The 247470-nt window shown below is 50.2% G+C and overlaps 2 protein-coding genes across 4 annotated transcripts in view; one reads left to right on the top strand and one right to left on the bottom strand.

Moving 5' to 3' along the window:
- Positions 1-25994, top strand: part of SEPTIN10 (septin 10) — a 45068-nt gene extending 19074 nt beyond the window's left edge. For 2 of the 3 annotated variants that reach the window (XM_065929218.1, XM_065929219.1), the window contains exons 3-11: positions 842-959; positions 1372-1567; positions 3453-3639; positions 6757-6918; positions 8354-8450; positions 9549-9717; positions 16079-16211; positions 22997-23184; positions 25033-25994. In XM_065929218.1, the coding sequence (XP_065785290.1) occupies positions 842-959; positions 1372-1567; positions 3453-3639; positions 6757-6918; positions 8354-8450; positions 9549-9717; positions 16079-16211; positions 22997-23184; positions 25033-25048 (1266 nt within the window). In that variant the 3' untranslated portion in view covers positions 25049-25994. Of the gene's footprint in view, positions 1-306; positions 403-841; positions 960-1371; positions 1568-3452; positions 3640-6756; positions 6919-8353; positions 8451-9548; positions 9718-16078; positions 16212-22996; positions 23185-25032 lie in introns of those variants that run through there. The other variant, XM_065929220.1, reaches the window with a different exon arrangement.
- A 16326-nt stretch (positions 25995-42320) lies between these two features.
- Positions 42321-197909, bottom strand: SH3RF3 (SH3 domain containing ring finger 3). The gene is made up of 10 exons (XM_065927319.1): positions 197382-197909; positions 122742-122996; positions 110839-110934; positions 99455-99808; positions 93796-93869; positions 80244-80414; positions 78477-78730; positions 69580-69890; positions 51346-51674; positions 42321-43603 (listed from the first exon to the last, which is right to left on the bottom strand). Exons 1-10 carry the CDS (start codon positions 197901-197903, stop codon positions 43435-43437), a joined length of 2535 nt encoding a protein of 844 aa, XP_065783391.1. The 5' UTR covers positions 197904-197909; the 3' UTR covers positions 42321-43434.
- Positions 197910-247470: the final 49561 nt, after the last annotated feature.

Below are 247470 nucleotides of genomic sequence, written 5' to 3'. Positions count from 1 at the left end.
TGTGATCCTTACTCCTAAAATGAGGTCCATGTAGGTTTTCATGTGTTTACTGAGTCCCTTAACTTATAGACTTAAAGTCTAAGCTCCCAGGCTGGCCATTCCAGTTCCCATTTCCCTGTTCATGTGTAGGTCAGCACTCAGCCAAAGACTTGAGGAGTGTGTGTGCCGACTGTGGACTCCCTCCTTTCTGGAATTTTCCCTTTCAGCTGACCTGCCTGCCCTTGTCTCCACTGGCTTTTGAACCCAGTAAGACTAGTTCCCTCCTGAGCTCTGTCTGCTTGTACAGCAGTGGCTGGGTCTGCCTTCAGGGGAGAAGCTACAAGGTGTGTCCCTCACTCCACAGTCTCTCTGCCTTTGGTTGCAGTGACTTGAGGGAGCTGACTGTAACTTACCAGCAAGGAGGTGAGTGTGACATAAGTTACTCTGCCACGACTGTGAGCTGGAACTCCATCTGTAACTTTGTGCTGTACCTCTCTCACTTGACATTGTAATGTGACAATTTATATCTAAAATTCATCTGAAACATCTTTCATGACTTTTACATACCACATTCCATTTTGTGAATGATTATGCCATAGTTTGAGTATTTTCCTGTGTGGGGAAATCAAATATTTTAATGTTACAAATGGTGTCAGGCCGTCATCATAGGAAGATAATAAGAAATACGTTTTGAGGGTCTGGACACAGGTTTCTCACAAACCAGTTGTACCCTGGGGGAGGTATAATGATTGAAAAAGTCTTTAGTTTTTTTAATAAATTATGTCTGTGCTTTCCAATGTGCCTATATTCTGTCTCAGTAAAACTTTAAAAAACTGTTGCCATGGTTTTCGTTTTCTTGCAGCAAAAAGAAGGTCCTCGCTCTTTAACCATGTCTGGCCATGTTGGTTTTGAGAGTCTGCCTGATCAGCTGGTCAACAGGTCGATCCAGCAAGGCTTCTGCTTTAACATTCTCTGTGTGGGTGAGTGCCCAGCCTGTCCAGACTTTTCATCCTGCTCCTGTTTTCACCTCCTTCTTGGGATGGGCAGTATGGTGCCCATCTGAGCAACCTGAGAGCATGAGTATAGATTTTTTTCAGTTATTTAAATTCTATCAGTTTTTTCTTAGCCGTGCTGCTTTAAGCTTTCTCTTTGTTCTTTAAACATTTCAGTGCCTTCTTCAGAGTTCTGAGTAACTCAGCATACAGGACTCATTTTTATGCTCAGCTTAGAATGAACCACCTTAGCATGTACTTCTTTCAGGGACAATCCAGCCCTTGCAATATTTGAAATATTTGGGATTCATGAAACCAAATCACTGTAAGAGTTTACTGTTCTGTTTTTCATCCATCTTGTGCACCTGTGAATATGAATATGTACCTGCATTTCTTTCAGGGGAGACTGGAATTGGAAAATCAACGCTGATTGACACATTGTTTAATACTAATTTTGAAGACCATGAATCCTCACATTTTTACCCACATGTTAGACTTAAAGCACAGACATATGAACTCCAGGAAAGTAACGTTCGATTGAAACTAACCATTGTGAATACAGTGGGATTTGGTGACCAAATAAACAAAGAAGAGAGGTACGTGCTTTCCTCTAGTAATAAAACAGGTTTTTTCTTATTACAGGATATCTGCCTTCTTGGCCTGTGTGCTGATTTGATTTTAATCTGTAGAAACCCATGCCTTTCTTCCCAGACTTAAATTCTTTAAATAATAAAGCAATATTTTGTTTTTGTTGAGAAATTGACATTTTTCTGTCCAGTTGTCTATTTTCTTTAGAGTAATTTGAATCACATTTTTAAAGTGTGCATGATAGCAAAAATAGTTTTAATTTTTTCCTGATATGACAGTTTGGTGTATATTAAGTGATTTTTACTAATTTTCAGGCAAGACTTGTTTTGTTGAGAAAAAAAAAAACAGGCATACATGGCAAATACATAATCACCAAATCAATGGTACATGAATTTTTTTGTGAAGTTCTAACTAAATTAGCCAGATAAAGCATTGCAGGAAAGGTGTGATGATTCAGTTTTAATTTATATTTTGTATTAGGTTACTATTTTTTATCATTATTTCTCCTATGGTATTACAAAGATGATTTTGGCTTAAATATGAAAATTAAGCCATAAAAGGAGGAAACAGACTGGGGCAATGACCGTTCTTTTTCCTTTTTGAAATTCATATATTTTCATTATTTTAGAGGTAGTTTTCTAGGTCCTAAAAGTTTGCTTTAGAGGGAAAATATGTTATAAAACTGACTCGCATTATGTTTTAACCTGTTCAGCACATTTGTGTGTTCTGCTATAGATTTCAAGAAACAATTTTTGTGGGCTTTCTGGAAGAAGTAGATTAGTGGAGGAGGCAAAGGCCCATGACACATGGCTTTTTTTTAGTTTTCTATATAGGAATTATGTAAAGCTTTACTTAAATTTATCCTTAGATATTTGGTATTTTTGATGATCCCATAAATGATATCTTTTACAAATATTTCATTTTCCATTTAATGTGTGGAAATATAATTGACCTTGTACACAGAAACTTCTGTGTATTCTCTGGTTAATTCTAGTTAATGCATCTCTAATAAATTTGTTTAGGTTTTCTATGTATGCAATAGTATAGTCTGCAAATAATGGCATTTGTTCTTCCTTTCTAATTTGTTTATAAATAAGTTTTATTGATGTGTAAAATTTACATACAATAAATAAGATGCATTGGTTTAAGTGTACAACTTAATTTTGACAAATGTGTAGTTTTCTATCTACCACCAAGATGGTTATAGGAAATGTCTGTAGTTTTGGGTCCTCTCTCACATGCCCACAGGTCAGTTCTTCCCAGAGGGTGAGGGGCTGCTCTGCAGCCCCAGGGCAGTGCTTTCTCTTGGGGTCAGGCGTTTGAGGCAGGAGGATGGATCTAGGCAAGGACTAAGCCTGTCGGCTTCCTCTACTGGTAAATAAATGAGAATGGAGCTGTGCCTGAGTCACCAGTTAGGATGCTTCCATGTGGGTATGCCCTTTCCTTACCACGTTCATGCTTCCATGCCACACAAACTTAATTTCAGAACAAGATGTCATGGAGTTTGACCTAAATAACTTTTAGGTTGCTGATACTTGTGTAGAGTAATATGCCATGTCCAGCATGGTTGCAGTTAGATGCCTATCCTCCTTCAGCAGCCTGGCAGGTTTGGGGAGCCATGCCAGAGGGCTCCAGGTGTGAATGAGTGTGAGAGGCACATTCAGGGTCATTTCTGTAAGATCATTTAAAGCACAGGTCGTTCTGATAGTTTCAAAGTACTGCCTCTGTACCTGCACATTTGCACATTTGTTTTATTACTGAAGTTATCTATTTAGCATAGAAGTCAACTGTTTGTTCACTAGTGAAAAAACAAATTTCAAACTTTAAATTTATGCAAATACTTTATCAAGATACTATGAATATATTGTATTAAATATTTAAATATTTTTTCAGCTACCAACCAATAGTTGACTACATAGATGCTCAGTTTGAAGCTTACCTCCAAGAAGAGCTGAAGATCAAGCGCTCTCTCTTTAATTACCATGACTCCCGCGTCCACGTGTGCCTCTACTTCATCTCCCCGACAGGCCACTCCCTGAAGACACTGGATCTCTTGACCATGAAGAGCCTGGACAGCAAGGTGGGTCTGGAGAACCACCAATGGTTGCGTTTCAGGATTTAGAGTGAACTATTAAATATATAAATATATTTATGATATGTACATACGTCATAACTGTCTCATTCTGTGTCTTTTTAAAACATTTAACAAGTTTAAATTTTAGGATATTTTCCAGAGAAATTCAGTTTGGAAGATGAGATACAAAGAAAAAGTGTTAGCATAAAATTTCAGTCCTTTTTTAGTGATTAAATTGCATGTCAGAATATATGTATTCATTTTCATTTAACTATAGAATTTATTTGACACTAATTTTACTTTATGACACTATTAAATGATAAGAAGCTCACTGATGAAGATTAAGATCTAAAGTCTCATACAGTAAATTAATTTTAATTTGAACTGTATCCAGAAAACCTATTTTTAATTTCTGAGCCAATGAGCTATATATAAATTCAGGGAGCTGTAAGTAGTAGTATCCAGAAATTAACTCACTTCAGGTTTTTTTGTTTAAAGGATAAAGACTACACTCTCACACTAAAAAGGTCTCCAAGGTTCCCCTGTGACCTGGCTGAGCAGCCTGTGAGCTGGCACTGGGAGAGCATGGGGTCTACCAGGGCTGCCTTCTGTACAGGAGTCAGTGTGGGAGGCAGGCGGCGGGCATCTCGGTGCAGAGACTAGCACTGTGGTCCCCTGGCTGAGACAAACCTGGAGGAGCTTGGGTGAGAGTCTGTTCACCTGATGGGATATTGTAACCATTCAGCCAGTCATCTTCACAATTGAGTCTGACATGTAGAAATCCACCCTTACTAAAGGGACATGAACACGGGAGTGGGCAACTTCATCTCAGGCAGACAGAGCTCCAGGCTGAGGTCTGTGTGGAGTTGTGGGGGTGCTTTCAGGGCTGCTCTGCTACTTGATCGCCCCGTGTTCTTGGCAAGCTTCCACCACTCTGAGCTTCAGTTTCTTCACTTTTAAAATCAAAACTAGGAGAGCATCTACTTCTGAAAGAGGTGTGAGGGTGATTAAATCCATAGTGCATCTTGTTCTTAAAAGATGACTCCACTGCTCTACACGGGGAATTACCTGTGCAGGTGGTGATATGTCCCCATCCGCGGGGACATCTGCTTTCAGCCTGTGTTGTGTCCTTCAGCCCACTGATGGTGATGAGCTTGGCTGGAAATGTGATGTGCTCCATACCTGCATTTACTCACAGTGGGCCCTCACATGCTCTCCCACCTCCAGGGACACTGGGCCGGCCCTCGTGGCTCTTAGAATCCCAGGCGGCACCTCAGCAACAAGCACTGGGCGACTCTGAGGATCAAGGGTTGTTCCTACAGGATCTGAGTGTACACAGCGCAGCAGGTGCGGGGGGAAGAGGAAGGGAGGGAAAAGGGAGAGAGCGATCAGCCTCTATCAGGGTCTGAGGGCAGGGCATCTTGGGCCTCTCCAGTTCCTTCTTTGTGGGTGACTTTAATGCACCTCCGTGGGACCTGGGGCCTGAAGGGAGAGGTGGGTCACCTAGACTTTCTGAAAGGAGTCCTCCAGGAGGGTGGCCTGTTCCTTACCTGATAGCAGCCAGTAGCTGTGTCCTCAGGTGCTGGCTGTTTATTCTAATGGATAGAAACAGATGCCTCAGCAGTCAAATGTCAGTCAGGTTTTCACACTACAGTGAGAAAGCTTAATGTCAGCTACATACACTGGGGTGCTTCTGCTACTGGAATCAATTAGAAGTATAACTTGGCACAGTTTACTGAATATCTAAGTATATATGATACTGAAATCAAGAACTTGGCATCAAATTTTTATATACTTTGACTAACTTATCTTGAAAGGTGTTTACCCAAAACTGCTGGAAAGTTTATTTCATGGTTAGTTGGAAAAATCTTTATCCCATTTGGAACATATTTAAGACTAATAAATCCAAATGTACACACAGTAAATCACTGTGAAGCTGGAGAAGACAAAGAGGTTCAAGAATAGAAAAAGAATTATTTTAGTTTTCATTTCCACTCTGAAAATTATACTGACAGTTCACTCTTTTGACACATAGCCTGAAGTTTTTCACTAAAAACAAGCTAATAAATAATAAAAAACATACAAACCCTTTAATCTGTGGTGATATCACTCCTTTGTGGATACATTAATCTTACAGAACTGGGACTTACCTGGTGGTCCAGTGGCTAAGACTGTGCTCCCAATGCAGGGGGCCCAGGTTCAATTCCTGGTCAGGGAACTAGATCCTGCATGCCACAATGAAGACTGAAGATCCCACATGCCACAACTCGGACCCGGCACAGCCAAATAAATAAATACAAATAAATAAGTATTTTTTAAAAATCTCACAGAACTAGCCTTGCAGGTTAGTCTTCATGTCCCCACATCTCTTCCACTCTGGCCAGTGACAGGACTTTTAAACAATGCTGAAAAACTAATTCCTTTGAGTTGTGAATGTTTTTAGTTGGTATCCATAAAATTTCCCTCTGTCGACCTATGGGTAAGATTCTGATAGTGGGGTCAGATCAGATGCATTCACTGGGAAAAGGGGCTTCCTTCAGTGAGAGGCAGAGGAGGCCTGTGGCCTGACCCATAGGTCTGCTGAAATCAGTCACCAGATTACTTAGTGCTGAGATTTTTAACAGATAAAAATTCTTAATGAATTATGCAGGTGATTTCAGCTCATATCTTACATTCTACTTATTTTGTGTATGATGGAATTGTAAGAGACAGAGGGGAAAATGTGAGATTTCTGAACCTGACTTCAGTTGAAAGATGAACTTTGTAAGAGCTCTGCTTCTGAAAAGCAGTTATTGCCAGCCCAGCATTTGCAGGAATGGCTGTGTAGAGCTGTCTGTAAGAATGAAGCAGTGATTTCTACATCAGGAGCCTTCAAGCTTTTCCCTTGAAGGGCCAGGCCTACTTCTGCTGTTACAGAATGAAAGTGATCACAGGAAATACATGATGTATAATGAGTGGACTTGGCCGTGTTCCAGGAACTCTTTACCTATGTAAACAGGCAATGAGTGGACCATAGTTTGCCTATCCTAAGGAAATCTGTCAGAGTGGTTTTGAATTCAGAAACTTTGTTATTAAAAAATAAATCCTCGATCATGAGATTTTGTTTTCCTTTATTCTTAATAGGTGAACATTATACCAGTGATTGCCAAAGCAGATGCAATTTCTAAAACTGAATTACAGAAGTTTAAGATCAAGCTCATGAGTGAACTGGTCAGCAATGGTGTCCAGATATACCATTTCCCAACAGATGATGAAACTATTGCTAAGATCAATGCTTCAATGAATGTAAGCTCTTAACTGAATCATTCTGTTTTATATACAAAAAAAGTAACATTGCTACTACTTTTGTGAGCACTTTTCTTCCCTCCCTACTTTCACCTAAATGAAGTGATACATTTGTGAGAATGGAATTCTCCTTCTGTGGGACCATTTTTTATTTCCTTAGTAAGAGTCCTTTCTGTCCTGTCTTTAAGGACAGAAGATGGCACAGCCTCCCTCCTGAGAGACTTTACAGGGAGCTTTCTAATCTAGTATTTAAGCTCCTCCTTTACAGTATCACAAGTACATGTGAAATACTCACATAACTTTTGTGTTTTAATATAGAATATATTTAGTATATATTTTAATTATACATAACAGTATGATTAAAGATGACTAAGTCCTCTGTGTTACTTCAGGCTACCAAATTTCTTAAATACTTGGTTGGATTTTGATGGATCAAAGGTTTTAGAGTTCTTGTGGAACTTCCTAACCTCACTGAGACTGTTAACTTACCTATAAAATGGGGCTCCCCATTTTCCTGAGACTGTTAACTTACCTATAAAACAGGGCTCACTGTTGTGAGGAGGCAGCTTTGTTCACTGCTTGGCAGTGACATTCAGTACCTGCTCATTCCATTTCTCCTCTTTTCCTTTTCTGATTTTTTCACACTTTGTCCATATTAAGATACTTAAACTAAATATATAAAAAGCTGACTTACGTAAAGGAAGTGATATTAAACCCTGTGTGTTAAACTCTTTATATCTGATTTTGTGTGTGTGTGCCCACCTGGAATAAGTTTTCAGAGGGTAACAATTAAGAGACTACACACTGTCAATCATTAAATATTAAACATATACTGTTTACATTAGATTTTTCCATAAATTAATTCTCAGTGTCCGACAGGACAATCTCCTCACTGCCATTAAATCCAGCCACTGTGTCTTTTTTCACAGTCGTCTTCTTGTTTTGCTATTTCTTCCTATTCTGCTTGCTCTGTCTCCAGCTTGGTTGTGTCTTCCTGTCACAGAGATCTCTCACTCCTTTGAATTTCTGTAACATTTGTAGTTAACATAGTTTGGGACTTAAATACTACTTGATATTGGTGTTATATATGTAGGTATACCCTAAATATAGTTATATACCATATATGGTGTGTATGTGATTTCTTCAACATTGTCTTTTATATCCAAGACCATGAGGTAAATGATACCTGTGCTAGAATTCTTTTTTTTTGTATCCTTATAGCAAAGTTGGAATGCATGTGGGGCATTCTCAGTAACTATTTTTCTCTGTAGGGCCTGAGGATGACCGTAGAACAGCTGGCATGTATTAACAGGGCAGGTTTTAAAAGCTAAGGCACAGCAGACCATTTGACTTTAACACACTTGTCATTTAGTAAATGTCCTTTTCTCTGTTGTCATTGGTATGAGATGTGATTGATATGCTGGCTCCTTTCCAGGGACACCTGCCATTTGCTGTGGTGGGAAGTATGGATGAAGTGAAAGTTGGAAATAAGATGGTCAAAGCTCGCCAGTATCCCTGGGGCGTCGTACAAGGTAAAGGAGATCTACGAGGACATGTGTGCTTGCCTGACAGTCTAAAAGCTGCATTTAGTGCATCCTCTGAGGCAATGGTTATTTTGGGATCTGACTAGCTGTCAGAAGGGCTGACGTTTTAGCCATGTCTGCAAAGCCAAATAGAGCCTCGCCACTTCCTGCGTTAGACCAGTTAGTTACCTGTCAAGGTATGCTAAGACACTCAGAAGGTGGGAACCAGCAGTTGAGTACTTTGAACAGAATTTGAGTGTAAATAGTATTGTTTAAACATAGTACAAAAATTAATTACTAGATAATTCTGGAACACAATAAACTTCCTTATAAATTTATATATTTTTACTTATCACAGTATTGCCAACTATTTCCCAGTCAGCCAAATGAAGATTTTTAGCATGTATCTAACATTACAATGAGTATGAAATTAACTATCTGGTTCATTCACTCATGGTACTAACTAATGGGGAACAGATTACCCCTGCTAATACTGGTTTCTCAGTGCTGTTTTTTTTTAATTGACAGATGTTTTATTTAGTGGGAAATATTGACAAAACTTAACATTTTTAATGTTTAGAAAATATAAAGGTAATTGTATTTACAACTATTGGTCACAATTAGGTACCTGACTCAGGACCACAAATGTGGCATCATGTTGGACAAGGATTTGATAATCACAGCAGGCACAGATGGTGTTGTTGAGTGTGCAGAATTTACCACCTTGAAGTTTTAGTGAAAAAATGTTACATACTCTTCTCAAGTGGTATGTGAAATGTCCTGAGGATGGTTTATAAACTGGTAACAAAATATTAGTGAGATTAGTGGAGCATATCGTACCAGATAGAATATATTTCTTTCCTGTTTCCCTCGGCTACCAAATTTAAGCCGGTACTCTGGTCTGTTAATGAATACTACCTGTAATTTGGTGTGTGTGATACAAGAAGTGCTTCCTTGGCTAGTTGGGTGAAACAACCATAGCTCTTAGATTGATCATTTCGCTGTTGCTTATTTCAAATATGTTTTCATTTACTCATCCATTCAACAAATACCAATTGTGTGTCAGGATTGAAAGTCGCTCTTGGTATTTTCTATTTCTCTGGCTAGTGGAGAATGAAAACCACTGCGACTTTGTCAAGCTCCGGGAGATGCTCATTTGTACAAACATGGAGGATCTTCGAGACCAGACCCACACAAGGCACTATGAGCTGTACCGGCGCCACAAGCTGGAAGAGATGGGCTTCATGGACGTGGGCCCAGAGAACCAGCCACTCAGGTGAGCAGCCAGCCACGGGAGGAGGGGGTGGTGGGGAGGATGGTACCTCTTTATCTGTCCAGGATGACGGGAGAATCTCCCACACTGTGAAAGACCACTTGATGATGATTTATTATCACGCTTTCTATGATGCTTGAATTACTGGAAGGCTTCTTGCTCTTGGAGGTCTCCAAGTCCTCATCCGACTCAGGGAGTTAAGTAGAAGGAAGAACACAGGGTAGAATCTCAGTATTTCAGTACCTGCTGAAGTGAGTAACCAAAGGAAAAAGCTCTCATTATTTGATTTTAATTTTGTATTTATATGAAAAAAATGAAAATATATTATTATTTAAAAATGTGGAATATGAATCATTAAATAAACTATGAAGCTGTTGTCTTTCATCCTGATGGAAGTTCTGGAATAACTAAATGTAGGAAAATTTCTTATAAAGGAAGCATGAACATTTTTGTGGGGAGTCAGAGGTTAGACTAAAGATATTACCATAAGTTACAGGAACTGTAACTGGCTCAATGGTTAGAGCATGAAGTGTTGTTGGAACTTCCTTTGTTATTTTATATGCTGCTACACTCCTGAGGTCTTTTTTTTAAAATTAAATTATGCAAACGTGCTAAATCAGGTTTATTTTTATGTCACATTCCTGAACAATTCTGCTCAGGACCAGCACTGTTTTAAATCTGCTATGGGACCAAGAGTTCCTTGGCATCTCATTACTGACTTTGCAGCCCCTCCCTGGTGTCCTGTCTGCACCAGAGCAAACACCATGGGAGGGGGGAGCCCTGGAGCCAGCTGCCACTGCACGTGACCTTCGGGAAGGTTTAATATCAGGTGAGGCTAAACTTTTCCATTCTACAGATTAATGAGTGTTTTAGCTCTGGCAGCATAATAAACTCCTCACCGATTTTGGGTGTGCTATAACAGACTGGTTCTAGTAAAGTGATTTTCTCTGCTGAAGAGAAATTGTCCAGCACTGGCATCCCTATTGTTTCCCAGAGGAGGCTTCATTTCTCATTCTTCCAAGTCTGAGGTTATACAGGGGTCTCCATGTGCATGAAGGAGAAGAGGGATAGATCAGTCATCAGTCACCTGTGGGTGATGTAGAAATGCAGGCTCGGAATTTCTGGGTATGGAGCCTAAGAATCACATTTAAGTTAAAATCCCCATCCAGTCCAGGTATGTCCTGCTGGTCAGTGGGTAGATGTGCACCATGGGATAGAGGGCCCTCTACCATTGGGTAGAGGGCCCCAGGGTGGGGCGGGAGGAGGACGCTCCTGCCCTGTTATAATGAGTAGAAGCTGGGCATGAGGAGACCCAGGCGGGAGGCTGCTATGGGCATCCAGGCACAAACACAGGGGCTTGGTAGTGGTGCGGGGAGTGGGGTGGTCAGATGCGTATTTACCCCTTCCAGTGGAACTGGAAGGTGAAGTTAACAGGACTCAGGAAGGGAGAGGTGGGCTGTGTTGAGGGGGACCAGGTTGTGCTGTGGCTGTACAGCAGTGTGATATAGTCCAGTCTCTTCCTTTGCCATTCTCAGAAGAGCAGGCCATGTCAGTCACGAGTACGGTGCTGGCCAGGGCTTGCAGGTTCAAAGGGAGAAAACCAGCAGTTTCATTGTGCTGCTGGAGTGGAAGAACGAACAGACCATTTCCAGTATTTCTTCCAGGAAAGTGGGATGTCTAATGGGCCCAACTTAGGACGCATGCGCATGTCTTGGCAGGGTGGGTGTGAGCCTGACTGGCTGTCCCACCAAGATGCCTTCTGTGGGGAGAAGTAGAATAGCAATATGACAGGAGACAGGTGGTGGGCAGGAAAGGTGAACAGCCGTTCTTTTAGTATTTCTTCAGTTTGGGGAGCATCTGTCCACTGGACAGGTAGAGAACAGGAAAGGAGGCTCTTTAGTGGATAGCAGGTGAGAGGGCAAGAGCAGTGGCTGCAGGCTGCTAGAAGAGGATGGATGGCAGAAGCAGGAAGGATAAAGACTCCACTCAGAGGAGGGGGGGCCTGCCTGCTGCCCAGGAGCCGGTGGGCCTCTACCCTGCCCTGGCCTGCAGTCCTGATAAGACGAGATTCCCTGGGCCAGGCACGCACAGTCTCTCTCCTCTTCATGCTTTCTCATTTGTGGATACACTGTTTGATAAAACTTCTGTCATTCTTTCTAGTCTGAGGTCTTAGGGAGGTTTCAGGAGTGTGGTTTCAAGAACTTCTATTCCATCTTTTGGGGAATCTTCCCATTTACTTGGTGTGTGTGCAATAGCAGTCACTATAATTTGGTTGGCATGTAAAATCTGTCCCTCGATACTGTATCAACTAGAAAAATGAGCTGTCTGGATGACCTCTTCTCTTTACGGCCCAGCTTCCTCCCTGAAGTATCTTCATTTCCTTTCACTGACTGGTTGTGTGGAGTTGTGATTCATGTCTCAGTCTACCCACGCCAATCTCGTGTTTGTCATGAGGTTCGGGTAATGGCATTGTGTGTACCCTTGAGGTCTTAATTAACTGACCTTTAATTATTTAAACTACATGAAACATGCTTTTATAAACCTCAAATCCCTAAGCTACTTTAGATGAACATAACAGTCTTGTTGATCATCATTGCTCTAGAGTTTGGAAGGTCGATTTGTGTGGTATTTTAGAGTTCCTTAAGTGTCTGGCAAAATTTTTGTGTCATATGCTTTGTTTCTTTGGAACTGTCAATAAGTAGTTCCCTTTCTGCGTTTGGCCTGCAGCAGAAGTGGGGGCACTCAGCAGTCCTGGGAGAGCTGGACCCTGAGCTCGTGGATGAGGTCCCAAGAGAGGGATGCAGTGGTTTTCCTGACAGATGCAAGCACCTAGGATGCTTTTTCTTCTTTGGTTTTCAGCTTTGCCTTAAATCGGTAATGTCTGCAACTAGCATATATGCCACATTCAATACAGCAGCAAGAGGGCGATTTTTCATTCTCCAATCCATGGCAGTCAACAGTGGTTGCATAAGTTTCACAACACTAATTGTATAAACCATCCTTGCAGATCCTCTCAGGGTTTCGTTACCACCTTTTGAAAGACAGTGTGGTTCTTTCCTTGCAGTTGGCTCTGTAAGCTTCCATGTCACGGTGGGCACGTGTGACAGATGGAGAGCACACCAGAGCAGTGCTTCCCTTTACCTTCTGCCGAGGCATCATTTTAGGCAGGATTTATCAGGGCTAAGAATGTGGGCTTTGGAGCAAGTCTGACCGGGTTCCAGCTCCAGCTCTGTCCTTGCTAACTCTGTCCCTCTGGGCAGATGACCTTACTCTGAGCATCAGCACACTAACCCTGACAGTGTTGGTGCTTGTTCTTCAAGGTGCACAGGGATTAGTGAGAGTCCAGACCAGTCCCTGCCAGCAGCAGCTATTCTCTAAGTGTCTGGTCTTTTCTCTTTGTCAGGTGGCTTGACTTTCTTCGTGAACAATTCAAGGGCTTGTGTAAATAAATTTCTGAGAACCTTTTAAAAGTTAGATTTGACATGATTTAGGTACATTATTTAAATCAAGTTATGTCTTTAAAAGCTATCAGTCCAGTGTAGGACCACTGAAATGTGAGTGAAGGTGGCATGACTGATTTAGAGGTTTCTTTAAAATAAGACCAAAACAAACACAGAAAAAAACAAACAAAAAACCTTGTAAGAAATAGGATGCCTCCTTGAGACCAGAGGCATTAATGTGGTCATCTAGAATACTGTGTATATTTATAAACTTTGCTCCTAAAGACAATGTATAGGATTGTTCCTCCTTGGAACACATGCTGTTAAGTACCACACACTCATGCTCAGCTGTAAGAGCTAATATGTAACATTTCTTACTCTGATTTTCCTTCAGTTCAGTTCAGTTGCTCAGTCATGTCCAATTCTTTGTGACCCCATGGACTGCAACACACCAGACTTCCCTGTCCATCACCAGCTCCCAGACCTTGCTCAAACTCATGTCCATTGACTCAGTGATACCGTCCAACCATCTTATCCTCTATAGTCCCCTTCTCCTCCTGCCTTCAGTCTTTCTCAGCATCAGGGTCTTTTCCAGTGAGTCAGTTCTTCTCATCAGGTGGCCAAAGTATTGGAGTTTCAGCTTCAGCATCAGTCCTTCCAGTGAATATTCAGGACTGATTTCCTTTAGGATGGACTGGTTGGATCTCCTTGCAGTCCAAGGGACTCTCAAAAGTCTTCTCCAACACCACAGTTCAAAAGCATCCATTCTTCGGTGCTCAGCTTTCTTTATGATCCAATTCTCACATCCATACATGACTACTAGAAAAATCATAGCTTTGAGTAGACAGACCTTTGTTGGCGAAGTAATGTCTCTGCTTTTTAATATGCTCTCTATGTTAGTCATAGCTTTTCTTCCAAGGAGCAAGTGTCTTTTAATTTAATGGCTGCAGTCACCATCTGCAGTGGTTTTGGAGCCCCCCAAAATAAATTTCTGTTTCCATTGTTTCCCCATCTGTTTGTCATGAAGTGATGGGACTGTATGCCATGATCTTAGTTTTCTGAATGTTGAGTTTTAAGCCAACTTTTTCACTCTCCTCTTTCATGTTCATCAAGAGGCTCTTTAGTTCTTCACTTTCTGCCATAAGGGTGGTGTCATCTGCATATCTGAGGTTATTGATATTTCTCTCGGATTGTGCTTCCATTCCAGCTTGTGTTTCATCTAGCCTGGCATTTTGCATGATGTACTCTGCAAATAAGTTAAATAAGCAGGGTGACAATACAGCCTTGACATATTCCTTTCCCAATCTGGAAACAGTCCATTGTTCCATGTCCAATTCTAACTGTTGCTTCTTGACCTGCATACAGATTTCTCAGGAGGCAGATAAGGTGGTCTGGTAGTCCCATTTCTTGAAGAATTTTCCACAGTGTGTTGTGATCCACATGGTTAAAGCCTTCAGCATAATCAGTAAAGAAGAAGTATGTTTTCCTGGAACTCTCTTGGTTTTTTGATGATCCAACCGATGTTGGCAATTTGGTCTCTGGTTTCTCTGACTTTTCTAAATCCAGCTTGAACATCTGGAAGTTCACAGTTCACGTACTGTTGAAGCCTGCCGTGGAGAATTTAGAGGATTACTTTGCTAGCGTGTGAGATGAGTGCAATTGTACAGTAGTTTGAACAGTCTTTGGCTTTGCCTTTCTTTGGGATTGGAATGAAAACTGACCAATTTTCTTTAAATGTTTACAGTTTTATCCATAAAAGATTTATTTCTCTGGTTAAACAAGATTAGTAAAATTCCTAAATTTTATCACATTTTAAATCTATTTAGCTATAAAGTATTTTCATAAGCAGTAGAAATTTCTAAATCATGATATACCTGGAAAGCCAATTTATTGTATTCCCTGTTAAATGCTGGGATGTCCTCCATCACAGTGAGCTGTGATGGAAGGGCTCAGCGCTTCTGCATGTGAGGAGGTCTGTGGTTCCTCTGAAATTCCACAGGTAAAAGAGGCGCTTGTCATGGAGTTCCAGGAAGTCCCTGCTCTGTGGGCTACACTGGCCCTACTTCCCTGTAGCCTCTGTCATTAGATGAATGTTTATGAAGAAACTGCAGTGTCAGAGAGCTCTGCTGGACAGCTGGATTACAAAGATGCTGAGCTGGTGGAAGAGAGATGCAGTTGGGTGGGAATGCCCAGGAAGAGGTATAACAAAGAACCATGGAAGTGCGTGGAGGGAACAGGGGATTCCACTGGGAAGACTAGAGGCAGATTCCTGGAGGTATAGGACTTGTGGGGGCAAAGTGAGGGCAGGGCAGCAGGCAGTGGCTGGAGCAAGAGATGTGTGCCTGAAACCTGAGGAGGAGAGGTCTGTTTACAGGATTCTATAGTTTCTAAGGTGCTCTCGTTTTGGAGATAATATAACTAATGCAGAAGGAAAAGATAAAAGAGATCTCTGTTTTTGGTGGAAAAATCTGAGGAGTAGCAGGAAGAACAAAAATCAAAGAGAGATGAACTCAAATCCTAGAGCTCAATTAGATTATTGCAACAGTGAAGGCAGAAAAGCTCAAAGATCAAGTTGGGCTGAACAATGTGTCTGTAGAAATCAAAGCAAGCCTGGACTGAGATGATGTTGGGGTCCCAGGCTGAACTCCCAGACCCTGGTGATCAGACATGGTAACGAATAGAGGGGGAGTCCAGAGAGTGGATGAAGGAACCCATGTGGGGTGAATCGAGCACTTCTGGGAGTGCTGGCACAGCAGGGACCCACAGACAGACCCGTGCTCCTTGACGGAGGTGGGCTCTCCCTGCCCGCGGCTCCCTGGAGGCACACACGCTGTGACAGTCATGAGGCCTAACCTGGAAGTTTGAATGTCTGCAGGTTTCTATGTCATCTTGTTAACATGAGAGTAACACAAATAACTTTTCAGTCTTCAGGAGACCTACGAAGCCAAGAGACACGAGTTCTATGGTGAGCGCCAGAGGAAGGAAGAAGAGATGAAGCAGCTATTTGTGCAGCGTGTGAAGGAGAAAGAAGCCATCCTGAAAGAAGCTGAGAGAGAGGCAAGTGTGCTGTTTGCTGTGATTTCTGTTTATCTGGGGTGTCCTATTAACCTGAGGATTTCTCTCAAGAATTAAAAGGTGGTTTTGAAGATGAGCTGTTCTTTAAGAGTAGCTCTTCTAACACATAGTCTTTGGATGCAGAATTTTACCAAAAAAAACAAAACAAAATCACAGGCTGAAAACAAAAAAATTTGCCTTTGTGAACAAAGTGTCTTTGATTAGAAGTGGTTTATTGAGGGCTGGTAGAGGACTACATTACCAAGAAGGGTTTCAACTATCTTAACTAGGAGGTAGAGATGCTTTAGCTAAGGTTTGATAAGCCCTTTTGAGTTTCAAGAGTCACTCAGACTGTTGTTTGCTGGAAGTGGGTGGCTCAGAGCTGTTGAGTGTGAAGTCAGGCTTCCTGGGGGAAGTGGGTGGTCCAGGTGGCCTTTGGGAGGCTTTGGCACAGAATTATCTGCAATAAATTTTATTTGGTTCTCTTTAGTTGTGTTTGCTTGTGGTTCTTCAAGGATAAATTTTACTTTTACTTGAGTTAAGCTGTCTTCTGGAGACTTAACTGTGATGGCTGCATCTAAGTAAATGGATTTTAAGTTAAGGTGGGGATCAAAAAAGAAGAGCCGCAAAAAAGAATTTCTGAGAGAAGACAGAAATGTTAATACAAATGAACTTGCTAATATGAGAGTCCCTGTAGACTTATTTGTTGTTATTGTTCAGTCACTCAGTCATGTCCAACTCTTTGAGACCCCATGGACTACAGCACACCAGGCTTCCCTGTCATTCACCATCTTCCAGAGCTTGCACAAACTCCTCTTCATTGAGTCAGTGACACCATCCAACCATCTCATACTCTGTCGTCCCCTTCTCCTCCTGCCTTCAATCTTTCCCAGCATCAGGGTCTTTTCCAGTGAGTCAAACTCTTTGCATCAGGTGGCCAAAGTATTGGAGCTTCAGCATCAGTCCTTCCAATGAATATTCGGGATAGATTTCCTTTAGTATTGACTGGTTTGATCTCTGTGCAGTTCAAGGGGCTCTCAAGAGTCTTCTCCAACACCGTGGTTCAAAAGCATCAATCCTTTGGCCCTCAGCCTTCTTTATGGTCCAACTCTCATATCCATCCATGACTACTGGAAAAACCATAGCTTTGACTAGACGGACCTTTGTCAGCAAAGTAACGTCTCTGCTTTTAAATATGCTGTCTAGGTTGGTCATAGCTTTTCTTCCAAGGAACAAGCGCCTTTTAATTTCATGGCTGCAGTCATCATCTGCAATGATTTTGGAGCCAAAGAAAATGAGGTCTGTCACTGTTCCATTGTTTCCCCATCTATTTGCCATGAAGTGGTGGGACTATATGCCATGGTCTTAGTTTTCTGAAGTTTTAAGAAAACTTAAAAAAGTTTTAAGCCAACTTTTTCACTCTCCTCTTTCATCAAGAGGCTCTTTAGTTCTTCTTCACTTTCTGCTGTAAGGGTGGTGTCATCTGCATATCTGAGGTTATTGATATTTCTTCCAGAAATCTTGATTCCAGCTTAGCTTCATCCAGCCCAGCATTTTACATGATGTACTCTGCACAGAAGTTAAATAAGCAGGGTGACAATATACAGCCTTGATGTATTCCTTCCCCAATCTGAAACCAGTCTGTTGTTCCATGTCCTGTTCTAACTGTTGCTTCTTGACCTGCATACAGGTTTCTCAGGAGGCAGGTCAGGTGGTCTGGTATTCTCATCTCTTTAAGAATTTTCTAGTTTGTTGTGATTCACACAGTCAAAGGCTTTAGTGTAGTCAATGAAGCAGAAGTAGATGTTTTTCTGAAATTCTCTTAACTTTTTCTATAATCCACCAGATGTTGGCCTTTTCTAAATCCAGCTTGAACATCTGAAAGTTCAAGGTTCACATACTGTTGAAACCTGACTTGGAAAATTTTGAGCATTACCTTTGCTAGTGTGTGAGATGAGTGCAATTGTGCGGTAGTTTGAACATTCTTTGGCATTGCTTTTCTTTGGGATTGGAATGAAAACTGACCTTTTCCAGTCCTGTGGTCACTGCTGAGTTTTCCAAATTTGCTGACATACTGAATGAAGCACTTTAACAGTCTTATCTTTTAGGATTTGAAATAGCTCAACTGGAATTCCATCACCTCCACTAGCTTTGTTTGTAGTGATGCTTTCTAAGGCCCACTTGACTGCACATTCCAGGATGTCTGGCTCCAGGCAAGTGATCACACCATCCATCGTGGTTATCGGGGTCATTAACATCTTTTTTGTATAGTTCTTCTGTGTATTCTTGCCACCTCTTCTTAGTATCTTCTACTTTTATGAGGTTCATACCGTTTCTGTCCTTTATTGAGCTCATCTTTGCATGAAATGTTCCCTTGGTATCTCTAATTTTCTTGAAAAGATCTCTAGTTTTTCCCATTCTATCGTTTTCTTCTGTTTCTTTGCACTGTTCACTTAGGAAGGCTTTCTTATCTCTCCTTGCTATTCTTTGGAACTCTGTATTTAGATGGGCAAAACGATTGTCTAAGGAGGTCTTACAAATAGCTGAGAAAAGAAGAAAAGCAAAAGGCAAAGGAGAAAAGGAAAGATATACCCATCTGAATGCAGAGTTATTTGTAATCAAATTATCCATGAGAACATGCATGTATGCTAAGTCGTTTCAGTCATGTCCAACTCTTTGTGACTCCATGGACTATTGCCTGCCAGGCTCCTCTGTCCATGGGATTCTCCAGTCAGTACTGGAGTCGGTTGCCATGCCCTTCTCCGGGGGATCTTCCCAACCATCTCTTGCCTTTCCTGCACTGGCAGGCAGGTTCTTTATCGTTAATGCCACCTCAGAAGCTTAATTTAACTACAAAAACCTGTTATTTAAAATACTCTGATAGTACTTGCTGTTTAAATAAACCCAATAGTAAGTGGTTTTGTAAAATTAATAATGTACAAATATATCTTGTCTATAATTTGAATTTTGATCTTTATTTTCAAAAAGTTCAGACAATGGGAAAATGAAAGTACAGGGTACCCATGTCCATCCCCACACCTAGATTCAGAATGGACATATCACCATCTTTAGGGTATATGTTTTCCTGGCCACCTGAAGGCTGGTGTAAACATCAAGGGCACTTCATGCATTCCTGAAGCTCAGGTGCCTTCTCCTCCATAATTGTGGTACCAGTATTACACCTAAGAACAGTAATAGCAATGCCACAATCTAACCTGATCATCAGTTCATAATCAAATTTCTCCAGTCATCCCAAGATTATCTTTTATTATTCCTTTCTATTTGGTGATTTTTTGTTTTTGAACCAGAATTCAATCTTAGGTCTAAAACTACATTTAGCTGTTCTGTTTTGTGTCGTCTCTTATTCAAGAACAGTCCCTAGCTTGAAGTTATTTTGAAATACAAACATTGAGGAAGACTGTGATAAGCAGGAAACTGTGCTGGTTTTTCTTCTGATTAGCATATACTTCTCTTGTAAGAGTTTCTCTCTCATACATCATGGTTCTCAGTTTCTCTAGTGAGAAGATGTAGAAGTGGTTTACAGTTGAATTTTAATTTTTAAAACCCCCCATAAGAATATTTGGGCTTCCCTGGTGGCTTAGATGGTAAAGAATCTGCCTACAATACAGGAGACTAATCCCTGGGTTGGGAAGATCCCCTGGAGGAGGGCACGGCAACCCACTCCAGTATTCTTACCTGGAGAATCCCCATGAACAGAGGAGCCTGGCGGTCTACAGTCCACAGATTGCAAAGAATTGAACATAACTTAGCAACTAACCACACACGTCTTATTTCTTAATTGTTCACTTAATATTTATGCCTTTCCTATTTCCACAAGTACTGTAGATACTTTGAAGTAAACAAGTACAACTGCACTAAAACCCAGACCTGGAGAGTCCAGAGTGAGTATATGCAGTACATATACTAGGTGTGACTGAGCCATGGTCCTGGGTGCTTCTCAGAGACACTTCTGGGAACCCAGCAAAGTACAGAACTCAGGTCAAAGACATTGGCTAGTTTGACAAGAAAGGAATGTTGTTTCTGGTATTCACTTTTAAAAATAGATACTTTAAAAAGGGTCACTGCACAGCAGAATGTATGATGTCCTCAGAGGCTCCTTTATACAAGAGACAGCAGTGTACCATGTGGCCACAGACCTTTCAGAACATCAGTGAGTAGTTTCAACAGCACAGAAAGTCTCCTGCTTTTAACTTTTCAAGTATTTGAAAATGTGTCTGAATTAAAGGCCTTGTAGTGAAAAGTGGAGCCACAAGTGAGTGCTTCATGTATGTGGAATAGACCGTCGCTGCCCAAAGTTGTGAACTTCATGTAATGTAAATAATAGTCGGATTCCGCCTACCCCCTTTTCTAAGCCATTTTTGTCTTTACAGTTTTCCTGGAATTTCTAGTCAGCCTCATGAATGATATGTGAAGTACTCTACAACTTTCCAGAATATTTAAGGATATAAAGTATGCACCCTCCGTTTAAGGAATCAGAGATTGGATTCTATTCAACATAATGTATAATAAACCTGTCCTGTAGTCTCCCTTTCCAAGCCTTACCCTCTCTTCTGCTCTTCTTCCCAATTCATGGGGGTGCACGCATGCTCAGAGAGCTGCCATTCTCTTTATATGCATACCACCAACTCTTTATAACTTTTAAAATTAATTTATTTTAATTGAAGGATAATATTTTACAATATTGTGGTGGTTTTTGCCATACACTGACATGAATCAGCCATGGGTGCACATGTGTTCCCCCATCCTGAACCCCCCTCCTTCCCCACCCTATCCCTCTGGGTTGTCCCAGAGCACCAGCTTTGAATGCCCTGCTTCATGCACTGAATTTGCACTGGTCATCTATTTTACATGTTTCAATGCTATTCTCTCAAATCATCCCACCCTTGCCTTCTCCCACATAGTCCAAAAGTCTGTTCTTTACATCTTTGTCTTTTTTGCTGCCTTGCATATAGGATTGTCATTACCATCTTTCTAAATGCCATATATGCTAATATACAGTATCTGTGTTTCTCTTTCTAACTCACTTCACTCTGTATAATAGGCTCCAGTTTCATCCACCTCATTAGAACTGACTCAGTGCATTCTTTTTTATAGCTGAGTAATATTACATTGTGTATATGTACCACAACTTCCTTATCCATTCATCTGCCAGTGGACACCTAGGTTGCTTCCATGTCCTAGCTATATATATATAAAGGCACATGCAAATGCTAAGGTGCTGATCTCTCTGGAAGTGACAGTCTCAGGAATACAAGAGTCTTTGGGCCTCACCTCATCTGTTCAACACTATTCCGTCTCCGTCTAAAATCTTCTGTGAGGTTTGCTGGCTCAGTAGACAGCTGCTCTGTATCCAGAACATCAAATTTTATTAGGAAGCAGCGTAGCTCTCTGCTGTCTCTGCCCTCAGCCTCTAGTTTTTAGCAAAGTATTTCCTCAGTGATCATATGCCATCTTTTCTATAAACCAAGTCCTACTTTTTGTGTACACATTAGGTTGCTGCCCAGAGCTGAAAATATGAATTGAAAGTTAAACCAGACCCAGGAATCCCCCCCCAAGAGGGTGACTTTTCGATGCAGATTCTAGATGCTGTGCTTGTATTCTTGGCGCATGGCTGATTCATAAGGAATCTGCAAAAGTCCCTAGATTTTTTTTTTTTTCAGATAAACAACAATTAAACCAGGGAAATCTGAAATCTCTAAACTTTGGCAAAACTCATTTTAATGACTGCATCGAGTGTATTTAGCATAAATGAATTTTAAAGTGTTATTTCTCTTAGAGACAAAGGTTTTTTCCCCCAACTATGGTGTAGATCCTACTACGGTGAAGGCTGCTGCAAAGTCCCTTCAGTCGTGTCCAACTCTGTGCGACCCCATAGACAGCAGCCCACCAGGCTCCCCCGTCCCTGGGATTCTCCAGACAAGAATGCTGGAGTGGGTTGCCATTTCCTTCTCCAATGCATGAAAGTGAAAAATGAAAGTGAAGTCGCTCAGTCGTGTCAGACTCTTAGCGACCCCATGGACTTCAGCCTACCAGGCTCCTCCGTCCATGGGATTTTCCAGGCAAGAGTACTGGAGTGGGGTGCCATTGCCTTCTCCGATGGTGAGGGCAGCTAACCCTTAAACCACTGGGGAGTGAGCTGCGTAAGCCCACTTATAGGTGGGTGTTTTCACTTACTAAGTCCACAAGACTGTGCCATCCACACTCAGCTGAATCACAGATATGAAGCTGACTGTGACACACATCTTCAATGGTGTTTGATTTAGTTCAGATTTCAAGAAGGTGAATGACTGTGGGAAAACACATCAGATTTTTAAGGTTCTTGATTTAAACTGACACTGCTTTCCACACAGGTTCACCAGTGTAACCAACAGCTATTTCATTAGTACGTGGTAAATTTATTTGGAAAAGATGGACTTTTCCTATTTTTGATAATTTGATTCTATAATTTATGTCCCTCACTTTTATTAAGAACAGTTTTAGAAACTTTATTTGAAGAGGCTTTTTGGTGAAAATGTGTAGAGCAACTAAAGAGAAACTCTTAAGAAGAGGTCAGATGTTTAAAAAACTGAGGTTTGTTTGTGAGGCTGTTTTTGTTTTGCTCATGTGTTTTTGCATGCGAGCTCATTTCAGTTAATGTTAAAGCAGTTCCACATGTGAACACATGCCTGGTTGCTGTGCAGGCAGCCTGAGCAGGGCTGCAGCACCAAGAGGCACAGGTGTGTGCTGCCACACAGCATCCCCAGCAGGAATCTCACTTCACTTCACAGCTCCAGGCCAAGTTTGAGCACCTTAAAAGAGTCCACCAAGAGGAGAAGCTGAGGCTGGAAGAGAAGAGAAGACTTCTGGAAGAAGAAATCATCGCTTTCTCCAAGAAGAAAGCTACCTCCGAGATATACCAGAACCAGACCTTTATGACCCCAGGCAGCAACCTGAGGAAGGACAAGGACCGCAAGAAGTAAGCCCTTCCCTTGGTCTGACCCCTCCAGCCTCAGTGCCCCCTCTTCACGGCTCTTTGCCCTGTCTCCTTATTCCCCTCTGTCTCTTGCACTGAAACAAAAGCTCCTTGAGAGCAGAGCCCTGGTCCCTCCCAGTGTGCAGATTTCCCAGCAGCTAGAAGGGTACCTGCCACGTGTCTAGTGCTCTGTGCATGTCTGAGTGAGTGAATGCATGAATGTGTGAGTGAACACAACACAAATTTGCCACAAACGTGGGAGGGTCTGTGACCTGAGGGCACTGTCCACTCCAGGACATGTCTAGTAACTGCTGACCTCTTGTCAGTTCTGTTGACTTTCATGCCTGACAAAAGGTATATACTTTGCTGGGGAAATTAGAGACATAATACTTGATAAAAAATTAATTCTTAGGTTTACTTCTTTTAAACAAATTCCGCTAATGATTTTGTGAGAATTTTTATTTTAATAAGGGAACCAGGCTATCGATTGGAACTCCTGTGCTTTGATGTCAGAGCTTGTGAAACGATTGGTGGACGTAAAGATGCAGAGGAAGGTAGAGAGGGACCCCGTGCGCCAGGGCGGCCTTGATAACAGGTGGAGGATGGCGCCAAGGCTTGTAGGTCTGGGGTATGTGTTAAAATCAGTGTAACCAAAGTCTTAGAAAATAAGGTGGTTTTCCCTCCTTTGTATTTTTTTACTGTATTTCTCCCCCTTGAATGTCCTCACTTCGCCTGTTTGCACACTCTGCTGAGCATCCAGCCCGCCTTGTGGCAGCTCAGATTCTCCTGGGCCTCACAAGGCAGTCCTGAGGTTTCTTTTATCACCACATTGTATTTCAAACCAGTATTGTCAGAATACTTTATAAGTCACCTTCAAAAAGTTAGGAAAACATAACACTGCCCATGATAGCTTTCCATTTTTGAACTATGGAGAGTTAAATTCACAGGGTTTGGAGTGGATTTAATTGGCCTGTGGACGTTATGGTTTGTGGGAAGAAGGAATTCTCATGTATAATCTTTTAATATAAGCTCTTCCAGGGAGTGGATCTCTTTTGTTGGCTGACGTATCCACCCTCAGTTCCTAGAACAGTGCCGGATACCAAAAAGGCATGCAGTTATTGGTGGAAAAAATGAATACCCTGAATTTCAAAACATAAACCACCCCATTATCTGTGGGGGACTGGTTCCACGAAGACACCAAAATCCACTGCTGCTCAAGTCCCTCATATCAAATGCACAGTTTTTGCACAGAACCTATGCACACTCTCCTGTACATGTTAAATCATCTCCAGGTTTTTTCTAATACCTAATACAATGTGAACAGAATATAAGTGCTAGGCAGATACTTGCCAGCAAGTAGCACCTTCAGGTTTGGTTTTTTGGAACCTTCTGGAATTTTTTTCCCAAATACTTTTGATCCTCAGTCAGCTGAATCCTCAGATGTGGAACCCTCAGATCCAGAGGGCCAACTGTTTACATATAATTTATGACTTCTTTTCAGTGTGTCTTGAATTATAAAGCTAAGGGGCCTTTCACCTTCTCATCATCTCGACTTAGTCCAGTTTTACTAGACTTGGACTCCCCCACTTCATTCCATACTTGAAAAACCTTTACAGTCACCTTGTGAAAATAAGGTATGGGCTGCTGTTCGCAAAATCAGGGCCAAGCCCATAGTTTAAGAGCTCAGAAAAATTTACCCTCAAGAAATGTTAGTTTGTTTTTTCTAGATTTAGCTAGATATCCTATCATATACTAGATGTGTATCTGTAAAAACTTTGTAAAAGAAGTGATTTTTATTTCCTATATGGTTTTTCTATTGTACCAAACAAAAGGTTTTTTTTCTCTTTCCAGCTCCAATTTTATGTAAAACAAAGGTTCCAGATCACAGAAGGTCATCACAAGCAAAAGCTATTAAAATGTTAGAAGTATGCTTTGATTTTCTTGCTGTTTTTATTTGATGTATTACTTATGCTGTATTACTTATTCTTTATCTGGCAAATGGCCACAGTTACTGCCATTTATGGGAAAATACTTTTAAGTATGAGGTCAATATATAAGCCAGACTTGATGGTATTATTCACTGTTAGTAGTTTAAGATAAGTTTGTGATGAATTAATTTCCCCTGCTGCCCACTACCTGTCACTATACTGTGACAAGAGTGTCTGTTGGTGGCTTTGAAAATACAGGACTCATATATGTTAGGCTCTGATTGCATATATATTCCAAGATGAATCTTTTGTGTACATACCAAAGGTATGTAAAGGTAAATTTGGGGGAATATATTTTAAAATGTATTATGTACCTGAAACTCCAGCAGCTCAAAACTTTTAAAGTTTTGATACAATTATCTAGTTGGAAACATGATCCTAAGCTTTTGTATCAGATTACATAATAGGTGCTTCAGCATTGTGGTCCATGTGTTGTTGTGATATGTTTAACAGCAGAAACACTCAGGTAAATAAGCCCTTTTCTAGTGATAAGTAACTTTAGAACTGGGTGTCCTCACACTGTGTGCATTAGTCTGTATTACATAATTGTTTAAAACTGTCTTCCAGGGTAAATAAAGTTAAATCATCTTACTAAAAATATTTCTTAAGAAAATAGCTATGAACATCTGAATATTAAAGATAAAAATTTGGGTAATTCATATTGTAAAGGATATTTGAATTCAGTGCCTTAGCATTTGCAGAACAATTTAATGGTTTCTAACTTCTTCTTAACATTCATTAAGTTTTCACTTTTTGTACCTGAATATTCTAAATGAAACTGATATTTACTCTTGACAAATAAAATGTATCTACATATTTACTAAACTGTGTTTAAATCACTTTAACTTTTCTTTTTGCAAATTGACCTTAAACACTTTATCAGAACTAGTTAATTATATGTTTGAGTTATTTTAAAACAGAGGTGGATGATCAGTACTTCTCAGACAACAGAAAGTTTTACACGGCACATGTCAGATTCTGAGCAGTGTATTTTTCACGAATTTCTGTTAAGTCGCAAAAGAAACCTTTCATTTTGTAGCACAGTTTATCCGGACCAACACTTTAAATTCCATTTTTTTAATTTAAAGTTCACAAATGTCTCTTAGCCCTTTAGAACTTTAGTAACATAAGTTATAAGTATCACAGAAAAAGCTCTGCACTTTCTTCTCAGGATCAGTAATGCCCAGCCTCTGGAAGGTGGGAGCAGGAGAGCCGGTGAGTCCCCGCAGGCAGGTAACCTGGCCTCCCGAGCCCGGCCAGTGCTGCAGCGCTGAGCCTTAGCCCAGGAGCGACGCGGCAAGCTCAGTGACCTGACGCGAGTGGTGGTTGTTCGTAGCCTATTATATCAAACTGTGTATAAACAGCTATCCTGAACCTTAATAAAGTTACTTTTAAGTGCCAGAGTGGTTGTTGGCATGTTACAAAAAGTTATTCAAGTTCCTAGATGAAAAGATCATGGAAACCTACCTCAGACCCTGAGCTGAACAGAAGGGCTGGCGCCTTGTGCTGCTGGTGACTCTGCTGTGAAGGAGGCTCACCACATGTGCACGGCCACAGTGCGAGTCCTGTATTTGCTTCATCTATCTGTGACTCCCTGTAAGATTCTACTTTAGAAAAGTTGCGTGGCAAAGAAAAAATATTGTTTAAACAACTACAGTACAGGCAGACCTCAGAGACAGTGCAGGCTCAGATTCAGACCACCCATCCAATATAGTGAGTATTGAAATAAAGTAAGTCACATGAACTGTTTTGGAGTGCATACAAAAGTTATGTTTACACTGTGCAGTATTCTTGTGAAGTGTGCAATAGCTTATATCTAAGAAAACCAATATACATACCTTAGTTAATACTCAGTTGCTAAAAAATGCTAACCATCCCGAGCCCTCAGCAAGTTGTGGTAGTAACATTAAGATCTCTGATCACAGATCACCATAACAAATATAATAATGAAGAAGTTTGAAACACTGTGAGAATTACCAAAATGTGACAGAGACACAAAGTGAGCAAATGCTGTGGGAAAATGGCACCGACACACCTGCTTGATGAAGGGCTGCCACATGCCTTCAGTGTGTAAAGAACACACACCTGCACAACACACTGAGGTCTGCATGGATGAAGCTCAGCTTCTCACAAAGCGTATTAGTTCTCCAAGGTTATAGAGTGAGGTATTATCCACTGATGCTTGAAGCAATAAATTTCCGGGAATAAAATAAAGCTAGACCTGTTTTATTATTTTTTTTTTATAAAGCATTTGAAACATAATTGTCTTTGACTGCCAACCACTAACCTTCTGACCGAGAACTGAATTTTTAAGTTCTTTCACACAGATTCTGATTCCAGGTTCCAAGCATCACATGGAAGATTATTATCCCCATCTGGAAGATGAACTGTTTTAAGTCCTGTTTTCCTATTTGGCCAGGAAATGGGGGCACAAACTGATGAGGCCCCTGTGGAGCAGCCTCTCGAAGAAAGGCTCCTACCCAGGGAGCACAGGAAAGCACCGAGGTGACTGGCCTTGAAGGACTGAAGCAGCTTCAGACGTAGGAGGGGAAGAAGGTGACCTGGGTACAGGGAAGCCTGGGCACCCAGGGAAGCAGCTCAGTGTGAACAGAGGATCAGGGAAACATGGGGGGCAGGATGTGAGTGAGGGTGGGGGTTTAGAAGGAGGCAGGGAACAGATAAGGAGTTCATAAACCTAACCCGTTGAGCAGGAGGAGTCTCGGAGAGGTCTGACTCACGCAGTCAGACACTCATCCAGAGTAGAGGGAAAGGTGTGCTAAGGGATGAGCCAGGCCATGGGCAGGGAAACTCTGAAGCCCAGGCCAGTAGTTCCTATACCACAGCGTGCACAGGAGCATAACCTCAGTGTTTAAATAACACTGAGGCACAAAGGAATATATAGTTAAAAAAAAAAGTGGCATGGATCAACCTAAATGAATAATGGCTGTGTAAAACCCTGAAAATGTCCTCTGGAGCTAGAAATACAGAGGGAACTAAAGTTCAAGACTTCAGTGGCATGCCAGTTGGCAGTGGGATGAATGGAGTAGGAGGGCCCTGTGTTAACTGGGAGCAGGTAGAGATCCCCGTGCACTGTAACTGACATGCAGGAAGAGCACGTAAGTGTGGGGACGATGTGCCTTTCCAGCCAGCAAAAGGAAAACTAAACTGATAAATGATAACCCAGAAGGAAACAAGGAAATAAAACATATGACAGTCAAAAAGCATTTAGTAAAATATTAGATTTAGGCCCAAACCAGTAATCACAATTTTTTTTAGGCAAAAGTTTTTTAAAATCAGCTATGTCACTTTACAAAAAAGGATTAAAGCTTTCTGTCCTGATAGGTAAAGGTACATCATGTGCATTCAACCAAAAGCAGCTGTGCGGTGCTGTGCTGCTCTTAATCACTCAGTTGTGTCTGACTCTCTGCAACCCCATGGACTGTAGCCCGCTGGGCTCCTCTGGCCATGGGGATCCTCCAGGCAAGAATACTAGAGTGGGTTGCCAGGCCTTCCTCGCTGTTCAGCTACATTGTCTATAGAAGGCATCACTTCTATAGGATGAAGACAGCCTTGCTGGGGGGCAGCGTGGCCTCAGGGGCAGGAAGAAACCAACAGTTGGTGTAGACGCCACAGGTCTGCAGTGTGTGGGGGTGATGTGGCTACAGAAGTCTAAAACTCATGCAACTAAACACCTTAACAATCTTAACAATGAAGCCTGAATAAAACATTCTGAGAAAGGACAAAATAATCTAATCTCATATACGAGCAAAGATGCAAAAATCCTAAACAGGTTACTAAGAACTAAATCCAGAAATATGTATTTAAAAAGACAGTTCCTCATATCCAGGAATGCAGTGATGTTTTAACAGTAGGAAATTAACCAGTGTAACTCAGCATGAACGTTAAAAATCATATGGTCATCCCTGTAGAATCAGAAAATATTAATAAAATGTAGCATCTTCAATATTTTTTAAAAAGATAAAAGATTCTTAGAAGACTGAATAGAAGGAAACTTCCTCAATTTGATAAAGGGTGCCCACAAACAGCAACCCAGAGCAGGCATCACACGTTTAAGGCTAGAGGCAAGGAAGAGTGGCAAGACTCTCCCTTCTGTTAGACATGTCACTGAAGCCAGCAGTCACCTCTGGAGGCAAAAAATTAAGATGATCTCAGTTCTCACAGGTGACATGGCTGTGTCTGCAGCGAGTCCACCTGAAGCAGTGGTCGGGGCACTGAGTCCACAGGGTCGTGGGCACAGACGCCCACCTGATGACAATGGGGCTGGCCACTGGGCAGGCTCGGTGCCTGACACTCTGTTCTCACGAAGCAGAGAATCACAGCTCTTGAAGCTGTGTCCTCAGCTCTGTCCCGCCTACTCTGTATGGCCTTGACAACTGCCCTTCATTAACTGGCTTGTGCTCAGGTTCTGCTGCCCCCAGGCCTGTCCAACTGTGGTTCGAAGTCAAGGTCCTCCACAAGGCCAACCTGCTCTCTGGTGCCTGTACGTGGCCTGTGCCTCTGTGAGGGAGTCCCAAGGAGTCTTTGCTTCAATTCCTGCCTCTGCGGAAACTGTCACTTGTGTGGGCAGAGTCACCACAGGCCAGGATCATCCACCACAGAGCCACGTGGTCCCAGACCTTCAGTTCTCCTGCCCAGGCTCCCAGGGAAGAGCTGACCAAACAAGTAAACCACCCCAGGGCACCGCCCACTGCACAGCCCCTCACAGCTTACCACAGCTGCTCCTTCTGGGGGCCTCCCACTCACAGTAGCTCTCAAGACTCTTGGGCTCCTCTCTGAACTTTGGGAAGCAGGCAGGCTCTGCTGCTGCCCCACCAGACGGATCAGCAAAGAGGGTGAAGTGAAGTTCAAGGAAGAGAGACCTGTGCTCATGGAGGTAGAACAGGAGTCAGAGTCTGGTCTGACCTGTCTCCTCCTGTGATGGTGGCCATGCCAGGCAAAGGAAACCTGGCACTTCTGAGTCTTTCCAAGAGAACAGTGAAGCTTTCTCTCCACAATACTTGTCTCTGAACGTCTTATGCATCAACACAGGCTACTCCAGAGAAAGAACGTCTCCAGGAAGCAGTGAGCTGAGGGTCACGTTCCTGGGCATCAGAAAATAGCTTATCAAGTCCCCCATGTCAGAGAACAGGAGCAGAAGGCAGGTAGCCTCTGAATCAAAGCCAGGGCCTGCCTCAGATTCCGTTTTTACTCCCCTTTCCCTATTTTGCTGCAGAATTGTTGACTACAGTGTTTAAGGTGTTACCCCACACGGGAAAATACTAGCTTTAAAAAGAGATGCTTGCAAAGAAGAAATACAGGTGGCTAATAAACACATGAAAAGATGCTCAGCATCACTCATTATTTCAGAAATGCAAATCAAAACTACCATGAGGTATCATCTCATGCTGGTCAGAATGGCCACCATCAAAAAGTCTATAAACAGTAAATGTGGGAGAGGGTGTGGAGAAAAGGGAACCTTCTTACACTGTTGGTGAGAATGCAAATTGGTACAGTCACTAAGGATAACAGTGTGGAGATTCCTTAAAAAACTGGAAGTGGAACTGCCATATGAGCCAGCAATCCCACTGCTGGGCATACCCATCAAGGAAACCAGAATTGAAAGAGACACATGTACCCCAATGTTCACTGCAGCACTATTTACAACACCTAGGACATGAAAACAACTTAGACATCCATCGGCAGACAAATGGATAATATTACTCAGTTATAAAAAAAGAATGCATTTGAGTCAGTTCTAATGAGGTGGATGAAACTGAAGCCTATTACACACAGCAAAAGTAAGTCAGAAATTGAAACATTAATACAATATATTAATGCATATATATGGAATTTAGAAAGATGGTAATGACGACCCTATATGCAAGGCAGCAAAACAGACACAGATGTAAAGAACAGACTTTTAGGCTATGTCAGAGAAGGCAAGGGTGGGATTTGAGAGAATGTCACTGAAACATGTATATTACTGTATGTAAAATAGGTGACCAGTGCAAGTTCAATGCATGAAGCAGGGCACCCAAAGCTGGTGCTCTGGGACAACCCAGAGGGATGGAATGGGACGGGAAGGAAGGCAGGAGGGCGTTCAGGATGCGGGGGACACATGTGCACCCATGGCTGATTCATGTCAATGTATGGCAAAACCCACCACAATATTGTAAAATAATTAGCCTCCAATTAAAATAAATTAACTAATTTTAAAAAAAGACGAAGAAGGAAACATCTTTGACACTCCAAGGAGTCTGAATGGTGGTGTTACCGAGTTCACGCTCATCCTGCTCTCAATACAACGGGTCAATAAATCAAGAGACGAGATGGTGGGACAAGGAGTCGTGACTTCATCCGGAAAGCGAGTACACTGAGAAGATGGTAGGCTTGTGCCCCAAAGAACCATCTTGGCTGAGTTAGAATGCAGGCCCCTTTTATACTAAAGGGGAGGGAGTAAAGTCAGACACTTCCGGATTCCCATTAGCCTCCAGAAGGGACATGTGAATTTCATCCTCCTACACTAACTCACGGGTAGGCCTAGTCAAGAGGGTTCCTGGAAGGTATTTTAGCTTACTGCTCATTACCTGGGTTCCCAGAGATGGGCCATTATGTAGAATTTAGGCTTATAGTAAACATCCCTTTAGTGACTAACATAGAATACAAGTTAATTCTATTAAGAGGTTTTTCCCTATTATTAGAGAAACTAGGTTAAGAATAAACAAAGATCTCATCAAGAACAATGCCAACCAACAGACAATACCTTTTCAAGTGCTAAATAAAAAAAGAGCCTAGAATTCTATGCCAGTAAAAATACCTTTCAAAAATATAGGCAAAAGAAAAACATTAAGACAAGCAACAGCTGAAAAATTTCACTGCTGACACACCTGGATGACATGAAATGTTAAAGGGGGTGATTCAGGCAGAGGGAAAATGACACCTAAAGGAAATTAAAATTTACACAAAGGAACTGGAAATGGTAAATATGTAACTTAAAATCTTTTTTTCTAGTTTAAAAAGTGCTTTGATATCATACTACTATGTATAAAATAGATAACCAACAAGGACCTACCACAATGCACAAGGAACTATACTCAATATTTTGTAACATAAAGAAAAAGAATCTGAAAAAAAAGATTAATTTTATCTCTGAATCACTTTGCTGTACACCTAAAATACACACAATACTGTAAACCAACTATATACTTCCATATAAAAATCTTTTAAACTGCTTTAAGATAATCAATTGTTTAAAGTAAAATCAAAACAGACTATGGGCTTTTGTAACACACACAAAAGAAAAACATATGAAAACAGCAGCCCGGAGACTGAGGGCAGATTGACGTATTTGAATAATAAAAATGCTCACAAAACAAGTGAAGAGGCATAATGTGTATCTTTAACACCAGAATGACTTAATTATCAATGATAACTAAATATATATATTGTAAATCCAAAGCAATCACAAAATTTTAAAACAGAGGTATGCTTGGAGTCAAAAAGGAAGTAAAATTCCTTTTTATTTTAGGAAAACAGAAAAATAACAAATCCAAAGGAGTCAGGAAGAGAGGGAGAAAAAAGAAATAACTGATGAAAAACAATAGCAAGATTGTAGATTTAAATCCAATTACATCGCTGTGACCAGTCAGAACACTCCAATGCTAACAGGCAGAGACTGTCAGGTTGGATTTTAGAAGATACTGTTACACACTGTCTACTAAAACACTACTTTAAATATGAAGACAGAGTAAAAGGATGGAAAAATATATCTCCTGAAAACATGAATGAGACAAAAACTAAAATGGCAGCATAACCAAAGGGGTTAGTCGCTCAGTCGTGTCCAGCTCTTTGTAACCCCCTGACTGTAGCTCACCAGGCTCCTCTGTCCATGGAATTCTCCAGGCAAGGATACTGCTGTAGGTTACCATTTCCTCCTTCAGGGATCTTCCCATCCCAGAGATAGAACCCAGGTCTCCTGCATTGCAGGCTGATTCATTATCCTCTGAGCCACCAGGAAGGAGCATAACCAAGACAAAGTCAATTCAGAACAAGGAACTGTATACGGATAAAGGGGTCATTTCTGAATGATAATGGGGCCGATTTGCCAGGAGAATCTATCAACCATGTGTGTTTGCACCTAACAACTAAGTAAAATACCTGATGAAAAAACTGATAAAACTTAAGAGAGATCTGCAGATACCATAGACGTTAAAAGAATAAACCCACCACTGTGACTGGAAACACCAAGGTTCTCTCAGTAATTGATACAACAAAAATCTATAAAGCTAAGAAGATTTAAATAACACTGTCAATCAGTTTGATCTAACGGACATTTAGAGGTCACTCCAACCCCCAGGAGAGGACACACATTTCTCTTCAAGGGCACACAGCACATTTACACAGAACATTTTTTACCATAAGATCAGCTTCAATGAATAAACATAAGAGGGCTGAAATTGTGTAAAGTATGTTCTCTGAACACAGTGGAATTAAATTAGCTATCAGTAATGGAAAGAATACCTGGGAAAATACTAAATATTCAGAAATTAAATAATACACTTCAAAAAAATGTACAGCTCAAAAAGAGGCAAATTTACAAAATATTTTTAACTTAATAAACACAAAACACACACAAGAAAACTGTGCAATGCAGCTGCAGCAATGTGACTGTGTTTGATGCAGGGTCTGTAAAGAGGTTAGTCAGTCAGTCACTGAGTTGTGTCCAACTCTCTGCAACTCCATGGACTGAAGCACACCAGGCTTCCCTGTCCATCACCAACTACTGGAGCACTCATGTCCATTGAGTCAGTGATGCCATTCAACCATCTCATCCTCTGTCATCCCCTTCTCCTCTTGCCTTTAATCTTTCCCAGCATCAGGGTCTTTATCAATGAGTCAGTTCTTTGCACCAGGTGGCCAAAGTACTGGAGTTTCAGCTTCAGCCATTAGTCCTTCCAATGAATACTCACGACTGATTTCCTTGAGGATTGACTGGTTTGATCTCCTTGCAGTCCAAGGGATTCTCAAGAGTCTTCTCCAACACCACAGTTCAAAAGCATCAGTTCTTCAGTACTCAGCTTTCTTTATGGTCCAACTCTCACATCCATACATGATTACTGGAGAAACTATAGCTTTGATGAGATGGACCTTTGTAGGTAGTATCTCTATAAAGAGGTAAATGAGGTCATATGGGTAGGCTCTAATCCAACAGGACTGGTGTCCTCCCAAGAAGAGATCGAGACATAGGCACCGTGAGGGAGCCACTCGAGGACACAAGGAGGGGATAGTGGTCTACACAACCAAGGAGAGAGGCCTCAGGAGGAACCAGCCCTGCTGTGACATCTTGATATCAGACCTTCAGCCTCCAGAGTTGCAGGAAATTAAACTTCTGGTGTTTAGGCCCCATCTGTGGTCCTCTGTGATGGCAGCCCTCACTCACTAAAAGGTCCCTTCTCCCAAGTATCATTCTGTGTTGCCCGTGTTCCAATGTCCTGTGTTTTGTCTGGTTTTCTAGCTATGTCAGGTGGCAGGGTAAATCCAATTCTGTTTTTCCATTATGTCCATAAGCAAAAGTCAGAACTGACTTTTGGTCACTCAGAAACATCTGCTCCATCTATGATCCATTCATAGAACATCAGATCAGAAAGCAATCAGGTGAAGACTGGTGTCCTCCCAAAAATAAGTCCACAGATTTAAGAGGAAAATGTTGACTACTATAATAAGAGCCTTCCTGTGACAATGGCTTAAATAGACAGTGTTTCCTTCTCTCTCCCATGGGCAGGTTGTCCACCGAGGCTTTGACTGGTCAGAGCCCCCTCCTCCTCCTCCATCCTGTAGAGTTTGCTCCTGTCTTTGTGGCCAGAGATGGAAGTCAACACATCCACACCCCCGCTCTCAGAAAGATGGGAAGAAGGAGGGTATCCCCACTAAGGGTCAGACCTGGCTGCAGTGCAGACTGGAAAATGCATTTAGGGGCCATCCTGCTCTCAGAGGAGGAAGGTAAAGCCAGTGTCTATCAGGTGAGGCTTCTCTATCAAGAGATCGAGGAGAAGAAGCCTTCTCACTGAGACACAGGAGTGAATTAACTTCCACAGAACCTGGTTTTCCTGCAGATCACGGCAGCTGTAGCTGGGCTTCCCTTTTAGCTCAGCTGGCGAAGAATCCGCCCGTAATGCGGGAGACCTGGGATTGATCTCTGGATTGGGAAGATCCCCTGGAGAAGGGAAAGGCTATCCACTCCAGTATTCTGGCCTAGAGAATTCCATGGACTGCATAGTCCATGGAGTCACAGAATTGGACACAACTGAACAACTTTCACTTTCACGGCAGCTGTGTGGCTTAGGAGGCAGAAGTCCCAAGGCCATGAGGTGGCCATCTTGGGACATCCCATGACAATGGTCCTTAGACTGAATAAAAGGAGAAATGAGCAGATCGAAGACACTGGGCCCAAAACCAAATGTTGAGGCATTCTGGGAGCATAGCCTCAGCTGAGTATGATGGACAGGACTGAGTGTGGTCACTGAAGGGTTTGACCAAGCTTTGTGATTTCAATTCTGGATATATTTCTGGGTCTAAACATTCTGACAAGACCCTCAAGGAATTTATTAGAATAGCAGGACCCACCATCGATGGCTTGTTAGCTGTTACAGAAATAAAGTATAGAAGCTCCTGTTTGGGAGACACACAGAGGGCAGTGGATTGTGGGGGCCTCCACTACTGTTTCAAGAAAAGTCCTGATTTCATCTGGTTTGTATGCTAGGTTTCCAGATACGATTTCATTTGAACAGAGAGTTCTGGGGATTTGAGGATATAAAGTTTAAAACAATTTTTACAATTTTACTTGGCTGATGCAACCTGACCTTTTCTATTAATAAACAAGTAATTCCAAAACCTGGAAATCACCTGGTCTGAAATTGAGGGAAGCCTGCCTGCCTTTCCAGTCCTGCCTAGCCAACCTGGGATCCTCTCCAACTCCCGATTCCTGAAGGCAGCTGTGTGACCACTAACCCTTCCCCAGGTCCCACAGCTGCACCTGCCTTCAGCTAGACTTTCCAGGGTGGGGGAGCCCTTTCCCTAAACTCACCTTGGCAGTTTTGGATTTACTTATGTCATATCCTCCTTATGGAGAGAACCCAGTCATGCTGGTTGGTGAAACACAATAAACCGCACGTTTCTGGAAATACGGTTCTACAATTACTTGAATTGTGCATGAATCTCTTTCCTTGAGGAATGCGTATCGGTGATTCTGCCGTCTTGTTATATCTACCTGTGTGGCCAAGCTTTGAGCAATTGATAGATGTGGTATTCAATGCCTTGACACCTTCCTCTGAATTATAGAATACTCAACTGGGCAGAGCCCTGTGGTATGCCACTAGAGACCTCCCTGCAGATTGACAGTGATTTGACTGGGCCCCACAGAAGATTGTAAAGCATTTGATTAAAATTGTAGGTTCTGGACTTCTCTGGGGGTGCTCAGTGGTAAAGAATCCGACTGCCAATGAAGGAGATGCGGGCTCCATCCCTGCTCCGTGAAGATCCCACAAGCCAAGAACAACCAAGCCCGTGCGCACAACTACTGAGCCCACAAGCGGCAACTACTGAGGCCCGCGTGCGCAGAGCCCACGCTCAGGAACAAGAGAAGCCACCACACGGCAACTAGAGAGCAGCCAGTCCCCGCTCCTGGCGACTAGAAAAAAATCCATGCAAGCAACGAAGAACTATCACAACCAAAAATAAATAAATTACTTAAGAAATAAATAAAGAGTAGGTCCTTTGATGAGTTCGCTGAAAAAAACATAAATCTGCGATGTGGCAGGCGAGCAGCTGCGAGGTCATTCCCAGTATGATTTACGTTTATTAGGGCTCTGACGCATATTTAAGATGCATATTAAAGGGCTGAGTTCAGAGGGACGTATTGGACGTGCCACGGTGTGGGCAACTTGGTGGTGTTGCAGGGCCTGCCCCCTCTTCCCGTGATCAGCCAGCGTTCAGGCCACAGAGCGGCCCTACGACGCCCAGAGAGCCGCCGCCAAACACGATCCAGCCCGGAGGGTTGAAGGCCTCAGCGTCTGAAACCAGCGTCAGGACTGCGTCTGCGGCCGTACACAGAGCGCACCCACACCCAGGCCCGGCCCGCAGCGGGGCCCAGCTCTGCTGTCCAGGGTCCACACGCCCCGCCGGGAGAGGAGAAGGTCGGGCCGGGTTGGGTAGACGTGTGAAGGAGCTGTGTGTGGGGGGAGGTGTGGCGGTGGGGCCAGGGGCAGCCTGAGGCGCAGGTTCCCCCTCACTCCTCCAGGGCCTGCCCCGCCCCGCCCCGCCCCCTCCCCCTCTCCCCTCTTCGCCTGTTCAGAAGCTGCCTCCCGAGCCGCGCCTCAGCCCGGGCGTCTCCGCCGGGTGAGCGCAAACTCTGAGGATCCCTCTCAGTAGCCCCGAGAGGAAGCAGCGGCTCAGCTTCTGACTTTCATTCAAAACGGGTCATTGGACTTTTACACTGAAAATTAAGTTCTGAAAAAGCCGGTTACTTACGTGGTTACAGAAAACAGCACTGAGGGACCTCCAGACACAGCCCTCCCACCGCCCGGTTGCGCTCCCCGCGTCCTTAACTTTCTCGTGTGAAACACGACACGAACGAAGCACACCCGTGTGCCCGTCACCGTCACACACACACACTCACTCCCCACGCCTCCCCTTTCTTAAAAGAACGCGCGCTGTCCACTCCTCATCTGCCTGTTCAACCAGCTAACAGGAGCCGCTGCAAACTCTTACCTTCCGGGTCTGCACAGCGGCCCGAGCCTCGAACGCGAAACCCGTGCGTGAGCCCGAGCGCTAACGTGCCTGCGTCGGTCCCGTGCGTGAACGTACCATCGACGTGTGTCCGAGCGTCGACGTGCCGTGCGGGGGGCCCCGTGCGTGGGTCTCGTGCGTGAACGTACTGTGGACGGGTGGACGTGTGTCCAGTGCTCCTGGGACACGGGTGCGCCGAGTCCCCTTCTTGGGCCACACCTGCGTCCCTGCGACCAAGCAGCGTCCGCCTGCGATCCTCGTATCGCGTGGACCCCGTTTTTCTGATTCCGAGGGCGGCTGCCCGTCTTCTCTTAAACGGGCCGTTGTGTCTCTTTTTGGGAACAGGCAGGGCGAGAGCTGCTTAGTTTTCTTATTTAGAGAAAAGGGCAGTTAGGTGCCAAAAAGCCGAGGGCCTGAGAGGCCTCTGGCACGGGGGACAGGCATTCTGTGAACTACAGAGTGCAGGGCTGTCTCCTAGCTGGGTTGCGGCTTCACCCAGGGCGTGGGGTCCCTGGGAAGGAACCTCGCCCCCACCCCCAGGTTGAGCCCCGGGCGAGCCCCAGGGCAGGAGGCAGAGCCCGCCGTTCCGCCCCACTCTCCCCGCCTCCGTCCCCACTCGTCGCCTTCCTAGGGATCTGCGCTCTTTCCTTGATCCGTGTTCAGTCCCCACCACTGCCGGGTACGGCCCCCTCCTCGAGGGCCTGGCGTCCAGCCCAGTCCCAGCTGAACCGCCCCCTTGGTGGTCCCTCCGCGGCGCGGCCCCCCGGTGCTTACCTGCTTGGGGGCCTCCCGGTTACCTGGAGCCTCTTCCTCCGCAGTTCCCTTTGCTCTTACCGGGACCCTTACGGACACTTCCTGATAGGAGACTCCTCTCCTTTTGCCCGACTGGCCCTCCTCCCGTCCCTGTTCAAACAGGCCCACTCCAGCGCTCCTGAAACTGAAGCCGAGGCCTGGCAGGTTCCCCGGGTCACTCAGGACCCGACCGGGGCCAGAAGAGGCCGTGGCTTGTCCGGCTTCAGAACCAGTCATGGGCACCGAGTCCTTCCCACGCAGCGCCTCTCCAGTCTCCCTGAAGTCCTGGCAAGGACCCTGTGATGACTCTGGGCCCACTAGGTGGCCAAGAGTGGCTCCCAACTCCTGTCGGCTGGCTAGCAACCTCAGCCCCTCTCTGTCATTTGTAACCTGAGAGGGATTGGGATACTGGGGGCCGTGCCTCTCCATCCACAATACGCTTGACTCACAGCCCCTCGCTGCTGCCCTCCCAGTTCCCCTCCTGCTTTAGGGGGGGACGGTCCCTTCTCCTGTTTCACCCAGGGGTTGGGGTCCCTGGGAAGGAACCTTGTCCCCACCCCCAGGTTGAGCCCCAGAAAAGCACCGGGGCAGGAGGCAGAGCCCATTACCTCTGCATTTTCTTTCTGCTTTCCTTTTCTCCTGTGACCTCTGTCCTTCCCCACAGGGGTGAAACCAGCCAAAGGGAAACCCACCAGGACTTGGATGTGGCTCTTGGAGGGGGCGGGGGGGGGGAGTTGGTCAGTGGTCGATGTGTTCCCCCCTGCCTTCAGGACCCCACTAGGTGGCCTGCAGATCCCGAAGGCATTGCCTGCCCTTCGCCCTTATGCCCAACACACTCTTTCCATGGAGGTCCCGGCTGATCGCCCAGCCTTGGGAGTTGGTCCACTGAGCCATGAGATCTGGGCACTTCATTTAACTTCTGATCTCTATTGCCCTTTCTTTGGGATTGGAATGAAAACTGACCTTTTCCAGTCCTGTGGCCACTGCTGAGTTTTCCAAATTTGCTGGTATGTTCAGTGTAGCACTTTAACAGCATCATCTTTTAGGATTTGAAATAACTGGAATTTCATTACCTCCACTAGCTTTGTTTGTAGTGATGCTTTCTAAGGCCCACTTGACTTCACATTCCAGGATGTCTGGCTCTAGGTGAGTGATCACACCATCATGGGTCATGAAGATCTTGTTTATATAGTTCTGTGTATTCTTACCACCTCTTCTTAATATCTTCTGCTTCTGTTATGTCCATACCATTTCTGTCCTTTATTGAGTCCGGCTTTGCATGAAATGTTCCCTTGGTATCTCTAGTTTTCTTGAAGAGATCTCTAGTCTTTCCCATTCTATTGTTTTCGTCTATTTCTTTGCATTGATCACTGAGGAAGGCTTTCTTATCTCTCCTTGCTATTCTTTGGAACTCTGCATTCAGATGGGTATATCTTTCCTTTTCTCCTTTGCCTTTAGCTTCTCTTCTTTTCTCAGCTATTTGTAAGTCCTCCTCAGACAACCATTTTGCCTTTTTGCATTTCTTTTCTTGGGGATGGTCTTGACTACTGCCTCCTGTACAATGTCATAAGCCAGGCTTCAACAGTACAGGAACCGTGAACTTACAGGTATTCAAGCTGGATTTAGAAAAGGCAGAGGAACTAGAGATCAAATTGCCAACATCCGCTGGATCATCAACAAAGCAAGAGAGTTCCAGAAAAACATATTTCTGCTTTATTGACTATGCCAAAGCCTTTGACTGTGTAGATCACAATGAACTGTGGAAAATTCTAAAAGAGATGGGAATACCAGACCACCTTACCTGCCTCCTGAGAAACCTGTATGCAGGTCAAGAAGCAACAGTTAGAATTGGACATGAAACAACAAACTGGTTCCAAATTGGGAAAGGAATACATCAAGGCTGTATGTTGTCACTCTGCTTATTTAACTTATATGCAGAGTACATCATTCAAAATGTGGGGCTGGATGAAGCACAAACTGGAATCAAGATTGCCAGGAGAATATCAATAATCTCAGGTATGCAGATAATACCACCTTTATGACAGAAAGTAAAGAGCCTCTTGATGAAAGTGAAAGAGGAGAGTGAAAAAGTTTGCTTAAAACTCAACATTCAGAAAACTAAGGTCATGGCCTCTGGTTCCATCACTTCATGGCAAATAGACAGGGAAACAATGACAGACTTTATTTTGGGGTGCTCCAAAGTCACTGCAGATGGTGACTGCAGCCATGAAAATAAAAGACGCTTGCTCCTTGAAAGAAAATCTATGACCAACCAAGACAGCATATTAAAAAGCAGAGACATTACTTTGTCAACAAAGGTCCATCTAGTCAAAGCTATGGTTTTTCCAGTAGTCATGTATGGATGTGAGAGCTGGTCTATAAAGAAAGCTAAGGGCCGAAGGATTGATACTTTTTTGAACTATGGTGTTGGAGCAGACTCTTGAGAGTCTCTTGGACTGCAAGGAGATCAAACCAGTCAATCCTCAGGCAAATCAGTCCTGAATATTCATTGGAAGGACTGATGCTGAAGCTAAAACTCCAATACTTTGGCCACCTTATGGGAAGAACTGACACATTGGAAAAGACCCCGATGCTGGGAAAGATTGAAGGCAGGAGAAGTGGACGACAGAGGATGAGATGGTTGGATGGCATCACCAACTTGATGGACATGAATTTGAGCAAGCTCCAGGAGCTGGTGAAGGACAGGGAAGTCTGGTGTGCTGCAGTCCATGGGGTTGCAAAGAGTTGGACACAACTGAGCGACTGAACTGAACTGAACTCCATTGCCCATCTGGCCAAGTGTCTTTGGTCTGGTTTCCTGGAGAGGTGAGTGGAGGCTTCATCATGGCAGTGCAGCCCTCCCCTCCCCTCCCCATCCCCAAGTTCACTCCATTCCTATAGAAAAGAGAAATAGCTCCTGGGGCTAAGCTCCCCTCCAGCTCCAGTGATGTGAAAGTCAGAGGTTCTGGGCAGTAGTCTAGGCTAGGAGAGCAGCTCCTGGGTCACGGGCAGCCCTCCACCTGCTACTGGTGACAAGCCCCCTTTTGGAAATCGGCAGCTTCCTGACACCCCTCCTGCTGGTGGGTGTCAGGCACCCCACACCTGGTATTCCAGGACAGATCTCCTTAGCTCAGACTCCTGAGGCAGGGCTGTGAGTGTGCTCATCTGAAGGCCGATTCCAGGCGCCCCTAGCCCACAGGACATGCATGACTCCTGGCATGAAGGCTTCCTGCAAGCAAGGGAGGAGCGTCACCTATAGAAAGCCATTCTGCCCTTCCAAGCAGGCAAGACCCTGCAGGGCGCCGAGAGATGCCACGCCCACCCAGGCTCAGTTCTGCTGGCCCAGCAGTGGACTCCTCCCTGTGCCGGGTGTGGCTGTCTGGTGCCCCCATCCCCTCAGCGCCCTACCACCCTACCACACAGACCCCAGGTTCCCCACTCCGAGGCTCTTGGTGGTGGCAGGGCTGTGCGCCCACAGGAAGTGGAGGGGATATGGGGGTCTTCTGCAAGCTTAGCTCCCACCCGGCCCGGCCCCACCTGACTGCTCCCCCATCCAGAAACGAGACTTCTCCACGTTCAGTTTTATTTAAAGACTCGGAATCACAGGCATCGTGGTTTGTCATCAGTTCGTTCCTCCAAAATCACACACATCTGTGTCTAACAGAAACAACGGGTGCGTGTGTGTGACTGTGCAAAGTGCCAAGCATTTCCCAGCCAAAGCCCGCATTCACCGCATGGCTGCCACCCCTGACTCTGCTTCTGTGGCCCCCAGGTGGCCCTGGTTAGCCCTGTGTCTCTGGTCTCAAGACCAAGGTCTGCACTGAGAACAGAGTGGTTATCTATGGAAAGGAAATTTGGTGAAACCTCCACAGGGTGGCAAATCTGAACTGTGGTGACCAGCACACCTTTCGACAGTGGAAGCCTTAGGTGTGGTCTCCTTTCTACAGTCACAGGAGGGCCTCTCGGCCTGGGGTCCCCCCTCCTGTTCCTTCACTGCCGGCCCTGTCAGAACATCTCCAGACGCGGCAAGGGCCACTGGGAGGGCTAAAGAGACGGGCTTTTCCAAACTCCCGTCAACGCCAAGGCCCCTCTAGCCCTAGGAGGACCGAGGCTGTGAACATCAGGCTCCCCAGGCTCACAAGTTGCCTGCAGAAGTTCTGCCCATTTGCTGTCTCCCCAGAGATCTTTTCAACCAAGTCCTGACTAGTTTTACAAAAAGGCAGCACCAGATGTATGAAAAATAGGCAGTGTACGACCTGTTAGAGATTTATAAAGTCTAACAGCTTTGTAGTAAAAAGGTGTAAGAAAGAAGCACGAGAGCAGGACAGTGGTAGCAGGCGAGAAGCACTGTGTACACCTCGCCCGCGGGAGCCGAGCGCTGCCTCAGGGACCTGGCCGATAATGACCTGGGCCAGGGCACCATGCTAAGGGGCCCGGTGGTGGTGCCTGAGGTATCGATGGGGTGAGGAGCAGTCCAGACCCAAGGAAGCCCGGAGCCGCCTTGAGAACGCCCTCCAAATGCGCTGGGCCCGTGCTCCCTGTCAGCCCCATGAGTAGAGGGCAAGAAGGGTCCTGGGAGCAAACCACCCCACAGTGCGTGGGTCCTGCTGCCTGCCTGGAAGAACTGGGGCCTCTGGCAGCTGCTCCCCTAGGGTCCCTGCACCTCCGTCCCTGGGGGGCAGGCACGGCCTCAGAAGCTCTCCACGAAGCTGCCGGGGAAGAGGCCAGTGCGGCCGTTCCTCTGCAGGGTCCCCTTGTACCAGCCGTCCTCACGCTTCTTGTGCACGAAGACCACGTCCCCCTCCTTCAGTTCGATCTCTGCCTCGCTCTGGGGAGGGTATGAGACCACCACGCGGTACCTGGGGAAACAGACACCGGGGTGAGTGAGCAGCCCACTATCTCCAGTGTTCCAGGGCCTCCCGCCCCTGTTTTTGGACCAACGTGCCATAAAATCCACCTGGGTCTCCGCTGTGGGAGCCTCTGCCTGCTGAGTGCCTGGGCTCTGATCAGGAACAGACACACAGGCCTCAGCAGGTGGCCCCCCTCCCCCCCGAGGGCTCCCCAGATCTGAGACAGCTGTGCCTGGCCAAGGGCACAGGGTGGGTCTGCACTCCACACCTGCCCGGAAAGCCTCAAGGAGGCAGCTCTGAGGACCAGCCTTCTAAAGCACCCCTAGGATGAGGGCAGATGGCTGTGACCTGGCCTCCCTGCCATCCAGCCCAGCAGAGTTGCTGGTCGCACCCCTCCAGCTGGGGGTCACACAGGCATCCCACTGGTGTCCCACTGGCCCCATGCCGACTGCCCTTCTGGGGGTGATGACTGGGCAGGGGGCTGAGGGCTCTCTGCATATCCCACTCTGGGTGATCTGGTGGCCATCAGAGCACCTGTTCTCACTGGCTGCAAACTGCAGACACCACAGGTTGGGCATGGGGGGTCAGCGAAGTCTCCCTGATGGACCTGCCAAGCCCTGGGCCTCACCATGCTCCTCATCTCTCCCCACCCCACCTCCACCCCCAGCCCACCATCCATACCACCCTCCTGGGCTGGAACCAGACGAGAAGCACACTGGGAAGAGGACCTGTGCTTCCATCTGTCCCCACTCCCTCCAGACCTACCTCAGCCCCAGGGTTCCACCTCCCAGCTCAGCTCCACCCACTGGTCTGGCCCACAGGTGACCCGGACAGGGACCTCCTGCTCCTGGGCTCAGTCTGGCCCACACCCCTTCTGTGAGCAGCGGCAGAGAAGGAGTGGCCAAGGCTGGGCTGGGGAGAGCCATTCTCAGCCAGGCCACCCTCTGTTCTCCCAGCCCCACAAGTCCCACAAATCCCCAGGTGTCCTCCCTGGGCCAGAGGTGCAGATTGTGACACCCCTTCTCTCCAGTCACCCCCTGCTTTTGGAGCTCTGGGCCCTCCCTTCCCTCTCTCTCAGGAGGGCTGCCCACCCCCTCCTCCCTGCCTGGCTGGGAAAGGGAAGAGATTCCTGACCGTGCCCTGGGCGCTGCCTCCCCATCAGCCACAGCCACACCAAGGGCCCCTGAAGGAGTCTGGCAGCTGGGGGTCCCCAGGGTCCTCAAGGGGTTTTGTCCACAGAGCCTCTGACCTGGTATTATTTCCTGGACCTGGAGGAATCAGGATGTAATAAAGCAAGAGGTCCCAGGTCAGCTCTTCTAGAAGTGAGGCTCACAGACTGGGCACCCTGGGCCCACTGGATGAGATTTTGGGGGGAGTGGACCAGAGAACTAGGTTCCTCAGAATCTGCCCGCAGATGTCTAAGGACCAGGGTGCTGAATGAAAACATTAAGGCCGACTTCATCCTCCTTCAACCAGCTGCACACAGCCTGGGGGCCAGCCTGTCTGGTTGGAGTTGGTGTGGGGCTTGGGGAAGATGCTCAGGCAGAGAAAACCCAGGTCCCAGCCGGCTCCAGGTGGTGGAAGCAGGGGCAGAGAGAAAGGGGGTCTCTGGGCTGGCTGGGCTGGTGAGCAGGCCCTGGTGCTGAGAGAGCAGGCCGGCCCAGCTCCCCAGGTGCCTGCAGTGTGCAAGCTGGGGCCAGTTTCCACCTTGGTCCCTTTCAGGGTGACGAAGGGGTGACAGCTCCTCCCAACCTGGCATATCTGCGAGCAGCTGCCTGCCGGCCACTCCCTGGAGGAGGACGGGCGGCTGCTGGGACACAGCAGTGTGAGGTCAGCCGACACCATGCAGATGGCGTCTCCCACACCTAGCACCCAGGCTGCATGACCACCAGGACCGGCACCTCCCCCGTGGCTTCCAGCCACCATGGGCTTCTCCTCTGCAGACACCTGCCACTCCCTTCCAACCCCCCAAGGAAAGAACACAGTGAGATCATTTCTCACAAGTTTTAGCTTTTGCCTCAACTGCCAGATGTGAAACAAGCAACTTTAAAAATGTAATTAAAAATTAATTTAGGCTTTTGCTCCCTCCCTCTCTCTCCCACACGATGGGGCGATCTTTTCGCGTCTTTTGGACGTGCCTTCATGCCTCAAAGATGGATTTTCCTGCTATTTAAATAAATAGAGCTGTAACACTGAGCTGTAACACTGATTTACTTAAGAGCTATAACACGGCCTGTCCTCCGAGAGCTGTGACCCGCCAAGGGGCTTTAATGTCCGTCACTCCACAAATTTTTGTTGTGACGAGACAAAGAACTGAGGAGCATACACTCGCGTGACATCTATGGTGCCGTGACTGGGATAAAACCTGGCTGAAACAACCTCCTCGCGGAAGAGGCCAAGCGCAGCAGGAGCCTAACTCAGCAAAGCTCCTGCGGTAGAAGAGGAACGTGAAGAAAACCCAGCGCAGGGGAAGGCCCGTCGTGCTGGAAATCGGGGCAGCGAAAACCGAACTCAGCAGAAAGCCCACGCAGCTCAGCCTCAGATTCCAACAGACCTCCGGTTAGGATGGGAAATAACCAGTCCACTTCCCGGCAGATGCCCTTGAGATGCATCCTTGATAACTAGATGACCCTGAACATACTAGGGTCTTAAAGGAAGCCCGGAGAAAACTTGGACCACTGGACAAAACCCCGAGAGGGATTGTCAGAAGATCCTCTGATCAATCCTGAAGAAATCTGGTACACTGACGGAAGCAGGTTTGTCTTGAATGGAAAAAGAAGAGCCGGATATGCAGTAGTCTCCAATTTTGAGATCATAGAGGCTAAGCCTCTGCCGCCAGGTCAAGCTATGACATGCAGCGCCAGTTCAACAAAGGTAAAACTACAGCCAACCATAGAAAACATCAGTCACCCTTAGATGGACACCACTATAAGGACTCTGAGGCCTGAGACTAGCAAGAGGGGGAGGCCCAATGCCCCTCGCCATCCCAGTTCAGCAGGAAGTAGCCAGAGAGACCTCGATGCCCCTATTCCCAAAGAATTGGGCCTTCCATCTCTTGAGGGGGGAATGTTAGGTAGTTAGAATAGGGAAAAAGAGTCCAAAATGGCGGTGGCTAAAAGACCTGGAAGGGAAAGCCCGTGAAAATAGAACAAAGGAAGGTCTGAGGACCGGTGAGAACCTCAGGTAAAACAAACAATGCTCCTGCCTAAGCCCAATTTACATAAGACAGGCCCAGGGACAGAAAAACATATAAAAAGAGGAGCCAAAGCCCTCTTCTCCCCTTTTGCTCCCTCCCTCTCCCCCGCGTGATGGGGCGATCTTCTCTTCGAGTCTTTGGATCGACGTGCCCTCACGCCTCAAAGATGGATTTTCCTGCTATTATCTAAATAAATAGAGCTGTAACACTGAAAAAAAAAATTAATTTAGTGCTTCTGAGCAATCCCGTGATTTAAAGAGTCTGGATGGATGATGTGGACCAACTGTCTATGAGATGAGCATTCGGGATTCCATCCTGATCCTTCCAAGATGCTGAAGTGCAGATCTGAAGGGCCAAGAGAACGGACAGGGCAGCAGCTCACAGCACAGTCCTGGTGTCGTGCATCAGACACACACAGCAAGTCTGCAGACTGGGCTCAGGAACCACTTGACTGCTGCAGGCGCTATTGCCTGGCATGTGGGGTCGGGGGCATCCTCTGTGTCACATGAGGGGCCCTGGTGAGGACGAGGGGTCCCAGGTAGGGACTGTGGTCATCACAGCAGTGTCCTACCAGACCTTGGAAATGGTAAAAATACATGCTGGACACCACACTTGAAGGTCTACATGGGCCTAGAGTCCCTGCGGCATCTGACAGATTCCCACAGACAGCACATAACAATGTACACATCTGGCAGTTCTGAAAGCCTGACGTTCATCACAACCTCACAGGGACACAGTTGAGGGTCTCGGGGAGACTGTGTCCCCTCCCCTTTTCCTGCCCCTAGAAGCTCCCAGCATTCCCGAGGAGCATTCCTGTTCTTCCTCTGACTCAAAGCCAGCACGGCAAGCTGAGCTCCTTGTCTGCCTGCGAGGACTCCTTTGTCACACGGGCCACCTGGGCCTGGATGACCTCTCCACTTTAGGGTCAGCTACTTGGTCTATCTTCCATCCTATCCTTGGTGTGGGGATTAGGGCAGAGATGTCTTTGGGAGCCATTATTCCACCTATCATGACCCACAAGAGATCAAGGCAAGAAACTTGTAAATCCCAACAGAACTTGACAGCTGACAGGCCAGTGGGAGGTGAGGACATACCATCTATGCGTGTGAACATGAAGGACTGTCAATCAAAGGGGGGAGACCACCACCTCCACATGATCTCACTCACTGTCATGTACGTGATGTCACACGACACTGTCACAATACGTCATCTTTTGTGTTGTTATGGTTGTCCTTGCCCTTGGTGTTCACTGGGAGGAGAAGAGGGCAACAGAGGATGACATCACTGACTCAATGGACATGAGTTTGAGCGAACACTGGAGGCAGAGAAGGACAGAGGAGCCTGGTGTGCTGCAGTCCATGGGGTTGCAAAGAGTCGGACATGACTTAGGAACTGAACACCAAATTTGTTCGCCTTTTCCTGGGTACTGATTCAGCTGCTTTGCAAATATAATAACCCCCAGGCACCGTCATCCTCATCTTGTGTGTGGGAACTGGGACTCAAACAGCAAAGGCACTCATTTGGGTGACATGGCTGTTAGGCGGCGGACGGTGGTGCATAGGAGGAGGACGGGGAGGGAGTACAGGCCGGAGCTCAGCCGACCCCAGCAGGACAGGCGGACAAGAGCTTTCCTGATCCCCAAGCAATGTCCAGAAATGCAACTCCCTGTGCACCGCCCAGAGGCTGGGGTGCTGCAGACCACCCAAGGCAGGTTCCCGCAAGGGCAGTACCCTGGCTCCCAAGGCCTCCTCCTGAGAGCCTGGCCAGCCTGGGTGTGCTCCCCATGGTTCCCCCACACACACCTGGGCAGTCTCCCTCAACAGCACCCTCAACCTAAAGGTCCTTCCTCTGACATCACCGTCAGGGAGAAATGGCTTGCACGCAGGCAGCACCAGACAGGCCAGCGGCAGCGCCCCTCATCCACACTTTGGGAGTGTGGCCTGAGGCCAGGTGAGCTGCCCCGGCCTGAAGGTGACATTGCTGTCATCACGTCCTTGGCTCCAGCCTGTTTGGGCCAGGACATGGCATCCTGAGGGCTGCGCAGGGCTGCACAGGGTGAGGGCCACGCTGGGCAGTGCTGGTCACTAACGAGCTGTGCAGGGTGCTGGGCAGGAGGGCATCCGGGGCCCCAGGGATGACACCCAGATTAGCTGGGACTGTCAGCGAATGGGAGGAAGTCCCTGAATTTTCTAGTTACTCAGAGACTCCCAAGATTTTTTACAGCAGGGTCTTTTAAGCCCTGCATGGAGTCTGGAGGTTGAGAGAACTGAGAAGAAAAGAACTCGGAGACGTGAGGGCAGCTTCAGCACCTGCAGGGCCTGTCACCCTGACTGGAGATGCTCCAGGAGCCCAGCTGTGGGCCTTGGAGAAGGGCCAAACCCCTGCAGAGATCACAGGCAGCTGGGCTGGTCTCGTGTAAGAAGGAAGGCTCTGATGTGGGAGAGCGGCCCCAAGGTGAAGGGAAGTGGAGGAAGAAAGGCAGGTGTGTAGTGTGTGAGGTTGAGTGTGGCATGTATGTGTGTGTGGTGTCTGTATTGTCTGGTGTACATGGTGTGTGTGTGGTGTCTGTATTGTGTCTGGTGTACAGGAGGTGTGTGTACGGTGTCTGTATTGTGTCTGGTGTACATGGTGTGTGTGTGTGTGTGTGGTGTCTGTATTGTGTCTGATTATACATGGAGAAGGAAATGGCAACCCACTCCAGTGTTCTTGCCTGGAGAATCCCAGGAACGGGGTCACACAGCGTCGGACACGACTGAAGTGACTTAGAAGCAGCAGCAGCATGGTATACATGGTGTGTGTGCGGTGTCTGTATTGTGTCTGGTGTATATGTGTGTCTGATGTACATGGTGTGTGTGCGGTGTCTGTATTGTGTCTGATGTACATGGTGTGTGTACGGTATCTATATTGTGTCTAGTGTACATGGTGTATGTGTGGTGTCTGTATTGTGTCTAGTGTACATGGTATGTATGCGGTGTCTATACTGTGTATGGTGTACATGGTGTGTGTGGTGTCTGTATAGTGTCTGGTGTACCTGGTGTGTGCAGTGTCTGTATCGTGTCTGGTGTAGGTGATGTGTGTGTGCGGTGTCTGTATCGTGTCTGATGTACATGGTGTGCCTGGTGTACATGGTGTGTGCAGTGTCTGTATTGTGTCTGGTGTACATGTGTGTCTGGTGTACATGGTGTGTGCAGTGTCTGTATCGTGTCTGGTGTACATGCTGTGTGTGTGGTGTCTATATCGTGTCCGGTGTACACGCTGTGTGTGTGATGTCTGTCTTGTGTCTGATATACATGTGTGTCTGGTGTACATGGTGTGTGTGGTGTCTGTATCGTGTCTGGTGTACATGGTGTGTGCAGTGTCTGTATCGTGTCTGGTGTACATGCTGTGTGTGTGGTGTCTATATCGTGTCCGGTGTACACGCTGTGTGTGTGATGTCTGTCTTGTGTCTGATATACATGTGTGTCTGGTGTACATGGTGTGTGTGGTGTCTGTATCGTGTCTGGTGTACATGCTGTGTGTGTGGTGTCTGTCTTGTGTCTGGTGTACATGTGTGTCTGATGTACATGGTGTGTGTGCGGTGTCTGTATTGTGTCTGGTGTACATGTGTGTCTGGTGTACATGGTGTGTGCAGTGTCTGTATAGTGTCTGGTGTACATGGTGTGTGTGTGGTGTCTGTATCATGTCTGGTGTACATGATGTGTGTGGTGTCTGTCGTGTCTGATATACATGTGTGTCTGGTGTACATGCTGTGTGTGTGGTGTCTGTATTGTGTCTGGTGTACATGTGTGTCTGGTGTACATGCTGTGTGTGTGGTGTCTGTATTGTGTCTGGTGTACATGGTGTCTATGGCGTACATGGTGTGTGAGGTGTGTCTCAGGTCACACGGAAGAGCTGGCATTGGTCAGTGTGGCTGAGTGGGGGAAGGATTCTGACAGATACCGGGACTATGTTCTCAGGAGACGCCCCTCCTTTTACCAGCTCTCGGAGGAGGAGGCACTCAGAAAGGAAAATACTTCCTCCCTGCAGGCCCCCGGCCTGTCTGAAGCTCTCTAAGGACCGATGACTCAAATGGGCCTGCTCACACAAGAGGACGCTGACCTCTGGCCCTTCCACCTGATGCCTTGGAGAACTCAGTTCCCTGATCCAGAAACTCTGGGCTGAACTCTATGAAATCGCTGGCTTTGGTGAAAAACAGATAAATACTGGCCATGTCATATAGTTTAACCCTGAGCCAATCTGGGGTAAGGGGGCCGGGCTTCCAGAAGAGTTGCCTGGGGTGGGATCACTCCAGGTTCCAGTGGGGCTAGGGGTGCAGCTCATCTCTTTGGACTCTGAACACCTCAGTTCTACCAGATTTTCCTTGTAAATCCGAACTCGGGTCGCAGATGGACTCAGAATGTGAGACCTGCTCCTGTTTTATCTGAGTCTCTGGGACAGTGAGGAACACCAGGCAGGTTCACTCCCCAAGAATCCCATCGTCCCTTTCCCCAAAGTGGCTCCAGGCCTCAGAGACCACCGCACCCAGACCCGAAAGCACACAGCTCACCCCCGTTACCTCTCTCTGGGAAGTGGCTTGGGCTCAGGGCGGACAGCAATTGTGGAGAACGCGGCCGGCTGGGTCGGTGACGGGAAGCTCAGATCCAAGGAGCCTGCCTTCCTGTGCAGTGGCTCCATCCCCAAGGCGCCCTGCATCTCGCCTTCGATGGGACAGGACCCAGCCCTGCCGTGGATGGACAGCAAGGACACTTCGGGCCCCACCGCGCCCTGGAGCGAGGCGTCCACTGCCTGGGGGTCATGGGTGGGAGAGGTGGATGGCGGGGAGCGCGACTTCCTCCTGGTGGATGCACCGGCCAGCAGCTTCAGCAGCCCACTCTTCCTGTCTTTCTAGAGACACACAAAATGAAGTTGGGTGAGTGCTTCCAGTGAGGAGTGTGGCCCTGTCAGGAGACTCTGGTCCTGGTCAAGTAAAGCTGCCTAGAGGAGGACAGCGAAGATGGAAAGCTTTCCCATCTCGCTTCCTTCCTTTCCTGAGATGTGGAAGACACGCCAGCACAGGCCTAGACCTGGAGGTGCCAACCCGACAACCCCCTCCTCAGGAACCCCCTCCAGACTCCCGCTCTCAGGAACCCTGATCGCAGGACCCCCATCTCAGGACCACACCCCAGCCTGGAAACATCACCAGCTGAGGGCAACATGGGTCTCCTGCAGCGGGAGGGGGTGGTTATTCCACATTAGTACTGAGTATCCCACACACCTTCAGCTGGAGGCCCTGACAGCACTGTTTGTGGTTTTATGATACGGGGAGCCGAGTTCCATGTGTGTCACGTATGTGTGTGCATGTATGAGTGAGGGTGTGTGGAGGAGGAAGATGTGTACACACACAGGTGCTTCTATGGCAATGTGCTGGCCTTGGTGTCCAGAGTTTGGCAGCTATCCTGGAACTGACTGTTCTGACATGAGATGAGGACTAGCTAGCTGGCAGGGGGTGTGGTGTGAAACAGGTGGCACTCTGAGTCTGACACGGAGCCCCGGGTCAGTGATGGCCACCACAGCGTCTGATTGGGTCATGGGGCTAGCTGGACCCCACAGTGGCCTGATGGGGACTCCTTTTTCCACCCCAGCTGTTGGGGAGTCATTGGTGCTGAAATCACCATAAAGCGCACTTAGCAGGGATGTGTGCCTCAAGCTAAGTCAATAACACTTTAGTATGAAGAAATCTGAAGTTTTTCTCTACTCCCAGCACTGGTACTGATGGAAAGGATTGGAGCTGATGTCCTGAATGCACACCACGGCTGGCATGGGCAAGCCCCAGCCTGGAGGGGAGCAGGCATGGGGGCAACGTGGCACAGGGCAGCCTTGATTAGCATCCACCAAGAGATGACAATGTGGGACACATTCAGGAGAGCTTTGGTCAGCTAGCCACCAGGGGGCGCCATGCAGCTGGCTTGGAGGCGTTGCTACCCTCCAGATAGCCACCAAGCAGAGGAAGGGACTCCCTGGATGACAGCCTCCTAATGTGAGACCAGCAGGGGGATGGCACTGGCTCAGGTGCACAGAGTGTCCTTGGCACTCACTTGGGGGCTCTGGAAAGGGAGCCAGGCTGGCAACAGACCCCCAAACACTGCGGGGTCTCTGGTAAAAACCCACTGGCTATCAAGTGGTCAGTGGGATCTGGAGATGAAAACTCTAAAAGTAATCTAACAGTGTATGTGTGTGCCTGTGTGAATGTGCGAGCCTCTGCGTGAATGTCTGTGCCTATGTGTAAATGTATGTGCTTATGTGTGACTGTACCAGTATGTGTATGTATGTATGTGCGCATGTGTGCATGTACCTGTACATTTGCATGTGCACATGGGTATGCATGTGTATGTGTGCACATGTGTATGCATGTGTGTCTGTGTGTATGTGTGTGCAAGCACACACAGGTGAATAAAATTAAGATCCACGTGATGGGTCCCCAAGCCTGCCAGTGGCCCGTGGTGCCATCCACAACAGAGGGAGGGGCATCACTGGCTCAGCCTGCACCCCATGGGACTGAGGGCTGAATGCCCTTTCTGCTGCTCTGCTGGGCCAGCCAGGCTCTCAGAGCACAGGGACTGAATTCTGGACAAACCCTGATGGGGCCGCTGGACCATGTGGGCACCAGGGTAGGGACAGGGGCTCCAGGCATGAGCTGTGTCGTTGGTGGCATCATAGCCAGAGAGTCCTGCTGGGTGAGTTAGCCAGGACATGCATGCCCAGTGGAGAGGGGCCTGCATGAGACCTGGCAGCGACCAGGGGGAGGGGCTCTCGATCCCTGGTGAGGTCTGACTGTGCCCATTGCTAGGTCTCACCCAGCTCAGAGCTCTGGCTGCTGCTCCATATAAAATCAAGGCAAAGGATACACAGTTAGGACAGGCCCAGGGCAAGTGGGCAAGGCCCCTTGGAAGTTTCTTGGCAAAGCCACAGCCTGCCCAGGAGAGCAAGTCGCCAGGCCTATCAGCAGGGCTGCCAGCCCTGTGTCGGGCTCCCACCACCTACACCTGCCAACTGGGTGGCAAGGGCCACCGTAGGAGTAGGGGCTCAGCAGGCAAGGCAGCTGTGCCAGGCACAGCAGGCAAAGAAACAGGCAGAGCCAGGCTGTCAAGGTCCACACCTGGGTCAGCACAGCAGAAGAGCCCAGGGGGACATTAGAAAGACACACACGTATGCACTCACACTCACACGCACACACACAACCTGAGATAAAGTCATAGCCTACTAGCAAAGAATCACCTCAAAGCCAGTATTATAAAAGAGATATACATTCATTATAGGAGAACTGTAAAACATCTTAAAAATAATAAAATGTTAGCTTCTGTCCCTAGAGGGTTTGTTCCTTAGAACGTTAATGCAAAAACTTGGCCAAAGGAAAAAGAAATTTAAAGCTTAAATGAAGAACTGCTGCCAATTAAAAGTCAATTAAAATTATGGAAAATTATCTCTGAAATTAAAGGAAGTCAAAGAGAACGGAATTTGATTTATAAAATGTGACATTAATTTTTTTAGGGAGTCAGTTCATTTAATTAAATGAAGTAAACCTGAGTGCCACGTCTTCACCATTGGTTCCTCATTAATCCACAGGGTTAGATGGCCCCACTTCTCTCACACAGATTTACCCTTTGTCCTCGCTTCTGCTCACAGGACATTTAAAGCTGCTGGTGGGCATACACTGGATGCTGGGCAGGTGTGGTGGGCGGCACTGACATGGACATGGTTTGGTCTGCAAGGCTCAGCCCCAACCCCCTAGGAAAACCTCAACCTGCAGGACCAAATGCACTTGTGGGTAGGGCAGGCTCTTCCCACCACCTCTGAGCACAGGGCACAGACAGAGCCACACATGTGCATTCTGCCAGGTGCACAAAAGGATGCTTCCACAAGCTGAGACAGGAGTCCAGGGTCACGGGTCAAGGGTCATGGGCCATGTTCCGATTGAGTCCGCACTCAGTGACCTGGGGGCATTGCTGCCATCGGGGAAGCACAGATCTAGTCCCCCAGATGGCTGATGTTGGCTCAGGAGAGCAGGTGCAGGAGGGGATTGGCGGTAGTTCATTTTATTACACATTTTGGTATTTTCTGACTTATTATGTAAAATGTTGTTTCTTCTTGAGAGGAAACATAATGAAGACAAAACTTGTAAAAGTTGCTCTGCACGCAGGGTACTAGACATGATGTACCGGAGAGAACTTCTGCTGTTGTTCTGCTGATGGGAAGGGAGGTAGTTTTGGAGGAGTGGGGTTGGGGTGACCTGCCCGCGAGAGCTGCCTGGGGACCAGATGAAATAAGACAAGTCAGACATTTGCCTGCTGTCCCCGGCACCCTCTCATCACCATGGTTACCAGAGCTGGCTGGAGACTTCTTTCTGAGGCCACCAGTCCACCCAGTGACACATGGGTGTCCCTCCCTTCCATGGCTGCATCTCACTGTCTGGGCATGGAAGTGCCATGCTCAGCCAGAGGAACAGTGCCAAGACCTTGTCTCTTCTATGACATCAGTCCTCACGGGATGCGAGTGTGACGCTGTGCTTCCCACAGGCTGCGGTGACATGTGTGGCGGAGGGGGCCCCTTCCCTGTGCTGAGCTTCAGGGGCTGTGAGCAGAACCAGAACAGGAAGGAGAAGGCCTGAATGTCTTTCCCCAACAGGAGTGTCACCTGCTGGGCCGTGAAGGGCCTCACGGCTCTGAACAGAGGTGCTTCCTGTGTTCTGTGAAGCCCCTGGACTTGCCAGGCCAGGTGCAGGTAGCTTCTCAAAGCAGGTCATGCCCTTCACTAGGGATAAGAGGCTATGGTTTAATTCAGCTGAGAAACGACGAGGTGAAGGGTGGTGGCTGTGAAGCTCTGACCGGCTGCCCCACAGCCTAAGAGGCGAGACTCCCCGGTTGACAGCGCAGGACTGCTCGGGTGTCAGGCTCCCGGCATCTGCCCATCCCTCCCCTCCAGCAGCCTGAGGCAGACGCTGGCAATGGCCTTCTGCACCCAGGGCTACTCTTGTATCCCAATCGCCCCCACCCTTGGTTCTGCAACTCAGGGGCTTACATGACCAGCTTGGAGCAGCTCTGGGAAGCTGGGGGCTGATGACTCCATTGCATGGGTCTCCCCAGGGGATGAGGAGATGGAGACAGAGTGACCCAGAAGCCCTTAGAGAGCCATGGAGAGGGACTCAGGGAGGGGTGCTGCCCTCCCTGGTGCCGAAACGGACCAGTTGGGTGGGCCCTGGGAAGGTAACAGGGTTCTTCAGTCACGAGTGAGAGCAGGGCCTCATGGGTCAGAACCGAGGTACTTCCTGGGCTCTGGGAAGTCCTGAAATATCCAGACTGGGTCCCCACTCCGAATGGCCCCGCACTCACTACCCCAAGGAGCGGCTGGGAGTCCGGCACCCATGGGTCGACTAGTACATATTCTAAGCAGCCAAGCTCCCCGGACCTGTGTCTCTGAACACCTGCAGGCTCTGAAAACTGCCATCCTGCCAGCCTCACTTTATTTATCCCAAGTGGGAGCCACACCCCAAATCCAGAGTGATGAGTCCAAACAGAGGCAAGGAAGGTTCCTCTAGAAACCCAGGGGAGCCCTACAAAGGACTGCATCTCCCACATCTTTGTGAACTGACCTGAGCAAGGGGGCTGCCTCGGGGGGTGTGGATGCAGTGCCCCCAGGAGAAGGGCGGCTGCGCTGGTGGGACTGGGCTGTACAAACAGGGGTTAGGAGTGAGGGGACTGCATGTGCTGCCCCAAGTCCCATCTCTCTGGCATGTGAAGTAAAAGTGAAAGTCGTTCAGTCATGTTCGACTCTTTGGGACCTCATGGACTATATACAGTCTGTGGAATTCTCCAGGCCAGAATACTGCAAGTGGGTAGCTGTTTCCTTCCCCAGGGGATCTTCCCAACCCAGGACTCGAACTCAGATCTCCTACATTGCAGGCAGATTCTTTACCATCTGAGCTACCAGGGAAGCCCTTTTATGATTTTATATATATATATATATATATATATATATAATAGAGAAGGAAATGGCAACCCACTCCAGTATTCTTGCCTGGAGAATCCCAGGCTCAGAGGAGCCTGGTGGGCTACCACCTGTGGGGTTGCACAGAGTCAGACACAATTGACGCGACTTAGCAGCAGCAGCAGCATGTATATAAAATACCATAATCTGTTTATGATTCTTTTTAAGAATCAAAAGACTCAGAAGGAGCCTCCACTGACGCCGAGAAGCAGGTGGGTAGAGGGCAGCTCCCAGAAGGGGCTTCCCTGGGCGATGGCAGTGAGACCAGGTGTGCATACAGGGCAGAGCCTGTGGTCTGTCTAAGACGTCTCTCTGTGTCCAGGGTCCCTGCCTGGCCCAGCATTCAGCAAGCACCCGCTTTCCCATCTCCATGTGAAACTCTTTCCTCTTCTATGAGTCCCAGCCCCACCCCCTTCACCACCACCAGCATCCTTCTGTGTCCTGAGCAGAGATGGTGTTCAAGGTGAGGCCTCCCCCATCCTGGTGATTCACTTTTCCTGGGTCTCTCCCATGTGCACGTGTTATTAAACTTCGATATCCTCCTATTGATACACCTCATTTAGTTCTTAAGTCTGCCAGAAGGACCCAGAAGGGGAGAGAAACGTCTTCCCCCAACAGGAGACACCCCAGGAGAGAGCGGTCGGGGGGTGAGACGGCAGGCGAGCCCCAGTGGGAGGTGGGATCCCAAGGCCTCCCAGACAGAGTGGCTCCCTCAGGTTCTCTCTGGGCAGCGGGGCTGTTGGGGAGGGAGTGATTGGCTGAGCTGGGCATGCACATCCCTCTTCTCTCCCTGGGAGCGCAGTCCCTCTATCCCTTCCCTGCAGCCCTACTCACAGCCCATCCTATCCCCAAACCTCTCCTCTCTGGGCCTTGGTGAGCATTCCTTTCTGGGAGAGCTTGTTTCTCTCTCTTCCGCTCCGCCCACTTGCATGTCTTCAGCCTCTGCATGTTATTTTTTACCCCCTCCCCCACATGGACCACCAGTTGAATTTGTGCTGTAACCCAGCCCCACGGGCAGAGATGCCTGCACCGGGGAAGTTCCCACAGGAGCCCAGCTCTGGAGCGGGGCCAGACCAGACCTCTGGGCGGTACCCTTGTCCCCAGGCAAGAAGTCACTGGGCAGAATGCAGTGAGATGAGGGAGGGTTAAAACGCTGAGCTTTCACTGCATCACAGCTTTCCCTGGACTCAGCGTTCTGACCTGCTCCTTTCTCTCCTCACCCTGATGCAGGAAGGCCTGTTAACTCGGCAGAATTTATAGTTCAACACTAATGTCTTTAAGATTGCTTCTGAGGAGGTCAGGCCAGAGGGCAGATAGCAGAGGCGTGAAGCCAGAACAGCCCTCTGGCTCTAGGTTGTGTCTGGGCCGCTCTCGGCTTCCTCCACCAGGACAACCTTGCCTTGAATGTACGTTTCCAACGGGCCTCTGCTTGTTTTCTGTAGAACAAGTGTGGGGCCACCACAAAGTATTAGATTAAATCAAATAACATTCAGATGAAATCTCTGTAAAACCTGGTATCATCCAGAAAGGGTTCTGGAATAGAACAAGGAAGATCAAACACATCCTTATCTACTCAGGTGTGCTAAGTGCAGGTATTTCTGGAAAATTTTTTAAACAAAACAGATGGGTAGAAACTACCTCATCCAACCAGAAAAACGGCGGCAGGACGGTCACCACAGGGGAGGGGCTGTCCACACGGGAGGGGCTCTGCCAGCGGGATGCAGGATCTCAGAGGCTCAGGTAGGGATCTAAGCTGTTATTTCCACTAGCACTGACAACCAGCCCTGCCAGCTCTCAGGGACACTGGAGTTGTCTTCCTGGACTCATGTCCTTCTTAGCACAGCTGTTTCCAGGCAACGTCGGGTGACACCACCTGGGTACCAGCTCAGAGTGGCCAGCCTCAGCCCTGCAAATCACAGGCCCTGGCCTGGCTGCTCCTCCCTGAGAAGGGCCTGGCTGGGCTCTTCTGCTCCTAAACTCTAAAGAGCTGCCACCATGTGCACAGGCCTGCTTGTCATCATCACATTAGAGTGATTAGAAAAGGACAGAAATTTGGAAGAACTCGGGGTATCAGGACCCCAGTGAACTCAGGTCACCAGGGGCCCCTGGTGGCTCCTCTCTGAGCTGCTGATCTAACAGGGAAGAAGCGGCCGCCTCGCAGACGGAGGGAGGGCCGCAGAGTCCACCTCGCGAGCAGTCCTGACTCGAGGGTGTGGGAAAGGCTTAACTAGAGCTGCTCACGCCAAAGGGCAGGGGAGGGCTGCCTATGGGTTGTGGGTGAGTTTATCTTCCACGACTTGACTCCTAGGGTCGTTTCTACTGGGGGTGCCGAAAGTGGAGGGAGGCCCTGGACCCTCTCCCAGCGTGTGCCCTGGAGCAGGAACTCAGGCCAGCACAGAGTAGGGCCACAAGGCCCACATCTCTCCCTGGGATGGACCTTGTTCTCCAGTCTCGCCTCAGCAGCAGTCTTTTCTTGCCATCGGCACAGAGGAGCGAGGTGCCAGTGTCCTTCACAAACTGTGAGTGTCTCTCTGGCTGGAAGGCAGGCTTCTCTGCACAGGAGGCTGGGGAGCTGCCTGCAGCTCCCCTGTGTGTGCCCCTGCTGCTCCTCGATGGGCCCTGCCTCCGGGTTCCAGGGCGCCCTACGGAGCATCTGCTTATTCAGCTCTGGGCCGGGGCACAAGCCAGGGCTCGCCACCGAGTAAGCTTCCACAAAGATTCTGCTGTCAGTGGGTCAAAGAGCACACAGGTGGCTGAGGGCAGCCCAGGTGTGCAGTGAAGATAAGGGTGAGTTCTGGAAAGCAAGGATTGATGAGGTGCTGCCAGGATTTCTGGTCACGGGGGAACCCGTCTCTGGGGAGAGGGTCCTGTAGGGGTGTGAGTGCATGAGGCACATCACCGAGGGTTCCTGGTCCTGCAGACGCCCTGTCAGACTCCTCCGCTGATGAGCAGGGAAGCTCACTTTCGTTCTGTGATGAGGTCCCTGGACCCTCTGGTGGGGGTGCCGTCAGCCTGCCGAGACGGGTCCTTCCACCCCAGGGGGGCCCTGCTCCACTGACCAGAAGCAGTTCTGGGCTTGCCCGGGCCAGGACAGGCTGGTGTGACAACCACCAACAGATGCGGTGTCACCCAGTCTGTGTCCTTCTCCCGCCCTGGCTCTAATGACGCTCTGTTGCAGTGTGGGCAGGCACCTCCCTTTACTGCGCTGCTGTCCACGGTGCCATGCACCAGACACGCCTGTCCCCCCCATAGCCGCCTGACCTCTGTGCGGTGTCACACTCGGAATCGTCACAAAGGAAGCTGCTCTGCACACTCATTCTGGAGTCCATGGGGCAGGAGTTTCCCTCTCTCCAAGAAAGACCTCCAGGAGTGACTGCCTGGGTTTGTGTCTCAAGGAACCGCTGGGCTCTCTTCCAGAGTGTGTGTACCATCTTCTACTAATATTCCCACCAGCAGCGACCGGAAGCTCTCTGCTCAGCCTAACCCTTTAAACACGTAGCTTTGCCTCCCTCCTACATGGAATATGGGGCACCCCCCCACCCCCCAAAACACACACACGCAGTAAGGAATAGTTCAATTCAGTTCAGTCGCTCAGTCGTATCCGACTCCCTGTGACCCCATGAACTGCAGCACACCAGGCCTCCCTGTCCATCACCAACTCCTGGAGTTTACCCAAACTCATGTCCACTGAGTCGGTGATGCCATCTAACCATCTCATCCTGGAAGGCTGAGATGGCCTTCTCCTCTTGCCTTTAATCTTTCCCAATATCAGGGTCTTATCAAAAGAGCTGACAGCTCTTTGCATCAGGTGGTCAAAATATTGGAGTTTCAGCTTCAGCATCAGTCCTTCCAATGAACACCCAGGACTGATCTCCTTTAGGATAGACTGGTTGGATCTCCTTGCAGTCCAAGCGACTCTCAAGAGTCTTCTCCAACACCACAGTTCAAAAGCATCAATTCTTCGGCATTCAGCTTTCTTTATTGTCCAACTCTCACGTCCACACATGACTACTGGAAAAACCATAGCCTGGACTAGACGGACCTTTGTTGACAAAGTAATGTCCCTACTTTTTAATATGCTGTCTAGGTTGGTCATAACTTTCCTTCCAAGGAGTAAGCATCTTTTATTTTCATGGTTGCAATCACCACCTGCAGTGATTTTGGAGCCCCCCCAAAATAAAGTCAGCCACTGTTTCCACTGTTTCCCCATCTATTTGCCATGAAGTGATGGGACCAGATGCCATGATCTTTGTTTTCTGAATGTTGAGCTTTAAGCCAACTTTTTCACTCTCCTCTTTCACTTTCTTTAGTTCTTCTTCACTTTCTGCCATATAAGGGTGGTGTCATCTGCATATCTGAGGTTGTTGATATTTCTCCCACAATCCTGATTCCAGCTTGTGCTTCATCCAGCCCAGTGTTTCTCATGATGTACTCTGCATATAAGTTAAATAAGCAGGGTGACAGTATACAGCCTTGATGTACTCCTTTTCCTATTTGGAACCAGTCTGTTGTTTCAAGTAAAGTTCTAACTGTTGCTTCCTGACCTGCATACAGGTTTCTCAAGAGGCAGGTCAGGTGGTCTGGTATTCCCATCTCATTAAGAATTTTCCACAGTTTATTGTGATCCACACGGTCAAAGTCTTTGGCATAGTCAATAAAGCAGAAATAGATGTTTTTCTGGAACTCTCTTGCTTTTTCGATGATCCAGCGAATGTTGGCAATTTGATCTCTGGTTCCTCTACCTTTTCTAAAACCAGCTTGACCATCTGGAAGTTCACAGTTCATGTACTGTTGAAGCCTGGTTTGGAGAATTTTGAGCATTATTTTACTAGCGTGTGAGATGAGTGCAATTGTGCAGTAGTTTGAGCATTCTTTGCCATTGCCTTTCTTAGGGATTGGAATGAAAACTGACCTTTTCCAGTCCTCTGGCCACTGCTGAATTTTCCAAATTTGCTGGCATATTGAGTGTAGCACTTTCACAGCATCATCTTTTAGGATTTGAAATAGCTCAATTGGAATTCCATCACCTCCACTAACTTTGTTCTTAGTGATACCTCGTAAGGGCCACTTGACTTCACATTCCAGGATGTCTAGCTCTAGGTAAGTGATCACACCATTGTGAGTATCTGGGTTGTGAAGATCTTCTTTGTATCATTCTTCTGTGTATTCTTACCAACTCTTAACATCTTCTGCTTCTGTTACATCCATACCATTTCTGTCCTTTATTGATTCCATCTTTGCATGGAATGTTCCCTTGGTATCTCTAATTTTCTTGAAGGAATAAGGTTTCCACATAAAAACAGGCACAGGTCTTGTAGACTAGCCCTAGCCTCATTTTCTACACAAGTGGCTTTCTCATGTCACGTGACAGCCTTCTCTGAGTAGGCAGAAAACACAGACATAACTCGTGTCCCTTGTGTATGCTCCTAGAATGACCTCAGCGAGGAGGGTCTCATGACCCGTCCTTTGCCACCAGTCAGCTCTCTCCCCCGCCAGTCCTATCAAAGTGACCATAGTGGCAGGGACAGAGGTGATGTGTGGGCTCAACATCAAGGGTGTCCTCCCACCAGAGCCTCCTGGCTGCGGCCACTGCCGACTGCCCAGTCGGTCAGAGACCAGCACTGAGCCCCCAACACGCCCTGCCCTCTGGGTGGTCAGCGCCCCGTGGCAGCAGGCTGATCACACGGGACTACTTCCACCGCAGATGGGGTAGCTTTAAGTTCCCACTGAAATAGTCACTTATTCTGGACTCACGGCTTCTTCCCCACATGCAATGCTTCTGCCAGAAGAACTCCTGTCTGTGGACTCAGGGAATACCTCACCCAGCGTCACGATACTTTACATAGCAATGCTTCTGAAAAAACCAAGCGTGACAATGGGCCCCTGCTCATGGAATTCACTGGTCTCACCCTGCCCCTCACTGCCCACAAGTAGGCAGCCTGATAGAGTGGTGCAGTGACCTCTTGAAGATCCAGTGGGTCTGGATCCAGGAGACCCCTTGGGGCATCTGTGTCACCATGCCCTGTGCTCAGGGTCGATGGGAAATGACAACAGCCCACCCAGGCAGGACAGCTAAAGGACTAGACCCTTCAGCATGGAGCCCTGAGTCCCCAGGTCAGAACCACAGCAGCCGAGCTGCTCGCTGGAGGCAAAGGGGCAACAGAGCGGGTGGTAGGAGAGGCAGTTACAGACACGAGGGCTGTGGTTGGCACAGAGATTTCCTTGTTCTGTTAGGAATACAGCCATATGTGTACCTATAAAATACCTTTGTTTCATCACGATCCCATTCCTCATCACAGAACATCAGCAGTGCTGACTTTATTCCTCGGGCTTGGTGCGCTCACATCATGGAAGACTCGGCATCCCCCCGTGGGGTCAGCTCGTCCCAGTGGCTCACAGCATAGCGATCTCACATCAGCAGAAGCAAGCCCCTCGCTGTCTTTTACTCAGAGTTGAGGCTGGGTCAGAGTTGGGCTCAGGGCCCAGCTAACAGGGTGTACTGTGATGGGTGCTTTGTGTGGCAGCTTGGCCAGGCTGTGGGGCCAGTGGTCAGCCCCTCATCTGGATGCTGTGGGGAAGGTGTGTCCAGATGTGGTCAACTCCACAAGCAGAGGCTTCAGGAAAGCAGGCTCCCTGCAGCATGGGCCTTGATGGCCGGGTGGCCAGTGCCAGCGGTCAAGTGCCTAGGGAACAAGCAAGGTTTCCTGGGAAAGACTGTCTGCCTCCAGATAGCACCTTGATCCCGAACCTCTCTCAGCCTGTCAGTGCCAAGGTCTTTGGCTTCCAGCCTCCGTGATCATCACATGACCCAGGCCCTCAGACGAGCATTAACCCAGGCACTCAGGTGCATAAATGCACCTCTCTCTATTCGCTCTGCTTCTCTGTGGAACTCTGATTGAACAAACCAATAACGAAGGCTTTTGTAGTCAGCAGAAGACATCATTCCCATCTTTGTTCAGTCGCTCAGTTGCGTCTGACTCTTTGTGACCCCATGGACTGCAGCACGCCAGGCTTTCTTCACCATCTTCTGGAGCTTGCTCAAACTCATGTCCATTGAGTCAGTGATGCTATCCAACTATCTCATTCTCTGTTGCCTCCTTCTCCTCCTGGCTTCTATCTTTCCCAGCATCAGGGTCTTTTCCAATTAGTCGGCTCTTCGCATCATGTGGCCAAATTATTGAAGCTTCAGCTTCAGCATCAGCTTTTCCAGTGAACATTCAGGGTTGATTTCCTTTAGGATTGACTGGTTTAATCTCCTTGCTGTCCAAGGGACTCTCAAGAGTCTTCTCCAGCACCACAGTTCGAAAACATCAATTCTTTGGTGCTCAGCCTTCTTTCTTTATGGTCCAACTCTCACCTCCATACATGACCATTGGAAAAACCATAGCTTTGACTAGACAGACTTTTGTCAGCAAATAAATGTCTCCGCTTTTTAATACACTGTCTAGGTTTGTCATAAGTTTTCTTCCAAGGAGCAAGCATCTTTTAATTTCATGGCTGCAGTCACTGTCCACAGTGATTCTGGAGCCCAAGAAAGTAGTCTGTCACTGTTTCTATTTTTTCCCTATTTGCCATGAAGTGATGGGACTGGATGGCATGATCTTAGTTTTCTGAATGTTGAGTTTTAAGCCAGCTTTTTCACTTTTTCCCATCTTAGCATTAAACAGAAATCTCCAGGACTTGTCTAAGGTGATAAAAAGCAAAGACATCAGAAGACAGTGGATGTAGCCAGAAATGCAGCCACTACTACTAGTCTTATAAAGATACCATGAAGTGATAACATTTTCTTTAAGTTGACCCATCAGTTCTACTTGAGATATGGTTGGAAAGAGAGTGAATCCTCTAAGAAGATGAATGTGCTTCATTCCCATGCCACAGGCGAACATGTCTTGTAATTTATTAAGATGTGGCCTGGAAGGAAATACGGCGCTCATAACAGTCAGGCCTGCCCCCAGAGTGACCTCACCCTGGAGGCAAGCGTGGGTCTGCAGCTCCTGTCCTGTCCCAAGGCGGGGATGCCGCCCCTGCCTTCACACAGCCGCCCGCACGATGGTGTGTGTGACAAGATGGGAGGGCACTGCGGTTCCTGAGGCCTGGCCTCCTGTGGCCACTACCTCTGGTTTACGGGCTGTGCCCAAGGTTTTCTCTTGAACTGATCCCATCAGCTGAGATTCCCTGGGCATGAAGGACTAGAAAAAAGTCTCCCATGTCTGATGAGGACACGGTGGTCTCAGAAGACAGCGCTAGTGGTGGAATTCTGTACCAGATAATTCCAGCTGAGGTTGGATCACCTGGGCCCATGGCCCACGGCCACTTGGATGCACTTGGACGTCCACCTTTCGTACCATCAGCCAGCTCTCCTGGCTGCTCTGGGTGTTCAGGTGTCAAATCTCCCCCATCCTGATTAGTTACAGTAACATTTGCCCTCCTGGGAGAGTTACAGAATGGCTATTACAGGTGAGTCACAAGTTCTTTTCCATTTATAGAGCTTATTGCTACTTTAAAAATGAATTTGGGGGACCTCTCTTGTGGTCCAGTGGTTGAGAATCTGCCTGCCAATGCAAGGGACACAGGTTCGATCCCTGGTCTGGGAGGATCCCACATGCCCTGGGGCAATTAAGCCCATTTGCCACAACTACTAAAGCCTGAACACAGAAGCCCGTGCTCTGCAATAAGAAAAGTCACCGCAATGAGAAGCCTGAGCACCAAAATGAAGAGTAGCCCCCACTCACTGCAACTAGAGAAAGCCTGTAGCAACAAAGGCCCAGCACAGCCAAAAAAAAAAAAAACTTCAACACTTTAAAAAAATGAATTTTGGTTTAATGTTTTGCAGCAAAAACCCAACTTCTGACTGGAATAGTTTTCTTGGGTGCCATCTATCCTTCAGACTAAATGTCAGGTGTGAAACTAAGACCCTAAAAACCCCTTTACACCTGTGTTTCTTGGTGGACACAGGAAATGGAGCATCCATTACGGAGATGAACAAATACTGTTTCACAAAAAGAATGCCAACTGGCCCAGGCTCATTTCAAATAGGCAATGTCTCTTGATTTGGCAACATTAAGTGTCCTTTTTCTGAAACTGTAAAACCAAATCCCCTTTTAATCTTTCCTCAGGAGCCTCAGGAATAGAAGCTGTGCATCTATATCTAACCCGCAATTCTTACGGGATCTGGCCTTCAGTGAACTGTCAGATACCTAATAATGGTTCCTAATACTTTTGTCCAAATACCTATGCTAAGCATGTATGTAAGGAGATCAAGCCAGTCATCTAAAGGAAATCAACTTTGAATATTCGTTGGAAGGACCGATGCTGAAGCTGAAGCTCCAGTACTTAGGCTACCTGATGTGAAGAGTCAACTCACTGGAAAAGACCCTGATGCTGGGAAAGATTGAAGGTAGGAGAAGGGGACAACAGAGGACGAGATGGTTGGACGGCATCACTGGCTCAATGGACACAAATCTGAGCAAACTCTGGGAGATAGTGAAGGACAGGCAGGCCTGGGGTGCTGCAGTCCATGGGGTCACAGAAAGCCAGATATGACTGAGTGATGGGATAACAAAGCATGAATGAGCACTTCCTCCTTCCAAACCCCATGGTGGTGTACTTGATCACTCAGTTGTGTTCAACTCTTTGAGACCTTATGGACAGTAGTCTGCCAGGCTCCTCTGTCCATGGAGATTCTCTAGGCAAGAATACTAGAGTAGGTTGTTGTGCCCACCTCCCGGGGATCTTCCCAACCCAGGGATCAAACTCAGGTCTCCTGCTTTGCAGGTGGATTCTTTACCATCTAAGCCACCAGGGAAGCCCAAGAATACTGGAGTGGGTAGCCTATCCCTTCTCCAGTGGATCTTCCCAACCCAGGAATCGAACCAGGGTCTCCAGCATTGCAGGCAGATTATTTACCAGCTGAGCTACCAGGGAAGCCCTCCTCTCATAATATATACACATAATTTTAATCTGGGGCTGTGGTTAATAAAGGACAGTTCACCTGCAAACTCATCACCACGAAGTCCCTGCAATAAGCAGGCTCACCTGCTCTGCCCTGGCCATTGGTCCAAACCCACCCCCAAAACCTTAGCTACGGAGGCCACACCTTCTGCATGGGTTTGGTCAAGTGGTTCACTCTCATGGGACCCCTTCTGGTTGCACTCGAGTCATGCACAACCAGAAGGCAGATGCCTCAGGCTCACAGTCCCCTCTTCTGGGCCGACCTCAGGGCCTCCTGCCAGCAGTTACCTTGGATTTCTTGCCCCCCAAGTCCTGCCTGAGCCAAAAACATCAGCAGTCACGGTCTCATGGGGAGGGAAAGTTATCACAAGTCGTGCACTGGGGCCAGACAGCCTGGAGACCAGAGTCCTCAGCCTGGCTCCACAGCCAGTGCTCCGTGATCCCAGGCAAGTGCCTCAGCATCGCTGAGCTTAGGAGGATCATCAAGAATGAACAGTTTATGTGAAGATCTTTAGAGGTTCTTTCTAGTTCCCATACTCTATTACTCTGTGAAAAGGAAATACCAGGGGAAATATCAAGGAAATACCCCTCATCGACCAGACGAAAGTTAACTTTCTTCCGGCTCATAAAGTAAAGAATTTCCCATAAGTCATGCAATTGGAACTTTACCGGCAGTTTTTCCAACTCTTGTCAGTCAACAAACATCACCAGATGCCTGCTATGCATGTGGTACCTCCAGGGTCAGTCAGGGCTCTGAGGTTCCTGAAGTAAGTTTTAAATTAGGACTTAGCACAAAATAGCAACCGACTCCCACATATGCTGACCCTCCTGCATGCTGGGCCTGCCGACCTGCTGCGTGTCCTGTTCCATCTACACATACGTTGGTCCAAATCCACTAAGCTGGTCTTGTGACTCCTGAGGGTCGTTTCAAACATGGGTCACAAGAAGGACCCTCAGCATGCTGGGGCCACGGAGAGAGCTGGCCAGAGCCGGGCTCCAGCAGGCAGTAAGCCTCGGAGTGGACGCAGGGGAGGGAGGTTCGTAAGCATCCCTGGTCAGGCCTGACCCCCATCGTCCTCCCACGTGGGGCTTCCTGGCGGCTCTTGGGCTGCCCACCACTGGCTACCTCCTTTGGCCTTTGCTCAGTTGAAGCTGCCAGGAGCCCTCCCCTTACCGACAGGTGCTCTACTCCCCATTCTCACCACCCTCTAGGGTCCAGGCAGATGGCCTCACCATCTGGATTGGGTGCTGTCCCCAAAGGACCAGACAGGATGCTGTCTACTTGAGGGGCATGCTCCAATCAAAGCTGGTTTCATACCGAAAGGTCTGAAAACATCCAGAGGGACCTCCCTGGTGGTCCAGCAAATAAGACTCCACACTCCCAATGCAGGGGGCCCGGGATCCATCCGTGGTCAGGGAACTAGATCCCATATGCCACAGGGGAGAGCGAAGATCCCGAGTGCTGCAACTAAGACCCCTCACAGCCATAAATATGTGAATGAAGTGAAAGTCAAAGTCGCTTGGTCGTGTCTGACTCTTTACAACCCCGTGGACTATATAGTCCATGGAATTCTCCATGCCAGAATACTGGAGTGGGTAGCCTTTCCCTTCTCCAGGGGATTTTCCCAACCCAGGGATTGAACCCAGGTCTCCCATATTGCAGGTGGATTCTTTACCAGCTGAGCCACAAGGAAAGCTCCTAAAGTGAAAGCTCGTTCAGTTGTGTCCCACTCTTTGTGACCCCATGGACTGTAGCCTGCCAGGCTCCTCTGTCCATGGAATTCTCTAGGCTAGAATACTGGAGTGGGTAGCCGTTCCCTTCTCCAGGGGATCTTTCCAACCCAGGGATTGAACTCAGGTCTCCCGCATTGCAGGAGGATTCTTTACCATCTGAGCCACAAGGGCAGCGCAATTATGTGAATAAATATTTTTTAAAAGCGTGCACCAGAGAGAGAGGGAAAACACCCCAGGTTGTAGCAAAGCCAAGAGCATAAGAAGAAGCCACCTGGACAGCGAGGCCAATAATGGGAGGGACCCCTGCTGGGGATCGGGCCCGCCGTCCAGCACAGCCTGGGCAGCGCATGGCCTGACCACTGGACATGTCTCACTGGCTCTGAAAGACCAAAAGTGAAGAAAGGTAAAACGGCTCATCAACAATTTCTTAATACAGATCCCATGTTGAAATGACAACATTTTTGGATATTGGGTCTAGTAGATTACACCATTAAAATGAATTTCACTTTTTATCTTACTTTTAACTTTCCATAATGTGGCTACAGGAAGACTGCAAATTACACATGTGGTCTGAATTGCGGTTCCATCTGCGGCACTGACATAGAAATCTGGACTCCCGTCTTGGCTCAGCCCACCGCTAGCTGATGGTGACTGAGGCCAGCTCCCCAGATTCAGTTTCTTCCCGAAATAAGCCCACTTCCCTCACTGCTGGGGAAGAGCTGAGAGCCAGCCACAACTACGAGGAGGCAGGCGCCCTCCCCTGGCCTCTGCCCTGAGACCCAGAGGGCCCTGTGACCCCCTTGTGTGTGCTGCCTGTGGACAGAGCACCAAGAGGAGGACGACACTGCTCACATGTGTGTGAGGAGGTCTGTGGATGTGTTATTAGACATCCTGACACCTGGCAGGCAGTAAGTGTCTAATCCCAGCAAACCAAGCAGTTCACCACGACTTTCCCGCAGAAGGAACTGAAGCATCTTGAGGAGGGGGTGCTTTTTTCTGATGTGCATGAGCACACTGGGCTTGGATCACCCTCCCCAAATGGCATCTGATGCCAAAGAAGTAGGACCACCCACTAGGCACTTACCTTCTCATTTTTCCTATCGTCTGGTCTGCCTCCCCCGCTGGTGGGGCTGGATGCGGTCAGGCCCCCGGCGGTGCCCCCTCCAGCCTCCCCATTGAGGTTGGCGGCGCTGACGTTGGGAGGGGTGACGGCTGAGGCTGCCGAGGCGAGTGGGATGGCCGGTCGGGGGCACTGCGTCACTGGCTGGGGGCTGTGCTGAGGGGACCCCAAGGCGGGGGGCCTGAGGCCGGTGGGCAGGCGAGACGGGGAGTTCTGAGAGCGCAGGGGCGACACCGTAGCGGTCGGCCGGCCCTGGATCTGGGCCGGGTGGGCAGCTGGGAGAGAGGGGTAGAGAGGGCGGGGGAAGGTCAGTCTGCAGCCCGCAATCCTGGGGCTGTGGCCTTGCCCTCCCGCCCACACCTCTGCCGATGCCCTCACCTTGGCCCTTCCCAGGTTCCTACAGTCTGAACTGCAGTTGTCTGCCAGTGATGAACCAATACACTCCGGTTTTACAAACATCCTGTTCAACCCTTCTAGACCTGAAGCCCCTAGTGAAATGAAATGTTTCCTGCTTTACGCTCTACCAGTAAACAAGCCTTTTCCAAATGCACATTTCTGAGCCCAGGTGAAACAAAGCCAGCTATCTGGAAGCCATCAGCTGCTTCCTCTCCGGTAAGCGCTGAGGAGCTGGGGGATGTGAGAGGCGGCCATACCATTACATTCGCCTTCTTTGACGGTGAACAAGGAATTAGTCTGTGAACAATAAAGAAAGCAGGACTGGCCCCAGATAGCTATATGCATATGAAAGAAATGATTTCAGCAAGCCCTGACGCTTGCATCTTCCCACACATGGAAGATCACTAAATCTTTTCATGTGAGAGATATAGTTTTCTCTTAATTAACAGTAATCTTTTAATATTTAGATTACCTACTTCTCCCTGCAAACTTGTATGTAGCCTGGCTCCTCCCCCACCTCCTCAAAGCACTCTGGGTCACCTGAGATGCTGTCTCCTGGGCTCGAGCCCTAACATTCCTACTGAATAAAATCTAACTCTCAGCTTTTAGGTTGTGTGTATTTTTTTTAGTGGACACTGTGGAGAAGCCCGAAAGAAGCGTGGGGAGTCCCTGGGTTACCAGGCACCACTGAACGTGAGGGGATCTCTGGACAGTGTGGCTGGGCGGTCTCCACCTGGAACTGGAAGTTACGGCCCAGCCCCTGGCTCCCAAGCCCAGTGGTCGAGTTGGCCAAGCACCAGCCACGATCACCGACGAAGGCTCACCGTCCACCTCCCTATCCCAGCGTAAGCTCTGCGTGGTGGGACCTTCATGTTTCATTCAATAACATGTTCCAAACAGCTGGAATGGTGCCTGGCACATAATAAGCGCTGAATAAAATTGTTTCAGAATATTTGTGTCCGAGAAAAGAGAACTCAGCTAAAACACCTGTACTGATTTCACAGAACTAAACCACTGGAGAAGAAAAGAACACTTCCCAAGAGAGGTGGGGCTCACTCCACAGCTAGTATGAGGGTTAAAGTCCATGGGCCCTCAGTCGCCCGGCTGGCAGGACCCAAATGTGCGCCTGCTACCGGCTAAGCCTGCTGGTCTGCGACACCCGAGTAGACGTGGGCTGCTGTGGACATGCCATTGCTCTCAGTCTGCCCCCCACTTCTCTAACCTGTCATCTCAGTAACTCTGGGCCCCTGAATCCTGCCAGCTCTCACAGGTCCACTCCGCCTCCCAGGACTGGGTTCAGTGGGCGCTTTAGAGAAACCAAGTGAGTGAAAAATGATCTGCTTATTGTCACCTCTGTCCTTCCCTCACTCTCAGGCCATCATGTCCTGTTGCATGGAGGAGCAGATGCTGGAAAGTCCACAACTCAGGGCCATCTCTGTCTGGACAGAACTCCTTAGGGTCCAGGGCCCGGGGCATGCACTCAAGTTTCTCCTGTCTGCAACTCTGCCCCGTCCTGTAGCTAATCCCGCCCTCAGGCCAGAGCTAGACTCACCTCCAAGTCCAGGTGGGGCTCCATTCCCTCCCCTACTCCAGGAGGGGTCTCAGTACAGAGCACACCCAAGGGCTCAATACTGACCACCCCTAGGAGGGGGTTCAGTATTGACCACCCCCAGCAAGGGGTTCAGTACTGACCACCCTCGGCATGGCCTCCGCCCTTAGATGTCCTCAAGGGTCCACCTGTCAGTCTTCTGCAGGAGGTGAGAGTCAGCTAACACCATCAGCTTCATCCCAGAGCCCAGGAGGCCAGCACATCAACTCTCTTGTGTCCCATTTGTTTACATCCAATAAACCATCCTCTCTGTGTCCAGAACAAGGGGCAGGAGTCCCACATGATTCACTCTTCCAGGAGTCTCAACTCACTTCCATACCAGAAACATGCCTTCTCACCCCATTCTTTCATCAAGTTATCTGGACAAGAGCAACTGTGACTCCCATCTCATCAAATTAATGGACACTTTTATGTTTTCAGGAAAAGTACTATTGAAAAAGTACTCAGTCATTTGTCTTCACACCAATACCACACTGATGACTGTGGCTTTATCAGTCCAGTTCAGTTCAGTTGCTCAGTCGTGTCCGACTCTTTGCGACCCCATGGGTCGCTGGGGTCGACCCAGCGCTGCTGGGTCGTGCTGAGTGTGCTGCAGCACACCAGGCCTCCTTGTCCATCACTAACTCCTGGAGCTTACTCAAACTCATGTCCATTGAGTCAGTGATGCCATCCAACCATCTCATTCTCTGTCATCTGCTTCTCCTCCTGCCGTCAATCTTTCCCAGCATCAGGGTCTTTTCCCATGAGTCGGCTCTTCACATCAAGTAGCCAAAGCATTGGCGTTTCAGCTTCAGCATCAGTCCTTCCAATGAACACCCAGGACTGATCTCCTTTAGGATGGACTGGTTGGATCTCCTTGCAGTCCAAGGGACTCTCAAGAGTCTTCTCCAACACCACAGTTCAAAAGCATCAATTCTTCTGCACTCAGCTTTCTTTCTAGTCCAACTCTCACATCCATACAGGACTACTGGAAAAACCATAGCTTTGAATAGATGGACCTTTGTTGGCAAAGTAATGTCTCTACTTTTTAATATGCTGTCTATGTTGGTCATAGCTTTTCTTCCAAGGAGCAAGCATCTTTTAATTTCAGGGCTGCACTCACCATCTTCAGTGATTTTGGAGCCCCCCAAAATAAAGTCTGTCACTCTTTCCATTGTTCTCCCATCTATTTGCCATGAAGTGATGGGACCAGATGCCATGATGTTTTCTGAATGTTGAGTTTTAAGTCAACTTCTTCACTCTCTTCTTTCACTTTCATCAAGAGGCTCTTTAGTTATCCTTTGTTTTCTGCCATAATGGTGGTATCATCTGCATATCGGAGGTTATTGATATTTCTCCTGGCAATCTTGATTCCAGCTTATGCTTCATCCAGTCCAGCATTTCTCATGATGTACTCTGCATATAAGTTAAACAAGCAGGGTGACAATATACAGCTTTGATGTACTCCTTTTTCTATTTGGAACCAGTCTGTTGTTCCATGTCCAGTTCTAACTTGCTTCTTGACCTGCATACAGATTTCTCAGGAGGCAGGTCAGGTGGTCTGGTATTCCCATCTCTTGAAGAATTTTCCACAGTTTGTTGTGATCCACATAGTCAAAGGCTTTGGTATAGTCAATAAAGCAGAAATATATGTTTTTCTGGAACTCTTTTGCTTTTTTGATTATCCAACAGAGTTGGCAATTTGATCTCTTGTTCCTCTGGCTTTTCTAAATCCAGCTTGAACATCTGGAAGTTCATAGTTTATGTACTGTTGAAGCCTGGCGTAGAGAAATGCGGCTTTACAATGTGTCTTAAAATCAGTGTTAGCTTTTAACTTTGTTTTTCTTTTCCAGGTTTTTTTGACCAAGGTCCTCTGCATGCCTATATGAATCTGGGTAGCAGACTGCCAGGTTCTACCAAAAAATTGGGTTAGATCTTGATTGGCACTTCACTGACTCTATAGGTCAGTTTTTGGAGAATAAACACCTTAACAACATCAAGTTTTCTTACTCCTAAATAAAGTATATCTCTGTAAATGTTTAAGACTTCCTTAATTTCTTTCTTTAATTTGCAATATTTCAGAGTGTTCAAGTCTTACTTGCCTTTTATCAGATTTAATCCTAAGTAATTTATGTTTTTAATGCTATCAAAATTGGTATCATTTTTTAAATGCCAATTTCCAAAAATCATTCCTGGTATAGAGAAACAAAATTGGCTTTTGTATGTTGACCTTGTATTCTGTAACCTTTGTGCCTGTTTCCACCTAGTACGATTTTCCTTCTTTCTAGAGACGACTGTTTGACATTTTTCATGGTGTGTGATGACATCTTTTTAACCTCACTGTGTCTGAATAATTCTTTATTTTGCTTTCATTTATGAGAGACATTTGTTGGGTGTAGAATCCTAGCTTGACAGATGCATTTCTTTCGGGACTTGTTAAGTTTTCCACTGTCTTCTCACTTGTAGTGTTCCTGACAAGAAATCTACTGTCACCCTTATTTTTTTCCTATGCTATGTATCTTTTCTTTTGTGCTACTTTCAAGGTTGTCTTCATCACAGATTTTGAACAATTTGATCATAATTTACTTTGTTGTAGTTTTCTTCATGTTCCTTGTGCTTGGGAGTCACTGATCCATCAGTTTACAGGTTTTTTTTTTTTTTTAATCAAATTTAGAACAGTTTTGGTCATTATTTATTCAACTAATTTTTCTGTCCCACCCTCGTCTCCTTTACTCTGGGGACTCCAGTTAAAAATATATTTGGCCACTTGAAGTTGTTCTACTGCTCACTGATGCTCTGTTCATTTTAAAAAATTCTCTTCTATCTCTTTGTTTCACAGTTTCTATGGCTAGATCTTCAAGTTCACTACTATTTTCTAAGCAATGTCTAATCTGCCATTAATGCCATCCAGCAGGTGATCTCACACTGTGTAGTTATTTTTAGAAGCTTGATTTCAGTCTTTAAAATATCTTCCATGTTTCTACTTACCTTTCTGAGCATATGAAATGCAACTATAACATCTTTTTTAGCATCTTTGTTCTGGGTCAGCTTTGATGACTGGTGGGTTGATCTCATCTCTGTGGGGCATGTTTTCCTGCTCTTCTGCATGCCTGGTGCTTCATTATTGCCATCAGACACAGGTGGGCGAGATGCGGCTGCCCCAGCCGGGTGAGCTCCTCTGCACGGTGGCTGGTGTCCTGGGAGCCGGTTGGTGGGAACAGGCACTTCCCAGCAGAGTCCTTGTGCTCTTGGCCCACGGGGTCCCTCGCATGCCTGCCCATCGGTTCTCAGTGTCCTGAGCCAGGGACATTGCACCCTCTGGGGCTCAGTCATCCAGACCCTCAGCTCCGTACCCCAACCCAGAGAGCCTTCTGGACTGGCCCTCGTGCTCTCCCTGTGCGGACACCTGGCCTTCTCTCCAGGAGGTGAGCTGGGACCTTCCTCTGTGTTCTCATCTCTCATGGATCACCATCCGTCTTCTAGTGTCTCACAACCACTGTTTTATACATTCCTTGTTTTTTTCAGTTGTTTCTGGTGGGAGGGTAAATCCTGACCTAATTGCTTTATCTTGGCCATAAGCAGAAATCTAGCTTTATCCTTTACATATAAAAATCTGGTTATATCTATTATTTTAAATCCTCTCAGGAGCCCTGCTCCTAAGATAAAAACTGAGGTTCCTTGACCCAGTGGAAGAGAAACAGCCTGATCTGCTCCCCTCAGCTTTGTCACAGGGCTCACAGCCGCCAACACGCCTGCCCTCTGGGGCTCAGAGCCTCTCTCGTGTCCCTCGTGCTCCACCACTGCACGCTCTGCTCTGAGCTTTAGACCTAAGGTCCACCTTGCCTCTGCAAAGAAACTGTCACCAACACCCTGCTCCTCCTTCCCACCTCTGTCTCAGTCACATTAAAACAGAATCACTCCAAGCACAAACCGTGGTCTTACTCATCTCCATGCCTTTGCGGCTGGAATTCCCCATTTGTTTGGTCCATCCAGGTACTTTCTGTCTGTCCTTTAGGAACCAAGGCAGCATCACATTCTCCTGGAGATGGTCCACAGGCCCCTCAACAGTCGCCCCCTCCTTCCTCCTTGGTCTGAGGGAGGTACCCCTCCTGCTCCCTATAGCCTCATACCCCCCAGGCCTCCACCCAGTGCTTTTCAAATTCCACTGTAACCTGGGTCTCCTTGTCCTCCTCTCTAAGGGGTTGGATAAAAATGGGTCCAGACCCCAGCAGAGCCCTCGTGCACCCAGCTCTCTCCCAGTGCATTTTGCTGATAAATGAATGGCTATGTGGAGCCCTTGTCCTCTGGGCACCATGGCCAAGGCAACCAGGCCTTTGTCCAACTACCTGACTGTGGTTTGGTCTGAGGACACTAACAAGGATCTCCCAGGTGCCTGAGCTGGGGTTTGCTGAGATGGGGCAGTGACTGCAGTAAGCGATCCTCTGCCTGTGCACACTGTCAGCACTGTGTTCTTGCTCTCCAGACACAGAAGGAAGTGGAAAATGCTGTGGGGACTCCAGACATCTAATTACTGCTATGATGGGGGCACCCTGTATCCTGGCTGCAGCACATGAGTTGGGGACGAGCCCTGGGCTGGAACGCACCAGGCATGCCATTAAACCATCCTATGCCTCACTCTCCCACACGTGAATTAAACAGATGGAAGAGCATGCCTGTTACCCATGCAGGTTACCATGGTGACTGAGGACAGAGAGAGTGTTGTTTTGCTCTGGCTGGCCAATTTCTTTGATTCTGCTGTTATTCCATTCCATAAATGAGATGAGCAGGTCATATTCCTCTTTGAACTGGTGGGTTCCTTACGTGGCAGGGTGTGGACAGGCCCTTGTAGGGGACTTGGTGCAGAGCTGGGTGGCTGGGATGGATGTACACTCCATGAGAGGCAGGCCTGGCCATGGCTCTCAGCATCATGGAGCACAGAGCAGGCTGGGGAATGGATGTGGGGGTCACAAGCAGGAGGACCTGCTTGGGAGCTCCAGACCCAGGAGACCAGCACCTCACCTCAGCGCACATCTCCCCAGCCATGGAGCAGCGGGCGGGCACTCCCTGGACATGCTATCTCTAGACCTCAGGGGCTGCATCCACAGCTGGAGGCTACAATGAGCACCATCAGCTGCCCTGAGCCACAGCTGGCTGGAAGGTAATGGCTGGGCCGAGAGGTCAGCCACAGGTGATATCACTGTAGATTCTCCTAGGGCAGAGACAACTAGCTCTTCTCCAGGGCCCTACTGGCCAGGTGAAAAACAGACCTTACTTTTCACTAATTTAAGGGAAAAAAAAACACATATGAAGGACTCTTGTTTTCAGTTGCTAAGTCGTGTCTGACTCTTCGTGACCCCATGGACTGCAGGACACCAGGATTCCCTGTCCTTCATCATCTCCCGCATTTACAAAGTGAGTCTTAGCAAACCTACACCAAGGCAGGGCCAAGCCCACCCACGAGGCTTCCTTGGTACAGAGCCCACTGTGGCTGAATAAGACCACCCAGCAAGAGGCTGGACACCAGGGTGGGACTGCTGTCGGGGACTTTCCTGGTGGCTCAGTGGATAAGAATCCACCTTCCAATGCAGGGGACACAGGCTTGATTTCTGCTCCAGGAAGATTCTAAATGTAACTAAGCCCGTGTACCACAACTATTGAGCCTGTGCTCTAGAGCCCGTGAGCTGCAACTACTGAGCTTATGTGCCACAACTACTGAAGCTTTGGCACTCTAGAGCCCGTGCTCCACAACAAGAGAAGCCATCACAATGAGAAGCCCAAGCACCACAATAAAGAATAGCCTGCACTCACTGCAACTAGAGAAAGCCTGTGCACAGTAATGAACACCCAGCACAGTCAAAAATAAAATAAATAAATTGTTGTTGTTTAGTTGCTAAGTCGTGTACGACTCTTTTGCAACCCCATGGACTATAGCCTGCCAGGCTCCTCTGTCCGTGGGATTTCCCAGGCAAGAGTACTGGAGTAGGTTGCCACTTCCTTCTCCAGGGAGTCTTCCTGACTGAGGGAATAAACCCGCTCTCGTGCACTGGCAGGTGGATTCTTTACCATTGAGCCACCAGGGAAGCCCAAAATAAAATAAATAAATCATTTGGAAAAAGAAAGAGATTATTTTTGAGAATGGGGTCAGAATGGAAAGGAATTCTGAATCATTTAAATGAAACTCAGAGGCACATCCTCCTGTCCTGGGTCCCTTTCACTGCACAGTGACAACATTACTGGCTTATGTGTTGGAAAGTTACTGGCCTGGCTCCCAGGAGGACCATGTGAGTAAAGCTTAGCAGTTCTTCTTAGCTCACTGCCAAGCTTCCAAGCAAGATGCGTTTACCCTGTTCACACCTTCAGGAACCTCCCCACACTTCCTCGTCTCATGCTACACAGGGAGCCACGTAGACTATCCTGACTTCTGGTCAGTCTTCTACTGATGAAGCTGCAGGAGAAGCAATGGCCATCACTCCTCAGCCTCAAAGCATCTCAGGAAGCACCTCTGTGGACTGGTCTCATTACCAGCACTGTCAGCCTCATCAGCAGACCCCTTTGGCGAGTGGCATGTAGATGCAGGTGACCCATGGTGGCTCACAGGGCCACCCAGAGGTGACAAGGTAACCTCACTGGTCCAGCCAGTCCTCTTGCTGCATGAAGTGTATAAACACCTGTGAATTTTCTAATCCATTCCAGCCGTAGGACAGGCTACGAAGATATGTCAACATGTTCCCCAGGACTAGCATAAATTCATGATTACAGGGCACCCCTCCATGGATCGCTCAAGACCTGAGTCAAAGGATGCTCATAACTCGTGTCCCTGAGATCACCTTCCTCAAATTTTCCAGCAGAGTGAGGTCCCCATGAGGCTGCTACATACCAGGGGGGCCGGCGCTCCGGGCCTGGCTGGCCGCTGGCTGGACTGTGTGCCGCAGACAGCTGCCCAGTGGGGGAGAGGCGGCCTGGTGCTGGACCGGGACCTGGGCTGTGGTAAGGGGAAGGGCTGGCCTCAGGGCCGTGGCCGGGCTGCTCAGACTCCCACCGCCTGGGTGCATGGTTGTGGCCATCCCTTTGGCCAGGGGAGACCCTCCGACTGCATTATTCCGGGGTGGCCCAGCCCCTCCTACAGGAATCCTGAGGAAATGAACAGAATGAAGTCAGGGGAGGGCACAGATATACCCACACCACACAGACTGATGAAGAGCCACTCAACCCCTTGGCTCCGGAGCTGGAGGCCACACCATCCAGGACAAGCCCTACAGCAGCACCAGGATGACCTGGGCAGGTGGTGTCTAGAGGCCCGGCTGGACAGCAGAGCCCCTGACAACCACACGTTCTTTCCACGTGCATATGTGACAACCAGTGAAAGAGCCATAGGAAACAGGGAAGTGATGCTAATCAGATATTTTGTTCCAGAGTCACTGCCTTGATTTAGTCTAACAAACAGCTGTGTGTCCCCAAACAGAGGCAGAAGGAATGGGCTTGGCACATCTGGCAGGCAGCAGAAGGCAGGGGCCTGGCTCTTTCTGGATGAAGGACTCCTGGGAGTCCAGGAAAGGGTGCAGACAAGCCTCGTGTTTGCGGTTTTATCCCAGACTTTCCAGAGAAAGTGATGTGGAGAGTCTAGGACACACCGTGGAGCACAGGCTCACACGGAGACTCTGAGACAGGCCCCGGCGGCTCCTCCCCTGCACGGGCCAACCTGAACCATGCACCAGCACCAGGCGTGTGGGGCTGGGGTGGGGAGCTCCTGGGATCCATTGTCAGGATCACACGCCTTCCATTTGTCCAAGAGCCGGGAAAACTCCCCATCTGTCTCCTCTGGATCTCAGGCGTGAGGCTCGGGGAGCCACCCATGGTGGGGGCAGGCAGAGCCTCTGCCAGGACCAGATGGGCAGCTGTGGGGAGAAGGGCCTCCCTTCAGGGCCACAGGACCATGGGGCTCACAAGGTGGGCCTTTTCAGGAGGGCCTGGGGGATGTGGCTCCCGGGCCTGCTGCCGTGAAGGTACAAGTCAGGCCGCATCAGTGCAGGTCTGGGTGTTTACTTTGCCTGGAGTCTTATTGCCAAGAGCGCAGAAGCTGGTGGGGTGGGGAGAACAGGGGGTGGGGTGGGGGGAGTCTGTAGCAGCTCTCTGCAGGTCCTGGGCTGTGAACACAGGGCTGAGGCGTCCCGGGCTCCCCGGAGTGAGGCCAACCCTAAACCAAACCTTCAGGGGATGCCCCTCTATCTGGAAACATCTGACAACCCTGGGTCACCTCCAGCTAACTGTTAAACTTGCTTTTGCCAATTTATAAAAATAATATAACAGTAAATTCGTAAAACACAGGAAATTACAAGGAGAGAAAAAAGTTAATTACTCATAATGTTCCACTCAGTAATAATAGTTAACTTTTGGGAACATGGAATCTTTCCTTCACGTGTGTGAATGGCACATGCTTTTTGCACACACACCCACTGTCCTCATACGTGTGCACACGTACAGGCATGCACCTGTGCCCCGTGACACGCCCCTGTGTGGTGCTCCAGATCCTCCCGGCCACCTTCTCCCCAGGGCCACGGGCAGCGGGCAGTAGGAAGGCAGGTGAGGCACAGTCCCTGGTCTCCACTCAGCTACGGCCACAGGAGGCGGGCAGTGAGGGCCTCACCTGGAGACGGGTGTCACATAGTTGCCCGGGAACACGCCCGAGAGTCCAGTGCGCAGGGCTGTGCCCTTGAACCAGCCGTCCCGACACTTCTCCAGGACACGGTATGTGTCACCCTTGCGCAGCTCCAGCTCGTCACTCTTCTGGGGCTTGTAGGCGTAGAGCGCCAGGTACCTGTGGGCAAGAGGTGGGTGGTGAGCGGTGCCATGGACAGAAGGGCGCCCTTGCACACTTGGCGGGCAGCCAGGGACCAGGAGGAGCCCCCGGGGAAAGACCCCTGGAGCTACAAGCTCCACACCCTTCACCAACCAGCAGGCTGAACTCAGAGAAGCCCTGCCAGGACTAGATGGGGGGCCAACTGTTTGGGCCCATTTTGTCCTCTTTTCTCTGGTTAATACCTGATGCTCTGGGCAAGAGAAGGCTTTAGGGAAAACGGGTGAACTACGCAGCCTTGGATGGGTTTCCTCATTTAGTCCCACCTGCCCACTCACCCATCCATGCAAACTGGAGGAGATTCGGAGGCCCTTTTAAAGAAAAACCAGCCCAATTAGGGACTCCTTAGATAGGTGACTAACTGAAATTCTACTTTTAAGATCAGTGACTAACTGAAATTCTACTTTCAAGATTTTTTAACATCTTGGTGGTGTGAGCCCTAGCCGGGGGCTTAGACACTGTGCTCCTCATTTGCCAGGACTCTTTGAAATGTCCTGAGCCCCTGGCGCCACCCTCAGAACCTCTGATAAGTGCTTTGCTACTTTGGGGGTTTGTGGAAGGGGTGGTTTGACCTAACAGAGAGAATGTTTTCAGGCAAATACCTGCTTGCAAGATCTGGGAAGGAAAAGTGGTGGGAGCTTCACTTCAACAAAGAAACGAGATGCATTAAAACAATTTTTTTTGGCTATAACCATGTGGCATGTAGGACCGTAGTTCCCTGACTAAGGATCGAACATGTGCTCCCTGTAATGGCAGCATGGAGTCTTAACCGCTGGACCGACAAGGAAGTCCCAAGATGCATTTCTAAGAAGCATCATCTCCTGGGCCTCCTTTTAGGATGGGCCTGGTGGGCACACTGCCCCTGCTGGGCCACAGGAGCCTCCTTCTTTGTCCCCTAGCCACCCTCCCAGCCTCTGGGACTAGGTGACTTCAGGGGCTACCTGCACTGTCCACCTGCCCCGTGGAGCATGAAGCTGTGGACAGAGGGCCATCCGAGGGAGAAGTGTTGTCCCTGCTGGAGAGAGAAGGACCTCGGGCAGTGAGCGAGAGGCTCAGAGGTTCCAGTAGCCAGGGCAGACCTCCCCCCAACATGGCATAGTCCCCCCTCACACCCGGCAAGCCTCCCCCACACCCAGCACAGTGCCCACTGGCACCTACTTCCACAGTGGCATCAACCTAGATTCTAAAAATAAGACATGTGTTAGCAACTGCAGCAAAGACCTGACGAGCTGTGTGTATGTGTGTGTGTGTCTGTCTGTCTGTGATCCAGGGAGGGGCCTTCAGATGACAGAGTGATCTCTGGGGATGAGCTGATGATCCTACTCAAAATTCTGGAATCCCCAAGTCATTCAGGGAACAAGGTTTGTTTTCACCTCTCAGGATCTTCCCATCACAGTGAGAAAGAGTTATTTTCAGACTGTGGGCCTTAAGGCAGCCTGATTAAGCCTTTACATCGAAACAGTCTTCTTTCAAAATCCCACTTGTACTTTAGAGAAACACACCGTGGTTCCTAATGAGGTAATAAAGGCAGAAAACGGGCAACAGAAGTGAACTTGGCTGAAACCACCACCCAACTCCCCAAACTTGGAGCAACTACTGGCCTCACTGGGGGCCCCATTGGGTGGGGGCACCTCCCCCCCCGACTCTCGCCTCTGGGACCACAGGCTCTGCTGAGCTGAGTCGTGAGGGAGTCTGCAGGCAGCTCTGTATTTATCCTGTGTCCTGCCTCCTCTAGAGTCATGGCAGTAGGAGGTGACGTTTCCCTCCGGTTTCAGCTGTTCATTCATTTATTAGATGCCCAGTGATCCTGGCACCCTCAGGTGCTAACCATGCAGGGAGACAGGCTTGCTTCCAAGGACCTCTTCACCCCAAGGGACGGGGCACCCTCCTCCATCATCAGTCAGAACTCTGTTTAGGAGGCACTGCCGTCACCTGTGGGACAGCGTGCAGAGCCCACCCTCCTCGGGTGTCTGGAGTCCAGGCAGGGTGGGAAGCTGGAGTCTGTTATGGTCTCGCTGGAGCCCCACATGAGCTCTGAGGCTGGGCTACTTACTCATTTCACAGCTGAACAAACTGAGGTTCAAAAAGACAGTGTCTCTGTTTATGCAGCGAGTTGGAGGCAAGCAGTTGTTCTTGGCCCCAGGGCCTGGTAGGCCCCATGGGAAGCTGGGGTGAGGCCCGGAGCAGGGGGCCCTGAGGCCCACTATCTTCATCTTTATTGTGAATTCATTCTCCAAGGAGCAATCTGTTCTCTGGTCTTAACAGTTCAAGTTCAGTCTTTCCGTGTGCACTGCTGGGGGGTGGAGTGTAAACCAATCTGACTTCATCTGGCACACCCCAGCCTCCCAACCTGTTCCCTTCGATGCCACAGGGGAAGCTAGATTGCCTTGCCAACATTTTCCCTACACGTGGGGTTGCTTGTCTGCCTGTGGCTCGTGCACACACCTGGGATGTTCTGGAGGGGCCGGCGGCTCCCAGCCTGATGTCTGCAGCTCTGTGGTCTCTGCAGTGCACTGGTCACTCAGTCCCGGTCCAAGTGTGGCCATAGGGAAGGGTGCATCATCTGCACCCCTTCTGTCCCCACCCCCTTGGCCGTGCCCGCCAGCCTGGAGGGTGCCCTCAGCTGGACCTTGGAGCTGCAGGCCGATGCCCACAGAGCCCAGGGCCAGGAGAACCAGGTAGCGAGTGCAGGATTCCCAGTACTCCACCTGCCTCTCCCTTCCGCCTCTTGTCCACTCCTCCTCCGCTCCCTCTCTACTCCTTCCAAAGGACTTCAGCTCTGCACATGCCTCCATAGAGGACACAGCTCCGGCTGCTCCAGAACTGTCTTGGAATTCGTTTGTCTCGGTGGATTCACTCACAAGGCTGGTACTTGGATCAGGCAAGAGTGGGAGGTCTGGTTCACAACGCTCTCTCCATGGCTGGGTGGCCGGCAGAGGGCTCTCCTCCCCATTGGAAGAGGTGTCCCCTCCTCCAGGCTGATGCAGCCCCGGGGGAGTGAGTCTGGGGGCACGTCGGCCCCTTCCCTGGCACCCTCGGCTGGACAGCATGCAGTCTGGACATGCGGCAGCTGTGGCCGCCCAGCCTCTACTTGCAGCTGTGTTCCCATAAGCAGCCTGCTGGGAACAGCCGCCACTCACCGCATAACTGCTCTTCTCTATGGAAGATCTTCACTTGCTGCTAATTGTCTATAGACTCTAATCAAGCAGTGATTAAAGAATTTTAGCGCCTTCATTAACTTCACACCCTTCTGCCTCCATATGACAGCTTGCTCATTTCTTCTGAAATAAGTGAGATTCTCTCCCATCCTCCTGCAAAGAGCCTGCTCCTGCTCCTCTAGGTGCCAGTGCCGCATGGACTCAGGCCAGCAAAACATGTGCCTGCTTGCTGACCTTTGATCAACAGGATCAGCTAAGGAAAGGGTTCCAGATAGCAGCACAGGACACTCCTGAACTTGTCTTTTCCCAGGAACACAGCAAACCCACAGCCACATTAAGGGACCACCTCTTCAGAGAGAGACCTGAACCCTGGATGGTCAGAGCCTCCACCACTAAGGGCAGGAGGACAACAGAGAGCACAGGAGACAGAGAGATGGACTCGCCAGGAAACCCCTCGCCAGCCACCACGGGGACCACAAGGGGACCCAACCCCTTAATCCTGCTCAGGAGAGACCAGTCCCCCAAATACCTGGCTTTGAAAACCAACAGAAAATACCAGGAAAACTACAGAAGCACCTGGAATGGAAAAATGTGCTCTCGATGGGCCTGTATGCAGACTCATTCAACCCAGAAACCAGTGTAAAAATACCAGACTGAATAGTGCACAGGCCACTGAATAATGTGGCAGCATCTGCCAGGGGTCAGGAACCTGGGGACTCCTGGGGACTGACTCACTAGCTGGAGCCATTTCAGAAATTGCAGGCTACCTTGCTTATGCCACCCAGTGGGTACAATTTTGGAATGTTCCATCTAACTTGTCATATCTTTTTGCCTTTTCATACTGGCAAAAATATCAATAACCTCAGATATGCAGATGACACCACCCTTATGGCAGGAAGCAAGTCTCTTGAAGGTGAAAGAGGAGAGTGGAAAAAGCTGGCTTAAAATTCAACATTCAAAAAAAAGAAAAAAAACTCAACATTCAAAAAACAAAGATCATGGCATCCAGTCCTATTACTTCATGGCAAATAGATGGGGAAACAATAGAAACAGTGACAGACTTTATTTTCTTGGGCTCCAGAATCACTGTGGATGGTGACTTCAGCCATGAAATTAAAAGATGCTTACTTCTTGGAAGAAAAGCTATGACAAACCTAGACAGTGTATTAAAAAGCAGAGATATTACTTTGCCAACAAAGGTCCGTCTAGTTAAAGCTATGGTTTTTCTAGTAGTCATGTATGGATGTGAAAGTTGGACTATAGAGAAAGCTGGATGCTGAAGAATTGATGCTTTTGAAATTTGGTGTTGGAGAAGACTCGAGAGTCTTGGACTGTGAGACTTGAATCTCCTTGGACTGCAAGGAGATCAAACCAATCAATCCTAAAGGAAATCAACCCTGAATATTCATTGGAAGGACTGATGCTGAAGCTGAAGCTCCAATACTTTGACTACCTGATGCAAAGGGTTGACTCATTAGAAAAGACCCTGATGCTGGGAAGGATTGAAGGCAGGAGGAGAAAGGGATGACAGAGGATGAGATGGTTGGATAGAACCACCGATTCAATGGACATGAGTTTGAGCAAACTCTGGGAGACAGTGAAGGACAGGGAAGCGTGGTGTGCTGCAGTCCTTTAGGTCAAGAAGAGCTGGATGCAACTGAGTGACTGAACACCAAAACCTAACCTGTCAGCACCAGTGGGTGTGCTCTGATGAAGCCCACCCACCCCTGCACCTAGGTGAGGTCTCACCCTGACTGAGTGGGAACTCTGCCCACCACTGTCCAGAGCTGCTATGGCTGGGTCCACACACCAGCGTGCCTAAGCAGTAACTACAGCCCCCCACAACAGGGGGGGGGGGGACACACTGCCCACAGAGGGGACCCTCGAGTGCCTGCCTCTGGGCCCCACAGGAGTCTCCTAAACAAGGCCACTCCTTCAAGACATGGAGACACAGCTGATTTACTAATACACAAACACAAACACAGAGAATCAGGCAAAATAAGGAGACAGATGTGTATGTTGCAACTGAAAGAAAAGATAAAGCCTCAGAGAAAGAACTAAACAAAATAGAGATAAGCAATCTACCCATTAAAGAGTTAACAGTAATGGTCATAAGGATGCTCACACCAAACCCAGAAGAATGGACCTAGTGGACCTAATGGACACACACAGAACAGTCCATCTAAAAGCATCAGGATGCATATTCTTCTCAAGCATACACAGAAGGTTCTCCAGGATAAATCACATCAGTTTACAAACAGTCCTCCATGAATTTACAAAGATGGAAATCATATCGAGCATCTTCTTGACCACAATTGTGGGAAACCAGAAATCGATCAAAAGAAAAATTGGAGAAAACAAAACAAAAAAAACATCAAATTTAAAGAACATGAATGGGCCACTGAAAAAAAATAACAAAGAAGAAATTTTTAAAATACCTAGAAACAAATGAAAATGGAACCACAATGATCCAAAATCTATGGATCACTTCAAAAGCAGTTCTAAGAGGGAAGTTTATAGTGATATGAGCCTACTTCAGGAAATGAAAAAACTCAAATAATCGAACCTTACACCTAAACAGAAATGATCAACAGAAAACAACAGAAATGATCAGTGAAATTAAGAGTTGGTTCTTTGAAAAGATAAATTCTCCAACTTCTAGTTAGGGTTATCAAGAAAAAAAAAGAACTGGTCCAAACAATAAAATCAGAAAGGAAAAAATAAATTATAACTGACATCACAGAAATATAAAGGATCATAAGACACTAATGAGAACAATCATATGCCAACAACCTGGAAGAAATGAAAAGATTTCTAGAAACATATAATCTTCCAAGACGGAACCATGAAGAAAGAGAAAATCTGAACTGACTGATTACAAGTTAGCAGACTAAGTTTGTGATCAAAATTCTCCCAAGAAAAAAAATCTCAAAGAAATAATCTTAGTTTCACTGATCACTTCTGTTGTTTTCTTAGTCTCTATTTCATTTATTTCTGCTCTGATATTTATTATTTCCTTCCTTCTATTAACATTGGGTTTTGTTTTTCCTTCTTTTTTCTAGTTCCTTTAGGTGTAAGATTCGATTATTTCTTTGAGATTTTTCGTGTTTCCTGAGGTAGGGCTTCACTGATAAATTCCACAAAATATTCAAAGATTTAATAACAAATTGCAGGTTGTTTGTGACCAACATAGGTGCAAAGATCTTTAAAAATGTTAGCAAAGCAAATTCAAAAATATACTAAAAGGTTCATATGTTGTGACCAAATGGACTTATTCCAGGGATGCAAGAATGGCTTAACATCTGCAAATCAGTGTGATTGATACTTCACATTAACAAACTGAGGAATAAAAACCATATGATCATCTCAGTAAATACTGGAAAAAATGTGTGACAAAACTCAATATCTACTTATGATAAAAACTCTTAAGAAAGTGGATACTGAACAAACATATCTCAACATAATAAGAGCTATATATAATAAGCCCACAGCTAACATCAAGAGAACACACTGGTCATAGCAAACACCCTCTTCCAATAACACAAGAGACGACTCTACACACGGACATCACCACGTGGTCAATACCACAATCAGGCTGATTATATTCTTTAGGGCTGAAGATGGAGAAACTCTATGCAGTCAGCAAAAACAAGACCTGGAGTTGGCTCAGATTATTAGTTCCTTACTGCAAAAGTCAGGCTTAAATTGAAGAAAGTAGGGAAAACTACTAGGCCATTCAGGTATGACCTAAAATCAAATCCCTCATGATGACACAGTGCGGGTGACAAACAGATTCAAGGGATTAGATCTGGTAGACAGTGTGCCTGAAGAACTATGGATGGAGGTTCATGTTTGTCCTGTACAATAACATTGTACATAACAGGAGGCAGTGATCAAAACCATCCCAAAGAAAAAGAAATGCAAGAAGGCCAAGTGATCATCTACAGAGGCTTTACAAATAGCTGAGGAAAGAAGAAACATAAAAGGCAAAGGATAAAGGGAAATATATACCCGACTGATATCTAATAGACAGAGTGCCTGAAGAACTATGGATGGAGGTTCGTGACATTGTACAGGAGACAAGACCATCCCCAAGAAAAAGAAATGAAAAAAAGCAAAATGGCTGTCTGAGGAGGCCTTACAAACAGCTGTGAAAAGAAAGGAAGCCAAAAGCAAAGGAGAAAAGGATAGATATATCCATTTGAATGCAGAGTTCCAAAGAATAGCAAGGAGAGATAAGAAAGCCTTCCTCAGTGATCAGTGCAAAGAAATAGAGGGAAACAATAGAATGGGAAAGACCACAGATCTCTTCAAGAAAATTAGAGATACCGAGGGAACATTTCATGCAAAGATGGGCCCAATGAAGGACAGAAATGGTATGGACCTAACAGAAGCAGAAGTTATTAAGAAGTGGTGGCAAGAATACACAGAAGAACTGTACAAAGAAGATCTTCACGACCCAAATAATCACGATGGTGTGATCACTCACCTAGAGCCAGACATCCTGGAATGTGAAGTCAAGTGGGTCTTAGGAAGCATCACTATGAACAAAGCTAGTGGAGGTGATGGAATTCCAGTTGAGCTATTTCAAATCCTAAAAGATGATGCTGTGAAAGTGTTGCACTCAATATGCCAGCAAATTTGGAAAACTCAGCACTGGCCAGAGGACTGGAAAAGATCAGTTTTCATTCCAATCCCTAAGAAAGGCAATGGCAAAGAATGCTCAAACTACTGCACAACTGCATTCATCTCACATGCTAATAAAATAATGCTCAAAATTCTCCAAGCCAGGCTTCAACAGTACATGAACTGTGAACCTCCAGATGTTCAAGCTGGATTTAGAAAAGGCAGAGGAACCAGAGATCAAATTGCCAACATTCGCTGGATCATCGAAAAAGCAAGAGAGTTCCAGAAAAACATCTATTTCTGCTTTATTGACTATGCCAAAGCCTTTGACTGTGTGGATCACAATAAACTGTGGAAAATTCTTAAAGAGATGGGAATACCAGACCACCTGACCTGCCTCTTGAGACACCTGTATGCAGGTCAGGAAGCAACAGTTAGAGCTGGACATGGAACAACAGACTGGTTCCAAATAGGAAAAGGAGTATATCAAGGCTGTATATTGTCCCTGTGTTTATTTGACTTATATGCAGAGTACATCATGAGAAACCCTGGACTGGATGAAGCACAAGCTAGAATCAAGATGGCTGGGAGAAATATCAATAACCTCAGATATGCAAATGACACTACCATTATGGCAGAAAGTGAAGAAGAACTAAAGAAAGTGAAAGAGGAGAGTGAAAAAGTTGGCTTAAAGCTCAACATTCAGAAAACAAAGATCATGGCATCTGATCCCATCACTTCATGGCAAATAGATGGGAAAACAGTTGAAACAGTGGCAGACTTTATTTTGGGAGGCTCCAAAATCACTGCAGAGGGTGACTGCAGCCTTGAAATAAAAGGACATTTACTCCTTGGAAGAAAAGTTATGACCAACCTAGACAGTGTATTAAAAAGCAGAGATATTACTTTGCCAACAAAGGTCCATCTAGTCAAAGCTATGGTTTTTCTAGCAGTCATGTATGGATGTGAGAGTTAGACTATAAAGAAAGCTGAGTGCTGAAGAATTGATGCTTTTGAACTGTGGTGTTGGAGAAGACTCTTGAGAGTCCCTTGGACTGCAAGGAGATCCAACCAGTCCATCCTAAAGGAGATCAGTCCTGAATATTCATTGGAAGGACTGATGCTGAAGCTGAAACTCCAATACTGTGGCCACCTGATGTGAAGAATTGACTCATTAGAAAACACTTTGATGCTGGGAAAGATTGAAGGCGAGAGAACAAGGGGATGACAGAGGATGAGATGGTTGGATGGCATCACCGACTCAATGGACATGAGTTTGAGTAAACTCCAGGAGTTGGTGATGGACAGGGAGGCCTGGGGTGCTGCAGTCCATGGGGTCGCAACAAGTTGGACACAACTGAGCGACTGAACTGACTGACTGACTGACCCGACTGAATGCAGAATTCCAGAGAATAGCATAGAGAGATAAGAAAGTCTTCTTAAATGAACAGTGCAAAGAAATAGAAGAAAAACAATCAAAGGGGAAAGATTATAGAGATCTCTTCAAGAAAACTGGAAGTATAAAGGGAACATTTCATGCAAGGATGGGCACAACAAAGGACAGAAATGGTATGGACCTAACGGAAGCAGAAGAGATTAAAAAGAGGTGGCAAGAATATACAGAAGAACTATACAAAAAAGATCTTAACGACCCAGATAACCATGTTGGTGTGGTCACTCACTTAAAGCCAGACATCCTGGAGTGTTAAGTCAAGTGGGCCTTAGAAAGCATTACTACAAACAAAGCTAGTGGAGGTGTTGGAATTTCAGCTGAGCTATTTCAAATCCTAAAAGATGATGCTGTCAAAGTGCTGCATTCAATATATCAGCAAATTTGGAAAACTCAGCAGTAGCCACAGGACTGGAAAAGGTAAGTTTTCATTCCAATCCCAAAGGGCAATGCCAAAGAATGATCAAGCTACTGTACAAGTGTGCTCATTTCACATGCTAGTAAGTTTATGCTCAAAATCCTTCAAGTTAGGCATTAGCAGTATGTGAACCAAGAACTTCCTGATGTACAAACTGATTTTAGAAAAGGCAGGGGGACCAGAGATCATATCGCCAACATTCCTTGGATCATAGAGAAAGCAAGGGAATTCCAGAAAAACATCTGCTTCATTGACTGTACTAAAGCCTTTGACTGTGTGGATCACAACAAACTGAATAATTCTTCAAGACATGGGAATACCAGACCACCTGACCTGCCTCCTGAGAAATCTGTATGCAGGTCAAGAAGCAACAGTCAGGACTGGACATGGAACAACAGACTGGTTCCAAATTGGGAAAGGAGTATGCCAAAGCTGTATATTGTCACCCTGCTTATTTAACTTATATGAGGACTACATCATGTGAAATGCAGGGCTGGATGAAGCACAAGCTGGAATCAAGACTGCCAGGAGAAATATCAACCACCTCAGACACGCAGATGATATCACTCTAAAGGCAGAAAGCAAAGAGGAACTAAAGAGCCTCTTGATGAAAGTGAAAAAGCTGACTTAAAACTCAACATTCAAAAAATCTAAGATCATGGCATGTGGTCCCATCATTTCATGGCAAATAGAAGGGGAAAAGTGGAAACAGTGACAGATTTTCTTTTCTTGGGCTCCAAAATCACTGCAGATGGTGACTGTAGCCATGAAACTAAAAGATACTTGCTTCTTGGAAGGAAAGTTATGACAAACCTAGACAGCATATTAAAAAGCAGAGACATCACTTTGCTGACAAAGGTCCATATAGTCAAAGCATAGTCACATACAGATGTGAGAGTTGGACCACAAAAAGGGTTATCGCCGAAGAATTGATGCTTTCAAATGATTGTACTGGAGAAGACTCTTGACAGTCCCTTGAACTGCAAGGAAATCAAACTAGTCAATTCTAAAGGAAATCAACCCTGTATATTCATTGGAAGGACCAATGCTGAGGCTCCAATATTTTGGCCACCTGATGAGAAGAGTCGACTCAACAGAAAAGATCCTGATGCTGGGAAAGACTGAAGGCAAAAGGAGAAGAGGACAGCAGAGGATGAGATGGTTAGATACCACCACCAATTCAAAGGACATGAGTTTAAGCAAACTTCAGGAGATAGTGTAGGACAGGGGAGCCTGGTGTGTGGCAGTCCATGGGGTTGCAAAGTCAGAAATGACTTAGCGACTGAAAAACACCAAAAACAAGACATAATACTCAACAGTGAGAAGCTAAACGCATTTCCTCTAAGATCAGGAACAACACAAGGATGCCCACTCTTGCCACTTTTTTTCAACATAATACTGGAAGTCTTCATCATAGCAATCAGACAAGAAAAAGAAAGAGAAATCCATTCGGGAAAAAGAAGAAGTAAAACTGTCACTGTTTGCAGATGACATGATACTATACACAGAAAATCCAGAAGATGCCACAAAAAAACTATAAGGAATCTTCAATGAATTTAATAAAGTTGCAGCATATGATATTAATATATAGAAATCTAGCAACAAACTATCCAAAAGAAAAATAAAGAATACACTCCCATTCATAACTGCATCAAAAAGAATAAAATATCTAGGAATAAATTTAACCAAGGAGGTGAAAACAATGAAACTATAAGACATTGATCAAAGAAACTGAAGACACAATAAATGGAAAGATATTTTGCGCTCAAGGATTAGAACAGTAAATATTGTTAAAATGTTCATACCACCCAGGACAGTCTATAGGTTCAAAGCAATCCCTATGAAAATTTCAATGGCATTTTTCATAGAACTAAAACAAATAATTCTAAAATTTGTATGAAATCACAAAAGACATCAAAGATCCAAAGAAACCCTGAGAAAAGAAGAAAGCTGTATTTCAAAAGATAGAGCTACAGAATATACACATTAACGTGCAGTAGTCAGTTAAACTTGCGCTGGCCACCATCCAGGTGATGACCACCATGACCAGCAGACACATTCCTGCCAAAATGCTCATTATCCTTTGAAAGATGGATCGGACTCCCTTCTGTCAGCTAAACGAAGATCTCCACCCAAACAGCCATGCTCAGGGGTGAGGCAGAGGGAGTGGGCAGGGGGCTGGGGACCACACTGACCCCTCAAGCCCCAGGGCACGGGGGAGTCTGGGGGAGAAATAAGTCCCTACACACTCTGCCCCAAACTTAAGCTCCCTGTGATACAGAGGGTCCTTAGGTGGCTGAGGCCTCCAGAATGTTCTGATGGCTCTCTGGGGTGATACTCCGGGAACTGGTAACCTTCTGGGTTCCGAGGCAGAGCCGCCTCCTTGGGTGGCTGACTGGGGCACGAGAGCAGGGGGTGGGCTGCCACCAGGACCCTCAGCGTCCAGCAGGGGAAGACTGGCTGTCTCTGAACCGGGAACAGCTCCTGAGAGCCTACATGCCAGGCACCTTGTTGGGGATGCCAAGATGAAAGCCCTGGGCTTGTCCTTGAAGAGCTCTTCTGTCCCGCCTCGCACTCAGGAAGCAACAGGAGCCCCACTGTCTCCCACAGAACAGGCTGCTTCTTCAGAAAAGGGTCTAGCACCCAGTTTTCAAGAGTGAGACGACTGCCCGGACTGCCCTGGTGCCCCGTCCCCAGGTTGAAACAGAGACTTGGTTGGAAGGGAGCGCCTCCTGTCCAATGTTGTCCTGAACTTCTTCCTGAAGACTCTAGACAGCACCTACTAACCTGCGTCCCCTCAGGAAGCTGTGCAAAAGGGGCGGGTCCCCAAGCCCTCGGCTGGGTGGGTTGTGGCAAGAACCCAGTTCCCACAGAGCGAGCAGGTAAAGGAGGCTTTCAGGGATTCCCATCTGCCACCAGAAGAGGGCGCAAGTTGGGACTGGACTCTGCAGAGAAGCCGATTCTGCAGAGCGGAGGGAGGCAGGGAATCCTACCTAAGACAGGCAGGCTGCACTGTGAAAGCCTCACGTGCTCGAGACCCTCAGTGTTCCGCAGCGACACAGGCTGACACTCTGGCCATTCTGGACCCTGGGAACTTTCCACCCTGCCACATTGTTTGCCAGATTCACATTCTCCACCTTAAATGTTTGTTCAAGAAGCTGAACAGCAGTTACTTGACAGCAGCCGGCAAGGTGCTCTTCAGAATGCTCTTGAACGGTGATGTTAAATGGCACATCTTTTAGAAGCTGTCATTTAACAAGAGCAGATTCTCCTAACAGACAGACATTTCACTTCCCAGCAGCGTTCATCTGGCTCGATTTGGTGATGACGAGCAGCTCCTTTTGGGGAGTGGGACGGCCGGAGGCTGCGTCTGGGCCATTAGTGGCACCTGCTTCTCCAGTCATCCTCTGCCCCACGGGGCCCACATCTACCTCCTCAGGGGCCTCTGGGGCCCTTTCCTGAGTGATCAGTGGGTGTCATCAAATGTCTGGACCGCCTTCCTGCTCTCACCGAATATTGGAGAAGCACAGACGCTGATGAACCTGCTAATCTGCTCTACAGGTTGCGCCATCAGCAGTCCTGAGAGCTCAGAACCAAGTGGGTGACAACTAGAAAACCCCACACGGACACGCTAGTAGGGTGGGGGTAGGTACTGAAAGCTGGGGCCCCAACACATAAGTGGCAGCTCACACATTGAGAGGCAGCTGGACTCTGGGAGCAATGCTCTGCTGTTCAGTCGCTGGGGTGGATCCGGCCGAGGAGTCCTGGAAACAGACAAGAGGACACAGTGAGCGGACTGCAGACTCCCAGGGGAGCCTGGCAGCCAGTGAACCCTGTCCCTCCCACAGAAGCTCAGGAAACCGCGCCTGCCCACGTCTGGTTGGACAGCGGATGCAGCATTCAACGTGCAAGGAGATGGGGGGTGGGGGAGTGGGCTGCCTTTATTTTCAGGACTTGAATTAGTTTACTCCTGTGTTTGTCCAAGAAAAGCCAGACAAAACTTTTCATGCTTCAAGATGTAAGCTTATTTAAAACCACATCCCTGAGCACTAAGGAAAACCAGTCCTTCCACAGCGAACACAGCGGCTAGAGCGGACAGGATGTGAAACACGGCATCTCGCCTGACCAGGCGCGCAAAGCCTCAAGGGTCCACTCTGCAAGATGACGGAGGGACAGCTCCTCGCAGGTGATTCCTGCTGAGTGCCTGGCACACGGTGAGCTGCTGAGGGGCTGGCTGAGGCAAAAAGAGCCAGTCCACCCGGTTTGCTACAGTGGCTCCAGGAAACTCAACAGGGGAGGACCCTGGGGGTCAGTTTTCTTGCTTCTTGCTGACTCTGACCCTCTGGACTCCTCTCAGAAGGACCCTGCAGTTACAATGGCCCAGAGGGTCCAGGACTATCTCCTAGCTCCATTTCCTGGTCTCCTGCCAAGGAAGGCAACACTCACAGGTTCTGGGGATCAGGAGTGGACATATTTGGGGCCATCATTCCCCCTCTACCAACAGGAAAAGTGGATTCAGGCGAGGAATGGTGTGCAAGACAAAGAGCATTGAGTCTCCGTCCTTAGTGACTCGCAGAACAGAGATGCTGAGTGAAGGGAGTGGGGAGTATGAGACCCGAGGGAGGTCACAGACTGGGCGCTGGACACAGTGAGTCTGATGTGCTTGGATCCTGAGGATGACGCAGTGGGAAGCCAACCAGGGGCTGGGGAGTGGGGGCACAGCCTGGACATGTGCATTCAGGATCAGCACAGGGTCCCTGAGCCCTGAGCTCTTAGCCTGCAAACCTAGGTGCATTGCACCCTCGGGCCCTGACTTCTGCCCCGACCACAGCTCAGCGACAGGGATGGGGTGCACCCCACTCAGAATAGCTGTGCACCAGACAAGACTGTGAAGCCTGGTCCCCAAGAATCAAGTAGTGAAGACAGGGCCTGGAGGGATGAGGAAATGGCCATCGAGGGGTCTCACCTTCCAGGTGAGTTGGAATATTAGACACAGTAATTCACAGTTGCGAGCAAGGAAATGCTGGCTTCATTCTTTCTGCAGCCACTGGAGGTCAGAGGTGAAGATTCAGCCTCAAGAAAGGGCGGAGGAAGGACAGAGGCTGACCCAAGACTCTGTCTGCTGACCAGCATGCCCCACACAACAGGGAGAAGGACCTGCACAGGTGGGTGTGGACAACTGCATGGAGCACATCAAACAGGACTGGGTGAGGGAGCTGGACACCCAGGTTTAGCTTGTTTCTATAAAAGGAAGTGTGCTTCCATTGGGAAAATTACATACAGATGATAAAGCTGGTACTTACAGAGTTGGGATTTGAGTTAATTTTTAAAAACTTATTCAGGTTTTCCATCATTTTACTGTCAACAGTGAGTGGTTCCAATACATTTTCAAAGTGAGATACACAGAATGACAGTTCAATTATCTGAGGTCTGTCTCAAGATCAAGCTTTGGTTGATGTGACCGCATGTTTCCTGGATTCCATACATGTCACCTTAGTGGGGGGCCAGGAGGGGCCAAGAGAGGACTGTGGGGTGACCCTTCAGATCAGCCACTCTGTTGACCAAATCCAGTCACTGTGGCCACAGTGCTGTTGGAGGGCCTCAGCTGGGTGGCAGGACCCACAAGGTGACTGGCTTGGATGGAGCTAGACTCACAACCCAGCTCTTATCAGAGGGCTCCTGTGCAAATAAAGCCTCCTGAAACAGTTACCAGCCAACAGACACCACATATGAAACCCCATGACCTGGTGTGGCTGCTGAATCCTGCTGTGCCTGGAGGTAGCCTTCCCCGGTGTCTTTCTGCACCTCACTGCTCTCCAGCCACGCCGGCCATGATTCACCCGGAGGAGACAAGCTCATGAGGCTGCCTCCACCTCTCGGCCAGAGGAGGGATAGGGTGGCGTGGCTGAGCTCTGAGCCGCAGAGCTGAACCTACCGACCTGGCCCGTCACTCTGGATGACAGATGCTGGGGGCAGGAGGACAGGGCGCGCACCCAGCATTGGGGCCACGAGGATGTCCTACAGGAGCCACAGGGGAGCACTGCCGGCCCTCCCTGGACACCTGGCCCTCAGCTGAGATCTGACATGACAGAGGCCACAAAGCAAATAAGTGGGATTTCAGGGCAGACCCTCCATTAGAGCAGGGATGCAGGCATGAGAAGCCACACCTGTGATAACCCCTTTTCCCAAGGTCAAGGTCGAGATGAAGAACATCTAAGACCAAGCCCACTGAGCCGGGGCTCCGATAGTTGCCTGCAGCGTGGAGCCCAGGTGAAGGCCCCTTTGACATCGTACCCAGTGGTGGGAGCCCCGCTGGGACTTCCTGGTGGGGCAGGATCCCACCCATCCCCCTCCGAGGTCTGTCTTCACCTCTGTTCCTGCGGGGAGAGGGTGGAGGGCTATCCCCCGCTGGCAGCCGAGGACACAGGCCCAGCGAAGGAGGACGTGGCCGCAGACATGGGGGCCCCTCCAGAAGCCTGGCAGGCAGGCCTCTGCTAACCCCAGGCGAGACAAGGCATCGGGATCAAGGGCTCGGAAGCACCAGGCATCCCATGTGGCTCCAAGTCATGGCAGCCCACCCTGGAGGACGGCGCCTACCAGAGGCGCAGAAAGTCTGTTTGAGGTCGTTCAGTGCAGCCCCATGCCCTCCGCTGTGACCTCGTCGAACAGGCTTCCCGCAGGGTCTGGGGCCTGTCTTCTGGCTGAGGGCTGGAGGCTGATTCCGCTTTGATTTTTAATGACTTACTTTTAAATGACTCTGGGCCTGAAGGAATTAGCGAGTGCTTGGTAGGGGTGAGGGAACTGGGCAGGGATGAAGGAAGAAAGGAGAAGGCTCCAGCGCTTTCAGATAAAAATGATTGGGAACGCAGCCCTGGGACAGGCTCTTCCTGCCTCCTGGTGACGGCTCGCCCCTCCCCCCGTCCCGCCCCGGCCCCGCCCTCCCTCCGTCCCGGCCCCGCCCTCCCTCCGTCCCGGCCCCTCCTTCCCGGCCCCGCCCTGTGCCTGCCTGATCCATCACGGGAAGGTTTCCGCTGAGATGAAGCGGCATCTATTCAGTAGACTCGCGCGCTGGGACTCAGCCCCGGAGGCTAGCACAACCCGACCAGAGGAGCCGCCAGCAGGGTGGGGGCGGCCGACCCCAGTGACCCATCTAGCCTCGTTCAGAAGTGGCCCACAGAGCATTTGACTGGAGTCTATGACGAGTCCCAGAAGACGTGATTCTAAACCGTCAGGTTGTTACCAGACGCTGGAGGCCGCACCGTGTCCTTTCCCCGGGGCCCCTGAGCAGTAGCCAGGAACCAGGCCTTTAATTTTCCACTGGGATTAATAAAAGGGAAAACGGTCTGTGGGTTGGTGGACTGCACCCCTGCTAAAAGGGGCTCTAAGTCACTTTCCTGACGCAGACCAAGACCCTAAGAAGAAACATCTCACTTTCATTTTAGTATGTGTCCAAATAACACTGTCATCACCATGAGGAGCTGCGAAATGGGCAAGTTCACTCATCACTTGCTACCACCCTGGAACGCAGGGTGTAAAAGATTCTCAGGAACATGCTTCCCAAATAAAACTTCAGAATAAAACATTTACAGCCAAACTCTTTGCTTAGTTCCAAGAAGAACAGCCAACAGCCTGCAGGGCCAGGGTGACCGGAGGCAGGGTCTGGGTGGTGAGCCTGGCCTGGCAGAGCCTGGCCCGGGCTGGCCAAGCTCGCACCAGCAGCTAGAGGTCAGAGGCCGAGGATCTGAAGGAAACGGTCTGTCCTGGGAGAAGGAGCCATCGCACTGTGCCAACAGAACATCCACAGTTCTCTCCATCAGCCCCGGGAAAGTTGGCTGGCCACGCAAGACAGAGGCCGATGGGAAGCCAAGCTCACCTCAAGTGGCTCCACTCACACCTGAAGGGGCCCTGACAGGTCCACAGACTCAACGCAGCCCTGAGCCTCTGGCTCCAGGTCCGCTCGGGTCCATAGACCCACCCGAGGTCACATCTGGTCGCTTCCGCCCCCGCCTTGATCAACAAGATTCTCCTGGCTCCCAGGGTGGAGGGAAGCTGCAATAGAGACCATGAGGTCGCAGGCTCCAAAAGGCCAAAAAGCTGCCCGACCCGCTTGAGTGCCATCTGGGATGAGAGGACACACCTCCAGCCCCTGCCTTCATCCCGCTGGGCCACAGCCAGGCCAAGAGCTGGACAGGCCTCCCCGGGTCACTCTGAAGGGGAGGGGCCCCTAAAGTGGGGAGCTTGGGGACCATTCAGTCCGGGACTGAAAATCACAAAGTGCTAATGAGCTGGGATGAGGGAGGTGGTTATAGGACTACTTCTGACCTGTCAGGGGCGTCATAAGGTTTGACTTTGAGTCAACGGGTCTTTTTCCACAAGAAGCGTCCATCACCCATGACCACCGCCCACGAGCACCACCACATTGGCACCTGCCATTCACAGCCCTGTGAGTGAGTGTGCAGTCGTGTCCAACTCTTTGTGGCCAATGGACTGTAACCCACCAGGCTTCCCTGCCCATGGGATCTCCCAGGCAAGCATGCTGGAGTGGGTTGCCATTTCCTTCTCCAAAGGATCTTCTGACCCAGGGATGGAACCCCTGCCTCCCGTGTCTCCTGCATTGGCAGGTGATTCTTCACTGCTGAGCCACCAGGGAAGCCCTGCAGCCCTGCCAGCCTGCCCTTAACTCACAACGCTCACACCCCTTCCTCCTCCCAACAGCTGAGTGACAAGGGTCCAGAGATGGGCGCAGCTACTTCCTTTGACCTCTCACCCCTCTTGACGGCCCCACTGAGGGCCCGAGCCTGGTCACAATGTTTCCTTCCAGTGTAACTGTAGGAACATGGGTCCCAGGACCCGGTCATCTCTGCTGCTGACCCCAGCACCTCGTCTCTTGATGGACTGGCCTTTCATGCAGCAAGCAGAACCAGTCAGGCTCTGCTAGTTGGCTGCGAGCAAAGCAAATTCCCTTGACTTCCCTGGTAGATGGAGCTGGTGCCTCGTCCCACACAGACAGGTTCCACAGACACGTGTCACAGGGAGCACATTGGCCAGGCTCACGAGATGCTCAAGACACAGGAGCGCTAATCCAGGCTTTCTCCTGTGTCAGAGGGCTCCGGGGGCTGGGATCGCACCTTCAGAGGCTGTCTCGGGCCCCTGAGAAGCCCCTCATGTCCACCAGGGCTGTGTAAGTGCTGTGGTTGAGACGGAGACTCACCTCCACCAGGGCTTGGGGGCCCTGAGGCTGGGACCCCAAAAGGCACAGGTGCCTGGCCTTTTCATGCCTGCTCAGGGACTGGGGGAGGGAAGTGAGTGGCGCTGAGGAGGACCACCAGGTCACGTGAGGTGGCATTACCTGGGCAGGAGCACTGCGGGACAGGTTCGTCAGGTCCCCGATCCTGGCCGCGGCCCGGGGGTCGCTGGAGCTGATGAGCACAGGGGCGCTGATCTCCATGGAGCGCCTGTGGCCACTGGCCTGGGTGGACTTGTGCGTCACGCTGAGCGCCGTGAAAGAGTGCCGCTTCTTGGCATTCTTCTTGCTGTCCACACGCCGCTGGAAGGCGCTGACCGCTCCCGTGCTGCCAGAAGTGGGACCCGGGGCCACGCTGGCCACTGCGCCAGCGTCAGAGGGTAGGGAGGCAAGGCAGCTGGATGCTGAGGCCAGGCCCATCTTGTCCATCTCCATCAGCTGCTTGGCGGCATCATTGAGCTAAGGAGACAGGAAGGGGAGGGTCAGTGAGCAGCAGCTGCACCCCACGTCCAGCCTTCTGCTCACGCCTTAAAGCTGCCAGTGTGTTTGAGGTGCTAGAACCTTCCAACAGCACGTCCAGTAGGAACAATGTTGAGGATACACAGTAAAGGCCGGGGTAGCATCTGGGCACTTGATTGAAAAGCTTTTCAGGGTTCTGCTCCCTTTGCCCCACTGTGGCTGAACTGTGCTGCCTGGGAAACACCCAGAGGGTGGGGGGAGTGCCCCCACGTGCTCCCCACCTTGTGGGCCAGCAGGACGCACCACCCCCGTCCACCCCCCACCCCCCACACGCGGCCTCAGGCTGCAACAGAGCCCTGTCCCCGCAGTCCGGGGAGGGGGGCAGAACAAAGGCCCACCACTGGAACAGGACATGCCTGTACCAGGTGGGGGGCAGGGCCCAAGGGGAGTACAAGCAGAGACCAGGCCGTGAACTCAGGGCCGCAGTGGGGCACCATACCAGGGGCCGGTGCGGAGAAGGGTTGCAAGCCTTTGCTGCTGGATTTGCGCAGCGAAGGGAAGGGATGGTGCGTCCACAGGTCAAGCTGATAGATTGCAGGTGTTGGAGTCCAATCGCTGTGGATGGCTCAGGCACAGGGCTGTCTGCATTTCCACTGCAAACACCCATCCTTCACGGGGTGGGGGGTGGGGTTGTACAATTCACTCCAGGCCCCAAAACCTGGGATCTAAATCCAGGATCATTTCCTCTGAAATGCTGCCTTCACTGAGGCTCAGCTGTTTTGCTCTATTTTAAGGTTTTACTCATTTGCTCCCCCTATAGTGCTGAGTCCCCTCTCCCTTCTTTGGGGGCCCTCTGACCCTGGAGGCCGGCCTCCTGTACCCCCTGTTCTGCACCCAACTGCGGGGCCACCCAAAGAGCAGAAGCAGGAAGCATGGGCACCAGAACCTGGTCTAAACTACCGGCCCTGTGCCTCCACGTGACAGGTTTCTGTTCGGAAATAACGGCACCAACGCTGCCACTGGGCTCAACTCCCCCTTGGCCCCAGAGCAGCAGCCCTGGAGCCCCTCACTCAGTCCCAGGGACCCAATGGAGTCAGTGACAGAAACCACAGTTTCAGGACCAGGAAATCCAGGGAAGGACAAGGCAGTTTGTGTGCACACCCAGAGTACATGCGCACACAGCAGGACCTGGCACCCCCTGGCCCCACGGTCATGCCCGCCACTCCACCACACGATCAGCAGCCCACCACATGTCTGCCCTGAGCTGACATGGAGAGCTGGGCTTCAGGGTGGCCTGAGTGCCTCCACGGGTGCTTAAAGGATGAGCCAATGTCCAATGAAGAAGACGGTCTCCGCAGGGAGACAAACCACAGAGAGAGTGACAAACGCTGCTTCCTGGTGGTGAAGCCTCTGCATTTCCTCCCACTCCTGCTGCGGGCAAGGGAACCCCAGAAGAGCACCCTCCAGATGCAGGAAAATGGTTTGGCCTCATCCTGTTCACTGAGTTTTTGTTGTGTGACAATGGCAGAGGGGTCTGGCCTGTGCAGCGGATAGAGGAAGGCCATGTGGTGGGGGCGGGGGCGGGGGTGCAGTGAGGAGGGGGTGAGGCCTGCAGATCCCTCGGACCTGTGGGCTGCAGAGAGGAGCCTGGATTTATTCTGAGAGTACCGCCCCCTCCCATTCCCGCCCCACCCCTGTCAGGGCCATAGGCGGGAGTGAGGCCCGAGTCACCTTTGTAGAGATGGTCCAGTCCGTGTGTGACAATGGACCATGGGGAGGTGACAGCGGGCAGAGGGTCGGCTGGGAGATGGTGACAGATGGCAGGGCTGCTCTGGGAGGGCTGACACCCAGCACAGCTGAAAACTTTTCCTCTGAAAGTTCCTCTTTACATTCGCTTTATGCTATCAACTCCAGGTAAAAGCAAAGTTAGAAATGAATGACATGGTTGGGCATAGGAATCAGTGGACAGAGGGACAAGGGATGTTCCTGGAGCAGGGAGGGGGTCTGGAGTCACCTACTTCTGATGTGTGGAACAAACTCTGGAGTCCTGAGAGTGAGCAGGCCAGCCTCCCATGGCCCTGCCCTCTCCCCACGCCTCCCCACTGGGCCTGCTGGGTCACCCTGACCCCAGTCTCTCAGCCACAGGCACTGGGGGCTGGCCCCTCACCCTTGCTCCTGCCCCCAAGGTGGCTTCTCTGCAGGTCCCTCTGAGCAGGAGAGTTACAGCTCCTCCCCTACCTTCCTCCCACTTCCAGCTCCATGTCCTCCATGAAGGACACACTGCCTCTAGACTTCACCTTCTCTCCATCTGTGTCTCTTCCCACGAGAACCTGGGTTTCAAGATGACTCTTCCAGGGCCTAGCACATAGCAGTCGCTCAATAAATGAGAGGCAGCTCGGATGGCCATGTGCTGAAAACTGCTCTATCGGTCCAGGGCTCAGACGTGCCAGCAGACTCAGAGGCATGGAGTCCTCAACAGCTTCACACTCAGCTCCTAACTGCTCTCACTTTGAGGCTTTGGAATAAACAAAAGCCACAGAGGAGAGTTCTGAGCCTCTCTGAGTGGGTGCAGCCTAAATTAGCTGTGTTTTCTCTCTGCAGTAATTGATGGAGTTGCAGCGGTTGCAGACAGTGGACCGAGCACATGCATGGGTCAGGTCACCAGGGACACACGGCCTCTCTTCCACACAGAAATGCTGCCAAAGGGAGCAGGAGGAACATGACGACGGGAGGGGTTTCTCCAAGTGGCCCAGAGGGTTAGTCTCAGAAGTAATTCCTGGTCAAGTCTTAGAATGAATGTGGAGGCAGCAGAAACTGCAGGGCCATCTCCCCACAAACGCTCTCAGCTCTGGAGGCAAGAAGCCCAGGGGCCCGTGACCCTTTCCAGCTGCACAGTCAGCCAAGTCATTCCTTCTGCGCTGAACACAGCCTGAACCTCAGCCAAGCCCTGCTCTGTTGTCACCTTGTAAACACCTAGAGTCAAATCTCTCCAGGCCAAGTCTGCTTTCACCCTCACCAAGGAGGCTCACCCAAGGGGCAGGTGACCCCATATCCACAGCCAAGGTCCACACTTGGGGCCACGTGGAATCTGCAAAAGAGCCTTTTCCCCAACTTATTTCTCAGATACGGGTCCACCCAGACCCACTGTCAGGCTTGGGGCTGACTGAGCCTGGGGTTTCTGGGCGTCTTTGATGCTCACTGAAGTTTCTGAGTCACTGACTGGACGGGATGAGTCAGAGTGGGAGGAGGGAAGTCGAGCAAAGGCACCTGTTGAAACCACAGCCGAGGGGAGGGCAGGTGGGAGGGTGTCCAGGGCAGCCTGAAGGAGGGGGTTGCTGAGGAGCCTGTGTCCCTGAGCAGAATACAGAAGAGTAGATAGCAGCTGAGGACACAGATTCTGAGCCAGGCATCCAGTCGGGGGAGCTCAGCTGGCTGAAAAGTGGTCATATCCTCACGTGCCTGGTTTGTAGGGTCACTGCTGCACACACAGGGGACACGCGATGGGAAGGGAGGAAAGCCACTGGCACCTGAGCAGAAACGGTCAACGCAGCACAGCCAGCGGCTGTCCCCACGGCTGTCCCCATGCTAGGTGGGCTTAGGCCCCAGGAGAGACGTGGGCCCCACTGGCAGCCAGGCCAGGCTCCTCCCTGTATTTCAGCCCCAGGTTGTCACACTGTCATCCCGCTGGTCTATGGAAGATGGACGTTCACTCAAGGTAGTGCCTCTGCTTTCTTCTGGGCCCTCCTGCAGCTGGATGGCTCCAGGAAGGCTGGCGGCTCAAGGTCCAGAGGGACTGGTCTCACGGGACTTGCTAGGTCCCTGTGTGCTAATAATAAGCAGGCATGCTAAAAGGGTCCCAGCTAAGACCTTGGTGATGGCTGGTAGCTTAGTCCTTATATAATAGTTTGACTTCCATGAAACACTGGCCCACAACCCAGAACACTACACAAATGAACTAACTGCCTACTGTGTGCTGAATACTACGCCCGGATGAGAAGGGAAAGGAACTGTCATTGGTCTGGCCTCAAACTGGCTACCTATGCAGAGACAGGATGACAGGGAACCCGAGTCATTACCTGTTTACATGTTATCTTGTGTGCATCATATTGTAAGATTTAACTTCACAAACAGTTTAAAAAATGCTACAGGGGAGAGCGGTCAGGGAGAGCTGGTAGCTATGTACCTACCAGCCTCTGTGGAGGACACAGGGCCACATCCCATTGCCCGGATTGTGCCTTGGGGTGCAGACCCGAGGGTCAGTGAAGTCCTCCTCTCTCTGGTGGAGCTCCATCGGCTCCACCCCCCTCGCTCCCTCACCCAGCCTGCCCTGTGGTGACTGGGCGTCACCTGTAAGGGAAGCACATTAGGTCTTCATGAAGGCACAGTCTGAACGGGGACACAGAAATGCGGGCAGAACTCATGTCCAGGTCCAGAGGGGGAATCCCTGCCCCCAGTTGCCCACTGATGGCATACATCATGATGCTCATGAGAAATGGGTCATGAAGAAGAAAACAGAAAAACAAAACGGAGCTTCAAGCACCATCACGTCTCCCCAGTGTTCTATGGCAGGGACCCCTGAGCAGCTCCTCTCGTTTCTTCCTTGGGACTTTGTCTGGTCACCTCTGGTGTGGCAGAATCAGGGTGTCGTGAGAGTTAGGAGCTGGGTGAGGAAGCAGGGGTTACGCTGACTTGGGAGACACGGAGGAGCCCCAGCCCGCCCCACCCCACAGCGCACCTGGAGCGCTGGTCACAGGACAGTGTTTGGACATGGTTGTAACCTGTCTCCATGGGGAACAATGACCCCCAGAGACTTGCACCTGGTCCTCACTTCTCGGATGGAAGCTGTTTACTCTAGGCCCTGAGCTGAGGGTCCTCAGCATGGGAGAGCCACAGCTGGCCCACAGACTTCCTGTTCTGTCGAAAATACCTCTCGGATCCTAATTTTATCATCCTTGTTTGTCCCCAATCGCAATTATATCAATTATTGCAATATAATTGACATACGACATTGTGTTAAAGCATACAACATAATGGTTTGTCACCCTTATTTCAAAATTCTACACCACCACAGGTTAACAAGAAGGAGCAACAAGGACCATATTTACCCTCTTATCTGAAATGCTCAACACAGATTAAAGAAACACGGCTTTCAGACATGGAACGCCGGACAGTTCAGGAGTGAAGAACCTCATAAACCACAGGACATGCAGTAGAAAACACAGCTTCAGAAGGTGTCTAATCAGCCCCACACTGAGGCGCCCTAGTTCTGCCTAACAAGCTATGAGCAAGGCACAAAAAAGCATCACACAGCCTCTCCGTGCAGAGCTCAGTACATCCCAGGACAGGGCCTGCAAATACTGGTAGGCATGCAAGAACACCCCACATCCGAAAAGCCAAATTCACAACACCGCATCCCCTCAGAGGTGCTAGGCAGGCAAAGTGGCAGGGAATGCAGCCCGTAAACTAACTGGGTCAGTATTCACAGGGCAAGAGGTCATCAGTGGACCTAGAACCAGAACCAGCCAGAACCCAGAGTCGGTGGGGAAGCACCAGGGGACACACCGACCACACTTCCCACGTCTGAGCAGCAAGGCCAGTGTGCGCATCAGGAGACACCCCCAGGACTCGAGGAAGACACCGTCCATCTTCTAAAGACCAGTCCCCTGGATGCCCAGCCCACCCGTCCGTGCCACAGAGGCCCTGCCCATTGGTCTGTCCATCTGTTGGGCACATGCTTCCCATGTGCTACCCCACGGAGGCCGCTTCCTGCCTCCTTCCACACAGGTGGGGCCTCAAGTCCCAGAGTCAAGCAAAACCCTCTGTAGGAAAGAATGGGGCAGGGGGGTGGTTGTAACAAGATGCCGCAGGGAGGTTCTGGGGCCAGTTCCACCCACCCACCTGCTGGCCACGAGGGAAGCCATGGGACGGGACAGTCTCAGGAATAGCTGCCGCCACGTGAACCCACCTCAAGCTTCACAGTCAATTGTCCAGATGTGGCTGCAAGTTGCTGGTTTTGAACTGATACCATTCATCAGGCCACTAGCCTGGGGGCCTGGGGGCTGCGTGGCTGCCCCACAAGGGTCCCATCCCAGTGACTCTCTTTGGAGAACCCACCTGGCTGCAGACCTGCCCTGACCTCTAACAGCTTGACAGCCACACAGCAATCCCCGTGTCGGCACCAGGGCCACTTCCTAGAAGCTGGCAGTGCTGGTCGTTGGTAGTAGGAAAGAAAGTATTTAGAAGAGGCCCTTTATCCAAGGGAGCCCCTCTGCTCAGAGCCGCTGCCCTGACTCCCTGGGTGGCTGAGAGAGTGGGAACGCCCGGCCAGGTCCCTCAGCTACTGTGAGGGCCTCCCACCCCTTCCAGAGGCCTTGTCCCCCAGACACGCCGCTCACAGGTGCCAGCAGCCACTAACCATTGCCTCTGGGTGGTGCTGACCACCTACATGGGGCTGTGCCTGGTACTTCCTTGGGTCCTCCTGGTGCCCTCTGGACATGGCACCGTCCACACTGGCAGAGGGAGAAACTGGGTACCAACGCATCACACAGCTGGGTGAAGCCCAGGTAGCCTACGGGTCCAGAATCAGACCAGGAGAACAGCCTTCCAGTACCCCCCCACATCCCCCAGTGGGAGCAAGAAGTCAGAACTGATCCCCACCTCCCTACTCCCCAATGGGAGCAGAAAGTCAGAAACCCCCACCCCAACCCCCCAATGAGAGCAGGAAGTCAGAACCCCACCTCTCAGTGCCATGCATCCCCAACATGCAGGGTTTCTTTTCCAGGAGCTGTGTCCCCGCCCCCCACCAGGGACACCCCAGCAGGTTTATACACCTGGATTCCAAGTACACCTAGGGTCTGTGGAGGCACTGAGGCCTGGAAGGGGCTCGGGGCTCCTGTGTCCTTCTGCTTCTCCCGAGCCTGGGCGTGGACCTTCCACTAGAAGCCAAGGACCCTCCCCAGCCTTCTCCCTGGAAACACTCTGCCTGCCCCGGGGCCTGAGACAAAGGTGAAGAAACAGCCAACAGTTACTGGGTCAGCAAACCCCATGTGACCGGGGCAGCCTGCACCTTTGAAACAGAACAGACAGCTTCAATGCTGTTTGTCTCCAGGGATGTTGGCAGCTCTGATACCACAGTTGGAGATGGACGCTCAGAATAACATTCTCTCTTCATAAGGCAAAGTGACAAGGAGACGATAGTACTCCAGGAACAAGAAAAGCCAAGTTCAACACTGCAATTAGCAGAGGCTCAGACAACTTCCACAGCAATCATCGCGCTGAAGACCAAGCCTCTCACACAGGAAGCAGTTGCCATTAGCAACCATACCATTTTGGGCATTACATCTATTTGGCTAAATCAAGACTTTCAGTTTTTGCCTCCATCTTCTCCCGGATCTGTAAATAGCACCACATCAGCCTCAGGGATCAGCCGAGGCCTGCAGCACCATCAGCAGACAGAGGCTTGGATCTGGTCCCAAGGTCAGAACTCTCTGGACGCCCCATGCCCAGGATGAGGCTGCCCCCACTTTCTGGGGCTCACCCCACCTCTTCATCCTCCCCACCTCCTCATCCAGGATACAGGCATCTGCAGGTACCCCAGGGCTGTGGGAGATCAGGGCGGATCCTGATCCCAGCATGTGGGGCGGCAGAAGGGGGAGCAGGAGCCAGAGGACAGGCCCACCAGATGTGCACAAAGCTCCAGGTTTAGGACACAGGTTCTCAACAGACACCACTACGGACGCGTCCATCCAGCTGCGTGGATGGATGGATGCGGGCGGCTTTGATGGATATGGAGGGTCAGTGGGAGGGAGACAGGATTCCTGCAGCACCACTCTGGACACCCCCACCTCCACCCTTCAGCCCCTCACGCCTGCGTGGAGCCTCTCACACCCACGTGCAACCCTGGGCTGCAGCCTGAAGCCCACAGCCCTCTCCTCTGGGCCATGTCCTCTCCTCCTTGAAAGCCACCCTCACCCTGTGGCTGTGGCGTCTGCAGCCGCACACCTGTCCTCTGGCACGTCCACCGCTGCTCGGCTGACCAGGAGCCTGCCTAGCCTCCACGTCTTCCCTCGGTTCCCTGCCCCTTACAGGTCTCAACACCTCAGGTGAAGTCCCCAGATCACGTCCTGCTGCGTCCTGAACACTCTTTCTTGACAAACAACCTTCTGCGGAGAGGCTGAGACGAGGACAGCTGGGCACAGACCTTCATCGCCCCATCCTCATCTCTTGTTCCTTCCGAGACCCTCCTCTCCAGCCACCTCCTCCGTGAGGGCAGTCAGGTTGGCCCCTCTACCCCCGGGGTGTGGGTGACCCTGTCTGTGATAGAGCTCCTGCTGCAACCGCAGGTGGGGCTGACTTCCACCCCATCTGTGGGGATGGCGAGCTCCATCCAGTCCTCGGTGCCCTGGGGACTGACAGGCCTCCCACCTCGGCCTGGTCCACCAGAGCGGCCCTACTGTGTTCTGGCCTAAGACTCCGGGGTCACCCCTAGGCTCCTCGCCCCTCTTCAGAGTCTCCTACTCCCTGCTCACCTCTGCTTCCAGACTTCTCCCCCTCCACAGAGTGGTCTCCCTGGGATCAGCTCCTCTCATTACAGGGCAGGGGTCCCCAGCGAAGCTCCCAAGAAGTGCTGGCTCTCTAGGCAGAGGCACGGCCACCTTGTCCCTCCAGGTGTGGATTCCAGTGACTGCCCACAAGGACATGTGGAGCCAAGTCAGTTGGCCTCCAGGGAGGGGCTCAGAGCACAAAACAAGGAAACATGTGGCTCCAGGTTGGGCGACATGATAGGCTCCTAGGAATGTCCCCATGACTCTCTGAGTGGTCCCTCAAGGGTCTGCCTGGGAAGAGGCTCCACTGACCAGAGACATCGGGAGGGAGGGTCTGACTCTGCACATCTGGACGGCACTGTGTGGTTTCTGGGTCAGAAGCAGTAGGATAGAGACCACCCCAGGCACTGGAGCAAATGCACAGGTGAGGACAGGGGTCCATTCAGGAGCCAGAGGGCAGAGTGTGTGCCCGTGAGTGCCTCTCACGAGGTACCAGAGAAGAGCGTGTATGTGCGTGTGGCCTTACTGCTGGGGAGGGTCTCAGAATTTCCTGGGAAGCTGATCTAGAGCAAGTATGAGAACTGCAGGGAGCAGGACATTTAGGAAATGGGAGCAAAGGGCCAGAGATGCGGCTGGAAGAGCAGAGGACGCCATGGTGCAGAGAGCCTGGGCTGCCCGCCCCAGAGAGCAGCCTCCATCCTGCAAGGCCTGGAGCCCACTGGCCCACAGGGCTCAACAAAGGCAAAACTGGCCACATCCCGGGAATTGTGTGCAGGGCACCCTGAATCGGGGACTGTGGGCTCTGAGTAGGGGCGCTGGGAGCTGAGTCGAGAGACGTCCACCTGCAATCCCCTCCAGCTCTGGGCCTCTGTCGGCTCATCGGTCACATGGGGGCAGGGGGTGGAGTCCTGGTGTTCATGCTTGGGATGTGTGAGAGGCAGGACGAGGACTCCTCAGAAGGGTCCAGGGTGCAGGCACTGTGAGCACTGGCTGAAACGATTTCCAAGGATGACTCGGGGGTACACAGGTACAGCGTGGGGTCAGGCTGGGGACGCACACATGGACATGCGTGACAAACAGCAGACACACACACAGCCCACGGCAACCAGGACTTGAAAGGTCAAAGGTTGTGGATACTCCCCACTTGGCCACTGCCCGTGACACATTCACTGGATACCTACGGCACATCAGCCATCAGCCCCAGAGAAGACGCAGGAAGCCCCAAGTGTGCTCCACTCCAGGAACCGGCCACTCACCAGCTGCCCCAAACCCAGAGTCCGGGAGCCTCAACATCTGTTGTTGGCAGAGTCAGGGGCGGGGTGTAGGGGTGTAGGGGGGCAGGTGCCTCTGGGGGAAACCCAGAGAGTCTCGGAGAAAGAAACAGGGCTCAGGCTCAGTTGTAAAGAGAAGTCCTCTGGGGAGCCCTGCCTCCTGCCGCATGGTGAGACGAGGGAGTGACCCACAGGTCAACCCCACCTGAATTCAGAAGACTGTGGGGCAGCCTCCTTCTCTTCAGAAGAGGGGCTTCAAGGCCAGGGCCCCAGGGTCTGGTGAAGCAAACCACAAAGGGCAAGAGAAGGGTTGGGAGTCTGGCCTCACCTTCACCTGCAGGGGCGGGGCTGGGGCGTGGTCTCACCTCCACCTGCAGGGGCGGGGCTGGGGCATGGCCTCACCTCCACCTGCAGGGGGTGGGGCTGGGGCATGGCCTCACCTCCACCTGCAGGGGCGGGGCTGGGGCGTGGTCTCACCTCCACCTGCAGGGGGCGGGGCTGGGGCATGGCCTCACCTCCACCTGCAGGGGCGGGGCTGGGGCGTGGTCTCACCTCCACCTGCAGGGGACGGGGCTGGGGCGTGGCCTCACCTCCACCTGCAGGGGGCGGGACTGGGGCACTGTCTCACCTCCAGGTACATCGGGGGGTGGGGCGGTGGGGGGGGTCTCACCTCCACCTGCAGGGGGCGGGGCTGGGGCACTGTCTCACTTCCAGGTACAGCAGCGGGACGGGCTGGGGCAGGACCTCACCTCCAGGTACATCAGGGGGGCGGGGCCGGGGCATGGCCTCACCTCCACCTGCAGGGGGCGGGGCTGGGGCGTGGCCTCACCTCCACCTGGAGGGGGCGGGGCTGGGGCGGGGCCTCACCTCCACCTGCAGGGGGCGGGGTTGGGGCAGGACCTCACCTCCACCTGCAGGGGGCGGGGATGGGGCGTGGCCTCACCTCCACCTGCAGGGGGCGGGGCCGGGGCACTGCCTCACCTCCAGGTACATCGGGGGGGCGGGGCCGGGGCATGGCCTCACCTCCACCTGCAGGGGGCGGGGCTGGGGCGGGGCCTCACCTCCACCTGCAGGGGGCGGGGTTGGGGCAGGACCTCACCTCCACCTGCAGGGGGCGGGGATGGGGCGTGGCCTCACCTCCACCTGCAGGGGGCGGGGCCGGGGCACTGCCTCACCTCCAGGTACATCGGGGGGGCGGGGCGGTGGGGGGTCTCACCTCCACGTATAGCAGTGGGAATATCCCAATCTTGTCTCTCAGCTTGCCCTCTGCCCAGTTGTCATCCACTCTTCTGATTACGGTCAAGACTTCATCCTGGAAGTGGCCCACGGAGACAAGCCCAGGGACATGCACGAAAACAGACACAGAAACAGAACCAAGAGATCAGTCTGTGTCACTGATGCTGAGGAAAGACTCTAAGTGATGACTCGTTATGAGATCTGACATGAAAACCGTTTATCCCCACATCGTCACCCGCGATCGCTTCTCCTCTCTGGTATTGATTTTAGAGGCCAAGACACTCCGATGGAAGTGTATGGCAATTACAATCTAGTGAGCACTTTAAAATTCATGTTCCTAGTAATTACTAATGGATAAGATTGTTTTCAATAAATATAAATTCAACTAATCCTTTCTGTGTTTCTACCTCCATCAAAGCACAAAATATGACCCAATCTAATTCATTTACTTAGAGTCGTGGAAGTCTGAACAAGCCTGTTAAATTCGTCATGCCAGACGGTATCAAGGATAGAGGCAGAAGGCGGAGAGAGGCAGAGACAGGAGGGTCGTGAAGCAGGGAGACAGGTGGCCAGAGAGGGTGGCCCCACCTAATGCCCACACAGGTGCCGAGGCTGATAGGACAGTCGATGAGGGTGGCAGACGATGGGAAGCAAGGGGACGACCTGCCTGATGCACCCTCAGGTGCAGGGACAGCCGACAAGGTGGGGGGCGGGATGAGGAGTGAGGGGATGACGGGCAGCAGCGAGCGTCGGCGCCCAGGCTGGTGAGACCAGGGGAACAGTGGAACCACTCAGGGGCGACCAGGAGAGCCCTGAGGCCACAGTGAGCTCCACTCAGATTCAGCCAGAGGGTGGAGCTGAGATCCTGCCGATGGCACAAAGGAAAAGACAACCGCAGGCTTCTTATAAGTCAGCGCTTTTGCGAAAGCAAAATAAATCAAACAACAAAAAAAGACATTTAATTTTGTAAAATTAAAAATAAAAAAATGCCAGATTAATTTTGGTAAAAAAATAAAATACACAGTATCCACACTGTTATTTGAGACTGGTCAAGAAATTAGACTCAAAGAAATAAAAGAAAAAAAATAGGAAGTACAAATACTGGAAAGAAGACCATACAATTTTCTACCTAGAAAAACAGAGTATCAATTAAAAATTAGAATAAATAAGAACTTAAGAAAAGCTGCAAATTTTCAAATAAATACATAAAAATCATTGGTTTCCCCATCTACCGCCAATAATCAATTAGAAAATGTGATTAAAATTGGCTAATCATTAAAAAAATAAAGTTGATTCTCTAATTCACTGAATATGTCAAAATTAATTTCATAAGTATTAATGATTTAAATGTTAGGGAAAATAAAAATTAAAAAACCTTAAAAGTTCAAGAAGAAAATATGGATAGATGTTTAATCTTGAACTGGGGATGGTCTTAAGAAGTAAATAACAAAGATTTGGCTAGAGAAAAATGAAATCCTCTATGTTAAAAACAGCAAGAAAAAGACAAAAAGGCAAATACTCTAGAAAAATACTTGCAGAGAATTGGAAAGAAAGACTGAATATTCTTGCTACATGAGAACTTAGAGACACAACAGGAAAAATAGATAAATAAATACTTTGAAAGGAAAACAGGCCAAGGGCAAAAATCACATAATTTACAAAAAGGAAGAAAACCAAACTGCTGTTAAATATATTTTAAAATGTAATACCTAACATTCAAAAAGTACAACTTTAGAGAGGAAAATTCCTTCTCTCCTCTTTGTTCTTTGGGTGTCTATCAGATAAGCAGGGATGAACATAAGCCAGCCAATGTGGTCAGTGTGAAGTCTACAGGCACTTGACCACTGCTGTCAGGGATATAAACTTATGGCAGCAGTTTGGCAAGTCCTATCAAATGTGAGACCCTGCATACACACTGATCTGAAAGAACATTTCTAGAACCTCTTTCTTAAGAAGATCAAAGACATGCAAGAAGATTCAGCTCTGAACATGCTCATTACAGTGTTTGCTCAACTAGAGAAAAACTAGAGACAAAAGTACAAAGAGGGTTAGTTCGATAAATTACGATATGTCCACCAATATAACGCCAGCCACCCAGTCCTGCCTAAGGAGGATGGGAAGGTGGAGATGCTCACAGTCTAGATGTGCAGCAATTCAGAAGATGGGACCCTAAAAACAGAACCTCTCCTCCCCCACTAAAAAGCCAATTTACAGCAGCACCCTTTACGTGGTACATTATGTCTGAATATCAAAAAGGAAAAAAATCACTAGATGTCCTAAAAGGCAAAAAACAGTTTGAAGACAAAGAGCAAGCATCAGAACCAGACTTAGATATGGAAGGAATGTTGGAATTATCAAACAAGGAATTTAAAACAACTATGATTAAGATGCTAAAGGCTCTAATGCATTAGGTAGGAAGCATGCAAAAACAGGTAGGCATTGCAAACTGGCAGGTAGTAAGTCCAAGAAAGAACTAAAAAGAAATGCTGGAGATCAAAAACAGTGCAACAGAAATAATGACTTTTAGAGGCTTATTAGTAGATTTAACACAGCTGAGGAAAGAGTCTCTGAGCTTAAGGATGTCTCAATAGAAACCTCTCAAACTGAAAAGCAAAGAGAAGAAAGACAAATAAATAAACAAAAATCGGAAAACCGAATGGAATATTCAAAAATTGTGGGATAACTACAAGAGGTGTAATATACACATAATGGGAATATAGAAAGAAGAAAGAAAAAATAAACAAAAGAAATATTTGACACAACAATAACTGAGGATTCTATACCCTGCAAAATAACTCCTTCATCAATAGTGAGGGAGAAATAAATGCTTTCTGAGACAAACAAAAATTCAGGGAATTCGTTGCCAGGAGACCTGCCTTGCAAAAAATGTTAAGAGAAGTTCCTTAGAGAGAAGAAAAGCTGCATAGGTCAAAATCTTGAATCTACATAAAGAAAGAACATAGGAGAAGGAATAAGTGAAGATAAAAGAAAAAATAGTTCAAAATAATAATAGCAACAATGAATCTGATTAAATATATCTATCTTCCTACCACATATATGTATATCTATGTATACATAAGCATATATTACAAATGTGTAAGTATATTGGAGAAGGGCATGGCAACCCACTCCAGTGTTCTTGCCTGGAGAATTCCATGGACAGAAGAGCCTGGTGGGCTCCAGTCCATGGGGTTGCAAAGAGTTGAACATGACTGAGTGACTAACACACAGACAGATGTAAGTATATATAATATGTATATTGACATAATGTTAAATGAATAACAGCAATGACACAAAGGACAAGAGGAAGGAATTAGGAATATTTTATTATTATAAGGTACCCACATTGTATAGTGCTATTTGAAAGTGGACTTGGATTAGTTGTAAATGTATATTGCAATCTCTAGGGCAACCACTAAAATAATTGTTTTAAAGGTGCAACTGATATGCTAAGACAGGAGAGAAAATGAAATCATATAAATTGCTCAATTAAGACTATAAAAGGCAAAACAGAGTAGAAAACAAAATAGGAACAAAAATCAAAGACAACAAATAGAAAACAAACAAAGGTGGTAAATATTAATCCAACAATATCAATAATCCCTTTTAATAGCAATAGTCTAAATGTATAAATTGAAAGAGAATGTCGTGGTGGATTAAAAATAAACAAGACCCAACTATATGTTGTCTACAAGAAACCCACTTTAAATATAAAGATACATATAAGTGAAAAATAATGAGATAAGGAAAGGTATACCACGCTGACACTAACCAAAGGAAAGCTGCAATAGCTCTACATGAGAGACAATGCAAATCACTAATATTAGTAATGAAAGAGGGGACACGACCACAGATACCTTGGGCATTAAAAAGATAGTAAAGAAATATTATGAACAAATCTATGCCCACAGATTTAATAAACAAAATGGGCCAATTTCTTTAAAGACACAATCTGCCGAAATTCACACAAGAAAAATACTAATAGACAATCTGAATAAGTCTGTTATCTGTTAAAGAAATTGAATCAATAATTAATAAACTTCCCAAACAGAAAGCACCAGATCCAGATGGGTTCACTCATGGATTCTACCAACATTTAAGGAAGAAATTATGCCAAATTCTCTAACAATTTCTTTCAGAAGACAGAAGCAGAGGGACCACTTCCTAACTCATTCTACGAGGTCAACATTATAACATACACTTCACTAAAGAAGATACACAGATGGTACATGAAATGATCCTCCACATCATATATCATCAGAGATATGCAAGTTAAAACAACCGTGACATACCACTGCACACGATTAGTAATAGAAAGGCCAAAATCCAGAACAATGGCAACATCAAAAGGATTGTAAAAGGATCAGTGGTTACCAGGAGTAGTGGGGGAGAGTGGTGACTTGTGCAAGCTTCCGATGGGAGGGACTGGCTGTGGGGAGAACTGGGTCTTGCTCTGGTGGGCAAGGCCACACTCAGTAAATCTTTAATCCAATTTTCTGCTGATGGGTGGGACTGTGAGCCCTCTCTATTAGTCGTTTGGCCTGAGGCGGCCCAGTCCTGGAGTCTGCAGTCTCTATGGCAAGGCTATGGGCTGGACTGTGCACCAGCAAGTGACCAACTTCCTGATATCACTGAGGCTAGTTCCCACCGCTCTGCTCTGCTCCACCCCGACCCACAACAGGGACACAACCTCCGTGAGGCGTGCTGAGAGCTGAGTGGCACCGCAGAGCCGCCAGCACCAAGTTCCATGGGTCCTGCCAACAGTCACACCTTCTCCCACCACCAACACAGGACCCAGAAAACAATGCCTGGGTCCTGTCAGGCCTCAGATTTGCTGTCATACTTCACAGCCTAGGGCCGGGGTAGGCATCTGCTCTGCAGCCTCTTGAGAATGTGAAGAAATGCACCCCCTGGAACCCCAGCTGCGTTGGACAGGGCAGGCCCGAGTCCAGGGCACAGTGCGCTGCTCACGGGGGTGCTGAGGCCTCTGCGAAGTCAGCTGAGCAGTCGTGCAGACTCTGGGCGGCACCACTGAAGCTGCAGACTCTCCAGCCTGGGCCAGGAAGTTGGCATCTCAGGACCTGCTGGCTGTACCTTCTCTGGCTAGTGCTCAACTCTGCTCTTTTAGGATGGGAGCTGCCAGAGACGCAGGAGGAGAGTGGGTGAAGGGGTCTGGGTGAGGGCCAGCGAGGCCGGATGGAAACCGCCACCAGCAGGCAGGTTGGCCAGAGCTCGGTTCCCCAGCGCTGCCCAGGGTGGAGCAGCAAGTGTCCTCTTCCTGATGCCAGGACACTGGTGAAGGGTTGGAGAGCGGGACAAGGTCTGGGCCAATCTGGCCGCGTCAAGGATTTTCTGGACGAAAGTTGCTTCTGTGACATCTTTCCACCTTCAGACACACAACTCTGCTTCACTTTCAAGCTCCCCAGCAAGTGCTCCTCTCGCGGGTCAGTGGATCCCCTAGGCCACCTCCCTGTTCCAAGCTCAACCAACATCGAGGGCCAGGGACCAGAGGCAGAGCTCGGGGTGGTCCTGAGTGGCCTTGAACACACACTGGTCATGTGAGGAGTGGACCGCCTTCCTGCTCAGGCTCAGCAGGCAGCACGTTGGCAAAGGAGTCAGGCCCCACTTCAAGGGGCTTTAACTGCATTTCTAATTAACTTACCCAACTCTCCCATGTTTGTAGGGCTCCCCTGTGGCTCAATGGTAAAGAATCCTCCTGCAATGCAGGAGACACAGGTTCAATTCCTGGGTCTGGAAAGATCCCCTGGAGGAGGAAATGGCAATCCACTCCAGCATTCTTGCCTGGAGAATCCCATGGATAGAGGAGCCTGGTGGGTTACAGTCCATAGGGTGGCAAAGAGTCGGAGATGACTGAGCAATGAAGCATGCATGCATAAACCCCTGTCTGTGCGTGACTCCTGCCGGGGAAAAGCCAAGCTGCAGACAGATGAGTCTATTAGGAAGCCCAGGCCTGAGGCTTTTCCTCCCTGACCTGCCAGGAGACTGGGGTCTCTGCCCGCACCGAAGTCCCGGACACCACAGAGTGGCTGGCCGAGTACACTGCCCCCAGTACCCTGTCAGAGGGACGTCTCACACGGTGAGGGCCTGGCCCACACCTGGAGAGTTCTCGCAGCAGCTCCAAGAAGACCAGCCCCGGGGGCTGGACCGTTTCCTAAACGTGGTGTGGGGTGGATCACACATGGGGAGCTGACCCTTCCAGGGGCCTCCCAGCTTCACGGCCCCCTCTTTCCCTGCAGCCACATGGTCTCCCAGAGGCAACGAGAAGCAGAGACCAGGAGAGGCCCTTCAGAAACGCCTTGAGAGCGTCATGACCGCCCTCAGGATGGAGGACACACGGGGACCCAGGCTGCTCACAATGGGCACAGTGGCCTTGACCTGGGGGCTGAGGGCTTCCACACCCCTGCAACCCCACCCAGATACAGTCACCAGGATGAGACAGGCACAGGGGACCCATCTGGGGACTCAGCTCCAGTGTGTGTGTCTGTGGAGGAGGCCCAGCCTTGTGGAGTGTCCTGGGCAAAGGCTGAAAGGACAGGAAGCTGCGGGCATGGAGGCGAGCCCCCAACTGGTGCCTGTTTTGAGACTGGCTCCCAAAATGCCTTTGTTCATTGAATCCTATCAACCCCATTTTATAGTCAAAAAAAGATACTCAGAGGTAAAGTAAATGATTCAAGTGAAAGTAAAAGTGTTAGTTGCTCACTCGTGTCCAACTCTTTGTGACTCCATGGTCTGTCCATGAAATTCTCCAGGCAAGAATACTGGAGTGGATTGCCATTCCCTTCTCGAGGGGATCTTCTGGACTCAGGGATTGAACCTGGGTATCCTGCACTGCAAGCAGATTCTTCACCATCTGAGCTACCAGGGAAGCCCAGATTACCCAAAGTAAGAGATAAAACTGAAGGTGTCACAATTTGAATCCCATCTCACTAAGGAGCTGACACTCTGAATACATTTGATTTCTATCCCGGATCAGAACTCGCTTTGGGATTAATGCTGGGCCAATTCACAAAGCAGAGAATCCCCTCAATGAGGAAGGACCAGTAAATACTCAGCGGTGGAGGAAGACCGTAGGGAGGGTTTGGCGGAGCTGCTAGCAGGAGGGGCGTCTGCCAGAGTCCGGACAACACTGAGGCTTTAAATGGGCTTGGCCGGCTCAGAGCAGCCAGCCCAGCCCCACCCTGTCATATGGAGGGCACTGTCATGCGGGTGACAGTCCAGAGGGACTGGCTGCAGAGCGGGATGCTGCATGCTGTCACCTTCAGTCATCTCATCCACACATACCCAGCTCGTTGGAGTGGGACTGCTAAGAAGTATAAATTGTGCTTTTTATAGCTGCTCTACCTACGAGAAGTAATTATGCATTCTCTTCTTCAATGAAACAAAGACTTTGGTTTTAGAATGACTTTAATTAATGCAATTTTAACAAGACTGTTCAAGAGCTGACATCGAAGGTAAGAATCTTGCTTTGATGCACATGCCTCATGCCTTTTAAAAACCTCATCTGTCCCACCACAGTGCTGTTTTTTTAAAAGGAAGTTAGCACCATCCATGGATTTTATTTTTTTCCATCCGTGGATTTTAGACGCTCCTGCTTTCCTTGCTGAGTTCAGAAAGGAACATATCCAAACAGCAAAACACTCCCTGGAGGCAAAACCAAGCTGGTCAGAGCGACGTGGTCACTCAAGGTGGTGAGAGGGAGGCTGTTAGAACCAGTAATCCAGGCCAGTGGAAGGAAGCTCAGGCTGTCACGCAGGGTGGCAGGGATGGGGGCGGGGGGGGGAGGGCGGTGGCGGCTGGAGGGGAGAGAGGAGAATGGGCAGGTGTTCGAACAAGCAGGCTGTGCCCTAACTTAAGGGGTGTGGAGTGGGTGCTGGTGACACGCCTGTGTGAACAGAGTGGGGAACACGGCGGGGCCACAGCAAGGTCTTCACCAGGAAGCATGCCCTGCCATCTCCAACTCTCCACGTCAGTCCATGGATTGAGAGAAAGAACGTCCTGGAAGAGCAGCCCGAGGGATGCGTGGCCCACCGGCTCCCACACCTCCCGCTCCCTAATCCGGGCTCAGAGTCCTGGGAAGACCGGGGGCCACCCGACTCGATGCACAGTCCAGGATGCCAGGGGCCCCCGTGAGGTAAAGTGGCAGCAGTGCCACCAGAAGGTGAGTCTCAAGGACCCGAGTTCACACCTTCTCCACGAGGCAGCTTTAATGTCTCTTTTGAAAGACTACACATTACCTGCCGCCTTGACCAGACACTCCGCACACCTCCTGGGTGACCCCACTGCCCGTCACTCTCAGGAACAGTCCCCTGCACTCCTGCCCTGTCTCCCCAGCCGACCTCAGGCTTGTTGGTACAGCCCGGCTCCTTGGCTCGGCACGTTTTGCTGGTGAGCAGCCAGGTGCCCCTCTGTCTTTTGACCAGTAGGCTCTGGACGTCCCACCGGAGGTGAGGGTCCCAGGCAGAGGCTGGCACACGGAGCGTGTGATGGAGGAGGAGGACAGGGAGGCTTCTCCCTTCTCTCACGGGGCGGAGACGCTGGCGGCTCCCGCACTGCAGCTGTCCACTAGGTGAGCCTCCTCCACGAAGGCTGTGAGGAGGGCCCACCCCAACCTTGTCAGCCGTGACGGGTCTGTCTCTTCACAAGGGCTCAACCCAACCCCCAAGGGGCGGCTCTCTTGATCCTTACAGCACAGAGCGCCAGGGCCCAGGGGTCTCAGGGCAGGCTGGGCAGGGGAGTGGGCACCAGGGGCTCTGCTGCCTGACCTCATTTGGCAGCCCATGCTCCAACCCCAGAGGGGGACGCCTAGTGCTGCGTTCAGGGAAGCTGCAGGGCCGGGTGACAATCGCAATGAACACTGATGGAAGGGAAGTGGAGAGAGTTAAACGTGAATGAAAAGAGATCATTCACCTTCGGGCTGAACAATGGAACGGCCTGCACAGAACAGGCCAGTTTTTCTCAAAATGGAGCACGGGGTACTCACACCCCTGCAAAGCACTCGGCACCAGAGCTAAGCTCGGTTCTGAGCAGAGGAGAGGCTCACAGTGAGCTGGGACCTAGTCTGTGTTTACAGCTGTGCGTGGGGAGAAACTGGAGGAGGAGACACAGGACAGGACACGGGAGAGGGGGAGGACTGTGCAGCCTCTTAGAGCTGAGGCTTTGCTAGATACCCGCTGACCGGAAACCCCCTCCACAGGTGGAACCTGTCCACTCTGGCCGGGCATGGAAGTAACCACTTGAGTTAGTTATCTCACAAAAGGTGACACCAACAGGGAGCTTGGAACCAAGAAGTTACCACCAGCTGGAAGAATTTGGGAGGAGATGCCAGCCTCTAATAAGCTCTGCCAACCTCCCAGGAACCCTGGTGCTGGAATCCATCTTGGCTGAGAGAGGCACGCGTCACCAACAAGGACCCTGAGTCAGACCAAACACAGGCCAAGCAAGATGACTGGCCAGAAACAAGCCGGTAACTAACCCCATTACTGTAAAACCAGAGGCTGCGAGCCACGTGGAGAGTGGCTCTCCTGGGGTCCTGTTGCTCTGCCTGGGTGCCCTTCCCAGTTAAGTCTTGTGCTTTTTCAGCACATGTATCACCTTGGACAATTCATTTCTGAGCATTAGACAAGAGCCCGCTCTCAGGCCCTGGAAAAGGCCTCCCTCCTGCAACAGCTTCAACATCAGGAAGACAGGCTTCCGGGGACCCTGGCAGGCAGTTGTGAAGTTCAACAATGAATCGATGATGTTTCCGAGGTCCAGGTGCTGTGGCCCTCCCAGCCCTGGACTGGGAAGAAGTGAAGCAGCTAGGAAGCGGGGACTTTCACAAGCCTTGACTCTACAGCCTCTGCGTGTTGACACTGCACCCCCAAGGCTGGGAGGCTGGAAGCCAGGCCCCTTCGTGTCTCACTCGGTACCCAGAACAGCTCAGTTCAGTTGCTCAGTCATGTCCGACTCGTTGCGACCCCATGAACTGCAGCACACCAGGCTTCCTTGTCCATCACTAACTCCCAAAGCTTGCTCAAACTCATGTCCACTGAGTCAGTGATGCCATCCAATCATCTCATCCTCTGTTGTTCCCTTCTCCTCCTGCCTTCAATCTTTCCCAGCATTAGGGTCTTTTCTAATGAGTCAGTTCTTCCTATAAAGTGGCCAAAGTACTGGAGTTTCAGCTTCAGCATCAGTCCTTCCAATGAAAATTCAGGACTGATTTCCTTTAGGATGGACTGGTTGGATCTCCTTGCAATCCAAGGGACTCTCAAGAGTCTTCTCCAACACCACAGTTCAAAAGCATCAATTCTTCGGTGCTCAGCTTTCTTTATAGTCCAGCTCTCATATCCATACATGACTACTGGAAACACCATAGACTTGACTAGATGGACCTTTGCTGGCAAAGTAATATCTTTGCTTTTTAACATGCTGTCTAGGTTGGTCACAGCTTTTCTTCCAAGGAGCGTCTTTTAATATCATGGCTGCAGTCACCATCTGCAGTGATTTTGGAGCCCCCAAAAATAAAGTCTCTCAATCTGTTTCCATTGTTTCCGCATCTATTTGCTATGAAGTGATGGGACCAGATGCCATGATCTGAGATTTCTGAGTGTTGAGTTTTAAGCCAACCTTTTCACTCTCCTCTTTCACTTTTATCAGGAGGCTCTTCAGTTCCTCTTCACTTTCTGCCATAAAGGTGGTGTCATCTACATCTGAGGTTATTGATATTTCTCCCGGCAGTCTTGATTCCAGCTTGTGCTTCATCTAGCCCAGCATTTCAAATACATGATGTACTCTGCATAGAAGTTAAATAAGCAAGGTGACAATACACAGTCTTGATGTACTCCTTTCCCAATTTGGAATTAGTCTGTTGTTCCATGTCAAGTTCTAACTGTTGCTTCTTGACCTGCATACAGATTTCTCAGGAGGTAGGTCAGGTGGTCTGATATTCCCATCTCTTAAAGAATTTTCCACAGTTTGTGGTAGAAGAAGTTTCCACAGTCAAAGGCTTTGGCATAGTCAATAAAGCATAAATAAATATTTTTCTGGAACTCTTGCTTTTTTGATGATCCCACAGATGTTGGCAATTTGATCTCTGGTTCCTCTGCCTTTTCTAAATCCAGCTTGAACATCTGGAAGCTCATGGTTCATGTACTGTTGAAGCCTGGCTTGGAGAATTTTGAGCATTACTTTGCTAGCATGTGAGATGAGTGCAATTGTGCAGTAGTTTGAACATTCTTTGGCATTGCCTTTCTTTGGGATTGGAATGAAAACTGACTTTCCAATCCTATGGTCACTGCTGAGTTTTCCAAATTTGCTGGCATATTGACTATAGCACTTTAACAGCATTATCTTTTGGGATTTGAAATAGCTCAACTGGAATTCCATCACATCCACTAGCTTTGTTCATAGTGATGCTTCCTAAGGCCCACTTGACTTCACATTCCAGGTTGTCCCCAGGATAAGTGCATAGGAATTACGACTGGTTTGCCACTGACTGGATCCCGAGGTCTCAGTGGAACCTCATATGGCCCAAGCACATGCATCCACCCCCAGACCCTCCAAGAAGGGCCAGGACGGGCTGGTTTCTGGGCCCAGCTCCCACTCCATGATCTGACAGGGGTCTCTGCCATGGTCTCCCCAGCAAGTCCCCTCCAAGGGCCCATGAGCCCTGCACACCCGTGACTTGGGTAACAAGGGTCCTGCCCCCACTACCAGAGAGCACCTGTCGGTGGGGCTGGGTGCCCCCTCTTCCACCCGGCAGACTCTCAGTAAGGAGAAACCACTCCTGTCTCCATCGGGGCAGGGCCTGGACTCACATGCTCACCCAGGCTCCCGGCTGGGGCTGTGGTCAGGGGACGGCAGCGTTCGAACACACCTTACCTTGCTGAAGCTCAGACAGTCTTTGTCCTGGTCTCTGTCCTTCATCTCGAAATCATAGAGTGCTTTGCCCTGGGGCGGGGCTGGGGGCAGTGGCCGCACGCTCTGGACGAAGCCGGCAGGCAGGAGGCCGTGGTACCAGAGCTCGTCACTCCGGCGCTGTAGGACGACAGCATCCCCTTCGCCGCACCTGAGTTCCCCAGGCTCTGTCCCCTCGAGATTGAGCAGGGCTTTGCCGGCAGGTGGTGGGGGAGGGCCCTGGAAACAGAACAGGCGTTACTCAGCCGCTGCCTGGCCAGTGTCTGACCTGCGGGGCCCCCAAGTCTCAGAGCCCAGGAAGGGGGATACCTCTGAGGAATACAGGGTACTGACAGCTCACCAGGTATGCACAGCGCTTGGCACAACAGCCTAACTCGACTCGCCCCAGAAACATGGGCCACGCCCTGCTGGACAGGGTCTGCAGAGGATCCCCAGACGTGCCCCAGGCTTCCCTGAGGGCTGCCACATGCTAAGCTGGAAGGATGCAGAGGAGGAGCTGGGAGACCTTCATGCAGACTCTGAGAGGGACAGGGCCCCTACCCGGGCTCTGGCTCCAGACGTTTTGCCCACCACCGCATGCTGACTGGTCATCCCCTGGGTGCCATCCCCCCTGCTGCATTCCCAGCTACCACCATCACACAGGACAGTGACTCAGAATGTGTGTCTGGGGGGTTTCAAGCTGAAAGGACAGACTTGCTGGGCTGTTTCGCACCCTCCCACATCACCGCTGCAGCGCCTGGGGCCACAGGCTCCAGGCCTACCAGGGGGAAAGGCACCCCTAGGGCTGAGAGTGCTCATGAGGGGTCCCGGCTGCCCCACCACCCCACATCTCGCCCGCCATGGCTCCTGGCTTCCGGAGGTCATGGAGGTCTCATCCACAAGGGCCTGAGGCAGGTCCTCTTTAGGTCTCGGGACGCCCCCGTCCTCCTGTCAAAGGTCATCCAGCCCACTGCCCTTCTGATCTGCCGTCTGGCCTCGAGCCACCCTCGGGCCCGCTGCTCTTGGGTAACACGGGTCCACTGAACCCCACACCTCGCGCCTGGGGCACCTGCCAACTAACCCCCGGTCTGGTTTGTGAAGGCCAGGGCGCCTGAGTTTCTCTCCTGCTTCTCTGCAGTGGCCAGTTCCCATGGGTCCCAGCCTCTGAGCGAGGGAAAGACAGGGGCCAGATGCCTCCAGAGCAGACAGGAATGGGCCTAGCAGATGGCTCGGGCTCCTGCCACAGCCTCAGGCAGTCATGTCCATCTGGCGGTCGGAGTGCTGGGCGGGGAGCAAGCACACAACCGTACCAGCTCCAGTCATACCTGCTGAGGGGGCCAAGCTGCTGTTTGGTCCTGTCAGTGGACCAGGAGGTGGCAAGAGGAGGCAGACAAGGGGAGCAGGACTGGGAGATGGGGAGACACCCACCTCACTAATCCCCTCCCGGCCCTCAGACTGCCAAGACCAGCATCTTCTACAGAACTGAGAGGAGGGGACACCTTAAGATTCGTGGTGGGGAAGGGAAGGCACACTCCTGGGGATGAAGATTAGAAGTCAGATGGTGCTAGGGGGCAGCTGCTATGTGAACCCGAGCCTCTCCCCCCCGGCAATGCTTGGAGCTGGTGGGTCTTGCATCCCCAGTCTCTCACCCTCTTATGCTTGATGAGATGAACTAAGGAGTCCATGATGATATCCTGGCAGGTAGACGTGGGGCCAACAAATGACTGCAGATGTCACAGCAGCAACCAGAGGACCCCTGAGACCAGCCCCTGGCCCAACCTCAGGAAGCCTGTGGGGTCTCTGCAGCCCATCCCTCTGAGTACCCCTCTGAGGAACGGCTGAGTTGAACACCACTGCCAAGTTCCACTCCACAGGCTCAAGACACCCAGGAAACAAAATGAAAGGGGAGTGAGAGGGACACACAACTGAGATGCCTACAACGATTAGCACAGCCACCCTGCGGGGCATCCGTGATAATGAAGACAGATGACCTTGGGCTCACGGCTCAGGACTCGGACATGTAGGAGCTGCGGGATGTCACGCAGGCATGGCAGGCCCCAGGTCTGTCTTCACTGGGATCGACACATAGGTGAGCTTTGCAGACACACTGCTTGCACTCGGCTGCCCATAAGGCCCCCGAGAGACCGTCCCACAACCAGGTCTCACTGTCTGACCCCCAGAAAGACAGGGTGAAGAGTGTGGACAAAGAACTCATTCAGTCTACAGGCTCCCAGGACTCACTGGTTCTCCCTCCACACCACTCTCCATGAGGCATGTGTTACCAGTGTGGGGGCCTCCAGGACAGGCACCACCTGCTTCTACATTCGAGGCTGCATCCCCGACCCTGGTTTGGTTCAGATTACATGCTCGAAACACCTACCAAATGGCTGGCCCTGTGGGCCGCCAAGCCAATCCTAGGACTACAGTTGGCTTAAGGGCCTTGGGTTGGAAGGACTTCTCCCAGGATGGGAGGTCGAGAGTCCACACGGCTCTAAACCTTGTTACCACTGGCCAGGTGCAGACGACTGGAAATCCCCGTGGTCACTCAAAGAGGAGCCAGGCCTAGCGAGGGCTAGAGGCTGGAGACACAGGGCCTGCCTCCTGGGGGAGACACACCCTGGTGAGTTCCCTGGACAGCGGGTGGGCCCCAGGGGGAGAGCACCCAGGCTCAAACCAGTCAAATGTCTCAGGGTCTCAGAAGGCAGCGGTGACAGCCAACTGTCCGCCAAGTCCACCTGCTCCTCCTGTCAGGGAGAATATTTCAAGTTTCAACTGGCGCCAAGCTCACCAGTTAAGAACTTCACCTCCCAGCCCTGCTTGAGGGGAACCCTGGCCACACGCCAAGATTCCAGGCAATGAAGGCAAGTGAGAGGGACTTGAGCCAGTTCTGGGCCGAGCTGTGTTTTGCAATGACATTTAGGAGGAAATTCCACTCCTCGTCCCTCGCCTCCCAACACTTAACCAGCACCTCCCTCCCTGGGGGCGGAGGAGGGGGTTGCAGCATTTCCCACAAAGATGACACTCCAAGCAAAGGAGGGAGGGACCAGGTCCTCACATGACGTTGCGAAGCAGAGCCCAGATGTCACGTGAAAAAAAGGAAACTTTATCCTGATCGAGCTGCCGTGTTTTGAGATCTTCTCATCAGCAGGTTAGCCTGTATGTGCCCGAGTCTGAGGTGGGACTTAAAATTTCTTTGCTCATATGCAGTTTCAAGTCAAAGCACTTAACATCGCCATGGAGGTTGTCACACACATACTTTCCTTCTAACATGGACACGCTCAGATTTAGAATTACCTGAAAAGGTACATGTTACTAATGTATTTAACCAGAAAGTCCCTGTCTCCTAGTCTACAAATTTCATCTGTAAGGAAGTTGTCACTATATCACACTCCAGCTGGGAGGTTCCCAGGTTTCACTTTTATTGTAGGTTAAATTTTAAGCTCCTTCTTCTCTTTTTCTTATTAAAAGCTTCCTTTGGATCCTGGTTGTTTCTTTCTCTCTTTTATTTTGATGGTTGTTTCTTCTTCATGTTTGGACACTTGTTTCTCCAAGAACTTACGGGATACCACGATACACCAGGTCCTAAAACAGGCTCTGTGCCTCTGGGGAGTAAAACATCCCTTATCCTGAAGGTCATGGAAGCTTGCAACTAAAGACATGTGTACAACACGTCCCCAGGCAGGTGGAGTGAGGACAACCCCAGGTTTGCAGCAGGAACACTGGGCTCCAGGCCTGGACTTTTCTTCCCCACATACCCCTGCAGGGGCCGGGGTGCTCTGTAATGTGCAGTTCCCAAGGAAAGCCCAAGCTCTTCTGACGAGTATGAAAAGGTGAGGTAGAAGGTCAAGGTGAGTGTGGCCAAGGTCAGAGATGAGACTCTGCTCACCCCAGGGGAGCGGGGCACCTGTTACACTGGGGAGCAGCCCCGCCAGGCACGTGGGCAGCAGGCTCTACACTCAGGCCTGGCTCACACGCCAGGTCATCAAATCCACCCTCCCACATTCCCCAGGAACCTGAAGAGGATAGAACTGGTGGTACATAAGGAGCTTCTTATCTCTTAATGGAGAACCCACTATGAAAAAATTCTCACGGACCGCTGGCTGAGGCAAACAAGTGTTTCAGGAGCCTGGATGCGGTCCTAGAAAAGGCAAATGCTTTTAAGCACAGAAAACGACCAATAAGGAGCCCAGCTCTCCAGCAGGAACACAAGTCAGAGGGTACAGTGAGGACATCGGCCAGCCTGGCACCTGCTCACATTGGCTTTAAATTGCATCTGACAGAAGTGATACCAGAGAAGTAGAACCCTGTGTGACACCCCCTCTCCCTCCTGTATCTCTGTGGGCACTGGCTCAGGGCCCCTTTTATTCTAGGGGACACTCTATCGTGACTCACGGTCACTGTCACCCCTTCTTCAGTGAGGACTGGCTCCTTCCTCCTGAGCACCGGGCTGCACCCCTTTCCACCCACCAGACACTCACATCAACCCTATGAGGCTGGCCTTATGTCATTGCCACTTTGCAGACAAGGAGCTAAAGCACAGTGAAGTTCAGTAACACGTCCGGGTCCCAGAGGTGGCGGAGTGGTAGACTGTCCTCTGGAGCCCAGCACATACCTGCCACTCATGCTGCCCTTGATAACAACACAAACACTTATCTAGCTGTAGACCCTGAGCCATGAAAGCCAGGCAACTCGATTACTGCTCACAGGAACCATGAGAAGTAGAAATCAGTCATTACCGCCACTTGACAAGTGAGAAAAACTAAGAGGCAAATCAGCTCCTAGATGTCGTGAGGCTGGTAAGAGGGGGCCAGCCCTCTTCTTTTAACCACCATCCAAACCAGAGAGGTGGGGGGCCCTGACAATTCTCTGTTTAGTGCAGAAGGAAAAGGGAAGGTGGATTGCTGACCATTAGGCTGGGAGGGTCCAGACTTGTGTTGCATTTATCCAGTTTGGAGAAGAATTGTTCATTTTTCCACTCTCGGGGAAGACAAGCAAACAGCAGACTGACTCTGAGAAGCTCCTAGTCATATTCTGGACAGTGGTCACTAGATGAGCATATGATCAAGCCCCTAGAGGGTCTGTTTGGTTGCATGTGCCCCAGTGCTCCCCTAGGAGATGAGGGGCTAGCTGCCTGCAACTCCCCAACAACCCCAAGTCCGTTGTGGCCTGAATTCAGGGGTGCTCAGCCAGTCATATGTCCCCACATTCCACCCGGGCTCCTGCGGGAAGGTCACTCACCAGAGTCTGCTTTATAGGGAGGGGCTTTGTGCTGGGATCTACAGCCACATATAAAATCTCCAGCCAGGTATGAAAGGGTGTCTGGGTGTCTGGGCGACCGGAAGGAAAGCAGAGACTCTGTCCTTTCTCACGAATGAGAGGCAGATGGCTCCTTTCAGGCCCTTATTCAGCCCTCATTAACACCACCTTATTTTCAATATTTTAAAAAATATCATTGTTTCAATGCTACCAAAGAAGAGCTGGATCATAAACAAAGCTGAACACCAAAGAATCGATGGTGCTGGAGAAGACTCCCAAGAGTCCCTTGGACTGCAAGGAGATCAAACCAGTCAATCCTAAAGGAAATCAGTCCTGAATATTCATTGGAAGGACTGATGTTGAAGCTGAAGCTCCAATATTTTGGTCACCTGGTGCCAAGAGCTGACTCATTAGAAAAGACCCTGATGCTGGGAAAGTTTGAAGGCAGGAGGAGAAGGGGACAACAGAGGATGAGATGGTTGGATGGCATCACCGACTCAAAGGACATGAGTTTGAGCAAACTCCGGGAGATGGTGAAGGACAGGGAGGCCTAATGTGCTACAGTCCATGAGGTTGCAAACAGTTGAACACAACTGAGCGACTAAACAACAACAGCAAGGGAAAAATAAGGTATTTATAAATATCCAGGTTAAAAAAGAATCAGTTGCCTTAGGAATCCAGCTCCAAAGGTCCCAGGCCCTGGAGGGATCAGTGGTGACTGGGCATCAGCATGTTTAAGGGCCTGGCTGTGCAGGATGTGATGTGTCCTCTCAACTTGTCCACATCACATGACAGGCGACATACACACCAGTGAGTTCTGTGGAAACAAAAACCTTAGGCGATAATCCAATCAAGACATTTCATCTTTTGATGTTATTTGGCAAACTCACTACAAGATGGAAAGGGGGGACTTCCTGGGGGCAGCTTTGCTCCAAACGTGCTCCTTGTGCCAGCAGACTTGCCTGCTGTGTGGCGACATGCCCACGGGAAGTCCCATCTTGCCTTCATGCTCTCATGTGACTTTAGAGTGGACGAAGGTAGACACTGAGGTGTCTGCCCAGGGCCAGGGCCATTCCTACCACACACCTGCCAGAAAGCAGACCCCTAGGGACGGCCGCTCCACCCAGCCAGGCTCCACCACACTCACCTTCCAAGACACAGGCCGCCATACAGCCCAGCCCCACGCCGATAGCAGGGGTGGGTGCACAAAGGCTGCCCTTGCCTTATGCCAGCTGCCACACCAAGGCCTAGCTTGACTGTTCATTCCCCCATCAGAACAGCTCAGAGGAACCCAGTGGTTGCTGATCATTTATCACACACGGCAAGAAATGTTTCGTTGCCATTTGTGAGAACATGATTAACATACTGTGTAAATTTAAGAGCGTGGTATGCCTCTTCACCCACCCAGGCAACAAGCGGCTGCCTGTGGACCTCAGAGTCTGTGAGACCTGCCCAGCAGAGACGTTGATGCCCCCACCTCCTGCCTGACAGATAAAGCCAGTCCTGCCCACCAGTCCTGCCTACCGTGGGCAGCCCAGCTTGCTCAGAGTGGCAGAGAAGTTAAGAAAGGCATCCCGGCATGACTGAAGGCACAAAGCCTTCTGAGCAGAGGGGAGCCTGGGGCCCCACGCACGTGGGCAGGAAGGCTCTGTCTCATTCCCACACAGCCCTGAGAGCAGGCAAGGTCAGAGGGTGCATGAAGCAACTTGGAGGGGCAGTCCTTGGTCAGAGCTGAGCTGTTGGTGAGGGGGAGGCAGCCCTGGCCAGAGGCTCGGCCTTCACAGCATCTGCCGTAGTGTGGGTCTCAGCACCCTAGGGCCTGAGCTCCTGTAAGATGGGGCCCGAGGACACAGCAGGCTGAGCCCAGAGAGGCACAGAGGCCAGGGCGGCAGGACTCAGGCAGGCTGAGGGGGCTACAGGCCACAGCCCTCTGGGTAAAGAGCCTCCGCTGCTGCCCTTACAGTCAGCCTCAGCCACTACAGGGCCAGACCAAAGTGCCCGGAGGACCAGAGACATAGCACTGTCTTCTCACTGCGGCTGGAGGGAAGGTCACCGTCTTGGACCCATCACCGGCTCGCAGGCCCCCGAGGCTCAGTGTGGACGGGCTCAGCCCCAGTCCTGCACAGGCCCAGATCACAAGGCCATAGGGAGGGACGGGGAGCTGCAGCCCCTTCCGGAGTCTTAACAAAAGACTCTTCAGAACTGCTGGTAGTATTCAGTCCTCGGCTGCACGTACACTGGCCACCTAACTTGGGCCAGACACATCCTAGGAACTGCTATTATGACAGATTGTATTTTCTGGGGCTCCAAAATCACTGCAGACAGTGACTGAAGTCATAAAATTAAATGATGCTTATTCCTTGGAAGAAAAGCTATGACCAACCTAGACAGCATATTAAAAAGCAGAAACATCACTTTGCTGACACAGGTCCATCTAGTCAAAGCTATGGTTTTTCCAGTAGTCCTGTATGGATATGAAAGTTGGACTATAAAGAAAGCTGAGCACCAAAGAATTGATGCTTTTGAGCTGTGGTGTTGGAGAAGACTCTTGATTCTTGAGAGTCCCTCGGACTGCAAGGAGATCAAACCAGCCAGTCCTAAAGGAAATCAACTCTGAATATTTACTGGAAAGATTGATGCTGAAACTGAAGCTCCAATAACTTTGGCGACCTAATGCGAAAAGCCAACTCACTGGAAAAGACTCTGATGCTGGGAAAAATTGAGGGCAGGAGGAGAAGGGGGTGACAGAGAATGAGACGGTTGATGATATCATCGACTCAAGGGACAAGAGTTTGGGCAAACTCTAGGAGATACTGAAGGACAGGGAAGCCTGGTTTGCTGCAGTCCAAGGGGTCACAAAGAGTTGCACACAACTTAGCAACTGAACAACAACAATACATCAGAAACAAAGTGGACAGGAAATGCTCCTGCCCTGAGGGGCCACACGTTGTAGAAGCGGGGAGAGATGTACAAAATAAACCATCCATACACACAACATGCTGAAGACAGAGAGCCCTGGACAAAGAACAAGGCAAGAGAGTCCAAGAGTCAGCGGGTAGGTACTTCACAGTTTAAATCAAGTTGGTGGGAGAGGCATGGGGGGACCTGAAGCCTGCAGCTTAGGGGAAGACACTCCAGGCAGGAAGGACAGGCAGGGGTCTGAGAAGGTCCTGCCTTTGAGAATGCCTCTTTTCACACTCAAATTGGTTTCTTTATGAAGCAAGTGGGCTGCAGAGAGAAAAGAGAAGGAGGCAGGGCTGGGGGTGGTTGGTGTCTCAGTGTCTTGATTCCAATGCTCAGGGCAGCAGAGCTCCAGGCCCACAGCATGGCTTTTCAGTTTTTCTTCTGTCACCATCCTGTGCGCAAGAGAAAAGTCGAGGCATCCTTTTTAGATTTTGGTCCAACATCAACCACAGACTCTGTGAAGATTCCAAATCCCTGGCCTTTCTCCTGGGCTCGGACCACAAGCTAACCCTTGGCACCCGCTGTGTTTGGCACATGTTCCAGGGTTCCCATCACAAATATGCCTAGGGTGCTAGTGACCAGTGGTGAGCAGCTCAGGGACCCTTCCACAGGGTTCCCAGCCCTTCACACAGAGCCCATGCATGGTGGGTCGCTCTCTCTCTCTCTCTCTCTCTCTCATACACACACACCCCCCTCCTCGCGGAGCTGGCGATGGCAGCCTCTGTTTTGCGTCTCAGTGCAGACGTGAAGTACTGCCTTGTTCCACCTGTCACCCACCTGCTTCCTGGAAGATGGAGCATTCATTTATACGACAATACATGGAGCTTACACAACTTGAAAAATCTACAGTATAAAAGTCCTGATGCTTCTGAGATATGCCAAGATGAGAAAAAGAAAAAAGTAAGGAAAGAGATGGGGCTAGGAAGAGCTTGCCATTTCTCTTCCGTTTTGCAATAACATTTGACGTCAAACCAAAATTGAGGAAAGGCAGCATTCTTCCTGCCCCTGGCAGCACAGGCCGATCATGCACATTCACTATGACTGAAGCCCGGCACAGGATGCATTCCTGCACTTTCCCTCAGGGAACCTTCCACAGCCGGAGGGAAGGAGACAGACAATTGGTACAGCCACATGCAGCTCATCACGCACATGCCTTGAAAACCTTTGAACTCTCACTTCATCTGGATGAAAAGAAACACTTCTTCAGGGCCAGGAACCTTATGGCATCCCCTTCTCAGTGCCTGGTTCCATGACTGGTGGCCCAGGAAACCCATTAGACCCAAAGCTGCAGGTTCCCCAGAGAGACTCCTGGACACTATTTGCTTTCACATGACTTTCTTTTTCTGTTTGCTGAGCTCCACACACCACACAAGCACCTGAAGATGGGTTATGGGATCCAACCACCAATATACAAAGATCAGTTGCTTTTCTATACACAGTCAACAAGTAGAGTATATAAGTTTTAAAAATACTTTTTATCTTTGTTGCTACTGTAGTGTGTTAGTTGCTCAGTCCTGTCTGACTCTTTGCGACCCCATGGCCTGTAGCCCACCAGGCTCCTCTGTCCATGGGATTATCCAGGCAAGAATAGTGGAATGGGTTGCTATTCCCTTCTCCAGGATTACAAATGGTACTAGGAACATATTTAACAAAAAATATGCATTCCCTTTATGGAGAATATCATGAAAGTTTATTGAAAGACCTTAGAGATCATTGAAATTAATGGAAAGAAATAAAATGTTTTTGAGTAGGAGGATTGAGAAAAGCTATACTTTTCTCTCAAATTGATGCATGGTTCAAATGCATTTCCAATGGAAATCTCAGCAGGATTTTGACAAATTGATTCGAAATTCATGTGGATCAGCAAAGTTCCTGTTCCTACCAGACATCAAGACTTTAAAGAAGGTATAGCAATTATTAGAACATAATGGAATTAGGGATAGACAGGCGGAGGGGACTGAGCCATCCCAGAAACAGCACCCCACAGGGAGACGTGATCCTGAGCATGTATGCTCAGACAGCAGGGGAAGGCCAAGTATATAATAAAGGGTGTGGGCAAAATTGGAGCATCCACATGGGAAAAGATAGCCCTTTGTATCATACCGTATGAAATTATTTCCAGCCAGATTACAGTCTTCAACATGAAAAGCAAACTATGAAACTTTTAGAAGCTAATCTAAGGAGCTAAGGTAGGAAAAGATTTTTTAAATCAGACACAAGACAGACATTGACCATAAAATGTGTTCAATTCAACAACACTAAGAAAATGTCTCTTCATCACAGGACACTAAAAAGAAAAAGATAATCCACAAGCTGGGAAAAGATGTTGAGTAGTAGTCCCCAGAACATATAAATGAGTTAGTGGTTAGAGTGTCAGGGGCCATCCCTGACCTGCTATCACCTCCATGATCGGGCAAGACATTCCACCTGGCCCTTGGCTACCTCACCTAGGAGGCAGGCATCACCGTACTAGCAACAACTTCATCGGGAAGGATCAGAACCGCCAGTGTGTCCAAACCACTGAGAACAGTGGCAGTAACCAGAGATGAACACTGTCTGCTTGTTTTCAAGGAGAAGGCAGGAAATTCCAATAGGCATTGAATAAGGCAGACATGAATGGTCCATGAGTGCACTGGTCACTGGTCATCAGAGACCTGAAAATTAAGGCACACATGATGCCATTCCAACCCACCAGGTTGGCAAACATTGAAAAGTCTGACGATACCAAGTGTTTGCAAGGGTATAAAAACTAGTGTCTATCTGCATGGCCGGTGACAGCCCTGCATGCAGGCCCAAGAGCACAGCCCAGGGATTGCATGCAAGAACACACTTCCTCATGGGCAGGGAATGCTCCTGGGCTTTAAGCAGGAAAATTCTGACACATACATCATGGACACTCTCTGGTGAGAATGCTGGATGCTTCACGTGAGGACATGGCGAGTCCTTGCTGAGCAGGAGAAGGTCATGGAGAAACCACAGTGGTTCTGAGCACAGAACGTGTCCAGTCGACCACCCAGACCCTGTGGACACGTGCATCTGTGTCTGTGTCCTTGCATGGCTTCACCCAAAGGGAACAAAGGAAGGATGGCAGGGCCTCAGGTCCCGTGGGTCTGGCTGTGCGGAGACATCCCTGCCTGTACCACTCTTGCTCTGTCAACTGCACACACGAACCCTCTCTTGTGTACAATGCATCTCCCAACAAAAATGCTGCTAGAAACAAAGTTTACAGACGTTCATTGTAACCTAAGCACCACACATGCTTTTAACCCTCCAAGCTTTTCAACATGAGTGAAGTGAAGGCCTAAGACGCTCCTGTTGGGATCAAGAGAGGCGTTCATGATAATTGCAGGCCCCACACGTGGCTGCAGGCCTGGGGTCGCTGGAGGAATGAAGGGCTGCCTGGACACTGGGTCAGGGAGGGGACAGTAATGGTTGTTTTTAAGTTAGCTGTTTTCATTAAAGTGCTGCCATGCGAAGACTGAGCCACGAGTGGCCACAGGCTGAAGCCCAGGCTGCAGGTGGGTGTTCCTGGGCAGCAGACTGGGAGGTCACAGAACAAAGAACCTTCCAGCTGAGAAGAGAAGAGAACTGAGAAGAGAACGAGCTGCCTGGAGGTGGTGAGCTCCTCGCTGTCTGGGGTCCAGGCAGACAGGAAACAGCCACTCTGAGGGCTGCAGTTAAAGAGGCTGAGCCACTGGGGGCGGGGGGTGGGTACCAAGAAAGTAAGCAGGGCAGGGGTCCCTGATGTCCACCTCAGTCCAGAGATGCTATGACTTCTTGCCTTGCTCTGTGAAGACTGACCCACCCACTTGGGTGGTGCCAACACTGCTCTATACAGAAGGTCAGGCTGAGCACTGCTTCCGAGCCCTGTAAGGACATGTGGCCTGCTGGGTGGCCCCCACACTGACCTCCAGGGCCCGCTGAGAGGCATCACACCCTTTGTCAACCTCCAGCAAAAACAAAACCACACACAGGTTTTAAAAAGTGTCTTCACACAAGCCAAGTCCTGTCCCAGGACAGACTTTCCTTGCAGAGCTGAGTATCACACGTTCCTGTATGAACTATTATGTCACTTAGAACTGGGGACACAGGACCTGGGGAGGTGACATCTGCCCCACTCCTTTCAGGAGAAGATGAACCAGCACACATGCTCAAAACTGTGTGGAGTTCAAGCTCACTGGGCCGTGGGAAAGAAGACATGGTGAGATTAGGGACGGACTCCGGTGTCTGCACCTCCATCCTGTCCTCAGCATCTCCTTTACCACCAGGAGGTGTCCACAGCTTCCAGCAAGGAGGTCGAAATAAAGGCCAGCTTTGCCTTCTCAAAGCATGACTGTTAAAGAATGTAATGTATAAATATTAGTTCACAGACCATCAGCATGGTTTTCCTTCCAAGCTAAGTGGTGGCCACAACCTTCATCATTATTTTAAAATCTAAAAGATAAACTGAAACCACTTCACGCCCACAAGGAGGGCTATAACCATAAAGAGACCTTGGTGGCTGTTGGCATGAAGGCCGAGATACAGAATCCTTGTAGTTTGCCCACGGGAATGAAAAATGCTTTGGTAACTCTGAGCAACCATCAGGCAGCTCCTCAAAAGATTCAATAGTTACCATGCTATCCAGCAATTCTGCTCCTAGATCAACGAGGACACGCGTCCACACACAATCCGGACAAGAACATTCATGGCAGGACTCACCACAGCTATTAAGAGGTGACGGCAGCCCAAGTGTCCACGGGCTGACAGGCATCAGTGAGAACCGGTGAGCCTCTCTATGCGACGTGTTACTACTCGGCCGTACAAAGAATGGGGTGCTGACATGTGTGACAGGCATGACAAAACTCTGAAAATGTGATGCTGAGGCAAAGAAGTCAAACACAAAAGGCCATACACAAATCCCATTTATATGGAGGGGTGAGAATAGGCCAATCCATAGAGACAGGAAGCAGCTGAGTGGCCCCAGAGCTGGGGGACAGGAGAGGACAGGAGGAGAGGGAGGGACTGCTACAGGGTGTGGGGTTCCTTTCTGGGGTGACGAAAATGCTCTGGGATCAGTGCGCTGGTCGCATGACTTTGTGACTATACTAGAAACCACTTAAAAAGATAAAAATGGAAACTTAGAAACTGAAAGGCGAGCCCTCTGGGCCCTTTGGGGACCTATACTGACAACTGCCGCAAGCCAGGCTGGCCGGCAGTCTAGAACAGCGTCCAGACACTCCTGCCACTGCAGGAGGGCGCATGCAGGCAGCCTTGCCATCCAGGTTGGGTCATGCCGGACACTGCTGTGTTGGGGGCTTATTTCATGCCCCTCCCATCTCCACTTATGTTCCTCCTGGGGGTGGGGGTGCCGCAGATGACTAGCAGATGACCACTGTGGTTGTTCCTTTAAATTTCACGGAACACTCCTTGGGATGGTGTGTGCTCCGTGAGCCCACATGTGTGTCCTCATTCACGGAGCACGCACACAGCCTGGAGTTGGAGTCTCCCAGCCTCTTCTTCAGGGCATCCTCTCTGGTATGACTGGCCTGATGGGGACCTGTCCCCGTGTCGCCTGGACTGAACATCTGACGACCTCCAGACCAGGACCTGATGAGCCAGAGGGTCCGGATGCCCCTCAGAAGTACAGGCCCCCTTCGTCCCATGCCTCGTCCACAGAGGCCAAGCCCCCTCCTGGGAGCGCGGCTGGGAGCCCAGCACGCAGGCGGAGTAAAAGCAGTAGAGTGACTGGAAGCCCCCATCTCTGCTGATGTTTTGATGAGACCGCCTGGGGTCGGACAAACACAGATGGTAGAAGAGTCCCCTGTGCACCCCTGACAGCCAGGCAGCACGTCCCACACTGGGCTTTCCTATGAGTCTGTCTACGCGTTAAATCCCCACTGAGCCAGGGAAGCGCCACCTCTTGGCCTCATCTGAACATTACAAGGCCTGAGTGTGGAACTTTAAACTGATGGCAATAAAGCTGTCAGCCCAGATCTCAAAGTGGTGAACACACAGACTGTGGAAACCTGACTGCCCAGGTGGAGAGGGTCCTCATTGAATTCTTCTCTGCTGAAAACCGAGGATTGAGCTGACAGTCCATCACTTAATGAACTGGAGATCATGTGCCTGGGCACTCTTTGTGCTCAGCTGCTGCACCTTTTAAGTGTGGTTTCTGCCCTGGACTGTCCTTTCACATCTGACGGAGGCCACTGCAGATTCACCCGTTCAGCAAATCCAGCCTTCTGTAGCTCTCAAGAGCCAGCACACACACTGCTGTGCAGGCCCCGCCGTAAAATCACTCACGGCCTTATTTAGAAATGCAAGCTTCCTCAAGACTCACGGTGTTCCTGGCTGACTTCAGCTCAACTCTTTGCTCCGTGCCCTGGGCTCCTGCCAGCCTTCCTGCCAGGCTGTCCTGGGAGGCAGTTCTCAGGCGTGGCTCGGCCTCCTCTTGGCCCGGCTGCTCTCATGCACGGTGGCTTTACTTGCTTGGGGGTTCCAGGCTGTTAGAAGCTATGCCAGGTATCCTGTCTGTCTGTCCCCCACCCTATTCAGTCCTTTCCTTCTTTCCCGCCCATCCTCTTGCCTTGCTGCGCCTTCCAGTTGTCAAGGTAACTTTTTAAGAGCCATCCACTCCTTGAAACGCAGTATTTGCCTTGGCTCTGAAAGACGACTTTCCGAGCTCAGACCTGCAGGAAGTGATCCTAGCTTCCACTCCATAGTGGCCTGCTATGCCGGGCTGTGGAGGTGGTGGGAGCTCACTGGAATCTGGGCAGGATTTTGGTTTTCCCGTGGCCGGCCTCTGACGTCAGATGTAGACAAGTCCCTCCTTTCACATCTCCCGTGTTCATCCTGGCAGTTAGAGGGAGATCCTCACCCCGCCTCTGCTCTGGAAATCTGCCTTTCCTCAAGCTGCCTGCAGGGACCAATCTGACACTGCTGTTGTTCATTCATGTTTACCAGATCTCTGCAACCACAAGACGGCTGTATTCAGTCAGGACTCCTGATCTGGCAAAGTTTCATCCTCTGTGGGTGGGTCTCACCTCCTGTAATCCATCAAGCCACTGAAGAGTGTCTGTCAAATTCCTATTTTAATAAAAACACCACTGACACACTTTCCTTCCTCTGTTAAACGAAAACAAAGCACAATCTAATTTTTAAAATACTACAAGCAGATAAATCAGGAATCAACAACTCTGTGGCCTGACTCCACTCATTTCCACTTCAAATGCTTCCAGTCTGCGGTGGCTTTGGTAGTGAAGGATGTTCAGAGGAAGAGGCAATCTGCATGCCACACTTGCTCCACCAATTTTCTAAATTAAGTGGCAAGAGAGTGAAGGAGCAGCGTTTTGATGAGAACAGCCTAATTAAAAGTGACTCAGGGGGTGTGAGGTTTGCTCCTTTACTGCCTGCATCATCTCAGAGGTGGCGCAGAGCAGCAGTCCTTGACAGACGTGCTCCAGGCCTTCCCTCATGGCCGTGTTTCTGCGACTTTTGACTAATTCTCGTCAGCAGTGACACGGCTTTCCTCGCTGAAGCCGGTTGGTACCCACAGCCGCGTTCTGAGCACCTGTGAACAACCTCTGATGATGCCTTACACACGTCTGTCTGGTCCTGGTTAAAACTCTGCAAGATGCAACATTATCCTTGGTTCACAGGTTTGTGGCTCAGAAAGCTTATGGGAGTTGTACAGGGTCCCACAGATGATGGAGCAGTGTAGGGGTCCAAGTCTGACCTGGCCACAGTCCACGCCCACTGGGCACACAAGCCCTGGCACTGTGATTTTCCCCAGAAGTGGTCTGTCTGCATGTAGGAGGCAACTTATCACCGGAAGCACCTGCCTCCACGTGGACACTGCATGGGGATTTCACGCAGACAACAGTTCTGAGTCCTGTGGGATGAAGAGTGAAATTTTGACACGGGTCCTGGTGGCCTCAAAGCCGAGGGCTGGGAGGTTCAGCTCAGGCTGGTGGGAGTCTCAGTGGCCCCAGAGGACAAGCGTGGATCCCATGGGAGAGGGGCCTCCTCTTGACCATGGAAACTGGCCTTGGATTAGGAAACCCAGGGGAATCTGAGACAGCCAAGTGCTTCCTGTTCTTTGCAGGGACAAGCCCCCGGTTCCTCATGCTCATCTGGCCCTGAGCTGCCTCGGGGGGCTTAGGGGGGCTGAGGAAAGAGCCAGAGCCTGGGCCCTGCTCTCCAGCGGAGGGGCCACAGGTGGTCACACAGGGATGGGAAGCACCCCACCTCTTGACCCCTCCATGCCTCCCAGAGATAGCCACGTGGACAGGCCCAGCAGGACCAATGCCATCAGAACATCAGTCACCCGTACCCCAGATGCACCCGGGGTTCCCGGCCACGAACTTCCCAACTCGCCAGATGCCACACAAGGCTGCCCTCAGTGTCTCCACGAAGCCAGGACCGAGACAAAGGGTTAAGAGGGCCTCACGGAGTGGGGACCTTCTAGACTTGGAAAGACAAGTAGGGGCTCTTGGGGTCAGTGGAACTACTCTGCATGACATGCTAACAGCAGGCAGAGGTCCTTGTCATTGTCACTGTTTGGTTGCTAAGTCATGTCCAACTCTTTGTGACCCCATGAACTGTAGTCCACTAGACTCCTCTGTCCATGGGATTTCCCAGGCAAGAATACTGGAGTGGGTTGCCATTTCCTCCTCCAATAGGTCCTTGTACATTTGTCAAAACCCGCAGATGGTACAACCCCGAGCGTGCCCATCATTGCCCAGGTGGCCTGTGGACTCTGGGTGATGATAATGTAGGCTCGTCACCTGTAAAAGATGTACCATCGGGGGTGGGGGGATGGTGGGGGCTGTGCAGGTGGGGGCAGGGCATACGGGAACTCTGTACCTTTCTCTCCATTTTGCTGTGAACCTAAAACTGCTCAAAAAGTAACGCCTATTTTTTTTTTTTTTTAAGTAACAGAACTCCTACAATGTGTGACAAGCTCTCTTCATGTCAGGGACTGTGTAAAGGCCACCTGAGCAGCCATAGGCACAGGGACACACATGCCCACTGGCTCACCTGTGCTGGGCAGGGAGCCAGTGTCTAGAGGAGGGACCCCAACACATTGAGGCCCCAATCAGCTCGAGGGGCCGCCAGCCACCAGGCGGCCATTTCCCAGCATCAACTGGGTGGAGTAAGCCTCACCCTCCTCCGTCTGTCATCCTTCCCACGTCAGAGGCCCTGCAGCACCAAGAGCAGACTGGCTGCTGGGCAGAAGCCCACACAACCTCCAGGTCAACCTCCTGCCGGCCCTCAGGGCAGAACTTGCCTTCACCCACTTTGCCCTCTTTCCTTCAAAAGCTCCAAATCCCTAAATACCAGAAATTTTGCAATTTGGATGAAAAAATCCTGATATATCTGCATGAAACCTAATCTCAGACCTAAACACCACCCAACACATCTCGAAAGCTCCCTGATTCCTCCCAATGACGAGGGCGTAGGTGGACAGGCATTCCTGCCCCACACGAGCCAGGCAGGGACAAGAGGCGTTGGGGCTGGATGGGTGACAGTGAATAGGGGGCCAAGGTTGGGGCTGGACCCAGGAGCCTATGCAGGTCTGTGATGGCCCATTGAGTACACTTACTGCCATCCAGCTCCCTACTCAGTGACAAAAGTTGAGGCCAGTAACTCTTTGCAACGCCATGGACTGTAGCCTGCCAGGTTCCTCTGTTCATGGGATTTCCTAGGCAAGAATATTAGAGAGGGTTGCATTCCCTTCTCCAGGGACTCTTCCCAACCCAGGGACTGAACCCATGTCTCCTGCATTGCAGCCAGATTCTTTACCATCTGAGCCACCAAGGAAGCCCAGTATAGTTAAAGCCCACATTAAAAACCAGAGGAGTGAAGGAATTTACAGAGTAAGAAACAGTCTTCTGGAGAGTAGTCCCTTTAAGAAGAGTCATTAGGGACATCCCTGGTGGTCCAGAGACTAAGACTCTGTGCTTCCAATGCAGGGGGCTCGGATTCCATCACTGGTCAGGGAACTAGATCCCACATGTCGCAACTAAGAGTTCACATGCCACAGCTAAAGATTCCAAGTGCTGCAACGAAGACTGAATATCGCATCCCATGTGCCACCATTAAGACCCAGCACACCCAAATAAAGAAAAGAAAAAGATTCATGAAATGATTCATGAAGGAGCAGGTTTGTCTTATGCATCTAAAGAAACTGACAAATGTATACACAACCATAAGGATGATGCAGAGTGACAGACGTGTGCAAATTAGGATATAGACACTCCTCCCCAGGGCTGGGGTGATGAGAGTGAAAAAGTTAATGGTTCTGTTCCGGCAGTGGCAGTCTGCATGCCAGCAGTGAGGAAAGGCTGAGGTTCAGGCCACCGGGTGGCCCACTGACTCTGGGCCCCATGTCCTTGCCCTCCTGGCTACACCCAAGCATCATTATTGAAATCCTGAGCCTCTAGAAGGTAACTGAGGATTTATCAATTTAATCATTTCAGGAAAAGCACACTCTTCTAAGCTGTATTCTAAGCCCTGCTTTCTTAAACAGGCTGCACGACACACGCAGCCCCTCTTCCTGGTCCCCTGACTACTCACCCAGGTCGCCGCTGCCTCCACTCACTTTCAGGTACCGGCTCAGGCCTTCCACCTTCTGCCTCGGGGGCCCAACCCAATGGACCCAGGTGCTCAGAGGGTCTTCTCCACTGCCTCTTCCCTCTCCCCTGTTTCAGGGAGGAAGGTCCCCAAAAACTCTCCCCAAACCTCCTCTCACTGCTCCTCCTCAGGCCCCTTTGCTTCCCAAGCCCAGCACCTGCTCCTGCCCACCAGCACCTGGAAGGCCAACCCCTCTCCTCGGCTCCTGCTGCCATGGTGGGAGGGTTACCCACCCTTGGTGTCTGAGGTTGACCGCCAGAAATGGGCTTAAAGCAAACACCACTACCCGGGGAGAGCATCCCTTCTGTGAGCCAGGAGACTAGATTCCGCTGAATACTGAGCTCCAGAGTATTCCTTTCTCATCCTCTTGTGCTCACAAAGCTTGAGAGGCAGGGTCACGTCGGCTGAGTTGTGTGGCCTCGGGCTAAGTTAGCAGCCCCTCTGGGCTTCAGTCTCTTCAATGCATCACACACACAGAGGCCACAGAGGAGCTGACACAGAGCAAGCACCCAAATGTGAGGACCAGGGATGCCTTAGCTGTGGCTGCACTCCTGGTGACGCCATGACCTCCCGCAGTGACCACAAACACACAGCACCATCCTCGAGATGTCAGGGTGAGGTCTGGCCCTGCCCAAGGAGGATGGGTCCTGATAGCAGGCCAGGGTTGAGGATGTTGGTACAGACGAGGGTCCCACCCATTTCCAGGTCCCGCCTGGCTCCTCAGTGGAAGTGATGAACACAGGACACATGTCCCCTCCCCGGTGGGCTTGAGCCAGGCCCCCCTCTTCCATCCCTTCTCAACCCTCCAGACAGGCCATCTGTCATAGTCTCTCCTGCTTCCACCTTAGTGCATTTGGAAACAAAGCCCAAGAGCTGTTGGAGGTTCCTCAACAAGATAAAAACAGAATTACCACAGGACACAGCAATTCATGCCCCAGAATACACCCCCAAAGAACTGAAAACAGGTGTTGAAGCAAATGCCCACACAGCAAGTTCCATGCAGCGCTGCTCACCACAGCTCAGAGGCGGAGGCAGCTCGAATGTCCACAGGTGGTAGAGAGAGAAAATGCGTGTAAGCCCACAGAGTATCAGCCTTGAAAAAGAAGGAAATTTGGGGACTCCTCTGGTGGTCCAGTGGCTAAGATGCCACACTCCCAAAGCAGAGGGGCCGGGTTTGATCCCTGGTCAGAGAACTGGATCCCATGTGCTGCAGCTAAGAGTTCACATGTCACGACTAAGAGCTGGCGTGCTGCAGCAGGAAAGATCCCACCTGCCGCTCTGGAGATCGAAGCCTTGCATGTAGTAGCCAAGATCTGGCACAGGCAAATAAATAAATATTATTTTAAAAGAAGAAGAAGAAGGGAACCTTGCCACAGGCTACAACACAGATGAAAGTTATAAACATGCTGAGACAGAGAAGCCAGACGCTAAAGGACTCATTCTATATCATTCCCTAACCCCAGAGAAGCGAATTCAGAGTCAGAGAGCAAGTGTTGGGGGCGGGGGTGGGGCAAGGAGGGTGACAGCTTTGTGAGTGCAGGTTCCCTCTGGGGTGATGGGAGGCCCTGGAGCCAGGCAGGGTGACAAATGTACACCTGAAAATGGTTCTGATGGGGCATTCATGTGATAAAAGACAAAGAAAGATCATAAAAGGCCAAGAACTGAACTTGTTAGAATTCTAGCCACAGGAAAGGGAGGCTTGAGACCTGAGTGGCGGGGCACTCTGTCCTTCAGGCCTCATACATTTTGTTTACTAAAATCTGTGATTCTTTGTAAGATTCTGAGTTTTCAAATCAGCAAGGTGCCAGTTCTGAGTAGCTGACATGTCTTTCAACCAAGGAGCACACCGCAGTCTTGCCCTGGCGAGGTCAAGCTGCAGGACTGGCCACATGATGCCCAGGTCAGCTCCACGGCAGTGCCAAGCTCTTCCAGCCTGGATGCACCACGATGAACAAGCATGGCTGAGGTTTACAGAAACATCAGCTCCTGTGTGAGGTGTGACAGAAACATCAGGGTCTGTGTGACTTTATCCACCGCTAGGGGTTCCATGTTGGCCCACACCATGGCTACATCCTCCATCCAGGGCTGACAACAGAGCAGACCGTGAGCAAAGAAAGCCTTGCGAGGGGGTTCTTCTGCATTTCTTGTCCCTCTGATTATTAGAATATAATAACTGGGCAGAAAATGAGGAAATGACATCGGGGCGCAGGTACAGAACAGGACAGGTGCACAGAATGATGGAGGGTCATTCTCAGTGTGACCTGCTCATTATGCGAAGTCAGGGCCACTCCCAAAGTGAAGCCAGGAAAAGACAAACACAAGCTCCCCTCAGCTCCACCAGTCAGAGGGAGCTTCCAGAGATTCCCCTCTGACTGGGTCCCAAGTCACCCCTCAACCATCCATGACCCTAGGAAGAGCCAAACTGAAGGGAAAACACGCCCGTTTCAAGTGCTGCTGCACAGAAGAGGGGGCCCTGGGCAGAGAATTGGCATCAACCTTGACCCCCAACTCCTGACCCCTGACCCCACTGGGTGTCCCTGAAGATGCTACAGTAACAGGTCTCAGATGGCATGTGTGATGCTGGATTTGGGGATGAGGGCAGTCTGTGAAAAGTTTCCAACAGGCGTATCTGAGCAATGGGAGCTAAACACCAGTGTCACTGGTGGGCAGGACGCCAGGTGTGGATACTTTTCTGTCTCAAGTCACGGTAAGAGAGAAATAAAGACCTCATGCTGGTTATACGGAGTCGAGAAAGACACAGCCTCCTGTATACAAGCCAAAAGCACACTGCAGACACCTGTGTGCCCAGATCACAGTGTCTGGAGCCAAGCGCAGACCCCGGGGTCTGAAGCACATGTGGGACCACGCAGCTCTACTGCAGCGGCCAGAGCTCCTGTCCATCCTCCTCCACGGGCATTTTCTGCCTGGGGACCAGACCCCTCTTCACTCATCCCCTCACTTCCTGTGGATCTCGGTGCAGAGCACCCACTCCCCATCCATCCGCTCCAGCTCAGTCCAGGCCCAGCCCTTCTCCTTCAGGACCCCCTCAGCCTCCATTTGGGGCCCAGGCCACCCTTTAAGCCCTCATGTCTGCAGAGCCAGGAAAACACGTGACCGATTAGCTGTCTGCAGCCTTTAGACAAGTTCAGGTCTCGAGCAGACCGGCTGGCTCACAAGAATGGAGGCGGTAGCTGTCAGTCACTGAGAACCAGGGGACCCGGGCGCCCCAACCACAGGGCTAGCAGGCCACCAGCAACCCCGAGGGGATGGGGCCAGAGCCAGAGCTCTTGTTCTGATTTCCCAGGAAGGTAGGGGGCAGTGGGCACCAGGTTGAGCCGGGGGCCAGGCCTGCTGGCGTCCACTCCCTGCAGGCGGAGGGAGGGAAGGGTCGGATGGAGGAGAAGGAGCTACTGAGGCACGCAGACCTGCCACCCTGAGCTGTCCACGTGGAGACCAGACGTTGGCACCAGGGCCTCATCCAAGTCCTTCCCTAAGGAGGCCTCGGGGTGGCCAGTCCCTGGCTGGAGACACTTGCCCTCTCGCCCACCACCAAGCTCGTCCCTGTCCTCCACCCCGGGTGAGGTTCCCTGCCTCCCTGCCCACTCAGCGGCTGCACTGTGGGCCATGGTGCTCCGACTCCAAACTGTTGGGGGGGGCGGGCCCTGCTGGCTCTGAGTCCTCCCCTCCTGGAGCTGCTCTGCACAGCCTGCTCGTCACCCAGCAGTTCTGAATCTTCTTTGCAGGCTTTTAATTGAATGTTCAGCCTGGCTGTACACGTGGGGCTTTGTAAGCATTTTAATCAATAAATAAATGAGACCGTACCACAACCACATCCTCCATCCGGTGCTGACGACAAAGCAAAGAGCCTTACAGGGGGTTCTTTTGTACTTCATGTCCCTCTGATTGTGAGAATATTCCAGGCAGAACCGGTTTCAGATTTGCCAAGGGCAGGTGCCCTAAAGTCAGGGTTTCCATGTCCCCGAACCCACAGAAGCTCCCAGCCCAGCACCGGGTGTCCCCCACCCTGGGTCCTCCCTAAGGAACAGGTTGGGATGGTGCCTCTCCATCCTGGAGCATGCCTGAGGGTCAGCTCAGGAGGCCAGGTGCTGGTAAGGGCAGGCTCGGGGTTCCTCCCCAGGGGCCGGTCAGCTCTGGTCACCAGGTGGCAGAGCCTCACCTCTTCGCCCCCCTCCCCTCTGTTGTGGGCTTCCTTTCAACTGTTTTACAAAGGATTCTCCAAGAAGGCAGGCAGAAGGCAGTCTTTCCTAAGATTTACAGCACTTGAAATAATAATACTAACATGACATCAGGAGTGACTCCTCCTGGGGACTTGGCATGTCGGAGCGACACCCTGACCCCCCAAGACTCCGCCCCTGATGCCCCCACTGTGGACGTGTGTCTGGGCAGCTTAACGTCCCAGCTGTCTCTCCTGCGTGGACCAGAGCTCCTTGAGGGCAGAAACTGACTTGTCCCTCTCAGCTGTTCACTCGGGGCCCAGCGCTAGGCATGTAGTGTGCAACAGGGAGCAGGTGACATGGACGTGGCGAGTGGTCAGACCCTGGGTGGCTCCAGGCCTCATGTGTCCTGACTCAGCCAAAGCATTGTAACAGTTGAGGCAACAGCTCCTCCCCTCCCCCACCACTAAACCCTCCTCATCGCCTGTGAGGCCCCTCTTCTGGGCACCCCACCTGTGGACTCCATGTTGGGGTTCGGCTGAGGCCTAGTTCAGCCAGTGCCTCCTCCAGGTGGGCCTCCCCGCAGGACCAGGGAGGTGCTCAGACGTTTGCTGATCAGACAAAGGGACGCAAAGGTGTGTGCTAACCAAACTCCTCCTACAGAGCACCCATCTATCTGCAGGGATGCATTGCCGAGGCTCCAAAGAGTCGCACCTACATCCTTGACGGGAGAAGGGATTCTGGCTGGAGTGACCTGTCTCCTGGGTGGGGGAGGGGCACACAGCAACTGCAGACCAGAACCGCCACCCTCCCCCGCCCCCGCAACAAACAGCAAGACAAGAAGACTGTGACTCCCCCAGCCGCTGGGCTAGGCCAGAGTGTGGGCACGGGACACCCAGCTCCACAGAGCACAGAGCAGCAAAGCTGTGTTGTGTCAAGGAACAGGACTCTGGACAGAAAATAAACCCGCACATCCTACCCAGACCTGGGCAGGGAGGGCTCTGTCCCCAGGGATGCTGGAGAGGGATTTCAGGATGGCAGTGGCAAAGCAGGGATGCTGAGACAGGACGCTTCCTTTTTGGTGACACTCAATCCCACTCTGATAGCACACAGCCCAGGATGACGGAGCCTGGGAAACTGGGCTCATTGGAGGAAAGGCCTCCTGGGTTGGCATGGGCTCCCTGCCTTCCATCCTCTACGGGTCAGTGGGCTAGGTGTGCAGATGGCTTGTGGGTGAGGAGATCAAGCCCTTGGGTTTCTGTCCTTGGCCTGAGTTGGTGATGCTATGAGTGCTCAGACCAGGAGAAGCAGGGCCAGGGCCCATGTGCTCAGCTGTGGTGGCCTCAGCTGTGGTGGCCTCTGACTCCATGTGGGGGGACATGGTCCAGACCTACAGGCTGTGATGCATGCTGGCAGGAAAGAGCAGACTCCAGTTAGCTGTGAGGATCTGCAAGTCTCTGCTGCAGTGCTGGGTGTTTCCAAAAGGAGGGTTTTCCTCACCAGTCCCACCAGATCAACCCAGAGGCCACACAAACCGTGGGCATGGCAGGTTTGGCGACACTTCCGGGAGTTCTGCCCCCAGCCTTCTCCCCACCTGCCCTCCTGGGTCACTGTGGAGTGGACCCAAACCCTGACCAGTCTGTGGTCCCGGCCCAGCCAGGCAGGTGGGTGCCCTGTCATGCCCTCACCAAAACAGGTCCTGCCAGACAGCATGTGTGGCTAGAAAAGTGACAGAAGGGAAGAGAAAAAAGTCCAAAATAGAAGTGAGGAAAAATACAACTAGAAGCAATGAGATAAAATATTATTTAACATAGAGAAGAATGGGACCAAGCCCAGGTGTCTAACAGGAACTTGTTCCACAATGTAGGGAAATATCGGCAATGATCTGTTTCACAGTCGTTAAATATCCTGCCTTTAAAACATTCTTAAAAAGTGAAAATATTCTAAACAAAGGATAAAGTGGAGAGCCCAGCATACAAACGTGACTGATCATGTTTGGAAACAAACACGTGTGCAGAACAACAAAGGCTAAACGAGGTTCACTCTGCATTAGGGGAAGGGCAAGTTCTATTTCCTTCTTTAAACAGTACTTTTATACATTTACACATCCTACATTTTCTGTAGTGAGCATAAATAATGCTTCTAATTAGATGCAAACATTTAAAAATACATAGTACTTTCAGACTGAAAAGACATCAAATACAGCTCAGTTTTGGTGGTTCCTCTGTGGAACTGAGACATGAAAGTCACTGGAAATGGGTGCCACTGCTGAGCTGGGTGCTGGCTCTGGAGCCGCGGATGCCCTGAATAGGAAGCCACTGGGAGTGGGGGGCTCACCTCCCCACCATGCAGGGCCGCCTAGGCTTAGCAGCGCATCCTCCATGAGCATCACAGGATGAGAGGCCCCCAGGCCTCCTTGACCTGAGCTCCCACCCCCAACTCCCACAGCGGAGAAGCCCTCCCATCTGGAGTGAACACGCCCCACTTGCCTTCAGGCACATGGGCCTCATGCAACCAAAGCCGGTGGAGGCAGCTGCACATAGAACACTGAAACTCAGAACAGCCTCCCTACCCCTCAAGCATAATGCAAACCCAGAAATTTCTTAGCTTCTTTTCTCTCCTGACAGCCTTCTGTTGCTGCTTTCCTGGCAATTCTCCACATCATCTTGACAGCATCTTCAAAGGCTCATGTTCAACGGAGCACCCCCCCAGCCCAGATTCAGGAGAACAAGAGGCTCAAACCAGACTCCATCCAACCATCAGGAATGGTCCTGGCCGCCTCCCAGGTCAGGAAGCCATGGGCTTCACGGGCACTAGATAAGCCCAGGAGATAATGTCAGGTCATCACCTACTGTGCACCCAACACTATGCACCCACACTCTGCACTCAACACTATACCCAGCACTCTGCACCTAGCACTGTGTACCTAGTGCTCTGCACCCAGCACTGTGTGCCCACACTCTGCACCCAGCATTCTGCACCCACCCCGGGGAAATGGGAAATGGCAACAAGATAAGTAGCCACATGCACAGCCACCTGTCTCAGCAAGTTCACCATCTGGCCAAAGAGGCAGAAAACATACACAGAAAGAATAAAGGTAATATTTAAGCCCTAAACCAGGTGAGCTGTTAGAAGCTCAAGATGGAGCGTTGGGTTTGCAGGACCTGAAGCCAGGGAGGGTGTGTGAGCAGAGCAGTGGGCGTGACTGGGCTCCCAGGGTCAGGGAGGCTATCAGGGACAAGGAGCTAGGCAGCTACAAGGAGGAGTCTGGGCTGAACTGATGCAGAAAGTGACGAGTCATGGGGGGTGCTCATAAAGGAGACACTGAGAAAATAGAGGCTGTGTTGGAGGGTAGGGTGGGGAAACCTGGGCCTTGGGGCTCCCAGCAGGGACCTGGGGTGTGCATGTGTGCACGTGTGTGCAGGGGTGTGCTCACGTGTGCACATGCTCAAGTGTGTGCCTGGGGGAACTCTGAGTGTTGCAGGCCTGGATACCCCCACTTCTTTTCCCGTCAGTTAACTAATAAATGTTGATCGAGTGGCTGGTATGATGCATCCGGTTTTGTTCTGCATCCTTATGTCTCTTTGCTGCTGAGGGAAAAACAACAAGAGGAACTCCAACAATTTACAGATGAAGAAGGACCCAGCAGCCACGGCATCTACGTCCATGGATCTCAGAGTCAGATTCTGTACTTTAACAAGCCCCCCAGCACACAGTGAGCACCTCACAGTGAGAAGCCAGACCCAGGTCAAAAAGCCTCGGATCCAGCCCTTGGCTGGTCTGGAGGGCAGCTCAGTGGTCACCCAGCTCGACCACCATATGCCGGACGAGCAAACTGGGGTCTGAGAGTGCTAACTGGTTTCCCAGGGTTCCCCCTTTTTAAGACATCACTGTCACCCAGTTTGGGGCTAAAACCCCCAAGCCATCATTTCCTGACTGCATTTTCCCCCCTCCCCGTCCCCAGCACATGCCCTTAGTGTCAAGCACCCACCACTTGTCATCACGTGTGTTGTCACATGAGGCCACGGGATGGAAATCTGCAAAGCTTCCAGTATGTTTCAAAACTAAACACACAGACACCTGCGTGCTGGGCACATCCCCGCGCTGCCCAATGGTCACCATGGTTACTGAGCTCTGCACCCATTTCCACCACAGCCAAGGTTCAGCTGACACACATCATCTAGATGGTGAATTTATATACAAACAACCACACTCTACGGAATGATACACCCAGCTCTCAGTCCAGTAACTCCCTGAAACGGTGGTTTTTAAGGTTCTTTTGTGTAGAAGCAAAGGATCTGAGATCTGCTCTAGTTGAGAGTAAATAATAAGCCTAGGCGGTGACAGTGCGTCATCACCAAGCGGCGTGGAGCCACATGCCAAGTCGTGGGCAGCAGGGAAGGGCCTTGTTCCCGGGGACAGAGAGAGGATGAGAGAAGGGTAGGCAGGATTTCTTTTCATTTGACAGCTTGGAAAACTCCCATTTCATCTTGATAATGCCAGCTCCTCGGTTACAATTTAACACCTATTCCAAGAACAGTTGACGACCGAATGTTAGTGACAACACAACGCCAGTTTCATGCGTGGCCAGATGATTCCTTTATGTCCTCATCGAGCCCACGACAAGCTTGTCAATCTGGCCACATGGGTGTGGGCTCTGCAGACGGCCCCGCCATCTGCTGTCCCGCATGCGCCCAGAAAGCGTCTTGGGAGCTGCCGAGCACGGAATAGCTCTCCAATCACTGGCCGCCTCGCTGTGTCCTCCATCACCCATGAGGCTCAGGGATGGTGAGGAGGAAGTCAGCACCAAGAGCTTAAGGATGTCTCCTCTGGGGATGGCGCCTTCCTTGCAAAATTCGCAGCAAGCGGTCAGCAATGCAGGCCCACCCTCCACAGATGGGAGGCTTCTGGGGTCAACAACATGGGGCTTCTTTGTAGGTAACCCTTATGTCTGGCTTCATCCTATTTTCGGGAGCCGGTGTATTCATGTTAAAAGCCTCCTTCCTGAGCTGGGCTGAGGGACTACCCACCATGTGCTCGTTGCCCCAACACACTAAGAACTCAGGTGGCCTCTGGCCTACAGGCCCTACTGGAACACCAAGTGGAGTTTGCAAAAGCCTGCAGTTAAGACGGCTGCCCCAACTGTTAGTTTCCTTTTCTCACAAGACTGGGATTCAGGTTCCGTGCCTTGCCTGGGTTGCACGTGGGGATGTCTGGCTCCTGGAGTCCCTCTTGGAGCCTCATCTTTTGGGCAGAGAGCTCAGGGCCAGAGACTGATGGGCTGGTGTCAAAAGGGAGCAACGTCACAAGGGGCCACCAGCCACGGGGTGTGGGGATGCCCTCGACGGGGCTCCCGGGTGTGCGGGCAGGTCAGGAACTGCATCAGCATGGAGCGGCCCCATGACCAGCAGCAGGGGGTGGGTGCGGCATCCTGGCTGGGCAAGCGCCCTGCAGGGTCACCCTGGGAGAAGGCAGTGCAGGCAGACACTGGACAAGTCCGACCTTGTGGTCCCAATAGCTCAGCCTTCTGGGCTCATACAGGGTTGGGGGGAAGCCCCTGGGAAGGGGGTTCTCAGAGACTCCTGGGCAGAGCACCTCAAAAGTGACCCACAGAGATGCACCCACTTGTCCACAGCCATGGTCAAAACAATCTGCAGACCCTAGTGCCACTCTTCTACCAGGGGGTCAGGGATTGGGAAATGGATGCAGTGGCTAGGTAAGTCTGGGATCCACCATATCCACACCCAGAAGAGACTGAGTGCTTGCCACAGGACCCAGCAGGAACCAGTACCAGGTAACATCATCACATCCCAGGTGATGTCATCATATCCTAGGTGGTATCATCAGTCTCATGTGATGTCACACAACCCTGGTGATGTCATTGCAGTGCCTGATGACATCATTAGTCTCCAGTGACTCCATCACAGTCCCAGATGATCCCACCATATCCAAGTGATGTCATCACATCCCAGGTGACATCATCACATTCCCAGATGATGTCAATATATTCCTGGTGCTGTCATCACAGTCCCCGTGACATCATTAGTCTCCAGTGATATCATCACAGTCCCAGATGATACCACCACACCAGGTGATGTCATCACAGCTTAGGTGACATCATCACAGTCTCAGATGACCTCATCATGACTGAGGCTTGAGCCCAGGTGTTCTGATTTCAGAACTTGCTCACACACTGCTTTTTTGAAAGTGAGCTGCTTTGTGAATCAGCACATTTCGTTACAGGGGCACACGGTTTTGCTCCCACAAAGGATTTCCTGATTCTGGGAATAATGCCAGGCCTGGGTCAGAGCCCATGGTTCCATGTCCAAGCGTCCTCGGCCTCCGGAAGTTTACAAAATCCAGAAAAGAACTAAGAATCCCCCGAGGCAACTTTAATTGGAAAATCTGAAGTTTGAGGAATCACGGCAAAAACGAAGATTTACGATGAACCTCCTGAATTGCTTAGTACACCGTGCTGGCCAACTTCAAAGGAAAATCTTAGTGAAACTGGGTTCAGTTCAAGGAATGAGCAACAATCATGAGAAACCCATGAAGATATTTTATAGACAGCCTTAAACTTGTCTCCCTACAAGGGGTAGCTAGTATTCTTGCCTGGAGAATCCCAGGGACACAGGAGCCTGGTGGGCTGCCGTCTATGGGGTCGCACAGAGTCGGACACGACTGAAGCAACTTAGCAGCAGCAGCAGCAGTTCAAGAAAAACAGAAATTAACCAGGCCTCATCGCCAGTGGACCCTTGAAAAGGAGGAAATGATGTCCAAGTCTGGTCTCTAGACTCTGAGGGTCTGAGTGTCCAGACTAAAATTGCCACAAAGAAATAAAAGCTCCATCTGAGCACCAAGAGGGGGTCTGGCTACAGTGGCAGCCGACGCTGGTGTGAGCTGGGGACAGAGTGGGTGACGGAAGGCAGGGGCCTCACTCTGACAACAGCAGCTCTGCTCACCTCTCTGTCTGAAAACCTTTGAGCACAGATGCTCAGACCTCAGGATGGCAGGGTCTTTTACGGGAGGGAGCCTGGAACTCGCAGCCTGGTCTGGCGATGGAGCTCTGGGAGGGTGGAGCCCGCCCCCCACCATGCTGAGAGCAGGCAGGACAGGTCATGGGTCATGTCTGCAGATCATGTACGGGGTCACCATTAGCCAGCGTTCAGCGAGAACGATGCTCCCCTCCTTGGAGGCTCAGGGCCTGTTGGGAGGAGGCCTCCCATCCATCGCCTCGCCTCGGCTCTGACCTGGTGTCCAGCCCACACCAGCTGGGCTGCAGCAGCGGACTGTAGTGTGGAAAACATGTGGCTTCTGCTCGCAGCCCCCATAAGGCTGTTCAGGGCCGCAGCTGACTTCGAGGCCTGAGAACGGAGGCTCCTTGTGCCTCTGACTGGTTTCTAGAGGTTGAGACCCAGGGGCTGCCAACAAGGATATTCCTGGGTGCCTTCCGGATCCCTGCCTGAAAGGGATTCTGGCGACGACATTCCTGGGGTCCCTGACTCTGCTGGCTTATCCCTGAAACAAGCATCAGGTCAAACTGCTCTCCTCTTAAAAAACACTTCCACACAGTATAGGGCCCTATAACTTCAGTGTCCAGTCTCACACTTGACATTTGTCTGTGGGTATTTCCAGCATATCAGGAAGATAGAATTGCATTCACGGGTGAAGACCAGTACTGATAGATTTGCCTAAAGACTTAACACGGTGTTTATTTTTTTAATACTGTCTGTGGTCTGAAGGGCTACCCTGCCAAGGTGGTCTTAAAATGCCAAGTGCACATTTTCTGGAGAAAGCTTTCATGTGACTTTATCATTGTGGTCATGTGTGCTTCTCACACATCTCACACTGCTCTTACACTCCTCATCTCCAGCTCAGATTAGAATTCATTGTTTTTCAGTCTGTAAATAGTACACCCTTCAAAACAGTACAAGGAAAATAGAACCACAGCGAAGGAGGATTTACTTAATTTTCAGTTCAAGGAAACCATAGTTTCCATCAGAATTACAGGGAACCCAGGACCAACAGAATAGAAAGTAACGTTCCTACAATTACCCACCACAGATCTGACTGTCACTGCTGGCAGCGGGAGCGGGGTAGAGGTACCAAGGTGCATCTTGTGGCAGATATGCTGCGTCCGTGTCCGGTCCCGACTGTCTGACCATCCTGAGGTTCCCACCCATGCTCTTGTGCACGGGCTCAGCCATCCACCACTCATTTATCCACATTTGTCCACTCACCCATCCGGCATTCCTCACTGAACTGTGACTGACCAGGGTTCAGAGGGATGATGCGAGATGGAGAAGACACAGACACGGACCTCAGGTAGTCTGTAGTCCAGGAAGGAGATATAGCCAGGCACTGTCTACCACATGAGGAATAGTAAAGGATTCCCCAGCAGCCCACTGGTTAGGACTTGGAGCTCTCCCTGCCGAGGACCCAGATTCAATCCCTGGTCAGGGAACTAAGATCTCACAAGCCTGAAGCAAAACAAACAAAACACACGGAATAACAAAATTGTCGCATGAAAAGTCATAAGCAAAGTGCTGCGGGCATCCAGAAGGACAATTAATTCATTGTTGGAACTTGAGATGACATTTAAATTAGCTTCTTGGGAATAAGAATTGGGCTGAAAAGTGGGGAGCAGGAGGGAAATGCATGCTCACAGCCTTGACAGTCCCTTGGACAGCAAGGAGATCCAAACAGTCAACCCTATAGGAAATCAATCCTGAATGTTCATTGGAAAAACTAGTGCTGAAGCTGAAGCTCTAATACTTTGGCCACCTGATGCGAAGAGCAGACTCACTGGAAAAAACCCTGATGCTGGGAAAGTTTGAAGGCAAAAGGAGGAGGGGGCGACACATGGTTGGATGGCATCATTGACTCAATGGATATGAGTTTGAGTAAACTCCAGGAGATAGTGAAGGACAGGGGAGCCTGGCATTCTACAGTTCACGGAGTTGCAAAAAGTCAGACATGACTGAGCAACTGAACAACTCCACTTTCACTCCCCTCCCCCTTCCCCTTCCCCATCTCTGCCCCTTCCCTCCCAGGGGCTGCGAGTGGGGAACAGGGAAAGGCTGGTAAAAGATCAACAAGGTCTGAAACTTTGATATAAAATCTGGTGACTACAGGTGACAACTCTGTGCTGTATAACTGAAATTTGCTAAGAGGAGAGAACTTCAATGTTCTCAGCAGAAAAAAAAAAAAGATAAAAGTGTGATAAGATGGATGTGTTAATTAACCAGATGGGTGGAATCCTTAAAATATTTTTCAATTAAAAAAAAAAAAAGACACTCCACAAATATTCTTTCTAGTCTTCTCCCCCAATACATACATGTAAGGCATTGAAAACAGGGGAGTGTCCCGCCACACAAAGAATTTTGTATCCTTTTTTTCACTTAAATTGTTCCAGTATCCTTCCACTCTTTATAATGGCCTCAATGTTGGGAGGATCTTCGTATTTATTTATATTTGGCTTCACTGGGTCTTTGTCGCTGTGCATGGGCTTCTCTTGTTGTGGGGCACGAGCTCTACGGCACAGGCTCAGTAGTTGTGGCCCACAGGCTTAGATGCTCCTCGGCATGTGGGATCTTCCTGGATCAGGAATCGATCCCGTGTCCCCTGCATTGACAGGTGGGTGCCTTACCACTGAGCCACCGGGGAGCCTTAGGATGAACTTCTTCAAGAATGAATCACTGTCCTTTTCTCTTTCCTGTTAGATTCTCGGGCTAAAATTGCCAGACCAAAGCTGTTGTATATTTTCTGCAGATGTAAACAAGTTGCTTTTCAACTTGTGGAAACAAAAACTTGCCTCATTCTCTTCGTCCTCATTAGCCATTATCTGATTTTGGTTAATTTATTAGACAATGAGGCCTCTCATTCTTAGAGTATATTACTGAGGTCGCTGATTTTAAACATGAAAGTGAAAGTCGCTTAGTCGTGTCCTGAGGAAGCTGTCTACCTGAGGAAGCTGTCTACCTGAGGAAGCAGTCTACCAGGGGAGGCTGTCTACTTGGGGAGGCTGTCTACCTGAGGAGGCTATCTACCTAAGGAAGCTGTCTACCTGGGGAGGTTGCCTACGTGAGGAAGCTGTCTACGTGAGGAAGCTGTCTATGTGAGGAAGCTGTCTATGTGAGGAAGCTGTCTACGTGAGGAAGCTGTCTACCTGAGGAGGCTGTCTACCTGGGGAGGCTGTCTGCCTGGGGAGGCTGTCTGCCTGGGAAGGCCATCTGTCTGGGGAGATATCTACCTGGGAGGCCGTCTGTTTGGGAGGCTGTCTGTCTGGGAGGTTGACCTGAGAGGCAGAAGCAGCAGTGGCAGAGAGCTTCTCTGCCATCACCACATGAAGCTCCAGGGGAAGCCACACAGTCTGGATACGCGGCTGCAGCGTTGTCAGTCACAGGCTTAAAGACTCAGTTTTATCTCATCATGATCAGGTGAATACATAACAAAATCATGACACACAGAAATGGTAAATCTGCTTTAAGGCTTAATAATCTACCTGTCAGCTGTCTTCTGTTCTCCATGCAGAGGTTCATAAGATTAAAAAAAAAATACAGTGATAACAATGTACATGCCATGTAGTATCCTGCTTATTTCTAAGAACCAACACTCACCTTTTGAATTAGTCTTAATAAAAATCAATCTAAGTTGGATGCATAACATTGGACTCACTATGTATGGGAGACTTTAGTGATCCCCATGCTATTAATTAATACCATGAAGCTGGTCTCCCCTTTTGGCTACTTTTCACAACACTAAAGGAAGCCTTTGTGGAGATGGTGTTTGGCTTCTGTGTGTTTTGAGGCTTGTATTCTGGTGGTGGATCCCCACGGTGACCACGGAGCCCACAACACAGTTCTTCAAGGCTCTCAGCCCACCGCGCAGGTCCCTGAGGATGACCATCACCACCATCACCTCCTCCAGACTGCACTCTCTCACATTCCTCGTCAACTCGACAGCTGAGGAACAGCATTTTACTACTTTTGCAAATGTATGCCTCTCTAATTACTCAGACCACACATTTCTCCACGTTTTCAGACAACCAAGATCAACTGTTTTCCAACACTATTGTCATTTTCTCTGTTATGAATTATTTACTTATATTCTTTGCTGTTATACTTAATCAGTAGTTTTAAACAACTGTTTTCAACAAATTCTCCACAGATTAAGAATATTTTTGAAATACACTCTGTAAATATCTCTCCTGGTGTATATCTTGCCTTAATGAGATTTCTAACTTGTCTGGGTTTCCTTGGTGGTCCAGGGTTAAGACTCTTTAGAGTTTCACAGGTGGCTCAGTGGTAAAGAACCTGCCTCCCAATACAGGAGACATAAGAGACATGGGTTTGATACCTGGGTTGGGAAGATCCCCTGGAGGAGGGCATGGCAACCCACTCCAGTATACTTGCCTAGAGAATCCCATGAACAGAGGAGCCTGGTGGGCTACAGTCCATGGGGTCGCAAAGAGTCAGACATGACTGAGGGACTAAAAAACAGCAACAACAACTTGTCTGTAACACTGTGCGAGGTTGGCCTTGGCAGCACTGCCTCCCTCTCTGGGTGGAGACTTGCTCCAGGCGCTGACTCTAGGGTTTTTCTGTGGCCTGGCCCCTGGATCTCAGCCCCGAGCTGCCTGACCCCTGCTTCTCCCTATCCACCCCAGTTTAGCCGCAGTGGCTGAAGCGCCCGCCTCACCCAGCATGGGGGCCCTCTCACCTGTTCCCGAGTCTCCAGGTGACCAGGCGGCCAGGTGCCCCTACACCTGTCACCCTGCAGGGACTGATGTGAAAGTACAGACTCACCTAGCTCAGTGGCCGAGGAGAGTCAGAGAGGATCGGGGTCTCAGACTGGAGCCTTGGAGGCCCAGAGAGTGGTGGAGGGGAGGGAAAGGGAAGGAGGTGGAACCACAGTCGTGTTCCTGGTTCCCCGCCACTGCCGTCCCAGAACTCCTGTGTTCCCCCTACAGGCTGCCATGCCTTGAAGAAAGCTCCTCCTCCACAAAGTGCTTGGAGACCCAGGCGGCCGGGCTCCAAGGGCCCTGCTCTGAACCTCTTCACTCTGGGTTTAAAGTAATGCCTCCGAGGAGGAGGAGGTGGGGCAAAGGCATCAGGGTGGCTTCCAGACCCACAGTCTGTGGCAGCGAGCTGCGCATGAGTGGGATAATGCAACTGGGACACAGGACACAGGCAGAACCCCTCCAGACTCAGGGGGTGACCAGCGGCTGCCCCCCAGGTACACATCCTGGACTGGACCCCAGGAAGGCAGGTGCAGTCCGGGGCCTCGATCTGGCCAATGAAGGCGGGTGACTTGTGGCACCTGCAGGCCCGCACAGACACGGCAGATAACTGGGAGGGGTGCCAACAAGCATCCGTACTTGCCAGCCCAGCATTTCCCAAACTCGGTTTCAAAGGACACTGGCTCTGTGAGACATCTGTCATCAAATAAATTCAGAAACTATCTACTCACCTCCTGCCTGGAGGGCAACACATTTTAGTGCTTAATGTCTCACAATAAAGGAAGAGTTTAACATTTTTAAAGTTTTCCTACGTTAGCTGTCCACAGAATGTGCACTTCATGGTATTTTTGCCAACAGCCTGAGAACCACAACCCTGGTCACTACAGATGAGTCAGAGGTTGTCAACACAGCACATACATCCCAATAGACGCATGGTAAGGTTTAACTTGGAAAAGTGAAAGTGAAAATCGCTCAGTTGTGTTCAACTATTTGTGACCCCATGGGCTATACAGTCCATGGAATTCTCCAGGCCAGAATACTGGAGTGGGTAGCCTTTCCCTTCTCCAGGGGATCTTACCAACCCAGGGATTGAACCCAGGTCTCTCACATTGCAGGCAGATTCTTTACCAGTTGAGCCACAAGGGAAGCCCAAGAATATTGGAGTGGGTAGCCTATCCGTTCTCCAGGGAATCTTCCCAACCCAGGAATTGAACGAGCGTCTCCTGCATTGCAGGCAGATTCTTAACCAACTGAGCTATCAGGGAAGCCCTAACTTGGAAACAGACTGATAATACTAACAACATCCCTGCTCAGACTAATGTTAGAACCAAGATGTGTCCTCTGCAGTGTGTTGACTCAGAGCAGAGGGAAGGGGCTGGTCCCCTGGGAGGTGGAGAAGCAGAATATCACTGAGTGCAGAACTGTAGAGCGTGGAGGTACCTATGGACCAACACTGACATTTACTCTTGTAGGTGTTTCTGCAAAAATAATTTGAGCTGAACTTTGGAAACAAGTGAGACCTGGTGGGCACGAGAAGAGAAAGGTCCATGAGCCATGGTGGGGCGTGAGGCTGACTTCTTCCCAGAGCTCTTGTTCTGTCAGAACAGCATTGGGTCTGCCCCGCCTCTGCCCACCAACCCACTTGGGGAAGAAGGAAGGAAGTGACCAAAGAGTAAGGGCTCTAGCCACTGCACCAAGCCCTCTACACAGTCTCTGGAGGCTTCCCCACAGTAACCAGAGTTCACCCTCCTGCCCTGCACAGCCTCACACAGTCAGCCTACCTCATACTCAAGTGACCCGGCCTTCCTGCCTGAGATGCACTTGAGTGGCCCCAAAGGGAAGCTAATGGGCCAGTGAATTCCCAGGAGATTCAGGAATGAAAATGAGATACTCTGTCTCCTCTAAAAATAGATACAGGTAATGGATGAACAAACTGTGTAGTATGCACACAAAATGGAACATGACTTGGCTCTAAAAAGTAGGGGTTCTGACACCTGCTGCAGCAAGGGTGGATGTGGAGGCCAGCAGAGATAAGTCCTGTATCATTCACTTACAAGGGGGCCTCTGCTGATGGTCCTGTCTTATTCTGAACCCAGTGTTCTGCGCCTGAGGCCTGGCTGACCCTGCAGGAGGCCTCATGTAGCACTGCCCAGTCTGGAGTGAGTACATGACAGCCTGGGAGAGGGCCTTTCAAATGCAGTCCCATAATCCCAGGTCCACACCGCAACATCCCCTGCTCCACACATGGGGCCTCACACTCAGCCCTCATGGTGCCCTCATGACCAGGATTAGATGACCTGAGCAGCCGCTCCGTCCCTGGAACCACAGCCAGGCTCTTGCTCATAGCCCCCACTACCCCCACCCCCATCTGCCCCAGTGCTTCCTAGTGTGGGAACCCTCTGCTGCAGGCACAGACATCCTAAAATTAAAAGGGCAGGCTGGACACAGAACTAGCATCCTCAGATAACAGAGGCCCGTCTCCCAAGACAGAACTGGTCCCCAAGCATCCTCGGATAACAGAGGCCCATCTCCCAGGACAGAACTGGTCCCCAAGCATCCTCAGATAACAGAGGCCCATCTCCCAAGACAGAACTGGTCCCTGAACATCCTTGGATAACAGAGACCGGTCTCCCAGGACAGAACTAGTCCCCAAGCATCCTCGGATAACAGATGCCTGTCTCCCAGGAAAGAACTAGTCCCCATCCCCGGGCATTCTCAGATAACAGAGGCCTGTCTCCCAGAACAGAACTGGTCCCTGAGCATCCTCAGATAACAGAGGCCCGTCTCCCAAGACAGAACTTTTGTATATGGTATCAGGTAAGGGTCTCACTCCACTCTTCTGTGTGTGGACATCCAGCTTTCCTAGCACTATGTGTTGAGGACTGCCATTTCCTCACTGGATGGTCTTGTTGAAGACCAATTAACTACACTTGTGCAAGTTAACTGCCATGCTAGTCCATTGGTCTGTGGTTTCTACCCAGGCCAGCACACTGATTCCACTTCTGTAGCCTTGCGACATATTTTGAAATCTGTGAGTGAATCTTCCAATTTTGTTCTTCTTTTCCAAGACTGATTTTTGCTATTCAGGACCTCTTGAGAGTTCACACTAACTTTTGGACAGCTTGTTCTATTTCTGTAAAGAAATACCATTGGGATTTTGATAGCAATGGTGTTGAATCTGTGGACCACTTTGGGAAGCATTGTCATCTTAGCAGTATTAAGTTTTCCAGTCCATGTACAAGCAATGACTTTCCATCTATTTGTCTCAGAAATGTTTTATAGTTTTCAGTGTGCAAGTCTTTTACTGCCTTGGCTAAATCTATTCCTATTTTACTCTTTTTGATGCTGTGGTGAGCAGAATTGTTTTTTAAATTTCCTTATTGGGTTGTTTTTGGGTTGAGAAGAGCATGACAACATACTCCAGTATTCTTGCCTATAGAACCCCACGGACAGAGGAGTCTGGCGGGCTACAGTCTATGGGGTTGCAAAGAGTCGGACACGACTGAGTGACTAAACACAGCACATTGGGTTGCTAATTGCAAAGGTACAGAAATACAGCTGAATTCTGAGTGTTGATTTTATATTCCTCTACCTTCTTGAATTCATTTATTACTTCTAAGTACTTCTTTGGTTTACTATCATAAGCTCATGTCATCTGCAAACATAAAAATATTACTTCTTCCTTTTTTATTTGGATGCCTAATTTCTCTGGCTAGAACTTCCATTACTTTGTTAAATAGAAATGGCTACACTATCTACTTGTGATATCAAGATGTTTGTTATTAAATGATGGTGAAATTTTTAAACGCTGTACTTGTAACAATGAAGTGGGAACTATGAAGTTAAAATGCTTTGGAAAATATACTGAACCAATACCAAATACTGATCAAAATGTCTGGCAGTGACTGTGTGGGATACTCTAGAGAGAGCCAAGACCCTCGATGCTCCAGGCGATGGTGCCTCCGGCCCCGTCACAGGTGGGGCTTGGGATGAGGGGCTGGGGCTCCCTGCAGCCAATCAGGTGGACGCCACTTGATGGCAAGTTGGAAATTATTCAAGTCCAGGTCAGTTACATGAGGACTTGAGCCCCAAAGAGCACCCCGACCAAGAAGGAAGGGCCAGTCCCCATGAAGGGCATAAAATCAGAAAAGAAAGGAAGCGACAGAGTCCAGGAGCTTGCACGCTGGACAGAAGGCAGCAGGCACCTGGCTCTGTTGGGGGAAACGAGGTGACACTCATGGGGCCTGAAGAGGTCAGCACGGGGCCCCGCCCACCCAGAAGGATGACTGCACCACTGACAGCTGTCCCCATCCCGTCGTGTGTGTCACACGCTGAGAAACATGGCCAGGGATGGGCAGCAGGGCAGTGAGAAAGGCCAGGAGGGCAAGACAGTGGTGAAGAGCCCAGTGAAGGCCAGGCAGTGAGGGGTCAGCACTGGACGCCCTGCTCTTGGCCACCAGCTCCTTGACCCCTGCCTTGTCATGTCCAGGGCGGGGCAGCCTCCCAGCCCATCAGCCACCCACAGGAGTGTCCTGAGGGTGAATCGGGCACACGGGACAGCTCTGAGAACTCTGATGGGACAACAATGTCATGGGTGAACAGTGGGGACCAGATCTGGACTGACATCCACAATGAGTCGAGCCCTTCCCATGGCCTGCCACCTCCTTGGTACTCAGCACTCAGCGAGATAGGTGCTCTGTCACCTGCTCACTGCGGGTCAGGAGAGGAGCCTCGGCCTGGAGTCTGAGTCTGGCCCTTGTCCACCTCTGGGGTTCGCCCTGCACCCAGTCTAATGGGGAAGGTCCCTGCCACCCTGGGCTCAGCTCCTCTGTCTGTGAAGGAGGGATGGTTCCAGCCCAGCGGTGCCGTCCAGGAGAAGGGACAGCACACCCGGAAGAGGCCCTGGCCACTGTGAGACGTGCAGGTTCTGATGAGACTGGTGGCATCAGAAATGCAGGGATAGGAGGGGTCCCAGCTCCACAGAGAGGCATCTCAGGTTGAGAGGTCTGGGCCTATTTGCTGAAGGTTCTGGCTCTCTTCCAAAAACAAAGTCAAGGCTTCATTTGCTTCCCGACCATTGCCCACCAGTTCTTCTGGGTTCAACCCCGCCCTGACCCAGAGGCATGGACAGCCTTTGAGGGCTCAAGTTTTCAAGTGGTGAGGCTTGGCCCCAGGATGGACCAGTAAAAGGGCCCCACCTGCCCTCCCCCGCAGGCCAGGCCAGCATTCACTGCACAGAGCGGGGGTGATCATCTGTGTTGACTGCCATGGATACTCTGGGTTAAAACACAGCCCCACCCCCAAAGCCTGGAATATGGGATTCCTCCAGCTACTGGTACATTTCAGTCCCCCTTAGGTTTCTGTTCTTGTTCTGAGCTCTGATTCTGTTCACCAAACACTCATGATGGGATACAAAGTAAACTGCCCTGAGGTGGACATTCTAAAGATGCCTGAGGTCTGGGGAAGGCCAAGGTGACGTCCTCTCTCAGTGAGAGGAGAGGAGAACGCCCTCTCTCAATCAACCTCCATCTGGACAAACCAGCAGAACAACTAAGGTAAAGACCAGGGAGCCCTGGAGGACAGGCAGTGACCCCAGACTATCAGGTAACAGTCTCATAGGAGCCCAGTGGCCACCTGGCTCTCAGTGTGGTACATGTAGCCCCAGGTCTGTGTCTATAGAAAGGGCCTCCTGGTTCTCCAAGGACATGCCATACACTAAAAATAAGAATAAAACATGATCAAAGCTCCAAGGAAAGCCAGAATTATACTGAGTGACTATTCCCAGAATAGTCTACAAAAATGTCTGCAAAAGCAACCCAGCAGCAGATGATGGATAAATGGAATGTGGTCCATCCATGCCGTGCAATGTTGCTCATCTTGAAGAGGAAGGAGTCTGACACCTGCCACAGCATTAAACCTGGAGGACATGATGCTCAGGAATATAAGCCAGATCCAGGAGGAAAAGTGCTGTGTGATTCCAGTCCTGTGAGGTCCCCAGAGGTGTCAAGTCCATAGAAACAGGAAGTAGATGGGGGCAGGAAGTAGGTGGGGGGGAGGAAGTAGATGGGGGACAAGAACTAGAGGGGGACAGGAAGTAGATGGGGGCAGGACGTAGATGGGAGACAGGAAGTAGATGGGGGCAGGAAGTAGATGGGAGAGACAGGAAATAGATAGGTGGCAGGGGCTGGGGGAGTCAGTGTTTAATGGGGACCAAGCTTCACTTTGGGAAGATGAGAAAGTTCTGTAGACGAGGGTGTGATGGCTGCATAGTGACATGAATGTGCTCAATGCCACTGAAGCAGACACTTAACAACTTTTAAAATGGTAAAGCCTAGTTGTATTCCCCCGCGATTTCCATTTACATCGAGTTCTATCAGACAATCAGTAGGTGAGTGACTTTGCCCACCCAGCAAGTCTGGGGCCAAGGCTCAGGCAGTCCCCACATCGGAGCCTGGCTTCCCTCCCCCAGGCTTCACGGTTCACCTCTGCTCTTTGTTATCTGGATGGTCCAGCTGGACTGGACATGAGGCTAGGCTTAGGGCATCTTCTTTCTTGAGGTCCTGGCTTTCTCCTCTGCTACGTGGGTCTGTCCACCTTCACACAGAGCATGGCTTCCAGCCCCAGTTCATGGAGCTGATGGTCAGTAGACAGTGTGCCCGGCTGGGTCCCTAGAGGCCCCTACCTCTACACTCGGGGCTAACTCGGCTCTGTGAGAAGCTGCTCGGGGATGGAGGAGGCGGTGAGGCAGCAGCACTTGCTCTGCTGGGGCCAACACAGCCCAGGCAGGCAGACTCCTCCTCATGCCTCTGTGCAGCCGCCAGCTCTGCGACCTAACCTCTGCAGCCCTGGCCCACCAGCCAATGCTGGGCTTGGACCAGAGCCACCAAGCCCCCTCTGGAGGCTGACACGCCCAGCCTCAGGTTAACTGGTTGGTGTCACTCCCTCATGGCCATGCCGAAGCGTGCAGCCAGCAACAGAGATGTTAACAAGCCCTGGGGAACAGGCACACGAACTGGCTCAGACACCCTGTGACCTCTAGGCCCTGGCCAGGAAGGAGCCGAGAACACAACTGCAGCTCTGAGATGACCCCACATGACATGTGCCCTGTGGACCTAACATCGCCCTTCAGAAGAAGGTGCCCACGGGCGACTTCCAACTCCCCCCTCCTGCATCCTGGAAAGAGCCGAGCAGTGTCGCCCAGTAGAGGCAGCACGGGGCCTACAGGACCAGCATCAGAGGCAAGACCCGACCTCCTGGCCACAGGGAAGGGTCACCTGCGAGGTCCTCAGCAGAGGCAGGTGGGTGGCTCTTCAGAGGATGAGACACACGGGAAATCAAGCTTGTCCTCTGGCTCCTCTCCCAGGAAGCCTGGGACCATGACCAGCCGGCTACAGGCCACTGGCCCAGCCCATTCACTGAACATGGAATCCTCCAAAGTGCCCCAGGTTCAGCTGCTCCCTGGACCCTGGAGCCAGCCCACTGCCCAGAGGGTTCAGGGTTCCAGGCAGAGGCACAGAAGGGGCCATGACAGCCCTCTGATCTCCTAAGGCCCATCCCCTGACCCTCTGCAGGCTGGTAGGCCCTCAGCTTTCCCAGATGTGGCTTCACCACTTACTGCCATATTTCCTCTATATGTAACATCATCTGTGAATCCTACTAAATCCCTGTTAACGGGTGCTTCCAATAACCAAGATGTTAAACAAAACCCAGGCTTGGAACTGGTGACTGTGTTGATGTGCAGTCCCCCACCCCGGGACAGTGACTTCATGTACTTGGGACCTTAAACCTGGAGCATGGGCCCAGCAAAAACAGCCTGAGTGTCCAGCACAGGCGTTCAGTGAACATTCCCTGAGCTGTTGGGCTGACCCGGTCCACACTGAAGTGCCCTCATGTCTTAAACCACATTGGAATCCCAGCTTGGTGCTGGGTTTTGCGGGTTCTCCATTCACACGGGCAAAAGACGGGATTCCAAACCTGAGCGAGACGTGAAGCCAGAAGGAAACAGCATGTGTCGGTTTGTCAAATCGGTCTCTAAAATGTGTGATATAGTTTCAGATTTAGCCACTGACAAGTCTCAGTGAGTCTTATGAGACCTGCCTTATTTCCAGTTTCTATGGGTGAGACACCACCTCCTACAGCAGCTGTCCCTCCATCCTGCCCACCCCAGGAACAATCACACCCTCATCGTTCACATGACAACATCCTAACAACACACAAACAGCATCGTGCTCCTCACAGAAACACCGTTTCACCGTGAAATTCCAAGACACACGTTTCCAAGGAAGATAAGTCTGCTGCACAACATCGTTACATACATAATCATCTGTGTCACCAATATTTTCAAAATTGAAGCAGAGCCTTTTTGCTGTCACTCTTTCTTTTGCTGTCTCCATAGCAACAGGCCTCCCCTCCCCCAGAGACAAGAGAACACAGGAGACATCTTTAAATTGGCATAAATTCGAGACAAATTCTTTATTTAATCAGATACATGGCTTACGCTAATGATTACCATCCACCAGCATGGTGCAGAACTAATAACCATAGCTTGTAACACTAAGCCCCTATAAATAGCCCTCTCCACAGGACAAAGGTGTAATTATATGACAGGACACTTGGACTTCAGCCCCCACCCTTCCCTCTGAAGGATCCAGGAGGGTCCTGCTCCAGCTCCAAGGGCTCACGCACAACTCCCAGCCTCAGAGGCAGAGCTCGGCCAATCACCGGTGACCTTCCTAACCCAAGGCAAACTCGGGGTCTGAGTGGTAACCACAGAGCCCCTGGGTCAGGTCTGTGCTTAACAACGCTCCACAGAGCCTGGAGAATAACATCTGATGCTGAGCAGGATCCAGGGGGCAGAGGCCAGCCCTCCATCCTCACACCTTCAGTCACAAAGTGCCCCGCGACCTCAGAGTCCAGGAGACGCCCAGAGGGTCCCACTGCCACCAGGTCTCTAAACGCTTTCCAGAAAGTGAGTAGGGTCATCTCAGCACTGCTGGAAGCTGAGAGAAACATGGCCTTTTACTTCTAAGTAAACACACAGCCCACAACCTGCAGCTGGCTTCCACGGTAAACATGAGGACAGGAGGAAGGTCAGCCGAGGTCCAGGAGTGCTGCTCACACAGGTGTCACCTCCGCAGGTGAGGTGGTGCTGGGAGGACAAGGGGAGACCCCTGGCCCAGACAGGAGACGTGGCCCTGTGGAGCCTGGGTGGAGCTGGTCTGACTCGTCATCCACGCCCCCGACCCCCTACATGTGAGGGAAGTTCCTCAAACCTATTCTTGCTGTGAGCTTAGGCGATCACATATGCTGCTGTAATTTAAAAGTCAGGCTTCCAAAATCATTTACCTAGGAAGTAAGAAAGCCTTTGTTGTGGCCCCCATGCCCGGTTCAGAGAATAACGCCCTCAAACGACCCGCAAACACAGAACGAGGTTCTTACAGAACAAAGGGCCTGGGGTCATCAGAGGTTTGCAGCCTTGGAGAGCAGGGCTGGGGAGACGTTCCCTCCACCCCCCAACAGCCTCTCTGGGACAGTGAGGCTGGCACCTGACATTGCAGGGGAAGGGGAGGCAAGGTGTTCACCTGCTCATCTGAGATGCAGCCATGGTGTTGAGGAGCCCTGGCCTGGATCAGAGTGACCAGAGACACATTACAAGGAAAAGTAACCAATGAACTGTGTTTTAACAAAACCCACAGAATGAATTTTAAGGAACAAGTGGCAAGACCCAAACATGGACCACATGTTCCCTGCTGACCTGACATTGACAATGTTAGGAAGCTCTTTCAGGTTCTCAGAGTGAAGGCAGCGGGAGGAAAAAGGGGTGGCAGAGGATGAGATGGTTGTATGGCATTACCAACTCAATGGACAGGAGTTTGAGCAAGCTCCAAGAGATGGTGAAGGACAGAGAAGCCTGGCATGCTGCGGTTCATGGGGTCGCAAAGAGTCGGACACGACTGAGCGACTGAACAACAAGAGTGAAGATGCTGGCTCAGCTGGCATGCCTACAAGATCAAGGTTTTGTTTCACTGTTCATCCAAGATCTTGGACACACAGACCGGGAGGAAAAGCAATCATGCAAAACTAACTGAATTTGAACAAAAGTGATGAAGACCCCAGCTGCCCCAGACTTTCCTTTTGTCTTCTCTCCTGTGCACTCGGGTTGGTGCAAGGAGGAGATCCTGGCCATGTGTGATCGGTCTTCTGATGTTTTCTCCAACGTAGAATATTCCAATTCTCTGACATTCTCTCGAATGTAGAATATTCTGATTCTCACGTTCAGAACGTCTCCCAAGCATTCATGTATGCATGTTTGAGGGCCTCGCGGCATCGCTGGTGGATCTGCAGGGTCTGTCCCACCGTGCAGTCCATCAAAGAACCAGACTCAAGGAGGGAGGGGAATGAGAGGGACCCTCGTGAGACAGAAACTGCAGGGGTTCCAGGCGGGAACCGAGACAGACAAGTTGCCCCACCCTCGTGGGCACAGAGGGCAAGTCTGGGGTCCGGGCGCATCTGCACCCTGTGGAAGAGGACCATGCTGGCCACACAATGGGAGCCACACTTCTGAACAGAAGTGCCAAGGAACCAGACTCCATCCTCAGTGACGAGGTCATGGGGGCCTGGCTGACACTTCTCAAGGGTCTGTCACTCTGGGCTCCATGGCCGCCACTTGGTCTGCACATCCACACAGGAAGCCAGTTCCTGATGGCAGTGCGTCTGCCGTGTAGACAACTCCCTGCTCTCCTCACCTTCCCTTCCCTTCTCTTCACCTTCCCTGACGGACAAGGGCAGGGATGCAGGCTGGCCCCATTGTGTTGACCAGAGAAGCCCACCCTTTGCCAGGAAAGCCCCAGTACCAAGTTCACCCAGGAAGCTGTCAGCGTCTAAGGGCAGAGGGGTGCCTGGTGACTGTGACAGCAAGTCTGGGATCTGGGCTGCAGACCCAGGACAGGGCAGGGGCTCTGGGGGCCACTGACCAGTCAGGACACAGGGCCAGAGCAGACCCAGGAAAAGCCAGGATGGGTGAGAAGGATGAGGACAATCCATGGGATGGGGGCTTGTTGCCACAGTTCACAGGACGCAGGAAGCTTTGGGGTCTGTGAGAGTCTATCCTCCTGCAAAAGCCTAACCCCCAGACCCCAGGGGACCCACAGTGGCACCTCTACAGACGCGCATCTGGAGTTTGGGTTTCATTCTGTCCTTCTAGAAACTGGAAACGGCAGTACCCCCAGGACTGCCCTAAGAAAACATGGAGACCACATGTAATACCCCACTGGCCCCTGGACAGGGCGGCGCCACAGTCTCCGCAGAGACAGATGTCGGCCCCTGCCTCCCTCGGGGACGCTGTGCCCTGGCCGAGCACCTGGACCCACCCCCGGCTCCCCACACAGAGGCTGGCCGCAAGTCCTGGGCTGGGACCACCAGGCTGTCTCCAGACGCTGACAAAGTCTGGGGGCACACAGGGCCCAACCCTGTGAGGCAGCCCCTGCCCACCCCCCAGCTCTGAGTCTTGTCAGCCGGGTGTTCAAGTAACCACCGTCTTGTACTATTAAGGATTTATTCTCTGGGGTCATACATTTCACCGCCACACACACGACCCTGTAGCTGTGATCTCACAGGGCGAGGTTGAGGGTGTGTCCTACTTTATTTTTTATTTGCAATCCACGCCATCAGTGTCACTCACAGTTCCCAAGGGTCCTGGAAGTAACCATCCCGACGTCTGGAAGGAGCCTCCAAGGGGCCTTCTCAGGGCCACACTCCTGCAGGGAGCTGCCCCCACATGCCCTGAGGGTCCACCGATAGGGCAGCTCACACTGGACGTGTTCCTGCTCAGGCTGCCAGCCTGGGCCAGCCCATTGTCCGTGGGACTCTGTGGAAACAAGTCAGAGTCTTTGCCCAAAGGCAGGAAGGAGGGCTTTCCTCAGGGTGAGCCAGGACAGGGCAGGGGGATGGCACCCACAGAACGAGGTCAGCCTCCACTCCCTCAGAGGTGGCCTGTGATGGGCCCAGGGAATAACCAGCCCAGAGGCCACCTAACATGCCCTGAGGGTGGACAGGATTTCAGAGAACCAGCTCATGACCTGGAGCAACACCCAACCCCTCTTGGCCTCTGAGTAGCTTTGAACAAGACGACCAAAGACGTCTACTGTCCACTGCTAACATACGAGGATTCCTGCTTTTAAAAAGCACATGCCTGGGGATCAGCAAACACACGTCCCTGGAATCTTCCATAAGAGCTGGCCACGCTGCCGCCCTGCTCACTGCAGGGCGGGCGTGGGCAATAGGACACCCAGAGGAGGGAACGGAGAAACGTCCAATTACCTGACTCGGCCCCCGAGTCGAGTGGTGACAAAAAGCCGAAGAGTAACTTTAGAAGTCCAACAGCCCAGAGGAGTCCAAAGGCTATTTTAAACACCTTATCAGAATTCTGGGTTAACTGAGTACCTACAAAACCAGAAATAGCAAGTGCTCAGAAAAATAAAACACCACAGAGCCATCTGGCATGGTCAGAGGCTGCCTGCGGGGAAAGACTCGTCTTCCAGAAAAGGACCCAAAAATAGCTCCAATGAGGGAGAGACCAGCGTGCGCGCCAGGAGAGGTGCAAACGGGGACTGAATTAAGCAGCCTCCAGGGAACGTGGACTCCCACGTACAACAGCTCCTGCCTGCCCCGCTGGGAGGGGGCAGGCGGGGATGTGGCTAGACCTCGGAATAAGCTGCAGACACTTGTCTGCAGGCCAGGTCGCCTGGATGCGGTGGGCAAGCCCTCTGTCTCCCCGACCACCCACCTGGGGCTTGGAGGACACCAGGTACCCGCCCAGTCGTCAGCCAGCAGCAGGGAGGTGAGCCTGCACCAGGATGGGCCACTGGGGGATGGGGGGCAGGAAGGGACAGCACACAGGGGCAGGAAGGGATGGCATGTGGGGGTAGGTGGACAGCACACGTGGCCCCAGCCTGAGCCTAGAAGCCCTCCTGCGGGTGAGAGAGCGAGGGTCCCCGGGTAGGTCGACTGGAGCTCCTGGCTGGTGTGGGTGGGGGGCTCAACACAGCCCAGCCACAGTCCCCGCCCATAAACCCAGAGCCCAGGGACACGCACCAGAATGCCCCGACACGGAGGCCCTGCGTGCGGAGTGCACACGGGCAGAGGAGGCTGTGTGCAGGGACCTCCTCTCCTCCAGGGGCACCTGGACTCTGCACGGCCATCCCTGCTTACTGGCCAGAGACCTCAGGAGAGTCCCGAGATTGGCTGGACCCTTAGTCTGACCTAATACTGTCCCTTTAATCACCAGGAAGTTCTCACGTGAGAAAGAATGGTTTGGATTCCAGAATGGATGGTGCAGACTGGTCTTTCTGTGTGATCATCACAAGCAAACACAGAGGTGGCAACATCCCCAGGGTCCATCAGCAGGGATGGTAAGCCCAACGGGGTATTATCTACGCAGCAGAATGATACTTAGCCATGAAAAGGACTGGAATGCTGGTTCCTGCCACCATGGGTGAGCCTGGAAAACCTTATCTGAGTAAAGAAGTCTGTCTCCGAAGGTCACGAACTGTATGGTCCCTTCACAGGAAAACCCAGAAACGGGAAACCTAGACACAGGAAGAAGACCAGTGGGGGCTCCAGAGGCAGGGGGGAAGGAAGTGGAAGACTGTTTCAGGGTGACGGAAACTTCCCAATGATGGCTGTGTGCTGTTCTCACATGCCTGCATGAACTAGAAGCCCCTGTGTGAATTGTAGGGAACGTTAATCCTATCTCAAGAAAACTGTTTAAAAAAAGTAAATGTAGGAGGAACGACCAGGGACATACTTTTCGTCCCCTCAGCTTCTCTTCCAGGAGCACGAATTGTCTACTCTGATTCCACTTCTTTTACAGTGATGCCTCTGGTGTGTCCTCTGGGATCCCAAACCCAACTGTTAGAACTATTAAGACATCTCTCTCCACAATTTCTCTGCTCGCTCACCTCTGAACCAGGCTAAGTGATTTCTCTCCAGGTTGACCCCTGGGTCGTTAGCAGATCTGCATTTCTGCTGCCCAGGAGGCTGGGCAACGGGTCATAGGAGCTCACCTCACTCCCTCTGTCTGAATTGCCCTTAATTTAAATAACAAGACTGCCGCAGTTGAGGTGGCTTCTCTCAGAAGAAGGTCGTAAATTAGCAATTCATAGAAGCAGGACACATGCGCACATGATCTGGAGTGAGTCCAGCGTCCGTTCACCTCTGTCAAGGTTGAAGCTCGTGGGTCCCTACTCGGACCTCCACCAACTGTGGTGGCTGCCCTGGAGTCCTAGGAATGCAAACCCATCTCCAGATCTTAAAGTCAGGCCTTGAAACTGCCGCTCAGGATAGAAATCCCACCCTGCTGCTGGAATGCAAGTCGGAGCCATCTCCCAGACCCATCCACTGTCCCCTGCCACTTCCGGATAAAACCCGACTTGAGGACCATGCTGACAGTTGCAGAAGTGACCACATGTGCACACAAGTGCCTTCGTCCAAACCAGAACAAAGCGCGGCAGGCTAATGAAAATTAAATACTAATAATCAAAGTCTTTTCCCACAATAATAAATGCCATAAATACTCTGCATGTTGAAAGTGATGGCTGCTCAAGAAAGGAGATTTTTAAAAAACTCTTTCTCTTGCTTTCCGTATCCAAGCACCTCAAATAAATTTGGTTTTGGCAAGCCGTGGTTTCCCCAAACATCCCCATGAGGCTGAGTGGCATGACAGGTCCCCTTTTGGGAACAGACACAACCAAGAAGGAGCTAAGAGGCCGGTGCCCCATGCAGGTCACTGCCATCTGCAGACCGCCCCCACGGAGCTGGCACGTGACCATAAACCAGCTCGTTCTGATCACTGTCACTGTTTCCTCATGTGGGGAACAAAGCAAGGCAGACCAGGTCAGCAGTTTCAAGCCACTTCCTCCAAAATGGTGGCCAGGTCAGAGGAGCTGGGCCTATTCATGGACCAGAAAAACACCACATTCAAGTGTTCCCGTTAAGCAGAAGAATCGTCCGCCAAAAACAAAGAAACCAAGGTGCCCACAAGTCTGGCCTGAATAATCCAAATGATTTGCGGTAGCCCCAGCCTGGCTACTGCATTCACCCCACGCCTGGTGACCCTGCAGTGGAGGGCTCAGCGTGGGCTTCCTCTGACATCCACACAGCTGGCGATGAGGGGGCTCATTACACCTGCCACACCACCTCCACCATCTGGACAGCACTGTCCTCAATCACCATTTCTTCACGTATAAACATGGGCAAGGCCTGTGTGTCCAGCCATATGACACGAGGACAGTGTCCCCCGCCCAGAGGAGACCCAGAGAGCACCGGGGGACACGGGTCTCCCCAAGCCAGGCTGCCAAGGGTGACCAGAAACAGCTCACTGGTGCAGGCGGGCCCCTCCCAAACTCACAGATTCACTGGTGATCCCACTTTCCTCAAAACAGGACTCAGCAGCAGTCAAGAAAACCCAGGCCTGAGCAGAGTCCCCAGGGCCTCTGAGTCCTCATGGACTCTCAACGGGTTAGCAAATGCCCTCTCTGTCTCCAACCACCTCCCCTTCTGTGTCAGCCAGGAACCTCCTGCTCGAGTATCTAAGCCCATACCTCCCCGCCTCCCCTTCAAGGGCACTGTCCCTGCCTCCGCCCCCCACCAGCCTTACATGGCCCCCCTGACTCTCAACCTGCAATCTTCCCTGTTTCTCTCCAATTGCATCTGCATATTGTCCTCGACCACTGGCCTGCTACCACAACACAGGTAGACTAATAATGTCTGCAAAGCTTGAAATATTTCTCAGAAAAGATTTGCTGACTCCTGTATTAAAGCAGTTATTTAAATTAATTGGAGTTATCTCCTCTGCAAAAATATTTGCTTCTAGCTGGCAAAATAGTACCTTGCATTTTCTCATTGTGTATAGCATGGTGCTTTGCATACCACACGTGTCTCATAAAATATTTCCTGGATTGATTATTCCCCTAAAAATGATTTATTTGAGTCTCAGCCTTGTGTGTTGCACCTACTGGTGTTCCCATCCCAGGGGTGTCAGGCCATTTGACTGGAAAAGGAAGGGATACCAGGCACAGTGAATGGTTTTAAACAGTTTGCAGGTGACTTGAAGTGCACACAGCTCTGGAAATGCAACAATAAGAAAAGTGTGCACCAAGGGCCACATAATTAGGTACAATGAGAGGCGGGTAACTTGTCGTCTCATTAACCATCTGCTCACTCAGTGTCCTGAAATTCCACAGGAGAAGAATCAACATTTTGGAAGTTTACAACCTGTCAGCAACAACCTATAAAAATAAGACGACAATTTGATTGCAATCAAGGGAGAGAGCTTCATCGTAGCTTTTGTTAAAGCTCATGTAGGCAAAATCACCCAATTACAGGAGGGTTTAAAGCGATGACAGTGTCAGAAAGTCCTGAGAGCTCCCCCTCCTTGTGGACAGACAGTTAAAGACCCACAACCCTGGCTGTTCCTGGCCCCTTGAGACGACCTATAAGGCGGGACCCCAGCCTTCCTAAGTGCACCTGATACTGCAGTCTGTTCCACCAGCAGCCGGCAGACCTGGACGTGTGCTGTGGGGTGGAGGGCACTCTGGGGCTTGTAAGAGATGGTCAGAACTGCTAGATGCTCCGGACAAGTAGCCAGGAGTGATGCAAACATAAAAGCTATTTTCTGGGCTTTTAATGTCAACTTTGGTTAATAATAAGACATAAAATTGATCTATTTCCAGGATCTATATTTGTGATTCACTAGAAAATCATTTGGTGGGAGAGTATGGAAAATGTAGAACACTAACATAAATAATAGGTTTTTTTTATTTTGCTGAATAAAACTGTAGAGAAAGTCTGGCTGTGATGGTCATTTCTCCCCAGGAGGGTGACACAGAAAGTCAGAGGGAGGGGGTGTCCAGCAGGTAACCCCCGCCTGTCAGGCCACAAGGCACATGACCCTGGTGGTCAACGTAGGGGTGCAGCCAGCATCCCCCCCCCCGAACTGGGCCCCACACCAGGTACCCTCAGGACACCCGAGGCCTCGCTGTCACTGTGGGGCTCAGACTGCTTTTCACCCAGAAGAAACTCAACCTTCAGTGAAGTTACAGGCTGCAGGGAGCCTTGGGTTTGGGCTGGAGCTTGGGGTGACCCCGACATTCCCCCCAAGGTCTTGGGAAGCTGGACATACTGCTGCAGGGACTGCTTCCCCCCCTCAGAAGAAGCCTCTAGTCTTCAGACTGAATCGAGCACTTCAAACGTATTTTTGGATTCTTTTATTAAATACAAAAAGTGCTAGAATAAATGCCAGCTGCTATAAATGCCCCAGAAAAGCAAATACTTTCTCCCTCTCAGTGGCACTTGGAGGAGCAGCCTGGAATGCCAGCACCGTTTTCATTGTGTTCACGGACGTCAATAAATAACCAGATTGTGGTGTTTTGCTTTTGCAACAGGGCTTCTCAGAAAGTCTCAGAAGCCAGCCGACAGCAGCCCCACAAGTGCTGGAGAAAATCTGATGCAGGAAGCGCTCTGTGAGGAAGTGCACCCCGGCAGCCAGGACCAGAGTGAACTTTCCCCCTTAGGAAGCCAAGAGCGGCTGGGTCCCTGGACACCACGTGTCACCTGCCGTCCAGACTTGATGTCCTCAGAAACCCAAGGGCGGCCATCCACGTCCACACCAGGGGGCATCTGCGTCCACACTGGGACGCTGAAATGCCAGAGACGCTGCCCCATCTCCTGTTGAGACACAGAAGATCAGAAGCTCAACCAGCGATGAGCTCCTGTAACAGCTAGACTCGTGTGTCTTAAACACAGGAAACTCCCACCTCCTGTCCCCAACACACCTTCTCCCCCTAGGGTCACAAGCTAGAGCCGAGGTGAACCGGGGTGTCCTGTCCATGGTGGGGACCCCCGCTAACACCCAGAGACCCGGTGGCCTGGGGCATCAGCAGGTCTCAGCACTGCTCTGTCTCTCCAGGAAGACAGATGTCCTCCTCTCTCTATTAGATCAACTGCCTCTTCAGACAAGGATTTAAAACAAGTTCCCAAAGAACAAACGCGGCTGCCTTCACTCTCTGCCGAAGCTCTAACAATCCAATTTTTTATTGTTTAAATAAATGCACACACATTGAACTTGTCTTACAGGGGATTTTATCGACATAGATTCAGAAAGCACCATTTACCTGACGCATCCCTGCCATGTGATTCTGGTCGATACACAGAACAGCAATAGTCCTTCAGACCAGCAGCAGTCTTGGGAGAACATTCCAGATGCGATGCAGGGTCCACCAGGGGACAGGATCTACCCGGTGACCTGTGATCACCCTGCAAGTGACGCAGAGTCACACTAAGAGGACAGCACGTGGACCCTGAAGCCAGGACCTGGGTGTGATGCCGTCAGGGCGCCTGGGAATAAAGGGAAATGCAGATACTTTTCATGGCTGATGAGGCCCCGTTTCCCAGGACCTTTGCCGGGTCTCCCACTGGAGCTCAGCTGCCCCGATGGGGAAACATGTTCTTAAAGGTGGAACAGCCCCCGCCCCCCAAACCCTGACCAGCAGCCCTGCCCACCTTGGACAGAGAACTGGAGAGAGGGCTGCCTCGGGGGAGGAGAGGGACCCCCCGAGCAGGGGGGCTGGGGGGACACACTCTCGTAGGAAGGCTGAGTGATCCCAAGTGAAGTCTGGGCAGCAGCAGGGACAGCAAGACAGCAGGATACCAGCACCCCCCCCCCACCCTCGCCCCTGAACTGGCCACACCCCCGTGTCCACCCTAATCAGGGGTCACTCTGATGAACAGGGTCTGGACCTGCTCAGCAGGAGACGGGAGAGAGAACCTGCTGAGGATGATTTGACCACAAGTACCCTAGGACTCCCAAGTGAGTGACCACCTGGAGGGGGACGTGGACCTGCCCAGATAACATGCTCAGCCAGCAGCGCCCTGGGTGGCACACAACATGGCATCCACCAGAGATCAGGCAGCCAGCACGCATGGGTTAACACAACCAAGCATTAACCCCATCCACGACTGCTATGTATCTGGTTACAGATAAGAAATGGGAGACTGACATGCTAAGGAGCCCACTCCCAGCCAGTGGGGAGGTGGCGGGGCCACTCGAGAGCTCAACCCCCAGGATGAGGCCTCAGAGACGAGACACTGACGGCCTGGGTCCTATGAGTTCTGTGACCTTGAACCAGTAACCTGCCCTTTCTGGGCCTTACCTCCACATCTAAAACATGGAAAAACTATTCCTAACCTGGCAAAGTTTCTGTAAGGACCAAATCCTCCATGTAAGGACATGTTGGGGCGGGGCGGGGGGGGGGTGGCATTTTCAGAACCAGAGCTTTCCTGACCACTATGATGGTCTGTTTGGGGATCTGGGCTCAGGACACCAGCTGCTCAGGCAGGAGAGGCGGTCTGAGTGGGAGGAGCAGAGGCTGAGTTGGCGGGGGAGGGTGTAGACAGACCCGGGCTGCGGTCAGCAGGAGAATGTCTGGAGAGAGAAGCTGGTAGGTGTACACACACCCGCAGGGCAGCAGACCCCTGAGTCGGCCTCTTGCGGGTCTCCTGCCTTCTGAATCCCATGTCCAGCTGGGTGCCCAGGTGGGGGAACCTCCAACAAATGCCCACCGCCTGACAGGTCTGAGTGAGTTTGTTTGTTGCAACCATAAGGGCCTTTAAAGAACCAGGACAAGACAGCCTCTGTTTGTTTAACAGCCCTGGGGTTTTTTGGCCCCTCGATTTTCCTCCCACAAGGAACACTTCGAGGGTGGGAGGCAGGGTGGCTCAGTCAGAAGGGCTCTGGGCTGGAGGCTAAGAGCCCTGGAACGCCAGATCAGGGACCAGGACTCGGGGAGGTCAGGGACCCGAGATGCTCGTCTTCACCTGCTGCCCCGGGAGCTCCGAGTCTTTGGACCACTCTTCTCATATCATCCTCTTGCTCCCCGGCATCATGTCCAGAGCCAGAGAGGGCACTAGACCCTCACTCTCCCCAGAGCTGCAGTGGGACGTCACCTCCCTGCTCAGAGACACCCCACAGCCCGGGTCTCCTGCCACCACCCCTACCAACTCCAGGCTCATCCAGTCTCAAAGGACACCAGCCCACTCTCCTTACAGATGCTCATTCTGGTTAAAACCACATGCACACACACAGGATTTTCACCATCTAAAAGAAAAGGCACATTTCTTTCCTCCAAAACCTCCATACACACATAAAAAGTCAATTTTCATATCTTATGCTGAGAAGATAACCCCAAACCCAAAGTTCTCAGGACTTTCCATGAAGTCATCATTTAGCTCATTTATTAATTCATATTCATTTCACCGTAACACAATTATTTTGCTCATTTAACATTTTGTGCTGCCAGAGACACCTATGAAATCTAATAAGCAGCTTCCAGAACTACACAACATGCCAATTAAATATGCTAATTAGATTTAAGTGAGCGACACAAGATTTTTAACCAAGTGAATTCCAGGAGGGAGGGAGGGCCAAGCCACTGTCTTGCCTCGTTCAACTACCAGGGATCGATTCTGAAACAGCACATTTGAGGTCAAAGACTTAGGGCCCAAAAATCAACGTGATACGGTCATCCCTGTGTTATCAAGTCTAAGCTTGCTCTGCTCACCACACAACAGGCCAGTGAATCTGAGAGACGAGGCATTGAGGCAAGGAAAACAACTTTATTGGAAAGCCAACTGACTGAGAAGATAGCAGGCTAGTGCCTCTTCTAAATAAGCATCTTATGGGGTCTTGATGGCAGGTTCTTTTGTAAATCAGAGATGGAGCAGGGAAGGTAAGGAAGCAAAGTAAAAAGCCAACTGATCTTGCAAACATCTCCTAGAATGGCAAGCCTCCAGCAGGGGATGTGTTTATTTCTTCCTTCCTGCAATCTACAGGTGGACAGGGTTCTGAACAAAAGGGCTTTAGTTTAATGCCAGCTCAGGGACCAGGACTCTGGGAGGTCAGGGACCTGGGATGCTTGTCTTCACCTGTCAGAGGGGCAGAGTCCTTTTAAGCAAGCCATTAGGTATGATTATAATAACGAGAGGAATGAAAAGCGAGTCAAAGAAACAGTTTTCAACATAGAGTCAGAATTGGCTTCTTCTCTGCACCACCTGGGTACCCACGGGACTGGTTCCAGCACCCTGAGGATATCTAACTCCAGCAGCTCAAGTCCTCCGTACAAAATGGTGCACACAGCCTACTCGCATCCTCGGCAGACTAGAGGTCATCTCCAGGTGACCGAGAATACCTCAGACAGCACAAATGCTATGCAAATAGTTGCTGGGGCAGCAAGTCCAAGTTTTGCTGTTTGAAACTTTCTGTAACTTTTTCAAATATTTTCAACTGTGGTTAGTGTAACAGGACAGATGGGGTTTAGACGTAGGAAGGGAAAGTGTTTTGGTTTTAGAATATGTGCTTGTTTGTTTTGCTTATATCTTAACATTGAAACGTGCTTGAACAATTAGGAGAAAAGACTTGGGTTGTTAGGTCTGCTGGCTTCCCGAGCAAGTTAGATGCTTTGGGAGATAGAAAGACCAATCAAATGAGGCTCCTGCTCCCTAGAAACTTCCAATTTAGGACAGAAATCCTATCTCAAAGGAGAAGGACGGATTAAACAAACAAGCTTACTAGATGGTGACCCACACGCCATCAGGCAGTCAGCCAAAATAAATCAGAAGAACTGCCTTGTCTAATAGGCTTTGATACTCCTTACATCAAAATCTACCGGAGGATCAAGTGGAACAACTCCTGTGATTTTCCTCTGAGCATTTCCAGCCTGAGTCACTTTGAGAGTTTTCAGGTTGCTTTAAAGATCAGGATCTCAGTGTGGCTGGGACACCCGGGCCGCCTGCCACCAGGTCCACCTCACACACCCCAGGACCCCTGTTTGCTCCAGATCACGCTCCAGCCTGGTGGGGTCAAGCCCCCACCCCTACCACCATGAGAATCTGACAGCCACAGTCCCCAGGGAAACAGGCTGTATGTTGGTTATTATCCTTTGAATTCTCAGCACCTAGCACTGTGCCAAGAAAAGAGCAGGCATCCAGGAATGCAGCTTGACTCAGTGAATTCTCCCAGTATGCTAACCAAGAGGAGACAAGCCCCAGAGGGACACCAAGAAAGTCTCATGGATATAAACAGAGGGTCAGGTGGACAACTGCTTGCTTGGCTCTTTGATGTGCTTCAATATGAGTGATCCTGATAAGTGAAGTATCACCATAAAATGTTCAAAGGACTCTCAGGAAAAATAAATCAGCACTTATCCCATAAATAATTAAAATGCAAAACTAAAATGCATGTTAAAAACTAATCTATTGGAATGACAGCTTAAAGTTGGTGAAAAATGAATTACTTTCTATTAAGGTCACAGTGTTAAAAACTACTCATTTAATTTTAAGTTCACCCACCTAGAAATATCCCCTAGTGAAAGTAACTTTTCCTTTTACTGATTCTTTATCCTTAAAAGTAAAGGTTCTGCTCAGAGCTTACTTTTTTTTTTTTTTTGAAGATGTATTTTATTTATTTTGGCTGAGCTGGGACTTTGTTACGGCTTTTCTCCAGCTGTGGCGAGCAGGGGCTACTCTTCGTTGTGGTTCACAGGCTTCTCACTGAGGTGGCTTCTCTTGTTGAGAGCATAGGCTCTAGGCAAGTGGGCTCAGTAGTTGTGGGGTCTTCCCAAACCAGGGATTGAACACGTGTCCCCCGCATTGCCAGGGAGATTTTTAACCACTGGACCATGAGGGAAGCACAGAGCTCACTTTTAAGTCAAAGCAATAACCTAAGATTTCGGATCTGCTGCTCTCTGAGCTGTTGTTAAGGGGGTTAAGCGCTCACTCTGTTTGCTCAGACATGACTCAGTCATCTGTGACTGAAGACCCGCCCCCTGAGGACCTACCCGTGGTAAAAATGGCCAGCTCCTCATCAACCATCCAGTGCAGAGGGTGCCAATGGGAAGAAATGCTCTCCAAGGCCCCTGCCTCGGGGTTATTTCAATGGAAGTGCCTTTGATTGGGAAATGGGCAATTCAGCTCAAAGCCACTCAGAAAATGATCAAGTTTTACCACAAAGGAGGTAGCTATGATTCAGTTCTCTGCACATTCATGTACTTAATGGAACACGAAGTGAGATTTTCACAGACAAATCCACAGGAAACATGAATAGAAGGTCTTCCGTCTGTGAAAGAGATGCAGCCAGGAGCAAGCCATTCAGCCCCTTCTCCCAGTCTGGAGTGAGTTAGGACTCCACGTGCCCCGAAGGGCTATCTGGGACACAGGGCAGGGGCTTGGAGGGCACGGAGGGCTGGGGCCTCCAGTCGGCATCACAGGACCAAACTCCCAGAGCAAGCGTCTCCCAGACAACAGACGATGAGGAAATGGCACAGCTGCTGTGTGTCCAGATGAACTTGCTGTCCCCCCTCAGGCAGGAGGGTCCTGATGAAGCTGTGTGCCCAGGCCCCCAGAGGCCTTCTGAGAAGGACAGAAAGAAGGAGCAGGGCTCAGGGCACAGGGAGAGCTCGTTGCCTCAGCCCACAAGAGGAACTGATAGCAGAGCTCACCATTCTGCTTGAAGAGGACAAAAACCCTGAATTCTAAGCAGACTGCAGACAAGACACAGATACGGCGAGGAGATGAAAGGACAGACGACCAGACAGATGCTGGCAACCAACAGAAACCTGGTGAGCTGCTTAAGCTCTATAAATTATTCAGGAAAAGTCAAAAAGCAAGCAGAGCATCTATGAACTACTGCCCCACCCCCCAGCCCTGCCTCCCCTCGCTAGGACCCACTCTGTTGCAGCCCCACCCAGGCCCAGCCACGGCCCCCTCCCCAGGCTCCAAGACTTGGCAAACTGCCCTGTTCACCTGAGAGCCACTGAACCCCGAGTCCACTGCTTCCCCTGAACTGAGGAAAAGATCGCATGTCTCCACCAGCTTGGAAATCTGCCCAGGGACTGACCCTGAGGCCCTGGGGCTCCCCATCTCCACCCCCAGATAACTGCTGAATGAATGTCCCGCTGCAGGATGGACCAACCCTCAGAAAATATGGCCCAGTGGCCACAGGAAAGGCAGGAACAGCGGGACAGCAGGTGTGAGACACCTGAGGTCCCAGGGCTCTTCAGGGACCCTACTTCCCCACGGCCACGGGACCACACACCACACCTCCTCCATCCTAAGGGAGCTTTTGAAGGCAGGAGAACTGTGCTTTTAATGACGTCTTTTGGCCAAAATGCCATCAGAACTGTAAGGGCTTCGGGCAGTAGAAAATGAAGGCTAAGTTCTGTGTCATTAGGGAAACAGGAGCTATATTTCTTTCACATCAATTCATGTATTAGCATCCCTAAGTTAAGGACCCCAGGAAAGTTAAAAGTCCAGGAAACAGTGATGCCCCCGCCATGTTCGAGCACAAGGTGATTTATGCCAGGATCTGCTCTGCCCAGAGAAGCAGAACAGCAAGTGGACCTGTAAACGAGTTGGCACCCAGGGGATGACAGGCCTCCAAAGCTCCCTCAACGGCAGGGACCCCACTGCCACCACCACCATCACCTCCCTCACCATCATCAGCTCTATCACCTTCACGACCATTATCACCTCTATCACTTCCATCACCACTGCTACCTCCATCACCTTTGTCAGCCCCATCACCTCCAATCCCCTATCAGCTCCATCACCTCCATCACCCCCATCACCTCCATCACTGCCATCACACCACTATCACTTACACCTTCACATCACAGGGCAGGGGAGCCATCCTGAAATCCTAGAATTCATGGGGAGGTGCTCAAAACTTAGCAAAACTGCTCCCCTCCTCCTGGTCACACACATACATCCCAGCCATGCTTAACTCTCAGACGGACATCGAATCATCCCATGGTGGACTCTCACCCCAGTGAAGTCAAGCTCAGGTCATTAGCTCTGGCGGGGCTGCTCCAGATCTGTGGAAAAGGCTAGCCCCTCCCAGGACTCCTTGGCCCAGAAGCATTGAGAAGCTGCCCTCAGTGACTGAAGAAGAGCCACCCAGACCCTGTTGACCCTTCCAGGGGGCGAGGAAGCTGGAGGAGGGGAACCCATCAGCGTGCAAAGTCATTTGTGTGCAAATACCATTTGCTCTGTGTCGTGACACCACACAGTTTCCCCCAGGAAGGCAGAGACTCCTTCCCAAGAGGAAGGCCAAGAGGAAGGCTGACTACACTGATGGCCTCTCACCAGGCGGCCCTGGGGGTCAAGACAGGCCAAGAAAGCCCCTTGCTCCTGGACTGGCAGGTCCACGGCCAGAGAGATGGACGCCCCTCCTCGCTGGGGGATCTACATGTTCAAAAGGATCCACCCTCAACTCTCACGTGCAAAGCTGACCAGGTGGCCTGGACTTACCCACACAACTTCAACAGACTTAGTCTCATCACCCCCAGTGGCTGCAGCAGCAGTCTCCCTGCCCACCTTCGCATCAGGTGCACGGCACCACCTCTGGATCCACACACCAGTGGGAGCAACAACTGCCTGGAGGAGAGGTTGCCTTGAATGACAGTGCAGGAGTGGGGCTCAGAGCCTGAACGACCCAGAATCCCACGGTCACAGCTGCCCAAGCCCAGCTTGGGAGTCAGCCCAGACATGAATTAGGTCAGAATGACATGTGAAGATCCTCGGTCACCATCACAGACCCTGGGCTTTCATCCCAGTGGATGAGAACATGCCGGGCACATCACAGGAAACCTCACATTCACCAAAGAGACGCTGGAGTCCTCCAGGTCAGAGCTGCAGACCCTTTCCGCAGGGAGCAAGCTGATGGAATGTATAATCCCTGTGCTATTTCAGGGAGAAATTGGCCTTTGTTACCTTTACTCGGAAATCTTCAAACAAGAGAGTATTTAAACTGAAAAGAACACACAGCAGATACTATCAAATCAGGAGCAACTGGTTGGTAACTTCCCATCGTCATGAAAAGGTACACAACCGCTCACATCACTTTTCTAAAAATGTAAAAATTACAACTTTGTGTTCACACTCAAGGACGCTGCCCAGAATCACCTGAAGGTTCCCAAACAAGCACCTCGGGTCACCTGCTCCCCTATGAGATCCTCACACTGGATGGAGCACAGCAGTGTCAGCACCTGGCCTGGGAGCCACCACCAAGTTGGAAACACATACTTGCCCTTGGCCATGGTGAGACTTGTCGGACCCTCCACCCACAGCTCCAGCGTGGTGCCAAGCCCAGCGATACCCTTAGTGGGTTCCATCTGCAAAAGGTGACTGCAAATTAGCCGTAGGAGCAGGGAGGATAGCTCAAAGCCAGCAATCACTAAAGTGACAGCAAAGAGGGGAGGCCCTGCTTTTGCCAACGTGGGGCACTTCATACAGAAGCACAGGAGCCCCCAGGGCAGCTCAGGGGCCCCCAGGGCATCCCTGACTCAGGGGGCAGCTCAGTGACTGCAGTGAGTGACCCCCAGTCACCAAGAAAAGCTAAGCCAACCCAACACCCTTGGTGCAGTGAATGCAGTGAACAGAGACACTGAGAGTTAAGATAGTCTCGCAGTCTGGCGTGAGGGCATGTCTATGTTGCATCAGTTACACACCTAGGCCTGTGCACTGTTACATGCGCACCATTACACACAAATCATTACATGTGCACCATTACACGTGTGTCATTACATGTGCACTCTTACACGTGCACCCTTGCTCATGCTCTATTACATGTGGACTCTTACACACGTGCTGTTACACGTGCACCATTACACACGAATCATTACATGTGCACCATTACACGTGTGTCATTACATGTGCACCATTACACGTGTGTCATTACATGTGCACTCTTACACGTGCACCCTTGCTCATGCTCTATTACATGTGGACTCTTACACACGTGCTGTTACACGTGCACCATTACACACGAATCATTACATGTGCACCATTACACGTGTGTCATTACATGTGCACCATTACACGTGTGTCATTACATGTGCACTCTTACACGTGCACCCTTGCTCATGCTCTATTACATGTGGACTCTTACACACGTGCTGTTACACGTGCACCATTACACACGAATCATTACATGTGCACCATTACACGTGTGTCATTACATGTGCACCATTACACGTGTGTCATTACATGTGCACTCTTACACGTGCACCCTTGCTCATGCTCTATTACATGTGGACTCTTACACACGTGCTGTTACACGTGCACTCTTACACGTTTCATTACACGTGCACCATTACACACGAATCATTACATGTGCACCATTACATGTGCACTCTTACACATGCACCATTACATGTGTGCTCTTATATGTGAGCCATTACACACATACCCTTCCATGTGTGTCCTTACATGTGCACCAGTACATATGCACTCTTACACGTGCACCCGCACACACGTGCTGTTACATGTGCACCCTTACAAGTATGTTACATGTGCACTCTTACATGTGTGTTACAACTGTACTCTTACATGTACACTGTTACATGTGCACTTATATGTGCCCTCTTACACATGTGCCATTATATGTGCACTCTTACATGTGCACTGTTCCATGGAAGCCACACTGAAGCTCAATGTTATAACTCATAATCCTAAGTAGCAAAAGATGTGTCATCAAAGCAGAGACACAACTTCAAATGCTACAATCATTCACCTTAGTCAACAGGGTGTGGGACCAACTGGGAAGGACACCACGGGACACCCAGTCCCTGCCCAAGCCCACTCCAGCTGGAACCCAGGAACTGAATTTCTAATGAAATGCTAACTCTTCATCAAATCATGGAAAAGCAGTACGTCAAGGCTGTATACTGTCACCCTGCTTATTCAACTTATATGCAGAGTACATCATGAGAAACGCTGGGCTGGATGAAGCACAAGCTGGAATCAAAATTGCTGGGAGAAATATCAATAACCTCACATATGCAGATGACACTATCCTTATGGCAGAAAGTGAAGAAGAACTAAAGAGCCTCTTGATGAAAGTGAAAGAGAAGAGTGGAAAAGTTGGCTTAAAACTCAATATTCAGAAAACTAAGATTATGGCATCCAGTCACGTCACTTCATGGCAAATAGATGGGGAAATAGTGTAAACAGTGGCTGATTTTACTTTTTTGGGCTCCAAAATCACTGCAGATGGTGACTGCAGCCATGAAATTAAAAGACACTTACTCCTTGGGAGGAAAGTTATGACCAATCTAGAGAGCATATTAAAAAGCAGAGACATTACTTTGCCAACAAAGGTCCATCTAGTAAGGCTATGGTTTTTCCACTAGTCATGTGGATGTTAGAGATGGACTATAAAAAAGCTGAGCACCAAAGAATGGATGCTTTTGAACTGTGGTGTTGGAGAAGACTCTTGAGAGTCCCTTGGACTGCAAGGAGATCCAACCAGCCCATCCTAAAGGAAATCAGTCCTGGGTGTTCATTAGAAGGACTGATGTTGAAGCTGAAACTCCAATACTTTGGCCACCTGATGTGAAGAGCTGGCTCATTTGAAAAGACCTTGATGCTGGGAAAGATTGAAGGCAGGAGGAGAAGGGGATGACAGAGGATGAGATGGTTGGATGGCGTCACCGACTCAATGGACATGGGTTTGGGTGGACTCCGGGAGTTGGTGATGGACAGGGAGGCCTGGCGTGCTGCTGTTCATGAGGTCACAAAGAGTTGGACACAACTGAGCGACTGAACTAAGTCCTCACAGCCTGAAATACAAATCTGATAATACACAGTGCAAACCAGAAAAGACAGAAGTCTGAGTTTTGAAGTTAATGACTTCAAACAGTCCATTAACCCAGCTTTGCCCTGGACACCGCCCCAAAGGCAAGTCAGACCCAAACAAGCCTGCCCTGCCTGGCATCACTGAGGGGAGCTAGAGTGCCCCCCCACCATCACCCTGAAGGCACCGCAGGTGACTGGGAAGGGAAACACCCTTCCCCATGGTGCAGCTGTCACCTCAGGAAATCGACAGCCGGGCAGGTGACAGCTTCATAACCGTTTACGTGTGGGACGCTGGCCCTCCTTCTACAAGACCTGGACTTCACTCTGTCCAGGGGGTAGGACGCCATGCCTGTCAGGACCTGGAGAAGAGCCTGCTGACGATGAAGCTGGCGGGGAAGGGACCTAACTGATCAACCAGGCAGGAAACCACACTTGGGGTTCAGAGGGGTCCTTGGGGTGCCTTCCTGCTGCCCCTACTGTCACCACACCAAGTCCCCAGAGCCTGTGTCACTGGAAGATCCTGTCACCTTGATGCTTCAGAGGGGCTCCTGGCATTGCCCACAGACCCTCCAGGTCGCTGGAAATGTAAAAGCAGGAGACGCCAGCCCTCTATCCTGGTGTCTGGAGCTCTGCCAGCAGCCTGGTGCCCCCAGGGGCTCTGCAGCCAGGAGTGGCCCTTGAACCATCACTGAGGCATGCTGGCCAGTGACAGACGCAGCGGGCTTGGCGCCAGGCGTGGACCAGGGAGGCAAAGCACCCTGAGAATGTACTGTGCTGAGCAGTACTCAGGTACACATTTGGGTGGAGTGGTTAAAGAAGATACATTATTAAGCCAATTTCATCTGTTGCTTTTTGACTTCTGTAATGTGGCTATAGAAAATTGTAGGTTTCACAGGTGGTCTCCATCCTAGACCTGCAGACAGCACTGCCTGGAGGATAAAATCTAGAATTTGTGCCATCCAAAGGTTTTATCTGAACATGTGTAAATCCAGTAGCTTTTTGTGCATGTGTTTGAGCCGTGGAGGCACAGATGTCCAGGAGAAGATTCTATATCTAGTCCGTTTCCATGACCACCAGTGTGGAGCCCCAAGCAAGCACATCTGGCCCAATTTTAACACTCAGTTCAGGGGGGTGCAGCCTCAGATGGACGGGAGAGGCTGCCACGTGAGGACAGTGGACAGAAGAACACTTCTGGGGACCCAGGTTCATTAACCACATTTCCATAATGTTCGTTTCACCGTGTGAACACAGAGCCCTTCCAATGCAGGAAGACCCCACAGCCCCCCACCTCCCCAGCACAGGGCGGGTCATCGTGTCACCCTGGGCTCTGAGCTGAGCGGCTGCCCCTGGCTCCGGCCCTGAGCAACAGCAGGCCGCTCTCACCTGCCCCTCAGGTGGGAAAGGAAGACTCTCTCCTCCCCACAGCCCTCCCTCCACATCTGCCCCTTCTGTTACACCAGGAAATTCCCCCACCCACCTGCCTCTTTCACAACGTGGTAAAGACCGCAGGAAGTATCCTGGCATCTCCCCAGTTGGGCATCCCGGTGAGGTGGAAACAATGGGAAAGAATCGGAACCCAGCTCACACCTCACCTTCCCGCCCTGTGTAGAGGGGCTCACAGCCCCAGCCCTCCACCCCAGCATGACCCCAGAAGAGCCCAAGTCCCTACACTCCTCTGGGTCTGCAAAGAGGAGGGGGCAACCACAGTGCCCAGATTACTGAGTTGTCACAAGGACAGGTGGATTAATGAGTTGAATTTATTGCTTTTGTATGAAACTTTTTCCCCAAAAATCATTTATTAAGTGAATTAATGAGCAGAGCAGCGTCAGGCTCCTAAATAAAACGGCCAAGGATGACCCTCTGCCTCCAGCTCCCCTGGAGCCTCCTGTCCAGCTGCTCACTGACCCTCACTGGCCCTGATCACCTCCTTCCAGGACCAAGTCTGCTCCATGCACCTCAGGGTCCCAGGCCTCCATGCCCACACTCCCTCTCCACTTGGCTAGCCCTCCAGGGGGTAGGGCTTCCAGAAACATCCTCCCAACTCCTCCAACCTCCCCAGGCTCTGTGGTTCAGGCCAGCACTGCCCACAGCCAGCGTCTGCACCACCTGGGGACTTTGACAAGCCAATGCCGGGCTGCACCCAGACCGAATGCATTAAGACCTCCAGACTAGGGCCACGCTGCAGCATTTACAGGACTTCAATGTGTAGCCCAAAACCAGGAGCACCAGGTTCATAAAGGACCACGGCTGCAATCCTTTCAAGGACAGTTTCTTCCACAGAATAAAGACATCATCTATAGAATGCAGAGAGCTCACTTTTTTTAACCTAAATTAATCCATCTAGAGTATAAAACACACACATCACAAAACATCTCCATTGCATCTGACATTTTTCAGCTGGCACCGCACTTGGTCTCTTGAAACACCCACACTCTGAGCTCCAGGGGGTCAGAGACCAGACCCTGGCCTCTGCGAGGCCACAAAGCCACGTGGATGCCTGGAGGAGCCTTGCAGGCCTCCTCCCCCGGGGATGCTGGTAGGGGGCACAGAGCAGACATTTGGAACAGTGACCTGGGCTCCCGTTTGTGTCTGTCGCCGCAGGAGGGGGCCTGCCTCCGGGCCTGTGAGGCGCTGCGGGAACCCCTGAGCTGAAGAGCAGATGACTGTCAACATGAATATTAATAGCAGCATAATTAACAACTGAGGTTGTCTGCCAGACGCTTGACTCTGATTAAAAGGAGTCCAGGAGCCTAGACTCAGCAGGGCACACGGTTCTCTCAGCGTCGGATGGAGAGGTCTGGACGGCCAGGCGGGTGACGGCCAGGGCAGTGCTCAGCCCAGCCGCTGGGCCCACTCCCCCGCCTGCAGAGACCCAAGCCCCCACCCCCACCCCCACCCCCCACTGCATCAATAAGGGAGGGACTGGGAGCTGAAGCTGGAATGTGCAGACGGGTCTCTGACCAGTGCTCACCTGGGCTCAGCCTGCTCCACAGAGAACAGAAATAGGACTGCTGTTTTGCGGTGGGTTCACCAATCAGAACTGTTCCACAAGCTGTAAATTCACCTAAAATAAACTTCTAAACCATCATGGCCGCTGTCACTACAAATATCTGAGACTCAGGAGGACACCAGCTGTCCTGTGAGCAGCCACCCAACTGTCCACGGGCAGCAGCTTCAGACTGGTTCGCATCCTGCCTCCCCCGTCCCAGATGCAAGCTTTAGCCTGAGACACCATTACTTGCACACTTTTAAACGCTGTGGTTTCTGCCTGACTAATGCCGTCTTTAATTATACATCATCGAGCACCTCGCTGGATCTAATGGGGTCTATTACTCATCAAAACGGCCCCATCAGCAACCACAGTCCCCAGAGCCAATAACTCAAGCCTCCCTCCATGTTTCACAAGTGCCCGCCTGCACCTGCCGACACCTGCACACACCTCAAGCCCCAACCTCTCACTAATTGGTCCAGAAGACATGACTGCACGATGCCAGCTTTCTACTGGTCCCATGAAGCCCAGTGACAGCTGGTGGCACTCGGGCAGCCACATGTCCAGGTCCTTCATGCCATGTGCTCTGCCCGGGCAGCACCCAGAAGGCCAGCGCCGCCCGAGCCCTGTGGCAGCTGGTAGCAGAGCCAGAGGGGCCTGCTGGGACTGGACACATCGTGGGCACAGACAGGTCTTTCCTGTCACCACTGAACAGTTAAGTCCAGCTGGACAGGCTTTCTTAGCATACGACTCACTGTGAGGAAACTAAAGGTCAGCAGAAGTCAGCTAGTCCCCAAACTTTCATTCAAAGGGATGAAATGCCAACCAAATTAATAATGGTAAATGTGTAACATATAAAAATGATACATATATATTTATACTTCCTATATATTAGTATATGTGTATTTGTTGTTGTTCAGTCACTAAGTCATGTACAACTCTTTGCAACCCCATGGACTGCAGCCCGCCAGGCTTCTCTGGCCTTCACTAGCTCCCTGAGTATGCTCAAACTCATGTCCATTGAGTCAGTGACGCCATCCAACCATCTGATCCTCTGTTGCCCTCTTCTCCTCTTGCCTTCAATTTTTCCCAGCATCAGGGTCTTTTCTAATGAGTCAGCTCTTCGCATCAGGTGGCTAAAGTATTGAAGTTTCAGCTTCAGCATCAGTCCTTTCAATGAATATTCAGGGTTGATTTCTTTTAGGATGGACTGGTTTGATCTCCTTGCTGTCCAAGGGACTCTCAAGCGCCTTCTCCAACACCACATTTCAAAACATTAATTCTTCGATGCCCAGCCTTCTTCATGGTCCAACACTCACATCCACACACGACAAGTGGAAAAATCATAGCTTTGACTGTACAGAACTTTGTTGGCAAAATGATGTCTCTACTTTTTAGTACATTGTCTAGGTTTATTGTAGCTTTTCTTCCAAGGAGTAAGAGTCTTTTATGTGTATGTATATACATAAATCCATTTACATATATTGAAACATATTTGTCGCTGAGTGAGAATGAATAGGTCAGGTTCTAATTCCAGACAATTTACCTAAACAACTGATGATTTACCTGTCATACTTGTAAGAGAAACTCAAGTTACTAAACCAAGTGCCCTAAGACCTAGAAGCAGAAAGATATAACTGGAAAGGTCACTCAGTGGACAATTAAGAAGCAAATCACTTTTGAAAGCACTGGGAACTGTGACAGTGTGAGACCTCATACGGTCGACCCTCTTGAATAATTGACGCTGCATCTTTCTCTGGCCCCTTTACGGGGCTATGTTTAGAATTCCATTTAGTGCAGCAAGATTTTCACTCAACATGACTCAGATGTGTTGACCAAGCAGCAAATGAAAAATTACAAATACACAAAGAGCATTTCTTTGCTGTCCAAGCATTGTAGCTTGTCCAGGGCTGGCCGGCGCAAATGGACTGGGTTCTGTCTGCAGCATGCTGTCCATGCACCAGCTCCCTGGGCTTGCTGGACTCCAGTCCTCCCATCAGAGCTGGAGTCTGGCTCGAAGGAGCAGCAGCATGTGAGGAGAATCCGAATCATGCTGCTGCTTCACCCGCTCTTTTTAGTCCAGTTTTGTGTGGAGGGAGAAGGGAGCCACACCACAGTTTTTAAACCATTCACCACAGTCTCCACCTCTGTCTGACACGCTCGCATTCCAAGGTAAATTAGAATTCCAACAGGATAGACGTCACACGTGCATCAAGTACGTGAGATCGGAAGATCTTCCAAGGAAGGCAAATCAGATACAAAGTGACCTTGGTCTCTTCAAGCACCATAAAGTTAGAGCATTTCCCCAACTGAATCCTGCTGATGTTTTATTCCAAAAATGTACCTCGAAAAAGAGCATGTTAACTGTGAAAATAAAGGTTAAATACAGACTGAAGTGAAATGTACACTTGAAACAACTCTATAGTTGAGACTCAATCTCGTCCTGGTCCAGCGAGCCCATGGGCTCTCAAGGGCTGGAGGAGGGAACAACAGGGTTAAGTCTGATCTGTAGAGGCAGGAGGTGCAGATGAGCCCCCCACTACTTCCTGCACAGTTGGGAGGTATAGACGAGACTCCCAACTCCTCTCCCCCCATCCCACTACCCCCATCCTGCAGAGGAGGAAGCTGTGCCCCCTCCCTCTCAGCAGAGCCCCAAGCAGCAACTCAGCACCCAGCAGGGTTATTAAGCTGCCTTCCCTAAAACAGATGACCTTTCGGGCTCTTTTTCAGTTCAATGAAGCTTGTAAGGATCAAGAACGCTACCTCAATAACAGATAAAACTTGGAGGCAATTTAAAGGTGAAACAGATTCAAGTCCTTAGACACTCCTCAACACTCAGAGATCCAGTCATGGGAACTGGATTTGAACCGACTTTGAACCTAGAGGTACAACATGTATGAGATACACACACACACACACACACACACACACACACACACACACACACACACACACAACTTAGGACACCATATTCTGACTCCACTAGCAGTCAGGTGGGCCCGGGGAGCACACTTCAGGGGTGATTCGAGGTTTCCAGACGTGTGTGGGTGATGGTACCCAGCCGACAGCCCGGGAAGTGTTGGTCCCCGCCTGCATTACCTCCTTCACCCACTAATGCAGACAGGCTCTCTCCCCCACTAATGAGAAGGCCCAGAAGAGCCAAGCCATCTAAACCCAGGGATGAACACATCCATCCTCACTGCCAGTCCTGGTTATCCATCAAGTCCCCACTCACCCTCCTCACATGGCCCTCAGGAGCCCAGAGACCCGCCAACACCTGAGGTGGGTGGTAGGGCGCGGCCCAGGGGGAGGTGAGCCTGGGTCCCAAACCCCAAGGAGCTGGGCTCCAGTCCTCAGGGATGGGGTGCGGGGTTGTGTGGTGTGGGGGGGGTATGGTGGGGGGCGGCCGAGTTGGGTCTGCTCCCTGACCTCAACAGTGAACGCCTGACCTTTCACAGCGTCACGAGGCCCCTGCGTCTGCTTTGAGACCCCTGCTGTCATCCCAGGACGGTGACAGAATAGGACGGACGAGGATGCCTCCCTGAGGACAGAACGGAGCCCTGGACAGACCCCAGGTGCCTGGGCCTCCACACTTAGAGCTGCCAGCAACCTGTCCCCAGAGCCACGGCCAACGTGACGCTCTCCCACCGGGACCCCCACCAGCACCTCACTCTGCACAGGCCCGCCCACAGGGCCCAAAACACCTGCAGCTGTGGGCAGAGTGACCTCAGGACCCAGCCTCCTGGTTTGGGACCAGAGTCTAATTGATTAGGTCTGTGATAGCGAGAGGTAGCTAATCCAGAAGCCAGTAGGCTGGTGTGTCCAGAGTTCACCTCCAAGGTCAGTTTCCATCTGCTAAGAAGCAGCCTCACTGAGCTGAGGTTGGAAAGCAAGGAGACACACTTACACCACCCAGCCCACCTGCACACAGCAAGCGCTCAATAATGGCCACGTGTCCCAGAGGAGCTGGTTCTGCACCTAGGGCCCTTCTAAAAACACGTCCCAAAGGACTTGGCATGACTCTTCCATCACAAAGGCTGGTGTCTGACCTGGAGACACAGTGGCTGCGGTCACCACTGCCTGCTGTCCTGGGAGCAGCTTGGCTTTCATAACCTCCAGGTCCCTTCTCTGGAACCCCTGTGACACCCTAGACCAAGCCACAGCCCCCCACCCTCAGGACACAGTCATGTCCTAGCCCTAACCCTCCACAGGACGGCCAAGGTGTGCACCCCACAGGGGGCTGCACCTGACTGGCCACTGTCCAGGTCAACACTCCTGCTAGGCAGGCTGGTGCTCACCAGGAGTCCACTGTCTGGATTCTCAAGCATGTTTATGCAAGCGTGCTTATATACTTACATACAGATACAACTCTAATTAAGTAGTATGCAAACTAAAGGAATCTAAGTGCAGAAAAAGTAACTTCTTGGAAAACCAAGGTGATAACTTAGGAAAGACTTACCAAAGAGAGATGGCTTTAAAACTGTCACTTGGCAGGAACAAAAACAGAACACATTCAGGGGGAATTATTTAAAATCTTGAAGGTGCTCCGCTCAGATTATTTTGAATCTCTTAGTCCTCAGTCCATTTGAAAGAAACAAATAGGAAACCACAAGCTGTGACTGTGGCTTAAACTAGAAAGGCAAGTTAGAACCCAGAGAACACTCTGATTCTGCATCCAAAATGTGGTGAATTATTGTATGTGTTTATAAGATAAAATAGCAAATGGACATCATTGGTGTGGTTCATTTCGCTGCTCCCATTACTGGGTCGCTCCCATTACCCGGACCCCATCCGGAGATACTGCTGGCCAAGAGATACACAGGTTTCCAGCTTAAACAGCCCCAGGTACCTGTGGGCAAACTAATTAGACTCTAGCATTATGTTTTCCATCAGCAAGAGCCTTAGCCAAACCCTCCATAGGCCTTTAACTGTGATAATGTCCTTCCTTTAACCACCACAAAGTTCTGGCCAAAACCTGCCTGGCGCCTCCAGGATCCTCCTGACAGTAGAATGGCTCCAGGCCCTAATGTCAGCTCCATCGGGGACACGCCTACCTGGTCACCCAGGATGGTGCCTGCGCAGTGCAGGCGTATGCCAAATACAAGCAAGGGATTTTCCCAAAAAATCACTCACAAAAAGACCGCAGTTCCTGATATCTGTGCCCTCCTCATTCACGTTAAAAAGTACTCTCTGAATTACTCAATTGGGAACCACAAAACCCTCTCAGAAAGACCAGTGGCCCTAAAAACCTCCATCAGTGTAGTTAGGGTGTTTGAGGGGTCACCTTGCAAAACTGTAAAACAAAAAAAAAAGAAAAAAAAAAAAAGCTTAGGCTGAGAAACTCAGCAATTGCAGTGGCAGCACATCCCACGGGCTAAGGCAACTCTGATAGCCACACAGGATGGTGGCATCTGCCAGCCTTGGGCAGTGGGCACCAAAACCACAGTGTAAGAGCTCCAGGGCAGCAGATTTAACTCATTTCTAACACCTTGTCCCAGGCGACACAGGTGCACTCAGAGCCCCACCCACCAGGCTGGAGGGTCTGAGCACCTCTAGTGAAAGATGCAAGTGAGGGTGTGAAAAGTGCTCCCAGAACCGAATGGAGTTAAGTCCATTCCAGCATCTACCTGTCACTAAATTAACAGACATCTAAGCAGATACCTGCGAATCTACCCACTTAATAAAACATCCACACTTCCCCACTGACCCAAAGGAAGGTTCCCAGCTTCTCGCTGGGAAAGGGGACTGTCTTATATTTAGTCACCTACTACTAAGGCATATATAGTACCCACTGATGACAAGTGCCCATCTATGAAACAGCACATGGCAACACCCGGATCCAGATTTACTCCAGTGGACAGTCAAGTACCTACCTGGAAGTGAGGCTCAGCTTAAGGTTTGCCTGCCACACTCACAGGGCTGCTAACAGTCCTCTATGCAGGACATCTGGTTGCCCAAGAAGACACCCGGCAATTATTGAAAACCAGTGGCTAAAATGCTAGATGATACTACAGTCCACATGGACGCTACTCTTTCTTTCCTCTCTGAAAATGATCAAATGTAACATCAGCTTTAATTCAGACCCTTCCTAAGACACAAGCTTAGTCTTGGTGAGGGGGGCCTGAAAGAAAGGACTGAGCTCACACTTAGGTAAAACCGGAAAATGAAAAAAGGAAATGTGTTCCAGAGTCTGCTGGGTTCAGACAGACCTGGACAGAATCTATTTTCTGCACGTGTCCAGAAAGAAAGTCAGTTAATCATCCCCAACTCCAGGAGACAAAAAATTAATTCTCTGGAACTAAGTGTCATCACTAAAAATTATAAGTTCAGCCCCTTCACAAATGTCTTTAAGTGCTACAAATGCCATGGATTCCAGGAGCTGCCTCAAGGCCTTCCACCCTCCTGATCAGATTCCATTCACAAAACGTCCTCAATAGAAGCGTCATTCCAAAATCATTTAATTCTCTGAGCCAGAGGAGGTAACCCACTTGTTTCATAAAAAATTAAAATAAAAAGGGCCTTCAGTTATAATACCTTAGACAATAACAGCAAGGCAGGAAAGAAAAGTTTGAAAATCTGTAACAAGAACACTTATATTGGATTTAATCACAATTAAAAACCAAATTAATTAACTCAATCGGGCTTCCCTGGTGGCTCAGCAGTAAAGAATCTGCCTGCAATGCAGGAGACACAGGAGATGCCTGTTCCATCCCTGGTTCGGGAAGATCCCCTTGAGGAGGGTATGGCAACCCACTCCAGTATTCTTGCCTGGAGAATCCCATGGACAGAGGAGCCTGGTGGGCTACTGTCCATGGGGTCGCAAAGAGTCAGACACGACTGAAGCAACTGAGCATGCATGCAATTAATATCATCAATTCCCCTTCAGCAGTGATCCCATTTATAAATATTCCTTGACTACTCTTGACTTGAGAATGGTCGTTCCCCCTGATTCATAGGAAAAATCCAGTTTGACAAAGTCTGACTTTTAACTCCAAAGCTTAACTATCCAAGGGCTTAAGTTCCTAACCTCAGAGGCACTGCAGCGCTGAGCAATTCGGTGGAGACCTTCCCTCACTGCAGTACTTCAGATATAAGAAGGATTCATTAAATGGCTTCTGCACCACCAGATCTTTAAAAGGTCAAAAGCAGAGGGGTATATATGGCTGTGCTTTTTAAAGTGAATATTTGCAACAGATCAACAATCCTTTTAAGCTTTTCCGCATTTAAACAAAACACGAAACACAAGTACTTCCTCATCTCTCACTTAAACCAGCATCCCATGGGCTGGCTTCCCCCAGCCACAGAGCCCAAGGTGGCCAAGGTGTGAAATGACACACTCTGAGTCGCTCTTGAAACAAAACCGCCAGAACCCTCCAGATACGGTTTCTGAAACAGAAGCAGTCCACACTGCACAACAGAGCTACGCCAAAGGCAAAAGGAGAAAAACCCTCAAATAACAACCCAGTGGGAACATAGCAGGCCTAAGATCCCAGGACAGGACCAGGGCTGCCAGACAGGCCCGGTCCACCAAGGGCTGAGGCAGACATTCTTGGGCTCCAGGTTGACTTCTTCCCTCCTGCTAAACGGGTTTGCAGTGTGTGTTCTCATAACCCAGGTGCACTGGCCTCTGCCAGACTCTCCCTTGCCAGATACCAGGCAGGAGACGCCCCCCCCCCCTCCCCGTTCCCCTCCCAGCAGCCAGGACCTGGGAAATCAACAGGCACTAACTTCAGTCCAGGTGGGCAAGGGTGTACAGACGGTTAGCCTGGGGTCCAGGAGAAGACTATGTCCAGAGAGACCGAGGGCCCACAAAGTTACAGGTGGAGAAACAGGTCCAGTGCGCGGGGGACTGGATGGGGATAGGGGACAGGGAGTCCTGGCCACACCAAGGGATGGTGGGGGGCCACTGATATACACACACACAGGCCACACAAGTGCAGGTGGCCCCAGGGATTCCAGAGGGGGAAAACAGACGTCAGCTCACAAGGAGAAGTTGGAAGGGGGTGGGATGGGAGCACAGTGATACCCTAGAGTCGGCAAGTGGGACTCGGAGGGTTACACCCACGGAGTCAATGGAGGGAAGCCAGTCGAGAAAGAAGCACAAGGTGAAGGTCATCGTGGAACAGCTCTGGTCCCCTGCCCCTCCGCACTGCCCCCTGCCCCCAACACACTCACAACTCGGAGAAGCGCACACCCACCTTTGCTGGGGGCGTGCTCCTGCTGGTCGCCAGCTCGCGCAGGCTGGAGGTGGCGCCGGTCGCCGCGGGGAGGAGGACTGGGGAGCCAGGAGAACTACCCCCGCCACCCGCGAGCGCCGAGGCCGCCCCCGGAGCGGGGCTGGGGCCCGGACCAGGACGCGCGGGCGGACTGCTGCCGGGGCTGGCTCCAGCGCGGGGCCGCTGGCGGATGCCGTCCAGCAGGCGCACCAGCAGGATGTTGGCGGGCAGCTCGTCCACGCCGCAGCCCACCAGGATGCGGCACTCGGGGCAGCGCAGCTCGCGACGCGAGCTCACGATGCTCTCCAGGCAGCGGCGGCAGAAGGTGTGTTGGCAGGGCAGCACCTTGGCCGTCGTGTCCAAGCGTTCCAGGCACACGGAGCACTCCAGCAGGTCCAGCAGCGACGACTCGTCCATGTCCCCGCCCAGCCTGTCGCCGTCGTCTTCTCTCTGCGCCGTGGCGGCCGCCCGGGATGCGCACAGCCTGGGCGCTCCGAGCAGCATGGGGGCGGCGCCGGCGGCGACCGCGCGCACCTTTAGGTCCCGGGGCCGTTGCGGGCGCTGCCGCGGGCAGTGGGCGCCAGGGTCGCGCCTGGACGGCCGCTGGGGGACCGGGCTACACGGCGACTTCCTTCCCTGAGGCTGGCAGCGCCAAGCGGTACCAATCGGCCTGCACGGCAGGGACCGGAGCTCCGAGTCCCGTAAGACCCCTCCGGACCGCCAAGCCCACCCAGTGCTTCGGAGCGCAGCGCCCGCAAATGCGGGCTACACCTGTCCCTCTTCTGCGAGTCCGGCCGGCACGGGTTCCAGCGGCGCCGCCGGGCGGGCAAGACACCCGGCGGCTCTGAGCTCTCAGCCGCCAGTCCGATCCCGGGAGAGGCGGGGGCGCGGTGTGCGCGCTCCCCCGCACTGCCTCGGTGCGCCCTGGGCCTGCCCGCGAGCCGCTGCCCAGCGGGTGCAGCCAGACCCCTCCTCGTCCTCGGCCGCGAGCACGTGCGCGGGGAGCGCGCGGAGGTCACGGTCACTGCGGGGCGCCGGGAAGGGGCAGCCGCGCCCTGGACCTGCTCCGCCTGGCGCAGGCCGGACACCAGTCCTGCTCTTAAGGCACCTTCAGCGCCCCCAGGAACTCCGAGGCGCTCCCCAGCGCAGGCCCGGGCCTGTCCCCTCTGGCGACCGAGCCTCCTGCGCTCTCCGTGAGCCTCGAAGCGGGATGTTTCCGCCTGACGCTGCAGCGAAGGAAAGTTTGGGCGGCGCTATCCCGACCACCTCCTTGGGCAGCGCGGGCCAGCAGCCTGGGGACGCAGCCAGCACCCGGGCATCCTCCTCGACGACGGCCGGTCCCCTGCCCGGCGGCGCGCGGAAGTGACAGCCCCACCGGGTGGGCGCGCGGGGCGCCGGGCGAGGCGGAGGGGGGAGGGCGCTGGGGTCCTCCCCGCGACGCGGGTCCGAGGCTGCCCCGCTACCCGCCGGACCCCAGTCTGGCACGGGTCGCCCTGGGGACGCGCTCGATCCCTCCTCCGGAGGCGCAGACGAGGGGAGCCGCGGTCTCCTTCCCGGCGCCCGCCTTCGGGCGCGTCAGAGCGACGCAAGAGCGCACGGAGGCCCGGGGGCCGCGGGGCCGCGGCCGGTGGCGCAGATTCCCTGCCGAGCGCTGCCCCCTCGTGGCCGCTCTGGGCCCCGCCGGGGCCGGCACAGCCTGGTCCAGGGTTGGCCCGCGGACCCTGCACAGCCCAGGATTGGGCTACCAAAGAAAGGCGCTAGGGCCTGACTGACGGTCGGGCTGTCTTGAGGTTTGTGAAGCTAAGTGTGGCTTTTTTGACTTTTCAGGGAGAAAATAATATCTGTTGTGGCGTCAATGCCAAAAACGTTCATCTTTTTATTTAATCCTCTAAACGGCCCTATGAGATAACTATTTTAACCTCATTTTTGCTTGCAAGGAAAATGAAGCTTATGCTTATGAAATCATTGCATCTGGATTTTTTAAATCTTTGTGTCTCCAAAACCGAATGCATAGAAAAGATCTCAGTCCACTGTGATACAAGCTCCCGACAAGCCACGTACTTTTACACTGGAATATCCCCAGTGCCTAGGGAAATACCTGGCACATAGTAGGTGTTCAATAAACATTTGTGGAGTTAATGGAAAAATGGTCTCCAAGTCATTGCCTAGTGGTGATTTGAATGCACATCTTAGCATCTTAGTTCGGGGTGTCCAGATTCATATGTGTATTCATGCATGCTAAGTCGCTTCAGTCGCCTCTGATGCTTTGTGACCCCATGGACTGTATGTAGCCCACCAGGCTCCTCTGTCCGTGGGATTCTCCAGGCAAGAGTACTGGTTGCCATTCCCTTCTCCTGGAGATTCTCTCGACCCAAGGATCGGATCAGCATCTCTTATGTATCCTACAGTGTGAAGTAGGTTCTTTACCACTAGCACCAACTGGGCAGCCAATCCTGAGTCATATGCTCAGTCTATTATTCATGTACCTGAGCACCCATTCACCATGTAGGGCACAGCCCTAGCCCCAGAGAGTCAGCAAGAGAAAGTTCACAGCACATCCTCAGAACTTGCTGTCAGCATGGAAATGTCGCCATGAAGGGCAGCCTGGAGGGCTTCAAGGAGGAGGCGTTCAGTCTCATGAAGGAGGCAAAAGGACTCCCGGGCAGGGCATCTGCAAGGTCAAAGCTACACTGTGAGGAGCAGAGAAGACACCTGATTGGCAGGAGAACAGGGAACAATGGGTGTGTGAGTACAGCACAGGCTGATGGTGGAGCAGGAGGAAGTCAGGCTTGGTGACCAGCCAGCTTGAGGATGCATGGGTCTTGGGACGGCTTGGCTGGGCAGCCCTGAATGTGGTCTTTTGGGACAAGGAGGAATATGACTCAGGAGAGATAATGTGATGACAGCAGACATGTACTTAATGCCACTGAACCCCTAAAATGGGTGAGCTGGTATATTTCATCACACTGTAAAAATTAAAAAAGCTTCAACAGGGTCTCCAGGGCTGAGGACTGTGGCCTGCAAGGAGGATGAGCAGAAGCAGTTGGAAATACAGGAACAGCCGCCACACACCCCACAAGATGAGTTAACAGGAGGCCTTTACTTTGCAGGGGAGGAGACCTGGGCACAGAGAGGACAAGTGAGTCACCGAAGGTCACACAGCTGCTCAGTGGAAGAGTCAGAACCTGCATCCAAAGGGTGGAAATCCAGAGTCAGTTTCAAGGCAAGCACTGAGGCTTATCAGGTTGTAGGCAGCCAGGAGCTCCAGGCAGTGGATGGTGAGGGAGAGCAGAGCCATGGGTACCCGGTGCCATGGGCAGCGGGGAGAAGCAACGCCTGGGAACCCTGAGACAGGGCCATGGAGGGGCAGGGAGAGAGCAGAGGGGCCTGAGGAGGGTGGGCCCCTGCCAGTGAGCAGGGCTGGGACGCAGATGTGAGCCGGGCTGATTCCAGGAAGCCTGGGGAGCCTGGTACCCCCGCCTCCACAGCCAGATCACATTCCATGCAGGTTGCCTGGGCTCTCCACGGCTGTCCGTTGCTAGTGAGGCAAGACCACCTGCCTTACTGCTTGATGGGGCCCCCAGAGACACAGTGTAGCTGTGGTGGGGGCTGTCAGGTCCCGAGATCACTCTCCCCCCAACACCTGGCCCAAGCCCAGCACTGGGCTCTCTGCACTGGGCAGAGGCGGAGGCTCCAAACACCAGGCATGATCCTAGATGGCAGGACAGTTTCCTTGGCCTTGGGAGAGACAACACTGTATGGTGCCTGAGTGCCTGGAGGCATGGAGCTTTGCTGGCCAGGGAACTCTTTATTGGCTGACTACTCTGTTTGTATCCTTCTTCTCCTGCTATAGCTTCCTGGGCTCCCCTCCCAAACAAGCCACATGCCTCCAGACCTGCCCTGAGGACCTGCTTCTGGGGAAACTGAAACCAAAGCAGGTGCTGAATGCCAGGTGAAGGGTGGGCAGCCTGTAACCATCAGCCCCTTCCCTCCCATTTCCCTGGATACCTGCGCCTCCGTTAACCTTATCTTCTCCCCCATGCAGCACAGATGCTCTGTCTCCCTTTCCTGAATCCGTGCTCCTGCATGTCTGGATTGAAGCTCGCATCCTCCCCACGAGCAAGCAGGTGGTGTGCACATCAGAGGGAAGAAACACCTCCGCTGGCCAGGGAGGAATGAGGGAAGGGGCTGGAGGCACCATCAAGACCCTCAGCAGAGCACAGGGGCTGAGATAAGAAGCCAGACAGCCGGTCTTATTTCAGGCACGAGTCTGAAGTGCTGGCAGCCCCGGAGGCACAGTGATGTGAACAGAACTCTGGAGGGAAATCGGAGCCTGGCGTGCAGGAATGGGAGAGATTTTCCTGGAGGTGACGGATGAGGCCGCGGGTGAGAAGAGGAAGCTGCGTTCCTTCCTTGAATCTGGAAGGGAAGAATCTTCCTGCCTTCTGCTCAGAGGATGAGGATGAGGCTGGGGAGCCTGTGGCAGGGGGTACCCTCAGTCACTGCGACACGGTCCATCTGCAGGTGGCAAAATGCTCACAGGTGTGAGGAGTGCTTCGCAAATGATGCAGAGGGGATGACAGAGCATCCGTCTTGGGTTCACAGGACATGTGCTGGTGTTTATGTCTGAGGCCGTGGCTCCACGTAGTTTCAATGTAAATATCATTAGTCCAAGGTCAGGATGCGTCCTTGCTCTGCAGAAGCCCATGTTTGCTTCCTTACCTTGGGACACCTGGACACCTGGCTGGGCAGAATGTGAGCTGCTTAAAGCAGAGGAGCCACTCCGAGGGCCATGGTGGAGGGAGGCTGGGGTATCTCTGCTGGGAAGAGACACCTGAGCTACAGGCAGGTGAGAGGGAGCCGTCACTGCTGGGGCGACTCTGACCCAACAGGAGCCGCTTCCCCCAAATCTCTGGGGACATCGAGCGAGAGGCTGAGTTGGTTTCCAGTCCTCTCAAGCCAGGATACTTTCAGACTGAAGGCTGGTGGATGGAGAGGTGACCCTGCAAGAAGCGGCAAGGATGGTCTGAAGCTCAGATCTTGGTGCTCATGGATAGCCGACCCAGTGAGCACATGGCCGAGGCTAGAAGACTGCCCCTCCCTGCCCGGCCTAACATCTGGGGACCATGGTCCGAGTGAGGATGATTCCAGGAGGTGCCCCCGGGAACCCTGCTGCCTGAAGGTGGCTGTGGGCAGGGACTGGCCTCAGAATATCTCAGGGTCTTCCCCGCTGAGCCAGGTGTAAGAGAGGGTGACGCCAGAACCCAGGCAGGCTGGGTCCTGCCGGGTGACTGCCATGGAAAGGGAGCCTGCCCCTCGGGGTGGGGATTCATGGGTGACACAGAGAGGGGTCCAAACCAGACTCTGGGCTTCCCTCAATTCGATCCAGTAGGGCCTTGAGTGAATTTGCTCAAACTGACAGAGCAGGCCATTCAGTTAAATAAACAAGTCAGAATTGCCTCCGCTCTGCAGGAAGGACCAAGGCTCACAGGCGGGGCTTCTCCCCGACAGCAGTTTCCATAGCACTGGGACAGAAATATTGCAAGTGCTTTCAGGGATTAAAAATAATCCTGCCATTGCCTGTGTTTTGTTCACAGCCTTCAAAAGAATTATAATAGATTCTCCTGCAATCTGGAGACATAATACTTTATTTCAGTCTGGCCCTAGATCTCAAAGATACTTGAAGCTGTGTGCCATCAGCTAAAGCACAGGGACACGTTTAACCCGATAAAGAAACTCCCATGTTTAAATTACAGTCATAGACGAAATGAATGAAAATTGAATATAAAGAAAATCTTCCTGAATAATCACAGCATAATTGACATTGACTAATATTTAATATCTGAATCCATGTCTTGGCAGAAGTACGTCTTAGATCACCCAAGGGGAGGCTGTCAATTATAAATGATACTGATGTGTTTTCTAGAAAAATGTGAAATGCTTATGAAAGACATAGTGCTAATGTAGAAGAATCAATCTCACAAAGAAGAAAAATGGAGCCTTTTCTCAGGTAAGATAATGCTCACCTCCTTCCGAGGAAAGATTAGGATTGTGTGGCTCTGCCAAGCACTCTTTCTAATCTGAGCTGCGGTGAAACATGTGGACCTTCTGGGTAAAAAGCATGTTGAAGGCCTGTATGTGCCTCTGTAGACAGGACACACCACTCACTCACAGAGCGAGGAGGGATTGCGGACCCTTCTGCAAAAATGGGGTCACAGCCTCACATGTGCTTGGGATGAGGCTTCCCCAAGACGTTCCCCCGAAAGCAGCGGGGACTCAGAGGGACTCAATGACGGCTTGTCAGGATATCTCCCCTCCAGTCTCACACCCACTCCTGCAGCCTAGGGGCCAGGCCAGCTCGGGCCTCCATCCACACCATCCTCTTCAGTGACACTGTGAAGTCCCTCCAGCTTCCCGTTCTGGGTGCCTGCATCCTCTTCCCCAGGCAGCAGGGAATGAGTGCGGACGCTGAACGCGGACTAGGAACACTTGAAACCCAGACTTTGATTTGTTTTCTGCTAAGAATCCTCCTGGTAGGCCCGGGATGGACCCTCACCGTCTATGTAGGCTGTCCTGGGGCATCAGGACATTAGATGTGGTCCAGTGTGTGGTCCAGTGTCTACGCCACATGGAAAACAGCCCAAACTTAGAGGCTTGAAACCAGGACACCATTTATCCTGCTCACAGATCTGTCCCTTGGGCTTAGTGGGGCAACTTCTCTCCCTGGCTCGGCCACGAGGCCCACATGCCTGGCCTACAGTGTGGTCCATGATGACCAGTCCCTGGGAGTGAGCAGGGCATGGGCAGCGTAACCCCTCAGAAGTCACACAGGCCCCTCTCTGCCCCTGCTCACCCAGCAGCGGGCCCAGCAGCTCGTCGGTGTGAAGAGCTGCAGACAGGCAGGCCCTCTCCAGATGAGGGGCAGGATTGAGGTGTCAGAACGTATGATGGAAATGTCGATTTTCCTGGGAGAACAGCATCTCCCAGCTCAGTGGATTTGCAGCCTCCTTCCAGAGGTGGGCCCTGAGTTGCTGGAGAAGCTGTGAACAGAGTCAGTGAGCTTTCCCTCTGGGTCAGTCAGAGCCAGCTCTGGTTGCAGTCTGATATTCAAATATTCAGTGGTGGAATGGGTGTGTCATAGCATTTCCAGTCATTAAATTACCACAATAAAGCTGTATTTCAGTTATCAATAAACACAAACCTTTGAGGACTTCCCTGGTGGCTCAGTGGTAAAGAATCCACCTGCCAATGTAGGAGATTCAGGTTCGATCCCTGATCCAGGAAGATCCTACATGCCGAGGAGCAGCTAAGCTCGTGAGCCACAACTACTGAGCCTGTTCTCTAGAGCTCGTGCGCCACAACACGAGAAGCCACTGCAGTGAGAAGCCCATGTACCACAACTAGAGAGTAGCCCCCACTCTCTGCAACCAGAGTAAAGCCTCCACAGCAACAAAGACCCAGCACAGCCAAAAATAAATAATGAATCGATAAATGAAAATAATTTTTAAAAATTAAAAAAAACCATAAACTTCTGAAGGTACACATCCACGTGTAGAAAATGGGCCACCACGTGACAGGTCGGGAGAGGCAGGATTTCGATCATGATGAGGAATGGTGGTCTATTAACTCAGAAACAGAGTGGACTGCCCGAAAAGCAGGAAGTCTCTCAGCTCAGCATGAAAATATTCAAGCAGTAACAGAGTCATACTCTGTACACATTTGTTAAGGTAATGATGGTTTCTGCAGTAAACAAACACCATGTTTTCTGTGGGTGGACACAGTGCAGGTCCGCTTCTGACTCGTGTGTAGGGCAGCGTCCCAGGTGGTAGGGGTGATGGTGTGGGACCCACACCCTGCATGGTGCTGCCTGGCCTGCTCGGGGTTCAGAGCACCCTGCAGCTGGAGGACTGGGCCTTAATGACACACATCACCTCTGCTCCAGGCTTTCCAGGTGACGCTGGTGGTAAAGAAGCTGCCAATGCAGGAGACATAGAGGCACAGGTTTGATCCCTGGATCAGGAAGATTCCGCTAGAGGAGGGCATGGCAACCCAATCCAGTATTCTTGCTGGGACAATCCCATGGACAGAGGAGCCTGGTGGGCTACAGTCCATGGGGTCGCACAGAGTCACACGTGACTGAACAACTTAGCACACAGACACCTCTGCTCCCATCCTCCTACATGAACTGTTCCTGATCTCATCTGATGCAGGAAGGTGTGGATAGCTGCCTCCCAAGACCATCCCATGCCCAACCTTCCATAACCACCAGCCCATGCTGACCAGCAGATCACAGGTGGAAGGAACCCTGTACTGGCCACTTTGAGCCAGTTATCCTGCAGGTGCCCACAGCACCAAGCCTGTGATACTAGCAACGTTCTACACGCTGCTGACACTGGGTTGGGAGAGTTAGTCTCAGTCCCAGGAATTATTCTGTGGGTTGAGGTCTGAGCATGGCGTGGGAGGAAGCCCTCAAGCACCCAAGCATCTCTAGGGGCTGCAGGACTGGGACGTGGACATTCAGAACTCCGACAAATGCCAGCTGCCCTTGTCAGGCGTTTAGGGTCAGGCAGGCCCTGTTGTTAACTCCCAGTGTCCTGGTCCACTGCCCGTCCACACGGAGCCAGTGCTACTTCCTGAAGGAAGCGGTGAACCCTGGTTCCAGGCACCCTAGGAGGAAAACCATCCTTGTAGGCCTTCATTTATCATCCATCTTCTGCCTGTTGTACAGAAATGCCCTGTGCATCAGAGTCCTGCCTTCCCACTCTACGGTCTGGCCAGTTGTCACAAACAAGACAGAAAAAGGCGACGGTGCAAGGACCATCGTAGGATCACCAGGAGCAGAGAGGTACTACTTTCAGAGCCTTTTGTAGAGAACTTTCGGCACAGAGCCAAGCAAAGGGGGGCTATGGAACTCTTTGCTCAATTCTCCGAGTATGTGGTGGCAGAATTAAAGATCAAAAGTTCTTTTTATGATGATGAGAACAGAAGGACCACAGAAAAATTTTTGATTCATTCCAAGACTACTGTCTTCAGGAAAAGAAAATTGATTCAATATCCCTTTAAGTTCACCTAATTGCATCAGGATTAGCCGAAACGAATCTCTAATCTATTGATACGAGTTAAATATAATTTGCACCCACATTTATGAAGTCTTCTTTTGCCTGTAAAGTACAATGAGAAGGTAAGAATCCATATTTGTGTAAATAGAAAACATACTTTTATTAATCAGCAGTGGGCTGCATTTGAAGGAAGTAATTTAATGAAATCTGCAACGCAAAGCCTAACAGGTTGCAGGAAGCCCATTCACTCCTGGATTTCCTGTCTGCCTGCCTGGGAGCCATTGCTTGCCTGCACTAACCTGGGTCACCTGCAGTTAGACACAAAGGCCATTTTAAGAAGCCATCAAGGTCCTGAATTAAATCAGATCCTCAGGGTCGGAGCCCCACACCATAGCCTCTCCTCAGGCCTCTCTGTGCCCTCTCTGTGGGCAGGAGGGGGTTGGGGGGGACTGGGGGGGTGGGGGGTGGTTCCTGGGGTGCATGCTTTGGCTGGAAGCCATTTCTGCTTCCATGTCTTCATTTTCATCTTTTTAACGTTGTTTCGTGCTTAGCAACCACATAAATACTATGGATGAACTGCCCAGTGTGGGCTCTCTTACATCTTCATCAAAGTGATGTCTTACATGGTAATTGGCAGAGCTCAGGGTGGAGCAGCCACCTCCCTGCCCCCACCTCCGACGCATGCGCAGCCAATTCCTTGTGGTCAGATGCCCCTGAGGGATGCTCTCAGTGAGGAAGATACTATCTCGATTCTGAGATCGAGACTGAGCTCCTGTCTGGCAGGAAACATGAGGAAATTCCCTAAACCCAACGCTTCTTCTGGTTAAAATTCAGGGCATTCTCTTTACCTCTGCTTTGCAGATTCTCTTCTTTTGAGGGCTTCACCTGACGGCTATTTAATGAGCTCCCAGGTGGGCACAAGGAGGGCCGGCTCTGGTCCAGGCATCATGATACTGGGCTGGAATTGCCATAGCCCCAGAGGTACCCAGCTCACAGCTGCCATCTCTGCTGCCCTGGGCCCTGGCTTCTCATTCCAGGGTCCCTTCTTCCTTCGTCATTTAGAGACCTTGCTTCTACGCAGAGAAGCTGACAAAATCCATGAGAAGAGTCCTTCTGTGCCAAATGGTCCTCCTCTGAGGACAAGCTGTGGGCCCTTCTCCTGCCCTCAAGTTAAGTCTTAGGAAAGCCCTCTTGTGCTCGTCTTCATGGTTTCACAGGCCTCAGCTCATTTTGATCTTAAATATCCCTGGCAAGATTCTGACAACATCTAGGTCACCCCCCTCAGCCCTCAGCCCTCACCCCTGCAGGAGACAGAGATGAGAAGCCGCAGCCTCTTAGAAGCCAATAGGAACAGCAGAGCCATGGCCAACCTCAAAATGGTCTCGGGCCAGTTTGTAGAAACTTCAGGAAGGTGAAGGATGTGGAGTTCAGCTCCATCTGGTCATTCACACTGATGCCGTCCTCACCCACAGAGGGAACATGATCCTCTTGATTTCCTGAGAGATTCATGGCAGCTTTCAGAAAATGCATGAGTGGCAGGTGCCTTTTCATGTGAAAATCTTAATTCTGCAGTCTCCAAATTTCCCCTTCTTATCAAAGTAGAGACTTGCTGGATCTTTTTAACGTATGAATTTGGTTGACATGAACCTGAAGGTAGAATTCCCAAGAAGTATAAGGACATGCAGGCACCTGGCTGGTTCATTTTCTCTTTGTGTTCCTTTCACTGTAGATTTTCCCTTAGAAGAAGGACAAGGAGGGGTCTTTGAGAGGCAACAGAAGAAGCCACCGTCAGAGCTCACCTGTGGAGCAAGGTGACTTCCTGGGCAGCTGTACCAGGAACTTGACCTCTGAAGGGCTACAGAGTTCTGCTTTGCAGCCATTATGCAATGGTTTAAGGCTGCCCAGAACATAAGACCAGTGCCAAAGTGGTGAAACTCAATGTTTCTCAAGATCATGAGTGTGCAGTAACTTTGCTATGAGACTCAACTGTCTACTGCACAAGGGCCCTGACATTTCTCTTAGCCTAACACCCCTAGAGCCATCCAAGTTGTCACAAACGGCAGAACTTCCTCCTTTTTGTGGCTGAATAACACTGCATTTTATGTATAGCTACCATATTTTCTTTATTCATTATCCCTTGATGGGCACTTAGGTTGCTGCCATGTCCTCACTATTATAAATAGTGCTACAATGAACGTTGCGGGGAAAGGCGGTGCATGTATCTTCTCAAGTTAGTATTTTTGTTTTCTTCAGATAAATACCCAGAAATAGAAATGCTGGATCATACGGGAGTTCTGTTTTTAATTTTTGGAGGGACCTCCATACCTTTTTCCATAGTGGCTGCACTAAGTCACATCCCTGCCAAGTGGAGAGGGGTCCCTTTTCTTCACATCCTCAGAAGCATTTGTTATTTCTTGTCTTGTTGGTGATGGCTGTCCTGACAGCTGTGAGGTAATACCTCACTGTGGTTTGGACTTGCATTTCCCTGGTGATCAGCCCCTGTGACGCTTTACCTCCATTCGTGTGCCTGTTGACTGTACATCTTCTTGGAAAAATGTCTATCCCAACACCCTGCCAATTTATATGTATTTTTTATTCTTCAATTAGGTAGGTTGCCTCTTCATTTTGGTGGTGGTTTCCTTTGCTGTGCAGATTTTTAGTTGGGTGTATTCCCACTTGTTTATATTTGTTTGTTGTCTGTTCTTTTGATGTTAAATTTAAAAAGTCATCAGCAAGACTGATGTCAAGAACCTTACTGCCTGTGTTTCCTTCTAGGTGTCTTATGGCTTCATGGCTTATGTTCAAGACTTTGATCAATTTTGAGTTAATTTTGTTGTGACATCAGACAGTGTCCAGTTTCATCTCTTTGCAAATAACAAATTTCTAATACCACTTATTGACAAGACTGTTCTCTCTCCATTGTATATTCTTGCCTTCTTTGTCATAGATTAAGTGACCATATGTGTGTGGGTTTATTTCCAGGCTCACTATTCTGTTCCATTCATCTATGTGTCTGTTTTTATGCCAGCACCATATTGTTTTTGATTACGATAGCTTTATAATATAGTTTCAAATCATGGTATGGGATGCCTCCAGATTTGTTCTTCTTTCTCAAGATTGATTTGGCTATTTGAGTTCTTTCCTGATCTTTTAAGATTGTTTTTCTATTTCAGTGAAATACATCATTGGAATTTTGATAGAGACGGCCTTGAATCTGTACGTTGCTTTAGGCAGTATGGACATTTAACAATATTAACACTATGACCCTCTGAAGTTACACCACTTACTTGTTACTTGTCTGGTTTCCACAAGATTATGGGGACTCAGAGTACCGTCCAGCAGTGTGCGTGCATGCTAAGTTGCTTCAGTTGTGTCAGATTCTGCCCAGCAGTAGTTAGAATCTAATAAATAACTGTTGGACGAATGAATGAACTAGTGCCTCAAGGAAACAACACGACTCCCAGAAGCAGAAGTGAAGATGTGAATGGTGTTGCCAGGCAGGTAATATTTACATTCACCACGTTTCCAAGGCTGTTTCAGGTCTAATCCCCACTGAGCAGAGGGTGGGGCTGAGACCCTGGCTCTGGCATGAGTACACTGCCCCCGCTTTGATGTCATAGGTCTTACCACAGTCTCACGCAGCAGGCCAGGTTCACGGCCAGCAGGCACCACGCTCCCTGGGTCCCGGTCCCTGAGGGAGGGGGCCCCTACTCCCTTGGGCACGTGTTTGCAGATCACTGTGTGCTGGCACCTTAGCCGTGTCCTTTGATGTTTTGTTCGGAAGAAATATGATCCCTCCGTGAGACCCGTGTTCAAATGAAACATCAGGGTCCTCAGCCTGAGGCCGCCGTGCGGCCAGCTAGAGGTCCAGGCCTTGGACTCACAGTCCCCACCTTGCATGTTTTTTAGCTGTTCCATTGGGTTTTTCTTTGATTACTTTATTTTGTGTCTGTCTGAGAAAATCTACTCAAGATAGGAAATTCATTAGCACTATCCTGAGCATATTGCTTGAATTTTAAATGCAAACGCGGATGAATGAGACACCTGCAATGTGTCTTAAGGGCCTTCTGCTTTTTCTCTCAAAATTCCTGTCTAAAGGGGGCCCTCTGAGTTATAAGGAACAGGCCCCTGACCACTGTGGGTGTCCACAGTGGTGACATTAGTGAGATTTCCGCTTTGCAGAAGGCACCTCGTAAAGGTAGTGATTTGAAGGTATTTGTTGCTGACAGCATTTTGACACAGGATCATATCTGCTCATCCCATAATCTGACAGATTAAAGAGAAAAGCAAATTTGATTCCACCCAGTGGCTGAGGGAATAAAATCTCAGAGAGGCCAAGGAACTGGCCCAGAGACACACAGCTCCTGCAGCTGAGCTGAGTTCAGACCGGTCCAGCACCTGCCCACTTGACCACACCACCCAGGAGACAAGCAGAGGCCATTCAGAAAGCCTTAGGCTTGGAAATTCCACGAACCCATCAGAAATAACATGTGAATATTTACCAAGTGCTGTGTATGTGCCAGAACCTGCTCTTTCAACATTCACAGAGCATCTCTTGTACTGACTCCTGTTCTGGGCACTGGAGACACAACAGTGACCACACTCATTCTCCATGTGTACACCTGCCTCTTCGGGTAATACCCAGGGCCCCTCCTGGACGCTCCTGTCCCCACCCGTCACGTGCCGGCAGCACCTGCACCCAGTTACAATGACCCAGCATCCCCAGACATGGCCAAGGTCCTGAGTGTGACACTGGGCTCCAGACAGAGGGGCAGGGCTCCCCTCGTCACCCACTGACCCTCCTTCCTTTAAGGCTCATCCCAGAGTCACCTCCTCGTTCATCTCGGAGTCCTGGCCAGTTCCCAGCCCAGGCTCCCATCACAGCATCACGAGGGGGAAGGTGGGGCAGAGAGAGGGGTCAGTGTGGCAGGGGTGGGACACCCAGGACCCAGGCCTTCCCCAGAGCAGCTGGGGACAGGAAGAACCACAATGTCAGACAGCAGGTCCCTCAATGGCAGAACCCAACCTCGCCCCTCCTCACTGCCTACCCCCCCACCCCCAGTGACAGCATGTAGCACTTCCCTTCTGCTCGAGGCCCTGGATCTCCACCACTTCCCACCAACTCCTTGTGCTTCTGTTTGTAACCATGCGGTGTCAGAACCTCAGGATTTTTAAATAGCCCCTGGACCCCCAGTAGCCCCTACTCCTTTCCAGGCCAAGGACCACAGGTGTCTGGCCTTCACCAGCTCGGTCACTTCCAGCTGGTCCTGACACCTGGGGCTGCAGTGACATGGCCAGTATGGGTGGACCAGGGGTTGGGGATGAAGGCTCACGGCATCCATTCCAGAAGCATGAAAACAGGAGCAAAAATTCAGGGTTGACTTAGTTGGGGCTCTGGAAATAGTCAAAGGTCTACAGAAAGCCAGTGGATGTGCAGTCCAGAAAGAGTGACTAGCAAGAGTGAATGTGGAACCCTATCAGACCAGGAGCGGGAACACTGGAGACTAGCCACAGCTTGCAGACAGAGGACAGACTCTGCTAGGGATGCCTCCCATCTCTGCGGCTGTGTCACACTTCGGGAGCCGCCTTTGCTCCGTGGTCTTTGGTTGACCCCGCCCTCTGCCTTCCATCTCAGGAGGGACCAGGACCCCTGGGCCTGCGCATATCTGCTCAGTCTTTGAACCTAAGTTTTAGACAGTACATGAATCCTATCAGATTCCTTTTTAATTTATTTAAGCCCCAAGGCGCCTGTCTTTCAAGTCTTTTGAAATTTTACTTTGTATCCTACTCATTAGAGAGCCCTCCCAGGTTTGTGTTCTTGGTAATTTCTAAGGCATCCTGTCTACATCTTCCCTGAGATTATTGATTAAAAAGTGTTCAGTGGAACTGGATCAATACAGAGCTTCTAAGGGACCAACCCTGGTTCTCTGGGCACATCCATCCATCAAATGCACCCCATAGAAGTCTTACACCCCAGACGGCTATACTCAGAAAGCCAGTTGATTCTGGCTCAATTTAAACCTGTTTAAAAATCCACACCAGAATTTCGCTGGAAACGGACTCACTCCAGAGGTCACAGATTTCCATGATTTCTGCCTCTAAGATAATGACATCCAGTCCCATCACTTAATGGCAAATAGATGGGGAAACAGTGATTGACTTTATTTTCTTGGGCTCCCAGATCACTGCAGATAGTGACTGCAGCCATGAAATTAAAAGACGCTTACTCCTTGGGAGAAAAGCTATGACAAACCTAGACACAGTATTAAAAAGTAGAGACATTACTTTGCTGGCAAACATCCATGTAGTCAAAACTATGGTTTTCCCAGTAGTCATGCATGGATGTGAGAGTTGGACCATAAAGAAAGTTGAGCACCAAAGAATTGATGCTTTTAACTGTGGTGTTGCAGAAGATTCTCGAGAGTCCCTTGGACTGCAAGGAAATCAAATCAGTCAATCTTAAAGGAAATCAGTCCTGAATATTCAATGGAGGGACTAATGCTGAAGCTGAAGCTCCATTACTTTGGCCACCTGATGTGAAGTGCTGACTCATTGGAAAAGACCCTGATGCTGGGAAAGATTGAATGCAGCAGAAGAAGAGGGCAACAGAAGATGAGATGGTTGGATGGCATCACCAAATCAATGGACTTGAGTTTGAGCAAGCTCTGGGAGATGGTGAAGGACAGGGAAGCCTGGTGCTGCAGTCCATGGGGTCGCAAAGAGTCAGACATGACTGAGAGACCAAACAAATATTTAGAAAACTAAGCAAGCACTGACCCCCCAGCCCCAGCCTTCGCTCCATCTGCTGCTGTAAAGAGTTCCCACCTCCAGCTGTGGCTGGATGGACTGGGATGACGGGGCTGAGTAGACAGATTGTTTCCCAGAAACAAGAGATCACTGGGGGTAGGTGGGGTGGCAGGATGCCTTCCAGCTGGAGACACAGGGCTGTCCAGTCAAGACGTGGGTAGAGAGAGGCCCCATCCCTCCACCCCAGGGTTTGGGTAATGCCCCACACTCACTCACCTGCTTCCCACTCCTTCCTCCAGCCACAAGGAGATTTTAGTTTTTAAAGAGGTTCTGAAATACTTGCTCTGTATTTCCACTGGAGCAAACTTAACTCGACCGTGTGTGGAAGGAAAAGGCTGTATCAAGATAAGTGGGCTCTGGTCCACACTCTGCCATTTGTTGCTACTGTTCAGGCACTAAGTGGTGCCCAACTCTTTGCGATACCAAGGACTGCAACATGCCAGGCTTCCGTGTCCTTCACTATCTCCCTGCATTTGCTGAAACTCATTTCCAACTCTGCCACTTACCAGTCCATATTCCCTCTAAATTTCAGTTTCTTCATGACTTCAATTGGTAATAACATTAGCACCCACATATAGAATTGCCATAGGATTAAATGAGGCAGTGCTTGTCACTTAGAACATATGTTTCTCTTTTCTTAGAAGTCCAGTAGGTACAGTCAGAAACCAAACCTACCCACCTTGAATGGATGTGATGGCTGGAGTGGGGGCAGTCATTCTGTAGCCATATAGCAATGGGCATGTGTATGAGACCAACAAAATTGCTATTAACAGTTACTGCTGAATGCCTGAAGCAAAGCCTCAGCTTAGTATTTGCTGAGAAAAAAAAATTCTATTTGTTAAAAGATACTAAGCTAGCTTTTCAGTTACTAGCAGTTACCCCTTTCAGCCAGCCTGCCTAAGTCAAGTCACTACCTAGATGTGATTTGTATAAGAAAGAAAATCATCTTCTTTTAAGACAGCAAGCCAGGGGTTTACAGTGCATGTGTGGGGCACACGTGCCCATGTGTGTACTCAGGTGCCGGCAGGAACATTTGCGCGTTTGTTCCCCAGCCAACTTTCTGCCTCCTTGTTGGGCAAGATCGCCTGGGAGTGCTCCCTGCACACAAGGAGGTGTTTCTGAGGGGCAACTGTGACTGGGGTGGGGGGGGGCGGATCCCGCGTTCTGGTGTCTCGAGACCTGGGCACCTGGGAAGGAAAAGGAAGACCCAGGTTCAGGGCAGGTGCTGAGGGGGCCAGGAAGCACTGGGAGGCTCGACCTATAATTGGAGGCAGGATCAAAAGCCAGGGAGTGGGTGGCTTGCTTCCCACCCCCCTGGCCCCTGGGGATGTACAAGTACAACTGGAAAACCTCCAGGTCTCACATGCTCAGTGTGGGGCAGGGGGAGGTGGCAGCCCCAGGGCGGGTGGCGGCTCTCCGGTTGGCACAGGGGTGGGGGCAGCACGGCCTGGCAGGTGGAAGCGGCTGCAGAGGAAGAGGGGCAGGACCGTGTGGGTGGTGAGCTGGGGGGTGCTCTGTCTGCACAGGTGGTCGCCCTGAGGCCCACAAACTCGAGAGGCTGCCAGCACCCTCCTTCGCAGCCCCCAGGCCCCATCAGAGGCTTCCGCTGCCAGGATGGCCTGAGCTAGTCACCCGAGAGAGGGCGGTGTGGGTACGGCCTGAGGGCTGCTCATGGCCGGGGTCCACCTTTTCCAGCCGTGGTGGTCCCACCCTAAGTGGTTCAGAGCCTCTGGCTGAGCGGGGTTGTGTGGCCTCTGTGTCGCCCTGGGTGGTGATTATGTGGTGCAGACATGGGGCAGGTTCACTGGTGCGCCAAGACTGTGTCTGACCCGTGTGCAGAGGGTGTCAGAGACCCTGGGGTAGCGCCACCTCCAGCATCTGGTTGAAAGGTCCTGGAGGCGGCTTCGCACCTTGAGGAGGGGGTCAGCATCAGGGAGCAGGGGCTGAAGCCCATCTTTTCCTCTCACTTGCCCCGAGGGCCTGTGTGCGGAACTCTGCCCCGTCCTCCAAGGTGGCAGGAGGAGGCCCAGCACCAGTCCCCCACGACGCTTCCTCCTGTGAGGGGACAGCTGGCTGGGTGTCCCGGGCCCTGATGAGGGAGGGGCGGGCTCAGGACAGGGTCCCCGGGACATGACCACTCCCCAAACTTTAACCTGTGGGATCGGGAGGGGTGCATTTGACACACACAAGTTGAGATTGTGGATTAACCACTAACACTAACTCCAGCTCTATCCCCCACACATAATGGTAGATGCTTCCTTCGCAGAACATTCATAATCACCAGAGTCACTATGACTTCTGGGATTTAAAAGTTACTTTGTATTTATCAGTGATGACGGCATGTACCCAAAAATCAGGTTCTCATTAGATGAGGTGAGGGCGCCGGGTCAGTCCAGATAGCTGGGCTGCTGGGCTGCCGGGACAACGGAAGGCCACCACACTCCTGATCCTCAGGGCTGCTTTACCCAGCACCCCGTTTTTTCCCCAACTTGGGAGCTTAGAGCTGTGGCTGTGCTTCCTGGAGAGGCAGGGTGGGGATGCTGCATGGTCAGAGACCCTCCTCCCACAGCCTGGCTATGAGCAAGGATCAAACGGACACCACACGTAACCCTGGAGCCATGTAGTATGGCAGACAAGGCTGCGGAAGCAGACAGGGGACACTTAGGAAAAGACACAACCGGAGAAAAGTGTCAGCAACACAGGGATCCGCCGGGGAACCGGCCACACCTCAGAGATAAGAAGGTGAGAATCTGGACGGCGACTGGATACTAGTGGGCCTGCCAGGGTTTGCAAACACTGACTCATCCGGTGGGTGCCCAAACCTGATACAGGGTTACACGTCAGTTGTGCCCCAACAAAACACGAATTTCACCCTCTGAAAAATAAAATGACACACAATAAGCAATCCACTGCTTATAAATGGGCAAAAGACTTGAACAGACACTTCACAAAAGAATCCACACACATGAGAAGATGCTCAGTCCAGTGGGTCATGGTGCGTGAGTGCTCAGTCGTGTCCGACTCCTTGCGATCCCAGGGACTGTAGCTCCACAGGCTCCTCTGTCCATGGGGTTTCCCAGGCAAGAATACTGGAGTGGGTAGCCATACCCTCCTCCAAGGGATCTCCCTGACCCAGGGATCAAACCCACACCTTTTAGGTTTCCCGCATTGGCAGGCAGGTTCTTTACCACTACTGCCACCTAGGAAGCCCCAGGGGTCATCGTGGAAACAGAAATTAAAACTACCAGGAGATTCGGCTTCACACTCACTGGCGTGGCTGCTGTCAGGAAGATGGATACACTGGGAGTCACATGTTCCCAGGGGAAGCAGGAAATGACGCAGCCCCTGGGAACCCAGCTCAGCATCGTTATCTGATTTCTGAACCAGCCATTTTTCTCCCATTTACCCAACAGAAATGAAGACCTCTCTCCACTCAAATTATGATAAAGTTTATAGCAGCTGTATTCATAATCAGCAAAAACTAGAAATCACCCCAATGTGAATGGACAAATCGGGGTACACACGTACAACAGAGCACTGCTCAGCAATAAAAGGAACTACTGAAACTCAGAACACCTCCAGGAGACCAGACCACCTCCAGGGTGTGACATTCTAGAAAGAGCCTCACTGGGCTCTGCTGATATGAACAGGAGGGGCGGGGGTTGGGGGGGTCTTGACCGGAGTGGAGGCTACACAGGTGTAGGGATGTGTCCAAACTCATCCAGCTGAAAGTTTCAGATCTGTATGTTTTTACTTTATGCAAATCATACTTCAATTAAGCAAAGACGCAAGGCAGGGACTGGGGAGATCTGAGTCAGGCCCAGGCCCCCCCGGGAGGGAGGGACGGCGCCTCCTGCCTTTTGAAGTTTGATAACAGATCAGCTCAATTAAGAGCAGAGGCAGGAAAGGAAGCAAAGACCTTGGGGAGGCCGGGGGGTAGAGAAGGGGGCCTGTCCCGGTGGTATCAGCAGGACCCTCGACTCAGCAAGCACCTTGGGGAGTCCTGGGGCTAAAGGAAGGGGGGCCTGCCCTGGTGGTCCTGCCAGGAACCCAGACTCGGTGGCTGAGGGGCCCACTGGGGGCAGCCCACATGCGTGACGACAGGCCTGAGAATAAAGAAGTCTGAGACCCCTGCCATTTGGGGCCTGGAACTCAGAGAAAATGTGGAGTGCTGGACTGACCCCTTGGGCAGGGGCTCCCAGATGCCCCGAAGCAGAATGGTGAATTTGTGCAATCCAGGAGTCAATAACAGCCCTGAGCACATGCCCCGGCTTTCTGAATGGATTCTCCCAGCAATACTTACTTATGTAATCATGACTGAAAGGATTTAGCATATGTTATATGTCAGGCACCGGGCTGGACACTGGGGTCCAGCAGTAACTGGAATATATAAATCCTCGTGCACTTGACAGCAGAGAGTAAGCATCTCAAATGTCAGAGGGAGAAAGTAAAGCAAGAAGAGAAGATGATGGACTTCGGGGACTGGGAGGGTCTTCTACTCGAGGGGGGGAACGGTTCTGGCCCATGGAGGTTGCAGAGGGTGGCAGGCAAGGTGGAGGGCTGAGGATGGAGGTTCTGAGCCGAGGGCTGCCTGAGGCCCAGAAGGCCTATAAGGCCTGCCTGCCTGGCACCCCAACCCTCCCTGGAGCTGAGACCGGGAGGACCGCTGTCCCTTCTTTGTGCGTTGGCTGGTCAGAGAGCACAACCACGCTATGTGCCCAGGATAAGAAGTGTGGGGCCGGCACCCATCAGGGCCCAGGCCGGGTCCTCATGGTGTCCTCACAGGAGTTCCAGGCTCGCAGATCTGGCCTCCCACAGACGGTCTCTGTGGGCATTTCCACCAGCACTCTGGAAGCTCATGGTGCTGCTGCTGCTGCTGCTAAGTCGCATCAGTCGTGTCCGACTCTGTGCGACCCCATAGATGGCAGCCCACCAGGCTCCCCCGTCCCTGGGATTCTTCAGGCAAGAACACTGGAGTGGGTTGCCATTTCCTTCTCCAACGCATGAAAGTGAAAAGTGAAAGTGAAGTTGCTCAGTTGTGTCCGACTCTTTGCGACCCCATGGACTGCAGTCTACCAGGCTCCTCCATCCATGGGATTTTCCAGGCAAGAATACTGGAGTGGGTCGCCAGTGCCTTCTCCGCTAGAAGCTCATACGTGGCTCCGAACAGATAGCAGCTTCCAGGCGCTGTTTTTGCTTCCATACAGTCATCTGAGTGGACATGCCCTTGAGTGGGGGCTGCACTGTGTGGGGTTCTTCTTGGGCAGAACATCTGGGAACCCAGGCCAGAGCACCCTCAGGGGTGGGGGGCCTGGAGTGGGTGCCTGTGGGGTCAGGGCCTCAGTGAGGAGGGTGCGAGGTCCCAGACACCAGCACGTTCTGGCTGAGAAAACCCAGCTGAGCTTGTTTCCCTCCGTTTTCTGGGGTTTGGGATGAGCGTGAAGTGAGGTGCCATATGCACCAAGGGGCCCTCTGCTCATTGGGAGAGCAGTCCGGCCAGACCAGAGGCTGGAGGGCCACCGATGACAGCTCAGGGTGGCTCCCCAGGGAGCCTGGCCCTGTGACCAGGTGACAGCCAGACCCATCTCCTGTCAGTGCAGCCAGAGGTCACCCTGGGAGGGGCTCAGACCAGCCTTGCTGCTCCAAGGCACAAGCCACGAGGAAGCTGGGTGAGCGCATTGACAAGCCTTTCAAATACATTTGGGGCATTTTGTGTTTTGCCATTTTTGCCCCAGAGAAAACTCAGAGCTATGAATTTGCTGCTTTAGAAAATCAGACTATGCTCAAAATTTACTCCAAAAAATAAAAATGGTGACTTCCCCAAAGTATAAATATTTTAATATGTCAAACCCATGCTCAAAGCACTAAGACAGCCCCCTCTTCCTATAAATTATGCCATCTCTGTTTATTTTTATTAGGGCTTCCCTGGTGGCTCAGACGGTAAAGCATCTGCCTGCAATGTGGGAGACCTGGGTTCAGTCCCTGGGTTGGGAAGATCCCCTGGAGAAGGAAATGGCAATCCACTCCAGTACTCTTGCCTGGAAAATCCCATGGACGGAGGAGCCTGGTAAAACTTAAGGTTGAAGGACTGTCTGACATTTCTCAGGAAACTGGGAGGATTCCTGGAGCATCAGAAAACCCGTGTTAGTGATTATGGTTCAATATTGTGATTACTGTTAGCGATTAAACTTCAAAGCTGAACCAACCGAGGTGAATAAACACATCCCTTCCTTCAATTATTTACACAGTCAATTACCATTTGTTAAGCACTTATTGTTTGACAAGCACTGCAGACCTTTTAAAAAGGTGGAGGGGCCGCCTAATGGCTCTGAAAGTGGTTTAGACTGGATGCTGACCCGGCCCGGGGACCAGAAGCGGGATCCTGTGGCCCCTGCGATGATGGGGGAGAACCAGGAGCCGGCCTTGGCCAGTTCCCCCTGAAGTTTGTCTCCACCTTCTTGTACCCTCCAGAAGCAATCCAGAAACTTCAGTTGCCCCTGCACCACCTCCCCTCCCAAAAGAATGTAAAATATCACAAACATGAAGTTTCTTGAGCAATTGTAATGAACACAGAGAGACCTTGGTGACCCAACCAGCTGCCTTTTCCTTGTATTTGAAAAGCACATTCTTTCCTATAACTTATCCTTCTCCCTCTTGGGTTATTATTTCTAAGGCTGATGTACCAAATATTGATTTGAGCCAAGAAATGTTCAGACAATATTCTAAAGCAAACATTCCGCATACTTTCCCGTGGGCTGCGGAGACCAGAGTGGGTCTGAGCCGGCGTGAGGAAGTGGAGAAATCCCCCTTGGGGAGAGAACAGAGGTGGGGTAAGGAGTCTGATGGCGGGTTCGTTCAGGACCTTGATGGGGGAGGGAGAGGTTTAAACCTAGAGCAGAAAGCAGAGCCTGGGGTTTCTGGGGAAACAGCCAGGATGGGGCGCAAGACTACCGGTGGGACAGCAGCTCAGGGCGGGAGAGAGATGCAGACAGGGAGCGGCGTGGCTTCCTCCACATTCTCTGGGTCAGGAGCAGAGGAGGCCCCGCCTGCACACAGCCCCCAGGCTCAGACAGCGGGGTGGGCGCAGACCGAGCTGGGGAGCAGAGGTGGTCACAGGCAACCTGCTGGAGACTTCTGTGTGAGGCACCCTACTGAGCCACACAGCCGGAGGCTCTCTTTGCAGTTGGGACCTAGCCTCCTGCAGGGGAAGCCAGGAAGGCACGGGGCACCAGACACACGGCAGAAACCCAGGGCGGGGCGGGTTCAGAGGACCCTCCCCTGCTGCACCCTGGGTCATCCCTGGTCATCCCTCCTCTGTGCCTGGAACCTGCCCTAAACATGCAGCAAACGTAGAGGCTCCATCCACATTCTTCATGGCAAACATTTCTGTTGTCTTTAAAAAAAAAAATACTTAAAAATATCTAGCTAACACACAACATTGAGTCCAGAAGACTCGCCAGATCCAAAGTGACCATTACAGTCAAGCATTAACTGCCTGCAGAGGGAGCATAGGATACACAGCCCCTCACAGTCCTGGTTTCAGGCCTTGGGTGCACCGCCCACAGCAGTGCTATCTAAAGGTAACAGAACATGAGCCAGAGAGGAGGCAGAAACAGGGAAAGTGATTTTAATACTATGTTTAATGATTTAATTATATGATTTAATACTACATTTTACTTAACCCAGTGTATCCAAAATATTATTGCAACATGTAAGCAATTGTAAACCACTGAGATATTTTATAACTTTTTTCATGCTTAGTCTTTGAAATCCAGTGGGTGATTAATGCCTATAGCATATCTCCGCTTCAACCAACCATTTTCAAGGGCCAGGGAGCCACAGGGGCATGTGGCTGCACAGACACCCAGGCCCAAATTATGTGCACGTGCACACGCATGCACACGTGCACACATTCTTGATTTTGCTGTTAGTCCTAAGCAAATGAAGAATAGCTCTAATGAGGGAAAAGCTGAAGTTCTGAGGAGGTTTTCCTGGCCAGCGTGATCCATAGATTTTATTTAAAACCTCCATAAATTTCCATGTCCCATAAACACTCGACAGAGAAGAGAGGCAATTTCTCAGAATCGAGGGGCCCCTTGAGAGCCTGCATAATGAGAGTCCCGTGACACTGACGGAAATAAATATGAAAACCAGTTTAATCGGATCACATGGAGCTTCTTAAATCAAAGGAAGAGGGCCTCAGTCGCCTCTCTGTTCTCAGATCCCGTGTGTCCCTCTGCACATAAACCCAAGGGGGCTTCTCCAGGGGCGGGGAGGGCGGCTCCAAAGAGCACAAGCAGAGAAAACTCGCTGTCAGACAATGTCAGACAAGCTCCCTGCTCTGGAGAAAACACCCTAAAAATACACCCAAGTGCCCCTCCCAGAGGCATGTTCAGCAAACCTGGGGGATGGTGGTGGGGGTGCCGAGGGAAGGACAGGATGCCGAGGTTGGCTGGACTCTGCCCTCGGCCTCCCTGTGCAGCTCTAGCTCCCTGGCTCCACCCATCCCATAATGAGCTCACAGTCTCCTAGGAAACCTTAACTTAAAAACACCTTTGTTTGAAATTCTTGCCTTCTGGGTCCTTCAGGAAAAACGGTTTTCTTTCTTCTCCATCTTATTCACAAAGGGCACATTTCACACACTAAACATGACGATTCTTTAAAAAGGAGACAGATGGGAAACTGTGGATGGTCCAGAAAGGAGAAACGTGACACCAACCTGGTAATTCAATCTCTTCTACGGGGGAGTTGTTCAGGTCCGTTAATCCGCTTCACTGTTTTCATGGTCCAGACACAGGAAGGCGTTATGTGTGAGGTGGACTGTGCTCCTGATCTGTTCTCCATCCTCCCAGAGGGGAACCCACGGGAGAAGACAGGGTGTGCGTGCTGAAGGGAGGCGGCTGCGGGGAGTTTCACAGACACACACAGACAAGGGAACAGCAGGCTGCAGAGGTCCTTGTCCTCGAAAGCTTGATTCACTTTCTACAATAATTAAAAGAAGTGTGCAAAAGGAATATGAACAGTCTCAAAAGGGCAGACACTGGGGGCTGCCGGTAAATGCCCTCGGTTCCCTGACCCTGAGGGCAGCGCGTGTGGTCCTGGTTCCGGTGGGTCACTGTGCGGCTCAGAAGGGCCTCAGCTGCAGCTTGACCACCAGTTATGCAGACGAAGACCTGACTCTGTGCAGTCACAGCTGCTCTGAACCCAGGCTCCAGGACAGCATCGCACGATTGCCCAAGATGGTTAAATGTAACATCTGCACGATGTCACAAGTCACCTCTTTTGGGAGAGAGTCTGAGCCTAATTCTAATGCCAAAGGTACGATTAAACCCTGGAGAGTAAATAAATTCATCATGTCTAGCAACAGAGAGAAAAAATATTCCACCACAATGATTATATTTACAGACAAAATTAACAGCCTGAATACTTGGAAAAAGTCGGTTATCCAAAGCATGTTTTATCAAATTACTTTTTATCTGAGTTATGCAGATACACTCAGAGACCTAGGAAATCCTATTGCACTTCGGCAGGTAGGATCAGCTGACTGGGATGGTGACAATGACACCCTCCCACCACCCAGGACCTGTGTCCAGCTGGGTAGAATGGACAGTGCGTGGCCAGCGAGACTGTGGGGCTGGGGAGGGGCCCTGATTTGGACCAGGAAGCTGTTGGTTTGTTGGCTGCTGTGATCGGGACACCAAGTGGTCCTGGGGGTGCCTGAGGCAGGGCCCATGTGGGGACTGGGGGCAGAGCAGAGCATCTGGTGGATCAAGTGTTCCCTTCCCCTCTGGGGTCGTCAGGAACCCCAGTAATAGTGGGAAAAGGCCCCTCTCGCCCCAGGGAGAGCCGTGGAGGGGTCAGAGGTCACGGAGGGCCCGGATCCTGACTTTGAGTGGTTCCTCAGGCCATCAGGCACCAGCATGGCTGTGGGGATCACAGGGTGCAGGGCTTCTCTGGGTCGGGGGGACCATAGAGAGCCAAAGAGGGGGCACCCAGCGGGCCCCTGGCTGCTCTAGTGCCTGACTTGGTCCGGGTGGGGTCTCGGCAGGAGCAAGGCAGGCAGGAGTGTGCGAGGGGCTGCGTACCTCCTGTTCCCCACCCCCTCATCAGCCTTCTGGACTCTGGCTGCTGCCCCCAGGCCCCAGTTCAGAGCAGACCGTGGTCAAGACAGGCTCTGGGGCCATGGTGAAGGGGGTGACGTTTGTCTTCTCCCATAAGTTCAAGTGGAAATAGCCTATCCCTTTGCTTTCTTTTGTCTTGTAAAATAAAAAGCTGTATATGCTCGTAAAATTTTCCCCCAACTCAAAACAAATTTAAAAAAGCAAAAACAAACAAAAATCATCCATGATCTAACCACCAAAACCAAAACCTCCGTGGGTTTCTGGCATGAATGACTGCACAGACCGGCAGACTGAGGCCCGAAGACGCCTGGCTTTCACTTCCTGTAACTGTGCTCCCCTTGCCTGGACCCCAGGCCTGCTGATGGGGGAGGGCTGGAGGGAGGAAGATGCTTAGATTTCCAGTTCCAGATAACGGACTTGCTGTGAACGGTGTCTTTCAGGTTAACACACTCTCCCTGGAAGTAACTGCGTAGTCAGAGCTCCAGGGCCTTCAGGCCAAGGAAACAGAACAGAAACACAATCACACCCATAGGTGCTGCTTTCAGGCATCCAGGCTGACCTCATGAGGTGTCACGCGTCAAGGAGAGTCATCTCCCCCTCTGGGAGTCTCCCTGCTCTTGACAGCCTTTCTATCTCTCTGCTTTGGCCCCATCCCCTGAAAGGGACATCTTCCCCACCCTGAACTTGACCTTGACCCTCACATCTATGTCTCGGCCCAAGTTAGTTGCCTCTACTTGTGGGAAACTCTCTGTCCAGGCTCCAAGCTTTGACATGAAGGCCCTTCCTCCCTGGGGTTGCCGTGCTCCTGGCTTAGCCCTCATAGTGAAGATGAACAGTGAGGATCAACTGATTCAGGGCTTTCAAAACGTTGTTCCTGTTGGATACAAAGTGTAGAGCTGGTGCCCTTTCTGTCTTAATCGCGGACTTCAAACATCACCTGCGCCCGGGCCTGCCCTGCCCTCTTCATCCCGGAAACCCCTCAGATTTTCCATGTGTTTGTCAATAGGCCCCCCTTTGCCCCCAGCCCCTCAGCAGTCCCTGCCCTTAGACCCCAGTGCACGTCACAGATTCCTGCAGGGTCCTCCCTCTCCTGCCCTCACAGCTCACGGGGCAGGACATATGGGGTAAAACTCACATGGAGTTGCCCCCATGCCCACTCATTCCTAACAGACGAGTCCTTCCCAAAGGAAGACTCTGGTAGAGTCACTTGCTTGTACAAAAGAAACCACGCTCTATGTGACAGAAATACTCTGGGGTGCTTTTCATCAAAACATGACAGGCTTGCTTCCCGGACACACATGGTGACTGAGTTGCACGAAAAATGTCCAAACCTGAGCTGAACAGACAGGAGTCAAATACCTTCTTTCCTCCTGCCCCCACCCGTCTCCCCACAGACACTTCAAAGCAGGACTTCAAAGGACGAAAACCTGAACAATAAACCTTAATTTGTTTAGGTTCTACCACCTTACAGTTCTGTGATGTTGTAAAAATTTTATTTTAACAGAATGAGTCAGAGAAAGACAATTTCATAAATACTGTTTTCTACTTTAAAATTGGCTACATTAATTTTATTTTTTCAATTCTGTTCTAATTAAACTATAATAAGAGATAACCCCATGGTTTCTCTCCCCTTACTAACTTACTTAGGGGTGAAATAATTCTATTTTTTCCATTATATAAAATTCCATCAGAAGTGTTCTTACTGGAGGTGGACCGGGGGAAGGACCCCTTCTGATTCCTTCCGCTGATGAGGCAACAATTTGTGTGGAGACCCAAACACTCTCCTGCCTCCACTCCACAGCTGGGCATCTTGGGACTGCCTGCATCCTTCCAGTTATCCCAGAATAGTTGCAGTGTAAACCCAGGGAAGCAGTAACAATGGGAAGAGATCCAGCTACTGCAGCATGGTGTTAGGTCTCCTGAGAATCTTTCAACCAGATCAAGGGCTCACTCATTCCATCCTTTGATGCCTGTCTTCCAGCACCTGGCCAGGCGATATCTGGATAACTGTGCCTGGGTACTTATGAAATCCGTTCATGTCACGAAATCATCATCTCTACTCGTGTGCTCTTATGCAAACATGAGACTTTGCTGCAATTCAAAGGCAAACTGTAGTGAAGTTTACTCTGGTATTAACTATTTAAAAAAAAAAATAGCAGTTAGACTATTTGAACAAGGTAAATAAAATTTAAAGAAAGAGCCTCTTAAGTGAATACGGTTCATAGAGTAACTCAGAAAACAGAAGTTACATACAAGTGACTAATTGTAAGCCATCCCTGGTTATCTGTTAACTCAGGAAGGCTGCTGCTCCAACCCCACCCCTGGGGGGGAAGTGGGTCTCCAGGCCTGCAGATTCTGAGGACAAACTCCACCTTCTTTATCTGTGGAGCTCTGTGGAGGGCCATTTTTATTCCTCATGCAGGTTACACAAACACACCTCCTCTGGTGTGGCCACTAATGAGTGTGGCCCAGGAGCCCATGTGGTTGAACATAAGCCACAGCTGGACATGGGCCATGGTTCCCTCACTGGGCCTGACCAAGAAGAGGTGCTTAATAAGTGTTGGTTGACCTATATAATAGAGTCATTTTCCTTGAATTCCTTTACTCAGTAATATGTATTTAACATGTGTACTAAAGAATTTAGGGCCATTGCTGTGAGTAGTTCCTGATTCTGTGTGTGTCTCAAGAACTTGTGTACATCTAAACAACTATTTTTCACATGTATGTGCAATTATTACACACAATGAAATAAAATGCATTTTTAAAGTTCATTAAATTCACAGCAGAATGTGACTATTCAATAATAGCATAGTCATGAATTCTAGAAGTAAAACAAATTTGCTGACTATGAAAATGGTCATTGAAAGTGAAAGTGTTAGTCACTCAGTTGTGTCCTACTCTTGGCAACCACGTGGGCTGTAGCCCACCAGGCTCCTCTGCCCATCGGATTTCCCAGGCAAGAATACTGGAATGGGTTGCCATTTCCTCCTTTAGGCGATCTTCCCGACTCAGGGATCAAACCTGCATCTCCTGCATTCCAGGCAGATTCTTTACCACCTGAGTCACTATGAAAATGGTCATGAGGTTTTCCATTTATGTAGATTAGACAGCTTGGATCAATCTTTCCTCCTGGGACATCTCTGAAAGCTGAATAAGCTATTTTTAAATCTTCTTAGGTCACCGGCGAGACTTGTGAGGCTAATGTCCAGCAGATACTGAATTCCAGGTCAGCGAGCACAGCCTGCTGAGCTGACCTTGCCCTAGAGCCATGGTTAGAATGAAGACGGTAGGTGAGAGCTGATGTGCTGTTGGCAGCCCCAGGGGTGCAGGGGGCAGTTCGACTTGCAGTCTTGAGTCTGAAGGTGTCTGGAGGCAAAAGTCCCTCTTCCTTGGAAACCTCAGTTTTTGTCCTGATTGGATGAGGCCCACCACATTATGAAGAGCAATCAGCTTTATTCAAAGTCACTGATTTAAATGTTAATTAAATTTGAAAAACACCTTCAAAGCAAAATCTAGGCTCAATTGACCAAACAACTGAGCTGATTTGACACACAAAATTAACCATCACATTCACCTCCTTAATAGCAGAAAAATGCAAATTAAAACTGCAATGAGATACCACTATACATGTACCAGAATGGCTAAAATGAAAGAGACAAACCACATCAACTGTTGAAACATGGACAAATTGGAACTTTTAAAGCTGTTACTGGATATGAGTTAGTATAGTGCTTTAGAAAACTGAAGGTGATCTTTCTAAAAATTAATTATTTTTATCTTTGGATGCTCTGGGTCTGCATTGCTGGTCAGGCTTTTCTCTAGTTGTGGCAAGCGGTGCTACTCTTGGTTGTGGTGCTCGGGCTTCTCACTGCACTGGCTTCTCTTATTTCAGAGCTTGGGATCTAAGGTGCTCAGGTTTCAGTACTTGCAGCACATGGGCTTCAGTAGTTATGGCTCCCAGGATCTAGAGCACAGTCTCAGTAGTTGTGGTACATGGCCTTCGTGGCTCCCTGGCTTGAGGGATCTTCCTGGATCGGGGATTGAATCCGTGACTCCTGCACTAGCAGGCGGATTCTTTTATCACTAAGCCACCAGGGAAGCCCAGTTAAAGAGAGTTACTGAGAGCCAGTAACTCTACTTCTTGATATTCACCCAGAAGAGACACCCACAAAAACATTTCTTACAGTGGACAAACAATCCAGTTGTCCATGAAGAGAAGAAAAAGACATAAACTGTGGTATACTATTCAGCGGAATATTACATAGTAAATGAAAATGAAAGACCTGTAAGTCCAGGCACATCTTAGGTACATCTTATAAAACACATTGTTGCTGAGGGTGATAGACAAACATGATGTAATATACTATGTATGATTCCAACAGAATTAAGTTTTGAAAAATCTCTAATGTTTAGAAATGTTTGGTTAGATGTTAAAGAAGAAAAGCAAGGATGTAATTACTATAAAAGTTAGCAGGCAACAATATAAATAGAGAGGATCTGAGGTTTCATCTTGTGGAAAATGTTACATAAATAGAGTTTACAGTACACAATACTTGGGGTTGGCTGTTACTCTTGGCATGGTTCCCTGGAGTTGTGTTTCAATATCACTTGTGTATCAATAGCTCACTCATTTGTGTCCTGAAAAATAGTACTCTGTGATACAGATGCTCCAGGTTTTCCACCCTTCGAAGGGTATCTGTTATTTCCAGTTTCTGACTGTTAGAAGTAAAGCTGCTATGAAGCTCATATATAGGTTTTGATGTGAATATAAATGTTCACTTTTCTGGGATAAATGCCCAAGCGGACCGTTGCTGGGTCCTGTGGTAACTGCATACCTACTTCTATAAGACAGTGCTAAACTGTTTTCCAGAGTATCTATCATTTTCCACCCCACCAGCAAGGTGTAAGCAACCTGGCTTCAGCATTTGATGGTGTTGCTATTTTCCTTTGAGCTGTTCTGATAGGTGTGCAGTGCTAGCTCACCGAGGTTTTGATTTGCATTTCCCGAACAGTTGCTGATGTTGGACATCTTTTCGTGTGTTTATTTGCCATCTGTTTATCCCCTTCCTTTCAATATTCCCTCCTGTTTCCTGCTTATTCTCTAGCTGGATTGTTTGTTGACTCAAGTTTTAAGAGTCCTTTATTCCGGATGCTGGTCCTTTGTCGGATGTGTGGTTTGTAAGCATCCCCCTGTCTGGAGCCTGCCTCTTGATCCTCCTCACAGTCTTTCACGGAGCTCAAGATTTTTATTGCAAAGAGGTCCAACTCATAAATCTGTCCTTTACATCGAAGCCTGTGATGCACTTTGAGCTATTTTTGTGTCTGAGTCTTGGGCCTGAAACAGGAGGGAAAGGGGCAGGGCGCAACTTTTGAAAGAATGGCATAGCCCGCGGACACAACACAAACTGATTAGAGTCAAATGGGTTCAGATGCAGACAAATCAACTTCTACTAGACCTTGATCCCCAATCAGCAGGCTAAATGACACACCCAGAGGCACCATGACAGTTCCAAGGCACTGTCAAAAGACCAAAAAGTGGGTGGTGGCACAGTTCTGGAAATCTCTACCTCTTCCCCCAAATAGTTGGAATAATGCTCCCCCTCATTAGCCTATGAAATTCAATTCAGTTCAGTAGCTCAGTTGTGTCCAACTCTTTGTGACACCATGGACTGGAGCATGCCAGTTCCCTGTCCATAACCAGCTCCCAGACCTTGCTCATATTCATGTCCATCGAGTCGGTGATGCCATCAAACCATCTCATCCTCTGTCGTCCCCTTCTCCTTCCGCCTTCATCTTGCCCAGCATCAGGGTCTTTTCCAATAAGTCAGTTCTTCACATCAGGTGGCCAAAGCACAGGAATTTAAACTTCAGCATCAGTCCTTCCAATGCATATTCAAGACTGATTTCCTTTAGGATTGACTGGTTAGATCTCCTTGCAGTCTAAGGGACTCTGAAGAGTCTTCTGCAACACCACAGTTCAAAAGCATCAATTCTTCAGCGCTCAGCTCTCTTTATGGTCCAGCTCTACTATCCATACATGACTACTGGAAACTATCCATACATGACTACTGGAAAAACCATAGCTTTGACAGGATAGATCTTTGTCGACAAAGCAATTGTTTGCCAACTCTGTTTTTTAATATGTTGTCTAGGTTGGTCATAGCTTTTCTTTCAATGAGCATTTCATGGCTGTAGTCACCATCTGCAGTGATTTTGGAGCCCCCACAAATAAAGTCTCTCACTGTATCCATTGTTTCTGCATTTATTTGCCATGAAGTAATGGGACCAGATGCCTTGATCTTTGTTTTCTGAATGTTGAGTTTTAAGCCAATTTTTTCACTCTTTCACTTTCATCAAGAGGCTCTTTAGTTCACTTTCTGCCATAAGGGTGGTGTCATTTGCATATCTGAGGTTATTGATATTTCTCCCGGCAGTCTTGATTCTAGCTTGTGCTTCATCCAGGCCGGCATTTCACATGATATAGTCTGCATATACGTTAAATCAGCAGGGTGACAAAATACAGCTTTGGCACACTCCTTTCCCAATTTCGAACCAGTCTGTTGCTCCGTGTCCAGTTCTGACTGTTGCTTCCTGACCTGCATACAGATTTCTCAGGAGGCAGGTCAGGTGACCTGGTATTCCCATCTCTTGAAGAATTATTCACAACTTGTTGTGATCCACACAGTCAAAGGCTTTGGCATAATCAATAAAGCAGAAGGTTTTCTGGAATTCTCTTGCTTTTTATATGATCCAACAGATATTGGCAATTTGATCTCTGGTTCCTCTGCTTTTTCTAAATCCAGCTTGAATATCTGGATGTTCAAGTTCAAGTTCACAGTTCACATACTGTTGAAGCCTGGCTTGGAGAATTTTGAGCATGACTTTACTAGGGTTTGAGATGAGTACAATTGTGTGGTCGTTTGAACATTCTTTGGCATTGCGCTTCTTTGGGATTGGAATGAAAACTGATCTTTTCCAGTCCTGTGGCCACTGCTGAGTTTTCCAAATTTGCTGGCATATTGAGAACAACACTTTCACAGCATCATCTTTTAGGATTTGAAATAGCTCAACTGGAATTCCATCACCTCCACTAGCTTTGTTCATAGTGATGCTTCCTAAGGCCCACTTGACTTCACATTCCAGGATGTCTGACTCTAGGTGAGTGATCACACCATCGTGGTTCTCTGGGTCGTGAAGATCTTTTTTGTACAGTTCTTCTGTGTATTCTTGCCGCCTCTTCCTAATCTCTTCTGCTTCTGTTAGGTCCATACCATTTCTGCCCTTTATTGTGCCCATCTTTGCTTGAAATGTTCCCTTGGTAGCTCTAATTTTCTTGAGGTGATCTCTAATCTTTCCCCGCCAAAATAGAATTTTCCTCTATTTCTTTACATTGATCACTGAGGAAGGCTTTCTGATCTCTCTTGCTATTCTTTGGAACTCTGCATTCAAATGGGTATATCTTTCCTTTTCTCCTTTGTCTTTCACTTCTCTTCTTTTCACAGCTGTTAGTAAGGCCTCCTCAGGCAACCATTTTGCTTTTTTGCGTTTCTTTTTCTTGGGATGGTCTTGATCCCTGCCTCCTATACAATGTCTCAAACCTCCATCCTTGGTTCTTCAGGCACTCTGCCTACCAGATATAATCCCTTGAATCTATTTGTCACTTCCATTGTATAATCATAATGGATTTGATTTAGGTCATACCTGAATGGTCTAGTGGTTTTCCCTACTTTCTTCAATTTAAGTCTGTCAATAAGTCAATAAGGAGTTCATGATCTGAGCCACAGTCAGCTCCCGGTCTTGTTTTTGCTGACTGTATAGAGTTTCTCCATCTTTGGCTGCAAGTAATATAATCAATCTGATTTCAGTATTGACCATCTGGTGATGTTCATGTGTAGAGTCTTCTTTTGTGTTGTTGGAAGATGGTGTTTACTATGACCATTCTATTGTTTTATGGCCTATGAAATTACCTAGTCCATAAAAGCCAATCATAACACATTCATTGGCTGTATTCATCCTCTGCAATGACCCACACTCTGACTGTGGGGCGTGTTTCTCTCTAAATAAATCCACTTCTTACCTATCACTTTATCTCTCACTGAATTCTCTCTGTGATGAGACATCTAGAACCTGAGCTTCACTAGGTCCTGAAACCAGGTCTGTGATCCCAGTTGGAAGACTGTAGGTTCTGGCTGGGTTCAAGACCCAGCACATGGATTCAAGTCCCAATCTGAGGTAAACTGTTTTAGGTCGAGGTTTATTCCTGCCCGGGCTCCCTAGTGAGGGTCTATTTTTCTGGGCTTGGCCTCTGTCCTTGTGCTGATGTCAGGGGAGGCACACTGCTTGACACCCACCCTGGCTGGGAACCATAGTAACCATTTTTGTGAGTTATTTTAAGACGGGTAAGGAACATGGAACTAACAAGCCACCAACTGGAAGAATTCGGGAAAGGTCAAAAGGAGACACCACGTGACGGACCACCTCCCAGAATCCTCCCTGCTGGCATCCATCTTGACTGAGCCATGTGTGTGCCACCAGAAAGGACTCTGAGTCAGTGTGATTGGCCAAAGACAATCCAGAGACTAATCCCATCATCATAAAACCAGAGACTGAGAGCCACGGGCAGAGCAGTCCTCCTGGTTTCCCTCATCCTGCTGCTCTCCACCCAGGTGCCCTTTCCCAATAAAATCTCCTGCTTTGTCAGCTGATGTGTCTCCGAGTGCTAGACAAGAGCCCCCTCTCAGGCCTTGGAAGGGATCCTCCTTCCTGCAACACTGAGACTTTGTCAACACTCCCTTGGTCCCTGGAGCTAGAGAATAAGACACACAGGCTTCTCCCGCTTTATTCTGTGCTTCAAGAATTTTTTTTTTTTTTTTTTTTTTTAGCTGTTGTAGGTCCTGTCTTTCTACATAAATTTTGGGATAAACATGTATCTACAAAACACCTTGCTTGAATTTTAACAGGAATTGCATTAAACTTGTTGGTCAATTTGGATGTTTGTCAACCCAAGATGACCCCCAGAAAGTGTGATTCAGGGCAGTTTTTCAGCAAAGTGACTCCTCAAAAACCCAGGACAGCTCTCCACTGCTGGCCGTACGGCAGAACCTCCACCAAGGGGCAGGACTAACCTGTGTTCCAGCCCCATTTTCCTCTTGCTTAAATGTGCCCCTTCTCTTTTCTGTAATTTTCCCTGTGCCTTTTTCAAGCCCCCTCCTCCTGGATGGGTTTCCAGGTCATCATTAGCCATCACCATTTACTGACTGTTAACAAGAAGTTCTGTGTGGAGCAGAGGCCATACCCAAGTCCAGACACCTCCACAATTGCTTACCACACCATCGGTTCATCCCAGACCCTGAAGCTTGGACCAAGCTACTGGGGATGCGTCTAGGAGCATCTGGCCTGAATCCAGATCCATGGGATATATAGAAAGTGACCAGAGAAGGAATGTGGGGGTAGGGGGACTCACCTTTGCTCCACTGGTACCCCCCATCTGCTGGCTCTCTGGCCTCACCCCTCCCCTGCGAGACCCTCGGCTTGGCCCCCCAGCATCCCAGATTCCAGCTTCTGTCTCCTTGTCCCCAGCGTTTGCACTCTCCAGAGAAGGGGGGAAGCTGGGTGGGGACAGGAAGAAAGGGCCACAAGGTTCACCCTTCGAGGGCTGGTCCAGACTGGGGGTGGGGCCACAGTGTCCAGGTCATCTCCAAGGCTCTGTTCTGCAGGGAGAGTCTAGGCTCCCAGCTCACAGAAGCAAGTGAGGATGGATTATAACTGACATGGACGTGTCCGTCCACAGCCGGCCGAGGCCACAGCACTCCCCAGGGGAGCCTCTGCCTCTCAAGGAAGATCATGATCGATGAGTGACCACATGTGGGAGTCAGCACTGTCCTCAAGGTTAGATCAAAGGCAGAACTGACAGCTGGTCAGTAGGAAATTTATTTCCCAGGGCCAGCATCAGGGGTGCTCAGAGGGGGTCCATCTCTCACCCCCTGGATGTGGGTCAAACATGAAGCTTCCTTTTCATCCAGGGAAAATGAGCTCCTGGTCACATGTGGGGGACCAAGAGTCTGGTGGCCATAGCCATTGGGGGAATGGGCTTCCCTTTAAGCCCACAGAACCTGTAGCTCAGCTATGACCCCCACAACCTGGGGAGGGGGGTTGATTTTCCATCCTGATCAGAGTCCCAATCAACATTGGCTTTAATCAAGGGCTCGATGATCACAACCTGAACTTGGTATAAAGCACCTGCCTGAGCCAGCGGTGAGGGAGGGGCCCAGGTGAGGCAGCCCCAAAGCCTGGGTCTCTCACGGCCTGGGAAGGGGCCTCGTTAATGGGGTGCAAGGTACGTGGGAGGGGAGGCAAGTACACTGTGTGTACAAAGTCACTGCAGATAAGTTTCACAAGAGGAGCTGCAGGCGGGTGGCGGGCACGGCTGAGCCCACAGGCCTGAGGAGGGGCCCTGAGTTCGGCTCAGAAGTCCTGTGTCACCTACCCCCGAAAAAGTGGAGAGCAGAACAATCACTGTGCAAGCTTGCTCTGGAAAACACCCTGAAGCAGCATCCATGAGACTGAGGTGCAGGCAGACAGGCCAGAACTTTAACCAGGAAAGAAATCTCAGAAGAACGACGGGGTTTTTAGCAAAACAGGGGGAGGTGGGCAGCTCTGGGAAGGGAACGGCAGTAATTACCCAGCGGAAGCCCTAAGGAACCTGCAACAAAGCCCTAAAGAGAGAAAGGAGACAGTCCAGCCTCTGTTCCCCGTGACCTTGGGGGATTTCAACACTGAGGATGGCCCACACCTGACACGCTGTGATGCAGACAGGTGGGCAGCTGAGCCTCAAGAAACAGAGTTTTGGCAGAAAGTCAAAGTGAGTGAACGGATGTGGGGGGCGAGGAAACGGGGGCGGGCACTGCTTTTAAGTGAAAGAAATTTTAAAAAGGAAAAGCTTGTTCGTGGAAGAAAATGCTCAGAGGGAAGAGGGCTCTGTAGACTGGGGGCCAAGATGGGGCTCTCTCTCATTCATTCATGAGACTGGGCATCCGGAGCCACTGCAAGGCCAGCAACACAGGAGAAGCCACCTGGTACCGGTTCGTTCTGGGTCCACTCAGCCCAGCCGGCAGGGCTGACCCTCTGGCGAAAAACGCCAGAAACACAGGGCGTCCTGGGGCTGTGTGTCTGCCTCTGTGTTCACTGGAGTGACTGACGTGCCAGCCAGCCAGGGGGCCAAGGGTGACTGATCTCTACAGCCGGGTGACCATAGGAGAGTCTGGGTGAGCATCTTGGAAAGGCCTTTCCCACCTGAGCTCCAGGCCCTCACGGCAACCACAGCAACAAGAAGCACAGAGGTGGCTGATCACAGAGCTGTCCACACCCCGTCAGTGGGCTGTTAGGAGCTGTGCCAGTTAGGAGTATGTCTCGCTGTCATCCACTCCATAAAGGAGAGTCAGGTCTGGGAAGGTTTCAAAAACTGTCAAGGCAGAACATGGATAACAACTTGGTGTGTCGACCAAAATGGTCCAAGAGCTTGAGCGCCTGGGGCCTTGGGACAGACCTGCTCCTGCCCACGGCGTGCAGGCTGACCCCTCTCCAGGGCCCTCCCTTCTGGCAGGTGGGGCTGTTTCTTTATTCATTTACTCATTCATTCACTCATTCATTTTCTCTTAGAGCTAACACTTCCTGCTCACCCGCCTGCACCCAGCTTTTTTGGGAGCTGTGATGTCCATTAGCACGGTGACGGGTTATTACACCTCCTAACTTTAACCCTCCTGAGAACATTACAAGACTGGCTTTGTTGATGTGAAATCTACTTACAAGAGAAATTTAAGGGATTTTACCTAGCATACCACCATCTGGTTAGAGAGGGAAATAGGATTTCTAGGGAAAGCTCTAAAACACAGGGTGACAGCAATACCTCTCCTGGGCATACACACCGAGGAAACTAGATCTGAAAGAGACACGTGCACCCCAATGTTCATCGCAGCACTGTTTATAATTGCCAGGACATGGAATCAACCTAGATGCCCATCAGCAGATGAATGGATAAGGAAGCTGTGGTACATATACACCATGGAATATTACTCAGCCATTAAAAAGAACTCATTTGAATCAGTTCTAATGAGATGGATGAAACTGGAGCCCATTATACAGAGTGAAGTAAGCCAGAAAGATAAAGACCATTACAGCATACTAATGCATATATATGGAATTCAAAAAGATGTTAATGATAACCCAATATACAAAACAGAAAAAGAGACACAGATGTACAGAACAGACTTTGGGACTCTGTGGGAGAAGGTGAGGGTGGGATGTTCAGAGAGAATAGCATTGAAACAAGTATACTATCAAGGGTGAAACAGATCACCAGCCAGGTTGGATGCATGAGACAAGTGCTCAGGGCTGGTGTACTGGGAAGACCCAGAGGGATGGGATGGGGAGGGAGGCGGGAGGGAGGATCAGGATGGGGAACACATGTAAATCCATGGCTGATTCATGCCAGTGTATGGCAAAAGCCACTACAATATTGTAAAGTAATTAGCCTCCAACTAATAAAAATAAATGAAAAAAATAAAAAATAAATAAAACATGGGAGAGTGGAGAACAGAGCCTGGTCTCCTGGCTGTGAGGCTGGGGTATAGGCTGGGGGACTCCTCCAGGAACCCCTGAATCCGGGCCGATTGGAAACCTGGTTTATACAGACAGGACACTCTGAGATGGCAAGGGGCAGTTAGGGGGCTTGTTCTCCTTGGAGAAGGATGTCATGCAGTAAGTCTGAGACCCAGCCTGGGCTCGAGTGGATGCTGGATGGAGGGAGACTCCCTGAAGATGTGAGGGATGAACCATGGACTGGGCACAGAGTCATGTCCTTGACCCCAGACGGCTAGTGTCACCTTCATAGGGCCAGCCAGCTGGGAGCAAGTCACCAGGCCACCCTTGAGAGTTCTGGGGTCACCCCCAGTTTGTCCCACCTCCCACTAGGTGGTCACAGCCTCAATGTAACCATCAGCTCAACCCACTGACCCCCAGACACAGGCTATCAGCGATGGTGGCAGACACGCTCTCTGGGTTCCTGGGCCATAGCCCTGGTGAGGACAGGAGATACATGTGGAGAAAGGAATAGTTGGGAATGCCCATTCCAGGGTCTAAGGCAGGCAGGGGTCTCAAGTGGGGTCTGCTTCCTGACCCTGAAGGTCCCCCTCCTCTGCTTCTGGAGCCATAAGTCAAATCCACAGAACATACTTGTCCACTGGAAGGACCGTGTGCCCTTTCACCAAGCACCAGAGAGGCCACTTTCACAGCTGGAAGGACAGGAGCTGCCTTGGCGAAGCTGCTCCAGCCTTGCTCTGACCTGGGCCGCGCTCAGCCCCGCATTGCCCTCCAGCTGATAGAGTCTCTCCTTTCACCTACCTTCACAAAACAAGAGGGGGCAGAGCTGGACGACAAGTTTGAGCCTGCAACCCTGTGGGTGTCCCAGGCTGTGGCACGGGGAAGCAGGACCTCGTCGGACTCAGTGCTGGTACTCTAGGCCCTTGGGCCCATAGCACTAACACAACATCATACAACAACCACGTCTCAATAAAAAGGGGTCCAGGTGCCTCTCAACAGTAATAACAACTACAGAGCCTTCTGCCTTCCTTGTGGAGTGAGGTGAAGCCTAAATGAGTCTGAAATGCAGTAGTTGGATGCAATCTCAAAAATGACAGAAAGATCCATGCCCCAACCAGTAATGCTGAAGAAGTTAAAGCTGAACATTTCTATGAAGACATACAAGACCTTCTAGAACTAACACCAATAAAAGATGTCCTTTTCATTATAGGAGACTGGAATGCAAAAGTAGGAAGTCAAGAGATACCTGGAGGAACAGGCAAGTTTGGCCTTGGGGTACAAAATGAAGCAGGGCAAAGGCTAACAGAATTTTGTCGAGAGAATTCACTGGTCATGGCAAACACCCTCTTCCAACAACACAAAAGAAGACTCTACACATGGACATCACCAGATGCTCAATACCGAAATCAGATTGATTATATTACTTGCAGCCAAAGCTGGAGAAGCTCTATACAGTCAGCAACAACAAGACCGGGAGCTGACTGTGGCTCAGATCATGAATTCCTTATTGAAAATTCAGACTTAAATTGAACAAAGTAGGGAAAACCACTAGACCACTCAGGTATGACCTAAATCAAATCCATTATGATTATACAATGGAAGTGAAAAATAGATTCAAGGGATTAGGTCTGATAGGCAGAGTGCCTGAAGAACCAAGGATGGAGGTTTGAGACATTGTACAGGAGGCAGTGATCAAGACCATCCCAAGAAAAAGAAACACAAAAAAGCAAAATGGTTGCCTGAGGAGGCCTTACTTACAGCTGTGAAAAGAAGAGAAGTGAAAGACAAAGGAGAAAAGGAAAGATATACCCATTTGAGTGCAGAGTTCCAAAGAATAGCAAGAGAGATCAGAAAGCCTTCCTCAGTGATCAATGTAAAGAAATAGAGGAAAATTCTATTTTGGGGGGGAAGATTAGAGATCACCTCAAGAAAATTAGAGCTACCAAGGGAACATTTTAAGCAAAGATGGGCACAATAAAGGGCAGAAATGGTATGGACCTAACAGAAGCAGAAGAGATTAGGAAGAGGCGGCAAGAATACACAGAAGAACTGTACAAAAAAGATCTTCACGACCCAGAGAACCACGATGGTGTGATCACTCACCTAGAGTCAGACATCCTGGAATGTGAAGTCAAGTGGGCCTTAGGAAGCATCACTATGAACAAAGCTAGTGGAGGTGATGGAATTCCAGTTGAGCTATTTCAAATCCTAAAAGATGATGCTGTGAAAGTGTTGTTCTCAATATGCCAGCAAATTTGGAAAACTCAGCAGTGGCCACAGGACTGGAAAAGATCAGTTTTCATTCCAATCCCAAAGAAGCGCAATGCCAAAGAATGTTCAAACAACCACACAATTGTACTCATCTCAAACCCTAGTAAAGTCATGCTCAAAATTCTCCAAGCCAGGCTTCAACAGTACATGAACTGTGAACTTCCAGATGTTCAGCTGGATTTAGAAAAGGCAGAGGAAATTGCCTTTAGATTTAGAAAAGACAGAGATCAAATTGCCAATATCTGTTGGATCATTGAAAAAACAAGAAAGTTCCCCCAAAAATCTACCTCTGCTTTATTGATTATGCCAAAGTCTTTGTGTGGATCACAACAAACTGTGATTAATTCTTCAAGACATGGGAATACCAGGTCACCTGACCTGACTCCTGAGAAATTTGTATGCAGGTCAAGAATCAACAGTCAGAACTGGACATGGAACAACAGACTGGTTCAAAATTGGGAAAGGAGTATGCCAAAGCTGTATATTGTCACCCTGCATATTTAACTTAAATGCAGACTACATCATGTGAAATGCCGGGCTGGATGAAGCACAAGCTGGAATCAAGATTTCAGGGAGAAATATCAGTAACCTCAGATATGCAAATGCACCACCCTTATGGCAGAAAGCAAAGAATAACTAAAGAACCTCTTGATGAAAGTGAAAGAGGAGAATGAAAAAGTTGGCTTAAAACTCAACATTCAGAAAACAAACATCAAGGCATCTGGTCCCATCACTTCATGGCAAATAAACGCAGAAACAATGGAAACAGTGACAGACTTTATTTCTGGGGGCTCCAAAATCACTGCAGATGATAACTGCATCCATGAAATTAAAAAATGCTTGCTCCTTGGAAGGAAAGCTATGACCAACCTAGACAGCACATTAAAAAGCAGAGACATTACTCTGCCAGCAAAGGTCCATCTAATCAAAGCTATGGTTTTTCCAGTAGTCATGTATGGATGTGTGAGTTGGACCATAAAGAAAGCTGAGCACCAAAGAATTGATGGTTTTGAACTGTGGTGTTGGAGAAGACTCTTGAGGGTCCCTGGGACTACAAGGAGATCCAACCAGTCCATCCTAAAGGAACTCAGTCCTCAATAGTCATTGGAGGGACTGAAACTGAACTGAAGCTAAAACTCCAATACTTTGGCCACCTGATGTGAATTACTGACTCATTGGAAAAGACCCTAATGCTGGGAAAGATTGAAGGCGGGAGGAGAAGGGAACGACAGATGAGAGGGTGTGATGGCATCATTGACTTGACGGACATGGGTTTGAGTAAGCTCCAAGAGTTGGTAATGAACAGGAAATCCTGGTTTGCTGTAGCCAATGGGGTTGCAAAGAGTCAGACATGACCGAGCAACTGAAATGAACTGAACTGAACTGAGGCCTAAATGATTTAGCCATCACAGCTGAAGTTGTGATAACCAAATGATTCCACTTATTTGTTTTGTTTGCCCCACAAGCCCCCCACCCCAACCCCGCCCCCAGGAGCCACATATATGTCTCAAGGGCCCTGGACCCTCCGGGAGACAAGAGTTAAGGTTGGATGGGCAACCTCAATGTCTGTCTCAAAGCTCCAAGCTGGGCTCAAAGTTCTGAGCTTGTGTCCAGGAGACGGGCTACTCAGCTGACCAAGCCTGTCACCCCTTCAGAGCCCCAGAGGTAGGGATGCCCAGGTCAGGTTGCCTGGACCCAGCAGAGGAAGTAGAAAGGGCTCAGAAGGACCCGTGTTGACTCAGACCCTCCCTACCTTCAACAGACCATGCCGGCCACTCTGAGTCTCCGGGGAGGAGTGAGCAATACGGGAAGGGACCTGGGAGGCACATGGACGCCCTCTTTGCAGAGCTCAGAGTGACATCATATATTCCCTTGTCCCAGAGGCCCAGGCGATAACTTGTCAGTGAAAATTCCATTCTTTCCAGGAAGCCCTTGAGCCCAGACTGCTCTGCTCTCCCTACCCTCTAGGACACAGATCTGACTGCAGAGAAGGATCAAGGTTGCTGGGAGGGACAGGAAAGCAGGGAGGGGGAGGTCTGGGGGACAGAAGTGCATGGCAGGGGAGGGGCATGTGTGGCCAGAGGGCAGCCTCTCCTGACTGACCCCTCAGGGTCCAGGGCCCCCTGGACTCTGGGCCTTGCTCCCAGCCCTGGTCTCCTCCTGACCACCCCCCCCTCAACTGCACAGCGTATATTACCCACATGCACCCCCGGAACCCCATGAGGGGCTCACCACCGGGCACAGTAGTGACCAAGCTCAGTATGGTCAAGCTCACACACTCAGGGTCTCACCTCGTTCCCAGCAAGACCCTCATGTCTTAGCCTAAATTCTAAAGCAGCGGTCACTTGAGGAGTACATGGAAAAGAAGGCTGTATTCTCACTGATGGGAGTCCTTTCCTGTCTGCCAGAGAGACTGTTGATTGCAACGACTTCATAAAAAATAAACGTAGCACTAAAGGGCTCACCAGCCCGTAAACAACGCACATTCAATTCTGTCTCCAAGACCCTGGAATTCTAGCTGGCTCGTCCTATTGTCTAGAAAACTCAGAACTGGAATATTTCCCTGTTGTTTAAATTTGGGGAACAAAGTACCTTGACTTACTTCTGAACTTCAAACTTTATCCAGCAACAAGCCGGGATGGGAGTAGACAGAGCCATTAAGAATGAGTGGAGAGAGATTACCCTGCACTTTGCAATACAAACAGGCTTGAATAGACAACCCTGTGCATCACAGGGCTGCCTGAGGGCACACACTCCCCCGCTTTTCTCGTGATGTGTTTGTACTTCGTTAAATCGTCTGTAACCCAAGTGCACTGATGCCTCTCCCAAACTGCTCACGGTAGGCAGGTGCACCTCTGAAGGGAACCAGCCTTGTAAGAACAGCGCTTCCTTGAGAGAGGCAAATCATTACACTGAGAATGGCATTACACTACCTCAAGCTATTGCAATTACCCGTTTATCCATTAGTGTTTTCTAAAAGGAAGCAAACAAAACGCTAAACCACTTGCTTTTCGAGAGAAATCAGTTGTAAAGTTAAAAACTAATCAGGCTACCATAGTGACAGCTGTTGGATGAAAAAAATTATCCTAAAATAAAAAGTAAATCACATGGGGAAAAACTGCCTCTTTGTGCTGATGGTAAAAAATGTATTTTTATAAAAATCTGCTGTGAATTTGGCCTCAGTTTTCAACCACGAGCTGTATGACTCAGAAGAGTAATCTGTGCAGAGGTCAATCCCCCGCTGGTATCACAAGAAGGACATGGGTCCAGACTGAGTTACTCTCCCAAGGAAGGGACAGAAATGAACGGCCTTAGAGGCAGAGGATCAACTTCTGGGTTGAGAAGATCCCCTGGAGGAGGAAATGGCAACCTACTCTGGTATTCTTGCCTGAAGAATTCCATGAACAGAGGAGCCTGGCGGGCTACAGTCCATGCGGTCACAGAGTCAGGCACGACTGAGCATGCACACACAGAGGCAGGGGGATTCTGAGATCCCGCGTCCTCGCAGGGGGCCCTGGTTGGAATCATGCGCAACAGGCCTCTGGGCCTCCGGCGGACACAGCGAGCCGCGCTGCTCACCCTATCTGTGGCCAGGGCCTTGGCAGTTCAGAACGACCCCCAGACACACAGTGTTCTTTTCTTTTAAACGAAGTTTACATTTCTTCAAAGAGAAAGACAGGGTTGCCTCCGTGGATACTGGGGCAGAAAAGCAGTCAGACTCCTGGTTACTCCTGGGTCAGCTCAGACCTGAGGTGACAGCTTCACCGGTCCCGCTGGTGACTCGGCGGGAAAGAGAGTCCTCAGAGACTCTGACTTGATACACCCGTTGTTCCCTCCCAAACCTCAGTAAAATGGGCAGAAGAGGGTTTTCAATGTGGCATGATCTCTGGAGAGGCAGAATGGGAGCTGCAACAGCATAGCTTAAACCGCGGTGTCGTGAGGCAGCCCTGGAGGAAAAGGCCCCGTGGGCATGGACCCTCCTGCTCCGCCCGGGACAGCGGCAGGTGCCCCGGGGCGACTCTCATCCTGCGTGGGGCTGCAGAGTCCCTGAGGCTCCCTCACTCCTCCTGCTTTGCACCCCCAGGGGTGGACGGGGGCACAGAAGGCTCCAGGCAGCTCCTAGGCTGGCGGGCCAGGCCCCGTGAGGAGACCAGGCTGTAGGAACGTGACATACCCAGCAGCCTTGGCACCGCCCTGACCTGGACCTCAGAAATGGAACGTAGGAGGTGGGGGGGACATCCACAAGGGATACCTTAAGACACTGATGACTGAGGGCCCCAGGAGGCCCTGCCATCTGGACCTAAAACAGAGCCTGAGACTGACGAATCTCAGAGCATTGGATGAGATTTTTAATCTCCCCACACGCGGGCAGATGTCAGAGATAACCCGACATCTGGGTAGAGCGTCTGTGGTCAAACAGATAAAACCTGACAAACCTCAAGCAGAAGGCGGTCACTTGAAGTCACCAGTGTCATCACCTTCTGAGAGATGGCGCAATGTCTGAGACAAAAGAGCAGAGTCACTCGTACCACTTTTAGGGAACAGAAAAATCTTTGGGAAATTAAGAAATGACAGCAGAAGGTAAAAACCAGATGGATGGGTTTGGAAGTAAAGTGGAGGAAATTCCCCCAAAAGGAGAAAGGAGAAAGGGGCAAAAGGCAACCAATCAACCAGAAAGGAAAATTAGAAAACTCAGGCCGAGAGCTCAAGATCTGGATGACAGGGGTTCCGTCAGGAGAAAAGGCAGGGACATGGTGCAGAAATGGGGGCCCGCTGAGCCCCCCACAATGGGTGAAAGCAGAGCCAGATGGTGGTAAAAACAGATCATGGCATTTCAGATTCTGGGGAATACACAGACCCTACAAACTTCCAGAGAGAAAAGCAGAAGATGAACTGCAGAGACCAGGAGCCAGATTACTGTGACCCTCTCAACTTCAACACCGGCTGCTCGAAGGACATGATTTCTAACCTAAAATTTTACACCCATTCAAGCCACAAGTTAACAGGGTAAATGGGGACATTTTCAGACAATCAAGACCTAGAACAGTCACTGCCTAGGATTGCCTCCTGTTCATCAGGAGCCTGAGAATGTGCCCAACAGAACAAGAGGATAAAGCAACAAAGCGGAAAGCCTGGGATCCAGAAAACAGGGAATCTAAACATATACACTAACATTTTTGAGAGGAAGTGTCCACTGATGATGTCCAAAGTTAGAAGAACTGTTAAATACATTATAGCACATCGAGGTGATGGAACATTAACTAGCCATGAAAACTCTGTTTCTAGTGACATGAAAGTCGCTCTGTCGTGTCCAACTCTTTGTGACTCCATGGACAATACAGCCCATGGAATTCTACAGGCCAGAATACCGTTTGGGTAGCCTTTCCCTTCTCCAGGGGATCTTCCCAACCCAGGGATCAAACCCATATCTCCCACATTGCAGGTGGATTCTTTACCAGCTGAGCCACAGAGGAAGTCCAAGAATACTATAGTGGGTAGCCTTATCCCTTCCCCAGCGGATCTTCCCGACCCAGGAATCGAAACAGGGTCTCCTACATTGCAGATGGATTCTTTACCAACTGAGCTATCAAGGATTTCTAGGGGATTATATAAAGTGAGATATGCAAAATACAGACAAAGAGGATAGGACACAGAATTGTATGTACAGCGTGATCACAGTTATGGAATGAAACAATGCTAAGAACAAGGTTGACATAATCAGCATCAAGATGTTAACTGGTGACCTTGGGTGGTGAGATTATGAACATTTTAGGTTATTCTGTGTTGCTCAAATCTTTGGCAGATTGTTCTTACAGGAAAAAAACAGTGTAATTACTTTTAAGGGCTCGTGTAACAAACGTCCCCCACTGAAATTTATCAGCCTATCCTTTTACCTAAGTGTGTAAGTAGTACCAGATGTGAATGAGAGGTCATCCACTCTGTGAAACACTCTACCAGGTAAGGGGAGTGTTTCTCTTCTCCGATCTCCAGCAGCTGCTCAGCCATGTGTTGGCACCACAGTCAGACGTGGGTGGGGGGACTGAGCACCCAGGGACCCCTCCCCAGTGCTCAGCACAGGTTATAGCAAGGGGTCAAAATACTTCTGCTAAGAATTGAATTTGTTTTTGCAGGTCAGTGTTTGGCAGGTGCAGTTAGCAAAGTGAATAAAATGTGGTTTCCTTCATCTTCTTCATGTCCACCTCATTCATTCACCCGTCCATTCATTCATTCACTTCACAGACACAAGCTGAGCTTCCGCTGTGAGCTCACACACGTGGGTGCTCCATGCGGGGCTCGGGGATGCCCGCTACCCCACGAGCTTCCTCTGCAGCAGGAGATGCACAAACAACGGAGCACAGAGACCCAGGATCCCACGTTGGCAGGGCCATGAGGCAGGGTCTCTGAGGGACCGCAGGGAGCAGAAGCATTCATTCTCAACTCCTAGTGCTTCTGTAGGAGGCGGGGGAGGGGGGGGTTGGAATCTGTGAAATATTCTCGTTTCCCATTCCCTATGTGATTCACCATTTCAGAAAAATGATCTCTTTATGAAGCCAGTGCTTAATCAAGGCCCGAGTCCTGTGCACCTTCTCCAGGACCGCCCCAGTTTCCAACGGGGAAGACTGTTCTGCCAGAGCTTTCCTAGGATTTCTTCTTTCCCCTTTGTGCTCCTCACAGGATGCAGTCTGCATCTCAGTTGTAGCCTCCCCACCTGGCATGCCACCTTTGCCCTGGCTCTGATGATTCTGGAAAGGTCCGACCACCCTGGGGATAGACACGCTAGGCTCAAGCTCCTGGCCCTGCTGAAACGTGGCTGGACTTCTGTGTGGGGTCTTTGTGCTGCCAGAAGCCGTTCCTGTTGCCCCTTGTGATGAAGGGAACGCACAGGCTGGCCTCAGCCCTGCAGGCTGCCTTGAAGGGCAGGTCGGTCTCTGCTGGGACACAGGTGAGGCGGAGGCGCCAGGAGCCCAGGGTGGGTCTGAATCTGGTGGGCGGGTGAGAAGCCGGCTCTGATGAAACCCTCCATCTCTTACAGCCTGAACTCAAGCCCGTGACCTCTACCTCAGAAGGAAAGACGGAGAGCCAAAGGGGCTGCCTTTCCATCCATGCTCCTGCCACATTTCTCTAAGAATAAAGCAGGAAATTGTGTGATTTAAAAACAAAATAATCCGATCTTTGCCTTCTAGAAGACATAAAAGCCTTAATCACATGGACTTCACAAGTCTTTATAAAGTGTAAGAGCTGAGAAGTACAGACATCACAGCTAATGCTTTCTGCCATCAGCCTTCCCTGGAATCTTCGTGTGTTACCACCACATGACGAGCTTTTGTGCTAGAAGAGTACAAGTCACACTGGGTGCCTAGTCTCGGGATAACACGGGTGCTTGATGCCTGACTCACTCCGGGGTCTCCCTGCTCAGTGGGGTGGGGGGCAAAGTCATCCTGGTGATTCTGTAAACTGATCGGCACTAGGGTTTGGGCTGCCATGTAGCTGCAGGATCCACGAGCCGCCTTAGTTACAGCCGGAAGTGACTGTACGGAATGAACTGAGTGGTTTGAAAGAGGTGGTGATCTCTAATTCAGGAAGCGGTACCTGGCGTCACTCAGCACTTAGGCCAGGCTCAGGCCGAGCCCCGTGTGTCTCACCCTGGGGGATGATAAGCAAACTGAGGGAGGGGTCAACTCACTCAGATGCTGTGGCTGCACTAAGGCCCCGCCACGCAACCGCACCTTCATGCTAGGGAAAATTTAACCTCTGTAGTCATGAGGACTGTAAGAACATGAAGTGGGTGGGTTTATTTGCAAAAATCATTTCAGAAAAGCAGAATAGCTTGAAATCTTACCCCTTAGTTGCTATTAGTGTCTGAAGTTCAAAGCTGACCTGATGGAGCACTGAGTCTGGTTGTGAGGGTACCAGGTGCTGCCCCGGGGTTGACCCAGATCAGAGACGTCGTTTGTGTTTGTTTGGGCCACACAGTTGTGTTAGTTGTCAACACTGAAAACTGAGACGATTTCCTGTTTTTTAAAAATCCAGATTTGTGAGCTGCCCCTGAAGCTCTGTGGACTGGCATTCCAGCAACAGTTGCCAGGGCTCCATGTACAATCACCAAGGGCAGTAGAAGCCCCACTCCTGAGCCAGCTCCCGTGGGAGCGCCCTCAGATGAGGCGGCCTCTCTGGAAGCCCCCGTCACAGATGAGGCAGCCTCTCTGGAAGCCCCCCTCACAGATGAGGCAGCCTCTCCGGAAGCCCCCATCAGATGAGGCAGCCTCTCTGGAAGCTGCTTCCCCCAGATGAGGCAGCCTCTCTGGAAGCCCCCCCACAGATGAGGCAGCCTCTTTGGACGCCCCCATCAGATGAGGTAGCCTCTCTGGAAACCTCTGCAAACAGCTCTGGGGATAGTCCTGCGGCGATAGCCGCAGGGAGCCGTGAGGGTACCTCATCCACGGGAGCACTGAGACAGAGACTGGGCAGCAACTCGGCCAGCCAGGGGGGATCCTGGTTAAAATGGACCCATTAGGGTTTACCCCTGTTGCCCAGTTTCTGAGGACAGGTAAGGAGAAAGGACTGTGGAATTAAACACCCCCCAGAACACGTTATCCTGATGCTTTTGCACCTTCAGATATACTCCGAAACTTTCTCATAAATATGCTAAAGATTGCATTAATAAACTCTGTTACGTATAATGCACTGAACTGACGACGTGACCTGTTCATACTGTGGGCTCACACTCCCCACGTGTCGAGAGCTCCCACTGATAACACAGTGGCCAATTCTTGGGCCATTGTCCGATTTCTCCAAAGCCATGAATACTGGGAGATATATGAACTTGTATACTGGAAAATGAATTTGTTGATGTTTAAATGAAGATGCCAATATTTTGTATTTCCAAATTCAGTTTTCCCCTTTCTCTTAGTTTCTCTGCTGCAAATAGGCCTTATAGGACTCACGTGTTTCCCTTTATTAGAAGAGCACACTGGTCTGTGCTATGAGACTGAATGACAACATTGCAGGTCACGGAAAAGACAGCATTTTGAACCTTTGTGCTGCTCAGGCTCCCAAGGTCATTCATGGGAGGATTAATTTCAATTATAAAAATATATTATATATTTTACCGCTGACATCACTGGGGGCAGGAGTGGATGTCACAGGGAGGCAAGCAGGGGGAGCTAAGGGCATAGTTGGACGCTCACTTTGCCCCCACCCAGCCCTGACCGCATC

The sequence above is a fragment of the Muntiacus reevesi genome, chromosome 3, assembly GCF_963930625.1.
Source record: "Muntiacus reevesi chromosome 3, mMunRee1.1, whole genome shotgun sequence".
Classification (NCBI taxonomy): Eukaryota; Metazoa; Chordata; class Mammalia; order Artiodactyla; family Cervidae; genus Muntiacus; species Muntiacus reevesi.
This window is presented reverse-complemented; position numbering and strand designations above follow the sequence as displayed.

What these genes read in the sequence shown, in the direction of transcription:
- SH3RF3 (XM_065927319.1), bottom strand. Translation starts at nt 197,903, where the DNA reads ATGCTGCTCGGAGCGCCCAGGCTGTGCGCATCCCGGGCGGCCGCCACG. An exon ending in CCCGCAGTGCTCCTGCCCAG is followed by an intron (nt 93,870 to 99,454) that starts GTAATGCCACCT and finishes GTCTGTTTCCAG; the next exon opens with GACTCCTCGGCCGGATCCAC. An exon ending in TATGTGACACCCGTCTCCAG is followed by an intron (nt 78,731 to 80,243) that starts GTGAGGCCCTCA and finishes TCATTTCCTCAG; the next exon opens with GATTCCTGTAGGAGGGGCTG.